Source organism: Leguminivora glycinivorella, chromosome Z (assembly GCF_023078275.1).
Source record: "Leguminivora glycinivorella isolate SPB_JAAS2020 chromosome Z, LegGlyc_1.1, whole genome shotgun sequence".
NCBI classification, from domain to species: Eukaryota; Metazoa; Arthropoda; class Insecta; order Lepidoptera; family Tortricidae; genus Leguminivora; species Leguminivora glycinivorella.
Genome location: NC_062998.1, coordinates 25950068 through 26238425, shown reverse-complemented (window position 1 = coordinate 26238425; position 288358 = coordinate 25950068). Strand labels below are relative to the sequence as shown.

The 288358-nt window shown below is 36.8% G+C and overlaps 9 protein-coding genes and 1 long non-coding RNA gene across 15 annotated transcripts; 5 read left to right on the top strand and 5 right to left on the bottom strand.

The window, feature by feature from the left end:
- Positions 1-12100: 12100 nt before the first annotated feature.
- Positions 12101-12857, bottom strand: LOC125240436. The gene is made up of 2 exons (XM_048148328.1): positions 12493-12857; positions 12101-12368 (listed from the first exon to the last, which is right to left on the bottom strand). The coding sequence occupies exons 1-2, from the start codon at positions 12855-12857 to the stop codon at positions 12101-12103; spliced, it is 633 nt and encodes a 210-aa protein (XP_048004285.1).
- Positions 12858-126762: 113905 nt separating this feature from the next.
- Positions 126763-139920, bottom strand: LOC125240705 (alpha-1,2-mannosyltransferase ALG9). The gene is made up of 10 exons (XM_048148723.1): positions 139860-139920; positions 138582-138773; positions 138029-138195; positions 137360-137546; positions 136725-136924; positions 132129-132406; positions 131655-131812; positions 131337-131521; positions 128116-128346; positions 126763-127679 (listed from the first exon to the last, which is right to left on the bottom strand). The coding sequence occupies exons 2-10, from the start codon at positions 138677-138679 to the stop codon at positions 127381-127383; spliced, it is 1803 nt and encodes a 600-aa protein (XP_048004680.1). The 5' UTR covers positions 138680-138773; positions 139860-139920; the 3' UTR covers positions 126763-127380.
- Positions 139921-140945: 1025 nt separating this feature from the next.
- On the bottom strand, positions 140946-141494 carry LOC125240707. The gene is made up of 3 exons (XR_007178658.1): positions 141305-141494; positions 141147-141222; positions 140946-140977 (listed from the first exon to the last, which is right to left on the bottom strand). It is a non-coding gene; the product is annotated as an uncharacterized LOC125240707 (long non-coding RNA).
- A 4168-nt stretch (positions 141495-145662) lies between these two features.
- Positions 145663-177027, top strand: LOC125240704 (dolichyl-diphosphooligosaccharide--protein glycosyltransferase subunit STT3A). Its single transcript, XM_048148722.1, has 13 exons — positions 145663-145880; positions 146225-146392; positions 146488-146648; positions 146894-147091; positions 150777-150968; positions 152574-152727; positions 153092-153169; positions 153668-153828; positions 157417-157581; positions 160581-160769; positions 161195-161414; positions 171093-171281; positions 175901-177027. The coding sequence occupies exons 1-13, from the start codon at positions 145778-145780 to the stop codon at positions 176044-176046; spliced, it is 2124 nt and encodes a 707-aa protein (XP_048004679.1). The 5' UTR covers positions 145663-145777; the 3' UTR covers positions 176047-177027.
- A 4226-nt stretch (positions 177028-181253) lies between these two features.
- LOC125240435 lies at positions 181254-186745 on the top strand. The gene is made up of 4 exons (XM_048148327.1): positions 181254-182214; positions 182650-183620; positions 183785-186170; positions 186675-186745. The coding sequence occupies exons 1-4, from the start codon at positions 181254-181256 to the stop codon at positions 186743-186745; spliced, it is 4389 nt and encodes a 1462-aa protein (XP_048004284.1).
- A 1704-nt stretch (positions 186746-188449) lies between these two features.
- Positions 188450-200519, bottom strand: LOC125240706 (exonuclease 3'-5' domain-containing protein 2). 3 transcript variants are annotated; one of them, XM_048148724.1, is made up of 10 exons: positions 200166-200517; positions 198584-198740; positions 198105-198305; positions 195618-195862; positions 195123-195272; positions 194341-194543; positions 193540-193702; positions 190963-191121; positions 190024-190188; positions 188450-188633 (listed from the first exon to the last, which is right to left on the bottom strand). In XM_048148724.1, exons 1-10 carry the CDS (start codon positions 200354-200356, stop codon positions 188558-188560), a joined length of 1710 nt encoding a protein of 569 aa, XP_048004681.1. In that variant the 5' UTR covers positions 200357-200517; the 3' UTR covers positions 188450-188557. The 3 variants fall into 3 exon arrangements, 2 of the variants coding, with proteins under 2 accessions (XP_048004681.1, XP_048004683.1); XM_048148726.1 differs by having other exon boundaries at positions 198631-198740; positions 200166-200181; XR_007178657.1 differs by lacking the exons at positions 188450-188633; positions 190024-190188 and adding an exon at positions 190768-190813 and having other exon boundaries at positions 190892-191121; positions 200166-200519.
- A 3050-nt stretch (positions 200520-203569) lies between these two features.
- On the top strand, positions 203570-206359 carry LOC125241004 (probable ATP-dependent RNA helicase DDX23). Its single transcript, XM_048149262.1, has one exon. The coding sequence runs from the start codon at positions 203833-203835 to the stop codon at positions 206311-206313; it is 2481 nt and encodes an 826-aa protein (XP_048005219.1). The 5' UTR covers positions 203570-203832; the 3' UTR covers positions 206314-206359.
- LOC125241005 (MICOS complex subunit MIC27) lies at positions 206354-223074 on the bottom strand. Of its 4 annotated transcripts, none has more exons than XM_048149264.1 (7): positions 222957-223074; positions 222717-222877; positions 222412-222578; positions 220619-220728; positions 219718-219853; positions 218240-218451; positions 206354-206593 (listed from the first exon to the last, which is right to left on the bottom strand). In XM_048149264.1, the coding sequence occupies exons 2-6, from the start codon at positions 222875-222877 to the stop codon at positions 218282-218284; spliced, it is 744 nt and encodes a 247-aa protein (XP_048005221.1). In that variant the 5' UTR covers positions 222957-223074; the 3' UTR covers positions 206354-206593; positions 218240-218281. The 4 variants fall into 4 exon arrangements, with proteins under 4 accessions (XP_048005221.1, XP_048005222.1, XP_048005223.1 ...); XM_048149265.1 differs by having other exon boundaries at positions 218266-218451; XM_048149266.1 differs by having other exon boundaries at positions 218278-218451.
- Positions 223075-224211: 1137 nt separating this feature from the next.
- LOC125241188 lies at positions 224212-235166 on the top strand. Its single transcript, XM_048149546.1, has 4 exons — positions 224212-224269; positions 224425-224534; positions 231585-231758; positions 233481-235166. The coding sequence occupies exons 2-4, from the start codon at positions 224468-224470 to the stop codon at positions 233567-233569; spliced, it is 330 nt and encodes a 109-aa protein (XP_048005503.1). The 5' UTR covers positions 224212-224269; positions 224425-224467; the 3' UTR covers positions 233570-235166.
- A 28524-nt stretch (positions 235167-263690) lies between these two features.
- On the top strand, positions 263691-287517 carry LOC125240878 (neural Wiskott-Aldrich syndrome protein-like). Its single transcript, XM_048149027.1, is given in 11 exon segments — positions 263691-263987; positions 266374-266601; positions 266848-266947; positions 269244-269435; positions 272393-272506; positions 272708-272890; positions 277397-277489; positions 280672-280761; positions 280764-280879; positions 281196-281282; positions 281535-287517. Coding segments are annotated over 11 exon segments (1452 nt in total). The 5' UTR covers positions 263691-263900; the 3' UTR covers positions 281697-287517.
- The last annotated feature ends 841 nt before the right edge of the window (positions 287518-288358 follow it).

Here is a 288358-nt window from a genome sequence, read left to right as displayed (position 1 = left end):
TAAATTATTTTTCGCCGTCACTGAACTACAACTAAACGGCAAAATGCCTGAATTTCAGTCAGACCCTCGTTGCTCCGACCCGGACGTGCATAAGGAACGGTCCTTCCCTCACCTATGTCCGTTCCATCTACTTCTGTCACGGGACAGAAGTAGATGGAACGGACATAGGTGAGGGAAGGTAGTCACTCTTTAAACTTACTAGTACACGTTATATATATTCACAAATTATCTAGATAATGCTTGTAATATAAAAGGCTTGTTTCCTACTATGTAATCAAATCAGCTTCTTTTTAAGAACTGTCAAAACGATTTGCTAATATGGAATTAATCACAGAACTTTATTTATATACAGGGTGGGGCCTGTAACAAAAGCAAAAAATTAAACTGTAGGCTATACTCCTTAAACTGACCAACATTTTTTCAGTGACTTTTAAAAATTATGAAGTCTTTAAATTTTCAATTTTTCATACAAAATAAACATTAGCTTCAATGTACGCCATTATTGTTGTCATTGACGTTGTCTGTCACACTTTAGACTTAACAGAATTCGCAATACATTACCTCTTAGAAAAAACTTTCAAGGGTGATAAAAATCAAAATACAAGTTATTTTTAAAAGTCGCTGAACAAATGTTGATCAGTATAAGTAAGGAGAATAGCCTACAGTTTAATTTTTTGCTTTTGTTACAGGCCCCACTCTGTAGAAGAAACAAGTTCATCTATTTGTATAGGGGCCGAGCGTGTCAAATTTTGTACTGATGTTGTTTCTTGCCTGTAATTTTAAATATGTCTCAGGCTCTTGATTGTTCATAATTTTTGTGTTGTTGCAATTGAATATCACGTAACGAGGCATTTTTTATGTTTTGATTGACTTCAACTTACAAAAATTGACGCCCGAAAGCTGCAAGCTGCGATTAAAGACGGACAACTCAGTGGATTTCACTGAGTTCATTTGACACGCTAAGTAGATACGTTTGCTTGATCTATGGTATATATGACATCTGTGGAATTAATATAAAATCGCGAGGAGTGACGTCACGGTCAACTCATTTACCATAAATATACTTAAACATATTTCTCTTGGACTTATTAAATAGAAATTATGCTTAGTATTTTTTAAGAAAAAAATACCGCCTCTTTTCGGGTTCTTGTGAAAGGTACTTGCGAATGTTGGATTATATAGAATAGTGCTTTTAATGTATGTAAATCTTTGATTATTTGATGAAAACACAAATTATAAGAAACTAACCTATTGGCCTATTATGATTCATCCTCATCATCCTCCTTGCGTTATCCCGGCATTTGCCACGGCTCATGGGAGCCTAGGGTCCGCTTTGACAACTAATTCCAAGATTTGGCATAGGCACTAGTTTTATGAAAGCGACTGTCATCTGACCTTCCAACCCGAAGGGTAACAGCAAGTAAGAGTATTGGCCTATTATGATTATGGCTTATAAATGCGAAATATAAATTTAATAATACATGTAAACCTGTGATGCTTGCGCTTTAATTACATACATTATGTACTTAGTTATCACGTTTCAAAGACAGATCAGTGCTACGAGTATCACAAAATCATAACCGTAACTTATAGGCTAGGATTGACATAAATTTAATTAATTCCACCAGAATCCCAGGATGTTACATTACGCTATTAGGTATGAGTATACCTATATAGGCACACATTTCAATCCCAAAGTGCGCTTGTATCTCAGGGAGGGTATGTTTACTCTATAAATTACACAGCTAAAGCAAACAACTAGATACTACTTAGCGACCCGTGTGGTTTCACAATCGCTCTATACACAAAGGTAACCAACTAATTAGTATCGTGTACTAAATTAACACATTATAGTTTATCAAAATCATATCAGATGTACAATTGAAATATTATATTCACAAACATTGATTTTACAGTTCATCAGGTTTAATGTAAAAATCCGTTTTTCTTTGCAATTAGTATGTCAACGTAGTTAGTATTTTGTAGTTTGTATTAATATAGAATGTAAATTGTAATTTCATTAGTCATTACAAAGCTACCATCTATCTATAGTGCAGTAACGAGTCAATACACGATTGCCTGCAGCCAATAAGTCTAATTGAGGCCAATAAGTGCCAAACGCAGCGGTTGTTCAAAATGCGAGCGAATATCTATTAATTAGCTACATTAACCTAACTTATTTGGGCATCTTTTGTCTAATTACAGGAACGAGTAGCAAATAACATTTTTTGCAATGCGACTAGATTGACTAGCCAGATGAATAAATAAATATTGGGGACACCTTACACCTTACACAGATCGACCTAGCCCCAACTAAGCAAAGCTTGTAGTATGGGTTCTAGACGATATACTTATATAGATAAATACATACTTACATACATAGAAAATAACTACATACATATAATGGAACTAAATATTCCCACAACAAATACCACGAGGAAGGAACTTTCCACGACTCTCTTTTCTTTCCGATCAGTTTACTTGATAATAAACATAACATAACGCAAATAATAAATAATAATTGTTTATAACGTTTCCCATAAAACTAACCACTACCCTATTCTACGCGTTAATATGCGTTAGGAAACAAGTTTAGCTAAACCAAGAAAACATTCGGAACATCCAATCTACTCAAAGCTTCAACATTCTTCACTTTTCTGCACTCTGCGGTATTTAAGGTTCCCTAACTACTTAGCATACAGCTGATTGCGTGCACGATTTATCTGCCGGCCTAGCCGACCTGACAATCGTTGACGCTAGGCGCCGATCGAAACTTACGCCGTGGCTTGCGTGGGCGACGGTCGCGCGATGGTCGCGCGACGGCGATGCGACGCATACGAAATCAAACCTTATCGATATGGAAGTAGACGATGCGATGAGACGCGACGGCGACGGTCGCGCGACCGTCGCCCACGTAAGACACGGCGTTAGTCTGGCACTGTGGCGTCAATGGAAACAGAAATCTTCATTTCTTAGAATATGGTACATACAAATATAGTCAAGTTACAATAGGTGCGTCATATTCTGCCTACATCGGCGTAAAAATAATACATTTTTTTAAATTTACTCTTATTTTACTCATTAACTGAATAAAAACACAACTACCATATCAATGCGAAAGAGCGATAGAGAGCTAGCTACGACAACGAACTATATAATACGCGTTTGTTCATTTGGCTACGTACCGTGTACAAGTGCTCTGAATATGATTTAGGTAAATTTGTATATTAAATTATTCACTTTAAAGAAAGCACACTGACTTCGCACACGACTGATCAAAGCTCTGTATTTATTGATTGTGAATTGTGAAATTCCTAGTCGAAAGCGTGACAGACAACGTCAATTACAAGAATAATGGCTTAATGGCGTACGTACATTGAAGCTAAATATTTATTTTGTATAAAAAAAACAAGACTATAATTTTTAAAAGTCATGATTTATATAGGATTGACTCTCTTCATACTAAGAAACGTACCTCAATTTTGTTGCCCTACCTATTAAATACTATCATAAAAGTACAGTGGTAGTACCGTTTACCAGGAAAAAGGCCCTTACTGGCATGGAGCAACTAAGGCTCTATGGAAGGGTACTTGAACTTTCCAATGAAGTGAAATATCTAGGGGTAACACTTGACAAAGAACTGGAAAAGACACGTCGAACTGACCACAGCCAAGGCACTTAGAGTGTTTGGAATGTGCAGGTCAGCTTACGGCAAAACATGGGGTTTAAACCCAAAGGTACTAAGGTGGATCTACACCATGATGGTGAGACCTATAATCCTGTACGGAAGCCTGGCCTGGTGGCCAAGGACATTACTGAGCACATGCAAGGATGTCCTCATGAAAGAAAGAAAGAAGAAGAAAGAAAGAAAATAATTTTATTCAGGACGTTAACAAAATTCCTTATGTCTATGATGCACACTAATAGGTATTGATATTAACGTCACTGAAAAGGTCTCCCCTCAGCATTTTGTCAATTTACCTACCAGGTAACTTGACGCTGGTCTTCCGTGGAGACCTGTCCAAGCGATCGCACGCGTGTACTGAACATATAACAAAAATGAAACTTACGAGAAAACATTATAAACATTAAAACTAGATATATTATGACCTACTAACAGGTGACCCTCGCGCCGGCAGCTTTCTCGCGCAAAGAATTGCTATTCCAATACAGCGCGGGAATGCTGCTTGCGTGATGGACACCCTGCCGAGGGCCAGGGCCTGGAGGGTAGTTTTTAGGTTTATTTATTTTTTATATAAGTTATAGTTTAAGTTTTTTTTGTCCACTAATGTATAATCTGTACTAATGTATAATCATAATCATAATCAATTTATTAATAATAAAAACTAATGTTAATTTGTTAGTGTCAATTATGCTAACCTTACTACTATATGTACAAAGATTATATATGACCTACTATTACATTAACACTGAGCATTAATTTATTTTTCATGTAACCTATGTCAGAGACTAATTAGAGTTTACCTACTGGTTGCATGGAGCGAAAATTATATAAGGCAATAATGGCATTGGCACTGGCAAGTGATCTATTGAACAGATTTCTGCAAACTTAAGATATAATTTTTGTATTTAACTTTAAAAGATAACATTGTACGGGAGTTTCTTATGGGCGGCGGTATATTATTCCAGCACTTCGTGGCAGCATATCTAAAGCTGCCACGAAATGCAGTTGTGTTGTGCCGTGGGCAGATGAGACGAGTAGCTTCCCTAACATGCCGCTGAGAAAATTGCAACTTTTTCGATAAATACTGGGGTGTCAATGATTTAATAATGCCAAATAGCATGCATGCAAAATGCAGAGAACGACGTGACTCCATGTTCATTAGTCCGTTGTTATTAAGGTAGGGAGTTATGTGAGTTCTGGGCGGTATGACAAAACAGAAACGAGCACACGCGTTCTGCACTCGCTGTATGAGCTTTTTAGTTTTATATTGAAGACATTTTCCTATAACAGTGTCTGCATAATTGAAGGTACAAAGGACAGCATGCATGGCTATAACGGGTGCGTTCAGAACGACGCCAACAGCAGCATTGAAGGTACTATTGGATCTCCCGCCGCTACATCTAGTGATACAGTCTGAGGCACTGAAATCGCTACACCGGCTGGCTTTAACAGGCCTCTGGAGCGATAGCATGCCGAAGACTAAACACACAAGCATGGAATACAACAATTCTATGGGAAGGCTGATGAGTATGGGCTGCGACAAAATGCAACCGAAATTCATCTTCCACAAAAACTTCAAAACCAAAGTCCATACTAGAGCCGAATGGAAGGAGGGTCTGGAGACACCCACCCCTGATGACAACACCATCATCTGGTATACAGACGGGTCCAAGATGGCATCTGGTACGGGCGCAGGCATTTATGCAAATGACTACAGAGGTAGTATCAGCATGGGCAATTATGCCACGGTCTTCCAAGCCGAGACATATGCAATAATTGCCTGTGTACATGAGAATTATAGTTAGACAAATCCAAGGTAAGACTATCTATATACTCAGCGACAGTCAAGCGGCACTCAAAGCCTTCACATCGCCCAGAGTTACCTCTAGACTGGTATTAAACGGCATCCCAGCTCTTAACAAGCTTGGAAGGCAAAACAAGGTGCAACTGGTATGGATACCGGGGCACGAAGGCTTCATTGGCAATGAAAACGCTGATGAACTTGCCAAGGCCGGATCTGAAGACAACTTCATAGGTCCGGAACCTTATGTGGGCCTTTCACAAGGAACCATCAGAACGGCTATGAAAGACCAAACAAAGACTAGTCACCAAAAAGAGTGGGATGCCCTGGTTGGTCTGAAGCATTCAAAGCTCTTTATGCAGAGGGTAGACTCTGGATGGAGCAAAAAGCTAGGGAAGCTAGGCAAAAGACAACTCCAAATTATAACGGGGGTGTTCACAGGCCATTACAGGGTCAAAGGAATTTTGGCCAAGATGGGACACGCCGACAACACTGATTGTCGCATGTGTGGCGAAGAGGAAGAGACCGTCAGACATTTAATGTGTGAATGTCACGCCCTCGCCAGACAAAGAATGAAGAACTTTGGAGCAGGCTACCTGGCACCGAAGGACTTCAGAGAGGTACCCATGAGCCTCATCATCCGATACGTGGAGATGGTCGAGAAGCTCCTGAATAGCTGAAGGATCTTAGGATCGTAGGGGGTAATTGCACAAAAGATCCCGATGGGTCGAAGTGTATCCGTAAGGGCCCCCGCAGATAAGATAAGATCATAAAAGTACACTGATGATGCCTAGGTACCTACACTTTTTTTTTCAAAATGTTTATTGACGTGATATCATGATATTAAAATAAAGAAATATGTCATTAGTTCTTATAATTAATTAAAAACTCGCATTTGGGGAAATATGATATTTACCACTTACACGCTGCGAAACATCTAGTTTTATCCCTAAAAGGCCCATATATTTCAAAGGTTCACTTTTTCAGCTTGTTTGTCCCGGTATAGAATCCTCTTTGGTCCCTGAACAAATGTTGGTTAGTTTAAGGAGTATAGCCTACAGTTAAATTATTTGCTTTTGTTACAGGCCCCACCCTCTAGATAGTTAGGATTTCTGATCACTGCAGCACTGAAATCAGGCCAAAACAAGTTTCGGGTGTGGAAGAAGCTTAGTCAGTCTATTTTTCCGAGTGTAGAGTATACCTACAGTCAACCAATTAGAATCCTAGGCCACTCTAGAACCCTGTCGTATTGACACTGTGCTTTATTTGCTATATAAGTGACTTTTACTGTGAAAGGGTTCTACAATGGCATAGGATTGAGATTGGTTGACTGTACAAGTGTACACCTAGTGTGTGTATGCAAATATTGCAAATTGATTTAAGGGCGTTCCTTGCGCCAATGACCTTCGATTTGAATCCATTGATATTATCTTTGGGATTCAAAATTAAATACACAATAGCAGTAAACAACCATAGCAATCTAGAGCGATTAACATTAGTAAATAATAGGTTCAGTACAAGAGCGATGTCCGCAGGTAAATTCCAAGTACCTAGAGTGTCTAACTATTACGGGGATAGAACTCTAAAAAAACGCGTACCCTATCTATTAAATTCCTTACCGGCGAACATTGTTCTTGAACGGAAAAAAACAGTGTTCAAGAATAAACTTAAAAAACATCTCTTGGATATCCTATAGGAATGGCGATGGCCATTACTTCCTACCGGATTGTCCAATAGATAATTATGGTTAACATAGCAATATTTTTGTTTTGTTATATTAGCGAGCTCTGACTCCACAGTCAAACTATATAAATAGTTTTGTGGAGCAATATATTTAATATAATGTTCTTGTATCCACGTGTATATTAATTGAATAAATAATAATAAAAAAAATATAATAATTTCTAAAGCCAAATATTCATAAACAGCATCGTCTTCAAACATAATTTTTAAGAAAAAAACCGCCGCCTTTGGGGCTCTGGTGAAAGCTACTTGCGAATGTTGAATTATGTAGAAATGTGCAGATATCTTTCCTTCCTCATAAATCCGATTATAAGAAATCGAAGCTTGACAAAATTTTACTTGAAAACTCAATATTCTTAACAAACATAACTAAATAAATGTCACTGTGCTGAACTTAAATGCATGCTATTCTTATAAAAATACCAAAGTCACTATAAGTGTGCCGTTCAGATTTGAGGAGTTCGGTTCTGACCATCATCAGCAGTTCCACTGCACCAAATGTCACTATTCTGGACGTAAGTGCATGCTGTTCTTATAAAAATACTAAAGTCACTATAAGCGTGCCGTTCAGATTTGAGGAGTTCGGTTCTGACTATCATCAGCAGTTCCACTGCACCAAATGTCACTGTTCTGGACGTAAGTGCATGTTGTTCTTATAAAAATACCAAAGTCACTATGAGCATGCCGTTCAGATTTGAGGAGTTCCGTTCTGACCATCATCAGCAGTTCCACTGCATCAAATGTCACTGTACCGTACGTAAATGCAGGCTGTTCCTTAAAAAACACAAAAATCACTATATGTGTGCCTTTCAGATTTGAGGAGTTCCCTCGATTTCTCCAGGATCCCATCATCAGAATTGGGTTTGAGGAAAATGGGACCAATCTGTATGCATATACATTCAATAAAAAAAAATCAAAATCGGTCCAGTAACGACGGAGATATCGTGGAACAAACATTAAAAAAAAACATACAGACGAATTGAAAACCTTCCTTCCTTGAGAGATTTGAGGCGGCGGTTAAAAATAGTATCTCATAATTACTTCACAGCTCATTGTTTCTGTGATATTTAGCATCAAAGTATTCAAAGTTGAACAATTTTAGGGTCAAAAATTGTTTTTTTGGTCATAACTTTTGTTTTTATAAGTTTAAAATTAAAATCTCTTGAATTTTTAGTAAACTCAAAGGTAAATCCAAACATGTCGATTTAATGTATGTTAAATAAAAAGTAAAATAAAATTTCGATTAAAGTGTTTTTAGACCCTTTTTAAAAAAATCATAAAAAAATAATAAGTATATATTGTTTTTCAAATTATGGCTCTTCTTACGAATAGAGATAAAAGATTGAAGAACCGATGGCCGTTGGTCTGATAATTCTATCTCTAGTGCAAACTTAAGAGTTTCAACTCAAAACTTGTCAAAAATCGATGAAAACCGTGTGGAGCCCCTTAATGTAGATAATATAATATGTCATATGTGTTTGTGTGTAAATCTAGAGGTAGTATGGTGTGTTTGTGTGAGTACTGACTGACATTGTGTGAGGTAAAATAACTGGTTGATCGTTGTTCATTATCTCGATAGAAATAGATAATAAAAAAGAAAGAAGCAATATGGCAGACCACAAACCCACAACATAAACCTTTCTTTATAACTTATACTTTATTTATAAACAATTCCTTTATTGGAATACTGATAGCTGAATTTCGTACTATTTCATGAACAGATAAAAGCTCAGAGAAATATGCGCCAACAGATGTTCATCTATTGAATATGCGATTATAATACTGCATAATTCATTTTGGATTGATTTTCACACATTGTTGCTAAAATATGGGTTGGTCTGAGAAGTGGCCCTTACAAATTACAATCATATGTACTTGAACTAAACATCTCTTTATAAAATGTTTTCGAACCGACTTTAGTCGTTACAGTCAATCATTTCAATTTAAGTATAGTATAGGCCTTGATATAACTACGTCGTGATAAATGAATTTGATTATTGTGTATGCACGTCATTAATAACATTTTGACGTTTGAAAACTTGAGAGAAGAATAGGAAAGTAGATTGTTATTAAGAAAATCGGGATGACAATTAATAGTATTTTATGCAACCGGCGTTTAAAAGAGGCCAAAAGAGGCGATTGGCGTGGGTAACAATTTGAGGCGAAGCCGAAAATTAATAATAAAGACGCCACGAGTATTTTTTGACTCAGTCAAACACCGTTGCATACAATATGTTTTCTAAGACCAAGCACTTAGTTTTTAATAGTTTTCTAGAATAACTTTCTTGAAATTCACACTTCCTATTTTGACGCAAAGGTTGCACTACCAGCGCCCCTGCCAGCTCCCTAAAGCCAGCCCCCGCCGGCTCGCCGGAACCCACGCAGTAACGTAATATTATAACATTGCATTGCCAGTTACAAAGCCAATAAACGCTGACTGCGTGGGTGCTGGGGAGCCGGCGGCTATACAAATACTTTAATAGCTATCAGAACTGAACAATTGAATCAAAACAATTTTAAGGCAATGAAAGGCAAACTATGCTCTCCCTTTGACACCGATCGGAGTCTTGTCAAATCCACACCTGAAGCGGTAGGTGCTCAAAAGGCGGGTAAGTGTGATTCTGCCACCAGCGTCATCTGACGTTCCTGCACTAGTCGAGCCTCGGGCACGGATGCAGTAGGGTAACGGTCTAACATTTTAGAGGCAAGGTCAATGACTAGAGAATTTTAACATTTTACTACATTATGGTCGTTTCAGAAATGCAGCTAATTGTTAGCTACTTGTTAGGTATTTTTTACACTTCATCAGAAAAAGAGCTTATCTGTGTTGAAACTAAATTTGCGAAAAATGCAAAAAATTCGAAAAAGATCATAAAATACAACCATGCTGACACCAAACCGGTATTATCTCTATTGTAAAAAAATAAGTATAGAACGCGCTCTAAACTGATTACTTAAAACGTAATTGAAATTGGTATTTTATATAAGTACCGAACTCCAGTACTCCAGCTTATTAATTTATTTAAAAGCAAAGTCAAAACCCCACTAATATAATATCTAAGTAATTCAAAGCTTATATACATACTGTAAGTACTGTTAGTTTGATTAAGGAATGAAATTCATCAGCAGCTTTATGTGCTCTGGTACTGAAATAAACAGTGTTACTAAGTCTACGAAATGTGGAACTTGCATCTGTTTGCAGCAGCTGTCGCAAGCTCGGCATGCTAATGACGCAGAGCGTGAAATTTTTAACATATAACTAACACCTATATACCATCATCTACTTTCTAAAGATAGCAGGGATGCGTAGTAATGTAGAAATTGCAGAACATTCCCAAAAAGCGGAAACATTCTTGAGAATGTTCGCAGAACATTATTATTTAAACAAGAGAATATACTTGAAATAATGTTTAAATGGGCATAATATAAAACTATATGTTATTATAGGTATAATATTGTCTATTACAGTTTAATTACTAACGCACAGTATACCTAGCAACGCTTTTTTTTTAATGTAGCTTCTATTTTTACATAATATACAGCAGTTTAATCTAAATGACACAGCATTTTATTCTAATTGCAATCATTTTTTTTATTAATTACAACATAAAGTGACCAGCAAAAAAAAAAATTAAAGCGCATTCAGAAAAGAACGGCTTTTTTAACCGCCGCCTAAAATATCTTAAAAGAAGGTGGTTCTCTATTAGTTTGTATTTTTTCTTAATAAATTTTTTTTGATTGGTTGTATATACATACAGATTGATCCCATTTTTCTCAGAACCCAGTTCTGATGATGGGATCCTGGAGAAATCGAGGGAACTCCTCAAATCTTCAAATCTTCTTCTGCCTTTCAAGGCATACATATGGCGATTTTTGTGTTTTTAAAAGAACAGCATGCATTTACGTACGGAACAGTGACATTTGGTGCAGTGGAACTGCTGATGATGGTCAGAACGGAACTCCTCAAATCTGAACGGCACGCTTATAGTGACTTTGGTATTTTTATAAGAACAGCATGCACTTACGTCCAGAACAGTGACATTTGGTGCAGTGGAACTCCTGATGTTGGTCAGAACGGAACTCCTCAAATCTGAACGCCACGCTTATAGTGACTTTGGTATTTTTATAAGAACAGCATGCATTTACATCCAGAAAAGTGACATTTGGTGCAGTGGAACTGCAGATGATGGTCAGAACCGAACTCCTCAAATCTGAATGGCACACTTATAGTGACTTTGGTATTTTTATAAAAAAAGCATGGATTTCAGAACAGTAACATTTATTTTGCATATTGACTTTTCAAGTCAAACTTTGTCAAGCTTCTATTTCTTATTTTCTTATAATATACGTATATTGATTTTTGTTGCATCAAATAATTAAAGATTAAAAGCAGTTTAAAAAAATTACACATTTCTACATAATCCAACATTCGCAGTAGCTTTCACCAAACCCCAAAGGCGGCGGTTTTTTCTCTCTTAACTACTTCCCTAATCTAACCCACTTTTCTCACAAAAGTTTGTTTCCGTGAGGGTAAAGTTCTAACCTAATCTAACCCACTTATCTCACAAAAGTTTGTTTCTCTGAGAGTCGCAGTTCTAACCTGGATCCCACTGGCCCGGGAAAGACAAGTGGGTATGTCCGACTCCCATGGACTCCCTTGGGGTGTTCCGACGCTCGCCTTGGGCGGGGTTTCGGTAACACGGTTGTAGACCACCGTTGCCCCGCCAGCGTTGCCCTTGCGGGCCCGGCTCTTGTGGCTGGTCATGCAGCCTACTCCGCTGAAGGTACCCTTAAAACGCTTGAGGGCCTTCCAGCACAGAAACTCTTCAGGCGGGTGATGTAGCTCCCGGTCCATCACCCGCAAGTTTTGGTTAGGGCGGCATCAGTCTCTGCGAAGACTCTTCGCCGCCTGCCTGGCCTTCTGCGGCGCTGAGCTCGCGCACTTTTTCGGCGGCCTCCTTTTGCGTCATGACAATGACGCTAAAGGTGGTCACTGCCTCCCACTCCTCTTCACTGCTAAGCATATGGCGTATTAGCGCCGGCAGTGAGAGATCACCCCCTATAACCGTGAACAGGGCAGCGCGAGGCTCATCCCAAGCAGGGCACTCTTCGCGCGTGTGTTGGGCCGTGTCCACTGCTCTTCGATCACAATGGTGACACGCTGTAGTAGGCTCCTTTCCCACCCTCTCACACAGGTACTAGCCGAAGCAGCCGTGCCCCGTCAGGAGCTGTGTGAGATGGAAAGAAGGTGCGCCGTACTTACGTTCCACCCATTCTTTTAGAACGGGCCGAACAGCGGCCGCTTCTTTCTGGTTCCCGGCTAGCTCCCGGGATCTCCAAACGCTCGAAGAGCACTTCTCGTGCTTCTTCTCTCCACTTTTGGATTTCTTGAGGGGCAGGCCAGTTCTCTTCCCTCCTTGCTGCCGTCACCCGCCAATAGACCGCGGTTTGAACCTTGGCTTCAAGGTCCCACGGCGGGCTTCCGGCTAGTAGGCTAGCTGCCGCGTACGAATTGTCGCGGTACGCTCGAGCCACCCTGAGAACTATAGCTCGTTGAGGACGACGCAGAAGGGCCTCACTTTTAGATCTCAGGGTGTCCGCCCATATTGGCGCCCCGTAGAGGGCCATTGAACATACCACGCTCATATAGAGTCATCTACATGCTCCTCCTGGCCCGTCCAGATTTGGGAGAATACGCCCAAGCGCGCCGGCAGCAGCCAGCAATTTTGGGGCCAGACGCTTGAAGTGTTCCTCGAACCTACCGTCGAGAACGAGTCCCAGGTACTTCATCGTCGACCCGATGGCTATGGAAGTTTCCCCCACTGTAATTTGGGCTCCCTCCGGAGGTTTATTTCGAGGCCCGTGGAAGACCGGAGCCTCGGATTTGTGCAGTGCGACTTCCAGAGCTAGCGCCCGAATCCTATGCACTACGTGTGCTATCCCAGCTGTGGCTACATAGGCGGCCTCCCTGTAGGTTCTGCCACGGGCCGACACGAGAGTGTCATCAGCATAGCAGGAGATGCTGACCCCCCGCAGAGTGGCCCCGTGTAAGACCCAATCGTATCCAATGTTCCACAGGAGCGGCCCCAACACCGAGCCCTGTGGAACACCGCACCGTGCCATTTTCCGTCTTCCCCAGCCATCTTTAGTTAAGAATACCACAACGCGCCCGGCAAAGTATTCCGCCACTGTGTTTTGTAGATGATTAGGCACATTGTGATATTTGAGTGCCGCCTTTATTGTCTCCCAGGGTAAGGTATTGAATGCATTCGAAATGTCTAGTGACACAGGCATCACAGTCTCACCCTGGGAGATCTCCTCTTCTGCGAAGTCCCTTACGTGGGCAATTGCGTCTAGTGTCGAACGCTGCGGACGGAAGCCATATTGGCAATCGCTCAGACCCGGCTGCATGCTTTTAACGAGACGGGCGGCGACTATACTTTCGAAGACCTTGCTCGTCTCGTCAAGCAGCACTATGGGGCGATATGCTGACGGCTGATCAGGTGGGCGCCCGTTCTTCCGAAGGAGCACCAACTTGCCTGTTTTCCACCTATCGGGAAAACGCCCCTGGGTTAGGCACGCAGTGAAAAGGTTTCTGACTCTTTCCTCCATCTCGCTGAGCGCGACTACCAGGGCTCGCCCAGGTATGCCGTCTGGCTCGGGTGCTGTCTTTTTGGAGCGGAGTTTCAAGACAGCAACACTCAGTTCGACCTCCGTGACTGGCGGTACCTCTCTAACCACGTCTGGTGGTATGGCACAACCAGATGCCATAGCCGCCCCTTTCTAGGAAAAGAGCACTGACAACTCGTTCCAAAAGATCTGGCTCGAGACTGCTGGTCAGTGGGGGGGGGGGGGGGGGGGGGGGCAGGGCCGGAGCTTTTGCCTTACGCTCCGATACGATCTGCCCCATGGATCCCTGTTGAGCGCTTCCCTGGCCTCTTTGGCCTGCGCGATAGCATTATGCAGCGTTTTACGAGCGGCCCTGTACAATTCGTAAAAAGCATCTTCCTCTTCTTGAACTCGGATGCGCCTTCTTCTACTTCTTGTGTATTGACGGCGCGCAGCCACGCAAGCGTTTCGCAATTGATTCTGGTAGTGAATTCTAGCAATGAGTTCTGGTATCCACCAGTACACCCGTCGTTTCGTCGAAAGAAGTTTTGCTCTAGGCATCGCTGCGTCGCAGATGCGAATCAGCGCAGCTCCGAGTTGTTCCACCTCATGCTCAATCCTAACGTCCACTGAACCATTACTTTGCCCCCAAGACTCAATGATGGCCGCCTCCTTGGGCACAGTTCTAACCTTTTTTTTTTTTTGACCCAGGGGAATCCGTTATGGATCCCACTGGCCCGGGAGAAGCCAGTGGGTATGTCCGACTCGCACGGACTAAACCCCCTGGGGCGTTCCGCCGCTCGCTCTTTGGACGGGGTTTCGGGCACTCGGTTGCAGGCCTCCGATACCCCGTCAGCGTTGCCCTTGCGGGCCCTTCTCGAAGACTGCTTAGGCAGCTTACTCCGCTGAAGGCCCTCGGAACACGGGAAGGCCTTCCAGCTCGGAACCTCGTTTAGGTGGGTGATGGGACTCCCGATCCATCACCCGCAGGTTCCATGGGCGCCAGAAGAGTTCCGGCGCCCGGCGGTGGACATGGTCTTTGGTTCCACCGCTAACCTAGTCGGCCGCAAAGGATAGGGAGAACGGCGCACCGTAATACCGGCACTCCTCTTCCCTTGCGGCCCCACCAATGCCGCTACAGCGGAGCGGCCCCGCCAAGGTCGCAGGGGGTAGGGAGAGTGGCGCACCGCTATACCATCACGCCTCTCCTCCTGCGATCCCACCTCGGCTACCGTGGGAGGGCACAGAGCGGCATCCCATACTGCCGGAGCTTCCCTCCGACGGGAGTCCTCCCAAATGCGTCTTAAGTGGGCTTTACAAGCCCATTTGGAGCATCCTCCTCGGGCCAGCTCGCCCAGCAACAAGCCGGCCCTGGGTACCTCTTAGCTTCGCCGTGGGTGACCAGTCCACGGTTACTAAGCCCCCCCACCACGGCAAGGTGGGCACCCTCGGGAGGGGGGGGAGACACAGTTCTAACCTAACCTAACCCACTTTTCTCACAAAAGTTTGTTTCCGTGAGGGTCGCAGTTCTAACCTAACCTAACCCAATTTTCTAGCAAAAGTTTGTTTTCGTTACGGTGACAGTTCTGTTCCTTAGAAATAATGCAATGAATTAAGATATTGTAGCTATAATAATTATTAAATTAGCTGGACGTGAATACTTAAAAAATAAGAAAAAAGGATGTATGCTCTTCGAATTGAATAATTTGCTATGAAGACGGGTAAATTGCTGCGCAATTAGTATTTTTGATAAGATTGTTGTATTTTTGTTCCTAAAGGAATTTAATTGTCTTGCATTAGAGGAAAAAAGTAATGTCGTGCTGATGTGTATTTTGGAATAATCTGCATTACTAGTTTTGTTAATCATTTAGTTTATTTGCAGTGAAGTAATTAATTTGATGTACAGAAGTATATTATTGATGACGATAAATTGATAGGCGATTATTTTTTTGCTGTGCGCTTAATAATATCCCATTTTTTAAGTGGAGATAGTTGAAGGAATGGAGAGTGACATAGGCTTCTTTTTGTCTCTTTCTAACTCCCCACCTCCCTACAATGGGGGGTGGAAGTTTGTATGGAGCATTCCGCAATTTTTGAGTTTAACGCGAGCGAAGCCGCGGACAAAAGCTAGTTCTTTATAATGTTATTATGTTAACCTCTTTCGACAGCTTTTACTTTATTTGAAAAAACCGGCCAAGTGCGAGTCGGACTCGCGCACCGAGGGCTCCGTACAAACCTGCAAATTAGATCTAAGTATTTGATATGAATTTCAACTTGATAGCTCTACGCGTTCATGAGGAAAAAAGTAATAAGTTTATATTTATTAAAAAATATATATTTTGTAATGTAACTAAAAATTTAAGGTTTTCGGAATTTTTCCTTTATGTGTGCTATAAAACGTTGCTTCATGCCAAATTTCAAGATTCTAGGTCGACTGGAAGTACCCTTTAGGTTTTGATTCCCTTGCGAGTACTTGCGAGTTTCAAAATATGCAGCTTAAATTGCTGTTTCTTTTGATTGCGTTGACATAGAAGTTTGATTTTGTTACAGCTTAAAGGTATTATAGACCTGAGTATTTGGTATGAATTTCAATTTAATACCTCTACGCGTTTATGAGGAAATGGGTAGTAAGGTTAAAATTATTAAAAAAAAATATATTATGTGATGTAACTAAAAATTTATGGTTTTCGTAATTTTTCCTTTATCTATGCTATAAGACGTTGCTTCGTACCAAATTTCAAGATTCTGAGTTCACGGGAAGCACCCTGTAGGTTTTGATTCCCTTGCAAGTGTCGAAAATTTGCGGCATAAACGGCTGTATCTTTTGATTGAGTTGGCTTAGAAGTTTGATTTTTTCACAGCTTCAAGGGACAGTAGACCTGAGTAATTGATATAAATTTCAGCTTCATCCCTCCACGCGTTCCTGAGAAAAAGGGTCTTGACAGACGGACGGACGGACGGACAGACAACAAAGTGATCCTATAAGGGTTCCGTTTTTTCCTTTTGAGGTACGGAACCCTAAAAAAGATATTTTTATTTTGTGAATTAAAAAAAAGTTTCCAAGATTATGCAGATTCTATATTTCCTGTAATATTTCGCATAAAACCAATGGACATTGAGACATCTCATAAAATTTTCATAATTTTTCGTTGGTAAACTTCGGAGATAAGGGGGGATATTGTACATTTTCATTAAAAATCTTCCTATTTCTACAACAAAAAAAATGTAAAAAACAGTTTTGATATGTACGATTTGAGCTCTTTCAAACGATACCCCACTTGACCTAGTAACTTGACATTTACAGTTTGCTGCACACATATAACATATTATATGAACAAAAGGAAGACAACAAATCTCCTAACATGAGCTATGCGTCGTTGTCGTGTAGTTCCACTGCACCAAATGCCACTGTTCTGAACGTAAATGCATGCTATTCTTATAAAAATACTAAAGTCACTAGAAGTGTGACCTTCAGATTTGAGGAGTTCCGTTCTGATCATCATCAGCAGTTCCACTGCACCAACACCACACCAACTGATAAAGGCTCTCTTTGCTATTCGAAAACAGATAGCAAAAATTGCATTTTATCCACAAACAAAAAGTAGGTACAACGCAAAAAACCGGCCAAGTGCGAGTCGGACTCGCCCACCGAGGGTTCCGTACAAACTTTCTTTCAAACTACCTAGTAAAAATAATGTCATATTTTCATATAACTCTAGTGACTTGACTAGAAGACAAAAGTATAGGCACTAATGAGTATTATTGTGTATAGCGCCATCTCCCGGTCAATTTGCTAACTAATTTGCGCGACCTGGTTTTTCAGGGATAATTCTTTATAATGTTAACCGATTTAAACAATTTTTACTTTATTGGATAGAAGATGGTTTACGTAACATCTCGTATTAATTTGAAGTACGATATACATCCGCAAGGGTGGGTAAATTGAAAGTAAAAATCTGAAAAGTTTTTTGTGAATAAAAAAAAAAAGTATTCAAAATACAAACACGATTATATTTTTCCTGTAATATATAGCATGATACCAGGTGGTATACTGAGCACTATAAAAATAATGAAAAAATATCTATCACCATTTTTAGGGTTCCGTAGTCAACTAGGAACCCTTATAGTTTCGCCATGTCTGTCTGTCCGTCCGTCCGTCCGTCCGTCCGTCCGTCCGTCCGTCCGTCCGTCCGTCCGTCCGTCCGTCCGTCCGCGGATAATCTCAGTAACCGTTAGCACTAGAAATCTGAAATTTGGTACCAATATGTATATCAATCACGCCAACAAAGTGCAAAAATAAAAAATGGAAAAAAATGTTTTATTAGGGTACCCCCCCCTACATGTAAAGTGGGGGCTGATATTTTTTTTCATTCCAACCCCAACGTGTGATATATTGTTGGATAGGTATTTAAAAATGAATAAGGGTTTACTAAGACCGTTTTTTGATAATATTAATATTTTCGGAAATAATCGCTCCTAAAGGAAAAAAAAAGTGCGTCCCCCCCCTCTAACTTTTGAACCATATGTTTAAAAAATATGAAAAAAATCACAAAAGTAGAACTTTATAGAGACTTTCTAGGAAAATTGTTTTGAACTTGATAGGTTCAGCAGTTTTTGAGAAAAATACGGAAAACTACGGAACCCTACACTGAGCGTGGCCCCGACACGCTCTTGGCCGGTTTTTTAATAAGAAATAGCCATAATTAAAAAAAAAGGTTTTTACTAGGATATTTAATTGTGAAATTCGGAAATTGCTCATATAATCTTCAAATAATGTTCTATATTATCTCAATGTTTATGTTCTTTGGAAACTGACTTTAATATTAAAATTGTACATAATTCCCTAAGACAGCACGTAAAAATTCATAAAAAACATAATTTTTCGGAAGCGTAAGTAAATGTCAGCAATTTACACAAATTACTACCGCGTTGTTTTCAAAGAGGTGTAACTTCTTATTAATATGAGACAGCTATCATACGAAGAATAAACACGAATACCTATAGAATACATTTCCTAAATAACTACACTTATAAACTTAATAATAAATCCGCAAAACTACCTGTAATTAATATCACACTGTTATGATGGAAATTTCAATCAACACGTAAAGAAAAAAGAAAGGGTTATAAATAAATAATACTTTCAATATAAACGGATGAGATGAATAAGTATAAATAAGTCTTTCTTCAACAAACGGTTCAAATACAAAGGGCGTTTTCTTAACGAAGTTGACACAGTCAATCGGCTGTACATAAACCGATAGACGGACAGGAAGACACACACGCCTCACTAAATAAATATAAAGTCGCCCGAGAAGTTAGTTTTTCTATCTGTTTTTTTTTTTTTTGGGCCACTAATTGTATAATATAATTTTTGTTTTTACAGTTACTTATCAAACATAACGAAGAGAACAAATTAATGTCCTAACATGAGCATGTGATAATCATCAGCAGTTCCACTTCATCAAATGTCACATTTGTAATGCAACAAGTCATTAATTTTCTCATAAAAGTACAATAGACACTATAAGTGTGCAGTTCAGATTTGAAGAGTTCCCTCGATTTCTCCACGATCCCATCATCAGAACTGGGTTTTGATAAAAATGAGGCCAATCTGTATATAATATGTATACACACAATAAAAAAAATCAAAATCGGTCCAGCAATGAGGGAGATATCGAATATCATTTTAAAAAATACAAACGAATTGAAAACCCCCTCTCTTGAGATTTGGATGGCAGTTAAAAATGTTTATCGCCACAACTACTAAAAACATGACACTCAATAAAAACATAGGCTAGGTACGAGACTGCTGATCATAATGTGGGTCGTTTGTTTGCCACCCAAGTAGTAAACATATAAAAAAGGGTTATAATAAACATCACGATTTTCAATGAATCTATAATGGTCCGTTAATACGTTTATGTTAGGTACCCAGGATAATTTATATGTATAGGATTGACAATCATACTAATAATCGTACCTCAATGTTTTAGCGCCACCTATTAAATACTGTCATAACATAACAACACTGATGATGCCTACAAATTTCTTTTTTTTTTTCAAAATGTGTATTGATGTGATATCATGATATTAAAATAAAGAAATATGTCATTTGTTCTTATAAAAAATAAAAACACTCCAAAATATTTAGGGAGATTTTTGCCACTTCCAGAGTGCGAAACAGTGCCATCTAGTTTTATCCCTAAAAGGCACATATATTTAAGACTACACTTTAATACTAAAATGTCATAAAATAAATAAGCTTTTCTTGATTTCCCTAGTTTTAGAGTTATTATTGGTGAAAAAATTTTATTGTTACTTACATTACATAGAGGTACAATCACGCCTGTATACTATAAAGAGGCAGACATAGCACATAAGCCACAATTTAACCTATACCCCAAAGTCGACTTCTACGGTATTACACGGGCACTCACGGGTACTTCCTATTGTTACTCAGTACAAAAGGCTTTTTAGCGGCGTTGATGCCACGGAACATAGTCCCATTACATATACTCATTGATAATGTCAGAAGGTGTGAAGTAAAACTTTTAAATAATTTGCTTTTGAGAAAAAAAAAGGTAAAACTCATTAAAGGTATGTAATATTTACTTTTTATGTAAAAATACGAGTATATCCGTAAAAACTTTATAAATCAAAAAATAATTGCTCAAACTTACATAAATTTTTTTCTTCCTGTTGATCTCAGAAATGCGTGGTTAAAATTAATCGTTACCTATGTTATCCCGTGTATATGATTAGCAAGTGAAATAAAATCCAACATTGTATAATATGCGGATACAACAGGTACCTACATGAGATAGTAAAGATCAGAAATCCATTTACAGGACCAACATAACAATATGCAAGGCTTTAGCTGTAACATAAACAAACTGTCTGCTGATTAAATTCTCAAGTTAATTGGATACTGTTTACAAGCCCCGAGTTAATTCATTATCATTACGCTAAAGGGCAGGAAACTCTGGTTAAATATCGCTATCTCTTTCCCGCTAACGAGATTGCAATGTCAAGTTATGGATTCACTTGGGAAATTGAAAGTTCCCTCACGCTTTTTGCATTTTGCTTTCTACAATGTTTTTGCATTAAACCCTTTAGGCACATGAAATATATTCGCACGTGTGCTTATGAATTAAATTACTGCTTGAATGTTTTTATTACAATAATATTTCGTTTTTTTGATAAGCATTATATTAAGAATAAATTTACAAGTGGAGAGTTACTGCTCCATTGAGGTTGGTGGCAAATTTCGCGGACTATGGTTCAGGTCTCTGAAGGCAGGTGGCTCAGAAGGCAGATCGCTGGAGTATCCTTCCAGAGTCCTTGAGTTCAAATCTCACCCATGGCAGTATTTTTCTATTTTTTAGTTACGTTTTAGCCGGAGTACCTATGGACGCTGACTTTCAGGTTTTTTAGTGCGATAGTCGGCAAACGCGACGAGCCACCTGATCGGAAGCGGTTATCGTCAGCCATGGACACAACTGCCGTGTTGACAAATTGATTTAACTATAGACACAGTAATTAGTGGTAACAAGGTTAAATCCAATTTTTTTGGTTATATTCATGCACTCATGTAAAAATTAATACCTTTTTAGATTTCAAGAAAATGAAACTATCAAATTGACAGGAGCCTGCTGAGGCTTCTCCTAGCTGCCTGTCCCCGGCAACTAATACTTCTTCTGTGATGCAGGAGCCTGTTGAGGCTTCTCCTTGCGTGCGACAACACGAAGGCCTAACAAAATCGAAGTCAACTGAATCAGTGTCACTCATAGATGATTCCATGCCTTCTACACTTCAATATTTAGATAAAGATCTATCAAGAAGTCTTGAAATAACTTACGACACCAGTGTTGTAATAGAATTAAAGTGTGAAATTGATCAACTGAAACTTGATCTTGCAAGCACCGAAAATGAGCTACAAAATATAATCATTGAAAAAAATGAACTAATGAGACAAAACGACAAATTATCTCAAGAATTATACACACTAAAAAACATATGTAACTCACCGCAACGACCAAAAGCCCATGTTTCGTAAAGGTGTTCATTCACCGATAACGAGCCCAATTGACAGTCTAAAATCTAAATTACACGCAGAAAGCTCAATTAAGATAATGTTAATGGAACAAACTATATGTAAGCTACAGACCGAACTACTAGAGTCACAACAAGAAATTAAGAATCTTACACAAGCAATCAATGGACTTGAGCAAGAATTACTCGACTACAAAACCTCACACATACAAATGTATTCCAGGGAGATAAACACACGGCTGCCAGAAGGTCAATTGAATCAACACTCTTCCAAAGCTTCGAGTTCTTCCGTCACATTAAACAGTAGCCATGACTTTACCAGCGACTCTACCCAGGAGAAACAAGTAGGTACCCTGTCATCGCCGCCAGAAATATCTACTCGGGAGGCACAAAAAGACACATCAACGCCGCCAAAAGTGTGTATTATAAGTGCGAACAATTCTAGCTTACAAAAAACCACCAGCCGATATTTCAATGACTGTCTTCACTATCGCATGTCTGGGGGCGGAATTGAACAACTATTTAGTGAGTTACAAGGAAAATTACAAAACTTTACCTTAAATGACTTTTGTATTATCTATATTGGCGAAAAAGACTATACTGTTACTTCGAATTATACGCAGTTAATTATTTTTATAAGAGAACAACTTCAAAAAGTACAGCATACCAACGTTATAATATGTCTTCCTAGTTTTAAGCTTAGTCGCAAGGCAGCTTTATATAACAAAAGGGTAGAATACTTTAATTATCAATTGTACTTAGATAATACGCGGCCCGAATATGCCTATATTCTGGATTCCAACAAAAATCTGTCTTATACCAACTTCATGTTTTTACGAGGTGCAGGTACGGTCAACCAATCTGAATCCTAGGCCACTCTAGAACCCTGTCTTAAGGCCGGTTGCATCAAACCGTCTGTCATCGTTAAAGCGTTCGTTAAATTTTATTGTATGGGAAGTTCCATAGACGTCTGCTGCGTGACGATGATGTATCTGTCAAATGTGGTTGATGCAACTGGCCCTTATTTAAACCATGTTCTATTTGCCATAAGAAGTCACATTGACGTTTACTGTGCAAAGGTTCTACAGTGGCCTAGGATTCAAATTGGTTGACTGTACAGTTAATAACAGAGGGCTTAAAGTAATATTTAAGAGTGTCTCCGATCTCATACATATAATAAGAGAGTCATGTTCATCTCCATCGTGCTGCAGTAGTATAAGTAGAAGGTCCGCACTCAATATGACGCAACCCATGCAGCATTCCTTTCGATGCAAACTCTTCATAAATTTAATGTCATGCATCAAAACATCGCCGGAGCCCTAGGAAAGCTAGACGTCATTGAACTGTCATTGCAAAACTTGAATAATAACAATCATCATATAAGTGCATTATGTCTGTCCGAAAATTTCTACAATTAGGAAATGAACCTAATTTGACACTTCACGGTTTCAAAATGGCAGCTTGTTACTGTCGTAAAAGGAAAAGTAGAGGGGGAACGTGTATCTTACTTCTGGAAGAAATAGAATTTAACCCTTTGCCATGGATTAAAGATATATGTGTTGAAAAAGTTTTTGAGTGTTGTGGTGTGAATATACCATCACATAATATTACAATTATATGTGTCTACCGAATACCAGGTGCTGACTTAGATTTACAATACAATACAATACAATACTCTTTATTGCACACCTTGATAAAATACAACAATACAAAACAAGGAAGAAACACGAACAAAGGTAAACAACAGGCGGTCTTATCGCTAAAGAGCGATTTCTTCCAGACAACCTTAAGGTAGCGGAAATTGATAAATTTACATAATGTCAGTAGGTAAACTTATCGTCAAAAAAAAAATTAACATACATAAACATACATATATAAAGATAAATAACTAAATGCATCACATATAACAGTACCAGGTTATTTAGAAGGAGTAGTCAGACAAAAATATTACGGAAGAGATAAAAAATAGAGTTTAAGTAGTCTCTTGAAAGAGCTAGGAGACTGAGCACGTCTTATGTCATGAGGTAGGGAATTCCAAAGTCGCACAGCTTGAAAAGTAAAAGAATGATTATAGAATTTTGAAGTAGAGGAGGGGACAGAAAGAATTAAATTCTGGGCACACCTAGTAGAACAGAGATAACTAAAGCGATTTTTAAGATAGCGGGGAGTAGCAGGGTTAAATAGGATAGAATAAAGAAGAGACAAAATGTGAAAGTTACGGCGAAGACGGATAGGGAGCCACTTGAGCTGCAAACGGAAGTGAGATACATGGTCATATTTGCGTAACCCAAATATAAACCGAATGCAGACGTTTTGGATACGCTCAAGCTTACTAAGTTGCTCCTCAGTGAGATCGAGATAGGCCACATCAGCGTAATCCAAAATGGGAAGGAGAAGTGATTGTGCGAGGGCAATTTTGGTAGGAATGGGGAGGAAGTTACGTAGTCTCCTAAGAGAACCAGCTGCCGCAAATACCTTCCTGCTGACTTCGCTCACCTAAGGTCCCCAGGATAACGTACTGTCAATGATGATGCCAAGGTTCTTTACTTGTTGCGAATACGGAATCAAAACGGCATCAAAATAAATATTTATTCTTCGAAAAAATCGAAAACTTATTGCATACTCTTACTAAATCACAAAAATACTCTAGACGTGTAATAATATGTGGTGACTACAATATAGATCGTTTAACTACCAATTCGATTAATACAGAATTTGAACGAATTTTACAAAGCTATAATTTTAAATTACAAATCAATGAGCCAACACGAGTGACTAGTATCTCTAGCACATGTATCGACAACATTGCTACAAATTTCAAAGCTACAGGAAAATGTAATATACACAACTTGTGCCTCTCAGACCACAAAGCACAAATAATATCGGTCCCAGTAAAGTCTCTTAGTTATGTAAAATACTGGTACGAATGGAAAAGAGACTTTAATTTAGAAAATCGTAGAAAATTTCACCACGCTATGCAAAATTTATCATTTTCCGATATTGTGTCATGCAATAATACAAACAGGGCTTTCGATGATGTCCATGAAATAGTTAATTTATTAGTATTAATCTGTGCTTTCCTCTAAGAAAAGTGAGAATAAATGCAAACTGCAAACCAAAGTGGATAACTACAGGATTAAAAAAAGCTATAAAAACAAAACGAAAGCTATATCTTAAATGCATTCATTCATCTGAAAATATTCATAAAGTTAATTATAGGAAATACTCTGCTCTACTAAAAAAATGCATCAAGAGGTCACACAGGTTACAGAATCACAATTCTATATATAATGCAGATAATGTGGCAAAAGCGACGTGGTCAATTATAAACTCTCACATGGGGAAGCGTCAACCAGGCCAATTCACTGACAGTATGATTTTTGAAGATCAAAAAGTAACTGATGCAAAAGAAATGGCAAACAAATTAAATCATCAATTTACGACTCTAACAGATAACGAACAAAGTACAAGTAAATACCAATATAAATTACAAAACTTAGACTCAACAATATACCTATACCCGACAAGTCCAGCTGAGGTTGCAAGAGTAATCATGACATTAAAAAACTCCAAAGCAGCTGGTTATGATGAACTACCTACATCAATTATAAAAGAAAATATTTCAGTGTTTGCTTTTGTACTAAGCCACATAATAAATGTGTCTATGGCAGAAGGCGTATTTCCTGACAAACTTAAGTTCACGATTATAAAACCTTTACTGAAAAAAGGTGATAAAACAGACCCTTTAAATTATAGACCCATAGCGTTCATACCAGTCTTATCGAAAATCTTCGAAACACAAGATGACGCTTTTTGCTGACGACTGTTCCATAAAAGAAAGATACCCAAAATTATGAATCGGAAATCAACCAAGTCTTTAAAAAGGTAAATATGTGGTTAGTTAATAATAAATTGAAAGTTAATCTCCTTAAAACTAAATTCATGGAATTTTATGCACCACAAGGGAAACCAACGAACGTAAATATAAACTTTAATGGTGTTTCGATTGAATGTGTGTCGTCAATTCGCTTCCTAGGTATTATTTTACTAACTATTATACTAACTGGAAAGACCACACGGAAATGCTAATTGATAAACTGAACAGGTTTATATTTGCCCAGCGGAGGATCTCACAGCTTTCTTCACAAAAGTCTGCACTCTTAGTATTTAATGGGCATGTAATATCCAATTTACGTTACGGGTTAATACTTTGGGGCAATTGTAGTAATATGAAAAAAGTATTTCTACTACAAAAAAAATGTATACGGGCTATATGTGGTGTGCATCAAACAGAACCCTGCAGACCTCTTTTCCATAAGTTAAAAGTGATGACACTGCCCTCACTATACATTTATGAGATAAGTTTATTTGTTAAATATAATATAAGTTTATTTAGAAATAAGGCATCCACTACAATATATCAGTCTCGAAACGGCTCAGACTTATGCTATCCTTACCACTCGAAGACAGCATTCTTTTCAAATAATGTTTTATGTATGTCTATAAAAATATTTAATAATTTGCCAGTAGAAATAAGGGACTCTGACATGCCTGAATTTAAATATAAATTAGCTCAATATTGTTTAGATAAGTGTTTTTATAAAATTAACGAATATTTCCTATGACTTATAAATTAATTAATAATAATAAATTATATGAATGGCGTAGGGATGTGACGACCCCATTGCCCATTGGTTTTACCAGTGCAATCAGTCAACGCAGGGCAGCTTGTGGCGAGCTGTTGGGGAACAGCGACCCCACGCACCCGAGTGCTCCTGGGGAGTTCTGTTACCCGTAAGGCGGGTGGGTGGGACAGGACTCTCTACCTCTGGCTTGCCTTGGCTGGCCGTCCAGAGTGGGGTCGTTAGGGCTACATGCCCCAGGGGTGGAAGTGAAAATTTGCATAAGACGCGAGTTGGTACAGTGGCTTAACGGCCACTGGGCAGAAAGCGGTGTACACCTCTCGACACCCTTGAGTTCTCACACCGGTGTTGCCCTTGAGCCATCTTGGATGTCGCTTTTTGTGTGGGCCCATCTTGTAGGGACGAGTCACCGTCTGCCGGAAATAAAATTGGATACCGTTTTATTAGGCAGGCGTCCGGTTTTTTATCCATAGCCCAGTATTTAGTCCATCACTTTCATCAAAATAGACCAGTTCATTTTAGATTCCATTAACTCTAAAATAGTCCTTACACTCTGGCGGGTGTTGCCTCTGCGTGTGTCCCATGATACGGGCAAGGGCAACATCCGCTCGGTGTACCCCTTACATTTCATTAAAGTGTCGAAAGGGCCTCTACGCGTTGGCTTCGGCCCCGCGCACGCCTCCCAAAGGTCCGGAACACCATTGTTCCGTGATGGGAAAGACATACAATTATATGAATGTAATAATGTGTCTTGTAAATTATAGGAATTAATATTAATAAAAATCTTTGTTGTGATGCAAAGTTAGCTCATAGCCTCATACTAGTATTAAATATAAGTACATAACATTTACATGTACATACTTAGTTAAGTATCCCTAGCTAATAAGAAAAATTTGCATGCTTCTTTAAGTAAAATGTAAGCACTTAATATTACTGTCCAACTATGTAAATCACTACATTTTGCAAATAAATTATCTTTATCTTTATCGATGTAACTAAATTCACCTTGTTCATGTCATGACTATTTGTTGTATCTCGTAGTTATGAAGTGTGTGTATTCAACGATTAGTATAGGACCTAATTCAAACCGTAATGTATTACGTCCACATCAATAAAATTAACGTACAGTCGAACCAAAAATAGTAGAAATTAAAAAGTGGCAACATCGTAGTGTCGTCTCGTTTTCTCACACATATTGATTTGACACTACAATGTTGCTATTTTTTAATTTCTACTCTTTTTGGTCAGACTGTACCTAAATTTTCGTTCGTTCGTTCGTAATTACGACATGACGTTTATGCCATTTAACATTAAGTTGGACGGCGTACATTGCCGCTTGGTCAGATTAAATAAAAATATTATTCTTAATTAAAAACACTTTTTAACAAAATTACTATCCTTTACGATTTGTATGGTCAGATACTATAATTGGATACATTATTGGCATCGTACCGTACGTGACGGAATGGCGCAGATTGTCACTAACACACACAAGCTGACGGAATAAGTTTAAATATTTCAAACAGAGGAGAGAAACAGTCAAAGATTATCTCACCCTTTTGTAATATAATTAAATTAACAGCCATTTAGTAACTGTAGGTACTCAAATAAGTTGCGTAAAAGTTTCTCCTTTCCACGCAAATAAGATGCTCGTCAAATATCTTGAGCATATTACGTGCAAGAGTTTGCTGTAGGAAGACACGCTGTAACAAGAGACCCCTGTGTTCATAATGCGATGCTTTTGAAATTGTGTCGCGTGTTTAGACACGACTCTCCGTTTGATTTATAGCCATGCCATGCCAAACTTTGTCATTTATGTGCTAAACTTTTTACGAGGGAAACCAAACTGGGGTGAACTTAAAGTCAATTCATGGTGTTCGATATTGAAAAGGCTAAGCTATTAGTTCGCTTCCTAGCCTTCGTTCTTTAGCGAAATTAAAATAGACCCATACCTAGCATACACGTATCCATTCACTATTTACATAATATGTTAAATCTAATGAAGTCAAATTAGTCCAAACTGCCGCAGCTAGCATTATTTTAGACATGCCCATAAGATGTGCGAGTAGTTGTCATGTTTGTTATACTTACTTAAATCAGCCCTTTCACGCACGTCCATCAATCCAATTTTGGTTTTCCCTCATGATTTTATTTTGTAGATCGTCCACGTACTAGCATCTGCAGTTTAGGTAGTAAATAACGCAGACTATTAAGTAACATAAAACGGTATGACTAAATACCAAAACTGGGAAAATAAGTAGGGCAACATAGTAATATAAACATTTGGTTTATTTCAAACAGTCCCCCAATGAAAGCGCCTCTAAACGGACTACGCAGTTTTAAAATGATAGGCAGAAATAAAACGTAAGTATACGAGTAAGTATTGAATAACACTATTAAAGAAATATTACCATAAGGAGAGTAATGCCAATAAAGGTATTGTGGTACCAATTTAGTGTTTGCGATGAGATTTTTTTATGGCTAGAGAACTTGGCTCCACTCCAGGCTAAAGTTTCCAACTTATATTTTTAGTTTAGCAACACTCGCGTAATCTGTTTTAGCTTACAAACTTCAGCAGACTGTTATCTTTTATAATATACTCGTTTTACCCCGTCAGCATCGCGTTGATAAATGCTAAAATACTTATACGTAGATAAATATTATAAATAACTAAGAATAGCTAACCAATTTGATATTCAATATTTCATTACTTACGATGAAAGAGACGACCGCCTCAAAAAAGGGTTTTCTTACAAATTTAAATGTTTCTGTCGTAAATTAATAATTAGAAAATTAATTTCCATAATGTCAATTACCCAGGAATAAAACGAGGACTTCGTTTTCATGGAAATAATATCGTCTCTTATCCTATTATCTAGTATTTCAACACAGGCAAAGCAAGGCCATTTAATGAACAAGGCTGGTAATATGTTTACTTATGTATCTCTGTGGAGGTATGTAGGAAGGCTGTGTAGTACTCAGGCACTAGTTTAATCTCCAAATCTAAAGCAAAATATTTTATGATGTCAGTTATTTAGAATATTAGGGGAAAAATATGGATTCTTCACTTCAATTTACTAAATGCCGTGATTGCAGACTAGGGTATGGTCCCGGAAAATCTTCAGTTTCCGGGAGCATAGGTACCCTAAATTTCCGGGAAATAGAATTATACAGGGTGTTCCATAAATGACACGTAACAGGTCACAGTGACACTGTGAGTTCTTTCAAACCAAACATTAAAAAGTAGTAGGTACTCAAAAATATGAAATGTTGTCAGTTGTCGCCTGCGGTATTTACGGACCGATACGACCTTCAAACCCTCAAGAAAAGAGTGCATCTTAAAGGCCGGCAACGCACCTCCAACACTTCTGGAGTATCGAGTGTCCATGGGCGGCAGTGATCGCTTACCATCAGGCGACCTGTCTGCTCGTTTGCCTCCTATCCCTTAAAAAAAAATATTAGATCGCCGTTTTGAGCTGGGTTACTAAGTTCCTATTATGTGGTAGTATTGGCCCACAGCTCACTTGATGTAATTTGTCACCCCCAATGTAATTTGGTAAATCTTTTTTTAGGGTTCCGTAGTCAACTAGGAACCCTTATAGTTTCGCCATGTCTGTCTGTCCGTCCGTCCGTCCGTCCGTCCGCGGATAATCTCAGTAACCGTAAGCACTAGTGAAATTTGGTACCAATACGTATATCAATCACGCCAACAAAGTGCAAAAATAAAAAATGGAAAAAAATGTTTTATTAGGGTACCCCCCCTACATGTAAAGTGGGGGCTGATATTTTTTTTCATTCCAACCCCAACGTGTGATATATTGTTGGATAGGTATTTAAAAATGAATAAGGGTTTACTAAGACCGTTTTTTGATAATATTAATATTTTCGGAAATAATCGCTCCTAAAGGAAAAAAAAAGTGCGTCCCCCCCCCCTCTAACTTTTGAACCATATGTTTAAAAAATATGAAAAAAATCACAAAAGTAGAACTTTATAAATACTTTCTAGGAAAATTGTTTTGAACTTGATAGGTTCAGTAGTTTTTGAGAAAAATACGAAAAACTACGGAACCCTACACTGAGCGTGGCCCGACACGCTCTTGGCCGGTTTTTTTAAAGTAATTTACATATCTATCTATTGGGACTGAGAGAAAATGTAAAAGTATGGAGTGTAAAGAGAGCCCAAGTTATCAACCTGGAACAAAAGGCTAAACAGCACGGCATGCAGCGCAAAGCGTGTAATATGTGTCGCGCATTGAAGAGGGTCATTTGGGAGTACAGCTGGCAGCTGATTTCATTAATGTCAGCTTGTTTGTACCTGTTTTGTTGCCGCTATTCGATTGTAAGAGACCAGCCGGCGTAGCCGAATGGCAATCGTCGATGCCAGACTCCGACAGAAATGCAGTCTGGCTCTGTCGCGCCAATACGCAAGATCGATAGAGATAGTTACCTAGCTATGAAATGAAACCGATATTATCGTGAGCGTTTGTGCATTTGGTTACGTACCCAGAGAAGAATTTTTGATCGAAAGAGCAAACACTAATATGAACATATTAGTGTCTGCACAGTGAAATAAGGAATATAAATAATATGCACGTAACTCGGAAATGGACGAAATAATTAATTTGTAAGCTTTATTGCTACAAAACATAGGTACGTTTACAAAATACTTTTTAAATTTATATTAATTTAAGACGCTACAGGAGCGTAAAATGCTAAAATGGAAAGGAGCCCCCCCCCCCCCACCCTTTCAATTTGGGAATTCTAGATTAATATACTAGTGTTATTAACTAGATTTATCGAAAAAAAATTGTCCATTAAGAACAACTCAGTTAAAAGATATTGAAAAAATCTTTAAAATCGAGGCTTTGCTCTCGACTGTTTCCTCCTTTAAAACTTAATCAATCGAAACGAAATTTGAGAATCTGAATAACAATGAAATAATCTGTGTCGAACCGTTTAGTTTTTTTGGCTAATTGTTACCAATCTTGAGTATCACACCTTTTTTACGCCATGATGAAAAAGGCCGTTTTTGGAAATTTTTGACTGGCTCTCTAGCGTCTTTAAAAATTAAAATATCAAAAAAATCAAAACGGTCCGACACAGATAAAAATAATAATAATCTGTGTTGAAAAAATCATTGCTTTATCTTCAAAAACCAAGGAGGAAATAGTCGAGAGCGTTTGTATGGAGAATATAATATATCTGTATCGTCTTAATAGTGAAATTTAAGTTTTCAAACAGTGGCTTTTTTTAAATCTCGCACAAATTCTGAAAACGCAACGTGACGTCATGATACACTTGACGTCTGTAAGTGAGAGCGACAAAGAGTCATTCTTTTCTTGCTCCCACTCGTGTGTACGATGCTACCGTGTGACGTCAGATTACGCCCGATCGAGCGCGTCAACAAAATGGCCGCGTTTAAATTGCCCGTAAATGATAGTGGTTTTAATTATTTTTTCTAGTTTCTTAGTTTATATTTTTGATATTTTATAATTATTTTTAGTATTGTAATAACTAGTGGAGTCGTATAAAAAAATCACGAGTATGCACTGCCTATTCTACGTTTTATAATACTACTGTAGAAATGGCTAATTATTTAACTACACAAGTAGGTATAAAGCCTGATCAGAAATATATGACTACGCGCCCCACCCCATACATCAGAAATCAGAATAACAGCGCCCTCCTGACAAATAGTCATCTGCGGGCCGACTTTTGAGACTCACGCGTTCGAATTCAGAAAATTGTCACTGAATAAGTATAATAAGCGAGTCACCGTTTTCAACCGGTATTTTAGTGACAAAATCCCGTGTGCGAAATTCAAAAATCGATATATGTGCAGTTCCTACACTATCGTTTTTTTTTTCTACTGTCACAACATTGATTTGACACATTCGACATTTTGTTTGTTCAAGATAGTCAGAGGTAGTCAGAGGTATAATTTTTGCCATATTGACCTTAGGTATGTATACTCTGTGAAACAAGTCTGTCAGTAAATAAGAACAAAGAAAACTATAGGTATCCTTTTCTCTAGCACCCTAAAGAAAAGGATGCATATAGTTTTCTTTGTTCTTATTTACTAACAGACTTGTTTGACAGAGTATATGTACATAATTATATATGCATAATTATGCACCCAATTTACGTAATTGTTATGGTTATACTACTTATACCCCTAAAGCAATTAAAATTTAATCGTGGAGTGGACAATTAAGCGCCCATCACGCGCATCAGGCGTGGTATTATAAAATACGCATTTTTAAGTTACTAAACGATTTTTCAGAAAATCACTATTTATATATTGCGACCGGTCTGGCGTAGTTGGTAATGACCCTGCCTGCTAAGCCGCGGTCCCGGGTTCGAATCCCGGTAAGGGCAATTATTTGTGCGATGAACGCAGAAATTTATGCCTGAGTCATGGATGTTTTCTATGTATATAAGTATGTATTTATCTATATATAAGTATGTATATCGTCGCCTAGCACCCATAGTACAAGCTTTGCGTAGTCTGTGTAAGGTGTCCCCAACATTTATTTATATTTATTTATTTATATGTATCGGGTAGGTACAGTACTACAGTTAGCATCAATAGTAGCGGATGAAACAACACACCAAAAGCATCTGAAATTCCGAATAAATTTCTAAATATCGATACATCTGTATAGACATTAGACACATAATTATCTTTAGCGGTTATAGAATGGTAGTTACTTGTCTTCTGGAGCATTTTTTGATGCTGGCTGTACACTTACTCATAAACGATGTTAAATCTTAACTCTGCGGGGGCCCCTCCGGATACACTTCGACCCATCGGGATCTTTTGTGCAATTACCCCCTTCGATCCTAGGATCCTTCAGCTATTCAGGAGCTTCTCGACCATCTCTACGTATCGGATGATGAGGCTCATGGGTAGCTCTCTGAAGTCCTTTGGTGCTAGGTAGCCTGCTCCAAAATTCTTCTTTGTCTGGCGAGGGCGTGACATTCATACATTAGATGTCTGACGGTCTCTTCCTCTTCGCCACACATGCGACAATCAGTGTTGTCAGCGTGTCCCATCTTGGCCAAAATTCCTTTGACCCCGTAATGGCCTGTGAACACACCCGTTTTAATTTGGAGTTGTCTTTTGCCTAGCTTTCCTAGTTTTTTGCTCCATCCAGAGTCTACACTCCGCATAAAGAGCTTTGAATGCTTCAGACCTATCAGGGCATCCCACTCTTTTTGGTGATTAGCCTTTGTTTGGTCTTTCATAGCCGTTTTAATGGTTCCTTGTGAAAGGCCCACAAAAGGTTCCGGACCTATGAAGTTGTCTTCAGATCCGGCCTTGGCAAGTTCATCAGCATTTTCATTGCCAATGAAGCCTTCGTGCCCCGGTATCCATACCAGTTGCACTTTGTTTTGCCTTCCAAGCTTGTTAAGAGCTTGGATGCCGTTTAATACCAGTCTAGAGTCAATTGTCATAAATTGTACATAATGTAAAATAATTCATTTGGGAATGAATATGAACACTTTCATTATGTACAGTCGAGGTCAAAAATACCTTTACAATTGAGTGTTACATTAACTTTTTAACAAAAAATAAAACCGCCTTCAAAAAAAGCCTGTTACAAAACACGGAGAAACTAAAAAGCCAAAAATAATAAACCTTCGAATTCAGATTTCTTATCGGATTGCAATAATCTAAACATCCAAATTATAAACAAATCAATTACTTTTGTAGTCGGTACCAGACCTGTTCGTCGCCTTGCTATTTCCTGTTTGCCCCACCCAACTAGGGTGTGCAAACCGGTTAACCGGTTAACCGAAAAACCGGTTAACCGAGACTTTTTGGCCTCTGTTAAAAACCGGTTTTTATAGTCTCTAACCGGTTAATAACCGAAACTGTATTTATTTCTCAAAATTTGGAAAATTAGCCATAAAAAGGTTCAAAAATACGTAATTGTTTAATGTTTTGTATTAATAAAGATTTATTAATTACTTTTCATTGACAACATTATTATCTGTAATGATTATTATCAGTATTATCTGTAAAAAATTAGTCCCGAGTCTACTCAATTATACATTTTATACAATACAGTAGAGTCCGGTTAGTTTATTACGACGACTCCGCATAGACCTAACGTCCAACCTCTTACAACGACATAAGCACAGGTATTTATTTGGTTTTCGTATGTGACAGTATGAAAGTGTATCCGTTTATTACGACTCCGATTTTAACGACCAGCCGCTTTTTACGAAATATTTTACACAGAATCCGTCCGTCAAGCCCGGTTGCAACGACGAGCGACAACGTTTTTAGTTTTACTAGTAAATTGAGGAAACAAAGCTACTTCCACCCGAGCACGGCCCCTGTCTTACCTACAACAAGTAGCAAGATTACATTGTGGCCATGTAACTTTTTGGAGTATTGCTTGAAAAATTTTAACAATTTGTTCGCCTCGGGTCGAATCTTATAAACTAAGGTAGCGTTCCCACTTAAGCGTCGCGTGTCTCGGGGCGCGCAACGGACGTCTCCGCCACGCCGCCTGAATGTAATTCAAAAAACGTCTCCTCAGTACATTTTGTATAGGCGTGGCGCGGAAGTCCATTCCGCACCTCAGGACATGCGTCTCTTAAGTGTGGCCGGTCCCTAAATAGAACCCAATTTGTATTTTTCGATTGCGTATAAACTAGCTTTACTTACAAATGATGAGCAAGCACGCATACTAAAAATGACTTTTTCTAGCTAAACTAGTCACAATAAAATAAGGTATTAATACTATGATAATAATACCCTGTAAATAAACCTATTGATTGAAATGATTTAGTAATAGAGATGTAGATATTATTTTTAATTAAAAGAAATTAAATTCGTTTTGTACGACATCTGGTTAGTACGACGTAATAAGGACTGTTCAATTTACAAAGCGGACACTTAAAATAGCATTTTTTTCTGCACAGTATAAGATCTTATTTAGCTGAATGGTATTAAAACGACAACAAACGTAAGTAGATAATATTTAATATGAAAAAAAGAACTTAGTCAAGTACATCGGTAAAAAAATCGGACTTTTATACGGATGCGACGCATGAGTGTCTGCACATCACTTCTTGTTACTTTTCGGCAAGTTGCAGACCACATTCGTTTGAATTCATCAAGTAATATATCTTCTCGGCTATTCTTTCGTAAGTATGTCTCAACAATGGTCCAGTACCGCTCGATAGGTCAGAGATCTGGACAATTGGGTGATAGGCTTCTTTCTGAACAAATTCTATATTTTTTGGCTTTAGTAGCTCAACTGTCTGACCAGCATAGTGTGCACTTGCTAAATCAGGCCAAAACAAAGGAGGGATATAATGCTTCGGACAGATGACAAAAAGTCGTATTTGAATGCACTCTTTTCTGCAAATTTCGCCACCAATGGTACCAGTACCAAAATAAGATAAACTCTTAAAGCCACAAGAACAGATTGCCTGCCAAACAAGTACTTTTTTTCCCGAATTTATCAATTTTTATGGTTTTATCCTCATCTGGCATATACTCTCCTACGATATCATTGTGGGACTGGGGTCCCGCTAATGTACTACAGTCAAATTTGAAGCACTTTTGTCGTTAATTAAAATGCCATGAAATTTATTCTTTAGCAACATTTTATACCATTTTCTGCACTTTTGTTTTGTATCGCAATTTCTTATCTGCTCTTTTCTTCTACATTGTTTGCTTCTTATGTCTTTATATTATTTATTTATTTTATATTTTGAACAGTACCTACACTAATGCCTACTTTTTTTTGCAATTTGGTGAACCGATAGATAATTTTGCGATTTTACAACCGCCTAACTTTATCCTCGACTTGAGGATTTGCCGGACCGCGTCTACTCCTAGATTTCGGTAAATCTTCAAGCTTATAATGCTCTTCAAATTTTGTAACGATTTGGAACACCCCTGATTTTGAAAAATTGCACATATTTGCGATTTTTCGCAGAGAACACTTCCCAGTACACCATTTGTGCAAGATTGCTTTGCGATCGTTCAAACTACTACGCTCCATCGTGAAATATAATTAACTATGAAAGAATAACTATGTAGCAATCGATGTTGATAGCTTTTCTAATGTCGTCACCGTCAATTGTTTATCAATTGTTTTTAAATTACAAATTTTAAAGATGTTTTAGTGTGTCCGCTTAGTAAATTGAACAGTCCTTATCAGCTGTCCCTTGAGCGTCGTTGTAACCGGAGTCTACAGTATATTTCAAACTATATTTTTTAAAAGAAAGGTAAAATGGAGATCTTGGTTTTCTTACATCAATTGGTTGTATTACTAGGGGCTCTGGGAGCTGCAGACCTTCGCCACATGCCTAAAAAACGCAAAACTGACGTCACATTCAAACCACACAAGCCTTTTTTGCAATTTCCTCAGTTTACAAAATTTCCAAAAAACTGGATAAAAATGATCTTCATCGTGCAAGTAATACCTGCTACGATATCATCAACATCAGAATTCTTAAAGGTAATGGCAATTATTGCGTAGTACGGCCGTTTACTAAAATTCCTCAAAACCGGTTAATAACCGGTTAACCGGTTTTGAAGGAAAAGTCTCGGTTATTAACCGGTTTTTTAAGTTAACCGGTTTTTGCAAACCCTACACCCAACCATACGCAGGCTGGCCCCGACTCCAAAAATAATTGATTTGTTTATAATTTGGATGTTTAGATTATTGCAATCCGATAAGAAATCTGAATTCGAAGGTTTATTATTTTTGGCTTTTTAGTTTCTCCGTGTTTTGTAACAGGCTTTTTTTGAAGGCGGTTTTATTTTTTGTTAAAAAGTTAATTTATTTGTTGATTTTTAGTGGTTCCTAGTGATATTATATGTATCAGTCCGAATATATGTACAGTAGTGAAAGAATTATCCTTTAACTCCTAACCATTGAGGAGTTGACCTTCCATCATCAGCTCAGCCACATAAAATTATTACCATCAGGCGTAAATACTGGTGTACCTTTGAAAAAAAATACACTAAAAACATTACATGTGCCTATAACATTTGAAGAGTTCCCTCGATTTCTCCAAGATCCCATCATCAGACCCCGACTTGGTGCCAATGGGACCATCTCGGGGTTATACCCGTTCGATCAAAAAAAAAATTTTGAAAATCGGTCCACGCTTCTCGGAGATATCGAGTAACATACATACAAAAAAAAAAAAAAAAAAACATTCAGTCGAATTGAGAACCTCCTCCTTTTTTGAAGTCATACCTTTACATTTAAATAATTTTACACACTGCATGACAAAAATATGCTTCCAACACACATGACAGATTCATCTTTTCACTTATCGCACCAAAGTTCAGTTTACAATCTGTCTTCCATAGAAACATTGTCACAAATTGTGACATAATAGGTTTACATCGCATGTTACAGAATAAGATTTCCTGTGAATGTGCCGTAAATATGTTTACATTTGCAGTAACATTATAAACTTTACGTTCAAGTTTACTTTTCTTTTACTTACACCTATTGCTACATAAACATCTTTACAGATTTGATTGGTCTGTTCATAATTTGAACAATGACATCATATCGTCATAAATATTAATATCGGCTTTATAATCGACTCCAAAAAAGGTCTTATTCTTATAGGTTTAACGTGTCTGTGGTATTGCCCCTTCGGCCGCTTTCTAATCAAGAAAAAATATTCTGTTTTGTAAATTGGTTTCCAATGCAGAATAGTATTTTTTTAACTCATTCATATGGATATAAAAGATATAAATTAAAAACTCTTTGCTATAGTTTTCACATTCAAGGTCACAAGAAATAAGAACCTCACATACGTCAGATAGCTAACAATTGTGCGTGGCATTATTAAATCCTGGATCTTAGAAATTTCTCCGACCTTACAGTGCGATTAAAATCAGTTAACTATTCGGCTTTTCCCCCTTTCTCTCACGCTCTTATCGAGATCACATACACACATTTGTATCAAAGTGACAGTCAGCAATATCAGATTCCAAATTGGTCATTAATTTTGAAATCAGCACCCCCGAAAACCTATACTCGTGGTATGTGCACTTCGCGCACACAGTAAACAGTGACAGAGATAGCACTATCGTTAATTCGTGGTAGTAAGAGTGAGGAGAGACCTCACTATGTGTCGCTACCGCGCGGTCGCCGCCGTCTACGCAAGGCACCTCGTATTAATAACCGTTCAGGTCCGTAGCTACTTGAAATGGTCACCATAAGTGGTTTGTTTAATCGCCCGTATTAGATTTACATCCTGTTAGTATATGAAATATTAAAGGCCATGCCTGGATCAGAGATAGGTATTAATCGATTTACTTTTTATTCAACTAATTAGTCGATAAAAAAAATCAATCGTCAAAATTAGTCGACGATTAATTTATTCGCGATTAACGTTAATCGAAGATCTTCGATTACAACTAATTAATTGTCCTTTCCAATCGATTAAAACTAAATAATCGTCTTATTTTAATCGTTAGTCGATTCCTTTTTTACCCAACTCTGCTACTTCCAATGCTACCAAGGTTATGACGCTGACTGTACAGGCTTTTATTGCAAACTGTACTTTTTTGCACAATTATCAATAACTCATCGAGAGGATAATAACTAGGCCAAACACGACGAATGAAAGAGATAGGTTATTTGACAGTATGGTACTGTTTTCGGTGATTGTCATTATTCAAATTAAGAATCAAATCCCAATGAAAAATATGTAGCAATAGGGTGTAAGTAAACGAAAAGTAAGCATCAACGTAAAGTTTATAATGCTACTGCAAATGTAAACATATTTACGGCACATTCACAGGAAATCTTATTCTGTAACATGCAATGTAAACCTATTAAGTCACAATTTGTGACAATGTTTCTATGGAAGACAGATTGTAAACTGAACTTTGGTGCGATAAGTGAAAAGATGAATCTGTCATGTTTGTTGGAAGCATATTTTTGTCATGCAGTGTGTAAAATTATTTAAATGTAAAGGTTTTTTTGTAACACTCAACTGTAAAGGTATTTTTGACCTCGACTGTACGTACCACTTAGAAGACTTAACATGCTTTAATAAATTAACAGAATAGACATCAGGCGGTTTAACACAACAGGCCGAACATGCGCTATCACGCGCGAGTTCATACTTTAAGTCGTGCCAGATGTATGGACTCGCGCGCGACAACTCAAACTATGCTAGCCCGACACTCCCAATAGTTGTCAGAATAGACGACATCACGTTTCTCAGACATAAAAACTTAAATAGTAAATCATCATCTGTTAGTTTACTTTTAGAAGTTTGTGTAACCAGGTTCCGCACGCACACTCGACATCAAAGACGACGTGAGACAAAGGGAACTCTGTCGCAGGAAATGAGGGGCTTTGAAAGATAGTCTTCCATGTGTTTACTATCATATAAAAATTTTCGTTTTTTCAGACTATACCACCGTTTTATTAAAACGGAATTATTGTAAACAATTCTTCATTTTTGTTCATCACGGTTTTGTGGCTTTACGGGTTGCTACATTCTATAAGAAATCCAATACGGAAACCCAGTCGTCTATCATATTTATTTTTCGAGAAAAAAATGTTAATGATTACATCAATTACATTATATCATCAAACCATGCTTATATTTCTATTGTCACTAAATATGAAATTAAAGCGCCAATTTTGTTTATGTTACTAAAAAAAACAATACTTAACCACGTAAAAAATTACAAGACTGTATAACTAATAATTTTGAAGATAATAGATTTTTTATATTAAATATTTTTTTAATGGTTTATTGATGGTCGCATTTTATTTTAGCTGCCAGAGGTGTACCTATCTTGTACCAAATTTTCACAGTTTTATCATGTCAGATTTAGGATTTATAGCGTTTCTATGGAAATATGGTTGTGGGTCTAAACTGGATGCATGTCAGGCCATTTTAGTCCGTAGGCGGCTAGGAGGAAACCTCCAGCGTAGTCGAGTCGGGCATGCTGTCGAATACCGGGTCGGCAGTATCCAATGAGGATTACCACCACCTCTGAAAAAAGAACTAGATGAGAAGATGCTTCAGCTCAAGACATGATCACACCCGTAAGTACTGTAAGTAGCATTGACTAGGTATACAAACAAGCAAATTAATAAAATTAATATCGAAAAATCCATGAAATTAAAGTACATGTATAACACACGGATATGATATTTATTTAAAGTACCTACGTACTAAATAAGGTGACATTCATTTTCTTGTGGGACAAAAAGGAAGTTTATTCTCACACAGATATAATACTGGAATAAATTACCTTGTCCCTTTTTGTTTCGCATAGAAGGTTGGGAAGAATTCATTTCCAAGTCAATTTCTCAGAAATTCTGTTACAATAGTTACGCCGCGTTTCTCAGGTGAAATATTTTTTGTGAACATTGTAAGAGATTTCAGAAATCCATGCTATATATCCATACCAATATTATAAATGGGAAAGTGTGTGTGTCTGTTTGTTCGTCCGTCTTTGACGGCAAAACGGAGCGACGAATTGAAATGCTGTTTTAAACGGAAATAGTTGAAGGGATAGAGAGTGACACAGGCTACTTTTTGTCTCTTCCTAACCCCAGCCGCGGGAAAAAGCTAGTTCTTTATAATGGAAGTATTGTATTATGGATATTAGTAAATACTATAAACATTAAATAAATATCATATACAAAGAAAAAGTGACCAAGGCCTCCAAGTGTTCCGAGCTGGAATCGAACCAGCGTACTCCGTTAACCGGACGGATGCCTGTAAAACCACTCGGCCATCGGATCACGAAAGCAAGGGTCGAAATTTCCAAGTATATGACACAATTACCGAAGGCTTGGCGCCCCCCCGGCGCTTACCCCATTAGTAAATACCTAGAATAAACTTATTTTTTTAACTCTTACCATGAGTAACATACCCGTTATAGGGCGATGTTGGAATAATGTCTCTTTACGCGAATATCGCCCTACATTTTACAATCTCTTAGGTACACACCTACGAGGTCATCAAAACGCAGTCGCTCTCTGTTGCGCCAATATGGAAGAGCGATAGAGATAGCCACGAAAGCGATATTATCGGGAGCGTTTGTGCATTTGGCTACCAGCGCTGATCTCCCTGTTGAGAACCGTAGGTCATTTTACCTTCTAAATTCACCAGTAGCATACTAATTAGTTAAATTATGTTAGATGAATAGCAAACTCGAAAATATGCACGCAAGTTTAAAAGCTTCAAAAATACGCCTTTGAATTGTCAAATAATCCGTCAGGCATATTTTGTTCTTCATATTTTTATGAGAACATTACGATTGTCTTAAAAATGTTTTAAAATCACCCAGTTGTTTACAGAACACTACGCACCTAATTATATAAATGTTGTATCTTCTGTACGTTCGTTAGCTGGGAACATAACACCCGAGGCGCCAATTTATCCGTCTAACCTAATTACGCTCTGAAACGACCTCTATTTATTTTCTACTAGTGAGGGCATGTTTTCATAATCTCCCAATATTAATTTTACTACTTCAAATGGAACTTTAAATCATGTGCAATTTAAGTAAATCTAATCGTACCTATGTTTAATTTTCAAAACACTTATTTGCTAGGTAAGTACCTAAGCACTAAACTACTAGTCAGATTTGTTAGTAAATTCCAAAAGTAATCGTTACGACTAATAACGTCAATTAATTACTGAGAGCACAATTTTTGGTGAAATATGATTGTAAGATTTATAAGTATGGAACTTGAAATTTCGTGAAAAGAATTAAAATGGAAGAAAAGTACCTACTTTCAATATTTTCAGGTATATAAAACAAACAAATTTAATATTAAGTATAGGACATTCTTACACAGATTGACTGAGCCCCACGGTAAGCTCAAGAAGGCTTGTGTTGTGGGTACCCAGACAACGATAAATATATATAATATACAAATACTTTACTAGGTGGTGATGGTGGTCAGGTGGTTAAAAATGATATTATGCACTGAGAATGTTGAACTAAATGTTAATTAAATATTTGACGTTTGACGGCCAGTCAGGACAGTCCCCTAATGGTTAGTGACCCTGTCTTTGAAGCCGATGTCCTGCATTTGTTTGTGTGATCGTGTGACTGCAATATCACAATTTCGTTTTCGTTATTTTTTTTTTCAAAAATACAAAATCATTTCTCACAAAACGTTTTTACAATATTCTGATATTACATCAGTGACCAAACGGCTGTGCTTTTATCTTGGCCTACTGCAAGTATACGGTTTACGGTTAAGATTCTATCCTTTAACTGCTAAGAGTGGCACTGAAACTTGAGCAGTTTCATGTGTTCTGCCTACATGTGAATTTAAACACATAAACCTATGTATTGATGACTCAGTTTACTCACAACATAAGCCTTCTTACAATACTGGGACGTAGTCGACTTGTGAAAGAATGTCAAGAATGCCAATTGTGTAAAAAACCGGCAACTTTCGACGCGCTGAAAAGTAACGGTTTCCGCACGAAGTAGCCACTTTCCGCCTCCATCGAACAGAAAAATATTATGATAGCCTCACTCAGATCACATCTCACATCTGAGACATTTTTTTATTTTACAATCTAAGCGTAAAATAATTATTTTTTATTTCACTTAAGCACAGCAAGTTCTTTAGTAAAAAAAGTAACCAATATATTATATTATATTAATAACTAAACAAATATTTAAATGTACTAAATAACATCATGAGTTCGCCTATAGGTACCTTAAAAAACAACATAGTGCCGAAATTGTTTTTGATGTGAAGGTTCGATCTGGCTAGAATCATGTTTAAAGAGTATTTTCCCTAATTTCCCTGCATAATTAGGGGAAAACATCGTCCGGCAAAGTCGATAGTCATTCCCAAATTGCCAAAATTGCCAATTCCCGGCTTCTCCAACGAATGATTTCCTATATAATTAAATATCTGTTTTAATGTCACAAAAAACATTAAGGGCGGTCAAAGAGAATCGCGTAGTATAGAGGATTATTGTCAAAGTAAACAGTGTAAATAGTCACAGTGCGTACCTACCTATATCGCCATCTCTCGACCCGACTACTTTTCCACGTTTTACGTTAGATACAAATAGAGCGCCATAGTTTTGTTTGACTTTATTAACATCAACTGTTCGTGTTCGATATGCCTACTTCCACACTGCTTTCATTATTTAATTGTTGTGTTACGGAAACGCGCCCTCCGGTGGGCCGCCCTGCGAGAAATAACTTTGCGATTTTCTGTTGCGATTACTAGGAGATTTTTCAGTAGATAAATGTTTTGATAATGGACATTTTATGGCTAAGCATATGCGATCTGTTTGCTATCGATTTGAATGTTGTTATGTTATTAGAGTTTATTTTGGTATTTATCGACACATAGATAATAACTTGGTAACGTTAAACTATCTATTATTTAGTTTTTGGTCTGGCTTCTTCCGTTTTTTAACAGTTTAACTGTATTTATAAATTTGAAAAACGCTAGAACTAGTTTCAACGATACATACCGGTTCTCCTAAATAGAAAACAATAAGTATAAAGTATATTGATAACTATATTACATACTTTTATGCTAAGTATTATCTATGTGTATCTTACTTATATAGGTATATATAAGTTGCTGCTAAACAGTTAAATTAGTCAGACAATTAAAACGCCTAGCCTGTTCATTAAACGCCGGCTCCTAATCACACGACTAAAGAACTAGCAACCTTGATCTCAACGTTTAACCCGATGGTTGAACGTTGTGTAGTCACTTAGTTAATTTGAACACATTTATGATATTCGGTTAGGTACGTTAAGTTATTATATTTATTTATAAATTTTATGGTGAACTGTATACTATCTAGGTATTTATTTTTAAATTTGTATTAGATTATATAAGTACCTACATCCTCATAAGGCCCACCATAGTTAGATTTCCCATTTTGAATTGGAACCTTGTTCTATAAGTAAATTGGTAAGATTTTCGTTTGTTTCAAAAAGCAATGTAATAAGGGAAATTCTACTTTATTTGCTTCAAGAAAGATTCTAATTCATTAGCAACAACTATGTACATTGTAATATACATTGGGCCTTACGAGGTTATTAAATCATTCAGTGAACTATTTAGTCGTTTTCAAAGTGCTGATTATATGCCTGTTGTTATGTATTATCTATTGGCGTAGGCATTGGATGCCAGCATTTAATGACTACCGTACACGACCAATTAACAGGATTATCAATGCAGAAGATGACTGCTACATAGATGCTTATACAACTCAAAGAAAATTGAATGGGGCTCACTTTGGGATATTCTTACTTACGTTCTGACCCTTATATGTACAACATAACTTACCCTTTATGCCCAAATCACAAGACGAATTGGCAGATATTCACATTTTGCATAAAATCAATTCATCCCCGCATATTGAACATTTACCACGATCCGTGATTATAATTGACATGGACTATTAATTCCTCAGTGATTAATTTGGATGTGTCGACAGGGCACGTGTGTGCTTTAAACATGAATAATAATAGGATTAATAGCCAATTATTAACCATTTTATTGAGGGTTGTAGGCTAGGGAAACACAGGTTATATAAACAGGTATAAAATTTATACCTACCTACTATAAATCAGCAATGACATTAAGGTTAAGGGCGCTGTTTACAAGTTATTTCTTGTTTGATAATCTTCATCCACAAAAGGCAATGCATGCCGCTAGTAGATTACCGTTTATGCAAATAAAACTCATTTCATTTGGAAGAAATTACTATTATTGACATTACCTCATATTTAAAGGTATATTAGTATAAGCCCTACGGAACATACTTTATTATACGAGATTTCTATACATTTTCGGTAACAAAAAAGGAAAGTTTCATACAAACTACCTAAGACATTTTGGGAAACCTAGTGGATCTTGCTCAGCATCATGGACCATCTATCAGGCTACCAATTTTTATCAAAATCGGAGACTTATTTTCGGGAATTGCTGACCTACTCTCTAAAAGTTTGAAATAAAAGACAAAATAAAATATTTTAAAAAACCCACGACGGAGATAGTAAAATAATTTTAAAAAGTCAGGGGTGACTTCAAGATATTGATAAACAATAGTTAATCAACGTAAAAATCTTACCGATCTCTCGCAGACTCGGTCATACAAACAATGAATTTTATCAGTTTTCATTGCACTTCTTTGCGTAAGTACCTATTTGTTTCTCCGAGATTTAAGTGACAATAATAATAACATAATTCAAACTGTTTTCTGTTCATATTAAAAAAAATATTTATTTTGTATCGCATTGTTGATATTACTGTAATTTATGTTGGATAGATTACTTTTCTTAAGTTTCCGTCGAGCTTATCATGGTAATCAACAAAACATTTTCCTGGGCACAGACCTGGTTTGCTTGGGCATATAGGGCAATACTGTGTAGTATTAACCCTTTTTTTATTATTCATGTAGCACATGACGCATCTTTTTCTCTTCACTCTATTTTTGCCGTCACGCGGTAATTTAAAAGAAGCGTGACGGAGGCTGGATGAAGCTATAGCCCTTGGCAAACTATCTACTGTGCCGCTTTTTACCAATAGCCCTATAACAGTTTGCCTGAAATCATATAGGCACATAGGCTTCTCGCCAAATCTGTTATACAAGTTGTGTGCATTACATAACATTGTGCTAAAAATGTGAATGCCCAATTTTTTGTACCAACGTATAGTCTTATGTTCTGGATTGTAATATGACATCATTTGGTCATATCTGTCGACCCCCCCCCCCCCCCCCCCATATGTTTATTATATTCCAAAACCACGTTAGGCTTACATTTTGAAGTATTTTGCCTAGTCGTATAATCCTGCCACTCGCCGTCATGCTCTGAGGAAATCATAATAACTTCACGGCGGTCATTCCACTTTGTTATAGAAATACCATTTTTAGAATATACCTTTTCTTGGTCTGCTAATTTTTTATTTTTTATTTCCAACGGCAGTCCTTTCCTATTTGGGCGTAGAGTACCAGTCACATGAGTATCATGTTCGATTAAAAAGTTTGTCAGTGAAATCGAGTTATAAAAATTATCCATGTAAAGTGAGTGCCCTACGCCCAATTTTCCCTCCAGCAAGTTTTTGACAACCTTGTCTACGTGATTTTTACCTCCTACTACGATATCAGCCTTTCCTCCGTATACTATAACTTTCAATACACAGCCAAACTGGTCAGTTAACAAATACAGTTTAACACCGTATTGTTGGGATTTGTTTCTTATGTATTGACGGCACCAAAGTCTGCCACGCCAAAGAACAAGAGATTCATCGATACAAAGTATCTTATCGGGATAAAACACCGATGCCATAATTTTATTGAAATGTTCGACTAGTCCAGATACTTTATTTAATCTGCTTTCGTCACCATTGTCAACATAAAAATTTAGGCATCTAAGGATTAATAAAAACCTATTTCTTGACATATGTTTGCTAAAATAACCTAATCGAAATTGTTCATGTGTGCTCCAGTAATCCACTATCCTTGCCAACTTGATAGTCCCCATATGAAATAAAAGGCCTAAAAACACACGAAATTCTGGCATGTACAACGTTTTCCATTTTGTGATTCTGGCGTGTAATTTATCATTGGCTTCGAAAAGCTTCACTGCACAAGCATTGATATTCTCGATTAAAAATGTTAAAAACGTAACATTAAACAGTAAGTCAAAATACTGACTTGGTGACTTTGGTCGCTCATGTAATAACAAACCGCGTGACCGAGAAAAAATTGGCACTTTGGTTTGCTGCTGCTGACGGTATGACCATTCTGCGGGCTCGATCCGAGGGTCTTCTCCGGTTTCCTCGTCAGAATCCGTTAGGTCTTGGTCACTTAGTTCATCATCAGAACCGCGCAAAATATTAAGTAAATCCGCGGTCGTCAGGCCTGCATCCGCAACATCTGAAACAAATGAAAATGTTAGATATTAGGTATATCATCCCAGATATTACAATATTGTTATTCGTTTGTATCTCACTGAAAATGCACATAGCAAAAAAAGAATAAAAAACACGCTACATTAGTCAAATAGTTCACTCGAGCATATTTATTTTAAGTTTCCAATAAGGTATTTAGTTCTAGTAAACTGTTCCTAATTCCGTAAAACTCATTGGTACGAGCCGGGGTTCGAACCCCCGACCTCTGGAACGAAAGTCGCACGTATTTACCGCTAGCCTAAAATGCTACGAATAAGAAAATTTGAATTAATCAATAATCACAAGCAAGAAAAATAACGAAATCCGTTTATCTAAATGAGTTTGGATTGTAATTGTAACCCAAAGATATCACAGTAATTAACAAAGAATTAACTAAAAAAATATGTCTCTTACCGGCAGGTTCAATCACATCCACACCCATGTCGTTGTTGTTTATTTCTTGCATCATTGCTGTTAAATCAGGATGCATATCATTCAACAAAGGCGAGTTCAGGGTTCCAGTGTTTGAAGCCAGGCCGTTCGGGTGAAGCAGGTTCGGAGTCCAGTTCATAGCACAATTGTTTAGGAGGTCAGGAGGATTCAAATTCCGGACATCCATAGCCAAGGTCACAAAAATCACAAAATACGAAATCACTGAAGTGCACTGGGAGGAGTATAAAGTCGCCAACGAATAAATCGTGACTAAATAGAATTTCCCATACTACTCTAAAATACATCCTAATAGAGGGGATGGGAAAAATAATTTCTTGAGTTTTTGTAAAACCGCGTGAAAGATAAGACGACCGCTTAATTCGCCGCCGCTCAGGTGCATTCATTGTTTATTGGCCAAGTGTCACCGATAATCTTACATGTGGCCGGTCATGATCTTTGTTTTGGTGAACGTCATTATAATAGAAACAATAGAGCACTTAAAAACTGTTATAAACACCACGCAAATGTTTAGAAAAAAGCTTGTCTTGTAAATATTTGTCACACACTTTTATGATATACAATACAATTACTATTTAGTATGTGACTGTTTAAGCCGCCCTGTTTTTGTAATGAAACAAAATAATACAGCATGGTAATAAGTTTGGTTCTTAGAAATGTTGCTTGCTGCCATCCAAACAGCAATACGTTGTAAAAATGGTACAAGTTGCAAGGAATTTCGTCATGAAATAAGCTTTAAAACAATGCAATAAAGTTTATTTTTGCGTGCTACGAAAATATGTGTAGTTTTTACAAGTAGCGCCAGGCCACGGCGACCCATACCTTGAGTCGTGTCTATAACTTCAGGCATATATATATTATTTATATTTTTGAAATGTGGATTCATCCATTTGCTTGGAATACGTATGTATCTCGAATTTCAGAATATTTACTATATTACACTTATAGTAAACCAAACTTGAATATTCTAGACCCCATTTCACTAAAAAAAAAACAACTTTATATTTTTTTTATTCATTACACCTAATGAAAATGGTTGTTAGCTCAAATTATACTTACATTATTACGTTTTATTACGTTTTGTTTATGTTTAAATCAGAATTTATTCAGGACTCACATGCGAGTCATCGGCCCTGCGGAACTGTTCCGTCATGACTCATAAGCTGAGTTGCTGGCCATGAATGGGTTAAGTACATTACCGCACGAACAGAAATTGTTATACAGTCTGTGTCGAGAAGTCCGTCTACTGAATATAACTATTGTGTTTATAGGTATATCTACGCTTCATACACCTCTGAAGTTATACTAGATTTTCATCCTTAATCCATTGGTCTTCAATAGATATCCCTAGGACGAACACTAGTTAACAATAAACTTGATTCGTGTTTCGAACTCGAACATGGAGTTCAACATGGTTTGCTAAAAATTAAAATAAAATAGAAGCAGTCTGAATATTTGTGCATTATGTATGTAACGTAGTAATTTAATAATCGTTCTTCCTGTCTGGTACTATTAATGCACTTAAAACGCGTTTAATTTATAGTTTTATGTTCTGAAATATGTAACTTCGAAATTATGCCTACTCGGAGAGTAAAAGAGTACCTATAAGAGCAAGGCAAGACGGGTGTTGTAGATTAATTTTAATTATAAGTTACGGCTTTGCTTTTATCTGAACCTGAAAAATAAAGCTTATGAACCCCATCTAACAGGTCTTGTCTTATAAACATTATTCACTGTCATTACGGAAAATACCAATAATCATGACTTTGATACCTATTCCCATATGAAATTACGCGACAACGAGCACTAAATGGTCTTGCCTTACTTATCGCGGGGCGATATTCAACCCGCCGAGCCTTTTAAAAAGTGATTTTTCACATAAGTTTACCTCATTTCACTAAAGAATTATAGGAGCTTTGTAAAATATAATATAATATTTATTCACTCATTGGACCATGCGGATCACCCCAGACTACTTTAATCATCTAGTATTTCAAATAATCTTAATTTAATTTTGCCTCGGTTTTTCAATTATACGGCGATTTTTGTGTTTTTAAAGGAACAGCATGCATTTACGTACGGAACAGTGACATTTGGTGCAGTGGAACTGCTGATGATGGTCAGAACGGAACTCCTCAAATCTGAACGGCACGCTTATAGTGACTTTGGTATTTTTATAAGAACAGCATGCACTTACGTCCAGAACAGTGACATTTGGTGCAGTAGAACTCCTGATGATGGTCAGAACGGAACTCCTCAAATCTGAACGACACGCTTATAGTGACTTTGGTATTTTTATAAGAACAGCATGCACTTACGTCCAGAATAGTGACATTTGGTGCAGTGGAACTGCAGATGATGGTCAGAACCGAACTCCTCAAATCTGAACGGCACACTTATAGTGACTTTGGTATTTTTATAAGAACAGCATGCATTTAAGTTGAGAACAGTAACATTTATTTGTTAAGCATATTGACTTTTCAAGTCAAATTTTGTCAAGCTTCGATATTTTATAATCGGATTCAGGAAACTCCTCAAACCTTAACGGTATACGTATATTAATTTTTGTTGCCATCAAATAATTAAAGCATTAAAAGCAGTTTAAAAAAATACCTACACATTTCTACATAATCCAACATTCGCAAGTAGCTTTCACCAGACCAGAACCCCAACGGCGGCGGTTTTTTTTTCTTAAAAATTATTTTGTCCATCACCGTTCATTATAGGATATTTTACATTATTATACCAAACTCGTTTCAAACGCTACTAGCTAGAGTTGTGCCTGCTCGTTCACTGAAAAGATCGCTCCCAACTAATTCGATCCCCGAAGTCTACTAGTTCGTTCTTTTAGGACATATAGTACACCGAGAGAGCGAGAGACAAATTGTACATATGGCGTAACAGTAACGCCGTGTCCAGCGTGGGTGACGGGTGCGCGAAAGTCGCGCGACGGCGATGCGACGCATACGAAATCAAACCTTATCGATATGGAAGTAGACGATGCGATGAGACGCGACGGCGACGGTCCACGCCACGCAAGACACGGCGTAATGCTCGCTCGTACTAGTCGAGAGCCGATCGGCCGTTTTCGTGCGCTCTCGGTCCGCGGTCTAATTCGGTTGCGGTCGGATCACACGGATTTCTTTGCTGTCATTGTCACTCCTCGGCTCTTCGCTCCTTTCGCTCCCAGTCTGTTGCGCGTGTGACCCTAGAGAGCAGAATCATTTCCGGTCTAGTATAGTGCAGAATCGTCATCCAGCCATCGGGGTCCTGTGCTCCAGATCTAGAAGTGACCCCCCAATTTCTCGAATGTCATCCAGCCATCGGATGCCAAGCACTTCTTTCTTCTTCTTTCTTCTTATTCGTATTTAAAATAAAACATAATATTGTCGAAGCTAGATGACACTACTGGTACGAAGTGAGGAAAACAGAAATATCCACTTAAAGTTTTACTTACGCTTGATACGATCGAGAACCGAGCGATGTTTTGGAAACAATGCAATGCATTTTTCCTACACAAAAGTATGAAGTAAACGTTTCGCAACTGCCCGTGTCGCGCCAATACGGAAGACCGATAGAGAGAAACAACTACAATATCAATTGTGGTACCTACTCATAGCTGCGGGCCCAGGGCTAATAATTAAGAATAAATAAAATCATATCTTATTCCTTTTGCTTTTCAATTATAACGATTGTATCGTCAGTTCAAGAAAATGTCTGCATTTCAGTGAAGATTATGTTTAGTTAAGTATTTTTACTAACATTAGACACACACCTCAACGGGAAATAACACGTAGCGAAAATAACGTCTAAATTATCCTATTTCCTTTTTACTTTATAAACACTAAAATCGGACACAAACTTACCATGTGCCTTGTCTGCTTATCACACGTATGCTCAGGCCTGACTCCACTATGGCTTACTATTGTAGGGAAATAGTACAGATTGGTATGATCTCTTTATTTTCCAATAAAAATGTATCAGAACATTAGTTAATATCGCATAGACACATTCGAAAACCTCACTTCACACTAGAAATGTCTACCTTTGTACGAAATAACATGAATATATTTGGATTCAGGGAGAGCACACGCAAGGATAAAATAGTTCTCCGGAACTAATACTAGACATTTACATAAAAGGCCCGTTTTACCAATAATACAAGTTTATAACCAATTACCCTCAAGGTTTAGAAACATAAAAAACAAAAACATTCTGTCCCTAAATTAAAGACTCATCTAGAAGGAGTCATCAATCCAATAATTTATGAAAACAGTAAAACAGGATCTTACCTTTCCCTTTTTATGATATAGGCAGCAAACGAGCGGACGAGCCGCCTGATGGGAAGCAATCACCGCCGTCCAGTGGACATAAAGCAACCTGCTGCTAATACCTGCTTCTTGAACAACCCCATGCCACTGCGCCTAACAAACACCTCATTCTACAACTTGCACGTTCTGGGCAAAAACGAGTGAGATGCCCATTTGTTCTAGGTTTGCTACGTGTCGAGAAAGTGAGGATGAACTTTCAGTTAGTTCAACCTTATTTTAAATACCTATACCTACTACCAATATCAAACTGGCGTGCATATAGTAACTAAGTTGCTTAGTTAACTTACTAACCCTAGTTATAAGGACATTGCTACACTATTTAAGGGCATTTAAACTTTTATACATATGGGTCAATTGCAGAAAATTTGTATCTTTTGGATTCGTAACGAAAGTAACGAATATTGACGAAATTTTTATTAAAATAGTGGGGACTTTGGAGTCGAGTGCAGGTTCATTTTAGGCTACATGAATAAATAAAATTTTAGTTTATTTTTAGATTTCAATATTATGTGATTATTTATATTTAACTATGAGATAATTAAAACAGTTTACTAATATCAAAGAGGATCGAGTATTATAGAGAATGACTGTCAAAGTAAAATGTGTAATCACAGTGCATAGACTGCCATCTCTCGACACAAGCTTAAAACTTTTGAACCTCAATTTTGACAATTTGGCCCATATTATTAGCGTTATAAGGTGTATCGCCATCTAGCTCACCGTACCTTTTTCTGTATGGTTTTGGGGTACGTTTTTTTCTTAGACTTTATTGGTCTTTACGAAGTTATATAGGTCTTTGCTAATATGTACGAGTCGAGTAAGTACGTTTCCACATTATCCGATATCGGATGTAGTACCGATATCCTATGACAGATGGCGCTGTCGCCACGAGCAACAGCGGCTCCGTAAACAAATAGCTTTATAAAATGTTTAAAGTTTGATTTAAGGACGACGTTTCTATTATTTATTACTTCGTAATGTAAAGTATACGGGGAAGTGTTATCTCAACAATATATCAAGGATTATAAAATCTGTGGACGAAAATAAAAACAGGACGTGTTTTAGTGATTAAACAGTGAAGTGCTAAAAAACTCATAAAAAAACTATTTAATTAATAAAAACATTCTTATAAACAGTGATAAAAACATACCTTACAACCTGAAAAAAGAACATTTGTGCGTATTTTGAAGAAAAAGCTTAAAAAAATAGCTGTTAAATTTTGAATTATACACACTAGCGACATCTACTAGTCGATAGCGGAACAACTTCGACCGAGCTGCTTCATCCATTAAGCAATAAGTGCTATTAATACCGCTACCGGACAATAGAGGGCGCCTTATTCAAAAATGGATCAAACTTGTTCAGGATGCTTGGAAATATTCCAAAACAGACAATATCTCACTTGCACATTATGCAGCTGCAAATATGATTTAGAATGCGCTGGCATGTCTTTCGAGAGATTTAAAAGCTTTTACAGCGCACCAGACCTTGAACACAAGAGAGCCTGGAAATGTCCATCCTACAACTGTAGAGAGCCAAAAGGAGACAATTCAAACACACCAGTACGTTTGCGGGACAACGAAGAAATGTACCACCGTGAAAATTATCCGGAGACAAGTAACGTCACCCTAAGAAACAAGTCCCAACCAGCACTGAACATAACACTATGTTTCGATGACTCGACCTTGAGTATTCTAGGAGACACCCTACGCGTTGATATCACCTCGACAGCAAAACAACAGGTTCCACCCACACCATTAAATAATTCCACCTCAATAATTTTAGAAAAAATGGAAGAACTGCTAGATACAAAATTAGAAAAAAATAGGCAGTCCTTAATATCTGAACTTAAAAGAACATTGTTCTCTGAAATTAACAAAGCTATAACAGAGTTGAGAAATGAGATAAAGCAAACAAATAATACCATAACACTAGTGCAGGACAACCACAAACAAGCTATAAATAAAATAAATAACACTATTATTTCCATAGAGAAAGAACACCAAAAATTGAAGAATGAAATTGTAGAGATAAATAAACTAACTACCCTTTGCAGCCAAACCACTTCAGAAAATAAATCTTCAAATTGCACACACTGCTCGAGAATACAAAAATGAAACAAGACAAAAGAAACTTGTGTTATACGGACTTCATGAAAATCACTGGGAAAACGACTCTGAACTTTTCGATCGCATTTTATACATTTTCCAGGATATCCTTAATGTGAATTTAGTTGAGTATATGGAAACCTGCACAAGAATCGGTAGAAAAGGACAGAAAAGACCTATAGTGATAGAACTATTAAGTAAAAAGGTGACAAAATACCTACTGGATAACAGAGCTTACTTCAAGAACACAGGCGTATGGATATCTGAATTTCTTGACCAAGAATCACTAAGATCTAGACAGACATTACAAAAATCACTTTACAGAGCCAAACAAGAAGGACACCACGCAGTTATAAAAAACAACAAGTTATACATAGATGGAAAACTCGCAGAGGAACACGACCAGAGCCATACCACGTCACCAAGAAGATCCCTCCAAAACAGCGATGCAAAAAACACAGCCGATTTAGAGATTTCAAACGCGAGTAATACGACCCCACCTACGAGCAGCAGTGAAATACATGAGCCTTTTTTTCGTAAATAAGTTTGTTACACTATACCAAAATATGCAAAGTATAAGAAATAAACTGCACTTAATTGAAGAACTAACAGAGGAAATCAATTTCCAGGCCATATGCATTACAGAAACGTGGATAACGACAAAGAAAAAAGATTTACTAAAACTGGATGGCTTCAACTTAGCATCGAGCTACTGCAGGCAGCACACCGAAGGCGGCGGCGTTTGTATATTTTTGCGTGAAAATATAGAGTACATAGATAGACAGGATTTAGTGAATATGAGTAAAGAATGTATTTTTGAAATGTGTGCCGTAGAACTTAAAAAATTCAACACTATATTTATTAAACTTTACTGGCCACAAAGAAATAGAGAGTTTGAAACCTTCTATAATTATTTAGAAAAACTTATAAACCAACTTTTACTGACAGATAAATTTAAAAACATTATTATAGGCGGCGACTTTAATATAAATGCTCTAGATAACTCAAAACTAACACAAACTGTTTTAAATTTATTTCTTAATTATAATTTTAAACAAAACATTAAAGACGCAATCATGCGCTAGCTGCTTAGATCTAGTATTCACTAACTTTCAGGACCCTGAAATGACTACCTCTGTAAACGAGTACGGTTTCGCAGACCATAAAGGCGTCTTGATAAATTTACCTCTGTATGATACGAATACAAAAAAATGGTTTACTGAAAAAAGAATCTTCAATGAAAACAATATAAACATGTTTAAAAGTGAACCTCAAAAAATAAATTGGAACTCAATAATTTATTTACAAAACAATATAAATGAAAATTATAATAGATTCTCAGCTAAAATAATAGAAGTACTCAATAGGACAATACCTAAAATAAAAATAAAAATAAGAATAAAACCTAAAAAGAAATGGCTAACAGTTGGAATAAAAAAATCTTGTCAACATAAACGGCTGTTAAAAATTATGTTATCTAAAACAAAAAACGATGCTCTTGAAACCTACTACAAAAAATACGAAAAAATCTTAAAAACCGCGGTAAAGACTTCCAAAAAATTACAAAATATTAAGAGACTAAACGAATCTGAAAATATGAAAGGGATGTGGCAAATTATAAAAGAAAACTCAAACAAAACACCTAAGAAAACATAAAAAAAACATGTCTTTAAGGGTATCAAATAAATTAACTGACGATCCTAATATAGTAGCAAACACATTTAATGATTATTTTTTATCCCTGGGTAGTCAAAACATAAGTAGGAACAAGAGTCCAACATCTGAGCCAGACGAATTCACAAATTCTTTTTATTTAAGCCCAATAAGTGAGATAGAATTATACAAAATAATACGTAAACTCAAAAACAAAAAAAGCCATGGATATGATGAACTACCTCCATCTCTTATAAGACAGTGCGCTAATGAATTAACGATTCCCTTAACATTTATTGCAAATCAATCTTTTAGTGAAGGTGTAATGCCAGACAATCTGAAGTTATCTGTAGTTAAGCCGATATTTAAAAAAGGAGACTCCAGTAACACAGCACAATATCGTCCGATAGCTCTATTGCCCACATTCGCAAAAATAGGAGAGACAATTATAGCTAACCAGCTTTATGCGTATTGTGAGAAATTTAATATTTTATGTGACAATCAGAATGGCTTTCGTAAAAATAGGTCAACGGTACTAGCTCTTTATAAATACGTTCAAGAAAAACACAATATTATAAACGATAAGGACTACACCGTCGGTATTTTACTGGATATGAGCAAAGCCTATGACAAAGTATCTTATAAAATTCTACTAGACAAACTTTACCAAATAGGAGTAAGAGGCATCATCCATAATTGGTTCCAGTCTTACTTATCCAACAGAATACAGTTAGTCCAAGTAGAGTATCATAATTCACAAACTAGATTAATAGAAAATGTACAATCAGAAAAGAAAATCATGTCGGGCTCGATACCACAGGGAAGTAACCTTGGATGTCTCCTATTTTTAATTTACATAAACCATCTCCCCAAAATATTAGATCATTCGTGTGTTCTTTTCTCTGATGATATTTCTATAGTTTTCCCTTATTCTGCTAATAATAATAACTTAAACTCTACTATACACAATACTCTATCCAAAGTTGACAACTGGCTCCATCTTCACAACCTTGAATTGAATCTAGATAAAACAAAAATTATGCAATACAAGCCACACCAAAAAAGTATTTTACATATTGAGTTTACTTACAATGACCAGGTATTAGAATGTATAGAGTCATCAAACCTTCTTGGACTTGAAATTGATACAAATATGAACTGGAAATTACATATACAAAAAATAGCTTCAAAACTATCAAGCTTTACTTATGCCTTAATGGAAATAAAAAAACATACTGATCTCAAAACAGCTTTATGCGCCTACCACGCATTTGCCCACTCTAGGCTGCGGTACGGTATTATTATATGGGGCAACAGTACAAATGTCGACGATCTATTTTTGTTGCAAAAAAAATGTATACGGATATTAGTAAATATAGACCAAATGGATAGCTGCAGACCACATTTCCCTAAGCTCAACATCATGACACTAACATCCTTGTACATATTTGAACTATGTAAATTTTTAAGAAAGTATAACCAGTTTTTCCCAGCAGCAAAAAATCCTTCAAACATTAACTTACGTCCTAGAGTTAAAATTCCATTACCGCCATCTAAGTTAAATGCATGCCTCTAGTCCACACTTAATGTGTATAAAGGTGTACAACAAACTCCCAAAGTCTGAGACGAAGAGGCCAATACACTATTTAATAAAAAAATTAAAAAAATATTTAATAGATAACTGTTTTTATACCCTGAAAGAATTCTTTGATAGTTGATGTAGTAATAATAGTATATTTAAGTGCTTAGTATAGTTGTGTTACTGTAATTTTAATAATATTTGTTACGGTTTTAAAATTTTATATATATGTCGGATCGTGGGCGTATCATACCAGAACCATTGTCAGGACCCGTTGTAGTTGTTTATGAGAGCTTTTCAATGAAATACCATGTCCATATCACAGAATTTACTTCACAAAATCGATTACACATTAAAACACGTTATAGATTACATCCCGCCTATTATTTCGAGCAAACTGCCGGATTAGACCGAAGAACCTCCAACAACGCCAGCACTCCTCAACCATTTTTGCCTGCAGCTCGATCGGCAGCCTCCAATCATCTGTTCATCATCTGTTTTTCGATTCTGTTCTTTTAGACAATAGCGTCCTCTCTGGCGTTTTGACAGAACTCAGTCGAATACCAGCCAGGTTGTACAAAGTTGTAAACCCTTGTTTGCTCTATTTGTCAAATATAGCGTCATAAAACGTGTCTCAAACCACATTTTAGTCATTCTCCGACATATATATGAATGTTTTGTATATTAGTCATATAAATTTATTAACATCTTAAGTCATAGCATAAGTTAGATATAAGTTAAAATTGCAGTGCCCTACAGGGTTTCGTAGCAGACCAAATATAATGTACCACCTGTATAACCTACGAAAGCAATAAACATACTGATTACATTACAGGCGCTATCATGGATTCTTTCCATTGAAATCCTTCCTACACCCGATATCGGATCGGATAATGTGAAAACGGACTAAGAGTTACCTACACTCTGGATATCAACATTTTCGTTGCCACCAAGGTCCATGTAGGAAAAAAGAAAAGAAATACCAGCCGTAGATGGTCTATTTCCTAAATTTATATACTTACTACTTTAAATACATACTTACTACCTTACTTTATACTTCAAATATGTTACTTTAAATCTCAGTTTTACGATATTAAACTCTTGTTTTCTAATATTCCTTATTGAGCATAGTTTAACTACTTGCGGGAGACTAAGGTGCATTTGCTCGGTTTTTACTTTACACAGTTCTTTTCAGTGAGGCTTGGTACCTGACTTAATAGATATAGGGTCCGAGGAAAGCCAATACGTCTCGTTTAAACGCGAACAGTATTAACGGCTCTACCCTCCCTTCAACAAGGATATACAGAGCCATTACATTAGCCGGGCCGTTTACTGAGCAAGTTAAAAAGAAAATGTTGTGGTAAAAATAAATCCCTGTTTACGTGCTGAGCAGGGCACGTTCCATGGCTTGGTAATCTACTAAAAATATATGAACTTTTCTATATTATATAACTTCACGATTATTTAGCATCCCCATATTTATGCAGTATCCTTAAAAGTGAATAATAAATGACACCTAAATATTAATTTGTTTCTTAAAAATTATACTCAGTTGATTTAGTAGAAAGGTGTCACAGACTCTTAATCTGTCGTTTAGAATTTTGCTTTTCTTTCTGATTGTTATCAAAGTAAGTAAACTTAAGAAGTTATGAAAATTATACAAAAAGTACCTTTAAGTTTATACATGCACATCAGACGTACCAGACCAGGGGCTACAAATTCCATGGAAAAAAATTAGACACACCTTTTCTCCTGAGCAATCGAAACAGTCCATGATCCATGATTCTGACCCGAAAAAATATAAAAATTCCTGTAAATAGTAAATCATCGCCCTGACTCATTAATTGACTGGTCATGAACCGCTAGGTGTTGAAAGTTAACGCTGGCCATCTGTAGCATTTGAATTTAAGATATCTGGGCTGGTGGTTACATTGATTGCCACTCTTCAACAATTTTCTTTGCAAATTAGTCATTTATATATACTTAACTCTGATAACCAACAAAAAGTTATTCCAAAATCCATCCATAGTTGTTTAGGTTAACCCTTCACATTATCTACATCTACATCTGTAATATTATTATTTTGCCCATGTGAGATTCATCCCTCTTTATTACATGACCGTACCACACGAACCTTCTACTACTCATCTTCTCCGTTATCCATGCTACTTTCAAACTTCTCCTAATAGGTAGGGTAGGTAGCCACATTCTTATTCCTAATCCGATCCATTCTGGTCACTGCATACAACCATCTCAACATTCTAGTTTTCGTTACGTGCAATCTTATTTTCACTACACCAACTGGTAAAGGCTTTCTTTGCTATTCGAAAACAGATAGCAAAATTGCATTTTATCCACAAGGGAGCAAAGTAATTTCATACAAATTTTAACTCGATGTCTTAATCTGACTGCTAGATTTTACCTATAAATGATGATTTTGAATCGTAAATATTGAATAAATTGATGGATTTGATTTATTTTGATGTTTTATAGTCAGTATTTTATTCGTGTTGGTGTGGTGAAATATTCTGTGTTTCACTCGGTGGCAAAGTTTGTTTAACCTTTGTGCCTTGATACCTGAGCAAGCGAAAGATTCCACTTTTTGTATTGGAATCTTTCGCTTGCTCAGGTATCAATATTGGCACGTGCGGTTAAACAACTACTTTTCCCCCTTAATAAATTTCCCCAAATAACTATTCATCCTCCGCCTTTGTCGCCCAGCATTCAGATCCATAATTACAACAGGTTTTACTTAAGAGTAATTCGTAGGTTGTCTACATGTGAGACTTGTCGCCACTTCATTCTATTTTTCACGTCACGGTTGATTTTCCATTATTTTAGATTAATAACCATAAGTACCGGAATGTATACAGCATCTAAGGCGATTTGAGAAAAACTGGACCAACGAAATGTTTTACCACAAAGGAGAAAAAGCACGCTATCGGCTAACGCTCCTTGGACGTATAGTTCGTAGTAGGGCTTTTAAGAAAACTTCTCCGATTTAAAAGATATTAACATTATTAATATTCACATACACTAACTTAATAAAGAGACCCGCGCAGTTTAATCCGTGACGACAGCCAAGTTTCATTTCTTAATTATAGTAACTCGTGTTCGAAGAAAGTTAAATTAATTTAACCTGTTTATTGTTTACCGCCGAAGTTTGACGAGAAAAATACGCAAGCAAAATATTGCGAATAAAATTTAATAAAAGCCACGCTAAAGCCCAAACCAGCTACAAGTCTTAATTGTGAAAGTTTTCTAAGGGACTTTGGCTTAGAACGAGAAGAATTTTCCAGTTTTTATTAAAATTTTCGTCCTCTAAACACCTTTAAAAACTTGTCAAGAGCGATCGGACTAAATGATATCAAGTTACATACATAATAGGAGAATAACGATTAAATAGAAAATATATAATCTATTTTAATAGTCGAAGCTAAAATGAATAAAATCTCGTCGGTAAATATAAATCAATCTTTGACACCACACCTTAATCAACACGTAGTAGGACTTGAAACTTTCTACTAATACGTGCCGTACTTACATCATTATCAATTATGTAGTAGCTGGCCGAGGATTTCTTTTAATTATTTTTTCTACTCCCATACTGTTATTCGTGAGTTACAAGGTCGTGCATAGAACTTTAAAACCCTACATAAAGGATGTCAGGACAAGTCTATCTAGTCTATACCCTGAAAACATTGTAGCACGTTATAGCTGTTAAAGTTCTGTAAAACATTGCTACCAACTTAACAAACCAATCACTTCATCATAGAAAATTAAAATATTGTATGAAATCCATTGTTGCCAACTGTTCGGGATTGTTCGGATGTCCTCCCCGCCTCTTAGAAGACAACGGCCATCGCTGCATCTCCAGAATGCATACGACACTGACGCGCTCGCACGTACTTGCGTCCTTCTTAATTTTAACCAAAATCATGTAATTTAATTACTTACTACGATTAAACGCATGTCAAGAATGCAATTTTTAGGGTTCCGTACCTCAAAAGGAAAAAACGGAACCCTTATAGGATCACTTTGTTGTCCGTCTGTCCGTCCGTCCGTCCGTCTGTCAAGACCCTTTTTCTCAGGAACGCGTGGAGGTATGAAGCTGAAATTTATATCAATTACTCAGGTCTACTGTCCCTTGAAGCTGTGAAAAAATCAAACTTCTAAGCCAACGCAATCAAAAGATACAGCCGTTTATGCCGCAAATTTTCGACACTTGCAAGGGAATCAAAACCTACAGGGTGCTTCCCGTGAACTCAGAATCTTGAAATTTGGTACGAAGCAACGTCTTATAGCATAGATAAAGGAAAAATTACGAAAACCATAAATTTTTAGTTACATCACATAATATATTTTTTTTTATAATTTTAACCTTACTACCCATTTCATTGTTTGTACGGAACCCTCGGTGCGCGAGTCCGACTCGCACTTGGCCGGTTTTTTATTGAAGAAAGTATCAACCATAAATTCTGGTCCTTCGAACCGGATGTCATGCCTTAAGATTTGGAGCCACCAGGGTCTTCTGCCACATCATTAAGCGTTAAGAAGAAGATCTCTTTATGGATTGCCCCAGAATCGGTGAAGTGACGGTGTAAAGTGAGCCAGTGATTACAAGGAAAATCCACTTAGCAACAAGCGAGCGGTCAGAGTGAGTCCGATCCATTTTGTTTGCCCCTTTAGGTATTTTAACTTTGTGCCCAAATTCCTGCCTTTTTATAGTTATTTTGTTATTAAACGTGTAGATTAAAGTCCCCTTAATCGAATTCAAGAATAAACCGCATTAAGGATCAAACAGTTTTCGTAATATTTCAAGTTCAAATTTAAAAATTATAACTACTTAATTACTCATCCTAACCGAGCGGCCGCCGGGCGCTCAGCGATAAGGAATTCGTACAAAAGGCAGTGAGTACCTACTTGCATTCTGGTTAGCTGATATATTTATACCCGTTTTTTCAATTTATTTATTTAATTTCATATGCTCGGAAATTTCCTACTTCAATTATTGGTTTCTTGTCAATTAATTAACATATTCAATCAATTATATTTGCCTTTTCTTTCAATATTGTACATATTGAAATGCAAATGGTTTTATTTCATATTTAATTATTATTTCGTATAAATTTATTGGTTTGATTAGTTCGACTAGTGCGAATTAAATCAAATATATTGAATCATCTTATACTTAAACACACAAGTTTCAAATGGGGTGGCAACGCGCATGTGACACTGTTTGCATTGCATGCGTTCATAGGTTACGGTGACCGCTTTCCATCAGGCGGACCGTATGCTTGTTTGCCACCGACGTAGTATTAAAAAAAAAAAAAAAAAAAAAACATTTGTTTATGTTGGCATAAAAAATATTAAATTATTATTGCGAATTAGGTATTTCATTAATTTTGAAGCAAATTTACGTACTATTGGACAATAGTGTCAGTAAATATTAATAATTGTAATAACTTGCAACTTTATAAGTATAAATTTGAATTAATTAATGGTAATTATTTCTTATAAACACAATGGCACGATTAGCCGAGCTGGTAAAAAAACGCGGAGTTTATAAAGGTCGTTTAACGAAATTTGTAACGTATGTAGATGCTTATAAGGATGTTTTGCTTTGCAGTGAAGTTGAGGTTCTGGAATTAAAACTACGTATGTCTAATATTGAATCGATGTTTGCGGAGTTCGAGGAGGTTCAGACCGGCATCGAGTGCCTGTCTCTCACGGAGGGGGAAGTTCACACGCAAACAGCACAAAGGTCAGATTTTGAATCTCAATATTTTGCTGTGCTGGCCAGGGCCCAAGAAATTTGTAACGCATTTAAAGGTAATAAAAGGTCCGGCAGACGTGCAAATAATGCTTCTGAAACTTTCTACTCTTCGGCTGGCGAGAGTGAGGATGATGTGGCGTCGGTGAAACAGGTACATAAAGGCGTTGCTGGGGTTAAATTATCCACCATTCAAATACCTAAATACAGCGGTGATTACGAAAGTTGGCTTGAATTCCGCGACGTTTATACCTCTCTTATACATTCGAATAAAAACATTAGCGACATTCAAAAATTCCATTATTTACGGGCTTCCTTGGAGGGAGGCGCTGCTCAAATCATACATGCGTTAGAGTTTTCTGCTTCTAATTATACTCTGGCGTGGAAATCTTTGTGCGAACGCTTTGACAATACTAGGCTATTAGTGCAGAACCACGTAAAGGCAATTTTTGATGAAGAGGTCATAAAAAAGGAGTCTGCGTCATCAATACGTAGGGTTGTCGATTCATGCAATAAAAACTTACGAGCGTTACAAATTTTAGGCGAACCAGTAGCGAATTGGGACACACTTATTGTGTACATTATATGCACAAAATTAGATTCTCTCACACTTCGCGAATGGGAGGAGCACAAGGTTACACACGAAAAAATTACATTAGAAATATTTACAAAATAATCTGCCCTATTTTTAAAATAGGGCAGATTTTTTTTTCATATTAGAGACTATTGAATTAAGTAAAAATGCAAGTAATTATAAACAAGACTCGTCATCGAAGGCTACAAATAGACATGTTCGTGGCTTAGCTGCAGTTGTGAAGCCTGCCTTTAAAAAATATAATTGTCCACACTGTAGAGGTGATCATCCCTTATATTTATGCAACCAATTTGCTCAGTTAGAAATTGATGCTAGGGAACAGTTTGTAGGACGGATGAAATTGTGCAGCAACTGTTTAAGGGCAGGTCATAATGTACGCGCATGTAAACTCGGTCCGTGCCGACGGTGCGGCAGCAAACACAATTCTTTATCGCATAGGGAGTCGAGCGCCACCTCCGGTGCGGCGCCGATCACGGCAGCTTCGAGCACCCTGGCACGCGCGCTGAGCCTGCTGCAGTTCAGGCAGAGTCAAGTGCGGCTAATGACGTTATCACGACCATGTCAACAATTAACAAACAATCTTCGAGCTCGAATCGTCGAGCTCTCCTTGCCACAGCGTTAATTCAGGCTGTAGATGTTCATGGTAGACCTCATGAAGTTAAGGCCATGTTAGATTCAGGCAGTGAATCTTGCTTCATGACAGAGTCACTTTACCAGTCATTAGGTCTGCAATCTGAGCATATCGAATCGACAATAACTGGCTTTCATGACCAGGTTTCTGTGGTAAAAAGGGAATGCGAAGCTATAATACAGTCCAGAATCAATTCATTCAAAGCAAGCATTAAATTTTAGTGTCGCCAGTCATATCTTCATCTCATGATGAAGTCTTTAATGTGAGCACACTAAATATCCCTTCGGGAATTACATTAGCAGACCCAGAATTCTTTAATCTGTCAAGTTACGACATTTTACTTGGCGTGGATATATTTTGGGATCTAATAGGTAGAGATAAAATCAAGTTAGGCAAAGGTTGCCCACTTCTTATAGAAACGGTGTTCGGTTATATCGTTTCTGGGCCTACAGGACGCCGAACGTCCGCCAAAATTTTGTGCAATTTCACGAAATTCGATGAAATTCAAGATCAGCTTTCTAAGTTCTGGCAAATCGAGGAAGTTCCAGCCGTTAAGGAACAGATATATTCTAGGAAGGAGATATATATCTGAGGAAGAGTTGTGTGAACAACACTTTAAAGAAAACATGTCACGCCAAGAAGACGGTAGATTCTCAGTAGGGATTCCTCTGAAAGCCAATGAATCCGAACTTGGCAATTCGTTCGAACGAGCCAAGTCGTGTTTTTTAGCGCTAGAACGCCGGCTGATGAACCAGCCTACATTAAGGCACATGTATGTTGATTTCATGAAGGAATATTTATCATTAGGTCACATGACATTAAGTGACATAAATAACCCTCATGAAAATTCGTATTTCACGCCACATCATGGCGTGTTGCGTGAGCAGAGCACCACGACGAAGCTTCGGGTCGTTTTTAATGCAAGTGCACCGACCAGCTCCGGCTTGTCCTTTAACGACATCCAGATGGTCGGGCCCACAATACAAAGTGACTTGCTTTCTATACTTCTACGATTTCGGCAACACCGCTATGTCATGGCAGGTGACATTGAAAAAATGTACAGACAGGTGCTCGTCAATGAAAATCAAAGTCACCTGCAGCAAATAATTTGGCGTGACGATCCTTCTAAGCCTCTCCAGACGTATGCTTTAAACACAGTCACATATGGCACAGCCTCAGCCCCGTTCTTGTCTGTTCGTTGCCTTAAGCAAATTGCGGACGAATGTGACAATGAACTGGTGCGAAAGGTCAGTAGTGAAGACTGCTATGTCGACGATCTGTTGACGGGGCAAGAGACTGCCGAGAGTCTCTTAGAACTTCGTGCTCAGATTTCAAGGGAACTGGCGTCGGGTTGTTTTAATCTAAGAAAATTCCGATCGAACCTTCCAACATGTTGCGATGCTACTGACAGTAGTAGCGTTGATTTGAGCGAGCACGAACAATCGAAAACTTTGGGCCTAAGTTGGTCTCCATCAGACGATGTTCTACAATTCGACATTAAGACTGATCCCACTCCAGATGTCACCAAGAGAGTGATCCTATCCACAATATCTCAAGTTTTTGACCCTCTTGGGCTATTAAGTATTTTCATTATTGTCGGGAAAGTCATTCTCCAGAAGCTCTGGTTGCTCAAAGTGAGTTGGGGTAGCCCGTTACCTTCAGACATCGTCAAGTCCTGGCTTAAGTTCGTACTCGACTTAAGCCACCTGCAGAAACTCAAGATACCACGGCACGTGGTGTGCGAAAACGCAAACAACATACAACTACACGTTTTTTGCGATGCATCGAAAGATGCCTATGGCGCTTGCGTTTACGTTAAGTCTGTAGATTCGTTCGGTAACGTAAGGGTTCGTCTTCTGTGTTCCAAAACGCGCGTTGCGCCAATAAAGGCAGTAACGATCCCGCGTCTTGAACTTTGCGGCTCTTTGGTGGCTGCTAAGCTATTGGAAAAGGTTCTGCGAACCACGCGGCTACACGTAGACAGTTGTTTTCTGTGGACAGACTCAGCTGTGGTCTTAGGCTGGCTCAAAACGCCGCCCAACAGACTAAAGCCGTTTGTTAAGAATCGCGAAGCCGACATACAAGAGATGACCAAATCACATTTCTGGCGTCATGTGCCCACTGCATGCAACCCTGCGGATTTATTGAGTAGAGGTGTCAGTGCTGCACAAAGTGACAAGTTAGACTTTTGGTTCAGTGGACCCAAATTCTTGCTAGAATCTGAAGATTCGTGGCCTAATAAGTCTTTTGATCAGGGCCAATCGGAATTGCCAGAAGTGCGATCAAATGTGACGTCAGTCACTGTCAAACAAAACGAATTGTTTCCGTTTGCACGTTTCTCGAGCCTGCGTAAACTTAAAAACATCATGGCATATGTACAACGTTTCATTGCCAACTGCAAAAATAAAGTTAAAGTAAAAGGCACTTTGTCCTTGTCTGAAAAACAATGTGCATTCGATTCATTGATAAAATTGTCCCAAATGGAATCATTTGATGAGTATGATATTTTAGTAAAGGGTAAAGCATTACCTCCAAAAAATAAACTGTTATCTTTGAGCCCATTTATTGACGAAAAGAGTCTACTTAGAGTAGGTGGTAGACTTAAAAACAGTAATTTCACATTCGAAAGGAAACATCCTATCTTACTCGTAGCTAAACATATTCTAACTAAGCTGATATTTCGGTTCGAACATATACATTTAATGCACACAGGAGCTCAAAATTTGCTGACTTCATCTTCAATTCATGAAGAATTTTGGCCTATCGGAGGCCGTAATTTGGCTCGATCTATTGTCCACAGTTGCCAGCGTTGCTTTCGTCTTAACGCACAAACAGCCCGTCCGATGATGGGCAATTTACCTAAGCAGCGCCTTCAGCCTGGCTATCCATTCCAGACTACAGGAATGGATTACGCTGGTCCTGTATTAGCACTTAATAAGAGAGGTCGTGGAAGCAGGTTAGAAAAGGTGTACATCGTCATATTTATCTGTTTCACCACCAAATGCGTTCATCTTGAACTCGTCAGCTCTTTATGCAAAGACTCCTTTCTAGCTACGCTGCGTCGATTCATTGCTAGATCTAAACCTGCTACCTTATACTCCGACAACGGAACTCAGTTCGTGGGAGCACGAAATGAGCTTCATAAGTTCCTCAATGATAATGCTAGTTCCATAACTGATGAAATCTCTAATGAGCGTATAGATTTCAAATTCATACCTGCTTACGCTGTTCATATGGCCGGTTTATGGGAAGCCAATATAAAATGTATAAAAGCCCATTTGCATCGGGTGTTAGGGAACGCACACTTAGTTTTTGAAGACCTTTATACCGTTTTAGTCCAAATTGAGGCCATACTTAATTCGCGTCCCTTATCCCCATTATCGACTGACCCACATGACACCTTTAACTCCGGGGCACTTTTTGGTAGGACGACCGATGACAGCTTTGCCTTCGCCTATGCTTGTGGACATGAACCAAAACCGTCTCACTCGTTTTGAAAGGCTGGAGCAGTTACGCCAACACTTTTGGGCCAGGTGGCACAAAGAGTACATTAACGAACGCACCAAGTGGCGCACCTCAAAGGGCAAGCAACTGAAAAAGGGATCATTAGTCCTCATCAAAGAAGATGGACTCCCGCCGATGAAATGGCGACTGGGGCGCATCACTGAGTTTTATCCAGGGAGCGACGGAATCGCCAGGGTCGCGGATATCAACACCGCCAGAGGAGTGATACGCCGTGGCTTCAACCGCATCTGCCCGTTGCCCACAGCTGACGACGAGTTGAAAGTCAACCCTTTCAACGCCGTATCAACCACCAACCTTAAAATGTCAGATAAAGCCTGGAATTCGCAGAGTCGAGTCTCGTTCGTTTTCTGCTGCGTTCATTGGCGACGCGTCGAATTGCATTCAAATGTATGAGAACTCGATTCGACGCGGCTCGATTTGTCTTAGTGGCCAGGCTTCAGAGAATCATACCATAGACAGTTTTATTTTCATGTTTGCACTCAAACTGCATTTTCAAAATGGTAGGCGGTCCTCTAGATAACTAAGATGACTGAAAGTAGGTATTTGTTATATTTATAATTTTCTTTGAAAGTAAGTGCTTGGTCGTAGAAAAACTATTGTATGCAACGGTGTTTAACTGAGTCAAAAAATGCTCGTGGCGTCTTTATTAACAATTTTCGACTTCGCCTCAAATTGTTACCCACGCCACTCAGCTTTTATGACCTCTTTTAACCACCAGTTGCATAAAATACTATTAAAGCCAGCGATGTCCCGTACCTAGCAAGGCTTCCTCGTGTCATACCGAAAAAGTGTTTTTCTCAAAAATGGTGCAAGATCACATCGCATTAGAACCAAACTCGTACTACTGCCACAGTTATTAATATTTACGTTAAGACCACGCTCACCAGGCCTGTCCACACCATTCGGGGAGCTCGAGGAATCGCAGTCATTTTGGAAAGTGTGTGATAAAACCAAAAGCATCTGATATCGATTTGAATACATAAATGTTATACTATTCTGTGGAATATTTCAATACAGATCATATCCAAAATAAATTATGAGACTAATGCGAATAATTAATTTATTATATTTTTTTTATTAAAAGTTGTTTTGTATGGAATTTCTGACTTCTTAGAAAAAAGTCGTTTTTTTTTCTGTAATTTGTCGAATTTGGTATCCAAATAGTTGTATAACATGCTTGGATCCCCCGAAATTGATCAATTGTGTTTTTCTGCTATTTTTCATACATGAATTACTACACGTAGCGCAATTATACGTAAATAAACAGTAAAGATTCTCAATTACTATCACCTATATACACAAAGAAAACTGAAAGAGTCTGAAGAATTGATCATAAATGTTCGCGTTGGTTAGGCGTCGACGCGTTCTAACTAGTTAAATAAATATAAAAAATAAACTAATCTCTTTCTAAACCCAAATCTACATCACCATTGGACTACTAGTAAGAGCCCAGACCTTCCTCATTTTCTCAAGGATGAAACTTTGGGATAATGTAGAGTTCGTATCGACGTTTAATGCCTGCATATTACCTATACCTAGTTTGGCTAGTTTTTGCTGTAAGGTTTTTTGTAAAAAACACTAAGTTTCCTTCAATTCTCAAGGCTGATTTTTATACAAACCGTTGTAAGAAAAAAACAAACCGCCAATACCAGAGCAGCTAAAAACTTTCGGAACAGCCCTCGTACAATAAATATAGAATTAAATAAACTCAGGGCAAAAATAGATTTTGAGTCTGAAATGGGGTGTAAACAATCGTGACAGTAATAATTTCACACCGGCAATCTCTGAGACCCCTGTTTACGTCTCTTAAAATTTGAGGTTCGGGGACAACCGAAATCAGGCGCAATTATGAAAAATAAACGCCTTTTATGTTTATCCTTTGTGTATGGCGAAATGAAAGGCCGTTAAATTCTTCACAAAAAAGGTATTGTCATTTATATTTATTTATTTAAACTTTACACTTTAAAAAATAAAGAAGGCGAACTTAATGCTAAATCTCAACCAGATAACTTTTAGGCCAAGCAGATATTAATAATAGGTACAAGAAATAGCAATGAGAAATTGAATAGCTACTACAAAACATATAAGAATAGTTCATTACTACAGAGGCCGGGACAATAGCACTACACATAACTCGGCGGGAAATATGGGATTGCCCGCCTCAGACCTATCCGTCTATATGTCTTCGGCCGGCAACCACATATTTCCCGCCGAGGTATGCATAGTGCTTCTCTCAAACATGGTATGAAATAAATAAAAGTCTACTGAAAATAAAAAAAATAAATGGCTGTATCTCTTAAACGGTGCGTCGTAGAGCAAAAATAATTTTCGTTCCCCTTTTAAGAACCTCGTACATAACAATAAAAAACAGAAAATGAAGAAAAAAACATAGTATCAAAACGCACTAAAAATCAAATATTGCCTAGGCCCTGTATCAGTTGCAGTCTGCTCGTCTGTAAAGCCCCTTATAGTCTTTTTTAACCGCCGCCCCAAATCTCAAGGAAGGTGGTTCTCAATTCGTCTGTATGTTCTTTTTAATGTTTGTTCCACGATATCTCCGTCGTTACTGGACTGATTTAGAATTTTTTTTTTTTTATTGAATGTATATGGAACCCAATTCTGATGATGGGATCCTGGAGAAATGGAGAGAACTCCTCAAATCTGAAAGGCATACGTACGGAACAGTGAAATTTGGTGCAGTGGAACTGCTGATGATGGTCAGAACGGAACTCCTCAAATCTGAACGGCACACTTATAGTGACTTTGGTATTTTTATAAGAACAGCATGCACTTACGTCCAGAACAGTGACATTTGGTGCAGTAGAACTGCTGATGAAGATCAGAACGGAACTCCTTGAATCTGATAGGCACGCTTATAATGTCTTTGGTATTTTTATAAGAACAGCTTGCGTTTACGTTCAGAACAGTGACATTTGGTGCAGTGGAACTTCTGATGATGATCAGAACGGAACTCCTGAAATTTGTTCTCTTTGTTATGCTTAAGTACATATTGAGTTTTCAAGTCAAATTTACTCAAGCTCGATTTCTTATTTCGGATTCATGAGGAATTGATAAAACTCCTCAAACCTTAACGGTATACGTATATTCATTTATGTTTCCATCAAAATAATTTAATAAAGATTTAGATTAAAAACAGTTTTAAAAAATACCTACATATTTCTACATAATCCAACATTCGCTAGTACCTTTCACCAGAACCCCTAAAGCGGCGGTTTTTATTTGTTAAAAATATTTAAATGGCTAAATACCTAGATGTTATGTCACAAATATCAGTGACTGGAAAGTGGAAATAAAAAACAGGACTTTGCCGGCCTATGCCTGCAAGATTTGTATGAAATTCCATTATCGACCTCTTGTCCTAGCCAGCCCGTTGTCACTCCATAGTATGATAATATCATCAAGCAATGATTCCCAACATTACGACACAAAAAAAATGCTATCAAATCAAAATGACATCTATTATTAATAGTACTAAAGTCCATTATATTTTGGTAGCAAAAATACATAGATAATAGAGTTTCATATTTCCTTAGTCTATGGCCTGACCTACGTGTTTTTTTTTCAAAACGTCAAGTCGTCAACGTCAAATCTGTCGTAACTTGTTTGAATTTTGTAAGTAAATAATAAAATAACTAAAGTTATTATAGCAATTTCGGGCAAACCAATAAGAAAGTGTGAAATTTGTGATGGTGGCTTGTTTTTGCCTAGCTTTGCACTGGATATATGCAGGTCGGTAACTAGTATTTTATTATATTTTCGTTTCGAGTTGCTAACAATTACCTACTCATTTAATCAATTTAAAGTAGTACTTATCATGTACAGTCTACGATTTAAGCGAAAACATTCTGTAAATAAGTTTTTTCGTAAACAAACAAATAACCTAAAATACCAATAGAGTGTGACCAACTTATCGATAATCTCTTTATTTCAGATGACGATTATGGGTAATTTTAACAGGTAACGAAGAATCGGCATATTTATCCATCTCCTGTATGAAGATAATGTTGGGCAAAGGTTTTCAAGGCTTTTTGCAGTAAATATTAACTTTCCCTGGTAAACATGCAAGAAACACGAAGATTTAAGCAACAAATACTGGCTTATAACAAAACTCTTAATTAGGAGGCAGTGCCAAATATGAACGTCAAATATGAATCATAGGAATTTTCTGCAAACGCCTCAAAATTAGTTCAACTGAGAAGTACTGTAAAGTAGTTGAAAAATTACTTCATGTAAAAGAAAAGTGATAGTATATTTTGCTTTTGTTTTATTCATTTTATACAGGGGCGTATTAAAGGCGGCAGGCTCTTTTTAGAATAGCGAAGCAGCGTTTTTTCTTAAATTTCATACTTTATCGTCACTTAACGGGGCGATAATCCTGACTGGCTCAGGATGCCAACGCCAAATCCTTGAAATACGCCTCTGACAGCCATCCCAGACATTTTTTTAAATATATGTATAAATACTATAAATTTACTGTTAAGTCGCCATACTGCAAAATATCGCAAATTTATCGATATCGATAAATATTAGGGACTGGGTTGGTCGAGCCTTAGCGATTTTTTCTTTGTGTTGGTAGCAGTGACATGACCTCACGACCGTCGAAAAAACGCCTGCATAAATCGGTTCGAGGGTTGTTCGAGAGTGCCGACTCTTAAAACGTAGTGATTCAATGCTCTTTGGTCCTAGCCGCACCTGAAACGACATACTTCGTGGCCAATTATAAGAAACATAACATCAATATTTCATACCATGTTTGAGAAAAAGTAATTTATTCAAGTAGGTTCATATCCTACCGACTGCGCCATGTTTTATCCAATAGCATTATGAATGTTTTTGATAATGTTTTGTTCTTTATTTTAGCAATGTATTTATGCGTGCTGCTATGATTATTGTTTCCATAAAACTATAAAAAACAAACAATTCCGAGCATGCACTCACATTCATGCTCACCCCAGTGACAGTAAAAAAACTGCATGAACGTTTTATATCCTATCGTGGCATGCGTCACTTTCGCAATGACATATTTGATAGAACGTGACAGGCATAGTTACAGATGATAAAAAAAAACCGGTCAAGTGCGAGTCGGACTCGCTCACCGAGGGTTCCGTACAAACTTTCAATAGTTGAATCATCAAAATGTTATTCATAGAACTCTACAGATTTGACTAAATCCCTCAAGACTCAATTTCCCACATAACAAGTAATATTTTAATATACAATTTTATTGTTAGACAACGTCCAAATAAAATCAAGACTATTCGACTTCAATAGTTTACGACTTACGACATGTCGCAAGGACGCTCCTAAACCGACCTCATTATATCAGGAAAAACGCGATGTAGGAAATGAGCGTTCAACGTACAGCGACATCTATCGGCAAATTGAGTAAACTAATGCGCGCGAGCTAGTATGGAAGATGACTTTTATGGAATAATTGTTTATTGCGTGAACCGATTTTAACCATTTTGCCTCTATTTGAGAGCAGGTAATTTCATTGTTATTTTGCTAAAAAATACAGGTACAATAAACACCCGCATTGAAAATGTAAATCTGAAAGGTTTTTTATAAATAAAATAAAAAGTTTTCAAGATACGTATACGATTTTATTTTTCCTGTAATATTCATTATAATAGCCATGTTTGGTGAAAATTTCATAAATTTATGTTGGTAAACTTCGGAGATAAGGGGGGGAACGGTATTTTTTTTTACATTTTCCTTCAAAAAACATTTTTTTTCCACAACCAAAAAATTATAAAAAATAGTTTTGATATGTACAGTTTGAGCTCTTTCTAACGATACCCCACTTGACCTAGTTACTTGAAATTTTCAGTTTGACCCCCTTTCATTTTGGCCATTTTCTATCATTTATATTAATTTATTAAAAAAAAAATTCTTTCAACTTGTAGAGGTTCACAATGTTTATAACTATTCCAAATTTCATATCGATAGCATAAGTAGTTCTCGATATATTTAACAATGTGACAGACGGACAGACAGACGGACAGAGTCGCACCATAAGGGTTCCTGTTGTACCTTTTTGGTACGGAACCCTAAAAAGCGACCATCTTACAGCTAGTGGACTCACGGCGTCACGCCATCTTAACGGTTAAACGTTACAAACGTTTGTCGCAGTGAACCGTAAGCAATAGCAACAAATGTGTCGATAAAAATAGCGACCCAGCGCACAATTGTTCATCGCATGTTTGTAACTTTGAAGTTCTACGCACTCTTGCTCATTATAACAAAGTCGTTCGTCTATACAATTTACGGATCTCTAAATAAAGGCTAAATAAAGGCAAGCCGGCACTTTTTCTTGCTCTAAGCAAAGGAAGTACCTAATATCTCATTGTAGTGAGTTAAACATCTGTTGGTAAGAAATATCGCACGCATAGCCAGATTAATGGGGCAGAGATCACAACGCCGAGTTGTAAGACCAGGAGCTATACGCGCAATCAGTGCTTTGATAACACAAAGAAACGTGTTACATTGGATTTAGAAGTAATTATGCCGTATTGTTTAATTTGATCATCACCAAGGTGCTGAAATAAATATTTATTTAAATTTTTGCATTAGGCACGAAATAAAATTTCCCTATCATTGATATTTTATTGCTCTTAACTAAATATTTATGTTTAGGTATAAAAGTCCTTTATAGTCAAATCTGTTAAAAATTAATAATGCTAGTTATTAGCTTATATAAGTAAAATAAACCAGTATATAGAACTGACCCATTATTTAGGCATTTGATAGCGGTGACACTGGGTCGGTGTCGGTTCCGGCGGAAGCTTCCATCGCCTCCTTTTTGTATGGAGATAATGTACTTAATCAACGGGACTGTACTGTGTACCTGTAAAATCATTAGAACCTCTAGTAATTATTTATGTTCTCGCGCGCGATAAAGTACGTAAAGTTGAAATAGCTCCATGGATTCGCGCGTAAAGCTTATTTTTTCTAAGTCTGACCCCAAAATTTGATACCATCTCCTTGACTGTTGTTTATGCAGTCGCGACACGCGCGCCCGCACACCAACCGACTTAGAGGAAGGAAGATGATGAAAATTATTATGAAGTATTATTTTTATCCCTGGTGATGGACGCGGTCTTATGAAAGGGCGGGCATTGTCCCCACTGCCTGACTATTTTATTTTTATTATGAACCATGCCATGATTTGTTTGGCGGATTATCGTTAGCTGGATAAACAGACATTATAATATGTCTTACTGAAAAAGGTGGTCACAAATATTTCAATAACGCTATCGTTAAAACTTCATTCTCATTTTTTAAGCACCATATGTATCAAGGTACACTAAAACTGTTACGAACTGTACTTCGGTGTTCCCGGGTCCTGGTCCTGTAGAACCGGGAGCGTCGGGAGCGAAAGACGGCGACAGAGAGGTATTAGTGGGTAATCCACGGGTGAGGTTGATGTCAGCCTAGGGTCCCACATAACCATCCCAGCCTATCCCCACGCCTGTATCATGTATGGTACACTAAAACTATCTAATACTATCCATAATTGATAATTTTACACGAAAGTCGTTCAAATATTAATCTAGGTATTCTAGGTATATATGAATAGCTATATATGAAGGTATATTATATGGTGTACAGTGTGGCATACAGGAGCGGGGCGCGCCGGTCGTGAGGGTGAGGGCGACCGGAATCGCACGACACGACGCACGACGAGAGTTGCACGACGGCGGTGTTCTGATTCAAATGATGTAAGTAATCATTGAGCCCGGTGGCAGATTCCACGTATATTATCTATCAAGATCTCCAAAACATTGAGGTTACATTCAGATCCTTTAAATCTTTTCACTTTTCGTAGATCACTTCTGCAATACAATATCAAAAACAGGGGCAATCAGGGATAAATAATTAACAAATTTTTGGCTATAAAAGATTATGTGTAAGCTTATTCTATACGGTTGTGAGCACGGAAAAAAAGAAGAATGAATCGAAAATTTAAAATTATGGCTTTAAATTGTCTAAAATAATCAACAAGGAAAATTTAGAGGCCTGAATCGATCCCATTTGCTAGTAGGTACATATTTAACATATTCTGATTTTTGTTGCGCGGTAGGATCAGTAACCCTGGGTTACTGGGCACCGCGAGTCTCTGTGCGCACCGGCCTACTGCGCGAGGCGCCGTGGACGAGAGCCCTGCGTACGCTCAACCGAGTTGCTACCCGGATGGATCTGTTCCCTTGTTCTGAGAATGAATTCACTAAAGCTACTTTGTTTGTATTGTGTTATGCTAATTAGGATAATTGTATAATATAATTAGGTTAAGATTGCTACACTATCGTATTAGGTAACTGTAATGGTAGTTGTATCGTTGTTGTAAATAAATAAATAAATAAATAAATCTTTGAGAACATTTCCTCTGTTATCAAAGTGAATTATTCGGGTAAGAGTAACTTTATTAGGAGGTGATGCCATAAACTAACCAGGCAGCAATCGCAATCGCTCTGCCGCGCCAATACGGAAAGCGACAGAGATACACGTACGATACGTTACGGAGCGTGAACGATTGTCACTTCGGCTAAGCCGGCTGTTTACGTAAGTCCGTTTTCACGTTATCCGAACCAATATCGGATGTCGGAAGGATTTCAATGGAAAAAATCCAAGATGGCGTCTGTAATATATGGGATATCGGTCCTACATCCGATATCGGATCGGATAATGTGAAAACGCACTAACAATATGCTTCCATCAGTTTCTTAATTGCTGAGATACTACCATCAACATATTTATCGCGTCGTCTTGAGTACTAAAGATGATTTTAATATCCGGATCCGGATTCCAGACCAATATTCGTTTCAACCCAGCATCCACACTTTAACCGTTTCGTGGCCAATTCATTAAACTTGCCTACAACAGTTCGTATGCAAAATAAGCCGATGTGTGTACTTGGTGCTCGGCGCGGCGGAACTTTTAATAGAGTGGCTTTGGTCACATTCCCATGCCGCTGGAGAAGCCGAGCTATCGTTTTGTCTGATAAATAACTAACAAATAATTGTCTAATAATTTTTAACCGCCGCACCCAAATCTAAAGGAAGGTTCATCTGTATTTTTTTTTATGTCTGTTCCACGATATCTCCGTCGTTACTGACCGATTTTGAAAATTTTTTTTTGATTGAATGTATATGCATACAGATTGGTCCCATTTTTATCAGAACCCAGTTCTGATGATGGGATCCTGGAGAAATCGAGGGAACTCCTCAATCTGAAAGGCATACATATGGTGATTTTTGTGTTTTTAAAGAACAACATGCATTTAGGTACGGAACAGTGACATTTGGTGCAGTGGAACTGCTGATGATGGCCAGAACGGAACTCTTCAAATCTGAACGGCACACTTATAGTGACTTTGGTATTTTTATAAGAACAGCATGCACTTTCGTCCAGAACAGTGACATTTGGTGCAGTGGAACTGCTGATGAAGATCAGAACGGAACTCTTCAAATCTGAACGGCACACTTATAGTGACTTTGGTATTTTATAAGAACAGCATGCATTTACTAGAGAACAGTGACATTTGGTGCAGTGGAACTGGTGATGATGATTAAGAAGAACAGAACTCCTCAAGTCTGAACCTCATCCTTATAATGAATTTTATATTTTTTTATTTATGTATACGACCCTGCCTGCTATGCCGCGATCCTGGGTTCGAATCCCGGTAAGGGCATTTATTTGTGTGATAAGCACAGATATTTGTTCCTGAGTCATAGATGTTTTCTATGTAGTATGTATTTATCTATTTAAGTATGTATATTGTCGCTTAGCACCCATATTAGTAAGCCCATCCTTACAAGCTTTGCTTAGTTTGGGGCTAAATTGATCTGTGTAAGATGTCCCCAATATTTATTCATTTATTTTATTTATTTATTCATGAGGAACCAAGGGAATTCCTCAAATCTGAACGGAGCATTTAAAATATATAGTGACTTTTTAACCGCCTTCCAAATCTCAAAGGAAGGGGTTATCAAGTCGTCTGTATGTTTTTTTTTTTTTTTTTTTTTTTTTTTTTTTTTTTTTTTAATGTTTGTTCCTCGATATCTCCGTCGTTACTAGACCGATTTTGAAAATTTTTTTTTTGATTGAATGTATATGCATACAGATTGGTCCCATTTTTCTCAGAACCCAGTTCTGATGATGGGATCCTGGAGAAATCGAGGGAACTCCTCAAATCTGAAAGGCATACATATGGTGATTTTTGTGTTTTTAAAGGAACAGCATGCATTTACGTACGGAACAGTGACATTTGGTGCAGTGGAACTCCTGATGATGGTCAGAATGGAACTCCTCAAATCTGAACGGCACACTTATAGTGACTTTGGTATTTTTATAAGAACAGCATGCACTTACGTCCAGAACAGTGATATTTGGTGCAGTGGAATTGCTGATGATGGTCAGAACGGAACTGCTGATGAAGAGTGAGCCGCCCCTGGTTAGAGTTCCGTTCTGATAATCATTCTCATCTGTAAGTACTTCAGAATCATCCAGATTTCAAAATTGGTTCAGAAATGACGGAGGTATCGAATAACAAACATTAAAAAATATACAGACGAATTGATAACATAATCCAACATTTGAAAGTATTTATCACCAGAACCCCAAAGGAAGGCGGTTTTTTTTTCTTAAAAATTATTTTATGTCTGTTCCACGATATCTCCGACGTTACCAGACCGATTTTAAAATATATTTTTTGATCGAATGTATATGCATACAGATTGGTCCCATTTTTATCAGAACTCAGTTCTGATGATGGGATCCTGGAGAAATCGAGGGAACTCCTCAAATCTGAAAGGCATACATATGATGATTTTTGTGTTTTTATAAGAACAACATGCATTTACGTATGGAACAGTGATATTTGGTGCAGTGGAACTGCTGATGATAGTCAGAATGGAACTCCTCAAATCTGAACGGCACACTTATAGTGACTTTGGTATTTTTATAAGAACAGCATGCATTTACGTACGGAACAGTAACATTTGGTGCAGTGGAACTGCTGATGACAGTCAGAATGGAACTCCTCAAATCTGAACGGCACACTTATAGTGATTTTGGTATTTTATAAGAACAGCATGCATTTACGTCCATAACAGTAACATTTGATGCAGCATAACTGCTGATGAAGGTCAAAACGGATCTCCTCAAATCTAAACGGCACGCTTATAATGACTTTGGTATTTTTATAAGAACAGCATGCATTTACGTACGGAACAGTGACATTTGGTGCAGTGGAACTGCTGATGATAGTCAGAACGGGACTCCTCAAATCTGAACGGCACGCTTACAATGACTTTGGTATTTTTATAAGAACAGCTTGCGTTTACTTTCAGAACAGTGACTTTGGTGCAGTGGAACTTCTGATGATGATCAGAACGAAACTCCTCAAATCTGAACGGCACACTTATAGTGACTTTCGTATTTTTATAATAACAGCATGCATTTAAGTTTAGAATAGTGACATTTATTTGTTAGGAGATTTGTTCTCTTTGTTATGCTTACATATTGAGTTTTCAAGTCAAATTCTATTAAGCTCGATTATTTCGATGTAATCGGATATCGGTTTCATAAGGAATTAGGAAACATCTGAAACCTTAACGGTATAAGTATATTCATTAAACTTGTGTTTCCATCAAATAATCAAAGATTTATATTAAAAGCAGTTTTAAAAATTACCTACACATTTCTACATAATCCAACATTCGCAAGTACTTTTCACCAGAACCACAAAAGCGGCGGTTTATTTTTATTTCTTAAAAATTATGTTAGATAAATATTGTAACACCTAAGGGTGTTCATTGTGTTAAATAAATATTGTTAGATTTTTTTACGGAAACAAAATTTTGACCTTTTCCTATCATACTCTAGTGCTCCTCGGTAACCCGAATATGAAAGTGTCGTATGAAGGTACAGCCCGATGCAGCAACAGTTATAAATAGAAGTAGATGGATAGATATTTTTAAGTAGTTTGCAACCCGGCTTTATACATTTCATTATTTTATCGCCCTTTATTGTGAAGGCAATAGAACCAGGTTCCTGTGTTAAATGTTCTTCTTAAATTATAATTGCAGGTTACCCTTCTGCCTCATCTTCCTGAAGAGCTGCTTGCAGTTCTTCTAGTGGTCTCGTAACTAGGATAAACTAAAGACTCTGTAGATATGTCTCCACTCTCCTTATAACTGTGCCAACGATACTTTTATGTCCTTATCGAACTACTATAACGAACCATACAGTTGGCAGATAAAAAAAAAATCTAATACCTACACGCACCCAAACCACATGATAAATATTAGTAAAATGAAAACAAACTCAAAAAAGCCAAAGCCGTGCAGTAGAAAAATAGAGCTGACTGCATTCTATGCATCGTTTCGTTTTTGATACCACCAAAAAATACGTTATTCGCATGGAGTATCGTTTTCGATACCAACGTAAAACCCAGAAACACAAAAAAGAAGTTATCGACCTTACTAGTAATTATTTTTATTCGAAATACAACAGAATTCACCAGACAAACAATAATGAAAACTTGCAAATTTCACCGTTGCAAAATGTTACTAGGTTAATTCGTATGCCCGAGTTAAACAGGGTAGCCCTGTGGGCCTCAAATCAAATAGCAAAATAATTATGTGTTATTGTTTTCATACCAACGACTTCTGAGATTGATAAATCAATCCATCTGTATTATATTGTTACTATTGTTAGTAGGATTCGCTATTTTGTGTTTTTTTTTAATAATAAGAACTAATACATACGCGATTGGTGTGTGTATAGTCTCTAATCCGCATCAGGCTCTAGTGGCTGCCCACAGGCGAAGAGCAGTGATTCCTTCGTATATTCAAATACTTATTTGTATTGTGTAATAAATAAATAATAATAAATATTATAGTACATTCTTACACAGATTGACTGAGGCCCACAGTAAGCTCAAGAAGGCTGTACCTAATAATGATGATACAATAGTTACTAACTTGATATTACAATATAATTTTTAAGAATTTTCGGCTTATAGTTTTCGACATATAACCAGTATGATAGATATTTTTCCGTTACTGTTTTAGCGATTTTTTTCTTGCGGTGGGAGGGTGGGAAGATTAATTACATGTAAGGTGTTACCAAATTAGTCCGTTCCTGGAGTATATTTATGTATTCTGAAACATCATAGGTTTTGTTATGGTTTTTTTGGAGAAAAGTAGGAAACATAATTTGCTACGTTAAAACACCCTATTAGTGTGATCATGTAATGAAAACTCATTGAACAGGTTAGCATCTTTTAACTGTAACTGGCCAGTATAATATTGTTGACATGATATGAGAGATACAGTGTTAAACGTCTTGTCAGGTTAAGTGTACATGGTGATTATTTTTAGATGAAAATTACAATACATTTTTGTTCGGTAAATTAAAACAAAAAGATCATATGAAGAGTTTTTTTTTCTAGTGGAAGTCAATTGTTTTGATGTTAATTAACGTCCCTTAAAATATCCGTAACTAATTTGGTTACTAATTTGGTATGAGGTGACAGTTCAGTATAATATGAAGAAAATAGTTCCAATGAAATTCCGCAACATGGCGCTTAGTCATATATTGGTATAAAGGAGAACGACAATTTGATTATTTCTGCACATTACGACGCACGGTTTAGGAGACACCATTTAAGGTCAATGTGGGCAAGACCGGCATACTTTATTTGAAATAAAGTTTGTGTGGATAAAACTCGACAATTAAAGTAGTGTTGAGTAATCCGCATGGTCCTATGGGCTAAAAAATATTATATTTTACAAATCTGTTATAATTGGTGAATTACGGTAAACATATGTGATAAAAATCACTTTTTCTAAGGCTCGGCGGGTTGACCGTCCCTCCGCGCTGAGTACGGAAAGACCGTCTAGTGCTCGTTGTCGCTAATTTCATATGGGAATAAGTATCAAACTCATGCTCATTGTTATAATCTGTAATAACAGTGAATAAAGTGATAGATTAAAAAACAAATAACGTTGAAATTTTCAACATATCAGCATTTTTCTATTTATAAGGCAAGAACGGCATATGTACCTTAGATGAGGTTCATAACCTTTTTTCAGGCCCAGACTAAAGCAAACCCGGAACTTACAATTAAAATTAACCAACAACACCAGTTTACAGTCGACCTATTTCCCAAAAAGCCTAAAAAAGGTGCCTTACTCTCATATCTCATCATATCAGGTCTTTCCGACTAGGCACAATTTCGAAGTAACATATTTCAGAACGTAAAACAATAAATTGAACGCGTTTTAAGAGCATTAACAGTACTAGACAGGAAGAATGATTATTAAATTACTACGTTACATACATAATGCACAAATATTCCGACTGCTTCTGTTGTATTTTAATTTTTTACTTAACCATATTGAACTCGATGTTCGAGTTCGAAACACAAATCAAGTATATTGTTAACTAGTGTTCATCCTAGGGATATCTATTGAAGACCATGGATTAAAGATGAAAAACTGGTATACCTTCGGAGGTGTAAGAAGCGGTAGATATATATTTAAATACAAAAGTTATATTCAGTAGACGGTTTTTCTGGGTAGACGGCCTTCCCGACACTGACCTTATAGTTTTTTTTTTATCTACAACGTGTTATTTTGTCACGCAAAATTTTGATTTATTTCATTGCTTCGTATCCTTATCCCTACTCCCCCCTCTAACCCTAGCTTCCCGTCCTTTGCAGTAATGTACTATAATAAAATAATATTAATTTAAGCATGTAAAACTACATATTAGCTAGTTTAGACCTTTATCACAACTACGACTAATTGTGGTAAATATGTAGTGTGGTAACTATCTAAGTATCTATAGACATTTTTATTTCGACAATGTTTATTTATTTTTCCACGACAGTTAATTTGGATATTTCTATTATTTGAGTCCTCTTCCAAATTAAAATACACTTCTGTCGTTCTTAATTCCTTCCCGACACTTCAATTATATCTCGAATAAATTAGGAGCAGGCGAATGTGAAATGAAAATCGAATAATCGTTGCTCCAATAAAGGAATCCAATTTCTATTCTGTGGAATTAATAAGTACGTGATCCGGCGGCGGGGTTGGCGCAGGTGCTTGAGGTACAGGTTGTATATATACGCAACGCTCATTTTCACATTATTGCCGATAATTGATTTTTACTGCTAGGCCTATGTGCCAGAAATTGCCGTATAATTATCTACACAAAATCGATTACGTTATTTATTTTGTACTAAGATAATGAAAAAGTTAGATTTTACACACATGTTTCGACGAATGGGTCGAGGTTAGCAGCATATAGATACTGTATAAAAACTATCGTTCAGTTACCATAATTATCGCTAACGTTGGCTCCAAGGTTCTTTCTTATTAGTAGATGGTTATTAGAATGGAATGTCCTTGAGTTGTCAAACACACTAGTTACACTAGTAGATAAGTATTCGTACTAGAAAAAAGGCCATTAAAAATATTATTTCAGCTATAATATTATAAAACATGAAACTAGATTAAGGTTCAAACTAAAAAGACCTCTAAAGCCACTAATGCTTTGGCGGTAGGTATATTTATATATCCATTATGCAAATTAAATTTTAATAACACCCATGAAACACCCTGTTTCTCTAGAGCGTCGAAAACTGGAATAGTATTTGATCTCGAAATGGAAATGGGAGTCGTGTTGAGCGAAAACGTCGCGAAATCAAACCCTCCGCATGCCCGATCCGACTAGAATAGCGTTCTAAAAGTGATACAACATATGTTCAGATAAACTTATGGTTCCTTCCTTTGTCATTTTTTTGATACCATGTCTCACAAGGACACAACGAAATAATACAATTAACTAAGTTAAGTATAAAATAATTCCAAATATTAAATAAAATAAGATTACATGGCGATAAGGTCTGTAAAAAAGTACACCTAAGATTTTTTTTTGTATTCAGCAGACATTTGACAGTTGGACACTGATGTTTTACTCTATTCCGCGGACCGCAGTCGCTTTCTAGATACGCGCAAAATTGCTAGTGTTGTTTTGCCAGCATTCCTATCATCCGTTCACGGCACTACTACCCTCGTAGGTAAAATATTAAGGATTTGCCCTTTAAACTACGAGACGGCGTGACGTGCCTGACGGAGGCTAGAAACGCCTGGATGACGGCTTGTCCGGATCAAAATTTACCGATTAAATTACATATTCAACGATGCTGGGACGACACTAAATATATGCAAAAAAATAAGTTTGACGAACTCGTTTCCAGTGCCACTGCCACTACCCGTCGCGGTTTATCGCAGCTGCAGAGAAGGAATCCGGGCCAATGGCTGCACGCCTACCGCCTAGCCCTCTCCTCCCAATGGTACTCTACTTAACATTAACATTAACAATATAACACACAACATTTAAAATCATTTTTTAAATTTAAAAATTATTAGTTTTATAACAACAAAAAAATATTATTTCAATTAAAAATTATAATATATCCAATACATTGCATTAATTTATAGTTCAATAGACATGTCCACACATTATATTTCTATAACGAATTTAAGTCAATAGCAAAATTAAAATAAATTATAATAAATAATACATTGAAATATTAATAAAAATTAAAATATAAAGTACAGAATGTCGGTCAATAATCGTCCAAGCTGTAGAACGGCCTTTGAGCTAAGTATTTTTTAAGTTCGTTCAAAAGACACCCATGTTTTTGGACAGTTTTATAACATCTGAGGCAGATTTTTGAATCTCGGCCATTCGATTTCGTGAAATTCGTTCAATCATATCTTGACTACTAGCGATTTAAATTCTACTAACAGAATCTAAACGAGTGGTCATTACTACTAGTTTTAAAATTACTAGTCGTCCTTTTTCAAAAATAGCATTACGTCGTTTTCCACAGACTTTCGAACGGCGAATTCGTGCGTTCGAAATTCAAAAATCGATCCTCTGGAAGATGGTTATATATATCCTTAGAGCTACATAATTAATACTTTTTTTTGTAATGCATGAGCTTTTTTTGTAAAGCTTAAAGTAATAATCATACATAAAAAAAATACTTAGATCATGAGTGAACGGTGCCCAGAAAGCAGGCCGCATTACCCCTTTGAATAGCAATGCTGATTCACTGGGCAAAACATTGACCCTCTAATCATCCGAAGCGTCTATGATGAGTTTTGCTAAGTATTTATAAAAGCGGTGCGTATTAGGTCCCCACGGCCCCTAGGTTTTAACACAAAACACTGCAAATAAATGTAGCTACAGATGTAGTGCGAAAAGGGTTTCCTCCGTATTTTTCCAGAAACGTTCGTATTTGTCGTGCTAATTAAGTCAATGTCAGTACATCTTGTACTGAGACTGACTGAAATGGCATGACACGTTTGTACGTTTCCGTAACAATACGAGCGACGGCAAATCTTTTCTCACTATATCTGTACTACCAAGGGTAACTAACATGCCATGCGGCCTCACCAGCACCCATTTTAGTGTTTTGGGTGGACGGTGTCTGGGACGACTCATATTTATACTCCAAGCCACCAACGTCGCATATATATGTATAAATAATATACAAGTCAAACTTTGCACACATGCGGATAAATGCAAATTAAATGCAGTAGACGGTCTTTCCGCGTAGACGGTCTTCCCGACACTGACCTTATATTAATAAAAAAATATTAATTTATATGTAACAGATATTCTAGGTAACATCAACAACGCGCATGTTATGCTTACCAATAGATTAGACGGACTGTCTACTTGTTTGCCACCGTCGCTGTTGCGGACAAAAAATATTCTCTAATAACTTTATAAGTACATTTCTAGTTGTTACGCGTTGTAGACCAACCCAACATTTAAGTCATAATAAGTGTGCACTAACGGTGTTATTAAGTAAAATTTAATGCTGCCAAGTTCCTTCAGTCTACGGATGTACAGTTGGTAATTAAACTACATACACCAGACAGTTAGGTGTGCCTGCTAGTCGCCGTTGCCTAGAAGTTACGCAATAAATATCATACTTAGTTTTGTTCTTTATAATAGGCAGTCTTTGTTTAGCATTCTACCTTTTTTATTAATAAGATACATAAGCTATACTGTAGAACCGCTACTGCAGAGGCCTCTGCCAACAAGCGGATTCACAGAAAACTGGTAAGCTCAGTTAGAACTTTTGAGTTAGTACACTAAAATTCTTATAACTTATTTTATCTATAAATAGTTCGCTGTAGTCTTCATTTACACACTTACATATTTTAAAATATCGTACCTACCTATTGACATACATTAATCGTGGGGGTGGAAAATATTTTGTTGGCTTGACAGCCTATCCAAAGTGACGTACAAACGAACTACAATAACTAAGAAATGCTTTGTGTCTCTAATTGCTCTTTCATATTAGTGCTACAGTGATGATAGTTGCGTTTTGATGCGTGGAGCGTGGACAATTTGCTTGTAGACTACGTGGAAATAACAACTTTTTAACAGCCTCTAATTATTTTTAAATAGGTATATTAATGTTTTAATGTTATTGCACCCGAACTATTTTTCACATTACAAATATGTATGCAAATCATGTGCAGGGATCTGCAGGTAGTAAAAGTGTTACCTAAATTTTGTTAATGCGGCCTAAAGGATAGACTCGTGTGAAGTACTTGCCTAAATAATTGTAACTTTACTTGTTTATTTAAACTCAGGTAATTAAGTCTTGAGTTCTCATGGGGCGACATATTCCCTGAAAAAAAAAACCAAAAAAAATGGATCTACAACCTAGTAAAAGAACAGTCGATGTTACCATGCACTTTTTAGGGTTCCGTAGTCAACTAGGAACCCTTATAGTTTCGCCATGTCTGTCTGTCCGTCCGTCCGTCCGTCCGTCCGTCCGCGGATAATCTCAGTAACCGTAAGCACTAGAAAGCTGAAATTTGGTACAAGCATGTATATCAATCACGCCAACAAAGTGCAAAAATAAAAAATGGAAAAAAATGTTTTATTAGGGTACCCCCCCTACATGTAAAGTGGGAGCTGATTTTTTTTTCATTCCAACCCCAACGTGTGATATATTGTTGGATAGGTATTTAAAAATGAATAAGGGTTTACTAAGATCGTTTTTTGATAATATTAATATTTTCGGAAATAATCGCTCCTAAAGGAAAAAAAAGTGCGTCCCCCCCTCTAACTTTTGAACCATATGTTTAAAAAATATGAAAAAAATCACAAAAGTAGAAGTTTATAAACACTTTCTAGGAAAATTGTTTTGAACTTGATAGGTTTTAGTAGTTTTTGAGAAAAATACGGAAAACTACGGAACCCTACACTGAGCGTGGCCCGACACGCTCTTGGCCGGTTTTTAATATCTTCTCGTTTTTGCCAGGTTGTAATTGCCATGTTATCTACGAATTGCGTTACAGCCACTACAATAGGGTCACGTTTAACCTACTACCCAGTGCCTACACATGAACACAATAGATACATTTGGCTTATACGAAGTGTTTATTTTTAATACGCGTAAGCTAATAAAGAAAAATGTATAATAAAATGACAAAACAAATGTAAAAACCGCTTACACCGAGAACACCTCCCTTTGCTTGGCGGGTTTTATTGTCGTTGAATAATTAGAACAAAGTAGCAATTACTTAGCTTTTTTTGCTCGCGCCGTGGCTCTACGTGGCGCCAACGCACTGTCGCAAGTAAAAAATTCTACAAGAATTTAATTTCGTAAAATGTATACAGTACCTACTGTTGGATAGTCAATGGCACACTTGTATCGTGACATGCCCATACATGGGAGTCTTTATTTAGTTTTGACTCAGGCAACGTATCGCTTGTCATTCAACTGTCACTCGGTCACTTCCTCTTTACAGACCGCATAAGTAACAGCGTTAGCATGTTCGATCTCATACATTTTAAGCTATTAACTAAGTTACTGATTCTTGTGACGACCTTTACCACGTCTGCATTATAATAATACATGTGACTGTTAAAAGACTGCGGGGTTTTACTGTTCATCATCACTCCACTTCCTTCTACTGCGTGCGTACCTGACCGGGCTTTGCACAACACCTACGTTAATACTTAGGTGTAGCGTAGCGTAGATAAAGAAAAATGTTCGCTGCATATTATATGTATTTGTGTGGTGATTAATTGATTATAATTAATGAGGTCTATCGGCAGAACCTTTTATACATAATTATGTGTTAAACGAGTAGGTGTCTACCTACCTATTTCAAATTTGAATGTTGAGACGTACCCCTGACCGTCTTGAATTGTATGTGCATTATTTTAACTCTCTACAATTTTCTGATATATGTAATCGTAAAAATATCCGCTTATACGTTTATAATTATATTTAACAATAGTCTGGCTAAATAAACGAAAGAAAGTTCGTCTTGTTTAATAAATAAATATACGATAGTTAAATATACAAACATGCGTTTCTTACTAGTGTTAACATTATAGTTATGTCAATTTGTATCGTTATCCATACTAATATTATAAATGCGAAAGTGTGTGTGTGTATGTTTGTTTGTCCGTCTTTCACGGCAAAACAGAGCGACTAATTAACGTGATTTTTTAAGTGGAGATAGTTGAAGGGATGGAGAGTGACATAGGTTACGTTTTGTCCCTTTCTAACGCGAGTGAAGCCGCAGGCAAAAGTTAGTAATATAATGAATAGAACACCTACATAATTAATATGATTTTTGTATTCTACAACATCTACCGCGGAATGGAATAGGTATCGAGACAAACCTTATTGGTTTAACGATACTGTGTAAATTCATTAGATATTTTTGTTTGTAATTACCTAAATAACTAAATAAATAAAAATCTATTCTAGAGATAATTATTAATTACGTAGGACCTATATATTATAGCTAACTAATTCCCTATTATATTATATGTATGTACATTTGTAGTATTACCTGTGTGCTAGGTACCGATTGGGATTTAAAAAATGGCTCTGGTTTCGCCTGAACGATAACTAACATGTAAACGAGCACAAAAGATAATACTGTATTGTAATACAGTATTCGGAGCGGAGTGCGGCGACCCTGCGTCATTAGAGCCAGCGGGGCTCAGCCGGGAATCTGCAAAAAGTTTGCTTTCAAAAAACAGCGCTAGCCATAGAGAATATTACATTTAAACTTTTTTATTTACCTTATTTGATACTTATGTAATAACTAACCGTGACTGGTGTCACCAATCATCCGAAGAATTTATCTATCAGCAGAACTTTGGTCGAATGTTGTCTAAAATCCAACTTGCTTCATGTTTATTATAGTTATTATTAAACATAAGGGGTCAGACATTAATAAACATTTCCTAGGTATTTTTTAAACCCAGACGCTAAAAGACGGTTCCAACAGTCCAACTCATCGTAGCTTTCAAATGGATGGACTGATTTCGATGCGGTTTTTATCCATCGATAAAAATATTAAAAAATGATCCAGCCGTTTGTAGTAGGTATCATTAACCATTTGCTTTTTTTATATTAAGGCGTTCGTAATACCTACTCATAAGCACGTTCGGTTAATATTAAATGCTCCAACACGTAGAGCAAGCACTTTTTAGAATAGTGTATTCCAGATCGGTGCTAATAATAATAAACCAGCACCTGCTCCGGGCATTTTATGATCGCGAAACAAACGCTTTCATTTCAGCAGGTTTTCGCTCGCTGTCGAAACTTATTTGCATAAGTAAAACTGGGAAATGGACCGAAAAATGTTCGAGATCCAACTGATTCATTTGTAGCACCACCGTCGCCAGCTTTAGTAATCCTATTGTAAATTCGCTCCTTATTAATTCAATTCTGATCAGTCATATTGAACGAATTTTAAAATTCTTTCTTCGTGACTTTGAAATGAGTTATTTAGTATTTGAATAAGTTACTTCTGGTATTTTACTCTTATCTGATGCCGTATTCTTAATTAGTATTTAAAAAACGTTCCATTGTTTTAGCTTCATGCATATGGCAGAACTTGTAACAATTTTAGTATTTGACACGTAAAAATGTCAACCTAATATTTTTACGAAAATGCTTGTTCATACAATAAATAATAATAACTACCATATGTTTTATTTTAACTAGAAATTGATATAAATAATGAATTGCCTGGATAGCCAGGCATAGCCAAAGTCACAATCGTCCACAGTGCACACTCTCCGTGATGAACGAAACGCAACTGAATCTATGTATCGCACCAATACGGAAGAGCGAACAATATAACTACGATACGCTGTCGCTACGGAGCATGATCGATTTGCAACCTGTCTACGCACCCTGTTTATACCCAGTGCCTCCTATAACAGAAGCAATAAATTAAACTTGCTATACTCCTCACTAACTATCATCTGTTCAACGACTTTTAAGTATGACTTTAAGTACCTATTTAGATTTTTACGACTATAATATAAATATAATAAATGGTATGCGTGAAAACGGAACCATTGAACACAATCCACCCGTTAAAAAAAACGGTCAAGTGCGAGTCGGACTCGCTCACCGAGGGTTCCGTACAAACTTTCAATAGTCGAATCATCAAAATGTTATTCATAGAACTCTACAGATTTGACTAAATCCCTCAAGACTCAATTTCCCACATAACAAGTAATATTTTACATACAATTTTATTGTTAGACAACGTCCAAATAAAATCAAGACTATTCGACTTACGACATGTCGCAAGGACGCTCCTGAACCGACATTATATCAGGAAAAACGCGATGTAGGAAATTATCGTTCAACTTACAGCGACATCTATCGGCAAATTGAGTAAACTAATGCGCGCGAGCTGGTATGGAAGATGATTTTTATGGAATAATTGTTTATTACGTGAACCAATTTTAACCATTTTGCCTCTATTTAAAGCAGGTAATTTTATTGTTATTTTGTTAAAAAATACAGGTACAATAAACACCCGCAAGGGTGTTGAAATTGAAAATGTAATTCTGAAAGGTTTTTTATAAATAAATAAAAAGTTTTCAAGATACGTGTACGATTTTATTTTTCCTGTAATATTCATTATAATAGCCATGTTTGGTGAAAATTTCATAAATTTATGTTGGTAAACTTCGGAGATAAGGGGGGAACGCTATTTTTTTTTACATTTTCTTTAAAAAAACATTTTTTTTTCCACAACCAAAAAATTATAAAAAATAGTTTTGATATGTACAATTTGAGCTCTTTCTAACGATACCCCACTTGACCTAGTTACTTGAAATTTTCAGTTTGCCCCCCTTTCATTTTGGCCATTTTCTATCATTTATATTAATTCATTTAAAAAAAAATACTTTCAACTTGTAGAGGTTCACAATTTTTATAACTATACCAAATTTCATATCGATAGCATAAGTAGTTCTCGAGATATTTAACAATGTGACAGACAGACGGACAGAGTCGCACCATAAGGGTTCCTGTTGTACCTTTTTGGTACGGAACCCTAAAAATACTAAAATAATTGCTTTTTTACTATTTTTTATATTGGGCCGAAGCGAGTGAAGCTGTCTATATCAGTAAAATATGTCCTCTTGATCTTGTGGTTACATCTCTTTATACAGATTGGCCCAAAAATACGTTGACTAAAAATAATACGAAATTAATCAAACTATAAGTACCTAATAGTGAAATAAATTTACAAGGCTATAACACCTTGGATGTTTCTGCATCCATCGTGGATATTTTGGCGGGACTCATCCCCATTACACAAGATACGCAATGTAATTATGATTATTTTATTTTAAATTTCTAGCATTTGTAGTTTCGGTTCTGCGTTGATGAATCAGTCAGTCAGTCAGGACACTTGCATTTATAAGTATAAATTTAGATGACAACAACATGAAGAAAAATATATTAAGGTTAGACTTTTGAGGCGTTTCGTTGGTTCAAGTGTTTTTGAGCCCATTGTTCACCAGCAGTATGATTGGTGTATGGCTACAAAGGTAGTTTTGATCAAATAATTTGTCAAATAATTTTTGGACCCTCTTGTGCTTCTAATATTTACTGAATCACAAACCGAATACTTTTACGCCATATTTAATAGAAGACACATTAAATTTCATGTCTTCATAGAGTATTCAGAAAGGGCACGAGTCTTAATTACTCCATAAGATACAAGTAATGTATGCTCGGGCTCGGCGTGTTTGCCTTAACATACCATTTGCATAAGGCAACAATTGCCGCGACTGTATACATATTACTCAAATTACCGTAATACCGCGTTTAGCTGAATTATTACTTTTTATGCTTGTTGCTGTTTTATGCCACAGTGTGTATTATATAGGTATAAGATTTGGGCGGCAGTTAAAAAACCCATATCTCTCTTGGGTTTTTTAACTGCCGCCCAAATCTCAAGGAAGGTGGTTCTCAATTCGTCTGTATGTTTTTTTATGTTTGTTCCACGATATCTCCGTCGTTACTGGACCGATTTTGAAAATACCTCCCAGCGGTACCTCTAGCCTGCGTTTGTGTTCCACTGCTGGGCAAAGGCCTCCCCTCTCTTCCTCCACTCGACCCTATCACTCGCATTTCCCCACCAGTTGGGATAAAATTTTTCCAGGTCGTCGCACCATCTCCTTTTTGGTCTGCCTGAACCCCTACCTACACCATCTATCGTAGTCCGTGGGTCCCACTCTGGGGATTTTGAAAATATTTTTTTTAATTAAATGTATATACATACAGATTGGTCCCATTTTTATCAGAACCCAGTTCTGATGATGAGATCCTGGAGAAATCGAGGGCACTCCTCAAATCTGAAAGAAATACATATGGAGATTTTTGTGTTTTTATAAGAACAGCATGTATTTACGTACGGAACAGTGACATGCACCAAATGTCATGTGTCGCCAAGTGTCAGTGGAACTACTGATGATAGTCAGAACGGAACTCCTCAAATCTGAACGGCACACTTATAGTGACTTTGGTATTTTTATAAGAACAGCATGCACTTACTTCCAGATCAGTGACATTTGTTTGTTAGGAAATTTGTTCTCTTTTTATATGCATTTGTATTTCCATCAAATAATCAAAGATTTACATTAAAAGCTCGCAACATTCGCGCATTCAATTCACAAAACATTCGTAAGTACCTTTCACCAGAACCCCAAAAGCGGCGGGTTTTTTTTTTAATTATTATTCATAAAGAGTGACAAGTTTTTATTTACTTTTGCATGTTGCGGAACTTACGAATTGACTGTTGAACTAATTTCTTTTACTAGCAAGGAGTACAGTCACCGGCATAAATAAGTGATGATTTCTGTACCTTGTCGCTTTTAGTCGTTTGACAATTTCGTATGACGTTTCAAACACGACGTTAAAGTGACAAGGTACAGAAATCATCACTTATTTATGCCGGTGACTGTTACCTGGGCAACTTTGAATAAAATGACCCATCTACTCTTTGACACTGTAACTTTGACAATGTAAACACTGTCTCCATTAAATATGACATCCACACATTATTGCCTAAGCGGTTTGTAGCGATATTCTTTCAGGGTCTAAGAAACAGTTTTACGGTCAAATAACAGGCTTTAAATGATTATTAAATTGATGAATTTGATTGTAAGGTAACGGACCCAATCATGGACAGTTTAAGAAAAATTTTCGCCTGTTTTTGCAATTTCACTGATAAATGTAAAAATTCTACCGCTAAGCGTGTTAAATCTTGAATTTTCTATCCTTCTTTTACATTTCAAGCGTATTGCAGAATAGATACTCCTTCATAGTTAACAAATTAAAACTAGGTATTTTTTCTCCAATTATGGACGGCAGTTCTCCAGTAATGATCCCCCATTATGAACAGTGAAATAAGTTTAAAATTTTACTTTTAAAACCAACTGATACTCAATGAGTCAATTTTATATACCATAAATACAATTAGTTTGGGTTATTTTAACATAGGATTGTTTCTTGTAAATTTTGGTTTTGTAAATTGTTCCTTGTCCATCATAGGAGGTACGCAGTTTTTCGGTTCCAGTAATGGACACTCGCAAAATAACGCCATTTCTTTATATCTTTGGAGCAACAAACTAGTATATTTTATACCTTATCTCATTCATAATGCAGTAAGTAAGTAAAACGCATTCAAGTTTACACCGAGTATTATTTTTTTATTATTTTATACATGAACTCAACTCTCGTAGCAACATTACTAACGCCGGGTCTTGCGTGGGCGACGGTCGCGCGACCATACCTTCCATATCGATAAGGTTTGATTTCGTATGCGTCGCATCGCCGTCGCGCGACCATCGCGCGACCGTCGCCCACGCAAGCCACGGCGTAAGAATTCGTCTTGATATTGTTTTCAGTAAACTGGTGAATTTTATCTTGTCGCCAAATCCTTCAGAAATAACCGAATTGATTGAAACTTCAAAATGAAACAGTAAGGTAAAATACCCCATAATGGACGGTGATGCCATTATGGACAAAAAAACACAAATCCTTAAAAATAAGTATCTAAAATAAGTTTCTAAAAACTGACGGCTATGTACCATAAACTAGAATTGTAGAGCTGTTTCATTTTGAAGTTTCAATTAATTCGGTTATTTCTGAAGAATTTGGCAACAAGATAAAATTCACCAGTTTACTGAAAAAAATATCAAGACGAATTCTTAGTAGAGTTGAGTTCATGTATAAAATAATAAAAAAATAACGCACGGTGTAATCTTGAATGCGTTTTACTTACTGCATTAAGCATGATATAAGGTATAAAACATACTAGTTTGTTGCTCCAAAGATATAAAGAAATGACGTTATTTTGCGAGTGTCCATTACTGGACCCGAAAAACTGCATACCTCCTATAATGGACAAGGAACAATTTACAAAACCAAAATTTACAAGAAACAATCCTATGTTAAAATAACCCAAACTAATTGTATTTATGGTGTATAAAAATGACTCATTGCGTATCAGTTGGCTTTAAAAGTAAAATTTTAAACTTATTTCACTGTCCATAATGGGGGATCCATTACTGGAGAACTGCCGTCCATAACTGGAGAAAAAACACCTAGTTTTAATTTGTTAACTATGAAGAAACCAATAGGAGTATCTATTCTGCAATACGCTTGAAATGTAAAAGAAGGATAGGACATTCAAGATTTAACACGCTTAGCCGTAGAATTTTTACATTTATCAGTGAAATATCAAAAACAGGCGAATTTTTTTCTTAAACTGTCCATGATTCGGTCCGTCACCTTAGTTTATGGTACAAAGCCGGCAGTTTTTAGAAACTAATTTTAGATACTTATTTTTAAGGATTTGTGTTTTTTTGTCCATAATGGCATCACCGTCCATTATGGGGTATTTTACCTTACAGTATTTTACTTATGTTCCTGTGGAGAAAAATGTTGTGTTTCACTCGGGGGCAAATAGTAGATTGTACAAGGGCATAAAGTGACCCATTTTTACCCGAGGCAAGTCTTCGCTTCGCTTGGACCAAAATAGTGGACGAGGATAAAAATGGTTATTTATGCCCTTGTTGTACACTCTGCTTTTCACTTCGATTGCGAGGAAATAATTATATTTTTCACGGCAATTTACACTACGAAATTTTCGTAAAGCGAAAGAACATAATATGTACATAACTAATTCCCGCCAACTAACTATTTCATTTTTTTTTAATTTTCAAAATGTGATCAGAGTTTCAGACGCTTGGTTTTCTGCCAAGTCAAATATTTTTGAACGAACTCCTATTTCCTTAGTCTTAGAAGAAAATTTTATTTTATACTCTAGAGCATAAAATGCGTCGTCTACGCAAGGCATAAAGGTGCACTTTTTGAGCATGAGAAGGGAAAATTTGTTTAACCTTCGCCTTCGTGCCTTGAAACCTTCGCAACGCTGAAGATTCCACTTCTCGCACCCCTCGCTACGCTCGCGGTTAAATATTGAAATCTGTCACTTGCTCGGGTATCAATATTAGCACGAGCGATTAATCAACTTTGCCCCTTGTAAAACCAATAAATAGCTATTAAGCAATAATAAACCGCAAGAACAAAATGTTATGGGCACTGCGATAAAGATAGGTACCTGTACCTAATCATTTCACATGAAAGCCATAAAGTCGTTTTACATAGGGAAAATAGTTTGAAGACTTCTATCCTCGAACATGCAATAAATTTGTGTAAGACGGTAGCATGGAATGAAGACATTAAAGCAAGCTGCGCGGCGCGTGCCGGCCGCCTGCTAATGAGTCTGTCTAGTAACTGCGTCGCGTCGCTGCTGTCACTCCTTGTATTAAAATCCAACTTTCAGGATTTGATACACAACAGAAGTAGGTGATAAACATATCTAATCAGTTCAAAATTTCCTACATATTCTCACTAAAGATCGAGAACAAAGCAGATAAACAGGATGCAACTGTTATTTCAACATCTACATCAAGCCTCGTCATTGTTCTTTCGTTAATTCCTCGAAATAAAGACAAATGGAATGCAATACTGTACCTACTGCTTCAGATAATGGTAGTGGAGGCCATAGTGAAGTAATTATTACCATAAGTAAAAAATATACCTAGTGATTTTTTTTACATTACGTAAGAGACATCGAGGCATCTGATAAAGGTATACATAATTTCTCATTGCTTAAATGTTTATGGAACGACACTATTAATTAACAAGTCACAGCACGTACTTATGTATTTATGTACAGTCAACCAATCTGAATCCTAGGCCACTGTAGAACCCTTTTTAACCGACTTCAAAAAAGGAGGAGGTTCTCAATTCGACTGAATGTTTTTTTTTTTTTTTTTTTTTTTTTTTTTTTATGTATGTTTACTCGATATCTCCGAGAGTCGTGGACCGATTTTCAAAATTTTTTTTTTGATCGAACCGGTATAACCCCGAGATGGTCCCATTGGCACCAAGTCAGGGTCTGATGATGGGATCCTGGAGAAATCGAGGGAACTCTTCAAATGTTATAGGCACATGTAATGTTTTTAGTCTATTTTTCAAAGGTACACCAATATTTACGTCTGATGGTAATAATTTTATGTGGCTAAGCTGATGATGGAAGGTCAACTCCTCAATGGTTAGGAGTTAAAGGATAATTCTTTCACTACTGTACATGTATTCGGACTGATACATATAATATCACTAGGAACCACTAAAAATCAACAAATAAATAAACTTTTTAACAAAAAAAGCATAAAACCGCCTTCAAAAATAAAATTATACATACGGCACCAGATCAGTAACGCAGGCAAGTACAATGTGCCAAGAGTTAACAAAACACGGAGAAAGGTCGGAGGCTAAAATATATTCAAAAGCCAAAACTAATAAAAACCTATCAATTCAGATTTCTTATCGTATTGCAATAAGCTAAACATCCAAAATTATAAACAAATCAATTATTTTTGGAGTCGGTACCAGCCTGTGTATGGTTGGGTGGGGCAAACAGGCAATAGCAAGGCGACGAACAGGTCTGGTACCGACTACAAAAATAATTGATTTGTTTATAATTTTGGATGTTTAGCTTATTGCAATAAGATAAGAAATCTGAATTGATAGGTTTATTATTTTTGGCTTTTTAGTTTCTCCGTGTTTTGTAACGCGCTTATTTTTGAAGGCGGTTTTATTTTTTCACAGTAAAAGTCAAACGGACTTTTATAGCAAATAAAGCACGGTGCCAAATGCCGCCAATACGACAAGGAAAGAGTGGCCTAGGATTCTACATAATTGGTTGACTGTACCACCTACAAATTACACAGTAGCGGAAAATAATCTATCATACTTTTTTGTACACATTTGCATACTTACTTTATAAATTTAAAAAAAAAACGGCTACTTATTTCATTTGTGATGTCGATGAAATTTACAATATATAGCCTAAGAACGGTGCGATATTTTTGAAAATAATTCTACAACAGTAGTTTTTTTTCATATACAGCGTTTAATCGCAATTTAAAAAACCTATATTTTCGAATCCACCAATAGTTTGGAATGGAAGATATTAAAAAAAACTACGCCCAAAAAATAAGCGTTTTCTTTCAGCAAAATACCTCACAGTAATTTAATGGTGGACACATGTAAAAAAAAATCAGTTTTAAGGTTTACAACCCGAAGCCACCTAAATATATGACGGGAAATAAGACTTTTTTTAATGATATAGAATTTTTGAATTTTTTCTAACGTGCTCTAGAGCCAATATAACAACAGATATTTTTAAGCAGAAATGAATAGCACATAATATTTCAGATATTTAGCATATAAAAACCACCAATATATTTATATGGAAATAAAAAAATCTAAATATTTTACCGGGCAAATTAGGAACAGATAATAGTACGAGGTTGACTTTTATTGTCCCTATTTAACAATATTAACAGCATGATAATCCACCCAATAAGTTTGATCTTTATTTAATACTTTAATTTAATAATATATTTACATTTTTTGCGTGGTTTGGTTTGGACCTTAGTGTCTTACATTTAGGAATCCATATGGCAAACCACCACGCCAGTGGAGCTGAGCCGAGAGTAGGTGATGAGCCGTGTCGCATGCTTTTTATTCTGTTCTTCTACTATACACAATAACGTAAATGAGGAGGCACACTGACATTTTACCCCGCCAGGCGGCGCCTATGCAAGAGTCTAGGCATGTCACTGTCATTCATATGTGAGAGAGAGAGAAAAACATAATTATCAGCTTCTCGCTCTCACGTCTCACGGACTAATAGGGTGGCGCCATCTGTCATATCCTTTGAGTGTTCCTCCTCATTACATGCCTATTTCTACATAAGTAATATTTTAGGTAAATTAAAAACAGACGTTTCCCACCGATAATAAAGTCCAAAGTAATTAAAAAAATTACATATTTATTTTAGGCATCCGATTTGACAGTCGTCGAAAAGAGTATATACTTGTCAGTACATACATCTATCTCACGTTTTTCTCTTCTACCATTTGACAGATCTCCGTCATCTTGTGAAATGTATTCTTCCATTCTTCAGAATCGTTGAAGCAACGCTTGTTACAAACACGCGAAAGCTATGCAAAGTCTAATTTCGACCCATATGTCACGGCCAGGTATAGCCCCGGCGATTATCGTTAGACTTACAAGCCACAGGTCACGGGTTCAAATCTCAGTGTCGCATACGTAGATATTACAGCTTTTTTAATTCATTTTTTTATTTTTTTATTTATATTATAAGTTGATGAGTACAAGCTACTGCAATGACATTAAATACAAGGACGCACAATTCATAACAAAAATGTTTTAAAAATCTGGGTTTAAATTGCATTTAGAACATTCTTGTTGATGCTAATAACCTTAACTTCTTATCTGCTTAGGAAAAAAATCGTTCATGCCATAACCAACTTAGTGTATAAAGACCTAAGTATCAAAATTGCAAATGGAACTGCGACACACTAAAAACTTTTTATCAAAATACCTTTTGTCATAATATGCTCAAATGACTTATATGTCAAAATGAATTGCGAACGAATATTGAACGAATGGAGCCGCTACCAATATATAATAAGTATGTAGGTATATATTAGATATTTCCAATTTATTCCATAAATAGAAATATGTACCTAAAAAAGGCCGCAATTTTACTTCTTCATTACATAAACTTTAAGAATACCCTACTGTATCATCTTTATCTTGGTCACTTGTACTCCGTTTATTACAATAAATGTATGTAATGTATGTATGTGTAAATTTCCTGAAATAAATGTCATATCTTGTTGTCACAAAGAAAAATTTACAGGGCTTCCAAGAATCTCGAGCTGGAAGGATACAAATTAAAATATTTTCTATGAAAATAATTAAATTCGACAGCAGACAACTCAAAGGTTAATCGGATTTATTTATTATAGGCATTTGTTTTAAATTAAATATTAGTGGCTCTGATCTGATAGTAGGATATTCTTTAAAATTTATTTTCAAAAGGAGATTTAATGTTGGTAATGCCATTCAAATAATATTAGAAGTGTCTACGCGAGTGTTCGAATTTAATTATAGGATAGCACATATTGAAAGTACTGTAATATGGGTACAAAAGCCTGCCTATTGAAATATAAAATACATAGCAAATAGTTTTTTTTTTTAGTTTAGTACTTTTACAATATAGTATTTTTACAAATAGTATTTTAGCAAATAGACTTTTCGACTTTTTATTTACACTACATACCGACCATACAACTGACTCTAATTAATCTTGGTTTTAAAAAGTGTAAAATGTAGACCTAAGTGCGTTTTCCCATTATCCGATCCGATATCGGATGTCGGACCGATATCCCATACATTACAGGCGGAATCTTCGATTCTTCTATTGATATCCTTCCGACATCCGTTATCGGATCGGATAATGTGAAAACGGTCTAATAGCGACTCAATAGTTTTTGTTCCTTGACGGTCATTCATTTGAACTAATAAAATTATTTATTTAAATCTATACAAATACAACGAGTAGGTATTATTTCGTAACATTCATTTTGTAATGTAATCCAATGAAATAACTTATAGAAATATATTCTACCCTTTTTGCTTGTTTTCCGATTACTATTTAGCCAATTTTTCATTGAGTCATACCATGGACTTTCAATAGGGACTGAGCTCACACTTTTTTTGCCATACTAAATTGAACTTTATCACCGGTGCAGAAAGGCGTTCTTATTAGACTAGTAAAAGTGTGTCCACATGAGAGGGCTGAATGGCAAAATTTCAATGAAATGGCCTGTAAATCTAATACTAAAAAAATCAATATTTAAAAAGAGAGGGTTGAAAAGGGTATAAAAGATTAAAAAATAATAACAAGAAAAAAAGATTTCCGCTGCCGAGGATCGAACCCACGACGTCAGGTCAGGAACGCGCCCATCGTCTTACGCTACTATAACTGAGCTATTTAAGCGATAATAATGGTGGCGAAATATATTATTATACCGCGATGTAATGAAAATACGAATGAATAACTAACTTTTGAAATTATGCAGAAAATGACATCGTCAATAGTAGTAGTAGCCTAAGAACGGTGCGATATTTTTGAAAATAATTCTACAACAGTAGTTTTTTTTCATATACAGCGTTTAATCGCAATTTAAAAAACCTATATTTTCGAATCCACCAATAGTTTGGAATGGAAGATATTAAAAAAAACTACGCCCAAAAAATAAGCGTTTTCTTTCAGCAAAATACCTCACAGTAATTTAATGGTGGACACATGTAAAAAAAAATCAGTTTTAAGGTTTACAACCCGAAGCCACCTAAATATATGACGGGAAATAAGACTTTTTTTAATGATATAGAATTTTTGAATTTTTTCTAACGTGCTCTAGAGCCAATATAACAACAGATATTTTTAAGCAGAAATGAATAGCACATAATATTTCAGATATTTAGCATATAAAAACCACCAATATATTTATATGGAAATAAAAAAATCTAAATATTTTACCGGGCAAATTAGGAACAGATAATAGTACGAGGTTGACTTTTATTGTCCCTATTTAACAATATTAACAGCATGATAATCCACCCAATAAGTTTGATCTTTATTTAATACTTTAATTTAATAATATATTTACATTTTTTGCGTGGTTTGGTTTGGACCTTAGTGTCTTACATTTAGGAATCCATATGGCAAACCACCACGCCAGTGGAGCTGAGCCGAGAGTAGGTGATGAGCCGTGTCGCATGCTTTTTATTCTGTTCTTCTACTATACACAATAACGTAAATGAGGAGGCACACTGACATTTTACCCCGCCAGGCGGCGCCTATGCAAGAGTCTAGGCATGTCACTGTCATTCATATGTGAGAGAGAGAGAAAAAACATAATTATCAGCTTCTCGCTCTCACGTCTCACGGACTAATAGGGTGGCGCCATCTGTCATATCCTTTGAGTGTTCCTCCTCATTACATGCCTATTTCTACATAAGTAATATTTTAGGTAAATTAAAAACAGACGTTTCCCACCGATAATAAAGTCCAAAGTAATTAAAAAAATTACATATTTATTTTAGGCATCCGATTTGACAGTCGTCGAAAAGAGTATATACTTGTCAGTACATACATCTATCTCACGTTTTTCTCTTCTACCATTTGACAGATCTCCGTCATCTTGTGAAATGTATTCTTCCATTCTTCAGAATCGTTGAAGCAACGCTTGTTACAAACACGCGAAAGCTATGCAAAGTCTAATTTCGACCCATATGTCACGGCCAGGTATAGCCCCGGCGATTATCGTTAGACTTACAAGCCACAGGTCACGGGTTCAAATCTCAGTGTCGCATACGTAGATATTACAGCTTTTTTAATTCATTTTTTTATTTTTTTATTTATATTATAAGTTGATGAGTACAAGCTACTGCAATGACATTAAATACAAGGACGCACAATTCATAACAAAAATGTTTTAAAAATCTGGGTTTAAATTGCATTTAGAACATTCTTGTTGATGCTAATAACCTTAACTTCTTATCTGCTTAGGAAAAAAATCGTTCATGCCATAACCAACTTAGTGTATAAAGACCTAAGTATCAAAATTGCAAATGGAACTGCGACACACTAAAAACTTTTTATCAAAATACCTTTTGTCATAATATGCTCAAATGACTTATATGTCAAAATGAATTGCGAACGAATATTGAACGAATGGAGCCGCTACCAATATATAATAAGTATGTAGGTATATATTAGATATTTCCAATTTATTCCATAAATAGAAATATGTACCTAAAAAAGGCCGCAATTTTACTTCTTCATTACATAAACTTTAAGAATACCCTACTGTATCATCTTTATCTTGGTCACTTGTACTCCGTTTATTACAATAAATGTATGTAATGTATGTATGTGTAAATTTCCTGAAATAAATGTCATATCTTGTTGTCACAAAGAAAAATTTACAGGGCTTCCAAGAATCTCGAGCTGGAAGGATACAAATTAAAATATTTTCTATGAAAATAATTAAATTCGACAGCAGACAACTCAAAGGTTAATCGGATTTATTTATTATAGGCATTTGTTTTAAATTAAATATTAGTGGCTCTGATCTGATAGTAGGATATTCTTTAAAATTTATTTTCAAAAGGAGATTTAATGTTGGTAATGCCATTCAAATAATATTAGAAGTGTCTACGCGAGTGTTCGAATTTAATTATAGGATAGCACATATTGAAAGTACTGTAATATGGGTACAAAAGCCTGCCTATTGAAATATAAAATACATAGCAAATAGTTTTTTTTTTTAGTTTAGTACTTTTACAATATAGTATTTTTACAAATAGTATTTTAGCAAATAGACTTTTCGACTTTTTATTTACACTACATACCGACCATACAACTGACTCTAATTAATCTTGGTTTTAAAAAGTGTAAAATGTAGACCTAAGTGCGTTTTCCCATTATCCGATCCGATATCGGATGTCGGACCGATATCCCATACATTACAGGCGGAATCTTCGATTCTTCTATTGATATCCTTCCGACATCCGTTATCGGATCGGATAATGTGAAAACGGTCTAATAGCGACTCAATAGTTTTTGTTCCTTGACGGTCATTCATTTGAACTAATAAAATTATTTATTTAAATCTATACAAATACAACGAGTAGGTATTATTTCGTAACATTCATTTTGTAATGTAATCCAATGAAATAACTTATAGAAATATATTCTACCCTTTTTGCTTGTTTTCCGATTACTATTTAGCCAATTTTTCATTGAGTCATACCATGGACTTTCAATAGGGACTGAGCTCACACTTTTTTTGCCATACTAAATTGAACTTTATCACCGGTGCAGAAAGGCGTTCTTATTAGACTAGTAAAAGTGTGTCCACATGAGAGGGGCTGAATGGCAAAATTTCAATGAAATGGCCTGTAAATCTAATACTAAAAAAATCAATATTTAAAAAGAGAGGGTTGAAAAGGGTATAAAAGATTAAAAAATAATAACAAGAAAAAAAGATTTCCGCTGCCGAGGATCGAACCCACGACGTCAGGTCAGGAACGCGCCCATCGTCTTACGCTACTATAACTGAGCTATTTAAGCGATAATAATGGTGGCGAAATATATTATTATACCGCGATGTAATGAAAATACGAATGAATAACTAACTTTTGAAATTATGCAGAAAATGACATCGTCAATAGTAGTAGAGTTTGTAGGTAAATGAAAAATATGAAAATACTTCTTTCAGTACAGGTTTTAGCACTTCTTGCGTGCATTTAAAGGTGGCTTATTTTTTATACTTCTTTATTATGATCTTAACGAAAAGTCTGTTCCAATTTTTTTGCTGATATAATTTTTGCCGTGAATGTTCTTCCGAGCTAGTAAAATATTAAACTTCCGTTTTGTTTTTAGGGTGGTTTCAGTAGAAATAGTGTTTCAACACATAATGTATGTACAAAACAACCATAACTTCACTTGTCCTATTATTGCTTGTGTCATAACTAATTTAATTACTCCGCTTCTGCTTACTACGAAGTATCATTCACAAAAATAGGTGGTTTCTTAATGTGTTATAAAGGTCATAAATTAAAGTAGTCGAATTTAAAACAAAAGTCCTGATTCCATTTTCGCCTGATTTTTAGTGAATTAAAATATATTTTTTTTTATTCTATTATACGTTTTTTGTCACAAATTTTGGTGGCTTAACTAAAAAAACTATTTCAAATTACCGAACTTAATTTTTGGTGACATAAAAAGTACTGTTATAGAATTAAGTTATTTTCCCAGTAGTAGCAAGACCGGATGGTTCCTAGGCTATAGAGTTTGTAGGTAAATGAAAAATATGAAAATACTTCTTTCAGTACAGGTTTTAGCACTTCTTGCGTGCATTTAAAGGTGGCTTATTTTTTATACTTCTTTATTATGATCTTAACGAAAAGTCTGTTCCAATTTTTTTGCTGATATAATTTTTGCCGTGAATGTTCTTCCGAGCTAGTAAAATATTAAACTTCCGTTTTGTTTTTAGGGTGGTTTCAGTAGAAATAGTGTTTCAACACATAATGTATGTACAAAACAACCATAACTTCACTTGTCCTATTATTGCTTGTGTCATAACTAATTTAATTACTCCGCTTCTGCTTACTACGAAGTATCATTCACAAAAATAGGTGGTTTCTTAATGTGTTATAAAGGTCATAAATTAAAGTAGTCGAATTTAAAACAAAAGTCCTGATTCCATTTTCGCCTGATTTTTAGTGAATTAAAATATTTTTTTTTTTATTCTATTATACGTTTTTTGTCACAAATTTTGGTGGCTTAACTAAAAAAACTATTTCAAATTACCGAACTTAATTTTTGGTGACATAAAAAGTACTGTTATAGAATTAAGTTATTTTCCCAGTAGTAGCAAGACCGGATGGTTCCTAGGCTAATAGGTGCGTATGAAAAAGACAATTTGGGCAACTTAAGGTTCATTTTTAAAACAACTCGTATGCAGTCCCACAGGGCTACCCTGCATAACTCGTATGAGTTATGCAGGGTAGCCCTGTGAGCCTCAAATAGTAAAATAATGATTTGGTGTAATAATTTTCATACCAACGACTTGCGAGATTGATAAATCCATCCATCTGTATTAAATTGTTATTAGGATACGCTATTTAGTGTTTTGTAATAAGAGTTCAATATTAGTTACATACACGATCGGTATGGTGTAGTCTCTAATCCGCATCAGGCTCTTTTGGCTGCCCTGGGGCCACGTGCAGGTGGTCCTAAGACTCGTAAGTATTCAAATACATATTTGTAATGATGATCCAACAGTTATTTAATTGATATAAAAATCTAATTTTAAGAATTTTCTACTTATTGTTTTCGATAAATAAACAGTATGATAGATTTTTTTCCGCTACTGTATTTACATCATACACGACATTTTATAAGTTACCTGCTAATACTGGTAGGTATGTGATTCTCAGTTTTAGTTCGTGCAAACCGGGTAGTGTGTGAACCTGCGACGCGAAACGCCGCAGAAATGTAGTCTGGCTCTGTCGCGCCGATATGCAAGAGCGAAAGAGATATTATAGTGAGAGTTTCGTGAGCGTTTGTGCATTCGGCTACGCACACTGTAACTTTGGGTAGCCAACGTAGCCGTTCATTATTAGAGTCGGGTATAGCCTGGGTTTAAAGGTGCCGGTGCTCTGCGAGGAAAAAATACTGCACACTTTCTAACCTCCTTTAGTAGTATGTACTTCGTCAAACTTTTGGCATACATTTTAGCCTAACCCTATTTTTATTGTTTTCTCATGCCTCAAATGCTTTCCTTTGGCAGATTTGAGGCTTAATAGAAAAGTTACAACTTACAACTTAGGAAAATAACATGTCTGAGAAAAAAAAATATCTCATCATATTGACAGTAATGAAATGTAAGTAATTTTTGTGCCGACTCTATTCGTACTATTCGATTGCATTAATGAAAATAATATTATTTTGATTTTATTCCTGATCATGTTTTAGAATTGACTTTTTACTCTAATTGCTGTTTTTATATCTAATTTTTTATATGTGATTTGTTATATCCTATTTTAAGTAATTATTCCTGTTGTATAAATAAAAAATTGACTTGAAAAATTGAATTATATATATAGATTAAGACCACCATTTGCATGTTACTTTGCAACGAGGTAGTTGATACTCACTTTTATGTAATCCTGCATGCACACTATCTTATATGCAAATAAATGAATTATGAATTACATTAAAACAAAATGTTCTTAATCTTGGATGTTTATCTGTTTTACAGTGACATTGTGTCAGTACCTCAACCAACTGACTAAAAATGACAAATCCACCATTTGCGAAGGAACTAGAGAAGCTAAATTAGTCGAACATTTTTTCAACCTAATATTCACCGAATTTCACAACACGCCGCCACTATGCACATGTGTGCAAATGTGCATCGATGAACCAGTTTATTGTTATCCAAGCGGGTGCATGCAAACAATTGCCAAGAAACCTATTCACACACACATACAAAAAGAGGACAGACAAGTAACATTGGTATTGAAAGATCGAAATACTGCTTTCTTATCAAATTCGTTTGAAGACCATCAGCAACTCACCGGTATGTTTATACTTAGTAGTCTTAGTACTGATAAACAAGTAATCATTTGGAAACATTTAGAGCGGATCAACTTTTTCGTTTGTTATTTTATCCCGATAAAGTTTGTTAGGAATGGCAACGTATGAGAAAAGTTGATCTATCAAATTAGAATCCATTATTATAATAGGTTGGGGTTGGGGTGGATTCATACAATAGGATGCTTCGTACAGTGCCCATAACTCGAATATCCAACATGCTGAATCGTTCATATTAGTATAATTATATATTATTAGCTTGTTTAAACACTGTTTCACTTTATCTCTTTTTAGGAATACAAAAAGATGAAGATAATTTCATGCCAAGTATACAAGAAGAGGGTTATAGGACCTCAATTCATTATAAAAAGTCACCTAAAGTTGAACTTCGATATAATTTTCGACAGCACGTAAATACCAAAAAGTCTGTTATGTCAAATATTGGGAATCCCGTTGTTTCGAGAGCAAGATGGCCACATCGCCGTAATGCTTTAAGAGAAAAGCTAACTGCCAGTATCAAATCAGCTAAAATTGTATCGTCGGAATATGCCTCGCGTTTTACTAACACGCCCTCAAGCATAAATTACTTAACAACCAATTGAGAAAGAAAAGAAAATTAAACTAAGAAAATAATTGTCAATAATACAAGGTCAAAGAGGTACTTAGGTACTACAATTTATCCAAGAATGCTAATCTAAAGAAAAAAAACCGGTCAAGTGCGAGTCGGACTCGCTCACCGAGGGTTCCGTACAAACTTTCATTCGTTGAATCATCAAAATGTTATTCATAGAACTCTACAGATTTGACTAAATCCCTCAAGACTCAATTTCCCACCTACAAGTAATATTTTAATATACAATTTTATTGTTAGACAACGTCCAAATAAAATCAAGACTATTCGACCTCAATAGTTCGACTTACGACATGTCGCAAGGACGCTCCTGAACCGACCTCATTATATCAGGAAAAACGCGATGTAGGAAATGAGCGTTCAACGTACAGCGACATCTATCGGCAAATTGTGTAAACTAATGCGCGCGAGCTAGTACGGAAGATGACTTTTATGGAATAATTGTTTATTGCGTGAACCGATTTTAACCATTTTGCCTCTATTTGAGAGCAGGTAATTTCATTGTTATTTTGCTAAAAAATACAGGTACAATAAACACCCGCATTGAAAATGTAAATCTGAAAGGTTTTTTATAAATAAAATAAAAAGTTTTCAAGATACGTGTACGATTTTATTTTTCCTGTAATATTCATTATAAATATTATAATAGCCATGTTTGGTGAAAATTTCATAAATATATGTTGGTAAACTTCGGAGATTAGGGGGCGGGGGACGGTATTTTTTTTACATTTTCCTTCAAAAAACATTTTTTTCCACAACCAAAAAATACTAAAAAATACTTTTGCTATACTCTGTCAAACAAGTCTGTCAGTAAATAAGAACAAAGAAAACTATAGGTATCCTTTTCTCTAGTACCCTAAAGATAAGGATGCATATAGTTTTCTTTGTTCTTATTTACTGACAGACTTGTTTGACAGAGTATATGTACAATTTGAGCTCCTTCTAACGATACCCTAGTTACTTGAAATTTTCATTTTGCCCCCTTTTTATTTTGGCCATTTTCTATCATTTATATTAATTAATTTAAAAAAAAATACTTTCAACTTGTAGAGGTTCACAATGTTTATAACTATTCCAAATTTCATATCGATAGCATAAGTAGTTCTCGAGATATTTAACAATGTGACAGACGGACAGACAGACGGACATAAGGGTTCCTGTTGTACCTTTTTGGTACGGAACCCTAAAAACGAGTGGGGCTGCCTCTAGTTAAAATATTCAAAATATTTGTAATACTTTCCTACCGTGATTTGACCAGTTCCATCTCATTCAATCGTTTCATGATAAAAAGTGACACTTACCGTAGAATGTTTCACTTACTTTAATTTACGATACTACGATACGGGCCAGCTCCGACAGGATCCTGATGACCATGATTGCGGACAGGGTGGAAGGCCTATAATAGTTATTTGTTATACAAGGGGGCAAAGTTGTATTTTAACGCCGAGTGTGGAATTGAAAAACGAGCAAGTGAAAGGATTCTATAGTTGAACCACGAGCAAAGCGAGTGGTTCGAGAATAGAATCCTGAACTTGCGAGTTTTTTAACACACGAGAAGTTAAATACATTTGCACCCGAGTGTAACACAAAACTTTTCCCCTCACTATAGCGAGGAAACTACAACGCAAAAAATGCGTTTATCACTGCTTCCAGTAGTTCCAGAGGTGATAAATTATCTTTATTACTAGATTCACCTACTTTTATCAATTTTAAAGCAGTTAATTTTACTATATTCAAGGTCAAATTACTTTACCCACTAGTGGATAAAATGCGTTTTTACCCGCTGGTATTAAAGGACAAAACACGTGTTTCCGAGCTAGTGAGGGGAAAATACTTTTACTGCATGACCCATGCCTGCGCAAGGCATAAATCAATATAAGTCGAATGTAAATAATTATGTATACTAACACTAGTCTTAAGCTGTTGCATATTATGTCACTAACAAAAAAACCGGCCAAGTGCGAGTCGGACTCGCCCACCGAGGGTTCCATATCCGTACAAACTTTCAATTGTTAAATTATTCTCATGTTTCTCATAATACTCTAAAGACTTAACTAGAAGTATAGGTAATGAGCATTATTGTGTGTGTATAGCGCCATTTTTTGGTGAATTCGCTAACTAATTTGCGCGACCCGTATAGTACGTTGGTTTTCAGGGATAACTCTTTAGCCAATTTCGACAGTTTTTACTTCATTTGAAAGAGTGTATTTTACGTGAACTCTCCTATTAATATGAATTAGTACATACGTCCGCAAGGGTGGTTAAATTGAAAGTTGAAATCTAAAAGTTATTCGTCAATGAAAAATAGTTTCCAAGATACAGATATAATTTTATTTTTCCTGTAATAATATTATTAAATTAGTTACTGGTACAATAGCATTAATGTTTTGACTATAGTAATGCTACCAGTCAGTAGAGATTCTAATGAACACAAGTTAAATTATAATCTATTGAAAATATTTCAACTTGTGCTGTCTTAAAGTAGTCACACTACAATGTATATAAATTAAAACCGAAATAAATTACACATATGAAAGAAAAAGTGACCAAGTCCTCTGGTGCCTGAGGCTGGAATCGAACCAGCGTACTTTCCAATCGCGGGAAATGCCTCTTAATCCGCTCGGCCACCCAGGTCACAGCTGTCGAGGTCGAAATTAGGACTTGGTCACTTTTTCTTTCATATGTGTAATTTATTTCGGTTTTAATTTATATACATTGTAGTGTGACTACTTTAAGACAGCACAAGTTGAAATATTTTCAATAGATTATAATTTAACTTGTGTTCATTAGAATTGATTTAGCAGCGCCATCTCTCGAGCTGTGTCGAAACCAACCTGAGTTTGGTTTACATGGGGGGCAAGAACCATACCGTTCTGCCCTAGGGATGGACAGAGGGCGCTACGAGTCCTTGTATAGATTACTCATATGAGAGATAATTTCGACCTCGACAGCTGTGACTTGGGTGGCCGAGCGGATTGAGAACCACCTTCTTTTGAGAGATTTGAGGCGGCGCTTAAAAATACAGACGAAGTGAGAACCACCTTCCTTTGAGAGATTTGAGGCGGCGGTTAAAAAACCTGTTTTATACGGTCATTAACTACGCACAATCTTGTCTAAAAAATCATTTGTTTTATAGGATTAAGGAAAGTTTCTGATAGGTATTTTTCAGTACAGATGGTGCTTTTTTAACCGACTTCAAAAAAGGAGGAGGTTCTCAATTCGACTGTTTTTTTTTTGTATGTATGTCTCCGATATCTCCGAGAATCGTGGACCGATTTTCAAAATTTTTTTTTTTTTTTTGATCGAACGGGTATAACCCCGAGATGGTCCCATTGGCACCAAGTCGGGGTCTGATGATGGGATCTTGGAGAAATCGAGGGAACTCTTCAAATGTTATAGGCACATGTAATGTTTTTAGTGTATTTTTTAAAGGTACACCAGTATTTACGCCTGATGGTAATAATTTTATGTGGCTGAGCTGATGATGGAAGGTCAACTCCTCAATGGTTAGGAGTTAAAGGATAATTCTTTCACTAGTGTACATATATTCGGACTGATACATATAATATCACTAGGAACCACTAAAAATCAACAAATAAACTTTTTAACAAAAAATAAAACCGCCTTCAAAAATAAGCGTGTTACAAAACACGGAGAAACTAAAAAGCCAAAAATAATAAACCTTTGAATTCAGATTTCTTATCGGATTGCAATAATCTATAACATCCAAATTATAAACAAATCAATTATTTTTGGAGTCGGGGCCAGCCTGCGTATGGTTGGGTGGGCCAAACAGGAAATAGCAAGGCGACGAACAGGTCTGGTACCGACTACAAAAATAATTGATTTGTTTATAATTTGGATGTTTAGATTATTGCAATCCGATAAGAAATCTGAATTCAAAGGTTTATTATTTTTGGCTTTTTAGTTTCTCCGTGTTTTGTAACACGCTTATTTTTGAAGGCGGTTTTATTTTTTGTTCAAAGTTTTTTACGCAATAGTGGAGAAGTAATTCATTTCTTGTCGATGTCGGGTCGAAACTTCGGAGGGTCATTTGTACTGAAAACCGTCGTACGATACACGTGCGAAAAGGAAATTCGTAACTCGTGTCGATTTAAAACACTCCCTTCGATTCGAACTTCCTCTTTTTCGCACTTGTATCGTAATGTACTATTTCAGTTTAGATGGTGCTTTTTTTACGCACTAGTGCGAGAAGTGGTTCATTTCTTGTCGGGTCGAAACTTCGGAGGGCCACTGTTTGCGTAGCCGAATGCACAAACGCTCCCGATAAATTAATCTCTTTCGTAGCTATCTATGTCTATTGCTCTTGCGTGTTGGCGCGACAGAGCTAGACTATACTACCGCCATTTTGAATTAGCCGGAATTATTGTAAACAAAGGTGTGGCCGGTGCCATAATAAATTTCCGCCATTTGAGGTATTAAAACTGCCCATATTTTACATCTTTATTAGAAATCTTTATAATATTCCATTACACAAATAATTACTCTCATTAAACGAAAATAACTTTTAACACAAAACGTTTTGTTATATTTATTGAAATTAAAAAACGGTTGTTATCCGGGTACCTAGCACTAGTATCACTATGGAAATGTACATGGGCCACCAAGTAGCAGGCCGCTAATTACATTATTTTTCACCAATTTTCGAGACTAGTTGGTAAGTAGTCAGTTTTAATTGCTAATTAAACCGTCTTCAAATACGGTGAGGTTATCAATTTAAGTAAGTAATTATTGGTTTTGTAAGTATCTGATATGACAGAACTTCGCCATTTTTGGACTGATTTTTATTTTGACTTGCATGGGATCATATCATCAGTCAATTTTAATTGCTAATTAAACCGTCTTCAAATACGGTGGTGCATAATAAGGTGGTTATCAATTTAAGTAATTATTGGTTTTGTAAGTATCTGATATGACAGAACTTCGTCATTTTTAGACTGATTTTTATTTTGACTTGCATGGGATCATATCATAACATAATATAACAGTCATCGTGGGTTTTTTCGATTCACGATTTTAAGTGTGCAATAGAGGGATCGTTAAAAACTGGTCAAATGTTATTTCTTATTTGTTTCTCTGTGTCGGCCCTTAAATTGAGAACCCCTCGAATTGCACGTGTTACTTTGACAGGGACAGCAGTTTGTTTACGTTTAGGGGCCATTCACAAATTACGTCACACAAAATTTCATGTTTTGAGTATTTATGTGCCTCAAAGTAAGGCATTGGTTCCTTGTCCGTTTCGAGACACCCACTGTCCGATTCAATGCTACATGCATTATGAAACGGACATAAATGAGATAAATCAAATATAGATTTTTCTCACTAATAATGAAGTTTCATTAAATATGGTGTATTAATAATTATACTATAGTATATCCGAAATGTATAAGGATAGTTAACAAGTTCCTAAGTTTTTAACTACAGTAAAACTTCGTATCATCGTACCTACGTATGAATAATCTTATGTAAATCAAGATACACTACTGGTCGCAACGCCGCCGGTTGAAGGTTTTGCCTTATAACTGTTTCCTCTGTATTTTTCTCTCAAATGTGATGAAAAACATTGTGTGTAACTCGGGGAGTATGAATATTACTAACTCGAGTCTTTAAATCGCTCCGGCAAGCTGTCGCGATTTAACTTACTCTCGTTAGTAATATTCAACTTCCTCCCCTTGTTGCACAATGTACTATTATTGACCTATGCATGATCTAAGCTACACCGCGTACATTAAGCATTAAATTGAATAAAAACACTTACCGTTAAAGAAATAGCCTCAAACGCAATTTACAGCGTGTTTCAAATTACCGCCATCTCGTTGGACAACCCTTTTTTACGACCTGTTTTTGCACGCCTTGCCTTTTATCACTAGGGCTATATACGATATGTTAATAAAATTTAACTCTGTGGATAAAAAAATTCTTCATTCCAACTTTTCCAACTATAATACGAGTAATTAGTTATTTGTTTTGCAAGGGGGCAATGTTGTTGCTTAACCCAATACTCAATACAGTGTCAATATTGGTATCAGAGCAAGCGAAAGGTTCCACTACTGAACCGTGACGTGAGTAGCGATTGGTTCCAAAAGTGGAATCTTGAGCGTCGCAATAGTTTGAAAAAAAAATTTGCAACCCAAATTTTTAACCGCACCAACAAGAAGAAGATTTAAAACTTATGATAGTTATGATTGAAAATCATCATTTTACCAGTCAGCTTTGGGCATCAAGTTAAAATTTGCACGAAATTACTGTGCAGTGTTGTTGATAAAATGCAACGTTTTCATTCGTTTTTGCAGGATCAAAACCCTTTACCAGTTGGTGTTGTGAAAATCAAATTAATCAATAAATTAAAATAGCATGCATACATATTTATACTACCTACTGCCTATATATAAATTGAAATAGATATCATATACCAAAGAAAAGCGACTAAAGCTACCGGCGGCCGAGCCACAATTCGTACCGGGCCTTGAGCTTACGCGACTAACGTCTTTCTGAACAAAACAACTGCGGTATCCATCAAAATAATCTGGTGTCTGTTACTGTCTGTTACTAATTAATGTGTTTGATTTTTATGTGCTTGCTTGCTTGTGGATCTTGTGGTTGATTTGGTCCCATATAACCATAATCGGTCGCCGTTCCTACGCAAATCCTCCTATTTTGTGTACACACAGTCTTCGGGTCTCAATGCTTAGTCGCAGTACGGTCGACGTTTAGTCGCGGCGACCCAAATGGGGACGATTGGTAACAGGCACAAATGGTCACAGAAGTGACAGAAGTGTGCACTACGCGTGCACACATTGTTACCGTTTGGCGACTACTTTCCCAAAATCATTCGTTCATTTCATTCTTTTCAAATGGCGACTGTCAGAGACGTCAAAGTAAAAAAGAAATAAAATCATTTGACATTAAAATGTAATGGCGTAAGAATTTGTTAAAGATAAATATTGTTTGCAATTGTAATATAATGTGGGCTAATTACCATGGCCAATTAAATTGCTCGAGTGATTTCATAAAATAAGTCTAAATTTATCAACGCGCCATCAATTTACCTCAGTTTAACCAGTAATAATATTATTGACTACTCGGTGTTTGCGTGTTATGTATATTGATTGGTGAAGTTTTAGTGCTCCGGTGCATATACTATACTGAAATAATAAAAATAATGGCTAGAAAACCAATAAAGTTGTTAAAATATGGATTAAGACGGTAATAGTCCATGTAAAAAACAGTCGCCAAACGGTCACCAAACGGTCGGCAAACGGTCGCAAAATGGTCGCAACGTACACGCGTGACCGAAAGCAGTGAATATTTATTATATTTTCAAAATGGCTGTATTAATTTTTTCCAGGTATCCTCAAACTTTATAAACAATTAAATATGCCGTCGTACTCAGTTGCCCTCACTAAAGAAGATTAAAAAAAAATTGTAACGTGCGTACCGAGCTGCTGGGTTGTAAAGGATCGGGGATCATATTATTATGGTCTTCTATAGAGCAACTAGTATTTCGCGGCATTTCACAATTGACACTTGTTGAAGTAGTCGTCATTAATATTACTATCAACATTAATTTCAGCGATCTGTACTTCTTTTGTCAAGATTTTTGTATAGATAAGTGTCTACAAATTTGTAATATTAAAGAGACATAAATAAAACGTAGTAGAGTAAATAATGTGTTTTTTTTGTAACCCAAATAAAATACTTGTAGATACGAGTGCGGAAAAGAGGAAAATCGATACAAGTAGCGATAAATTAATACACGAACGAAGGGAGTGTTTTAAATCGATACGAGTTGTGAATGTCCTTTTCGCACGTGTATCGTACGACGATTTTCAGTACCTAAATCTAAGCTAAGAGTTTCGACCAGACAAGAAATGAATCATTGCTTGATTTGCTCGCACTACTGCGTTAAAAAAAGCAGCATCTGTACTGAAAAAAACTATCATTGCGCAACAGAAATTCTATTAATATCACAGTAAATACTCTATTTCATTTGATTCCTACTTTTATTGTGTAAAGCAACACTACACTTCATTTTTATCAATAAGAATTAAAAATTATATATTTAACACATTAAGTAACTATAAAGTGCTTATCTATTTGTATTATCATTCTGCACTTTTCTTAACTTTCCCACATTTCTATAAAATGTCGAAGAGTGCTTAAATGGTCGTCGTCGTTTATTATTATTTAATTCGCTCATATTTAAATGATTCAAAGCAACCAGTCCACAACTTCACAAGACAGTTTGAGAAACCTTCGTATTTCAGATTGTCATTTGCGGATACAGTGGTTTAGGAGCAGTTCGGTAATCAGACCTACACATGTACAAATTCTGTCAATGTCACTGTCAAAACCGTTCTGATCAATGACAGCCACAAATTCGTCCACATGTTGTTACCGTTATGTGTGCAAACGTCGACTAATAAAGTGTCGTTAAAAGTCATTCTGACAGTGACATTGACAGCCACAAATTCGTACACATTTTGTTACCGTAACGAGTGCACACGACGACTACACTTTGTTATTGTATCAATACGGTCGCATTGTTTGCACGACGTTACCACGCGTTATGTCACATTTGACAGTTAGTTACTGATTTGAAGATTTTGCGACTGAAATGGTTGTATGGGGTGGCTTTTTCTTTGGTGTAATGAGATCTATTTCAGCATTACCTTCCTCATTAAATAAATAAATATTATTTATGTACCTAATTCTCGTATAAAAATAAGTCCTACATACTTACAGAATAAAAAAATAACCTAGAAGTCGCAACTGAAAATTATTTTCATAAAAGTTTTTCAAATTTACCATGTTCTCAAGAGCACATCACTTACAATAAAAAAAAAACAAGAGCATGGAGTTATTGCTGCCAGAAGACCGCTTAATGGGCAAATGGAAAAAGTTTTTCTTTTACGAGTTAATGGAAAACGCCCCCGTTTTGTTCCACTCCAAATTGGATTTGTATTTGAAAAGAGGTTTTTCGTGCGTTTATTTTTAATAATTTTTTTTTCATTAATTAACAAGATTTCTTCTTAGATGTACGTACCACTAGTATGGCGACCGGATGCAATTACTTCACTTTTGTCTGGTAAGTGTTTTTTGCACAAAAATTAGGGCGGAACCCCATTTTTAGGGTTCCGTATTTTAAATTATTCTGTCAAAGGAAATCTTTCGTTACAGATGGCAAGAGCGCCGGAGTATTGATCCAGAGGTCGTGAGTCAAGGCAGCAGCTGTCCCTTTTCAATTTAGGTAGGTATACATATTAACAACATCAACAATAGGCGAGACGACTAAAAAAACTAATTAGTCCGTCAATTAGATTTTCGAAGAATATTAGACACGTATTTTTTCTTTTTTCTCGTAAACGAAAAATGACGACTGTAAAGTGCGTTGAAGTTTCGCGTGACCTCATGCCTAGGTACAATTTTTACTTAGAAGTGACGTCACAAGCCCCCACTCCGGAACTTTGATGCTCTATATCTTTGTATTTTTTCATTAATTAGAAAAAGCGAAAAATATGTGTTCAGTATTTTTGGACGATCTAACTGACGGACTAAACAGAATGCCATTTTTTTTATGTACCTAGTCGTCATCCCTATTGAAATTGTCTCCTTGGAAAATTACAACTATTTCTGCGTATTTCATATAAAAAAACGCACTTTAACATAGGTAAGTATACCGAATAGTCTTGGATAAGAGCCAGAAAAAAATAAACCTAGATAAGAATTTACTTAATCTACAATATAAAGGCAATCAAGTATGTATTAGTAAAATTGCTGCGGGTAGTAGGGGAAATCCGCCATGAAACGGACATTTAACTTTGAAGCAAGTTTTACTGTAGTTAAAAACTTAGGAACTTGTTAACTATCCTTATACATTTCGGATATACTATAGTATAATTATTAATACACCATATTTAATGAAACTTCATTATTAGTGAGAAAAATCTATATTTGATTTATCTCATTTATGTCCGTTTCATAATGCATGTACTTAGCATTGAATCGGACAGTGGGTGTTTTGGCTAAATTTTGCGATCTAGCTATCTTCGATCCGAACCAGGAGGGATCTTCCAAGTTTTTCCATTTGTCCACTACTAATTTTCGTCTTTCAACTTCCATTGTGTATAATTTCAAAACGAGTAAACGTATCCAAACCAAACTTTCAGCAATAAGACAGGGAACTAGAACGTAGTGATTATATTCTCTTTAAAGACAACAAAGCATGAGCATATTGCTATCGTCTTTTTTTTAATTTCTGACATCAATTTTTCTTTAATTATGTGACAACCGCGTGCCAGGTCTATATGGACTAGGCTTTAATTACCTACAGGCGCCATCTCTCGGTGAAATCGCTAACTAATTTGCGCGACCTGTTTAGTATGTTAGTTTTTCATGGAAAATTCTTTATAATGTTAACCGATTTGGACATTTTTTACTTTATTTGAAAGACATTTTTTTACGTATAAACTCGTATTAATGGGAAGTTCGATATAATCCGCAAGAGTGGTTAAATTCAAAGTTAATATCTGAAAAGATTTTAGTGAATTAAAAAAAAAGTTTCTAAGGTACAGACACGATTTTATTTTTCCTGTAATAATACCTTAAAGCAACGTTTCGTGAAATTTTCATAAGTTCGGAGGTCAACTTAGGAGGTATGGTAAACTTCGGAGGGGAACGATATTTTTTAACATTTTCCTTCATAATTCTTTTTTTTTTCCACAACAAAAAAAATATAAATAATAGTTTTGATATGTACAATTTGAGCTCTTTCTAACATATCAAAACTATTATTTATATTTTTTTTGTTGTGGAAAAAAAGAATTATGAAGGAAAATGTTAAAAAATATCGTTCCCCTCCGAAGTTTACCATACCTCCTAAGTTGACCTCCGAACTTATGAAAATTTCACGAAACGTTGCTTTAAGGTATTATTACAGGAAAAATAAAATCGTGTCTGTACCTTAGAAACTTTTTTTTTAATTCACTAAAATTATTAGGTCGTTATGCAGCATACGGAGACTCCCCGCAGGCGTGATAACAACCAATTAAAGTTACTATTACTATTTAATTTCCCGAATGCGGGCCCTGTGGCATGCGTTCTCTGAGTTCTCTCGCACCCCGAATGGTCCGCTATCGACTAATGAAAACTTTTCCCCGAATGCGGGCCCTGTGGCACGAGTTCCAGAAATCTCGCGTACCCCGCCTGCGGGCCCTATCGACTAATGAAATTGAGCCATTACGCATGGCTCGCATGTGTATATAAGTTTTTTTCTCTTTTGGCCTCAGAAATGCGTGGTTAGGTACAATTTTTCGGGTTACTCAGATTCACACTTAGTACGGATAGTCTCCCTTCCGTGTTTGTTAAAGCAAGAAACTGATTTAGTGATATGAAATAGAATGCAAAATGGTAATTGTATATTTTATTTAAACAATAACAAAGACATGTATGGTTTATTTCATGCACAAATAATAATAAAAAAATTATTTTATACAGACAACTCATGTCAAATGACAAAAACCGGCCAAGAGCGTGTCGGGCCACGCTCAGTGTAGGGTTCCGTAGTTTTCCGTATTTTTCTCAAAAACTACTGAACCTATCAAGTTCAAAACAATTTTCCTAGAAAGTCTTTATAAAGTTCTACTTTTGTGATTTTTTTCATATTTTTTAAACATATGGTTCAAAAGTTAGAGGGGGGGGACGCACTTTTTTTTCCTTTAGGAGCGATTATTTCCAAAAATATTAATATTATCAAAAAACGATCTTAGTAAACCCTCATTCATTTTTAAATACCTATCCAACAATATATCACATGTTGGGGTTGGAATGAAAAAAAATATCAGCCCCTACTTTACATGTACGGGGGGTACCCTAATAAAACATTTTTTTCCATTTTTTATTTTTGCACTTTGTTGGCGTGAACGATATACATATTGGTACCAAATTTCAGCTTTCTAGTGCTAACGGTTACTGAGATTATCCGCGGACGGACGGACGGACGGACGGACGGACGGACGGACGGACGGACGGACGGACGGACGGACAGACAGACATGGCGAAACTATAAGGGTTCCTAGTTGACTACGGAACCCTAAAAAACCTAGTCGATGTAGATGTATTTATATTCATTTATTTGTTGCATTTCCATTGTATTATGTACCTACTTAAATCATTAATAAAATCAGAAATCATAAAAATCACTACAACTTCACAAAAAATGCAAAAGTCGGAATCGAAGTCTTTGAAGTTGATGTTACTTATAAAATAAAATCAGAAAAAAAAACGTGTAACTTAAATAACTTTGCGAACGCTAAATAGGTACTCTGACCACGCTAACGTTTGGTCGTGCACAGGTACTATCAGCTGCAAAGTGCATGGCGAATTTATCAATGAATTCATTCATAATTTCTCCATGCAATTTTGCAGCCCACTGTACATTATATATTATATATTAACAAGCTGCATAATCGTCACTGTCATTACAATGTAGCATGAAAACTTAGCGTGGTCCAGGTCCGACTACTTTTTAAGCACGTATAGAAAACTCGAAGAACTATAGTACATTACATCAGAGGCCGGGAAAATGAGGATTTCCGGCCAAGTGGGTATATATACGGATACGAGGCCGGGAATCCGTTTTCACGCCGAGGCATGTATAGTGCTTTTCTCAAACATACAATGAAATAAAAAAAAATGCTCTAAAGGACAATATTTTATAAAAAAAAAATTGGTTGTCTGTAAAGTCGGTTTACGGACGGTAGTTTAACGTGATAACGTCAAACATTACAGTAGTATAGACAGGGGCGGTCAGAGTATAGCAAAAGGGGCCCGATTCTGGGACTTTTTTCACGTGTTTTTATTTATTTATTAATTAAAAATACACAAAAGTTAACAGTATTTCACCAAAGCACTTATGTGGTAATATAATTATGTACATGTTAAATTGACATAAATAAAAGCAAACACACTTAAAAGTTAAACTATGGTTATTACATTAATCACCTAAGGAGTGTAGAGTCTATGAACCTTAAGACGCTACGATACCCCTCATTTCTCCATACAAACGCTCTCGCCTGTTTCCTCTCTGGTTTTTGAAGCTAGATCAATGATTTTTTCAACACAGACTTTTATTATCAATATCTGTGTCGGACCGTTTTGCTTTTTTTGATATTTTTGTTTTAAAAGGAATTAGAGCCTCTCAAAGTTGGCCAAAACGGCTTAATTGAATTTGCCAGAAAGAAAGGCGTGGTATTCAAAACTGAGATCAATTATCCAAAAAAACGAAACGGTCCGACACAGATAATTTCCTTGTCATTCTGATTTCCAAATTTCGTAACGATTGGTTAAGTTTTGGAGGAGGAAACAGTCGAGAGCGGAACCTCGATTTTTGCAGTTTTTACGCGGGATTTCGCGCCTGAGCTGCAGTTGTCCCTATCGCACCAAATTTAGGGGCGGGGCTAAGTTTTTATATACGTACACTGAAATAAAGTGATGGGAAATACTCGACATCTAATGTCGATAATCTAGTGATGTGAAAAGTTATCGATATACTACGTCGAAATATCGACATACCGTGTTTGACGAACTTTTTAGTTAGAAATACGTACTATTATATGTTCATATTTAAAATTGGTGGTCCAAAAAAGACCAGTCTTCTCCGAGACCACGGGGACAATGCCGTCCTTGAAACGTCGGAGGTTAGGGTTTAAAACATAGTAAATACGCGATTAAGTCCCGTTTGCAATTTTAAATATGTGTAAAAATCGTGAAAGTTTGAATCTGTATTATATATTCTGTGGAAATACTAAGTCCATATTTTTATAAGTATAGGTACGTAACAATTGCATACAGGTATAGGTTTATTTTATACATGCATAACTTTTCTCGTCATTGGTTTACTAGTAACAATTATAAAGTTATGCTGTATTTTACGATAGATTCCACGAATATTAGGCAACTATTTGGTATTCGGTCTTTTCAGCCATTTTGCCGAAAATTTGGTATTCGGTCATCATTGTTTATTTATTACTATTCTGCCGAACACCAATTAGGTAAGTAGTTATATTAGTCATATTATATGTACTTATTTACACACAATAAAAACAGACATAATATTAATAATTTAAGTCATGTTTTAAAATATTTAAAAAAACGATGGGCCTTATTTAGTAATACATAGTTTGTTTAGGTTGGTACCAGTACCTGCCCTTAATAAGGCCCAGTGCTTATATTTCTTCTAAGTTTTATCAATCATGCCGTTTTGTATATTTTCTTCGCAGACATAGAATCAAAAAATGCCCTAAATAGTTACTTCTCTAAATAAGGCCCATCGCTCGCTTCTTAAGTTTTATAACTTTGTGTAAACATTGTGTTCATGAATTCAATCATCAATTTTTGTGATAAGTATTTATACTACGGTCTGTCGTCTAAAACACATTTATTCAGGACTATGCATTTAGGATATGGCACTCTAAATTAGAGAGGTTCAAGTCTTAACAAGCAGTGCGTCAAGGTCAATGTGGTCAAGATAGGCAGACTTTATTTCATATTAAGTTTAAAGGGACAAAATTAGGTACTTAATTAAAGTAGTGTGGGGTAGCCTGCTGTCCTACGGGGCAATAAATATTATAATGTATTGTGTTTATGTGTATTGTGCATACATACAATCACGCCTGTATCCCATAAAGGGGTAGGCAGAACACATGAAACTACTAAAGCTTCAGTGCCACTCTTGGCAAATAAGGGGTTGAAAGAAAACGAAACTGTGACATTGCAGTGACAGGTTGCCAGCCTCTCGCCTACGCCACAATTTAACCCATATCCCATAGATAAATACAAAACCATACTTAAATAGATAAATACATACTTATATACATAGAAAACATCCATGACTCAGGAACAAATATCTGTGCACATTACACAAATAAATACCCTTACCGGGATTCGACGAACGACGAACGACGACGGGAATCGAAGACAACATTAAAATTAGGTAGTTAATTAAAGTACTTTGAAGTAACCTGCTGTCCTACGGGATAATAGTACAAGTGCGTAAAAAAGGAAGTTCGAAACGAGTGGCGATAAATTAAAACACGACCGAAGGGAGTGTTTTAAATCGACACGAGTTACGAATTTCCTTTTCGCACGTGTATCGTACGACGTTTTTCAGTACAGATGAGCCTCCGAAGTTTCGACCTGCCATATAATGAACCACTTCTCGCACTAGTGCGTAAAAAAACACCATCTGTACTGAAAATATTATAATATATATAGGTATCCATATATTTTTATTCTTTTCCTTCTGGCGACCGTCCTTTGTCACCCATGTTTCACAACTAAAGAGTAAGACGAAATTGACGAGTGAAGATGCTCTGACTGAAACAATTACTTTTCATATTATTAATGTTTACCATTACACACAGAGCACAATCTCATCGGTAAATATTGTCAATTTTACTTTATTTCGACGTGCGTTTATCATAGCGCTCTTGAATAATACGATTTTGTAAAGAAAATATCTCCTAGATACATACTATCAATTGTGTCGCTTAGTTTCAAACTTGGGTACTTAAATCCATTCTGCTTTAAGATTGAATATATTAAAAATATATATTAACCTTGTAGCAGAATGGATTTATCCAGGTTTGAAGTTAAGCGACACAATTACGCTTAATTCGGTATGTAAGAAATACCTTATTTTTTGTTAAGTTACTGATGGGCCTTATTTCATACATGCAGCAATTTGGGAAAAGTGCACCTACTTAATGCACAATTGCACATGGACCCAATTTTTTGACCCATTTACACTTATCTAATTATAAAATGTACATAACATTTCGAGACTTTTAACCGGGCCTTATTTGTATGTAGATTACAGATGCCCTTACTTGGTAGATGAAATGAGTGTTATATACGTTTTAATTCTATGGTAACAGAAATGCTGATATGTAAGTATAAATAAGTTTTAAATAATAAAAATATCAAAAGTATCTATACGTTTAAGTACCGATACCTAGGTTTAAATTTAGCTGGCAAATTAGTTAAGCATTTTTATGGTTGGTCTTGTTCTGTGCTAAGCCTTGTATTTCTAATGCTAGGTAGGTAATATAAATTTCTAATGCTAGGTAGGTAGTATACACAACCCTAGAAAATTAGAAATATAAGATGCATATGTAGCTTTCCATCTGAAAAAGGTCCTTATGCTTCATATGCAATAAGATTTTGTTTGGCAGATTTTTTGTTAGAATTCTGCTAAAAAGTTCTAATTACCTTGGAACATAATCCGGTGTCTGATAATATAATAGGTACCAAATTGTTACCTAGTTAAATTTTCCTACGCTGTCACTTCTGTCAAACATGTGCAAAAAAAAGAATAAGATTCACATACATTTTTGGTAGGTAGATACTGTCAACCAATTATGTAGAATCCTAGGCCACTCTAGAACCCTGTCGTATTGACACCGTCATTTATTTGCTACAGAAGTCAGTTTTACTTTTACTGTGAAAGGGTCTAGATTGGCCAATGACCTAGGATTCAGATTAATTGGTTGATTGTACGTACCTACTCCTATAATATGGCTTCTCTTTGAAATCGAAAAGGTTTTAGCTTTTTACATACCGAATAACTTTATTTCGCTAACAATGTGAATCTTAAAAGAAATCATCTTTTAAGATAATCACATTATGTATAAGATAAGGAATTGTTTCTACCATTCCTTAAAACATTACAAATTTGCATTTTAGTCAAATCAGTACACTTAATATCTTCACGGAGTCCAAAACATGCATCAGAAGTCCGAAACTAGACAAATATAGAGAGCGCTTGAGCGCGAGTAAGTACTTGCGCCGACGGCGGACGCGGGTGTGTGCGTGCGCCACGCGCACGCACACAGGGCCTCTCTGTGGGTGCCGCCCCCGTCAGCGCGACGGCGATAAAGACCTAAAAATCTCAAATTTGAATTCGTGCTTCGGTATCGTATCCTCTTAAGAGTTTTCTGTAAAACACACCAACACTATCAGCAAGTCAATATCGTCTGTCTCCAACATGATGCGGTTAAGAGCAGCTCGGGCTCGAGCGGTGCGCCGGCCGCCGCGAACAGGCGCCGCCGCCGCCGCGCCGGCACCGCGCCCGGCATGCCAACCACCACATTCGCTCTTAGCACTTGCAGCCCCATTCTCTCAAGCACGGATGCGTCATCTACTCTATGGTGAAACAGTTGGCGGTAATGCATAATATGCAGCAGTTTCCGTCTGGTTTCTAGAGTTTGAAGACCAACCATTCCTGTTACGAATAGAGATGGATACATATATGGGTAATATCCGTACAGTCGTTTGTAAATGTGCCTACAGAACTTCCTGTGCACTCTTTCTAGCATAGTGTTTTGTTCTTATTAGAAAGAATGCATTAAAATAAGCATCTTTTATAAATTAAAGTTTTTTTTAAAACCTACTAATTTAGGAGTTAGAGTGGTGCAAAGTTGCAAAATTTTCCCGTAGCATTACTAAGGCGCCAGAGACAGAAAGCGATATCGACGGAGCCCCGCTTATTACAGAAACTGCACAGAATAGGAGCCTTCGGCCGTTTGAAGATACCTAACGAACCTAACCTATACCTATATAAAAGTCATCATTTTGTATCCTAGACCGTTTGCGAGACACGCGTTAATTTTATTAAAGTGCTAGTGCATTTACTAATCTTAGAACCCTAATATATATATATATATTATTATTAACCCTAATATATATAATATTTTTTTTATCCATACAAATTAATTCGGCCCGCAACGCAATGCAAACACACTCGCGTTAAACGCTCGTTGACAGTTGTCATTGATTGTCATCGCAACCACGTTTACAGTACATTGCTGCTGGGAAATTTTTCAAAAATTAATTATGGGCTGAAAATTAAGAGTAACTCAAAAACACCTCTTAATTAATGATAACAATATTGAATCATATGCCTGGTTTCATTTATCGCCCTTATTACGTTTACGCGCTGTATAACAAAACATCCTTATTTAAACGTGTTCTATATGATTTATCAATATTAACATAGGTTATATTGGTAAAAAAAAATCATCGTAAATTTATTAAGTCTCTGGCGCCTTAGTAAATACTATGGGAAAATTCGCAACTTCGTACTGCTCTAACTCCTAAATAAGTAGGTTTTTCAAACAACTTCATTCTATAAAAGATGCTTATTTTAATGCAATATTTCATGTTTTTAAATTACAAACACTCAAAAATAATAAACACGAGCGCGCCATCTGTCGCAGCTGTGGTGCTTTACTCAGGCCACACGCTACAACCATACCGAGCGCATCGATCAGCCGCTTAGTTCCAACGCGCGCCAATAGATGGCGCTTAAGCTATATTGGGAAACGGGACAATGACGTCATCTTTTTCGTGCATGCTGCCCGTAGTAACGAGTTATTAGACGTTATCACGTCAAAAAGTTACTTTGCAGGTCTAGGCCTAAAAAATAATATGAAATCCCTTTACAGTACTCTCGAGTTGTTGCGCCCAAAAAGCGATACTTCCCACTCTTCCCAGCCCATTTTAACGAACGTAAAGACAATATTTCATTGCATGTTTGAGAAATAGTTATTTGTTTTACAAGGGGGCAAAGTTATTGTTTAACCGCACGTGCCATATTGATACTAGAGCAAGCGAAAGATTCCAATATTGCATCGCAAGCGTAGCGAGTGGTTCAAAAAGTTGAATCTTGAGCGTTGCGAGGGTTTCAAGGCACAAAGGTTAAACAAACTGAAACCGAGTGAAACACAATATTTTTCACCACACCAACACGAACCAAATACTGACTACTACATCAAACTAAATCAAATCCATCAATTTATTCAATATTTATGATTAAAAATCATCGTTTAAGGGTAAAATCTAGCAGCCCTCTTAAGACATCAAGTTAAAATATGTATGAAATTACTTTGTACTCTTGTGGGTAAAGTGCAATTTTGCTATCCGTTTTCGATAACCAAGAGAACCTTTACCAGTTGGTTTAGTGAAAATTAAATTATTTTCATAGAATCATTAAGTATTTCATTATTTTTTATTTCATGATTCAAAAAGTAGCTTTCATAAGTACAAAAATGCCAGCATCATTATTTTTTCCTGTTAGTGAATAGATATTTTGTGAAGCGCCGAAGGAACATAAACCAGTTCCATTTTATGTTCACTAGTAAATAATTAAAGGACCGTATTGTTAATTACCTATTTTATATTACACATCTCAGCAGTCTCCTACCGTAAAATACTTGAAAGCCTGGAAATTATATAAAAATGTTATGAGTAAAAAAATCAATGCATTTGATTTGATTTAAAATCAATCGATCAATAAAAATAAACAGCATTGTCTAACCCTCATGATCTAGCTAAACGAAGACTACAGAGCGAAGTGCGAAAAACTAGGTAGTAAAGGATAATATTGACAATACCTAATAATTACAGAAATGTTCGTTATTGAGAGTTTTAAAAGTATATAATTTTTATTACTTACCCATAATTAACCGTACGGTCCTTAATATTTAAAATTATAACTAAAATAACTTAAAAATTAAGACTAGTTTCACGTCAAACTATCAATAATCTTGTTTTTTAACAAGTATAATGACGAGTAAACATTATGTTTATTCGATAGAAACGGCACATAAAATGCCCTAAAAATTGTATGAGATCTCTCAGCATCTAATATAGGTAGGCTTGCGACTATTTCCCAGGCCGTTGAGTTTCGGTGATATGCTGGTTGTATAGCAGTGGGCTGTCCAATGTCCGTATCAACCAAATAATGGCATTCCGTAGGTCTGAGGTATGTGCGGTTGTCACCTTTATTCAAATCATTAAAATGTGGCTGAACGAGACGGGTGGCTGAAAAAAAAACAAGAGGATTGTATTTTTATGACACGTTTTACAAAAAAATGGATTGGAGAAAATGTATCTCTTTCTAACATGTGCATGCAGAATAATCTTAAGTTGAGTGCAAAGATTTACTATCGGAATAAAATAGGTTTATAAGTATTCTAAGTCAGTCCATTTTCGTGTGGTTTTGTGACTTAAACGTCATGCATCTCGCAATCCTTTTTTTATGAAGGGCCATCCCTTATAAACTTACTAGCTTTTGCCCGCGGCTTCGCTCGCGTTAGAAAAACACAAAAAGTAGCCTATGTCACTCTCCATCCCTTCAACTATCTCCACTTAAAAAGTCACGTCAATTCGTCGCTCCGTTTTGTCGTAAAAGACGGACAAACAAACAGACACACACACTTTCCCATTTATAATATTAGTATGGATAATAATATAATACCATTATGCGACGAAGAATAAGGTGCAGGTAGCTGTCCATTAAACTCGCTGGCTACGAAACGAATCCGGTACTCAGGAGGCAGGTGGAAGCTAGATGGCGATCGGTACCAGTCTTTACCAAAACATACATATTTGTTTTGGTATAAATTTGTGTCATTCGTGACCGGCAGGTGATACAGAATGTTCATCGGTGCGTTGTAGTTATTGTAAAGCGCCGTTATCCGTGAAACACCTGTCAACATTTTAGATATTTAGTACATACCATACATATCTTTCGTTAATAGGGGATATTACGCAAAAACCATGCTCAGAGGGTGCAGCAGCAACCATGTTCGACGTGTTATAGATTATAAGATTATAGGTACATGAAAAACTTGATCAAATGACCTGTTGTAATTATTTGCTTGATATTTCAAATTTAATTATTCCTGTCAGGATAACATTTAATTTGTTGCCAATGTCGAGTAGTTTTATTTGTTTGTGCGTCGTTCTTGAATAAATAAAACAATATTTCAGCAGTTCTCGAAAAGTTTGAACAAAAATTAGGGAAAAAGTTAAATTTGTTTTTATTATTCCTATTTTGTTACCAAGATTTTTTTGATGAATTGACATTTTAGTAAGTTTTATTTCGTCATTAAGGTTCTCTAGAATCTATATTTTCTTAATTATAACAATTATCCTGTATATATCTCACGAAAGTCGACTTAAGCACTATTTCCGAACCGAACGGCCCGCATCGGAAAGAGTACGAACGGAAGCGGCGACAAGCGGTCGCGTCCGGCGGCTTGTCGACGCATGACGATTTGCGGTTACAGTCGATCGCGACCGCGATATGTTGACGCACACGATCGTTGCCAAACGACCGTAGCTTGCGAACGTATCAACTGAATGCCGATGTCAAATAGTGGCATTCCTACCGACTTAACGTGTAATTATTTTTGAAAATGGTTGACGTTGACGTGATTTTACTGGCGTTGGCATTAGAAAAAGAAGAATATTATCACAAAGTACAAAAAAAGAAAAGAAAAGTTTGGGTTAATTTTTTACGGCAAAAGCGGTGTAAGATTGGCGAATTTCATACACTTCATAATGATTTGAAATGGGATGTGAAAAAATTTAAAGAATACTACAGAATGGAAAATGAAAAGTTTCAAAATTTACTAAACCTTCTCCGGCCTCATATCGAAAATTGTAAACGAAATACAAATTACATATGTGCCATTTCTGCCAGGGTTCGAGGATATATATCAAGATATATATCGGATATATATCAATATCCGATATATATCAAGCGGGGTTCGACGATATATATATCAATGAATATAAATATCCGATATTTATCATTTGTTTATAAATATTGCAATACAAAAATGGTTTTAAAAAATTTGACATTGTTATAAATATAGTTTTTTTTTTGTGTTTGTTACTGTTTTTCTACTAAATGTTATGTTTTTAGTAGAATTTTCCTTATCTAAAGTTGTATGCATAAATAATGTAACAAAATAATACTATGCCTTCCATACAAAAGGGATATATATCAAAGTTGATATATATCATAAATATCCGATATTTTGATATTTATTATGAATATCGGATATTTTCGAACCTTGATTTCTGTTGAAGAAGGGTTATCTTGATGAAATAATTGACGGTGACGCGTCGCCTGCGTCAGAGGTGGCTGCCCGGAAGACGCCCGCGGTCATGCTGTTGTGCGCAACTGCGCAACTTGGTAATCTAGACTTTAAAACAATGCATATACGATTTAGTTTCGTTTAAAGACCGTAAAATCCTTGCCGTTCCGTTGCGATGTCGGCCGATTGGTGGAAATAGTGCTTTATATTACTAAATGTCGGTAACAAAATAGGATCAGTTAAAATTAGCTGATGTGGCTGTGTAGATGTACAAACTTTTTGAGAACTGCTCATTTACAGTTTACCACAGAATTAAATTTAACAACATCAACAATTAAAATGGCGCCATTTTGTGAACTTGGTAGAGGACGAGAACTGCTTATTCAAACAAAAAGAGTTTCGTTTAATTTGTATAATTATTTCCAAACAGTTGGCGGTAAAGACCCAAATTGTCCATTTAAAAACACTGGTGTACCTACTGAAAAATCTGGTTCTCAACACACTATTATTTTTAAATATGAATTCAATTCAAAACCTTCAACTCATCCATAAATAATCTAACCGAAAACCACTTTGACGAATTCAATCGAGAGGTGATATGGAAAGGAGAACACAGAGAGACGAGGCGAGCACTTTGTTTTATAAATTATAAGGTATCATAGTGATAGTGATAAAATTATTAATTGAAAAGTCTTGCATTTTTTATATGAATGTGCCCACGATAATTACTAAAAAGAGCACTGAGAAAATAAGATTTTTTTAGTGATGGTTATATGAGAGGAGTAAACAAACGGCAAGGGAGGATTTATTAGAAATTAATCTTACAAAAACAGTGGTTGAATCAATTCTCGTTAGGCCTTTAGGAGGTTTTCCTGCGGTCAACAAATGTATTTAATTCATAATTTACAGTAGTTTAAATTTAAGGCACACTGGTTTTCAAGTTTATGGGGAGGTAGCAAAGACTTACATATGTGTACCAAATCTCAATTCATTCAGTCCAGTAGTTTTGGAGCAAATCCCTGGTGAAAGAAGTACGCAGAGGCAATGTAGACACAAAAGTATTCCTAAATTCACCCCGCTCGTACCTATTGAAATATAAAAACCTAAAAACACTTCTACCTTAGAGCAACCCAATAAGCATCAGTCATAAAACAGGCACATTTATGTAACTAAGTGTATCCGTAAATAATTCCGCAATTTTTTTCTTTCCCTTTGGCCAAAACGGACATATAAACGTGTTAATAGTACATTTTGCAACGTGGGGCAGAGGTTAAATATTTGTAATAACGAGAGGAAGTTAAATCGCGACGGCTTGCGAGACCTCAATAAATGTATGTATTTAATTTTATGATTGCTGCGTTCTCACAGGGTCCATGGCACTTATGTAACTGTATGTACATATTATGTTTTGAATAAAGCCAAAGATGCTTTAGTATTGTACCTATAATTTTCGGCTGGTGCGAATCCAAACCGACATTTCATAAATTTGTAAGTACTTAATTTTATTATTTTGTATATACCCATCTCGTGTTGTCTGGGGATACTTGCAAAATCCTAATTAACACTCTTGTTATACAAAAACATTACTTACTCACAATCCCGGCTACGGAAACAGATATTGCCATGAGTGCACCGGTATACACGAGGTAGTGACGTTTTTCTCTCATTCTCCGCCATCTAAACAGTTCAGTGCCGACCGCAAATGTCATCTTTTGCAAACAATCCACACCAATAGCTCCGGCGAGCACAATCATATTGTAGACTGGGTACAAAAATCTGAAATTAGATTTTATCCACGTATTAATTCCCCAGCTATCGATTTAAACGTTAACTTAACAGTAATCCGATGTTTACTCCATCCAAGGTGTTGTAAAAGGAATCAAAAATAGGAGATTAGTATATTAGTCACCTTTCCTCCTTGTGTGGCTGTAACATGAACACTATAAGCCACAGCGCGAGTGGCATCAGCCCGAGCCAGTACGGGGAGCAGAAGGGGGCCCGCGCCGTCGAACGAGCCGAGATGGCGGTGCACGCCAACAACAGCAGTGGACTCGATAAAGCAAGTATCTGCAATCATTATTCAAGATTATTACCAAACTCAAATATTTAATACCACAAATAACAAAATTCTATTGCAAGCCACGTAACCATTGCATAACGAAGTTGGATTTCGATATTCACAAGTTATTTGTAATACAAATTATTACTTCAAATTTCAAATGCATATTAATTCAAAAGATTCTGTAAGGTCAATACGAAGATAACTGCGTTTGGCCTTTGTACTCTTTGTCACAGGTGTTTTTGCGTTGCGACTGTTGCGAGTTCATACTTTTGCTACTTCCTACCCACATATTGACCTTAATACTTTTAGATAAGTACTCACCCATACAATATTGAAATTAAGAAATCCATTCACAAAATAGTATGTCCAAGGCTCAACTCCGTATAAATCTGGTCCATGTTCGGTAAATATATTGTAAGCTACTATATTCCATGGCGCTATCACTAGCCGCCCATACTGCCAGGAGTCCACTATTACCATGGGTAACAAAATTGTGACAAGTGATATGACTGACCACTTGAAGAATGCTACAAATTGTTGTTTCATAAAAATCATGTCTATAGCGATAGGCACTCCAATTAAAGCTGTAAAGGGCCAACCTGTCGAAAATATTTATGATTAGTAATAAAAATAATAAATAGATATTAAACATTCTTCCCCAAATTGGCTAAGCTTTACATGAACGCCTACCACTTCACAGCAGGTTTCCTCATGATATTTTCTTTTACCAAAAAGGTACTGGTAAATATCAAATCATTGGTACGTATTTGAAATATGTATAACTAGGGTTGTAAATAGAAAAAAAAACAATTGTTTTTTTTTCAGAATTGTGAAAAAAAACATGAAAAAAAACCGAGCAACTATGGTTTTTTTTCTAAATATGGTTTTTTTTCAGATGAACAAATAATACGACAATAGTTAACATTAAGTCTAAAAAACCGTATAAAAGTATTAACTACTTTGCAAATTTTGAGATTTCGTACTTTAGAAAAAAAAACATACTCCAGAAAAAAAACTGTTTTTTTTTTCACGGTTTTTTTTTCATGTTTTTTTTCAAGCTAGAAAAAAAACCCGTTTTTTTGTAACCCTATGTATAACATATATGCAGAGATGTTAACTATTTGAAATAAAAGCATTTCAAATAGAAATACAAAATACAAAATACCTATTTTGTATTTAGTATTAAATACTTTTGTCAAAAACTATTGTGTATTTTATTTGAAATACTTTTTAGTACACGTATTTTGCATTTTCTACCACTTCAAAATACAAAATGCTTTTTGTCACTTTTTCACAAAAAAACTTGTATCTTCGTCTGTCGATGAAAAGAAAATTGTAGTAAGTATGTATGGAATGCATATAGACTTACTGCGTTTTAACTTTGAGGAACAGCGTGAGATACGAGATTTTTTAAAAGTAGTGACGATATGGTACCTAGCATGTATTCTTCGTCTGCATATTTGGGAGCGGTGAATTTAATGTTTTACAAAAGCACCACGGAAAAGCACTCTTATTTTCAATGCTGCCAACATAGTGGTACTTCCTATAATGATAGAAGTTCGACCAATAGAATATGATTTCTTGCAAGATCCCATAGCAACCTGACCGTACATCGAAAAATCGGGGAAAGTCGATATCGATTCGTATTATGACTGTAGGCATTTCTATTACTTAAGTAGGTATAGCTGTAATATATGGCTAATTACTATTACTATTATTTTAGTTTTTTTTTTTCATAATTTCATATATAGAGGTATTGCAGTATTTCATTTCATTTGATTCTTATAATATTAAAAGAGACGGAGACAGTCCATTTTTAGCTTCACTATTTAACGTGTTAGTTTTATACTTTTATAGAACAAGGTTTCTGGGCTTTCTGGTAATTCTGTGTTTTAAACATCTTTAAATTAAAAGTTTAATCCTAATCTCAAAAAAAGTATTTTATTTGATAAAAGTATTTTGAAAATACCTATTTTGCATTTTGTATTTCAAATACCTTTTTGTAAAACTATTTAAACTATTTTGTATTTTTATTTGAAATAGGTAAAAAATCAAAGTATTTGCATTTTGTATTTAAATACATTGCACTACCTATTTTTTAACATCTCTGCATATATGTATACATTATACATATGTATAAATTCTTTAATAGACAAAAAGTACCCATGACTCAGGAACAAATATTTTTTGTGTTATGAACGCAAACAAATGCCCTTTCCGGGATTCGGACACAGGACCGTAGGGTTAGCAGGCAGTGGGTCACTACCCACAAGTAGACCTAAGCAGTCCTCGAAAAAGGTATACTCGCAAGTTAAGGTGGCTCGCCTAGGTTACCCGAAGCTCAGGCTGCGTTAGATGGCGTTAATTTGCAAATTACCGGTCTTATTTTTTTGTGGAGTCATACAGGCATTTATATACTTTCAATTATGCTTCGCGAACATTTAATATTAAAATTGACGTATTACAACATACATTCAACTTCTCATTGTAACGTTAATCCCCTTAATGTATATAAATTTACTATTTTACACTATTTTTAAGTACCACTCACACATACACACAGTGTTTTTGTATTCCTTCTAGTCGATAATTTCACGCGGCGACAGCTTGTTTAAATAGCCTTGCGGTAAATACGTGCCATCGCATGATTTGCATGGAAGTACTGGGTTCGAATCCAGGACTTTGTCTTTTTTTTTTTAAATACTACGTCGGTGGCAAACAAGCATACGGTCCGCCTGATGGAAAGCGGTCACCGTAACCTATGGACGCCTGCAACTCAAAGAGTGTGGCATGCCCGTTGCCGCCCCATTAGAAACTTGTACACTCCCCTTTGCTGTGTGTGCACAGCAAAAAGGAGTGTACAAGTTCAAAGGAGGGTTTGGGTTGCCGACGACTCAAAGGACAACAGACGGAACAAATTAGTTCCGTAAGTCCTCCCGTCGTCAGCACCCCGCACCCTCGTTGAGCTCTGGCAGCCTTACTCACCAGCAGGAACACAACACTATGAGACACTATTTTTTGTTTTATTATTATACATAAAAGTATATGTACTCGTACAGTAGTTACTGAGCGTTTTCCACAAAAAAGATTAAAAACCTATTCTCTTACATGGTAATAATTTTTGAGTTCGTCGAACTCAGAATTTCTAACATAATTATCCTAATCTGATATTTTAAAAAATTCCAAAAAGTATAGATAAATTTTAGTTTCTAAAGTACGATTCGAATGATTTTTTTGGAGTTGGACTAAATTCGAGAATATATTATATTTAGCGAGGGTATTAAAAGTTGTGTTTTATATCTCAACTTAATAATTAGAAAATCAAAATGACAATAAAAAAATCAATATGTTCTCTAAGATAAAATTGATACCTTCGGCTCTCCATTCTTGCTCGGTCAATAAAAAATACGAAATTTATATCCAAAAAAATACAAAAAGTTTATAGAATCCCGGGATTCGAACGCAGTTTCACGGCGTGACAGGCGACTGTTCACCAACGACGTCATTACATAACACGCTGTTACCGACGAAATTAGGCTATACGTATATAATTATTTAAATATAAATAATAATTTCAAATCCATACTAAAATTACAAATAAGAATGGGTGTGTGTCTGTTTGTTTGTCCGTCTTTCACGGCCAAACGAAGCGACGGATTGATATTCTTTTTAAGTGGAGATAGTTGAAGGGATGGAGAGTGACATATGCTACTTTTGTCTCTTTCTAACGCAAGCGAAGCCGCGGGCAAAAGCTAGTACAGCACGGGTAGCATGGTCGCGCGATAAACTATAAAATATCAGGCCGTCCCTGTCGCACTATTAGTAAGTGCGATTATAGGGACGGCCAGATGTTTTATCATTTATCGCGCGACCATAATTGCCTGCCTGGACCAGATTATATTGATGATAATTATTATTTGTAACCATTTAGTTAATATTGTCTTCAGTTACCGCGATAGTTACTCATGAAATAAAAACTATGAAAACGGATTAAATCGTGTATTAATGAATTTACAATTCATCCCAACGTTTCGAACACTACAGCGTTCGTGGTCTCTGAGCTCAACGGGTGACTGAGGAAAAATTACAATGTGCAAAAGCTACCCACATACCTACATACATACTCATATATATAACTATTTAGTTGTTGAAGAAAAACATTCACACAACAATAACATAGGTCAACTAGCTCAGTAAATGTAAGGAAGTCAGCACATTACTAATACTATGCCCACACTATGACCTATGTACCTGACCTGACGTGTAATATTTTATTTTATCAACAAAGGCACAACAAAGATTGTATTGTATTTTTGTATGAAAATAAAAAATAGGAAAAAAATATAGTAAGAGTCTTTTTTAATAGAATATTTATTCTATTAAAAAATATAAAAAAAAACTTAATAAATCCAAAAAAAGTTCAAATGATTAAAAAAGACTCCAGAATGGAACTCGAGATCTTCTGCTTCATAGTCAATGCGTTTGACCGAGACACCATTTCGATTTACACTAGCAGTGTCGAAATACACGATATGTATGAGTCTGCTTGAGTTAAGTAAACCAATATCTTTAAATAATTACTTGTCAAGAGCCAAGTGTCACTGATGGCAATGTCAACTAAAAATGCGCGAAATATGACGGCTCTGTGTCTGTACACAAAATTTGGTACGCATATTTTCGTAAAATTAATAAAAAATTCACATGGATTTGTCCATGATTTCTGTATGAAACAATGTATTTCGTTCAATACTGCGACGATGGATAATGTATAGTAGATGTATGCGCATATTTTTATTTAGTTGTAGTGTGCGGTGACTAAATAAATGGTAGATGTTTTTTGTATGGAAAGCGAGCCACCTTAAGAACCTACATTATACTCGTAAGTATCCACATTTTATCCATGTCAGTGTGACTCACTCAGTAAGGCAGTAGCAGCCGTGAAGATGACGGCGGCAGGGTACCGGCGCCGCCACCAGCTCGCGAGCGCAACCGCCGTGAGCGCGGAGCTCCAGGCGGACGGCAGCATGGCGGCGCTGCTGGCGAAGCAGCCCGCCGCCGGCAGCGTGAGCCCCAGCCACACCCGGCCCACATGGACTCCGTATTCGTGACATATTGCTCTGCAACACAACAAAATCATTTACTATGCAGAAAATAAAGAAAATTTCAACAGATATAATGTTACAAATATCTTTATTTAACATTCAGATAAAAATATCCTTATTGTACATGAACTTGACACACTAACTTTAATGTTATAAGGTCCTCAGACACTAAAAAAAATTTTTTTCAGTACAGATGGTGTCTTTTTTACGCACTAGTGCGAGAAGTGGTTCATTATATTATGTCAGGTCGAAACTTCAGATGGCCATCTGTACTGAAAAACGTCGTACGATACACGTGCTTTTTTCCGCACTTGTATCATAATGTACAATTTTTTCGAATTTAACAGAAAGCAATGGTAGTTCCTGTAAACGAACCTAACTAAAATTTATGGAAAACAAAAAAAATGTGTGTATATATTCCAAGTATCTAATTCAGTGCAGTGTACTCACTTATAAAACATCAGCTCTGCAATGGCACTCAAGCTAGCAAGTAGTGCTCTTAACACATAAAATATGCTTACAGGACTCATAAATACAGCTAGTATCTTTGCAGGTATGGCAAATAACCACAATGGCATGTATGATCTGATAGCAAAGGCTGGACTGTACTCCCATGTCTGCAATCCATTCCCATAAACTGAAAAAAGTATAATTATAAATATACTTACTAACTCTTATTTATTTATTTTATTTTATTTATTTAATCAAAAAGTAACACAGCATTACAGTTTACACTAAGGCACTGTGAAACTACAAAATACAAAACAAGACATAAACAATAAATAATACAAAAAATAATACAAATTAAACTCTTATTATATTATTAAATTTTATTCAAACAATGATGTATATACTAAACACTAAAATATTCCAGTCAAACTGATTTCACCTCATTGTTTTATATGTATACATTTACGTCCATGTTTTTTTCCACTACATTACTACTTTACCATTACTTTAAATAGGGAAGTGAGTGGGTCGCCTGGTGAATGGAATAAATATTTTCATACCTTACACAGTGGATTGAACTGTATGAACTGTGGTGGATAAGACTCAATGAAGGTCTAAACTACTTCTTAGACTATTTCTCATTGTTACATGAAATCTTACTAAACTTACCAAGATAGTGCAAAGGTTCCCAATAATTGTATGTTTCATCACAGTCTGCGATATGGCCATAATAAGATGATAGTAAACGAGCGGTGAGTAACAATACTAAAACCACAGCTCCTCCCGGATATGCAATACTCCTCAGATCTGAGGGAGCATTCACAACTAGTACATCTCTGAAACATAAACAAACACCAAACTTACAAACATTGGAAGGTTCATTCTGATACTATTTGAAATAAGAAGTATGCTTTACTAAGCACCCAGTTTATTGGCTTGGTGTGTTACAGTCACAACCAATAGCATATCACCTCCATGTTAGTCTAGTAATCTATTCTAAGATTTCTAGATATTTATAACAATTTCGTAACCAAGAACTTGCCCCTCGTAGTATCTACTAAGGCGTGTGGCAATGTTTGACCACATTTGGTCAAGGCCTGCCTTCCATCAGAGTTGTACCCGTTTTTTCCTTAGATTTAAAGCTAGGCCTAATATACTTATTCCAATGCTTTACGTATTACCTCTAAAGACAATAAGTTAATAAGGCAATAATAATACATACCCCTCACTGACTTTTGACGATCTCTTTCCTTTAAAACTAGCGGTTCTTTTAGCGCCATTTTTATTAATAATAGTTCGTTGCCGTACGGATAATGGCATTGAAAAGTTTAGAAATCACTTACGACTTATATTAATGTTTCTAGCGAAAAACACGCATCTTAGGTATAGGATTACACGTAAAACGATTATGTATGTGGTCACAGAACACCCCACTAGAAGCCAAATGCAAGCGATATTGTTCGAGACGCAAATCACCAATCCTTGCGGGGTGAGGCGGGCGCGCACGGTGCTGCCATTGGTCGTTTCAAATAATGGCGCGCCTTTATGATTAGCAGTAGGGATGGGAATGGGACATGTCTATTATAGACAATGGTACCGGTACCAGTACTGTGGTGAATTTGTTTTGCAACAAATTATAATATTATAATTAAATTATAATAAGGCCTACTTACCCTTCGGGTTGGAAGGTCAGATGGCAGTCGCTTTCATAAAACTAGTGCCTACGCCAAATATTGGTAGTAGTTTCCAAAGCGGACCCCAGGCTCCCATGAGCCGTGGCGAATGCCGATGCCGGGATAACGCAAGGAGGATGATAATTGTGATAGCATCTCAATAAAAATCATTCTAGTAACTAATAACTAAACTGTGCATTTTTACTTACGTTTACTAAGTTAAATAACCAACTAAATATTCTAAACTAATCAATGAACTAAATACCACTACAGACTCTACAGATTCTAGATAATTATTCACTATTACAAATCTGCTTTCTTTTATATTTCATAAAATGGTAGCACATGGTACGAACGGCAGTACGAAGTTCCCGCAACAGACATAAACTAACATGGCCCCATGCCTAGTCGTTTACGTGAAAGGGATAGCATATCACATTTTTAACTCGGTAAAGAGGGATGGACGCGCCTCGGCGCCGCTCAGCACAACCATATTGACCAGTATAAATGAACTCCGCGGACAATAAACAATATTCAACAAAATAATTAATTTGACTTAACTGTGGAATGTTGTTCCATCTTTTACATGTAGAAGTGTTAGAAGACTTGCCACACCACTTTATGCTGTAAGAGACCATTGTTTGCAACCAAAATTGATTATTTAAGATTTTTTCCCGAGCGGACACGGACACTGTTAGCGGGTCGTATACTTGGGCGCTACTGATCGGTGTCGCACGCGTTCAAACTTTTATAAACCTGATTTGTCGTATGCTTGGTGACCGCGAGTCGCCCTGTAAGGGCCATCTTGTTGTATTGATCTGTGGTATGTGGTATGCGGTATGTATTTTTATCAAGCTATCAGAGACAAAACTCAGGGTAGGGTGACAGTGACACTAGTGACGCTTGTGACAGACTGAACTATAGACAATATAGATTATATCAAATTATGTAAAATATTATTTTCCATGTCTGCGGACTGAACCGCAATCTATTGAAATCAGATTCTGATCAAATATTCAGATTAAGACCTGGGCGAATTTCTATTGAATGTAGAAATAAAACAACCCTCATCAAGATTCGAACCCGGGACCTCTTGCTTCGTAGGCGGGGTTACCACATACGTAGTATCTTCTTAGTAGTTTGTGGTTACCACCGCGAAGGCTAAGGCACGCCACACACAGTCTTAAAATTCATAATCTTAAAAAAAAGACTTGTATGCAATCTGTCAGATCAATCTGAAAATTGTGTAATCTTAATAAGATTATTTCATAGGGAAATCTAAGGGGGAGGCCTTTGCCCAGCAGTGGGACACAATATAGGCTTTTAATAATAAAAAAAATTGGTTGTCTGTAAAGTCGGTTTACGGACGGTAGTTTAACGTGATAACGTCAAACATTACAGTAGTATAGACAGGGGCGGTCAGAGTATAGCAAAAGGGGCCCGATTCTGGGACTTTTTTCACGTTTTTTTATTTATTTATTTATTTATTAAAAATACACAAAAGTTAACAGTATTTCACCAAAGCACTTATGTGGTAATATAATTATGTACATGTTAAATTGACATAAATAAAAGCAAACACACTTAAAAGTTAAACTATGGTTATTACATAAATCACCTAAGGAGTGTAGAGTCTATGAACCTTAAGAGTTTTCTGTAAAACACACCAACACTATCAGCAAATATGTCAATATCGTCTGTCTCCAACATGATGCGGTGTTGAGCAGCTCGGGCTCGAGCGGTGCGCCGGCCGCCGCGAACAGGCGCCGCCGCCGCCGCGCCGGCACCGCGCCCGGCATGCCAACCACCACATTCGCTCTTGGCACTTGCAGCCCCATTCTCTCAAGCACGGATGCGTCATCTACTCTATGGTGAAACAGTTGGCGGTAATGCATAATATGCAGCAGTTTCCGTCTGGTTTCTAGAGTTTGAAGACCAACCATTCCTGTTACGAATAGAGATGGATACATATATGGGTAATATCCGTACAGTCGTTTGTAAATGTGCCTACAGAACTTCCTCTGCACTCTTTCTAGTGATTTGCCAATAACTTTTGGGAATACTGGTGTGAGTAGATAGATAAAAAACTTTTAACACAATTATCAGAAGTGAACAATCTTTCCTCAAAGCTCTTCGCTCCATCCATTTACCGCAATGATGGCAATGTTTGCCAAAGCAGACCAGATTTGGCTATGAAAAAACATACGATATATTATAATCCTTAAAAAATATATGTTTTACTATAATAGAAAGTAATATTGCAAATACTTACAATTTTTGGCATTGTATGACCATTTCAATTTTCAAATAAAACCTTAGACCTATATATAGGGACCCGACATGTTGTTCTATGCCATAGATTTATATATATTAAGCTAGATTGAGTTGTTAAGCCAAAAACTTTTACTAGTCTGACAAGAACGCCTTTCTGCACCGGTGATAAAGTTCAATTTAGTATGGCAAAAAAGTGTCAGTCCCTATTGTACCATGTTTAGCGGCCCAAATGTCATTGTCAGTGAGTTCCAAAGACAGGGGACAGCGGAATCACATTTTTTGCCATACTAAATTGAACCTTATTACTGAGACAAAAAGGTGACCGTTTTCGCTATTCTGAACTATCGAAAACGGTCCACATGAGAGGGCATTGTTTGGGCTGGTGTCCCTCTCGCACGTGTGGCCAGTGTTAATGAGCCATAATAGTAGTATTTTTATATATATATATATTACCTGACTTTATAACTTCTTATATTATTTTAGTGTTATATTCAAACTAGGGTTTCGATATATTTCAAAGAATTGGAAAATAATTACAATGTAATTATTTTGATGCCAATAAATCAAAGATTTGTATAATTAAAAACGACGTTCACTGAATAATGTTGACATTGTCAGTAAGTGCGAGAGGGACACCAGCCCAAACAATGACCTCTCATGTGGACACACTTTTTGACCTAACTACACAATCTAGTTTAATAATTCTAAATCTATGATGAGTTCAGACGGGATATGTTCTGTAAAAAGTCGTATAAATTAAAATAATTAATTTTGTAAAGCTGAGTTTAGACATGCAAGTTATTGCTGCAAGTTTTGAGACAGAAGTATATGCTAGAAAGAGATGCAGATATTTGCCACTCACTCTTACCTATAGTTGCGTCTCAAAACTTGCAGCAATAACTTGCTGGTCTAAACTCAGCTTAACGAGAACAACACACGGGCGCGCCATCTGTCCCAGCTGTGGTGCTTTACTCAGGCCACACGCTATAACCATACCGAGCGCATCGATCAGCCGCATAGTTCCAACGCGCGCCAATAGATGGCGCTAAAGCTATATTGCGAAACGGGACAATGACGTCATCTTTTTCGTGCATGCTGCCCGTAGTAACGAGTTATTAGACGTTATCACGTCAATAATAAGATTATGAATTTTTAAGACTGTCTGTGGCGTTCCTTTAAAAAGCAAGAGTGTGTGTGGACAGTCGCGAAATTGTATGAAACTTCGATCTGATTTTTGTAAGATTATGATTTTTTCAGATTATTAATCTTTAAGCCGGCAACAGACAGTCTTAGGCTCCCCACAGACAGTCTTAAAAATTCATAATCTTAAAAAAAACTTGTATGCAATCTGACAGTTCAGATCTGTCAGTGTCTTGTCAGTGTCAGTTTGAACTCATAATCTTAAAAAAAACTTGTATGCAAATTGACAGTTCAAACTGACACTGACAGATTGACTGACAGTTTGAACTGTCAATTTGCATACAAGTTTTTTTTAAGATTATGAATTTTTAAGACTGTTTGTGGGGAGCCTTAGGCCGGCAACAGACAGTCTTAAAAATTCATAATCTTAAAAAAGATTTGTATGCAAACTGACAGTTCAAACTGACACTGACAGATCTGTCCTTTATAATATAACCCTCCACACTCGCGCTGCGATATGCGTCCGTCAAAGAGCATTGAATCACTACGTTTTAAGTTGGTTTTAAGGAAACTGCGTCCGTAAGGAAACTCGTACCCATTTACACTTGAAAGTTGACAGCTTACGAAAGTAAGCTGCTTATAAAAACCATTTAGGCACGCCACAGACAGTCTTAAACTCCATAATCTTAAAAAAAAGATTTGAAACTGACAGAATTTTCAGATTGAATCTGTTTTTTTTAAGATTATTAATTTTATGGCTCCCCACAGACAGTCTTAAAAATTCATAATCTTAAAAAAAACTTGTATGCAATCTGACAGTTCAAACTGACACTGACAAGACACTGACAGATCTGAACTGTCAGATTGCATACAAGTTTTTTTTTAAGATTATGAATTTTTAAGACTGTCTGTGGGGAAACCTAAGACCTGTTGCCGGATGGTTGCCGGCCTTAGACAGACAGTCTTAAAAATTCATAATCTTAAAAAAAACTTGTATGCAAATTGACAGTTCAAACTGACACTGACAGATTGACTGACAGTTTGAACTGTCAATTTGCATACAAGTTTTTTTTAAGATTATGAATTTTTAAGACTGTCTGTGGGGAGCCTTAGGCCGGCAACAGACCAGTCTTAATTTTCATAATCTTAAAAAAAAATTGTATGCAAACTGACACTGACAGATCTGTCAGTGTCAGTTTGAACTGTCAATTTGCATACAAGTTTTTTTTTAAGATTATGAAAATTAAGACTCGTCTGTGGGGAGGCTTAGGCTTGCAACAGACAGTCTTAAAAATTCATAATCTTAAAAAAAATGGGTTGTCGGTAAAGTCGGTTTACGGACGGTAGTTTAACGTGATAACGTCAAACATTCAGTAGTATAGACAGGGGCGGTCAGAGTATAGCAAAAGGGGCCCGATTCTGGGACTTTTTTCACGTTTTTTTATTTATTTATATATTAATTTATTTATTAAAAATACACAAAAGTTAACAGTATTTCACCAAAGCACTTATGTGGTTATATAATTATGTACATGTTAAATTGACATAAATAAAAGCAAACACACTTAAAAGTTAAACTATGGTTATTACATTAATCACCTAAGGAGTGTAGAGTCTATGAACCTTAAGAGTTTTCTGTAAAACACACCAACACTATCAGCAAATATGTCAATATCGTCTGTCTCCAACATGATGCGGTTAAGAGCAGCTCGGGCTCGAGCGGTGGGGGCGTTAACGCCGCGCCGCGTGCGCGCGCCGGCGCCGGCCGCCGCGAACAGGCGCCGCCGCCGCCGCGCCGGCACCGCGCCCGGCATGCCAACCACCACATTCGCTCTTGGCACTTGCAGCCCCATTCTCTCAAGCACGGATGCGTCATCTACTCTATGGTGAAACAGTTGGCGGTAATGCATAATATGCAGCAGTTTCCGTCTGGTTTCTAGAGTTTGAAGACCAACCATTCCTGATACGAATAGAGATGGATACATATATGGGTAATATCCGTACTGTCGTTTGTAAATGTGCCTACAGAACTTCCTCTGCACTCTTTCTAGCATAGTGTTTTGTTCTTATTAGAAAGAATGCATTAAAATAAGCATCTTTTATAAATTAAAGTTTTTTTTTAAACTTACTAATTTAGGAGTTAGAGTGGTGCAAAGTTGCAAAATTTTCCCGTAGCATTACTAAGGCGCCAGAGACAGAAAGCGATATCGACGGAGCCCCGCTTATTACAGAAACTGCACAGAATAGGAGCCTTCGGCCGTTTGAAGATACCTAACGAACCTAACCTATACCTATACCTATATAAAAGTCGTCATTTTGTATCCTAGACCGTTTGCGAGACACGCGTTAATTTTATTAAAGTGCTAGTGCCATTTACTAATCTTAGAACCCTAATATCTCAGTAAATATTAATGGAGAAGAAAAAGTTTATATAACAAAACATCCTTATTTAAACGTGTTCTATATGATTTATCAATATTAACATAGGTTATATTGGTAAAAAAAATCATCGTAAATTTATTAAGTCTCTGGCGCCTTAGTAAATACTATGGGAAAATTCGCAACTTCGTACTGCTCTAACTCCTAAATAAGTAGGTTTTTCAAACAACTTCATTCTATAAAAGATGCTTATTTTAATGCAAATTTTCATGTTTTTAAATTACAAACACTCAAAAATAATAAACACGGGCGCGCCATCTGTCGCAGCTATGGTGCTTTACTCAGGCCACACGCTACAACCATACCGAGCGCATCGATCAGCCGCTTAGTTCCTACGCGCGCCAATAGATGGCGCTTTCGCTATATTGGGAAACGGGACAATGACGTCATCTTTTTCGTGCATGCTGCCCGTAGTAACGAGTTATTAGACGTTATCACGTCAAAAATTGTATGCAAATTGACAGTTCAAACTGACACTGACAGATATTTGAAAGTTTTGCATAAGTCGCTTACGTAAGCGGTAAATCTCACGGGTGTAAAGGCGGCCTCTAAATAATAATGCTAACCAAATGCTAACATACTACCTGTGCCAACGTTCTTCTGTATGTTAGAAAGAGAAAAATATATCTTATTCTCGCTCTTACTCATGGAAGAACTTTTGTACGGCTCGATAGTGTGTTAATATTATTAGTACACGTCAGAGCTTAAGATTTTAAATTGTTATCTGGCAACAAAGCTTGCCACGCCGCCTGGGATCTGTCAATTTGCTTGCGTCGGTGTCTGTAGAAAAAGCTGTGTTAGGTTGCCGGCGAAAATTTCGTTTGTTCAATGCTGATTATACCACTTATGTGAAATAAAATATAAGGAACTGCACGACCAAAACACTTTCAAGATGACTGCGGAGACGCAATCTAAGGCAAAACTGCCTCACTTGTCGTCTGATAAGCAACTCACATTTATAAAATTGGCTGTTTTGTCAATGGCAGCGATTTTATGTAAGCTTTTATATTTTCTTTATTTAGTTGATAGTATGCCACTGTGGTAAACATAAAGGATATTTATTACACGTATAAATTAGCACTTCCATATACATTTTTCGGTATCAAAATGCTAGAGCCAGAAGAAGAAGCCGTTTTGTGAGATCAGTGTCACGTAGTCCTGCTAATACCGCATTTATTTAATGAGCCTATTTGTCTGTGAATATCATTATTAACGTGAAAACTTAGTCAAATCTTACTGTCTGTTGTGTATATAATGATAGAAAGTTATTTGGAAATGTAGTCTTTACACAGGGCAGCCTGCATTGATGTTTGTGAAATGAAGCTACTCTTGCTTTCAGCATTTGCCACACGTCTGTTCTCCGTTCTACGCTTTGAGAGTGTTATCCATGAGTTTGATCCATACTTCAACTACAGAACTACCAGGTATCTCACCGAGGAAGGATTCTACAAGTTTCACAACTGGTTTGATGATAGAGCATGGTACCCCTTAGGCCGAATTATTGGTGGTAAGAAACTTTTATATGTAATAAAAACTATGAGTAATGAGTATATTTAAATAAGAATACTTAACTCTCTAAAAATTATTCAATTTTGTCCACAGGCACCATCTACCCTGGCTTGATGGTTACATCCACAACCCTGTACAACATTATGCAATTTATGAACATCACCATTGATATTCGCAATGTGTGTGTGTTTCTCGCACCATTCTTCTCATCCCTCACTACCATAGTCACATACCTTTTAACTAAAGAACTAAAGGTACAGTCACATGATTATACATATATAACAACAATAAATTGCTATCAACCTGTTTCTCTACCAAAGCAAAACCCTATTTATGAGCTTTATTATTTTTGTAATAAGAAATAGCTGATATTGCACTTTGGTTTGTTTATATGTAGATGCTATAAAAAACATAAAACATATTTTATTAAAATTTGCTATATGATAGTGACAAAACCAGAATTTAAAAAACATTTATGATGTGCATTCTCTGTTGACAGAATGAAGGTGCAGGGCTGGTGGCTGCCGCTATGATAGCTATTGTGCCGGGCTACATAAGTCGCTCAGTAGCTGGGAGTTATGACAATGAAGGCATTGCTATATTCTGCATGTTACTCACTTACTACTTCTGGATCAAAGCTGTCAACACAGGAACTCTGCTGTGGGCTACAATGACGGCTCTTGCATACTTTTACATGGTAAGCTATATTTTTTTTCTTCTAAGAAAGTGTTTTGGCTGCTGGTCACTGAGTAATCTATTACTGTTTAAAATGTCAGAACTTTAATGCTCTAATTGTAAATTTATTAAGTATTTTTGCATCAGTGCTGAGTATTTACTATGTAGGTATTTGATAATTATCAAACGTTTCTGATTGGTCAGTGAAATAAAGACTTTTGCCCATGTAGCATTAGCCTTAATGCCAATCATATATCACGAAGATGAAACCTTCACCCTGAATAGTGTTTAATGCATTTTCAGTTTTTGCAGTTTCATACATTTTTTTGTGTATTTTAAACCTTATTTTGTAATATAATGTGATCTGTATTTTATCTGTATGTATGTTGTCTCCTAGCACCCATAGTACACGCTTTGCTTAGTTTGGGGTTAGGTTGATCTGTGCAAGGTGTCCCCAATATTTATTTGTTTATTAATTTATTATTTTTATACTATAAAAATAGATCCCAGCTTATGCAACAATTTCAAAAAACATATAATATCTATTGTATGGTTTACTTTACACCTATGTACATTTTGCATTTAGTATGACTAAACTTTATTTAATCTTTAAGAACTTGGTATCATGTCATATTGCAAATAATTGCAAGTGTTTAAAGGGTTTCAAAAAAGGATTGCTGGAACAGAAGTACATTCTTGTGGTAGACAAAAAAATTACATTCAAAGTACTGTTTTATTTGAAAAAAAAAGGCAGCTAGCTCTCTCTATCTATACCAGAATACTTTTTTTTATTTGGGTGGTAATACTTTTCAAGCTCATCAATCAAATTGGCAAAAGCGAATTTATTAATATGCCTTGCAATGTTAGGTATATTTGCTAATAAAAGTTTGCAAGAAATAATCGAAATTAAATGGTAGCATTTCCATAGACAGTAAAGATGTTGTTGATTTGATCTCAGTCCCGGAAACTACACCTTGGTCACTTTATCTACAATAAATGGCATGTTATCTGATCTTATAATCTTAATACTTCTTAGAAAATAATGAAGACATTATATTTATATCACACAAACTCCTCACACTGCTTGAGAGCAGTTTGGTCCAACTGTCCAAAAACCATTAACTATACTATTTACCTCAGGTACAATTGAAAGACAAGGCATAATGTATTGGTGCCGCACATGCACTCACGTCACATCGTATTATTATTAAACGCAGGTGTTACCAGTAGCCAATAAGAAAGAAAAACAAATGCCAAGCGAGATTCAATCTTGTCTCAACAAAACATGGATGTTGCAACTTTACTAGCTCTAGCGTATCACACATATGCCTTTAGACGAGCTTTTTGTGATAATATATCAGATTTACTATAACGTCACAAAAACTTACAGCAAGAAAAGAATTCGAAATTACACTGCAAGCTGCTCTATTATCTCAAACCAAACAGTTGGTATGGGATTCCTAATTTAGAAGTTCAAATGTGTAAAGTTATTTTACCGCAGTTAACGCAATCTAGTCTGAAAACTTGAAGTTTTACGCTTTTTTTTGCGAATTCATAATGATTATACTTAAATATAATTTTCATCCCTCACTTTGTGTCCTAAAAATATGAGGGTTTACTGGTGAAACCCGATAAATCGAGATAATTTTTCGTTGAAATAAGAACGTTGTGAAAATTGCACAATTCGAATGTCAAAAACCAGACAGGCAAGCATGGTCTTACAACCGTACTTGGCTGCCAGTTTGCTCAACTTATCGGGTTCCACCAGTAAACCCTATTTATTTATTACTCTGTTTGAAATATATTACAATAAAGATCCCTAGCTTGTCTTTACTATGATGAAGCGTAACTGGCGTGAGCAATACCCGATTATATTTTTAATATTTTACAATTTAACATTATTATTGTTTTGTAAAACGGTATTTCATAGTGTATAATGACGTCTTGACAAAACCCTTCGTCCTCGATAAGTCCGCGGTACATTTAAAAACGAAGTTTGTTTTTTATCATGCAGAAACGTCTGCGAGCGATATTACATATTTTTAAATACCGGCACCGGGGCCAAGGCCAGAGGTCGCAGGTTCGAGTCCTGCCGGAGGTGTGAATTTTTCCATTAATTTAAAAATATGTAAAAACAAAGTTCTTAAGGCTGCTTTCAAAAAAAACGTCAAAAGAATGTAAAATTGATAGTTTTAGTCGGTGAAATACTACACTTTCCGTTATCCAATAGATTTATTTAATTCAAGTTCCAGTTAGAGCATCTTATTATCTTGATTTTTATAAGACTGGATTTTTGAAAACTAACTCACTAAATTAATTATGAATTTTTCTCTAATGCACGTTTAGAAAAACGCACGTATAGAGCTGAATCAGTCGATCTTATTTGTAAAATTTGGACAATTTTGAATATTAAAACGGGTAAATTTATAATTCGTATATCCTGTACCACAATCATTTCAGACTAGATTTTTATTTTAAGTTTTTGAAAAAGAGTAAACTAGCCTAAGGCGAATGCAATTTTTTTCAGAAATTACCTAAAATTAAGTGACAATTTCTTTGAAAATCTACATCACATCGAAGTAAGTTTTGTACTAAATTAATCTGCAACATTTACTTAAATTGCTGTTATGCCTTAGTGATTATAAATTGCTATTATTGATTTTTGCCAATTTTTTGAAAACGAGCCTTCACCGGTACAATTATTACCACTTTTGGACATTTTCTCATATTTTGTTAGACCAAGTAGAAAAAGTCCTATAATGTGATATATATTTATAAACTACTCGCAAAGTCCTTTAATTTGATACCACACACGGTATGATCAAGCGCTCGGTTGCGACTTCACTATTTTTAACACGAAAGCCCTCTTAAGCTGTAGGCCTAGCACATGATTGCCGCGGGAGTATGTCGCCGAGAGATAGATGACACGTCTTCTTCTAACTGTATTAATGTAATGACATAAGGACGGGTACAGTATGAATTTTCTGAGATGAAGTTTTCGCTTTAGCCGTAATCTGTTAAACAAAAGCCTTTGTGTCTATTGTTCACGACGGCTAGCTCCCGTTTAAACGGCACGTGCTATAGTCTCAGTGTAGTTAAAAAGCTACTATCATGATAGTAATAAGGTTCAAATCCATAAAAAGCCCTTTCGGAGATAACAGCCCTTTTTTTATTACTAAATAACAATGATGAGAAAAAAGTTCAAATGAAGGTTTAACACAGCGTTTTTCAATCTGTGCAACATTATAAAATAACGCGGGACCACAGGACAAGTGCACACAACACACATCACCTATCTAATAGCAAAAAGGATTGAGTATTATAGAGAGTTCCTGTCAAAGTAAAATGTGTAATTACAGTGCATAGACTGCCATCTCTCGACACAGGCTTAAAACTTTTGAAACTCAGTTTTGACAATTTAGCCCATATTCTTAGCTTGATATGTGATTAAATGTCAAATATTTTTATTAGCGCCATCTAGCAGAGCGTTCCCCAAAGGTGTAACGCCATCTTGGCCACCGTACCTTTTCCATTATGGTTTTGAGGTACGTTTTTATCTTAAGACTTTATCTGTCTATACGGAGTTACATATGTCATTGCTAATAGTAAGTGGAGGAAAGGGGGCGTGGACATTTCATTTTTGACAACAGGGGGCGTGCTTTAAAAAGTTTGGGAACCGCTGGTTTAACATATATATCTGTGTGCAGGTATCATCTTGGGGCGGCTACGTGTTCCTGATCAACCTGATCCCGCTGCACGTGCTGGCGCTGATGGCGCTCGGGCGGTTCTCGGCGCGCGTGTACGTGGCCTACAGCGCGCTCTACTGCGTCGGCACCATCCTCTCCATGCAGATCTCCTTCGTCGGCTTCCAGCCCGTGCAGAGCTCCGAGCATATGCTGGTAAGTAATTCTATCAATGGTGGTTAACAACTTACCTTTTGTTGGGCTTGACAGGCTTTTTAACCTTTTGAAAGCTTTGCCTCTCGCATCAAAATGTAGCCTACACGCTAATACCTCCTACAAGTTAATAACGAAAATAAAACTTATCTGTCAGCAGGACAATTGCTTGGACAGCGTCCGCCATAGCAACTTTCGGCGTTGCTGGCGTCGTGGGCACGACAGCACTTTATTACCAGATTCGTACTCGTGCTGGATAGTACCTTAACGAACAGGAGCATGATAGGATTTCGTCATCCCTGAGACATTATAGACGCGGGTAGCTCTTAGCCTGGTCTGACAAATCTCTCCAGTCCCATATATTTGTGGCGTTTGTTCTGATTTTCATTGTAAATGCTTGCTAACCAATAAATGAATAGCACCCGTATAAAACTGCAATGGGTTTAAAGTTCTTGTAACATGATTTCCTGTTACTGTTGCTAAGATAGAATAACATGATGCAAACTTTTGTAAGAGTCAAACACCACACGATCCATCTTTATCGGTTTGGGGTTTAAACATGAATATGTAAATAGATGACAAACTAAACTAAGTATTGTATTATACCTTGTATGTTGAAATGTGGATTTTAAAACTAAAGGGTCATGATAGCATCATTCTCATTAACCACCTCACAGTTTACAGATTCCTTATTACGATAAAATGTAATCGATTGATACCTTGTACGTACCAGGCGTGCAATTTATTGTTAGTTGTTACTTAATCCTCGTAAGTCTTAGCGTACTCGTACGAATACAAAAGGGTTGAACTTTTAAGCTAATGAAATAAAAAAAGTTTACATTAAAAAGCATAAACTTGGCTTCGGTCTTACGAGGTGAAGGCTAAGTTCAGATTTGACGACCGGTCTGGCGCAGTCGGTAGTGACCTTGCCTGCTGCGCCGCGGTCCTGGGTTCGAATCCCGGTAAGGGCATTTATTTGTGTGATGAGCACAGATATTTGTTCCTGAGTCATGGATGTTTTCTATGTATATAAGTATTTATATATTATATATATCGTTTGCTGAGTACCCACAACACAAGCCTTCTTGAGCTTACCGTGGGCCTCAGCCAATCTGTGTAAGACATGTGCTATAAAAAAAAAAAGATGGCGACGCGTGGTTTTCTCGCCTTGCGGTTAAAGATTGTAACAAAATCAATAGTGTTGTGTACATGACCGCGCGTGATCGCGCGCACCGCCGTGCACCGCGTGTCAGCATCAAACCGCCGTCGATCTGTAGAGATGTATCGCGCGTTCATATGAACTTAGCCTTATGGACGCATTAGCTTTTGCCCGCGGCTTCACTCGCGTTAAATCCGAAAATTGCGGAATGCTCCATACAAACTTCCACCCCCCATCTTAGGGACGTTGGGGGGTTAGAAAGAGATAAAAAGTAGCCTATGTCACTCACCATTCCTTCAACTAATTCCACTTTAAAAAAATCACGTCAATACGTCGCTCCGTTTTGCCGTGAAAGACGGACAAACAAACAGAACACACACACTTTCCCATTTATAATATTAGTATGTATGTTAGCAAGTTAAGATGCCGTAACTGGTTGGTGTGCGCAGGCGCTGGGCACGTTCGGGCTGTGCCAGCTGTACGCGTTCGCGCAGTACCTGCGCGCGCGGCTGTCGCCCGCCAACTTCGAGCTGCTCTTCAAGGCGCTGCTCACCACGCTGCTGGCCACGCTCGGAACCGCCGTTGTGGCGCTCACCATCACTGGTAACACTTTGTTCAACCTTTCAACTGTCAAAGACTAGCTTACGGGATGAACATTGAAAAACAATTAAATATGAGTTTTGAATGATTCACGGTTAGTTTAATTAGACTTATGTTGATCGGGATAATAGAACGTGTGACCTGAAAATAACCTTTTTAGGGTTCCGTAGTCAACTAGGAACCCCTATAGTTTCTCGCGGATAATCTCAGTGACCGTTGGCACTAGAAAGCTGAAATTTGGTACCAATATGTATATCAATCACGCCGACAAAGTGGTAAAATAAAAAGTGGAAAAAATGTTTTATGATATGTATTTTATTTAATTTAATGAATATTTATGATATTTAATTTCTTGTTTCTGTTGTAGGCAAAATCTCACCCTGGACTGGCCGATTCTACTCATTGCTGGATCCGTCTTACGCCAAAAATCATATTCCAATTATCGGTAAGTATCTTAATTCATCATAAACACCTAAACTCATTTAAAAGTGAGCTCTTTACAATTTTACATTCATTACAAGTTTTCTAAATTTATAATGCAATTGTTCACCTGCTCGATTTTGAAAAGTAATGATTCTCGGTTAATATCAAAGGAATGCAAAGGAAAAACTATTTTCAATGTTCATGTTACTGTGTTGTTCACGTTATTGACTGGCTTAACTTTACTGTCATTTCGAGGTTTCTTATTTGGAGTTTGCATATGTAAACTAAAACTTTAAAAAAAAAAAATATATATATATATAACCGTATATTTCCCCTCTTTATCACCAATAATTACAAAAACATAATATTTATTTACATATTTAAACTTTATTACACAATTGAAATCTAGCCGAGAGTCAACTAAAGGTGTAGTGTAGTTCCATCTAGGGCACCTCTTTAAGATTCCGAGGTACGTTTTTTGTTCGGAGTTGAATATGTGTTTGATACCGGCTTGTTGCAGCGTCGGTGTCGGAGCACCAGCCGACGTCGTGGTCGTCGTTCTACTTCGACCTGCAGGTGCTGGTGTTCCTGTTCCCCGCCGGCCTCTACTTCTGCTTCGCCAAGCTCACCGACGCTAACATCTTCATCATACTTTATGGAGTTCTCAGTATCTATTTCGCGGTAAGTTAAAGCTAGCAAAATTCATCTTCTAAATGAAGAGGATTTTAAGGCGATATATTTCCGTAAACGCTGCGCGCACTCGTTTTTTGAAGCCGTTAACAACATAGGAAAACGCAATGGAAAAATCTGAAAACGATATATGTTAAATTTCAGGATCTGGTAAGTACGTTATGGAGTTGAACAACATGAATGTTACAACTTCGCTCGATAGAAAATGACTCCAAAGTTACCTCTTCTTTTAACAATAAATCGTTCCCATAGCTAGGATAAAAACTTTTTTGACTTGTTTTTTACTTCAATATATAGGTAATAAGATTATCTAGACGAATCTGATGAGTTTGTGCCGGTAGCGTCATTAAAATAATATAATGTTTACCAAATACTATCAAATCCGCAAAGTAAAGATGGAACAACTATGAACCCAATTTTAAGACCTGTTACTAATCCTGTTTTTGCAAAAAAAAATTTTTTTGAAAAAATTTTTGAAATTGAAAACATTTTAGATGGCACTTATGGCCTCTTCAGTCGCGCGGCGGCGCTTTCAGAGGATGGACCTGTGTCAGTTTTCTCCGCGTGGTTACGTGTCATTGAAACAATGGGGAACAAAGCTTTGAGGAGGCAGAAAAAATAATTGCGTGCTAGAAAACAAATAAATAAAGAAAATTCTAATCAAAGACTGTGAAAAGGGAGGAAAATGATAATTTATATATACTCGTAAGTATTTCATTTTCATATGATGTTATCAAGTGACATTTACGATATCTAAACATCATAGATTTTAGAAACCCCTAGATGACGCGTCTGTGACGTCATTACAGCACAACTTTTCTACTTGGAAAATATATGACTGATGTCCAGCTAGTGAAGAAACTTACGTATAATTTTCATAAAAATATTGAGTTGTTCGAAAGAAAAGGCGGCGGTAGGTACAGTACCGATTGAAGATCAGGTAGGGTAGGTATTTCTGTCTTTCAAAATTTGGTATAAGGTTAATTAGATCGTGCTACCCTCCGTCTATATTTTTTCTGTGTCTATGCCAAACATGTGGCCAGCCTGACAGAAATTTTGTTTGACAACTGTCGTCATTTTTCCACAATAGTTAAAAGATTTCAGTATTTTAACTTCTCAATAAATTTTGATGAAAGTCCATAATCATACATTGATAAAGCTGGACAATTTTTTTTATTTTTATCTGGTGGGTATGATTACGGTACTTTATATTTACAGATATTTGTCTAATTTGCAAGATTATATGAATCCTTCAACAAGCTGTCTGACTCCTTTGACAACAGTTGATACTTGATATGAATATACTTAAGAATCCAAGGTGGGCATAGAATGGTATTGATACTTTATGTTGTGCTGGGTTGTATTTTATTTGGAGGTACGGTAGTGGCAGTGGCGGTAGTGCCCCCGCCAACACGAGTCAAGCGAAGAGAAAAGCTGTTTTCTTGAAGCATTTTGTCGTTCTTCTGAATCTTCGATTTTTGGGTTTGGTAACCAAAAAAGACCAGACTCTGGTTTAAACCAGATAAATATAATTGTCAGGATATGATATCAATAGCAACTTTATTAAATAGACAAAGTTTCAATTGCATAGTTTTCATACTTTAGATTTTATTCATATCTTAATATAAATAACATAGATGTCATCAGTGACTGGAGTTGTGATTTCATCATGTTTGAATGATGATCATCAAAATATACAAGTAATTAACCTGCTATTAGTAGGTTCATAAACAACAAGAATAAAATTCGAAACTTTGGTATGTATACAGCTTAAAAGCTTTCAATATGAAAATGAAAAAGCGTTATTTATTCACGACTGACAAATTTAATGTGTATTTTTAAACGACAGTGACATTACATAATAATCTTTTTACATAAAGTCTATGGTCAAAGAAGCTGACTGTTGTGTTCTGTTAACAATATGTTTATAAGAAAAAATTTCTACATGAAGTAGAAAACTCGCCGAGATGTTAATCTTTCCCCTCTTCTCTTCAGTTTTTCGTATATTCATTTTCAGTTTTTTTATATATTCAGGAAAACCGTAAAAGCTACAGTTATGATGTTTAGGAGAAGTAGGTATATTTCCATAAAATTCTCCCTTTATTCGGTTAAGGACAGATTCTGGTTTGGGCAGATTCTGGTTACGGCAGATTCTTTTTAGGACAGATTCGTGTTTGGGCAGAAATTGGGCAGTCGCGACCAAAAACTTTAAGTCGATCAGAACAATCACATTATGCAATTTTATTTTTCATTTTCGTACAAATTGTATGGGGAAAGTTTTCTTCAATTTGTGGATTTTCTAACCGGAAATTTTTTTTTGGTTCCATACTAGCTTTTGATCCTGGATGGAAATAGGATCGAATGGCATAAAAAAAGTTTGTCACAAATTATGTTTTTCTCGCACCCTGTATGTTTTTTCCAAAATCTGTTAGGCACTGGTCCCACCGCGAGCTAGTAAACTATGAGCTATCGGCTATTTCAAGGGACAAAAGAATACGTCAATTTAATTTATTTATTAATTATGTGCCAGAATCATAAGTTGTAGAAATTGTTGGTATACTCTGACCAGCCAAAGCTGCAGTAGAATTTTTTTTTAATTTATGTGCGTCCCAGTTTTTCATTAAAAAAAATCTCGATTCCGAGCTCTCGCTGATTTATTTATACCTATGTGTGCTTACCATGACTTGTATTCGATTGCGACTCTGGCACACACTGGTGGGAGCAAGACGAGCATACTTTCGATTGCCAGAGTCGTAATCGAATACAACTCATGGTAAGCTCACTATACACATGAAATAACAATACACTCCTTTTTTTAGGCAGTCCTGTAAAAAGTTCTATTAGGGTTCTAGACACTTTTTTCGATGATTGTATTTCTGCCCAAACAAGAATCTGCCATAAAAAGACTAAGTGATATAGCGCACCAGTAGAATCGAAACTTATAATTTCTCTGAAAATACATTGATACCTACAACAAATAAACCTAATAAAGAAAATAAAGGCGGTGATAAGGCGATTGCTCAGATTAGAGTTTAACTTACTGCTCCGTAGCTACCTTAAAGCGAACAGAGCTTGATTTAAAATGTACGTATGAAAATACTCCTCAATTACTTACCTTAGCTAATATAAAATGTAAGTATGTACAAAAAAAAAAAAAAAAAACAAATATGGCGAACGATACTTATTCAATTTGTTCCAGTTCACCTTTGCACGAGAACAAAATTTATTTATTTGTTTATTTAAACTTTATTGCACTAATTTACAAAAAAGAGTACAAATGGCGGACTTAACGCCTTGAGGCATTCTCTACCAGTCAACCATTGGGTTAAACAGAAACCTTAGTTTGGTGCAGGATATTTAAAATTAAATAAGAAAACACAAGTCAGTCAAAATTATAATTTATTAGAATTGTTTGTTTTTAAATGATGATTGAGAAGCTTGAGCGCGTGGCAGGCGACGTCGAGTGCCACATTCCGTTGACTCCGCGCAATGAACTTTACACTTTGCTCTCTGACTGAACCTGTTTAAGTTACCGAAGCGAAGGTGTTGCACACGGGGCTAATGTACGGCATGTCGCAGGGCGTGATGGTCCGTCTCATGCTGGTGCTGGCGCCCGTCATGTGCATCGTGTCGGGCGTGGCCGCCTCCAGCCTGCTCAGCCTTCACGTTAAAGACATCGAACCCAAAGTTGAGAAGCACGACAAGAAGAAGAAGCACGAAAATAATCTGGTGTTCAGATCTGAGGTGAGTGACATGCCTATTTCACAGGGACTATTACTACAATGTTCAATACTCAAATCTTTATTGCGAATAAGGATAAATCCATGCAGTAGTGGATACACAGTATCAATACAGTCTAGTATCAGTGGAGTAGCACTTAACATAAATCATAAGTCTTCAGTAATTTAGATTTTATGATTTAAAGTAACGGTCTTTTTCAAAGTTGTCCACCCCACTTTTTTTGGATTTGGAAATTTTTATGTGCTTTCTACTCAGAATCGCGAGCTCTTTCAATCCTAATAGGAGAAAAAAAGTGTCCCAAGGTTTTTTCCCATTCCGTTACCATTTTTAGGGTTCCGTAGTCAACTAGGAACCCTTATAGTTTCGCCATGTCTGTCTGTCCGTCCGTCCGTCCGTCCGCGGATAATCTCAGTAACCGTTAGCACTAGAAAGCTAAAATTTGGTACCAATATGTATATCAATCACGCCGACAAAGTGCAAAAATAAAAAATGCAAAAAAATGTTTTATTAGGGTACCCCCCCTACATGTAAAGTGGGGGCTGATTTTTTTTTTCATTCCAACCCCAACGTGTGATATATTGTTGGATAGGTATTTAAAAATGAATAAGGGTTTACTAAGATCGTTTTTTGATAATATTAATATTTTCGGAAATAATCGTTCCTAAAGGAAAAAAAAGTGCGTCCCCCCCCTCTAACTTTTGAACCATATGTTCAAAAAATATGAAAAAAATCACAAAAGTAGAACTTTATAAAGACTTTCTAGGAAAATTATTTTTAACGTGATAGGTTCAGTAGTTTTTGAGAAAAATACGGAAAACTACGGAACCCTACACTGAGCGTGGCCCGACACGCTCTTGGCCGGTTTTTTTGATACATTTTGTATGGCGGTAACGGAATGGAAGGTTTGAAAAATGTATGGAAATCTTGGGTCATTTTTTTCTCCTATCAGGATCGAAAGACCTCGCGATTCTGAGTATGAATCGCCTAAAAAGTACCCATGTTACAAAAAAGTGGGATGGACAACTTTGAAAAAAAAATGGCGCACCTGTGAGACCTCGGACGTAATGTTACGTCACGTCCGCAACGTAGGGCCAAATATAAATACATTTGTTAGGGATTTGTATACAGTTCAGCACACGGGCGGAGACTTATGGGCTTATTCAAGGCCTTTGTGTAGGTACTATCGGGCCTGTTTCAATTGAGGTACTTTTGCAGCTGATAGTACATATCTAAGTAAGTACGCCTAACTAGTTACACGCGGATGTATTGGAATTAAACCTACATACCACTAAGACATATCTTAGGTTTATTTGAGCTAAAGTAGAGCAATGTAAAATAGGTAGTAGGTAATTAAATATGAAGATTATATTATTATTTAAAAGGAGACAACCCTATATCGTCAGAAAAGGTACGAGTTACGCGATAGAAAGAGAACGCACTTGTTAACCGACTTCAAAAAACCGGCCAAGAGCGTGTCGGGCCACGCTCAGTGTAGGGTTCCGTAGTTTTCCGTATTTTTCTCAAAAACTACTGAACCTATCAAGTTCAAAACAATTTTCCTAGAAAGTATTCATAAAGTTCTACTTTTGTGATTTTTTTCATATTTTTTAAACATATGGTTCAAAAGTTAGGAGGGGGGGGACGCACTTTTTTTCCTTTAGGAGCGATTATTTCCGAAACTATTAATATTATCAAAAAACGATATTAGTAAACCCTTATTCATTTTTTAATACCTATCCAACGATATATCACACGTTGGGGTTAGAATGAAAAAAAATATCAGCCCCCACTTTACATGTAGGGGGGGTGCCCTAAGGAAACATTTTTTTCCACTTTTTATTTTTGCACTTTGTTGGCGTGATCGATATACATATTGGTACCAAATTTCAGCTTTCTAGTGCTAACGGTTACTGAGATTATCCGCGGACGGACGGACGGACGGACGGACAGACAGACATGGCGAAACTATAAGGGTTCCTAGTTGACTACGGAACCCTAAAAAGGAGGAGGTTCTCAATTCGACTGTTTTTTTTTTTTTTGTATGTATGTTACTCGATATCTCCGAGAATCGTGGACCGATTTTCAAAATTTTTTTTTTTATCGAACGGGTATAACCCCGAGATGATCCCATTGGCACCAAGTCGGGGTCTGATGATGGGATCTTGGAGAAATCGAGGGAACTCTTCAAATGTTATAGGCACATGTAATGTTTTTAGTGTATTTTTCAAAGGTACACCAGTATTTACGCCTGATGGTAATAATTTTATGTGGCTGAGCTGATGATGGAAGGTCAACTCCTCAATGGTTAGGAGTTAAAGGATAATTCTTTCACTACTGTACATATATTCGGACTGATACATATAATATCACTAGGAACCACTAAAAATCAACAAATAAATTAACTTTTTAACAAAAAATAAAACCGCCTTCAAAAAAAGCGTGTTACAAAATACGGAGAAACTAAAAAGCCAAAAATAATAAACCTTCGAATTCAGATTTCCTATCGGATTGCAATAATCTAAACATCCAAATTATAAACAAATCAATTATTTTTGGAGTCGGGGCCAGCCTGCGTATGGTTGGGTGGGGCAAACAGGAAATAGCAAGGCGACGAACAGGTCTGGTACCGACTACAAAAATAATTGATTTGTTTATAATTTGGATGTTTAGATTATTGCAATCCGAATTCGAATTCTGAAATCTGAATTCGAAGGTTTATTATTTTTGGCTTTTTAGTTTCTCCGTATTTTGTAACACGCTTTTTTTGAAGGCGGTTTTACTTTTTGTTATACGAGAATATAATTGTAGGCATTTAGCGTTGCGCGGTCGGAATTTGAACTTAATAGTATCGTAGGATGAGTCGTTATTTCTTTAAACGGGTTTTTGGATAGGGTTTTCTGTACTTGTACTAATATGTATTCTGTTTTAGACTGATCCTCGACCTCTGTACACAAAATGGTCATATGTGTGCACTGAATTCCATATGTTGTGTTGTTGTGCAGGTGGGCGCGTTGTTCGTGTGCGTGCTGGGCTGCCTGCTGGTGTCGTACGTGTTCCACTGCACGTGGGTCACCTCGGAAGCCTACTCGTCGCCCTCCATCGTGCTGTCGGCGCGCGCGCACGACGGCGCGCGCATCATCTTCGACGACTTCCGCGAGGCCTACACCTGGCTCAAGATGAACACGCCTGAGGTACAAACACAAGCTACGCTTTCTTAAATAAAAATACCTTGCACTGGTACAGCCAAGGTCATGCTATTTGAGCAAGAGTGAGTTAAAAACAAAGTACATAACTGAGTTATATATCGCGTTTATTATTAGGAAAATATAGATGAAAACAGTTATATCAATGAAAAAAAAAATCAATGTTATGTTGGAATAACCGACTTGAGTGCGTTTTTAGGGTTCCGTAGTCAACTAGGAACCATTATAGTTTCGCCACGTCTGTCCGTCCGTCCGTCCGCGGATAATCTCAATAACCGTTAGTACTAGAAAGCGTGGCCCGACACGCTCTTGGAAGGTTTTTATTAAATATTACCTAATAACACTTAAAATGCCTAATTTCAAGGGAATTACAGGCAAATCATATCTGTCTGAACTGTAAACCGTATACGCAGGACGCCAAAGTGATGTCGTGGTGGGACTACGGGTACCAGATAACAGCGATGGCGAACCGGACGGTGATCGTGGACAACAACACGTGGAACAACACGCACATCTCGCGCGTGGGGCAGGCCATGGCGTCGGGCGAGGAGCGCGCCTACGAGATCATGCGCGAGCTGGACGTCGACTACGTGCTCGTTATATTCGGCGGGCTCGTCGGCTACTCCTCCGATGGTAAGCTAAGGCCTGGGGGGTTACCATGACGTGCTAAAGCCGTTCAGTTTAGGTTGAGAGAGAGGGACGGAGCTATGCAACTGCTATAGCTGTGTCCCTTTCTCTCAACCTAAACTGAACGTCTTTAGTATGTCATGGTAACCCCCCTGATTTAGACGGCGTGCGAACGCGCATGCGATTTTAGTTACATTACGGGCTGTTGAGGTTACATATAATTTTGCACAGCCATTAAATACCGCTATGTAATAAAACTCGTATGCGAGTTCTCGTACCGTCTAAATGGGCCCTAACTCAAGCTTGACAGCGGTCCGTAGGCGAGTAGTGTTGTCTCTATCTTATGCGTAACACTTTTTGGCCTATTTAGAATTGTCAACATTTACCTGTCATCTACCAAGCACGGATATATCCGGCCGATTGTTCTATACTCGCTTACCAAGAATTTTATATATATATATATATCTATAGTGCGTGCCGACCAATGAGTTGAAGCCAGGTTCATTCACCTTTACTCCTATGTTCTATCTCATTCCAACACTGTGATGTATTGCCAGATAAGTTATTAAAAAAACGTATAAAACATTCTTCAATCAAATTGTCTTACTTTTCTTTGTATTATACGAAAAAAAACTCAATCAAAAACCTTATTTCACCGGTATTTACCTCCTACGTACTATATGGGAACACTAATAATAAAAAAATATGCCCGATATGTCAGAATTGTCAAAATTCATACACCGATTCAGAGATTTATTTTGCGAAATAAACGTTTTTCGACGATTTACTTAAGTTCTGCGCTATGTATTGCATAGTGAACCATTGTGGAAGTAAATGGAAACCGAAATCCGACGTAAAATTTCACAAGTACTTATTTTACCAAAATGTTCATAAACCTCACTGGCAATAAATTTTCTGCTATTTTGCTTGTAATCTTGGTTAGTTCTTATCATTATATTGTTTTCATTGTCTCAAATTATATCAAAATTCCCACGAATAGGTTTAGAACGATAAATATGACCTTAAAAGAAAAATAATGCTATGTGTGGTTTTACGACTAGGGTGACCAATCTTTTTTCTTGCATGGTATTTACTCTTATTGAATGGAGCTAAATCTATCAACTTGGTACGGTTTCTATGTTCATAGTTCACATCACAGTATAATAATACCAACTTTATTGTTTATGTCTTTACAATTAACATGAATAATATCAAACTTTTCAGTGTTCCAAAAGATAAGGAAGGAGGCAGCGTTGGCTGTCGATTGTACCGATAAAAGGAAATGTTTCAGAGCGTTCGATAATTTGCAGATTTGCACTTTAAGGTGGCTCGCTTTCCATACAAAAAACATCTACCATTTATTTAGTCACCGCACACTACAACTAAATAAAAATATGCGCATACATCTACTATACATTATCCGTCGTCGCGGTAGTGAATGAAATACATTGTTTCATACAGAAATCATGGACAAATCCTTGTGAATTTTTTATTAATTTTACGTAAATGTGCGTGCCAAATTTTGTGTACAGACACAGAGCCGTCATATTTCGCGCATTTTTAGTTGACATTGTCATCAGTGACATTTGGCTCTTGACAAGTAATTATTTAAAGATATTGGTTTAGTTAACTCAAGCAGACTCAGAAATAATGACGCATTTTGTCAACAAAGATACATATCGTGTATTTCGACACTGCTAATGTAAATTGAAATGGCGTCTCGGTCAAACGACTGACTATGATGCAGAAGATCGTGGGTTCGAATCCGAAGTTTTTTTTAATCATTTGAACTTTTATGGATTTATTAAGTATTTTTTATTTTTTTAATGGAATATTTGACTATTACTATATTGCTTTCCTATTTTTTATTTTCATACAAAAATACAATACAATCCTTTATTATGCCTTTGTTGATAAAATAAAATATTACACGTCTAGTATAATACATTATACATAGGTCATAGTGTGGGCATAGTATTAGTAAAGTATTGCATTTACTGAGCTGGTTGACCTATGTTATTGTTGTGTGAATGTTTTTCTTCAACAACTAAATGGTTATATACAAGAATATGGGTACAAGTAGCTTTTGCACATTGTAATTTTTCCTCAGTCACCCGTTGACCACGAACGCTGTAAAGTTTTTGAAACATCGGGATGAATTTTAAACTCATTACGAGTATACGCGATTTAATCCGTTTTCATAGTTTTTATTTCATGAGTAACTATCGCGGTAACTGAAGACAATATTAACTAAATGGTTACAAATAATAATTATCATCAATATAATCTGGTCCAGGCAGGCAATTATGGTCGCGCGATAAATGATAAAACATCTGGCCGTCCCTATAATCGCACTTACTAATAGTGCGACAGGGACGGCCTGATATTTTATCGTCTATCGCGCGACCATGATACCCGTGCTGTACTAGCTTTTGCCCGAGGCTTCGCTTGCGTTAGAAAGAGACAAAAGTAGCATATGTCACTCTCCATCCCTTCAACTATCTCCACTTAAAAAACATGTCAATCCGTCGCTCCGTTTGGCCGTGAAAGACGGACAAACAAACAAACACACATTATCTTTGGTGAAACAACGAATTCTTCCACTTCAGATTATAGAGTAACCAGCTTTTCCCATTTATAATAAACTAGCTTTTGACCGCGGCTTCGCTCACGTAAGAAAGAGACAAAAAGTAGCCTATGTCACTCTCCATCCCTTCAACTAAATCCCCTTAAATAATCACGTCAATTCGTCGCTCCGGTTTTGCCGTGAAAGACGGACAAACAAACACACACCCTTTCCCATTTGTAATATTAGTATGGATTTGACATTATTATTTATATTTAATTAATTATATATGTATAGCCCAATTTCGTCGGGAACAGCGTGTTATGTAATGGCGTCGTTGGTGTACAGTCGTCAGTCACGCCGTGAAGGTGCGTTCGATTCCCAGGATTCTATTAACTTTTTGTATTTTTTTGGATATAAATTTCGTATTTTTTATTAACCGAGCAAGAATGGAGAGCCGAAGGTATCAATTTTATCTTAGAGAACCTATTGATATTTTTATTGTCATTTTGATTTTCTATTTATTAAGTTGAGATATAAAACACAACTTTTAATACCCTCGCTAAATATAATATTTTATCGAAATTACTCCTTAGATAAAAAAAGTCCACTTGAGTTTTTAAAGCATTACGTTACTCAGTTAACTATTGCATTTTCATTTACTAATTTAAGATTTCAAAAGCGATTTGAATACCCTTGCTCCATCGAAAATAAACAATTAGAAAAAAAAAACATTCGAAGAAACTAAAATTTATCTATACTTTTTGGAATTTTTAAAAATATCAGATTAGGATAATTATGTTAGAAATTCTAAGTTCGACGAACCCAAAAATTATTACCATGTAAGAGAATAGGTTTTTAATCTTTTTTGTGGAAAACGCTCAGTAACTACTGTACGAGTACATATACATTTATGTATAATAATAAAACAAAAAATAGTGTCTCATAGTGTTGTGTTCCTGCCGGTGAGTAAGGCTGCCAGAGCTCAACGAGGGTGTGGGGTGCTGACGACGGGAGGACTTACGGAACTAATTTGTTCCGTCTATTGTCCTTTGAGTCGTCGGCAACCCAAACCCTCCTTTGAACTTGTACACTCCTTTTTGCTGTGCACACGCAGCAAAGGGGAGTGTACAAGTTTCTAATGGGGCGGCAACGCGCATGCGACACTCTTTGAGTTGCAGGCGTCCATAGGTTACGGTGACCGCTTTCCATTAGGCGGACCGTATGCTTATTTGCCACCGACGTATTATTAAAAAAAAAAAGAGAAAAGTCCTGGATTCGAACCCAGTACTTCCATGCAAATCATGCGATGGCACGTATTTACCGCAAGGCTATTTAAACAAGCTGTCGCCGCGTGAAATTATCGACTAGAAGGAATACAAAAACACTGTTTGTATGTGTGAGTGGTACTTAGAAATAGTGTAAAATAGTAAATTTATCTACATTAAGGGGATTAACGTTACAATGAGAAGTTGAATGTTTGTTGTAATACGTCAATTTTAATATTAAATGTTCGCGAAGCATAATTGAAAGTATATAAATGCCTGTACGACTCCACATAAAAAATAAGACTGGTAATTTGAAGATTAACGCCATCTAACGCAGCCTGAGCTTCGGGTAACCTAAGCGAGCCACCTTAAGGTGGCTCGCCTAGGTTACCCGAAGCTCAGGCTGCGTTAGATGGCGTTAATCTGCAAATTACCAGTCTTATTTTTTTTGTGGAGTCGTACAGGCATTTATATACTTTCAATTATGCTTCGCGAACATTTAATATTAAAATTGACGTATTACAACAAACATTCAACTTCTCATTGTAACGTTAATCCCCTTAATGTAGATAAATTTACTATTTTACACTATTTTTAAGTACCACTCACACATACAAACAGTGTTTTTGTATTCCTTCTAGTCGATAATTTCACGCGGCGACAGCTTGTTTAAATAGCCTTGCGGTAAATACGTGCCATCGCATGATTTGCATGGAAGTACTGGGTTCGAATCCAGGACTTATTCTCTTTTTTTTTTTAATACTACGTCGGTGGCAAACAAGCATATGGTCCGCCTGATGGAAAGCGGTCACCGTAACCTATGGACACCTGCAACTCAAAAAGTGTCGCATGCGCGTTGCCGCCCCATTAGAAACTTGTACACTCCCCTTTGCTGCGTGTGCACAGCAAAAAGAAGTGTACAAGTACAAAGGAGGGTTTGGGTTGCCGACGACTCAAAGGACAATAGACGGAACAAATTAGTTCCGTAAGTCCTCCCGTCGTCAGCACCCCGCACCCTCGTTGAGCTCTGGCAGCCTTACTCACCGGCAGGAACACAACACTATGAGACACTATTTTTTGTTTTATTATTATACACAAATGTATATGTACTCGTACAGTAGTTACTGAGCGTTTTCCACAAAAAAGATAAAAAACCTATTCTCTTACATGGTAATAATTTTTGGGTTCGTCGAACTGAGAATTTCTAACATAATTATCCTAATCTGATATTTTAAAAAATTCCAAAAAGTATAGATAAATTTTAGTTTCTAAACTACGATTCGAATGTTTTTTTTTTCTAATTGTTTATTTTCGATGGAGCAAGGGTATTCAAATCGCTTTTGAAATCTTAAATTAGTAAATGAAAATGCAATAGTTAACTGAGTAACGTAATGCTTTAAAAACTCAAGTGGACTTTTTTTATCTAAGGAGTAATTTGGATAAAATATTATATTTAGCGAGGGTATTAAAAGTTGTGTTTTATATCTCAACTTAATAAATAGAAAATCAAAATGACAATAAAAAAATCAATATGTTCTCTAAGATAAAATTGATACCTTCGGCTCTCCATTCTTGCTCGGTCAATAAAAAATACGAAATTTATATCCAAAAAAATACAAAATGTTTATAGAATCCTGGGAATCGAACGCACCTTCACGGCGTGACAGACGACTGTACACCAACGACGCCATTACATAACACTCTGTTCGCGACGAAATTGGGCTATACATATATAATTATTTAAATATAAATAATAATGTCAAATCCATACTAATATTACAAATGGGAAAGGGGGTGTGTCTGTTTGTTTGTCCGTCTTTCACGGCAAAACCGGAGCGACGAATTGACGTGATTATTTAAGGGGATTTAGTTGAAGGGATGGAGAGTGACATAGGCTACTTTTTGTCTCTTTCTTACGCGAGCGAAGCCGCGGTCAAAAGCTAGTTTATTATAAATGGGAAAAGCTGGTTACTCTATAATCTGAAGTGGAAGAATTCGTTGTTTCACCAAAGATAATGTATGTTTGTTTGTTTGTCCGTCTTTCACGGCCAAACGGAGCGACGGATTGATAGTTGAAGGGATGGAGAGTGACATATGCTACTTTTGTCTCTTTCTAACGCAAGCGAAGCCGCGGGCAAAAGCTAGTACAGCACGGGTAGCATGGTCGCGCGATAGACGATAAAATATCAGGCCGTCCCTGTCGCACTATTAGTAAGTGCGATTATAGGGACGGCCAGATGTTTTATCATTTATCGCGCGACCATAATTGCCTGCCTGGACCAGATTATATTGATGATAATTTGATGATAATTATTATTTGTAACCATTTAGTTAATATTGTCTTCAGTTACCGCGATAGTTACTCATGAAATAAAAACTATGAAAACGGATTAAATCGCGTATAATGAGTTTAAAATTCATCCCGATGTTTCGAACACTTTACAGCGTTCGTGGTCAACGGGTGACTGAGGAAAAATTACAATGTGCAAAAGCTACCCATATTCTTGCTATTATATTCTTGTATAGGTATAACCATTTAGTTGTTGAAGAAAAACATTCACACAACAATAACATAGGTCAACCAGCTCAGTAAATGCAATACTAATACTATGCCCACACTATGACCTATGTATAATGTATTATACCAGACGTGTAATATTTTATTTTATCAACAAAGGCATAATAAAGGATTGTATTGTATTTTTGTATGAAAATAAAAAATAGGAAAGCAATATAGTAATAATCAAATATTCCATTTAAAAAATATAAAAAAAAATGCAAAAAAAGTTCAAATGATTAAAAAAAACTGCGGGTTGGAACTCAAGATCTCCTGCTTCATAATCGGTGCATTTGACCAAGACGCCATTTCGATTTACATTAGCAGTGCCGAAATATACGATATATGTATCTTTATTGACAAAATGCGTCATTATTTCTGAGTCTGCTTGAGTTAACTATAGCCTGTCAACCAAATTTTGGCAGTAGCAATGTACATCAAACTAAAGTATGGTATCCCTATGAAACGAACAAAAACCAGCAATGTACGTCGAACAGCCACAGAGATTTTTTTTCAAGGGGCTCGTTGGGCCTGCAACATTGGAATGCCACCCTAATAAAAAAAAACATATGAAACGCGTATACTCATCCTTTACTTCCTTACGAATTAGATAATGTATTAAATAAGGATGGATATATGCTAGTTATTTCTCTTTTTGGTAGGGTGGATGTTTCCACAGATAAGATACAAATGACACGCGAATTTCCACCGATTTTCAAAACTAGTGTTGCTAGCCCGCGATTTTTCAAATTTGCCGCCTTTTTTAGTGACAAGATTTGGTTGACGGTCTATAAACCAATATCTTTAATAATTACGTGTCAAGAGCCAAGTGTCACTGATGACAATGTCAATTAAAAATGCGCGAAATATGACGGCTGTGTGTCTGTACACAAAATTTGGCACGCACATTTACGTAAAATTAATAAAAAATTCACATGGATTTGTCCATGATTTCTGTATGAAACAATGTATTTCATTCACTACCGCGACGACGGATAATGTATAGTAGATGTATGCGCATATTTTTATTTAGTTGTAGTGTGCGGTGACTAAATAAATGGTAGATGTTTTTTGTATGGAAAGCGCGCCACCTTAAGCCTGAAGATTATGACACAGAAAGAAATTTTAAAAATCGGTCCAGTAACGACGGAGATATAAATAAATAAATAAATAAATATTGGGGACACCTTACACAGATCAACTTAGCCCCAAACTAAGCAAAGCTTGTACTATGGGTGCTAAGCGACGATATACATACTTAAATAGATAAATACATACTTATATACATAGAAAACATCCATGACTCAGGAACAAATATCAGTGCTCATCACACAAATAAATGCCCTTACCGGGATTCGAACCCAGGACCGCGGCTTAGCAGGCAGGGTCACTACCGACTGAGCCAGACCGGTCGTCGTGGCATAAACATTAAATTGAGATACATATATACATGCGAAGAGAATTGAAATACGTACGAATTGAGAACCACCTTCCTTGAGATTTGGGGCGGCGCTTAAAAATAAAGATACTGTTTTAAAACGTCCTAGTATTTCATTATTTCCCCATTGACAAATACTTCCCTTATATTTTTGTGGCTATTCCCACTAGTTACCACCAAGTTTTTACCTGTCCTAACTACTGGGATTTTCCCCACATTGTTAATTACCACACCGGGGGTTGATAGCTACTGGGATTAGTTTTCCCAGTAGTTACTACCAAAATATTATTGTGATGGTTTAAAGTGACCGAAACACTAAAATATATATTCCATTGCATGCTTTAATAAACACAGGTGTCAGTTAGTAAAAGACAAATACTTATGTAACTCCGTATAGACAGATAAAGTCTAAGAAAAAAACGTACCTCAAAACCATACAGAAAAAGGTACGGTGAGCTAGATGGCGATACACCTTTGGGGTACGCTCAGCTAGATGGCGCTAATATTAATATTTGACATTTTAACACATATCAATATCATATCAAGCTGAGAATATTGTCAAAACGGAGGTTCAAAGGTTTTAAGCCTGTGTCGAGAGATGTCAGCAGTCTATGCACTGTGATTACACATTTGACTTTGACAGTAATTTTCTATAATACTCGATCCTCTTTGGTAAACGATAAGTTGTATAAGCCTCATGTTGCAACACTCGCCACGCTCAGGATTCTATTCTTGAACGGTTCAACCCTAGAATCCATTCGCTAGCTCGTATTTCCATTCCACACTCGCCGTTAAAATACAACTTTGCCCCCTTGTATAACATAACTATTTCCCAGTGGTTACCAGTGTTACCACCCCTAGGTTTGGAGGTGAGGAAAAAACCAGTACCTAGTTTACCACTGGTAAAAACTGTATCGTATTTGTGGTGTTCTTAGGAAAAGGTAACCTTTTGCCGGACATCAGTAAGGTCGAGTAACTGCAGAGTGGCATAGAAATGGACCTTATTGACGACTGACAAATTATGGACAAATTAGTAATTTTTTACCTTTTACTTGAGTTTGTGAGGATGGATGTTCACGTTCGTGATAAAACGGTTGATCGGATTTGAATTTAATAAATTACAAAATCAATCAGTCGTATAAACGTAATACGTCAAATTCCGCGGGATATCCCTAATGTATGCTTAATCATGGACACCCTAAAGAAAGAGATGCAAGACCGGCGTGACGTAATTCAAGGTCAAATTTTCTGGCTTCAAAGTAATGTTCGGCGTGCAACATCCAGTATGTATATAAGATTCTTGTCGCTTACTATCAATTCCCACGGTAGCTCGAGACTTCCCATTTGGCATGTCATTTTTTTTTTTTCGGAAATTGAGATTTTGCTACAAGAAGAATCACTTTCCTTAGACGAGAATACAACTGCTTTTAAAATGTACGTAAAAATGCCGTTGACCTCCATCTTTTGACAGCTTGGTAGACGACAGTAACTTGCAGTCTGACCAAAAAGAGTAGAAATTAAAAAGTGGCAACATCGTAGTGTCGTCCCGTTTTCTCACGCATATTGATTTGAAAGGGATGTCACTACAATGTTGCCACTTTTTAATTTCTACTCTTTTTGGTCAGACTGTATGTGCACGCAAAGGAAAGTAAATGTGTAATATAGTGCTGTAGCAGCTTAAAATGAAGAAGGCAAGGCTAACGTATGATGATGATTTGGATGCTGATTCGCAATAATGTGTTATCCCACAAAAATTTGACGATTAAAGTTATAATACTTGATTCAAATAAAATAATTTTATTTGAATGAAGTAGATATTTGCCTGGGCGGCGTTGAGATTGTGACGTGTCCGCAGACATCAACAAGTTCCTGTGGATGGTGCGCATCGGCGGCAGCACGGAGCGCGGCGCGCACATCCGCGAGGCGGACTACTACACCGGCGCGGGCGAGTTCCGCGTCGACGCCGACGGCTCGCACACGCTGCTCAACTGCCTCATGTACAAGATGAGCTACTACAAGTTCGGCCTCGTCTACACCGAGGGCGGTAAGTCCACAACTATCCACCAGTACACTACAACCATATCATCCCTGCATCTGCATATCTACTAACCTGTTCTTAGTGGTTTCTTTTACTCGTCTTATTTAAATATTTCTCTGTAAAGTCAGTTCAACCTTACTTGTCCAATATAGTAAACTAACGAAACGTCAAACATGGTTAAAGACAATTACTAGTGATTGGAAGTGTCGATAAAATGATATATTAAGGTGGCTCGCTTAGGTTACCCGAAGCTCAGGCTGCGTTAGATGGCGTTAATCTTCAAATTACCAGTCTTATTTTTTTTGTGGAGTCGTACAGGCATTTATATACTTTCAATTATGCTTCGCGAACATTTAATATTAAAATTGACGTATTACAACAAACATTCAACTTCTCATTGTAACATTAATCCCCTTAATGTAGATAAATTTACTATTTTACACTATTTCTAAGTACCACTCACACATACAAACAGTGTTTTTGTATTCCTTCTAGTCGATAATTTCACGCGGCGACAGCTTGTTTAAATAGCCTTGCGGTAAATACGTGCCATCGCATGATTTGCATGGAAGTACTGGGTTCGAATCCAGGACTTTTTCTCTTTTTTTTTTTTTAATACTACGTCGGTGGCAAATAAGCATACGGTCCGCCTAATGGAAAGCGGTCACCGTAACCTATGGACGCCTGCAACTCAAAGAGTGTCGCATGCGCGTTGCCGCCCCATTAGAAACTTGTACACTCCCCTTTGCTGCGTGTGCACAGCAAAAAGGAGTGTACAAGTTCAAAGGAGGGTTTGGGTTGCCGACGACTCAAAGGACAATAGACGGAACAAATTAGTTCCGTAAGTCCTCCCGTCGTCAGCACCCCACACCCTCGTTGAGCTCTGGCAGCCTTACTCACCGGCAGGAACACAACACTATGAGACACTATTTTTTGTTTTATTATTATACATAAATGTATATGTACTCGTACAGTAGTTACTGAGCGTTAACCACAAAAAAAATTAAAAACCTATTCTCTTACATGGTAATAATTTTTGGGTTCGTCGAACTCAGAATTTCTAACATAATTATCCTAATCTGATATTTTTAAAAATTCCAAAAAAGTATAGATAAATTTTAGTTTCTAAACTACGATTCGAATGATTTTTTTTTCTAATTGTTTATTTTCGATGGAGCAAGGGTATTCAAATCGCTTTTGAAATCTTAAATTAGTAAATGAAAATGCAATAGTTAACTGAGTAACGTAATGCTTTAAAAACTCAAGTGGACTTTTTTTATCTAAGGAGTAATTTTGATAAAATATTATATTTAGCGAGGGTATTAAAAGTTGTGTTTTATATCTCAACTTAATAAATAGAAAATCAAAATGACAATAAAAATATCAATAGGTTCTCTAAGATAAAATTGATACCTTCGGCTCTCCATTCTTGCTCGGTCAATAAAAAATACGAAATTTATATCCAAAAAAATACAAAAAGTTAATAGAATCCTGGGAATCGAACGCACCTTCACGGCGTGACAGACGACTGTACACCAACGACGCCATTACATAACACGCTGTTCCCGGCGAAATTGGGCTATACATATATAATTATTTAAATATAAATAATAATGTCAAATCCATACTAATATTACAAATGGGAAATGGTGTGTGTCTGTTTGTTTGTCCGTCTTTCACGGCAAAACCGGAGCGACGAATTGACGTGATTATTTAAGGGGATTTAGTTGAAGGGATGGAGAGTGACATAGGCTACTTTTTGTCTCTTTCTTACGTGAGCGAAGCCGCGGTCAAAAGCTAGTTTATCAAAAGCGGTATAAAGCTGTATAAAGCGGTATAAAGCTGGTTACTCTATAATCTGAAGTGGAAGAATTCGTTGTTTCACCAAAGATAATGTGTGTTTGTTTGTTTGTCCGTCTTTCACGGCCAAACGGAGCGACGGATATATAGTTGAAGGGATGGAGAGTGACATATGCTACTTTTGTCTCTTTCTAACGCAAGCGAAGCCGCGGGCAAAAGCTAGTACAGCACGGGTAGCATGGTCGCGCGATAGACGATAAAATATCAGGCCGTCCCTGTCGCACTATTAGTAAGTGCGATTATAGGGACGGCCAGATGTTTTATCATTTATCGCGCGACCATAATTGCCTGCCTGGACCAGATTATATTGATGATAATTATTATTTGTAACCATTTAGTTAATATTGTCTTCAGTTACCGCGATAGTTACTCATGAAATAAAAACTATGAAAACGGATTAAATCGCGTATAATGAGTTTAAAATTCATCCCAATGTTTCAAACACTTTACAGCGTTCGTGGTCAACGGGTGACTGAGGAAAAATTACAATGTGCAAAAGCTACCCATATTTTTGTATATAACCATTTAGTTAATAATAAATAAATAAATTTCATTTATTTTCACCTCACAAAGGACATACAAACAATTTGAACTAAAATTAGAACAGCTTAGTTTTACTATCCTTTGTGAGAGACTGGAGTCTGAACTAGGCGTGAACCTGTAATACAGATCTCCAGGCTCTCACCCCGGAGACAAGGAGAAATATTCAACGAGATTTTTACAATGTATACCTAACAGGAGTTGGTTGCAATAATGAGGTTGTATTAAATAATCATCAATGTAGAAAAATAATAGGGATAATCTACAGGTACATTTACAAATTCATGCAGGGGCATGCATAGTGTGTGTGTGTGTGTGTTTGCGTGTGTGTGTGTGTGTGTGTGTGTGTGTGGGGGGGGGGGGTGTGATGGATAAATCATTTAAAAACAAAATATGACCTATTTTATTTTACAAGATCCTCTAATTTCTCATAGGTTAAGGTCATCAACGTTGTTGAAGAAAAACATTCACACAACAATAACAAAGGTCAACCAGCTCAGTAAATGCAATACTTTACTAATACTATACCCACACTATGACCTATGTATAATGTATTATACCAGACGTGTAATATTTTATTTTATCAACAAAGGCATAATAAAGGATTGTATTGTATTTTTGTATGAAAATAAAAAATAGGAAAGCAATATAGTAATAGTCAAATATTCCATTAAAAAAATAAAAAATACTTAATAAATCCATAAAAGTTCAAATGATTAAAAAAAACTTCGGATTCGAACCCACGATCTTCTGCATCATAGTCAGTCGTTTGACCGAGACGCCATTTCGATTTACATTAGCAGTGTCGAAATACACGATATGTATCTTTGTTGACAAAATGCGTCATTATTTCTGAGTCTGCTTGAGTTAACTAAACCAATATCTTTAAATAATTACTTGTCAAGAGCCAAATGTCACTGATGACAATGTCAACTAAAAATGCGCGAAATATGACGGCTCTGTGTCTGTACACAAAATTTGGCACGCACATTTACGTAAAATTAATAAAAAATTCACAAGGATTTGTCCATGATTTCTGTATGAAACAATGTATTTCATTCACTACCGCGACGACGGATAATGTATAGTAGATGTATGCGCATATTTTTATTTAGTTGTAGTGTGCGGTGACTAAATAAATGGTAGATGTTTTTTGTATGGAAAGCGAGCCACCTTAACGATAATTTCGCTGCTGACGTCATCAGAGGATTTTCAATTTTACGTCACACAATATCTATGTTTAAACCAAAATTTTCTTTTTCGTCACATTTGCAATAATAATCCTGTGAAAAAGGCTTGTTGTGTGTGTTGTGTGTTGACACTTTTCATCACGATCACGGGTCTCGGAGACATCGGTGAACATAAGTACATAAAACATAAACACGAAACTGAATACAGTACCTCCTCCTTCTACGTAAAGAAGTCGGTTAAAAAATCTGATAAATTATTGTAGTTAATATCAACGCATTTTTTCCAAGCTATACAAACTCAAACGTTAATATCGATCGTTCATAACCCAACATTACGATTACGACTCATAGACAATCTAGACTTCGTAATGTCAGGAGTTTTTTATGTCATCCTTTCGTAATCACAATTATTGATGAAAATAGTTTTAGAAATGATATTATTCAGTGTTTTTTTTATTTATTTTAATACTTTGTGAGTTTATTTAAGTGTATAATAACATTTTATGTGATGGTTAATGTGTAATTACAGAGAAAAGTGAGATAATGTTTTCCAGCAGTGTTTGTTAACATGATTGGGCAAGTACGGTTGAACTGAGTGTACTTCTACACAAGTCATCTGTGGTTCCTTTATTTAAACATTTTAGTCCGAGGTGGGTCTTGTGCCCTTTTTCACTAGACCCACAGACATGTATACAATTTTATACAAGTTTCAGGTTACATAGCTAACCATCATTATTGTAACGCTAATGGCATTAAATGGAACGAGAAACATGTCCAGTATTGACATAGCATACTGATAACATATCGGTGTTTTTGTACTGTTACACTAACTGTGAACTGTTACATTTCACTGTATTCAGTGAAGACAAACTTCCGTACATTGAATATAATGGTAGAGAAGCGGCATTGATATTGTGTGGCGCCCCGTGTGACGTAAAAGGGAGTGATTTACTCTTATATGAAGCACCGATTTCCTGCTGGGCGTTGATAAGACAAATGGGAATAATCATAATAAATAAATTGTGTGTGTGACAGGACGGCCGCCCGGGTTCGACCGCGTGCGCGGCGCCGAGATCGGCAACAAGGACTTCAACCTGGACGTGCTGGAGGAGGCGTACACCACCGAGCACTGGCTCGTGCGCATCTACAAGGTGAAGCCGCTGCCCAACCGCGGCGTCTAATCCACCTCACTACCTCGCTCACAACTCACAACACTAATGCCATTTCCTTGCACATGGCATACACTTGGAATTCTTTTGTCCTAAAATTTAACCTATCAAAACAAATGAAACTTTGTCCCTGTTGTAAACTTGTATTGGCTTAGTTGTGTAACTTTTGCACTTGGGCCCATTTTACTTTGTAATCTTGCTTGTACTTAGGCCTGTTAAAACTTTTTTCCATATAATGCATCCGATAGCTTAATATACTGTAGAACTAATAATGGTCATCACTAAAAATAGTCTATAATTATATACGACTGATATGTACTCATTTCGAAACTATGTAATTGCATTCAATAGGTATACGAGCAAACTTCGTCAATAGCGGATGCCAATCGTTGACTCTCAGTACAGTCGCCATTGCGGTACCAAAAAAACTTCGTACGTTCTCTCTGAAACCGTTATACTTATTGAAATACGTGATGGCGACTGTACATTCTGGCTAGTAATTGAGATTACTCATTATAACTATAGTTATGTACCCAAAAAGTTAATAACCGAGGCATTTACCTTTGTTGTCTCTCCATTTGTCGAGTCTATCTTAAGAATCCACCTACTTAAGATTAATGCGGATATAGTTGCATATTATATATATTATGAGCTGGTACAACGTTTTCTACTTACATTTTATAATAAAAGTAAGGACGGCCGGTTATATAGACACCAATTATAACCTGACCTTAAGTAATGAGAGGCATTAGGTGCTGTGAAAATACATTTTTCGTCGATATTTCACTGTACTTCTTCATAAGAGTAGTGTAGTTATAAACTTTGTATGTAATACGACTGAATGAATTCGTAGATATAATAGCATAACACTTCCGCGTGTATCGAATCTGGACTGTTACGAGGATTTTATTTCTACTAATATATTAAATAAGATTGATGTATGTAAAACCACGTAGCTGATTAATGTGATTAATATACTGCATTTATCTTTAACATATACACCGTGTTTCACTTAACACTAAAAACCTGAAAACCGTTTGTTCAGAATCGTTTATACTTGATACATTCTAGGGCATTCATATTATTTAATAAATTATTTATAAATTAATCGTTGTGCGTCACTGTTTATCATAAGTCAAACCAGTTTTTGAACGTTAAAATACAATGCTATTTAACGTGCTAGACATAGCTGTCTATTGGTAAACCTTATGTCGAATGAAGGTTTACGAAATTGGACATAAAGTTATATTCAATTTAAAAAAATAATAATCATCAAATTAAAAAATGAGATACTTTAACTCTGAGGTTTTGAGTGATACCGGAAACACGGTGTATGTATAAGTAAGTTTATACTTGATACATAGGGTTCATATTATTTAATAAATTATTTATAAATTAATCTATGGCAAACCAGTTTTTGTTAAATACAATGCTATATTAGAGAAAAGGAATTTGCATTTATTGATTTTTGCCCATATAAAAGTTTGCTTTTTATTTTGCCCATATGTTATTTTGTTATCCTTTTTTTACTAAGGCTTCGGTTCCTATCCCGGGGGCAAAACGGGTTATTTTACTGGTGTGATAATAATTAGCGTATTAAAGACAACAAAGAGTTATAATAATGATTACTATTGATCATGAGGAGGGGTAAAATCCAGTTCACTAGTTAAATAAAGGGGTGGTGCAGATGAAAAGATTAGGAACCTAAATTATATATTCTAAAATCATTGTACTATATACAATTACCACTAAAGGGTACATATGCGAGTCGCGTAGCTGTAAGTTTTAAAGCGCATACCGGAATAACATACAATGAATGTGTGAGCTGTGTAGTAGTAGCATCTGTAAGGTCTTCACTGTCATTGGGGCTTCGAGGGGATGCAGGGATAATTACTCCAACAACATTTCCTAGGAATTAGACGATCCTAAGCTGGTTTGAAGTAAAGCTTAAAGTCTATAGCAAACGCTAGTTAGTACTAATTTAATAAATACTTTCTAGTGCTTTTAAAATAAATAGCTAGATCATCTAATCGTTATAATCATTATATTTTTTGATTTAAAATTAGATTTTTTAAATATTTAGTAATTCTTCAACCATATCGAAGACAGCACAAAAACTGCGTATTTGTTTATATGTGTATATTTATAGGGGTTGATAAATGTGATAGTATTATCGTTATAAAAGTATGTATGTTATTTTTTGATTTGGAAACCGGCTTGAACATTAATTTAAAGTTTAACTTGCAGTGACCACAATGAGGAGGCACACTCAAAGGTTGTGACAGATGGCGCCACCCTATTAGTCCATTACACAGATAAGAATTTCATACGTGAGAGCGAGAAGATGATATTTGTTTTCTCTCTCTCTCTCTCTCTCTCTCATATGAATGACAGTGACATGCCTAGACCACGGAAGTATAACTATAGTGCCTGAGCTGTTAATCAACATTTTTGACACATTTGTTTTGAAGTATGTTGCGATGTGGCTAAGACATATCGTTTGCCAAATCTAGCGATTATTTACGAATTGGTTGAATCGATTAGGCCCTATGTACAAGGAGGCGCTTAAACAAAAATACGATTTCTATCAACTTACTAAAATGTCATTTGAATCGAAATGACAGACTGCCACTGCACTAGTTAAAAAATAAAAATGAATGATAAATGACATAATAAGTAAATGATAAATTAATAAATGTGTGATAAATTAATATCGTAAAATACTCAGTAACAAAGATCCGCTAAAATGTAACATGTGTTAGATTATGTTTAAAGTAAGCGATATATTGTTTTTTAGTACTTGATTTTTTTTAATGTTATTACAGGATTTTATTTAAAATTTCATTAGGTCGCGCGAGTTTACGTTTTGTGGACGCTGTCATGTGTCAAAAATGTGAACTTACAGCTCAGGGACAATAAAGCACCTAGACACTTGCACAGGCGCCGCCTGGCGGGATAAAATGTCAGTGTGCCTCCTCATTGAAAAGTCTAGGGGGAAAACGTAAGGAGCAATTTTATAATTTTTATAAAATATCATTTCTTTGAATATGATGCGTAATGCGTAGAATCTATACATACTCTCTACTATTACCATTTACATTTCGAATAACTTTGATAGTTGAAATTCGCTATTTTCTTTACAGCACAACATTGTTATTAATATACACCTTACATTGACATTATCAGGCCAAAAACATCTCAAAATTGTCACAAATGGAATAGGTTGCAACAATATTCATCTTCATCAATATTTATCTTTGTTGAATTTATTGTGCTGTTAAGAATGATTTCGCTTTTGTACAATATGTGTCTTTCTTACTTGCAGTCTTAGGCTTCCCACAGACAGTCTTAAAAATTCATAATCTTAAAAAAAAATTGTATGCAAATTGACACTGACAGATCTGTCAGTGTCTTGTCAGTGTCAGTTTGAACTGTCAGATTGCATACAGTTTTTTTTTAAGATTATGAATTTTTAAAACTGTCTGTGGGAAGCCATAATGACTTGATTCTTATCTTTTTTTGTCATAGTGTATTTGGTGTTTTATTTCTAGAATCGTCAATTTATATTGTACGCATTGAATATATGGGTGATTCTAAGTTAAGAGGTAATCGCTCACTCCATACAACGTGAGTGACGGCGCGGACTTTTTTTTTGTTTTTTACCTATTTGTTTATTTGTATTAGTTAAAACTGCCAATTTGAAGTGTTTACAAAGAGGACCAGTCAATTTGTTTGTTTTATAAGTGACCAGGGGAAATACTCAGTCCAGGGGAGATACTGTTGCACAGGGGAGGATACTTTGTGACCAGGGAAGAGACAGTTGTATGAAAAATTTAGTTTAATTTTTTAAGAATTAATTTTTATTATTTTTATTATAATTATTGATTATTTATACTCAGACTTTACATTTCATAACATTCTTACAGCAAGAAAAGTGATAATTCCTTAATGAGGTCTTATTTTTCACTTCTCCATATTATCCATTAAAACAAAAATAATTTGAATGTACAATCAATAGGCAACAATTAAACAAAAACCTATCCTTTTAATATCAGCATTAAACCTTTTTATTAAACAGCTTCATGAAAATTTCATATGAAGTTGAATGTGAATGTGCCCTCTTTTTTTCTTAATAGTTGCATTTTTCTGGAAAGAAAACCTTCTATCGTAAAGTTAAAATAAAAATAGGTACAACGCTAAACAAAGGTTAAGAGATAACGGAAATAAAAATAATCAAAACTAGTACAAAAGTATCTCCTCTGGACAGAAGTATCTCCCCTGGCATCAAAAAAGCCAGGGGAAATACGTCAGGGGAGATACATTTTCGATGAAAATCAAAAATAGCTGTAAAAGTGTTTCTCGTACGCAATTCATAAACAAACGTAACAATATATTCAACATTTACAGTGGATATTGTTATATATATTAGTATTTGAACAAATGATTGTGAAATAAAAGTGACCAGAGGAAAGACTGCATTCACTCAACATTTCTGTACCCAGCGAGTGCTGTGGCCGAAACAACCAACAAAACGGATGCATTGTCTAACCTCTGTATGTATTTCGTAGTACATTTGGATTCTGTTACTTTTAGTTGTCAAATTTCCATCTAGATGTCGCTGTACCGAGTGTCAAAAAAGCTAGATCGCGGTGTTAAGATTTTTCCGAGAAACATGACGTCTAGAAGGAAACAAACCATAGTCAAGCTTTTCTACCAGTTATACCTCTATTGATTTAATACATTATTGTTTAGTCAAGTGTGAGTGTTTTCTTTTTGGGCCTTTTTACATGGTCCTTCGAGCCGGATTTGAACCAGCGACCTATGGATTCGGTAATCTTCGGGCCACCGGACGCCGGTCAGGGTAGTGGATTGCTACCAGTGGTGTTAAGGCGAAGAAGAGCCTATGTCCCGGAGCAACGTGTGACGTAAGCAACGTGTGACGTCAGCGGTGAGATGCAACAGTATGACATAAGCGGATTATATGTGTGACGTAGTGAAGTGACAACCGTGAGTACTTTAAATTATTACGTAGTGCAACTGTCAAAAACTTAGTGAAATTTCAAGCAATTTGGACTTAGAAAAATTTCATCAAGTTTGGACTTAGAAAATTCGTAGCAAGTTTGGACTTAGAATAGTTTCGAAAAAAGTGGAACGACGGGGAATCCACGCCCAATTTTGCCTAGATTGTACTAAGTTCCAAACACTTAGAAAATTTCACTATGGAGGCTCTTATAAAAGTGCAACAGGACTTGTACTTGAGAATTGATAAGGCAAAAAGTAACTTTAAAAAATCACCCAAGGAACGACTTAACTCTGCAGATTACCTCAAAACAAGAATAGAAAATTTAGAATCTTTATGGAATCAGTTTATGACAACTCATACTCAAATCATTAAAGAGTCTAGTACACTTGAGTTCACCGAGTATATAACTGAAGACATATATTCTAATGCGGAAGAGTTATTCACGGATTATAAGTCGGATCTAAAGGCTGCCTTAAGCAAATTAAATATTTACGTTCCTGCTAAGAGCACTGAGCCTACCACTGTTGAGAATAAGTCGGATGTTGGGCAAGGCAAGTCAGTGATGGTCAAGTTACCAAAGATTTCAATTCCTACGTTTTCTGGCAATTATTCTGAGTGGACTAGCTTCAGAGATTTATTCACGTCGCTCATACATAAGAACAGAGATTTAGACGACGTTCAAAAATTGCACTACCTGAAAGGTTATTTGGTTGGTGAAGCTGAACAGCTTCTGCGTCACGTACAGATCACGCAAGATAATTACAGCGCATGTTGGGAGAAATTAGAAAAGCGCTACAATAATAAGAAGTATCTTTCCAACTGCATTCTCAAACGCTTCATGAGTCAGAAGAATATTATGACAGAGTCCGCGAATGCACTCAAAGAATTGCTGGATACTACGAATGAGTGTCTGAATGGATTAAGCAATTTAGGCATCGACACAACTACATGGGACATAATTGTGATTCATATAATTTGTCTGAAATTAGACAACGAGTCTAGGAAACAGTGGGAACTTAAGGTTAGCGAGTCTTCTGATGATTTGCCCACACTCAACCAACTTCGAGAATTTTTAGAAACCCGATTTAGGGCATTAGAATGTTTGGATGGGAAATCATCGAAGACCAGCTTTATCCCAAAGAAACCCAATGCACCATGTACTACTAACTTAAAAGTGCATCATGTAACCGAAGTTTCTTGTGGCTATTGTTCTGAGAATCACAAATTGTGTAATTGTAAAGGTTTTTCTAAAATCGATGTTGATGCTCGACGTGATTTCATCCAGTCCGGTAATTTCTGCTTTAATTGCTTAGGTTCAGGTCACAACGTATATTCCTGTCGCCAATCTACTAGATGCCGAATTTGCAAGCGCAAACATCATTCTTTATTGCACCCAAAAACGAACACTCAAGCAACCGATTCTCAAGTCAAACCCAATCAATCGGTTGAAGGCGATATTGTTGCCCATGCAACAACAGCTCCATCATCATTGTGTGATGAGCCCAATAATGTAACAACTTGTTTTTCGACCAGTCGCGGTCAAGTTTTCTTGCCAACGGCTTTGGTTCAAGCTCAGTCGAAAACTGGTTCAGGTATAACCCTCAGATGTTTAATCGACCAATGCTCGGAAGCCTCTTTTATAACGGAGTCTGCAGCACAACTGCTGGGACTTAACAAGGTTTACCATAAGAGCACAGTCACGGGACTAGGCGGTGAAGAGAGTTCACCTGTGAACTCTAAGTCGGTGGTAAAGGTAAAAATTTCATCACTCCTAGAACCTGACTTTGAAGTGAACGTGCATGCTCATGTTTTGGGCAAGGTAACATCGAATCGTCCGAGGAAATTTATAGACATTGATTCGTGGTCAGATCTGTCTAAATTAGATTTAGCAGATTACACATTCAACATTCCCGGGAAAATCGACTTGCTTTTAGGAGGAGAGGTGTACGGTCAAATACTGTTAAACGAAATGATCAAAGCTCCACAGGGAGCACTCATCGCTCAGCGAACGTCTTTAGGCTGGATTGTTTCAGGGCCAACTCACCTAGGTGAGTCGGAAATTCGTACAAGTGTTAGCGTTAACCACATTCATTTAGATGAAAACGAGCTGCTCAAGAAATTTTGGGAACTCGAGGCTGACCATAATACGACAGATCCCAAGCGTTATTACAATGAAGACGAGAAGAAATGTGAAGAATTTTTCAATGCTACCACTGAACGTGATAGCACCGGTAGATACATTGTGAAACTACCATTTCGTGATCAAGACCCCAGTTGCAAACGTGGAAACTTTGTGCCTATTGCAACTAGGCGTCTCAACCAATTGGAGAAGAGGTTTGCAAAAGATGCTGAGATGAAGAAACGCTACTCAGATGTCATCAATGAGTACCTTGAGTTAGAACACATGGAAGAAGTTCCTCCAGAACAGGAGAACAACCCAGATGCAGTTTATTTGCCACATCATGCTGTCATCCGAGATGACAGATCGACGTCAAAGCTGCGTGTGGTCTTTGATGCTTCTTGTCCTGGCTCCAATGGCGTTTCGTTAAATCAAGACCTGTTAGTAGGTCCAACTCTGCAACCTGTTCTGCGTCATACCATCCTTCGTTGGCGTTGCCATCCTATATGCCTAGTCGCAGACATTGTTAAAATGTACAGGCAAGTAAAAGTGCATGAAGACGATGTTGATTTTCAGCGCATTCTATGGCGTGAAAATTCGGGGAGAAGATTAAGCACTTGAGACTGCTCCGAGTCACCTTTGGTACGGCCTCAGCACCTCATCTTGCAGTGCGTGCGCTTCAGCAAGTAGCCCACGATGAAGGAGCACAATATCCAAATGCTGCTGATAGGGTCCTCAACCATTTTTATGTGGATGACTTGTTAACAGGCTGTGAATCCGTGGATGAAGGTAAAGTGGTTTACCAAGAGATGAATGAACTCTTGCAAAAAGGTGGATTCGAGTTACAGAAATGGAGCAGTAACAGTGAAGAATTAATGAGGCATATGAAAGAAAGCGATGTCAAAGAGGAAGGTAGCTTACAGCTGAAAATAGACGCTGTCATGAAAATCCTAGGACTTGTTTGGAATCGCCGAAATGACGAATTTAAATATTCGGTTCAGCTACCTCCACTCAAAGTTCCTGTAACTAAAAGAAGTGTCATATCTGACATATCAAGGTTGTTTGATCCGCTTGGTTGGTTGGCTCCAGTGATCATCGTAGCCAAGATATTCATCCAGAAATTGTGGCTTTCGGGAATCGAATGGGATGATGAAGTACCACCACAATTACTGAAGAATTGGCTAAGCTATAGGGAAAGTCTAAACCAACTTACCAAATTCAAGCTACCCAGATGGAACCATGCTAGTTCTCATGTGACTGCAGAACTGCAAGGATTCTGCGACGCTTCCAATGAAGCTTTTGCTGCTGTTGTGTACTTGAGGACAATAGACGAAGAGGGAAATGTAGACGTGTCACTCATCACATCCAAGACGAAAGTGGCACCAATTAAACAAATTTCAATTCCACGTTTGGAATTGTGTGGGGCTGTACTACTTACGAAATTACTGATGGAAGTAGCCGACGTTATGAGTATTAACAAGGCAAACATACACGCTTGGACTGACTCTACAGTAGTCATTTCTTGGCTGAACAGTCGTCCAAATCGATGGAAAACTTTCGTCGCAAACCGGGTATCTGAAATAATAACGTCAGTAGAGCCACACCAATGGTCCCATGTCTCGTCGAAGAATAATCCTGCAGACTGCGCGTCTAGAGGCACACAGCAGCTGAGTAAAGAAGAACTGTGGTTAGAAGGTCCATCATGGCTGAAAAATAAAGAGATTAGTTACAAGAAACCAAACATAAAAGATACAAACTTAGAAGAAAGGAACACTAAAGAATGTTTCGTGAATACTCACGATAGTAATAATGTCACAGCAGATGCTGAAGAGACTCTCATTTCAAAGTTTTCGAAGCTGTGGAAACTGCTACGCGTTCTGGCTTTCTGCAAAAGAATCTTTAAATATGCTAAAAAAGAAAAAGTGAGTTTGTGGTTAACAAGCAGCGAAATCCAAGAAACTTTGAAGACTTGTATAAAGATAGTTCAAGCGAATCACTTCAAAGAAGAGCTGAAGAACCTGAAAGAAAACAAAATGATTAATAAGAAGAGTCAACTTACCTCATTGAACCCAATTGTAGACGAAGATGGTGTCTTGAGAGTTGGTGGAAGATTACAGCAAGCTGGAATCACTGAACAAATGAAGCATCCAGTAATAATTCCACATAAGTCACACTTCACAACGTTAATATTGGACAATGCGCACGAAAAAACTCTGCATGGCAATCCACAACTGATGCTCAATTATTTGAGATCCAAATATTTTGTGATTGGAGCAACCAATTCGGTTAAGTTATTCGTTCGTAAATGTGTGACATGCGCTCGCTACGCCGCTGCAATGAGACATCCACTGATGGGACAGTTGCCGTCAGTTCGAGGAACTGTCAATCGCCCTTTCTTTCAAAGTGGTGTAGACTATGCTGGTCCAATAAACATGCGCACCTCAAAGGGAAGAGGCCACCGCTCTTACAAAGGCTACATTTGCCTTTTCATTTGTATGGCTACAAGGGCAATACATCTTGAAGCAGTCAGTGACTTGACAGCTCAAGGCTTTATTGCAGCCTTCAAACGCTTTACCGCACGTCGTGGTCACTGCGCCGATTTGTGGAGCGACAATGGAACAAACTTCGTGGGAGCTGCTCGTGAGTTGAAACAGTTGTACGCCGAAGAAAAATCAAGCGTAGCTGTAGAAATTGCCGATCAGCTCGCCTCAAACTCCACTAATTGGCATTGGATTCCTCCACACTCTCCAAACTTCGGAGGCCTCTGGGAGGCGGGAGTTAAATCCACAAAACATCACCTCAGACGAGTGATTGGAAACTCCACTTTGACGTTTGAAGAAATGTCCACAGTCCTGGCTCAAATCGAAGCATGCCTTAATTCTAGGCCTATGTCAAGAATTAATAGTAGCAACAGTGATGATCCTATACCTCTCACTCCTGGGCATTTTCTGGTTGGAGAACCTCTAATACTTGTGCCAGACTCTAACTATGAAAGTACCAATGTTAGCAACTTAAGAAGATGGCAACTAACACAGAAAATGGTTCAAGATTTCTGGCGCCGATGGTCGCGTGAATATCTGACTCAGTTTTACCACCGCTATAAATGGGCTCATCAAACACCCGAGCCAGTGGTAGGTAGTGTAGTATTAGTAAAGGAGGATAATTTGCCTCCGGCAAGATGGTTATATGGTGTAGTCACTGATAAGCACCCAGGTCCGGATGGAATCACTCGAGTAGTTAGTTTGCGTTGTAAAGGGAATATTATAAAACGATCTGTTGGCAAACTGTGTTTTCTGCCAATAGAAACTTAAGTTTTTCTGTTATGTTTATAATTTGTTTCTTAACAAATATAGATTGAGATTTTATTTGGGGACATATATGTCAAATATTTGTTCTGTAAAGCTAAGCAGTGTAACAAATTTGAGTTATTTTGTTGACAATGTTAATGTCACACGTTACAATTTTCTTCCACTGTGTAATTTATTGAATTTGTTATAGTCAGTTGCCTCATGGTGGGCGGAAATAAGGACACTTGTGTTATTATTGTCCTTGGTGGGCGGAATGTCTAACCTCTGTATGTATTTCGTAGTACATTTGGATTCTGTTACTTTTAGTTGTCAAATTTCCATCTAGATGTCGCTGTACCGAGTGTCAAAAAAGCTAGATCGCGGTGTTAAGATTTTTCCGAGAAACATGACGTCTAGAAGGAAACAAACCATAGTCAAGCTTTTCTACCAGTTATACCTCTATTGATTTAATACATTATTGTTTAGTCAAGTGTGAGTGTTTTCTTTTTGGGCCTTTTTACATGCATAGTTGCCTTACGCGCCTCTTGACGGTAACTTCACATAACACCCTGTTTATTAGAGGACAAAACCTCCACAGATTAACAAATTAAACCGACTTTTGAAGGAAAACTAAAAAGCCAGGGGACGAGACACGAAACGAGGAGGACAAAGTTTGGAGTTCATATTTGTTGTAAAATACAGAAATATAAGAAATTTCACTCATAAAATATTGTTCCCTAGTTATTTATGTTTGTAAAATTAAGGCTATTAAAATAATAAGTGAATTTTAACAAAGTCATAATTACTTGTTAACAAATAAATTCGGTTGGGGGACAGGCCAGGGGAGAGACATTTTTCCTACATTAGAGCTGATTGTGACTAATTTACATAAATTTCTGTAATAATTTTGAGTGTCCATGTAGAAAACATTTAGTTTTATAAAATAAATATGTTATTATGAAGTTTTATCTTGAAAATAGTATTTTATGCAACTGGTGGTTAAAAGAGGTCAAAAAAGGCGAGTGGCGTGGGTAACAATTTGAGGCGAAGCCGAAAATTGTTAATAAAGACGCCACGAGCATTTTTTGACTCAGTTAAACACCGTTGCATACAATACTTTTTCTACGACCAAGCACTTATTTTGAAAGAAAATTATAAATCAACAAATACCTACTTTCAGTCATCTTAGTTATCTAGTGGACCGCCTACCATTTTGAATATGCAGTTTGAGTGCAAACATGAAAATAAAACTGTCTATGGTATGGTTCTTTGAAGCCTGGCCACTAAGACGAATCGAGCCGAGTTGAATCGAGTTCTCATACATTTGAATGCGATTCGACGCGTCGCCAATGAACGCAGCAGAAAACGAAGGAGTCTCGACTCTGCGAATTGGTTTGTTAAGTTGGTAGCAATGTATTTACTGAACTGTAACAGCTATATCGTGCTACTTCTACTAAATGTTTTCAGGGTATAGACTAGATAGACTTGTCCTGACATCTTTTATGTAGGGTTTTTAAGTTCTATGCACGACCTTGTAACTCACGAATAACAGTACGGGAGTAGAAAAAATATATTTTATTGTCAGTGCCGTCGAAAGTACCTCTTAACTTAGAATCACCCATATCTTAATTAATGTAATTATAGTTCGTTAGTTGGGTATATTTTGAAAACCGTGTATGTCAAACCGACGTTGCGAAGTACAGTCGACCAAAAATGTGGTTTACCACCCTACGGGTGAGGTTCGTTTAAACGTCATGAGACAACAAGGTCGATTTCTGCTTGCAATAATATTATGTCAGTGACAATTGCTCTGTCTATATATGATGTTTACGTCATGCCATGTGTCAAGTCAACCTTAGCGATCGTTAGAGCTCACAGAAACTTTTGTAAAAACTGGTAGACCACTTTCTTGGCCGACTGTACCACATGATTTATGGAAGTTGTAAAAATTATTTTTTATTTTTATGTAAAATAAAACTTTTAAAATAAGTTCCGAAATTTTATTTTCATTTTGTATATACAAACATGCATGCGCATAAAATATGCTTAAAACTTTAGTGTGAAGTCTTCTTTTATTTGATGATTTTAATCTTACTACGTCAACGACGTGACTCCAATGGACTGCAAATCCTTTTGAGATAGACGTCCTTCGTCCAATTTTATCCGGAGCCTGAAAAGGAAATACAACATTTTACCTTATTATACATAGGTATAGAAATAAATATTATAGGACATTTCTACACAGATTGACTGAGCCCCACGGTAAACTCAAGAAGGCTTGTATTTGGGTGCACCGCGAGCCAGTAAACTATGAGCTATCGGCTATAAAAACGTACAAAAGATAATCACTCCCGCGTAAATAAGAGACAAGGCGATGTTTATAGTTACTCGCCCAGCGGTGAGCTATCAATGTCGCCGTGTCTCCTTTATTTGCACGGGACTGCTTATCTTTTGTTCGTTTTTATAGCCGATAGCTTACTAGCTTGCGGTGGGACCAGTGCCTTAGACATTCAAATTTACCAAAAATGAATTAATTAAATTTAGTTGTAATATACGTCCTCTCCGAAACAGCCAATGGCCTTCTACACACCCTCCTTCCTGTGGGGTAGATACGGTGCAATTGTGGTGTGGGCGATGGGCTAGTAACTTGTCTCTGCAATATCACTATGTCTTTTTCTTTCAACCACTTAATTGTTAAGATTAGCACTGAAACTTGAGCAGCTTCATGTGCTCTGCCTTTTGGGTATGGGGGCGTGAGTTTATGTATGTCAATGAGAACTAACCGCCCGCTTTTATGGCGACAATCCGCCTAGCGTGTTCTCCGGTATCTGAGCAAAGTTCACGAGTGGCCACCAGGCGGGTTCTTGTGTAAAATAGTATTGTGTTTGCAGAGGTGATGAAGGACCACTCGTCGCACGACGTGGTGCTGCTGTGCGCGCGCTGCCACCAGCTCTCCAACACGCTAGACCTGCGCATGCGCGAGACGCTGGCGCGCAAGTGCCACGCGCCGCTCAGCTCCGGCAAGAACTACTCCGCGGAGGACTTCAACACCAAGTATGCTTATTATGTCCTTGCGCATTTATATAAGAGCCTAAAAACCAATAAGCGTTCCTAACTCTTTTATATGTAATACTAGCTTTTGCCCGCGGCTTCGCTCGCGTTAGAAAGAGACAAAAAGTAGCTTATGTCACTCTCCATCCCTTCAACTATCTCCACTTAAAAAATCACGTCAATTCGTCGCTCCGTTTTGTCGTGAAAGACGGACAAACAAACAGACACACACACTTTCCCATTTATCTGTGCTCATCACACAAATAAATGCCCTTACCGGCATTGGAACCCAGGACCGCGGCTTAGCACGCAGGGCAACTACCGACTGAGCCAGACCGGTCGAAAAAAAATGTTTCAGAATGTTTGACATGAGATATTATGCGAAACTCCACTCAGAAGGCGAACTTCGCATAATATTTTTGAAAAAGAATTTATATTTGACGTAAAATAATGAAAAATTATATTATATTCTCGTACGAATTGAAAGGTAAAATGACATGTGATTTAACCTTTCTTCATTGTGTTTGATAGACCACAACTCGGGCATGTATTTTGGTTCCATAGTGGTGAGGAAGTGTTCTCGCCAGCTCTCCTCCAGGCGCAGTAGACCCTCGTGCTTCAGGTGATACTCCACCACTTTCAAACCGTGACACTCTTCTTCCGTTTTCATGACGCTGCGGAATAAACAGACAGAATTATAGTCAACAGGCTTTTAAAAACTACAGAGGATCGAGTCCCTACGGAGTTATATATGTCTTTGGTTGGTGCTAATATGAATTATTATATGAATTTTAACACTTATCTGATAAGGCACATGCGCCTAATTTTCAGAACTGAGGTTCTACAATTTTTATCATGTGTCGAAAGATGGCAGTTTATGCATTGTGATAGTAATGCCCCTATTTCGACTTCACTAGCAAAGTTTTCGTCTGCAACTGCTGTGTGATCTCCTGCAATGGCTCAGCAGCGCCCCGAGCGAGGAGAGCACACTTACACTTCCGGGGCTGTGGCAGCCGCCTCCTCCAGCAACTGCTGCGTGTTCTCCTGCAATGGCTCAGCAGCGCCCCAAGCGAGGAGAGCACACTTACACTTCCGGGGCTGTGGCAGCCGCCTCCTCCAGCAACTGCTGCGTGTTCTCCTGCAATGGCTCAGCAGCGCCCCAAGCGAGGAGAGCACACTTACACTTCCGGGGCTGTGGCAGCCGCCTCCTCCAGCAACTGCTGCGTGATCTCCTGCAATGGCTCAGCAGCGCCCCGAGCGAGGAGAGCACACTTACACTTCCGGGGCTGTGGCAGCCGCCTCCTCCAGCAACTGCTGCGTGTTCTCCTGCAATGGCTCAGCAGCGCCCCAAGCGAGGAGAGCACACTTACACTCCGCCTCCTCCAGCAACTGCTGCGTGTTCTCCTGCAATGGCTCAGCAGCGCCCCAAGCGAGGAGAGCACACTTACACTTCCGGGGCTGTGGCAGCCGCCTCCTCCAGCAACTGCTGCGTGATCTGCTCGCACTGCGGGTAGTGCTGCAGCAGCTGCGCCTCGAGCGCGCGCCGCCGCGCCTCGGGCAGCGAGCGCGACTGGTACAGAAGGGCCCGCGCCACCGCACGCATTTTCCTGAAATAAAACATTACGCATTTAAGCATATTTTTAACTTATTATGAACAAGCCCCCCTAATAAAAATTCGTGTAAAATGCATATACTCATCCTTGACTTCCTTATGACTTAGATAATGTATTGAAAAAGGATGGATATATGCTAGTTATTTCTCTTTTTGGTAGGTGGTCCCTGGTTTTGTGTTAGCTAGGGATGTTACTTTGTCGATTCAATTATCGATAAAATATGCACTTACTTACGTTCTCACCTTAAACATAATATAAACGTTAAATATATAAAAGTAACGAAAACATACAATATTAATATAAACATTTCATTTGCATTATTATGTGGCTTTTTGGCTATGAAAGTCATATATTCATACATTCTTGCCTTCTTGGCTAACCGTACCTACTGATTGCAAATAAATGGTTTGTTTATGTACTTACCTACATAAACGGTCACTTCTCTTCTCTTACCAAGTCCTAATATTACATTATCATACCTATATCTCTGATCATAGGTCTGTATGCCTCCCTTTTTCTGTAACGTGAATAAAAAGGACGGCATGTTGTCTATGACTATATTTCTATGATAGTGTAATATCGGCCTAAATAGTTTGTAAAAAATAGAAGATGGGAGATACGAGTATCAAACAAATAAATACATTCTTCTCTTCTCCTAACGCAAAGACCTAAGTAATTTAATTCGTGTAGCATCCCTGTATTAATTTCTAGTCCACCACTCAAGAATCTACTTATACTTACCTCAATAATATTTTCTCTATCAAATAGAAAATAAAACAAAACGGCAGTGTAGGTACCAAAATTTATTATTTCAATAGTTTCACCTATTTTTAGTTTCTTTTTAATAATGTTTGAGAGTTTCTGGAAAACTAAAAAATACTATAAGTTTAATTCACTAGAAATGTTACATTACCATTTACCCAGTCTGTGATACCTGATCATCATTAATCATTTTTATGTCCTTTTCAATGCAAGAATGTCAATAGAGTTAATGTCGGGACGTCGATAAAAATGACACATCACTAGTACAAAAACATAACCTAAAAACAGTTTGGAGAAACTTCAGAACAGAATTTAACATGGTAGTAGTTATTATATAAACTATGAAAAGATCGTATTTTATGCTTTGTTTAGATCCTACAAATAATAATATCAATAACTGACCGAAATTCACTAATGAAACACAGCAGGTTCTTGGGAGTTTTCTTTTCTCCATGTACGTGAATTACAGTCCTTAATTCAATCACACAAGCCATAATCACACAAGGAACTTGAACACATTACAAATAAGAATTTAGCAGGATCATCAACTATCCATCAGGAATAAACACAATTAAATTAAAAATCGGCCAGACGACCGCCGAGATATTTGATCTAATATAATACGATTATGTACAATTGTCAAAGGTAGACACCTGGGGAGACATCTGGGGGCCTGCTCCATTTCAGCTTCTTGGCCTTCTTTTTGGTGGAGTTTTGGGAGTAAAGGAACCGCGAGCATCGCACCTTGAACTTCGTGTTTCCGGTCTTCTTCTTCGGAAATCTAAGAAATATATAAAGTTGAATTTGTAAAATAGCTAAATAACAAGAGAATCATAACAAAGAACAATAATCATTGATGGCGTTTTTAAGGTATGAATATTGATAGGTTATTATTGCAAGGTCGATAAAACACATCACATCACTATGCTAAAAAACATAACCTTTCCGAGTTTGAGAAAACTTCTAAAAAATATGCAAAAATCTATACAGAATTGAATAAGATTTGAATTGTATAAACTACTAATATGTACATTTATATTTCTGCCAGGTCGTATCAATAAATATTATCAAAAACTCAAGAAACTTACCGATGAAATGATATAACCTCTTGCGTGTTTTCTTTTCTTCCTGAATGTGATTTGCAACACTTGATCACACAAGCCATAGTCAGAAATGAAACTTAGAACTATCACAAATATACACTGAGCTATTTTTGCCACGATCTATCAGAAATCCTCACAAAATAAATAAATATCGTCAAGACGACCATTGAAGTCGCGCTAAAAACTCGAACCAATATAATACGACTATGTACAGTTGTCAAAGATGGAGACCGAGTGTGAAATGACAAACGTATATTTAATTTTGCCGTATAATAAATGGACCCCAGGTCCGTTTTGACATCAGCATTTAGGGACAACCTTCGAGAAAACGAAAGAAGTTGTGGAATATTGTCTCATTCGCTCATACAAAAATGGTAATAGTGTGGTGTGAGTAAGATACATGTCACCGAGCTCTTATTTTAGCATGGCTTCCATGCTTTAGTTATACTTCCGTGATTATGAATTAGGTGGTTACATATAAAAGAGTTAGGAACGCTCATTGGTTTTTAGGCTCTTATATAAATGCGCAAGGACATAATAAGCATACTTGGTGTTGAAGTCCTCCGCGGAGTAGTTCTTGCCGGAGCTGAGCGGCGCGTGACACTTGCGCGCCAGCGTCTCGCGCATGCGCAGGTCTAGCGTGTTGGAGAGCTGGTGGCAGCGCGCGCACAGCAGCACCACGTCGTGCGACGAGTGGTCCTTCATCACCTCTGCAAACACAATACTATTTTACACAAGAACCCGCCTGGTGGCCACTCGTGAACTTTGCTCAGATACCGGAGAACACGCTAGGCGGGTTGTCGCCATAAAAGCGGGCGGTTAGTTCTCATTGACATACATAAACTCACGCCCCCATACCCAAAAGGCAGAGCACATGAAGCTGCTCAAGTTTCAGTGCTAATCTTAACAATTAAGTGGTTGAAAGAAAAAGACATAGTGATATTGCAGAGACAAGTTACTAGCCCATCGCCCACACCACAATTGCACCGTACCCCACAGGAGGGTGTATAGAAGGCCCATTGGCTATTTCGGAAAGGACGTATATTACAACTTAACAAATTAAATTAATGCATTTTTGGTAAATTTGAATGTCTAAGGCACTGGTCCCACCGCAAGGTAGTAAGCTATGAGCTATCGGCTATAAAAACGAACAAAAGATAAGCAGTCCCGTGCAAATAAAGAAGACACGGCGACATTGATAGCTCACCGCTGGGCGAGTAACTATAAACATCGCCGTGTCTCTTATTTACGTGGGAGTGATTATCTTTTGTTCGTCCCTAGAATATCGAATTGACCCCAGGAGAACGCAAGTTTAGCAAAGACTAATGCAAGGTTGACACGAACTTACCGGGAAAGAACTTCCTGTACTCTCTGGGCACGACATTCTTCCTGATGTAAGAGTGGGTGCTGCCGCACACGACGCACTTGTTCTCCTTGGCGAGCTGGTAGTAGCGGCCCACCTGGCCCACGGAGCGGCCGGCCGGCTCGAACCGCAGCCGCACCGTCAGCGGCGCCTCGCTCTCCACTGTGGCCAACCCTTTGTCCACGTACCTGCCGACAAACGATACGGACTTCCATTACGGCCTATATACTCGACGCAAGAACTCGCATGCGAGTCGGGGGCTCATGTAGCCCTTGGAACCGACACACTATTGGGTATCGATTAGTCGCCGGCAGCGAGGGGGTATTTAGAAGATCAAGTCGAGCGCAAGAATCAGGAAAAAATGTATTCGCAAATATGATCAAGGGAGAGATGGATAGAAATATTTCGTTTCGATGATTTCTCGCAGAGCAAAGGGTTCTAATGCTTCATATGCAGTAAGGATCATTTAAGGAAATTTCAGACCCTTACGGCGTGAAAATCCACATTATATTATAATGATAATGAGATAGAGACTTGTTAAGTGAAGCGTTATTGAGTCAAGAAGTAATAATGGAGTCTCATTAACGACCGGACTGGCCTAGTGATCCTCTCTGCCAATAAGTCGAGTTGTGTGATGATTTGATAAACACAAATAGTTTGTCCTAAGTCGTGACGAAAGCTTTGCTTAGTTTGGATTTGAGCTGAGGTGATCTATGTGAGATGTCCCCCAATATTTATTGATTATTTTATAGTATTTTATGAATTACCAGAGGGCTTTCTTTTTGTCGCAAGTGCAGAGCAGCTCGCCGTCGGGCGCCTGCAGGTAGCAGTTGTTGTACAGCGGCTTGGTGCGCGTCGCGTGCGGGTACCTCTTGCTTATTACTACGTCCTCTTTCTTCATCGTCTTATCCTTCCTCCTGGAAAATATTTCATGAGCAATATCTGCTACTTCAACCTTGGCTCGAAAAAAACTCGAAATTCGTTAGAATCCCCCCATATAGCGTCTCGCGAGCGTAGCGTCGGGCCAACTGAATGGAAAAAGACGCCGCGTCGACGTCGCGCCGACGCGGCCTCAGGCTTTGCCATACGGTTGGCCCGTTGCTACGCTCGCGAGACGCTAGATGAGGGGGAGGGGGGGGGGGGGGGGCTAAAAGAATAAGATATTATAGAAATTACAAAAATGCTAAAACTAAATGATTGCCCTTTTATTAAATGTCTAGATTTGAAGCTAATAGAAATTTACACAACGCATAATACTTTACCCGTTAGATTTCTGATTATGATTATGCTTCAATTTAAAAGCAATGTCTGCAATGTCCCTACACAAATCATTAGCAGCTTGTGAATCCGTGTCTGGGTTTCCAGCAAGCCAGAGAGAGCCGCGCGCTCTGCCCGTGTATTCGCGGATTAGCTTAGCGAATATTTTGATGGCAACATGCGCGTCCGCCGCTGCATACACTACTTGTCTCTCCGTCAACTTCTCGGCCTCCCAGTCACTACAACGCACCTGAAATATGCATCAAATGGAGTTGTATCATATTACAATAGTAATATGCAGTTCTCATTGAATATTTAAACTTCAGAATATAGAAAGTTTAATAGAGGTGGTGATGAGATGAAAATCATCACCCCCTTTTATGGATGTCGTAATTTTAAGTAATAACCTGTCACTCTCATTTCAACTTCGTTTACTTTCTACCCCTTTATTGTTAAAAGTGGCACGAGCCTTACGCAGTTTTATGTGCTTTGCCTACGCCTTTTGGAATATGAGAGTGAGCATATTAGTATGTATGTACTCGTAACATAAAGGATTCTTGTAGTTGCAGCAAATGTTTTTGCTATAAATAAGTAGAAAATTAGACACCAGTTTTCTAATAAAAAGTCAGATTTCATACATCCTTCAAAACAGAACAGTCATCATCGGCCTCCAAGTCTCTAACAGACTATTCAAGCAGTGTCAGGTAGGGCAACAACGTTTTTCGTGGCTGTGTAAGCCAATACGGGAGCGGCAAACACGACCACACAGAACACTGTGAATCTGAAAAATAGGTTGTGTTGAAATGAACCTTTAATAATAATAATAATAAGCCCCCAGGGCAGCTTGTGGCGAGCTGAATGGGAAGTGGCGTCCCTTGGGTCCCATGCCCCCGAGAGTCGGTCAGGCCCCTCCCTCCGGCTTGCCTTCACTGGCCGGCCGGAGTGAACACTGAGCAGGGACCGCAGGACTCTCACCTCTGGCTTGCCTTAACCGGCCGTCCAGAGTGGGGTGCCAGAGCTATATGCTCGCAGGGTGGAAGTGAAATATGCATAAGACGCGAGTTGACACAGTGGCTGTTTCGTACAGACTGGGTAGAAAGCGGCGCACACCTCTCCACACCCTGAGCCGCTCACGCTATGTTGTCCCCTTGTCGCTCCGTGCGAGCGGCCGTTTTTCGGGGACCCATATAGTGAGTTGGCGAGTCACCGCCTGCCTATTTTTTCGTGTTTTTAAAACATATGATCAAGGCAGGTGCCATAGACCTTTCCATAGACCGGTCACTAGCACACTAACATTTCAACCCAATAGCCCAGTATAATTTGTTTCTTTTCATTGCAATAGTTTTACACTAACCGGGGCTTGTCCTTGGGTGCATTCTATAGTGCAGACAGGGACAATCGCCGGCTAGTGTCACATTACTTTAAATTAAACTGTCTTAAAGGGCCTCTGCGCTGTTGGCTTCGGCCCCACGCACGCCTCCCAAAAGTCCGGGACCCCATGGTCCCGAGAACTGGAAAAGACATACAAATAATAATAATAACCCCGCGGGGGCAGCTTGTGGCGAGCTGACGGTGAGTGGCGACACCGCGGACCCCTATTCCAGAGGGCACTTCCATCTAGCCCTCGCCTCTGCGCTTGCCTTAACCGGCCGGCCAGAGTGGATTCGCAAGAGCGGGACCTATGCTCCAGGTTGGAAGTGTAAAATGTCATAACGCCGGCGGCCTGCTGAACGGATCACCGGGATCTGGCTACCGCAGTCTCACCTCTCGACAACCTTTCAGCCACTCTTCAAGTGTTGCTCTGTTGTCGCACCGTGCGTGCGGCCGTTTTGCAGGGCCCACTCAATGAGTTGGCGAGTCACCGCCTGTCTTTTACAATCCTGAGACTAGTTGTCATGGCAGGTGTCCGATAGTCTCCCCCCATAGACCATTATCCAGTCCATCCAACTTGCACAACAATAGCCTATGACCTTAGTTCCCATCGCAGCACAAAAGTGCTGCACTGAAATAGTCTTTACACCTGGCGGGGACCATCTCCGGATGTATCATATTGTGCGCTCGGGGATGGTATCCGCCATGTGTATCCCTTGCCTTTAGATTAAAGTGTCTAAAAGGGCCTCTGTGATGTTGGCTTCGGCCCCACACATGCCTCCCAAAAGTCCGGGACCCCATGGTCCCGAGATATGGTAAGACATACAAATAATAATAATAATAAATATTGGGGACACCTTACACAGATCAACTTAGCCCCAAACTAAGCAAAGCTTGTACTATGGGTGCTAAGCGACGATATACATACTTAAATAGATAAATACATACTTATATACATAGAAAACATCCATGACTCAGGAACAAATATCTGTGTTCATCACACAAATAAATGCCCTTACCGGGATTCGAACCCAGGACCGCGGCTTAGCAGGCAGGGTCACTACTGACTGAGCCAGACCGGTCGTCTTTAGTTCAATGATATATCCAGTATCTTTAATTACCTTCCAATGTTTATCCAGAGTCACCTGCAACAGCGCCTCAGAGAGGGTCGCCAGGCCGCCGGCGCTGTAGCCGCATTCGCGCGCCAAGTGGCGCACATCCAGAGAGCTCTTTAGCTTAACCCCCCAGTCAAGGAACAGATATTTTGCATCATCAGTAGGAGCTACCCCTACTTTGTAAATGTTGTTATCTTCAAGTAATGCCTAAAAATAATGTGAGGTGTTAACTACTTCACCAGTATAAGTAATATTATTTATTAGACATTACTCATAGAAGTTGAAATATTTATTTTAACATGAGCGATTTCTATTAATATGAAGTCTTGGGTAAAGTTGTCATAGAAGATAATGTTGCCACATTTGATGATACAATGAAGGATTTCAAAATAAATTGACACAGCAAATTAACCATGTGACACTTACATGAATTTTATTATAATAAAAAATATATTTGGCTAAGTCTTAAACAAGAGGTTTCCTACTTTTAATGAGCTAGGGACAGTTTTCATTTGATTTAACCGGAACAGACCACAAAAGCCATCAAGGGTAGAGAGCTGCAACAATGCCACAGGCTGCTTCTTGCCACCCACAGTCACCCACTCACAGTCAAATCCTATAGCATTCTGATGTGCACACTTCCTGAAACACATAATAAATTTGCATATTTTTTTTTTAATGAAATAAGTATGCAAATGTGTCTGAAAAAATATGATAGATTATTTTCGCTACTGAAAATAGCTAATAATTAGCATTCATTGCTAATAATTAATAATTCATTGTTAATAAATAGCTAATAATTTCGCTAATGAATAGGTATTGAAAATAGCTAATAATTAGCATTCATTGGTGATTTTATTTACTTTTGTTAATTTGGCAACCAGCCTAAATAGTATGGACATAGTAACTATTAATGTAAAAGAATAAAGTCAGCAAAGGAACATAATTATGAGGCCCTATAATATAAATATCAGAATCAGGTCAGGACCATCCAAGAAAAGTTAAGATGGTAGGGCAAATTATAGTCATAATTTTAAAATAGTACACCAATACCTACTTATTTAATATAGACTAAAAAGCCCTGGTGGGAGAAGGGTCTCAACCCTGACCCTCATGGTCCCCGCGGAATCTACTAATGATATTAAAGATGAGGACATGTAAGGGGCATCTCTAGTAGATGTACAAGAAATTTGGTAAATAAAATTTAAAAACCGGCCAAGAGCGTGTCGGGCCACGCTCAGTGTAGGGTTCCATAGTTTTCCGTATTTTTCTCAAAAACTACTGAACCTATGAAGTTCAAAACAATTTTCCTAGAAAGTCTTTATAAAGTTCTACTTTTGTGATTTTTTTCATATTTTTTAACCATATGGTTCAAAAGTTAGAGGGGGGGGGAACGCACTTTTTTTCCTTTAGGAGCGATTATTTCCGAAAATATTAATATTATCAAAAAACGATCTTAGTAAACCCTTATTCATTTTTAAATACCTATCCAACAATGTATCACACGTTGAGGTTGGAATGAAAAAAATATCAGCCCCCACTTTACATGTAGGGGGGGTACCCTAATAAAACATCTTTTTCCATTTTTTATTCTTGCACTTTGTCGGCGTGATTGATATACATATTGGTACCAAATTTCAGCTTTCTAGTGCTAACGGTTACTGAGATTATCCGCGGACGGACGGACGGACGGACAGACAGACATGGCGAAACTATAAGGGTTCCTAGTCACTACGGAACCCTAAAAATGTGGTAGTATTCCTCCCTTTTATAGGCCCTATGCTGTATGGTTGCCTTAGGACTTAAAAGTTCTACACTACAATGTGGATTGCAATAACCGAATCTTCAACAATATAAAAGAAAAAGGCTACAGCCAATTATGATAAATGTGTCACATTATGAAAATTACAGGTTATGTCGTAAGACTAAGTGATAATAAAAATAGGATTTTAAAATTGTGCAGGCAGTCGCACAGCAGCGGGACACAATAAGACTGTGGTAATTATAAATATCGGGCCGGCAGATGAAACATTTAAATTAAACAGATAAATAAATTCAATAACTAACCTTCGTAAAATTAATACTGCGTTATTGCATGCCTCTTCATCAGTAACTATTGAAATATTCATGTATTGAAAAGCCTCAGAAGCCTTTCTTATCCTCCGTTTAAACTTTAAAATAATAAATACAACAGCCGCAGATATTATTGTCACTACTAATGTAAATACACTAAGTTTATGTTTTAAGATAGTTTCCATTTTATAAATAATTATAAATACATAATTATATTCAAGTAAATTCTTCAATAAAAGAGACAATGTTACTTTGTCACTGTCAGAATCTCCAGGAAATAGAAATTTAACGTCCAATACTGATTTGTATTTACATATTACTCATATTGTAGACAAGCATTGAAATCGACAGTCGGTCGGTGCTGCGCTGTCAATGTCACCGCCGCTGTACCTCCTCATTCGTACCATTAGGCCGGCCATACACAGTCTTAAAATTCATAATCTGAAAAATCAAATCCGAAAAAAAAAAATTGGTTGTCTGTAAAGTCGGTTTACGGACGGTAGTTTAACGTGATAACGTCAAACATTACAGTAGTATAGATAGACAGGGGCGGTCAAAGTATAGCAAAAGGGGCCCGATTCTGGGACTTTTTCACGTTTTTTTGTTCTTATTTGAAATAATGCATTAAAATAAGCATCTTTTATAAATTAAAGTTTCTTTAAAAACCTACTAATTTAGGAGTTAGAGTGGTGCAAAGTTGCAAAATTTTCCCGTAGCATTAACTAAGGCGCCAGAGACAGAAAGCGATATCGACGGAGCCCCGCTTACGTCGCGAGTTTTTTAAAGTGAATGGCTTATAATGCTTAGTTAAATAAACATCATGAATAAAATAGGACAATGTTACACAGATCTACTATTGCTTAAGTCACACGGAAAAGGTCAATAAGGCTTGTGATGTCGGGATTTCAACAATAATATATAAATACTGTACATATATATATATTATATATACCTAGAAAGTACCCAAGACTTGAATATAATAGCATTTTATCTGAGTATTAAATCGTTTTAATTCATAGGCAACCCTATCGTCCGACGCTGCGCACGTGCGGCTCGTTTCTTTGTTAGAATTTTGTAGGCATTCAAAAGGCGGTATTTCGTGAACATCAAAGCAGTGGTCGTTCTGTACTTGTACCTACTATTATATATTCTGAGGTATAGATTAAACGATGAGATATTCAAATTCAAGAATTACTTATCAATATTGCCGCAATTGTATTGAACACACATGAAAATCACAATAACATTTCACTTGACTTTATAAACATTTGAGTTACGTATCTTTTATGCTAGGCTAGGCGCGATGACTGAGGCCGGTGTGATTAATACGTTAGGCCGTTTTCATATTAAATGTATCCGATCCGATATCGGATGTCGGAAGGGTTTCAATAGAAAAAATCCAAGATGGCGCCTGTAATGTATGGGATATCGGTAAGACATGTGACTGATCGGATATGGGAAATGAAAACGCACTTAGGGTCTCCGCGCCGGTCGGTCGGCCCAATGAAATAAAATGCAAAAATATTTCATGAATTTTATGATTTACTTTTATAAAATAGTCATTTACTTTTTATCTTCCCTAGACTTTAGGCAGGTAGGTATAAAATACATATACGTACTTTGTAGTGTAGTCACATAAATGCAAGCTCTGTCTACCCCGCAGGGGATATAGGCGTGATTATATGTATGTATGTTTTTACTAATATCCACCATTACCAATATTATAAAACAGAAACAATAAAGATCACTAGTACTAATAAATTACTACGTATTACCAAGTATTACGTAATACTCAGAAAAACAGTACGAGCCGCGCGACTATACAGACAGGCGGGCGTTTCGCGGCCCTCTCCTCTGCCACTTGTTACGCCGGCGGCACGGCTAGCGTGTGTGAAAATGGTCCATACACAAACCACCTTTCGTGCCGCGCTCTCGCTTGCTGGCCTTGGATAACGGGACAATGACGTCATCTTTTTCGTGCATGCACCCCGTAGTAACGAGTTATTAGACGTTATCACGTCAAAAAAGAGTTGTATACAATCTGTCAGATCAATCTGAAAATTATTCATAATCTTAAAAAATGTGAATGAACGAGTGTGTGTGGAAATTTATTTTAAATTTGATAAAGTCAGCGACCCCAAAGTGGTTTAGCAATCTGAAAAATCACATTAGCGTCATATTGATGAAAAATTAAAAGTCGGTTTACGGACGGTAGTTTAACGTGATAACGTCAAACATTACAGTAGTATAGACAGGAGCGGTCAGAGCAAAAGAGTATAGCAAAAGGGGCTCGATTCTGGGACTTTTTTCACGTTTTTTTGTTCTTATTTGAAAGAATGCATTAAAATAAGCATCTTTTATAAATTAAAGTTTTTTTAAAGACCCACTAATTTAGGAGTTAGGCTCCCCACAGACAGTCTTAAAAATTCATAATCTTAAAAAAATTTTGTATGGAAATTGACAGTTCAACTGACACTGACATCTGTCAAGTTTGAATTCAATTTGCATACAAATTTTTTAAGATTATGAATTTTTAAGACTGTCTGTGGCATTGGTGCAAAGTTGCAAAATTTTCCCGTAGCATTACTAAGGCGCCAGAGACAGAAAGCGATATCGACGGAGCCCCGCTTGCGCTTACGCGGGGCTCCTATTCTGTGCAGTTTGGCCTTCAGCCGTTTGAAGATACCTAACGAACCTAACCTATACCTATATAAAAGTCGTCATTTTGTATCCTAGACCGTTTGCGAGACACGCGTTAATTTTATTAAAGTGCTAGTGCCATTTACTAATCTTAGAACCCTAATATATCAGTAAATATTAATGGAAAAGAAAAAGTTTATATAACAAAACATCCTTATTTAAACGTGTTCTATATGATTTATCACTAGTAACATGTTGGTGAAATTGGTTATATTGGTAAAAAAAATCATCGTAAATTTTCTGTCTCTGGCGACTTAGTAAATACTATGGGAAAATTCGCAACTTCGTACTGCTCTAACTCCTAAATAAGTAGGTTTTTCAAGCAACTTCATTCTATAAAAGATGTTTATTTTAATGCAATCTTTCATGTTTTTAACTACAAACACTCAAAAATAATAAATGAAAATTTTTAACAAAAATTTTCTGTCCTAAAATCGGGCCCCTTTTGCTTATACCCCAACCGTCCATACACAAACCACTTGCTCTTGCTTAGTGGCCTTGAGGAACGGGACAATGACGTCATCTTTTTCGTGCATGCAGCCCGTAGTAACGAGTTATTAGACGTTATCACGTCAAAAATTGTTGTTGGACTCATAGAAATAGGATGACATGAAATAAGCGTAAGCGAAATGATAGGTCTGTGGTTGGACTGGCCTTGACTGCAATCGTATGGTCATTCCGTAGTTTCCGTACCGAAGGATGGGCTAGGGTTTCAGACAAGGAATGAATCTGTACCAAATCAAAAGTCTGTGTAGTTCTGTACCGGGTTGACACATCTCTAGTTCTGTACGTTCGTTGCTTCGTTTCGTTGCGCGTTCGGTCAGAAGAGTGCCACTTTACTATTCACCGCACGATATAGTATAAATGTAGTGAGTAAATATTTTACAACCATTTGGTTATTTCATAATTTAATGAAAGTATCGAGGGATAACTGTATGCGCCTTCCTAAGTTTTATTAAAAATGGGTCGGGAAAGAAGTCCGGATCGGCGCAGGTCGCGATCTCGGGAGAGACGTGAAAGAGAACGTTATGACGAGCGCGAGTCTCATCGTGAAAAGACTAAACGACGTGAGAGGTCCAGAAGTCCTGCAAGAAAAGAGCGCGATCGCTCTCGCAGCCCAACCAGAAAAGACCGTGCTCGCTCCAGGAGCCCTAATAGAAAGGATCGCGCGCGATCCAGAAGCCCAAAGAAACGAGATGCAAAAGAAAAGGAGAAACGACAGGAAGATAAAGACAAACCTAAAGGTAAAAAAGAGGACAGCAAATTAAACGAAGATTCTCAAGACAATAAACAGGAGGAAGAGACCCCAAAGCCAGTTAAACGCGAACCATTGTCTTTGGAAGAATTACTGGCCAAGAAAAAAGCTGAAGAAGAAGCAAGGAGTAAGCCAGTTTTCCTTACAAAAGAACAGAGAGCTGCACTTGCTCTAGAAAGACGTCGGGAACAAGTTGAGGCATTGAGGGCTAATGTGGCTAAGCCTGCCATAACAACTATTGATCTTACAGGTCCCTCTAAAAAGGATGAAGATAGAAAACACAGGGAAGACAGAGACCGTGAAAGGGACAGGGAGAGAGAACGTGACAGGGACAGAGAGAGGGAAAGGGATAGAGACAGAGAAAGGGACCGTAAGTATGATGAAAGAAAGTCAACAGCAGATCGTAGAGATGACAAGAAAGAAAAGAATGAAGAATATGGTAAAGGTAAGGATAAAGAACGTGAAGAAGAAGCTATAAAGGCACGCTATCTTGGGATTGTGAAAAAGAAGAGGAGGGTGAGGCGACTAAATGACCGCAAGTTTGTATTTGATTGGGATGCTTCCGAAGATACATCAAATGATTACAATGCTCTATATAAAGATAGACATCAAGTGCAGTTCTTTGGTCGTGGGCACATTGCTGGTATTGATATAAAAGCTCAAAAGAAAGACCACAGCAAATTTTATGGAAATCTTCTGGAAAAGCGTAGAACTGAATTAGAAAAAGAACAAGAAAAACTTCGGCTCAAAAAAGTTAAAAAGAAGGAAGATAAACAAAAATGGGATGACCGACATTGGTCAGAGAAAGATCATGATGAAATGACTGAAAGGGATTGGAGAATATTCAGAGAAGATTATAACATAACTTTAAAAGGTGGCAAAATTCCGAATCCAATTAGATCATGGAAAGAAGCTGGCTTTCATAATGATATCATGGACATCATCAATAAAGTGGGCTACAAGAGCCCGACACCTATTCAACGTCAAGCCATCCCTATTGGACTGCAGAACAGAGATATTATTGGCGTTGCTGAAACTGGTTCTGGTAAAACATTGGCATTCCTCATTCCTTTACTAACATGGATTCAGTCTCTGCCAAAGAATGAACGAATGGAAGATGCAGATCAAGGACCATATGCTATTATTCTAGCACCTACAAGAGAATTGGCACAACAAATAGAGGAAGAGACAAATAAGTTTGGGGTGCCCTTAGGTATTACTTCGGTTGTTGTTGTAGGAGGCCTGTCCAGAGAGGAACAAGGGTTTAAGCTCAGGCTGGGCTGTGAAATTGTTATTGCTACACCAGGTCGACTCATTGATGTACTGGAAAATAGATACCTGGTTTTAAATCGCTGCACTTATGTAGTATTAGATGAAGCTGATCGTATGATTGACATGGGCTTTGAACCTGATGTACAGAAAATTCTTGAATATATGCCAGTGTCTAATATTAAACCTGACACTGATGCAGCAGAAGATGCTTCTGTATTACTGGCAAATTATAATTCCAAAAAGAAATATAGACAAACTGTGATGTTCACAGCCACTATGCCTCCTGCTGTGGAGCGCTTAGCTAGGAGCTATCTCAGAAGACCAGCTATTGTCTACATAGGATCAGTAGGAAAGCCAGTTGATCGTACAGAGCAAGTGGTTTATATGATCGGTGAGAATGAGAAGCGTAGGAAGCTGACAGAGATATTGCAGCGCAATGTTGAACCTCCAATAATCATATTTGTGAACCAGAAAAAAGGAGCGGATGTTCTGGCTAAAGGCCTTGAGAAGCTGGGTTTCAACGCTTGCACGTTACATGGTGGTAAAGGGCAAGAGCAACGTGACTTTGCGTTGGCAAGTCTTAAAAACGGCACCAAAGATATTCTCGTGGCAACTGATGTTGCTGGGCGTGGTATCGACATCAAGGATGTTAGCATGGTCATCAACTATGATATGGCTAAAACCATTGAGGACTACACACATCGTATCGGTCGTACTGGTCGTGCCGGTAAAACGGGCAAAGCAGTTTCTTTCGTGACGAAGGAGGATTCGACTTTATTCTATGACCTTAAGCAAGTTCTACTTCAAAGCTCCGTTTCTACCTGCCCACCAGAACTTATGAACCACCCTGAAGCTCAGCATAAGCCGGGAACTGTGGTCACTAAAAAGAGGCGCGAAGAAATGATATTTGCTTAATTCAAGTAAGAAATGTTGTGTCATGAAATAAAAAACTTAGTTATAATCACGATGTTTTATTTTAATAACACTGAAATACTATCTTAACCTTTTGAACACAAAGAACAGACGTCGTAAGTAAGCAACTAGTCGAGCCCACGGCGTGGCAGACGCTAAGTAATTTTTTAATACTTTTTAAAGGTATTAAAAACGTTAATTGAAGACAGTAAGTACATCCTTTCTTGGTCGTAGTTGCAGCAAATGTTTTCTTGTAGGTAAACAGAACTTCACATGTACGTAACTGAAACATAAATAAGTAACTATTTATATTGCCACCTGCCGAGAAAACGAGGAACGAGCGGTAAATTCAGGTGATTTTTGTATTAAAATTAGGGATGTACCGACTATCCATCTGAAAACGAGATTTTTTTTTATTCATATTATTGCACATTTTATGAAAACTGTAATGGTTTTTTCTAAATAAAAAATATTATTTAATAGCTACATTTATCTAGTATTATAAAATGTATAATTTGTTATAGAAATATATGTCGGTGTTATACGACGAGTGATAAAAAATAATTTACATCGCCCGATAGGGTGATTTGAATGCTCATTTCAATAAGTTTTGTCAATGATTTCAGGTATAATCACTATTTTTAACACACGAAAGCCGTAATCATTGTATTTTATGGCTATTTTAGTGATTAATGTACTTAAAATAAAAAAAATAAAAAAAAATGTGATAACTTTTTTATAACATTATCCTATTTTGTTCTTTCTATACAATATATATCTAAAAGCAATAAATATGAATAAAAAGCCACATTTATGTAGTTTATAAAAATATATAGTTTGTTATATAAATAAATTACGAAACGCGAGATAAAAAATAATGAAAGTGACGTGGCAGGGCGATCTTGATGTACAGTACGGGTCAGCTTGTATGATTCGATGAGGTGAGGTAAAGGCACTCAAAGCTCTCAAAAAGTGTAGTTATTTAGAGTTATTCAAATTAAACAACATACTCCTATATAGTCTGAATTTAACTATTTATATTACATGAAATGATCGATTGATATGATAGGTCAGATATATACATCTGATCCTAATACATCTTGTGAAATAGTACTTAGTTATCTATTTGCATAATTTATGGATAATTCTTACTTGACATATTTATTATTCCAGATCTGCGTCCTGTACTTTGGTTAACGAGTGCCGAAAATAGTTATTAACCAAAAAAGACCGCCAAATTAACAGTATTTCACCGACAAAAGCTGCCTTGCACCATTTTTGTAAGGGTTAATAGGTATATCAAGGTGTCCATTTATGGGGTCAACTAAACCCAATTCAAAATTTGACATTATTTGCTACTTGTGGCTGGACGAAAGTCTGTAACAATTGGGATTTGGGAGCCTACTTGCCCGCAACGTTGCCTGTTGCTGCAGAAACATGCCTCGAAATTTTCGGATGCAGGTGTAATAAAAAACAGTGCCGCGTAAGGGTGCAACCGTAAAAAAGACTTTTTAAATTAAATGTTCGGAGCTGATGTGCTTATGCAGTGGATGTTGTGATATATACATAATTAAATTCAGACTATTCATGTTGTTTTATTTGAATAACTCAAAATAGCTACACTTTTTGAGAGCTTTGAGTACTAGCCCCGATACACATGTTTTCGTCTAGTCAGACCATTTTTTGAGGTTCTCCTTTGTGTAAAAGCAATGTCTTAGTTCAAAAATCATTAATGTTTAATGCTAATACGAATCTAGTTTATTTTTTATGGCACTATTGCGCAATAACTAACTATCATTGACACTGAAAGGAAGAATATGACGATTTTTATTTTATCTTTTATGGATGGGTAAAACCGATTTAAGGGGGCCCAAAGGAAGTAACTAAATTCTGCTAGTAAACTAAAAAATCTTCAAGCCTATGCATGCAGAACTGCTTTAGGAGAGGAGAACGTGATTAAGACATTTTTTTTGCAATTTTATTTTACAATCAAAATAAACTATATTATAGGACTTTTACAATTTTCTGTACTGGGTCGTGATATACCTACATGTGTAAACGTTATTAGAATAAGTATATATTTCTGTATTACTAGACGAACTCCACTACATAGCGGGTAGTACCTTTACCGCACATCATCGAATAATGCAAGCTGACCCGTACATTAAAATTTTCATTTTCATTATTTTTATCTCGCGTTTCGTAATATATTTATATAACAAACTATATATTTTTATAAACTGTATAAATGTGGCTTTTTAATGATATTTATTGCTTTTAGATATATATTGTGTAGAAAGAACAAAATAGGATAATGTTAAAAAAAATTATCACATTTTTAATATTTTTTAAAATTTTTGTATTTTTTTATTATTTTAAGTACATTAATCACTATTTTGTATAGTTTTAGAGAAATATGGTTTCAAAGGAAGCGGCCACATTTGTAGTCTGCGATTAGTCGGCACTACAAAACAGTACAAAAATGAATTAGCAGCTGGTATGGCAGCATAATGTACCCATTCGTTACGAGTATGCTTTTAACTAAGGGTCGGCTCACACTGGAATGGCAGCGGCTAGCAGCGGCCTAAAATTTACAATAAATAAAATTAGCCTAAAGCCTAAAATTACTTTGACAGCGGCCGGCCCGCTGTCGAGGTAATTTTAGACTACCTACATATTTAAAAATACCAGTATCACCTGACTAACTCACCTGCTCCTCCCTCTCCTCCTCTGAGGCGCCGCGCGACCTGTTTGAGTTAGTCAAGTGATATTAGTTTTTTTTAATATGTAGATAGAGTTTAAAATTATTTCACACTGAAAGTGCTCCCCGCGTCGCTGCCGGCCGCTGCCATTCCGGTGTGAGCCGACCCTAAGTGCGTTTTCACATTATCCGATCCGATATCGGATGTCGGACCGATATCTCATACATTTCAGGCGCCATCTTGGATTTTTTCTATTGAAATCCTTCCGATATCCGATATCGGATCGGATAATGTGAAAACGGTCTAAGAGCAAATATCTGTGATCATTACAAAAATAAATGTCCTACCTAATATTTGGATAGGTAAAGTTTTTTGATGATAGGGTAATAATTTATTTTTCTAATAGATTTCTTTTATTATTTGCCTAACCATAGTGATTCAATGATATTTGTGCCTAAATTTACCTACCATGATTTGTTTGAAATATAATATTAGTGAGAATATAATTATTTAAAACTTTTTAACAAAAAATAAAACCGCCTTCAAAAATAAGCGCGTTACAAAACACGGAGAAACTAAAAAGCCAAAAATTATTAAACTTTTGAATTCAAATTTCTTATCGGATTGCAATAATATAAACATCCAAATTATAAACAAATAAATTATTTTTTTGTAACGCGCTTATTTTTGAAGGCGGTTTTATTTTTTGTTAAAAAGTTTATTTATTTGTTGATGTTTAGTGGTTCCTCAGTGGTTCCTATTGATATTATATGTATCAGTCCGAATATAAGTGAAAGAATTATCCTTTAACTCCTAACCATTGAAGAGTTGACCTTCCATCATCAGCTCAGCCACATAAAATTATTACCATCAGGCGTAGCGTAAATACTGGTGTACCTTTGAAAAATACACTAAACACATTACATGTGCCTATAACATTTGAAGGGTTCCCTCGATTTCTCCAAGATCCCATCATCAGATCCCGACTTGGTGCCAATGGGACCATCTCGGGGTTATACCTGATCAATTGAAAAAAAATTTTTGAAAATCGGTGCACGATTCTCGGAGATATCGAATAACATACAGAAAAAAAAAAAAACATTCAGTCGAATTGAGAACCCAAGCGCGGATCCAGCTTCGTGCCCAGGGGGGGGGGTCACGTAGTAAAGGCCCAGGGCCCAGAGGGGGGGGTCACGTGGTCTATTTGTATGGCCAACCTAGGCTAGCTCCAGGGGGGGGGGGGTCATGACCCCCATGACCACCCCCCCCCCCCCCCATGGATCCGCGCATGTGAGAACCTCCTCCTTTTTTTGAAGTCGGTTAAAAATAGTTACTGAAATTATATGGAACCTATAATTACGAATATTTTCAGTTAACTTTTAGAGCAACGTTACATGACTCACTTATTTTAATGAACGTTTATGTCTCTGACATGTACTGTAAGTGTAAATGATTAATAAAGTATGAATAAGAACATCGGTTTCATAGGCAGGATCACTAAGCCAAACCGGTTGTTAAAAATGGAAAATGTAAGTTGTATATAAATATTTTCATAAACCTTTGAAGCTGTGAAAATCGAGCGCAAACAAAGAACCAAGAATGTCATTAAAAAATTCTGGTGAATTTAGTCCAAAATTATGTTATGGCCGACTAATCGGCCACTCAAGCACCGACTAGTCGGTAGTCGGCCAAATCACTAATCGGTACATCCCTAGTTATAATGTACCGGCACCGGCCTACTTGCACCAACGTCAAATTCCATATAAAATGGTGGGTTAATCCTCGGGTCAACCCTCCATTTTCGTTGGTGCAAGTGGCCCTAACCATACCTTCTGTACTGGGTGACGGGCAACCTCCCAGCTTTCATCTGAGTGATACCTACCTATTAATAAAAATTCAGTCGAACAAATACATTCAAATATGTTGATGCTCTGCCTTATGGGAATATAGTTCAGATTCGGAAACAGCTACGAATTTTTAGTATGTTGTTTAGTCTCTGAAACTGTCGGGAGACAGTGGCTCCCGCCCGCCATCTACTTCAGCAAACACAAAACGACTAATAGCGCACAATAATGTTCCATGTAAAGGAACCACTGTCAGTTTCAGTTCTTTCCTTAAGGAAATCCTATTTTAAAATTACAATTTGAACAAATAATTTTTAAGAAAAAAAAACCGCCGCCTTTGGGGTTCTGGTGAAAGCTACTTGCGAATGTTGGATTATGTAGAAATAATAAATAAATAAATATTGGGGACACCTTACACAGATCAACTTAGCCCCAAACTAAGCAAAGCTTGTACTATTATTAAGTGCTAAGCGACGATATACATACTTAAATAGATAAATACATACTTATATTCATAGAAAACATCCATGACTCAGGAACAAATATCTGTGCTCATCACACAAATAAATGCCCTTACCGGGATTCGAACCCAGGACCGCGGCTCAGCAGGCAGGGTCAGGGTGCCGTTCAGATTTGAGGAGTTCGGTTATGACCATCATCAGCAGTTCCACTGCACCGAATGTCACTGTTCTGGACGAAAGTGCATGCCGTTCTTATAAAAATACCAAAGTCACTATAAGCGTGCCGTTCAGATTTGAGGAGTTCCTTTCTGACCATCATCAGCAGTTCCACTGCACCAAATGTCACTGTTCGCACGTAAATGCATGCTGTTCCTTAGAAAACACAAAAATCACCATATCGTCACTACTTTGAAAAAATCTCGTATCTCAGGCTGCTCCTCAAGGTTGAAACGCAGTAAGTCTATATGCATTCCATACATACTTACTACAATTTTCTTTTTATTAACAAAGTTTTTTTAAAAGTAGTGAAATATGTGTGCCTTTCAGATTTGAAGAGTTCCCTCGATTTATCCAGGATCCCATCATCAGAACTGGGTTCTGAGAAAAATGGGACCAATCTGTAGGTATGCATATACATTCAATAAAAAAAAATCGGTCCTAACGACGGAAATATCGTGGAACAAACATTAAAAAAAAACGAATTGAAAACCACCTTCCGTGAGACTCTTGAGAGATTTGAGGCGGCGGTTAAAAAACAAACCGACACCGAGTGAAACAGAAAATTTGTCACCGCACCAACATGAGGAAAATATCAACTGTGCACTATGGGAGCTAGGTATTCATGATCTACGCGGCCAAAACTATTTTATAGCTTAAAATGGTTACAAATGGGGTAAATGATACAAAAAATACTGTTTTTTTAATATTTGCATGGTATTTTTATTAAATTAATTGTTTACATTATTTTTCACTTATTGTACTAAGCATGTTCTTCATCTTCACTTTCTGAAGAATCATTTTTCTCATTTGGCTGAGGTAATTGCAGCAGGGCGATAGTTCCTGGAAGACACAAACGAATGATCCTTTTCTTTAAGGTCCTCATGCTGCTTAGCAGGGGGTCTGAGCTTAGAAGTAGCCTATTGAATATGTCTTGATTGTAAGCTATTCTTGAGCATTTTTTCGAGTAGTTCTGCCGATATATTCGAGAATGTTTATTTCTCGCCTCTGCTGCCTCTTCCGAAAGCTGTCCTATCGGTACTGATATGCGTGTTTTATTATAATACCTCCATGTATTACCACTTTATGAAGTTTCGGCGTCATTGGGTGCCACAGGTAGGTACTAATTATTTAATATTCAACGTAAAGTCAGGCAGTTTCTAAAGCATATTTGTCGTATTTTCGTCTATATATCTTTCAGAATATCGGAGGCATCCCTTTTTCCAGATTTCATCAGCTCAACTTGGGCTGCGTAGACTATCAGTCCACCCTCTGCACCCGAACGTAGTACCTCTGTTTTTCTTAGTTTTCTCCTTTCACTGGACTCTTCAAACTATTTTTTGGGACGTCCGTCCGACCGATTTTGTGTAGCCACCGGAATCTCAATGTTTCTTCTAACCACAACTACGAAAGTTTCTTCTTTTTTATGCGCTTTGGCCCATAGTTGTGTCATTTCTGATTTGAAATGTGTGAAACTGCTACTAATTTTTTTTTATTCATCTTCAGTAAGTATACTCCTCGCCTGACAGTAGAAGATTTTTCAAAAAAAAAAGTTTTTTTTTTTGAAAATCGGCAAATTTTCATTTCTCATTAGGTCCAGCAAGTATCGACGGGTGACTGTCCTTACTCCGGATGTTCCCGGTGAGCCTATAACACTTACAATATTGAGTTAAAAAACATAAATCAACATTCGCAATTTTATACTTTTTCGACCTTAAAAACTCAATGTACTATGATATTTTACAACTGCGAAATACCGCGGCTGTTTTTGTTGTTATCTATTACCTAAAACTCTAAATTATCAATATCAATCAGAACATATACCGGATCTACCCCGATAATACATTAAAAACTTTAATATTTAAAATAAATACTAAGATAATCTTTGTTGCACGTGGTATTTTTTAAATGTCTAAGTTTGTACATGAAATCTGACAATTCAAACAAACAAAAAAAACATTGAAATAGCATATTACCTGCAGAATTAGGATCCATTAACTTTTCTTTATAAAACAACGTAGAATAATAACTATTCACTAGGAAAGCCATCAGTTTTTACAAAGTTGCCGCGAACTGACACGTACACTAGGTTCAATTATCAAATTCTGACGAACACTGACAAGGCGCCATGCACTGGACAGGGGTGGGAGGGGATGAATATTGTTCCCCGGAATGTCACCTTGCTTATACAGTGTTTTTTGGACCGTTGTTTTAAATTTACTGAAATCTAGTATTGGCCGCGTAGATCATGAAAACCTCCCATAGTGCTGTGATTACTGTGAAACAGCAAACTACTCGTATCTAAATAAAAATTCATCTTTTTTTAACCGACTTCAAAAAAAGGAGGAGGTTCTCAATTCGACTGAATGTTTTTTTAACATGTATGAATTAAAATCATCATTTAAACGTCAATAGACTTCGGCATTAAGTTAAAATTTGTATGAAATTACTTTGCACTCTTGTAGATATCATTTTTAAGAAAATAAACCGCCGCTTTTGGGGTTCTGATGAAAGGCACTTGCGAATGTTGGATTATGTAGAAATGTGTAGATAATTTTTAAAACTGCTTTTAATATAAATATCTGATTATTTGATGGAAATCACAAATTTAATGAATGTACGTATACAGTTAAGGTTTGAGGAGTTTCCTCAATTCCTCATGAATCCGATATCCGATTACATATTCTTAATCGAGCTTGACAGAATTTGATTTGAAAACTCAATATGTAAGCATAACAAAGAGAACAAATCTCCTAACAAATAAATGTCACTATTCTGAACTTCTTAAATGCATGCTATTATTATTAATAAAACAAATATTCCTCTTGGACTATTTTTATTGAAGTCTGTCAAAACCATTCAAATTACATTTGAAAAACATAGAACAGTTTCATACAAAGAGTATTCACCTGATGGCCAGCTCCAACAATTATAAAATACGAAAGTCACTATAAGTGTGCCAGTTCCGTTCTGACCATCGTCAGAAGTTCTACTGCACCAAATGTCACTGTTCTGAAAGTAAACGCAAGCTGTTCTTATAAAAATACCAAAGTCATTATAATAAGCGTGCCGTTCAGATTTGAGGAGTTCCGTTCTGATCTTCATCAGCAGTTCCACTGCACTAAATGTCACTGTTATGGACGTAAGTGCATGCTGTTCTTATAAGAATACCAAATTAAGTCACTATAAGTGTGCCGTTCAGATTTGAGGAGTTCCGTTCTGACCATCATCAGAAGCTCTACTGCACCAAATGTTACTGTTCTGAAAGTAAACGCAAGCTGTTCTTATAAAATACCAAAGTCATTATAAGCATGCCGTTCAGATTTGAGGAGTTCCGTTCTGATCTTCATCAGCAGTTCCACTGCACCAAATGTCACTGTTCTGGACGTAAGTGCATGCCGTTCTTATAAAAATACCAAAGTTACTATAAGTGTGCCGTTCAGATTTGAGGAGTTCCGTTCTGACCATAATCAGCAGTTCCACTGTAAATGCATGCTGATTTTATAAAAAGTGGCCAAGAGCGTGTCGGGCCACGCTCAGTGTAGGGTTCCGTAGTTTTCCGTATTATTCTCAAAAACTACTGAACCTATCAAGTTCAAAACAATTTTCCTAGAAAGTCTTTATAAAGTTCTACTTTTGTGATTTTTTTCATATTTTTTAAACTAATGGTTCAAAAGTTAGAGGGGGGGGGGGACGCACTTTTTTTTCCTTTAGGAGCGATTATTTCCGAAAATATTTATATTATCAAAAAACGATCTTAGTAAACCTTTATTAATTTTTAAATACCTATCCAACAATATATCACACGTTGGGGTTGGAATGAAAAAAAATATCAGCCTTTATTACATGTAGGGGGGGTACCCTAATAAAAAAATATTTTCCATTTTTTATTTGTGCACTTTGTTGGCGTGATTGATATACATATTGGTACCAAATTTCAGCTTTCTAGTGCTAACGCGCGGTTACTGAGATTATCCGCGGACGGACGGACGGACGGACGGACAGAGAGACAGACATGGCGAAACTATAAGGGTTCCTAGTTGACTACGGAACCCTAAAAACACAAGAATTACCATATGTGCCTTTCAGATTTGAGGAGTTCCCTCGATTTCTCCAGGATCCCATCATCAGAATCGGGTTCTGATAAAAATGGGACCAATTTGTATGCATACATTCGATAAAAAAAAAAAAAAAAAATTCAAAATCGGTCCTAACGACGTAGATATCGTGGAACAAACATAATAACCTAACCACAAAATTAAAATTTTGAAAAACCCCCGACCGTGACATAGTGGACCAATTTTCATGAAACATGGCTAAGAACACTCCCGACTAATTCAGCTTTCAGACAAAAAAAACTAAATCAAAATCGGTTCATCCGTTCGGGAGCTACGATGCCACAGACAGACACACACACAGACAGACAAACAGACAGACAGACAGACGGACAGACGGACAGACAGACACGTCAAACTTATAACACCCCTTCGTTTTTGCGTCGGGGGTTAAAAATACAGAGACAGACGACTTGAGAACCACCTTCCTTGAGATTTGGATGCGGCGGTTAAAAATGTACACCTAACGTAGTCATTTGTTTTTAACCCCCGACGCAAAAACGAAGGGGTGTTATAAGTTTGACGTGTCTGTCTGTCTGTGGCATCGTAACTCCCGAACGGATGAACCGATTTTGATTTAGTTTTTTTTGTCTGAAAGCTGAGTTAGTCGGGAGTGTTCTTAGCCATGTTTCATGAAAATCGGTCCACTATGTCGCGGTCGGGGGTTTTTTCAAAATTTTAATTTTGTGGTTAGGTTATTGAAGTATCAAGAAAACAAAACCTTTATCCCAGTTGGTGAGGTGGAAAATAATATAATTGTTTGTAAACTTTCAGATGAATCCAGAGTTCGCTACGTCACTACGCTCAAGATTCTACAATAGTATATAACCTTTGCTTTTTCGGGACTTAATTTGGCACTCGATGCCAATATCAACTTTGGTCTCTTGTTGCATAAATAACTATTTATCACCACACCAACTGGTAAAGGTCCTCTTTATACTTCAAAACCGGCCAAGAGCGTGTCGGGCCACGCTCAGTGTAGGGTTCCGTAGTTTTCCGTATTTTTCTCAAAAACTGCTAAACCTATCAAGTTGAAAACAATTTTCCTAGAAAGTCTTTATAAAGTTCTACTTTAGAGGGGGGGGGGGGACACTTTTTTTCCTTTAGGAGCGATTATTTCCGAAAATATTAATATTATCAAAAAACGATTTTAGTAAAGGGGTAATTACCCTAACAAAACATTTTTTTTCACTTTTTATTTTACCACTTTGTCGGCGTGATTGATATACATATTGGTACCAAATTTCAGCTTTCTAGTGCTAACAGTCACTGAGATTATCCGCGGACGGACGGACAGACAGACATGACGAAACTATAGGGTTCCTAGTTGACTACGGAACCCTAAAAACTGATGACTGGCGTTTAAATGATGATTTACAATCAGAAATGTTAAATAAATTGATATTTAAATATTTTTTCCCTCACTAGCTCGGAAACACGCGTTTTGTCCTTTAATACCAGCGGGTAAAAACACATTTTATCCACTAGTGGGTAAAGTAATTTGACCTTGAATAAAATCAAATTAACTGCTTTAAAATTGATAAAAGTAGGTGAATCGGGTAATAAATATGATTTACCACCTGTGGAACTATTTATTGGAAGCAGTGATAAACGCATTTTTTGCGTTGTAGTTTCCTCGCTACAGTGAGGGGAAAAATTTTGTGTTACACTCGGGTGCAAATGTATTTTACTTCTCGTGTGTTAAAAAACTCGCAAGTTCAGGATTCTATTCTCGAACCACTCGCTTCGCTCGTGGTTCAACTATAGAATCCTTTCACTTGCTCGTTTTTCAATTCCACACTCGGCGTTAAAATACAACTTTGCCCCCTTGTATAACAAATAACTATTTCTCGTTTATGTCGGGGCAAACTTTCTTTAACCTACTTGCTTTGAAACACCCGGAACACTCAAGATTCCACATTCTGAATCACTCGCGGTATATTGGAATCTTTCTATTCCTCGGTTCGGGTATCAATATTCGCACGTGCGGTTGAAATGAAATGAAATATCTTTATTTGCTTGAATATGGCAACAATTTATATGGCATGCAGGCGTGCAAATTTTTAACATGCCCCTTTGTAAAACAATAATCAGGTAGTGCTCTCCTTATGGGAAATAGTCGTTAGAGATAGTTCTCGCTACGCTCGCGGTTCAATATTGGAATCTTTCGCTTGTTTATAAACAACAACTTTACCTTAACTATTGTTGGTGTCGTATGCGGCGAGCAAAATTGGGATCGGTCCAGTAACGACGGAGATATCGTGGAACTAACATTAAAAAAAATACAGACGAATTGAGAACCACCTTCCTTGAGATTTGGGTGCGGCGGTTAAAAAATACATTAAATTGACTGTACTATTAATGAAAATTGCTACGCAAAAGAAGCACACAAATATTATTTGAGAATTCGTTTTATTGCCATGTTATTGAAGAATAAAATCGCTACAGCATTAGATGGGCATAAATAAGCAAAATTGAAGGGTATTATTTGACACCAGCAGACACTAGATACTATAATAAAAAATAGTCATAAATAAAACCAGAAACATAAAAAAATAACACATAAAAGTTTTAATAACAAAGCAAATTACCCATTTATATGCTTATTGATACTGACTGAAAATTCCACCTAATTATTTTTTTTCTGTTGGCTTTAGATCAGCCGCTTCCTTAGTGGGCGGTGGCATGACCGCCTGCTTCACGGACGAAGCCATTGAGGCACTCAAATCCACAAACTCCGAAAAGTTTTTGGGAAATGACAGCTCAGGGAAATGAACTTCCAGTTGAGGGTCGCCTGGCTTTACTACAAAAAAATAAATAAAAATACAATGACTATTGTAGAGGAAAATTATCATCATTTTTGAAGAACTAATAAGCGGACACAGAGCGACGCATTTCGCGAGTCCTAGCGCTAGGCTAAAGGCTATATGCCTCGACCGTCCGCGCGAGTGTTCTCAGTTGAATGATCTGTCTCGGCCGGGGCACGCGACTACGTTAGACATTTATCACGCGAGCGCAATGCCTCGCTGTGTGGACCCGCCCAGTTCGATATATTGTGAATGTTTGATGTTACTTCAATGAATAGGGGTCCTTATACTCCTTTTATGTTTCTAATATAATAATATAGTACATTACGATACAAGTGCGTAAAAAAGGGGTCACTATCAAATTTACCTTATCGCTAAAAGACTATATAGCTGACACGTTTGGATTGTGTTATGTTTTGTGGCTACGTAGACATGAATGCTGAATGTGTCTTTAGCAAAACGTCTGGATCTTAAAACGTAACAATTTAAAATGATCTAACTGCAAAACATCTTCATCTTCGAATGTCTGTATTACAAAACAGACATGAACGCTAAACAGTCAAGGAGCAAAAAATCTGGATGTTTTTATTGCTAAATAGAATAAACGCCAAACGACCCGTTAGCAAAACGTCTGGTTTTAAAATGCTTAAATAAGTGTCTTGAGAATTCAAACCTTCTCGCACTGTTAATAAGAACTGTTCTGTTACATATTTATAAACCATGGCGATGACACATTATATTTCCGGACGTTTTGCTACTGAATAGTTCTGTGTTGACGTCAATTAACTAACTACACTTTTGGCTTTTTAGATATGCTAATCATACGGACTATGTATATTTCCAGACGTTTAACTACTCATTCATTCTAAGTCTTAGCCATCCAGTTAAATTTACTTTTTGCTGATTGAGTATTCTACTTTCATGTCATCCCAGCTGAATTGACTTTATACTGACTGTATATTTAAATTTTCTGACATCTAGCCGAAATAGTCGTTTAGCGATAAGGTAAACTTGATAGTGACCCATTTCCTTTTCGCACGTGTATCGTACGACGTTTTTCAGTACAGATGAGTCTCCGAAGTTTTGACCTGGCATATAATGAACCACTTCTCGCACTAGTGCGTAAAAAAACACCATCTGTACTGAAAAGGTTCTTTTCATCCGTCAACAGTTTTCTTTTATAAAATAGTCCTTGAAAATGCACCTGAGCATAAGCTTCAGTCGTGAAACGCCACATTTATTATATGTATAAAAAAAGTTACCTCCATACAAAAAGTTGTATGCTATGTTGATATACTGCTTTGCAAGTGCTCCATTGTTCTTGGAAAATTCCTTCGTTTCCTCAGGGAAGCAAATCATTCCCATGGCAGTGGTTCCCACACCAGCATAGAAGACTCTCTGGAACACGTTATTAGACTTATTAGGACATATGAGATGGTTCATTGAGCAACCTGTGATTTCACAGGTTTTGCTTAAAGCGCGATATGGTAGCATTTAGCATCAATTGTAAATCATGGGAAGACCTAACAGCAAACCATGTTGAACGGAGAGAGAGCCTTTCAAGAGGCTGTGTGCCTTCATAGGTCCGTGTTTCAAAATATGGCCCAAAACGGGCAATAAGGCACGATGAGGATCACCTTCGTGCAGACTCTTAGTTTTACTTGCATAGAATGTGGTAGATTACAAGGCCCAAACTGAAAATTCTTAGAAAATCAAAAACTAAGCAAACTAGTAAGTTATTAGTTTTATATTATATCTTTTGGCGAGTTCTAAAAACTATCAGTGTCACCCTCATGCCGATCACAAATTGGGTTATATAGCCACTAGCGGCTCTGTCGCGTGGTCACAGATGCTGCTTTATGATTTGGTCATTTGTAAATATGTGCAAGGCCTAGTGATGATGAATGACAATTTTCTATCTAAAATCTGTAGAAGTCCATACAAAACAGATTCCGAAAACCCCTCCGGCTTTACCAACGAAAATTTCCACGCCCCGCCACTGATAAGTATTGAGTCAATTATCTTATGCGCGTCAGTGAAAGCTGGCGCGATACAGCTCAAGACCGAGCAAAGAGCGTGCTCTTATGTTGGAGGCCAAAACTCAAGTGGGTTATCGCGCCAGCCAATTAAGTAAGTAGTATTGAGTACCCTATGATTACTTACTCTAATTATTCCGCCTCTAAGTCCAAAGATGAATCCAGTGAGGCCACCAATAACCACAGCACCAGTGCGCACCTGCTTATTCTCCTCTTCACGGAGATATCTAACAATCCCTGAAAGTTAGTTAATTTTATAGTCAGCTACACGGATTGATTTATTTAAATAAACTAGCTTTTACCCGCGGCTTCGCCCGCGTAATAAAAGTATTCATTAAGATTTTCATTTGGATCCGTAGGCGCGATTATTTCGATTGCACATAATACTTTTGCTTGCAATGATTGTAGAAATATTACACATCGACCACAGCGTAGGTAATTCTATATACGCTGGGGAAACCTTTATAAACATCCCACATAGCCCGTATTTCGACACTATGATCGGTGGGTAAAAAGTACTTTTTTCTATTATCCCTTACAATTTTTTACATTTTGCTTATACTTATCGCAAACGTAATCTTCAAGCAAGCAAACAACGATCGTCTTAGAGCACATTGATTGTAAGAGACCGCCGACCGATTATCCGTATCCCTCTAACGATACCCATATTATCCGTATCCGTATCCGTATCGCTATCGCTATCGCTGTCACTATCGCTATCGCTATCGCTATCGCTATCCCTATCGCTATCCCTATCGCTATCCCTATCGCTTTCCCTATCGCTATCCCTATCCCTATCCCTTATCAAGATGTTTAATGATATAACACTTTAAGTTCTTCCGCTTTGTACACATATTTAAAGTCACATACAGGTCGAACGCGATTAATTAACATTATTTTTACCTTTTTTCCCAACGTTTCGGCCAGGTTGCACTGGCCGTGGTCGCGGAAGACTGACGTCCCGGCAAAATGTCACCGGAGATGTAAACAACACAAAACTACCCGATATTAATTTATATAAATGTTCGGGGTAGACAAATAAATATAATCTACCCGCTTTTAGTTAATGTTTATTTCCCACCATGTTTATTTTAAAGGTAAAAATAATGTTAATTAATCGACCTGTATGTGACTTTAAATATATGTTTAATGATTTCTTATCAAGTGCTAAAATATAAAGTTTCATGGTTTTATCATTTAAAATTAAGAAATCCCATACAAACTTTCAACCTCTTTTTCAACCCCTTCATCCCTTTTTTTCGAAATAAAAAGTAGCCTATGTTCTGTCTCAGGTTCTAAAGATTGTCTGTTTCAAATTTCATCAAAATCGGTTGCGTGGTTTAAGCGGGAAAGCGTAACAGACAGACAGACAGACAGACAGACAGACAGAGTTACTTTCGCATTTATAATATTAGTATGGATATGGATGAATGTCTCATGACACACTATGATTGTGCTTTTATAGAAATCTCACTTGTGCTGCTATCAAATGGGATGACTATAAGCCATTTGTTGAGTTATTTCTGATACAAAAAATCTGTTTGTTACCTAATTTAGCTTATTTTACATACATACATATACATGATACACAGAACCAGACATCATACATTTTGTAGCAATTTCTGTGCAGAATATATATCTATATCCGAATTTAGCTGCATAGTTAATTATAATTACGATTAATAACAGTAAGGCACAGTAACATGAATTTTAATTGATCATCTCCCTAGAAGCTGTTTGTATAAACTCCTTTTGTTCTGTCATGCTGCGTTTTGCTACAAAATATACAATATCTGATAATAAATCCACAAACTAGTAGTAGACGGTCAGGTATTAGTCAATTTATATCTAATTGATAAAACATTCAGTAATTTAGTTCTGAAACACATTATTAGGTAGTTATAATATAATTCTTCTTACATTCAGTCCTATCTTGGAATTCATTGAAGTTGTCATGCACAGCATTGTTGATGGAATCTGTGTGAGCCCACACAGTCTGTATTTGTTCGCGGACCACGCGCACTGGCCCCTGCAGTGCTGTCCTTATGTAGCCAGATTTCTTTGAATACCTTTTGGTTTCTTCAAATCTAGTACAAAAATGTAATATATAATATAACGGATTAATAAATATAACGGATATAAACTTATTCCCTGTTACCCGTGTATATAATAAATTTGACAGAATTATATAACATGGGCGCTTTAGTGTCAGACACGATACATACTCGCCGTATTCTGCATGTGGTGCTTCGTAAATTGGTAAATCTGACGGTCTCATTGGCGCAGGTTTCACTGGTTCACTTGGCTCATTCTTAACGGGAGTAGCAGCATTCACCGACGGCATCATGCTAACCAAACCAGAACCTAACACGACTGCACGCAGCATCTATAATAAACAAAGTAAAGTTTTAAAATAATTTACAATCATGTGTTTTCTGCAGTAAGCTAATTGCAATAATATTCACCTCTGTAGATAATAACTTCTATTAAAATTACATATATAATGTGGATAAAATCAAATTTTAACTAAATTTATTCGGCTGTTCGGAATAGTCGGATCCGACCGACGAGCTACAATGACAGTGACGTGACATTGACAGCCTGTACTTTTATTTTTTACATCCATCAGGCAAGCCTGCCTAAAGCACTAAGCCATACTGCCTAGGAGCTTCAGATTTTTTTACCATGTCTAATATATATTTTTGATTTAATATTTGAACTCCATATCACACGTTAATGTTGACACATTTTTTTCATGATGATACAACCTTTAACAAGCATGGCGTAGGCATAGCTGTCAGCATATTACGCTTATGCACAATCCTGGTTAAGATATGGACTATTATTGTGGGGTCATAGCAGCAACGCACATGAGTTATTTATAACACAAAAAAAATGCATCCGTATTCTTAGTAATATTCCCCAGACCGACAGCTGTAAAGAACATTTTCAAAACCTACAAATACTAACGCTCCCTTCTCTATACATATTAGAAATAGCTATATTTGTCAAAAATAACATACATTTGTTCGAATATAACAAGAGCGCCCGTCGTAGAGACCAACTCGTCCTGCCAGAACCGATTTTAGATATATACAGAAGAGGTCCTTACTATAGAGCTATACAGATATATAACAAGCTACCTCACCAGATAAAATGTGTAGATAAAACTTCCCTATTTACTACTAAGCTCAAGAATTTACTATTGAACAAGGCATATTACTCTATCCAAGAGTATATGGAAGATACACACTTATAATAAGCCTAATTAGTAATTAAGTTTAAATAGTATGTATTAAAAATTGCCATACCCCACCAGGGTGCCATGTGATCCTATGTACCTATATGCAAACAACTTTGTAACCATGGTTCGCAATAAATGATTATCTTATCTTATCTTACATAGCATAGTAGCTTGAGCGTTTTTTAGTTAGCGTCTAGCGCAAGTCATCCACGCAAGTCGCGTCCATACGCCAGACCTAGCATTGACTCTGGTCTGGAGGTCAGATTATGGTTATTTTATTGGGGTAATATAGTCCTTTAAAATTATGCCAGCATACCTAGGCTATCGTAGAATCACGCGTAGAATAGACCTATAGACTAGCAAAGCAAAGATAGACCAAAAACAAGGTCACAAAAAATGTCTTGTCAATGTCATCTATGTCATGTCATCCAATCTATTCTTTTTCATAGTACTGTATGCATAGTCGTTTGTACCGTGGTGAATTGAATTCTAAAATTCTGGATTTATTGTGCGAAATTAGCTTTAGTTAGAGAGGTTAGTGCCATTACTTTTTAATCACTTTTATTTATACAGAAATATATTTCACTTGCAATTTTGACTGTCACAACCTTTGTGACGGCGCTGAACAATTACAAAGATAGTGAGATTCACAATTTTAAAATCAATATCATTTTCTGTTGTGCTACAAGTCACTTTCAGTAATACATAGACGTTGTGACCGTATAAGGAATAATGTCCGGGATCCGCACCGGACGCGTGAGTAAACATAGGAGAGGCCATCGTATGAAGACTCGGGCAGGTATTCAATCTCGCATGCTAGTTTTCGCTTTTCACTTTCGTACACCGTGGGTATTGATTTCTGCTTGATGATTTTCATTTACGTAGTGAGCAGCTTATTTTATAAAGAAGCAAAGCCATACTCAAAACCTACATATCTAGTGAAATGATTTCCAGCTACTTAAGTTGTTTGACCCTTGTAACATGGATGCCTTGATAGTTAATAATGACTTACTAACAAATTAACTTGACTTGATCCAGGATCATGAGGTGCATGATGTGCATAGAGTGATGGTCTCTTAACTCAAGTTGGGAGCAGTTGAGGTGTCACTCCACTCACTGCTGAAGACTCTCTGGGATGAAATGGTACACAATCTGGATATATTTTTATATTTATTATTGCCCACCTTCCCTACCCTGCTGCATTACTTACATGCCCATATTCTATGTATTTAGTCACATATGTTTGTTCCTTTGCCAATAAGTGCTCAGTGAGTCTTCAAATCTCCTACATTTTGTACAGTATATTATTCACAATTTACAAAGGTATATTGATGTAATCAGTTAAATTATATTAATGGTATAATGTTTGTTAGTGATGTGAATACAAACTATGCTATGCATGTATTTTCATTTAAGTTCCAATGTTTTAGATTGTTGTATTTCAAGTAAATTATTTAAAACTCATTTTAGTGTTCTGTTCTAAAGCATATATAATGAAATAATAAAATGCTGTAGAATTATTTTATCTACCCAGCTCAAAGGCACATGTTAAATAAGGTATCTTCTTAGATTGGCATTTGTTTATTTTTCAAGTTCTTAAATTCATCCCAATCTGCTTTGTCACAGATTCTTCAATCATCAGTTTCATCAGTAGTCATTGTTTTCTTTGATTATAATAATTTAGTGTTATCACTTTGGGGTTATTGTTGGCGTTATATGAGTTGTTAGTCTTTTTCTTCTTTTAAATTTTTCATTATTTCGCTTGATCTTCTTTTGGCATTTTAGCTGTTCAAGTCTTTATAAGTAGGCATCGGAGTTTAGGGAGCTATGTAGTCAACATTAGATATAAATTGAGCACATAATCATATATTAACTGCCATAAAAACTCCTATTCTTATTTAGGGGAATATATTTCGACATAAATTTGATCTCTATTTCAAAGTGATTGGATTCATTTTACATATGCTATGCCTTATAAAGAGTCAATATATGTTTTTTTTGTCCTAGGTCCATACCAACTTAGAATAACGCCAAATATGATAAGATGAATAATAAATTATTTAAAATATGACCAAAAACAAACAACTCATATGATCAAATACTGCTAACAAGATTGACAAATGGAGAAAGGGTGACAAAAGCAAAATGAGATGATATTGAGAGCAAAAATAATAAAATAACTTTATAAAAGCATATGTACTTCTGATTAATTAGATTTGATTGCATTTTTAAATAAAACATAAGTATGAATAAAAGTTGATTTTGTTACATATGTCAACCTAATAGCTTGACACTGTCTTACATTCAATAAAAACTAAAATGAATATACATAATATTATTACCTTTTTTCAAATACAATACTCAATATTTACAATGCAATATTATTTTCAATTGTAACTTTTCTGGGCTAAGGCTATAACTTGAAACACGTAGAAATTGTTCTGTGAATTGGGCAGGTATTCATTTTTGTTTACTATTTGCATTTGTAATTGCATGAGATGAGAATGGCCATTTTTACGAGTGTTTCAACCGGATTGACTTTGGTGCCAACATTTTTTTCTGAATCCCGTAAGATCATTTGAATCTTTTGTCAATTTAAGTAGAAGTCGCCGATTTCTACCAGAAATAAAGAAAACTCATGGCACTCTAAGTAATAATGTTGCCACCAAAGTCGAAGCATTTAGAACGCTTGGAGAAAAAATCATGAATACTATATATGCAAGATGTAAGTACAAAATGTTTATTATAGTTGTTTTGTTTTATCCCTGAATGAAATTTAACATGCAGCCAAGCCATGCCAACCTTGAACCTACATGGAAATACACACACAGACACACGCACACATGCATACTAGCCCCGATGCATATGATTTCGTCTAGTCAGACCATTTTTTGAGGTTCTCCGGTTTGTACAAAAATAATGTATTAGTTCAAAAATCGTTAATGTTTAATGCTAATACTAATCTAGTTTATTTTTCATGGCAGTATTGTACAATAACTAAATCTAAATTTTTCTGTGAAAATATTTCTGTATTAGTAGACGAACTCCACTGCATCTGGGCTAGTATACATAGAGTGTGGCGGTGCGGCGGAGGTATAGTTATAACCCTAGGGATATAATTATATGCGTTAAACAAACAAACCACAGTGAAGAATTGTGTAGGGCAAGAATTTGTTAATTATTTCCAATTCAATGTGCTTATTCTCTCTAAACACACAGACGGATGGACAGAGTCGCGACATAAGGGTTCCTTTTGATTTTTTTTGGTATAGAACTATAAAGAACCGGGACTTCCGGTTCCAGTCCCACTTAGAGACGTATTATAATTATATCCCTAGATTAAGTTTAATCCAGTGATATAATTATATAACTAAACTAGTACCCACCGTATTATAATTATATTCCTAGTAAGATGGTTATGAATCGCTTTTGTTTAGCTATGTTACGGCATATAATTATATCCCTAGGGTTATAACTATACCTCTGCCGCACCGTCGCACTCCTACCTACAATCATTTCACTAGACTGAATCCAGTCATATAACTATATGACTAAACTAGTAACGTATTATAGTTATATTCCTAGTAAGATAGCAATTAATCGCTTTCGTTTAACTATGTTACGACGTATAATTATATTCCTAGGGTTATAACTATATAACGGTTTTATCTATCTTACTGCGACATACATACATGTTGTAACATGAACACACCACATGACATGACACCTTCAATTCTATAGCCAATTGCGAGTGTTTAATAATGTTTTAGCATTGGTATTTGTACCTTTGTATACGAGCTAATTATTATATATACATTATATATTTGTATGTAGGATGATTATTCTAAATTAAGAGGTATGTAAGTACTTCGTCGAATTGGAAAAATATAAGTATTAGCGTTATCTCTTTTTTCTTTCCTCCAAACCGTAAGCAAAAGAGAGAATTTGAAGCATAGCATACCTATTTGCAAAACTAATCTTAACAATTTTTTGTATTTGGGATGCACAGATTTGTTTAAGTCGCGGAGTTTGGTAACAACAATATTGTTCCGTCTATTCCGTTTATTGTTACAACCTGAGCTCTTCAGAGATATTATGACGTAGCGGATGCTTCGTGTTTCTATCGTGTACCTACTTATACATAAATATGTTTTTGTCACGAACAGCTCTCCATCATACCATTGTTTAGTGCAGTCAAGTAGTCATTATCGCAGTTAATGTGAATGGATGTTCTGCTGGACATTGTGTCGTCTAATAATTAGCATAACAGTAACGAATGTATTTTGTACCAGTATTAGTCAACTTAAAGAATTTGCGTTAAATTATTGCGTGGTAGAACATCACCCAAAGCACTTTTTATTTCGTCACAATGTGGAACTAACTAGATTATTGTGAAACATTCTTATGTTATACGCGAGTATCTAAGTCGTCTTACCTTGGTGTTAACTTCAAAGGATAGGTATCTTAATTTATAATTTAAATTGAACGTTTCACTTTGGGGACGTCTGCCGAGGACTATGAAGGAACTGTCAGACTAGTGTTTACTGAAGCGACATACACATACATGTATACTAATGTACTACCTTTTGTTATTTGATGCATTCTCATCATTGTTTTAATTAGACGTAAATCAATTTTATTTTATCACCGGTAAAGTCTTAAGTGAAATTAATCAAAATATAATTTTGATGTTTTTTTTTTTTTTACATACAGCCGATCATGTCCGTACAATATTGTTTGTTATAAAAATTACAATCTGTATCTACATTTTGTGGCTATATTAGGTTAGGTACACTTTTATTGTACCTACCAATTGTGAGGCCTGGGGGGTTACCATGACGTACTAAAGACGTTCAGTTTAGGTTGAGAGAAAGGGACACAGCTATAGCAGTTACATAGCTCGGTCCCTCTCTCTCAACCTAAACTGAACGGCTTTAACACGTCGTGGTAACCCCCCTGTTCTATTGTATGGATCTGAATGCTGGGTGACAAAGGTGGAGAATGAAAGGAGAGTTCTCGTAGCGGAAAAGAGAATGTTGAGATGTATGTGTGGAGTGACCATGCAGAATGGATCGGATCAGGAATGAGTATATTACGAGAAGTTTGAAAGATAACGGAAAAGATGAGTGGCAGTTTGGCGTGGTAAGGTCATATAATGAGGAGGGATGATAGACAAAAGAATGTTGGAGATGAATGTTGATGGATGGAGAGGGAGGGGTAAACTCAAACAACGACGGATGGATTGTGTGAAAGAGGATATGAGAAAAAAAGATGTGAGTGTTGAGATGACGAAAGATAGAGGAGAATGGAAGAGGAAGACATGTTGTACCGACCACACATAACATGGGATAAGGGTAGGAGGAAGAAGATTGGTAGGTACACTTTTCCACTGACCCACACTAACACATACTCAACACTTTTTAACTTTTTTATCTGAAGTTTGGTCCAAAAAAATCAAGCAACACTATGTGACGAAAGTAGACTAAAATGTATATAGGAATTTTGCTGTAAGCTCAATACGGATAAGTGTGTCATAAGAAGCTAGAAGTGTGTCTGTCTGGCCATCACATTTGACCGTTTTACGCCGTGTCTTGCGTGGGCGACGGTCGCGCGACCGTCGCCGTCGCGTCTCATACTTCCATATCGATAAGGTTTGATTTCGTATGCGTCGCATCGCCGTCGCGCGACCATCGCGCGACCGTCGCCCACGCAAGCCACGGCGTTACTCATTGTCACAGGTGTTTTCGCGAGTTCATACTTTTGCTACTTGCTATTACTCACGATTAGTTGTAAACGTATGAACTGTCAATAAACACTTATATTAGATTTAATGGCCAAATATGAAGGTCAGACACAGTTCACTTTATGACACACTTACCCATATTGACCTTAATGGATTAGGAAGTAAATAGAGACAACCCAAGTCCAAGACGATATCATCATTTTTGTTGGCAAATCTGTAGGAAATTACAATTTGTACCGTTGCAACGGTACTCTTTGGACGTGTTGTGTGTCATCAACTCGAAATTCTAATACGGTTGTGCTGATTGGGGCACTTTTGTACCTAATTACCTAATTGTAGCAGCATTAGTTGTATCAATTTAGAGTTAAAAGGAACTTAAAACATAAAAAATGCCACAAAAGCAGAAACTTTAATTCTTTTTGCAAATACATATGTACATATTTTACTAAATAACTAGTTAAATATAATTTTATACTTTACTCATGGGCATCGTATTTTAAAATTTTGTAGTATACTTATCTACAGTTTTACTATTAAATAATACGTAAGTAATTTATTGTATTTGTAGTCTCCTTAATCCTGTATTTATTAATATTCATCAATAATTATTTGATATTTAACTGTCTGCATTCATTTGCACGAAGAGGCGTCATCCATATATTACGTCACAGTGTAAGGGGGGGGGGGGGGGGTCATACTAAATGTGACAATCCCTGTTAAAGGGATACAAAAAAGCGTGACATAGGGGGGGGGGTCCAAAAACCTGAAATTTGGTGTGACGTAATATGTGGATGATCCCAGAGTATTATTTATTTTAACTCATTGAAAGCGTTCCAACTTCCAAATAATGCGTAGTGCCGTAAAGTGCCTTTGATTAAAAGTGGATTTTTCGTCAAAGCCGCCTGTCTATCTATCCTGAGGCTTTGCTTTGTCGTCACTACTTTGATAAATCTCGTATCTCACACTGCTAATCAGTTGAAACGCAGTAACTCCGTATAGTCTCCCCCATACAAAGTATTGAGGATAAGATAGAGTAAAACCTCTAAATTTCCAAGTAAACACTAAAAAAAAACTGTATAGTCTGATTGGTCTGTATCCATTACATACATCGTTACTACAGTCAACAGTTGTCTTCTCATTGACGGAAAAAGATACGAGGTTTTCATAGTAATGACGATGTCTTGACTGCAATTTGGCACACTTACAAATCAATGCGGGAAAATAAAAAGTTATGAGATCACATTTTCATTTGAACGTATAATATAGGGAAAATCGTATATTGCTGACCTCATTCCTAGAACTGGACGTCTTATTAGAATGATTTATTGAATAACGTGTTAAATATGTATAGGTATCTTAACTTGTTTCTCGGTTATTTTTAATCGGACATTGCTCGATAAGGTTCACCGATTTGAGGAGCAGATCTGAGAGTTAGAAATTAGAATATTAAAAGAATGTTTTTTTAGTATTAATTGTCCAATTATAGGAAGGTGGCTGGTAATAGACGAGGTACGCAAATTATACAACGCAATGAGCAAGTAAGTATTATGTACAACCCACCAAAAGTATTTGCATGTAAAGTACAAATCATGCCAAGACAAAAATATAAATAATACGCTACCGTCACATGAGCGAGGCGTTAGGTGAAAATTTTGTTCACTTTTAGTTACCTACTTTTTACTATGTTCTACAATTAGTTCTTGTTAGTAACGAAAGGAACACGCCACTTTGGTAGGTACCTACCTACCTATTGACTTAGGTTCAGAGATTGTGGAGTTAGGATATGTAGAGTTACAAGCTTGAATTTACATAGGATCTATAAACTTTTTGACTGTACAGTCACCTCCAATACCATGTCACTCTTCGAAGGCAGCAATAATCACGATCACACGATCTTATTTGTAGAGCCAATAGAGCGCATCACATATTTTTGCGGCCTCCAAATAGTAACATGTTATTGCAGGTGACTGTACGATCAACATTTATTTCGAAAGGACTTATTTCTATAAGTCAACAGTACATCCCTTTGTGTGGCAACACGCCTGTGCTTAAGCTTGTATTCTAATATATGCCGTTTAACGAAATGAGTTGTATGGCACGTTTCAGGTCTGAGAATGATGGCAATTATGCAAGACAGAAAGAGTGAGGAGGTTCCGAAGGAATTCCTCGAGACTGGTAGGACGGGGCGCCGCAACGCGATGCCCGACATCCTGCACCCGCAGGGCGCCGAGTGCACCACCGCCGACTTGCCGTCGCGGCTGCAGCAGCTCGCCACTACCGGTAACCAAACCCCCCGCCTGTCTAGGACCCATCATACGAGTACACCGACACCCTGCACCCGCAGGGCGCCGAGTGCACCACCGCCGACTACCCGTCGCGGCTGCAGCAGCTCGCCACTACCGGTAACCAAACCCCCGCCTGTCTAGGACCCATCATACGAGTACACCGACACCCTGCACCCGCAGGGCGCCGAGTGCACCACCGCCGACTACCCGTCGCGGCTGCAGCAGCTCGCCACTACCGGTAACCAAACCCCCCGCCTGTCTAGGACCCATCATACGAGGGCACCAACACCATACCAAATATATTATATACTTTTCGCACCACGTGAAATTCGTGAGCTGTGATAATAGTTTCAATTACACACATGAATCATCCAGATCCAGATGTCAAAAAGAAATATTGTTTCTAAACATGTCAGGCGATGATGGTCGTCTTGTTAGGCTTTGGTAGGCAATCATGGTCGCGCGATAAATGATAAAACATCTGGCCGTCCCTATCGCACTATTTGTAAGTGAGATAGGGACGGCCAGATGCTTTATCATTTATCGCGCGACCATACTTGCCTGGTGGCGGTTTAGTCATTATCTTTGATTTGGGTGAAAATTATACTAAACTAAACGTGATTTAAAAGATAAACATAAACCGTTATTGGAACTTAACATTAACTTACTTACTTTTGTATATTGTTAGCCTAACTATTATTGCTCAAACTTGAGTTCAGTAAGATTGAGAAAAGAACACCAATTTACGGGGCCTTGCGTGGCCTCACCCTATTTTGTACCTTTCGTGTCATAAGATGCGGAACTGTAATTCTTTAGTATCATTTCTACCTAGATATACGTTTTTGGTTTAATTATACAATTAAGGGTGCAGCGAAAAAACACTTTTCTGGAATTAGCAAACCTAATAGTTATCAATCAATGACCCTTAGTCTATGAAGCCTTTGTACGAATTTTCAGCTTTTTAAATCAACATCTTCAGCCCTCCGCATTAGGTTTAAAATTTTGAAAATCTCATACAAACCTGAAAATTCAACTTTCAGATAAAAAATAAATTTCGGCAGTATTATGTTTAGTATATGTTATTGATACATATCATTATAAGAAACTACTAAATGTTGCGAAAATAGCGTCAAAAATCGCCAAAGTTCGCCTAGTTTCAGTACATTGGCCAAAATAGCCGCTTAAATACTGAAAATTGGCGATTATTAACGCTATTTTCGCAACTCTTGGTAGTTTCTTGTAATAATATGTATCAATAATGTATACTGAACATAATTTAATACTGCCGAAAAACATTTTTTATCTGAAAGTTGAATTTTCAGGTCTGTATGAGATTTTCAAAATTTCAAACCTAATGCGGAGGCGCAAGATGTTGATTTAAAAAGCTGAAAATTTGCACCAAGGTTTTATAAACTAAGGGTCATTGATTGATAACTATTAGGTTTGCTAATTCCAGAAAAGTGTTTTTAGCTATAAACTTTAGGCGGTGTGGCTTAAGGAGGTGACGATGACGATGCTTCTCGCCAATACGCATGTTTTGAATGTATTGTTTCTGCGTGAAACTTGTAAACTTTGTTACTTTTGGGCTCCATTGAAGCCCTTGAAATTCGTGGTCGAGCTATAGGAGTGGATAAAAATATCTCAAAGGAAAATATTTATAGCCAAGAGTAAAAATGTTGTTTATAAAATGCTTATTTGTTATGGTTTGCTTTTTCAGATACGGATAACCCGCAGCCATGTTCATCTAAAGCAGAACTCGAAATAAGCAAGGAGGAGGATTCGACGGCCAAGAAAGACTGCAGTTGAGCTGCGTTCCCCAATCAAGAGTCCCACGAGGACGCAACGGGACGTGCCCAACGCTAAAGCAATCTCAATCAGGTAATAGTGTAGCGATGAGTACGTACTCTCATCGTGCTTCTTAGACAAGTTTGCCAGTAGGTCGAGTACTCTCCAGCGACTTATTGCAGAACAGAGCTCTGAGCAACGGACGATAATTTCATATCACCGAAGTTAACTTTTTAGAATAAGTGGCCACTTGTCGGACGAAATCGACATATCACAAATCAGTCAACTATTTTATATCAAGATTACTTATGTTGGTCTGAAATATTATGAATTGTAATTGGTTAAACAAACGTCTTTAATGTACCGTGCAATTATGATGAAATTGTTTCATGTTGTAACTCTTATAGTCTTACGCACTTTATAGATTAGGAAAACAACTATTTTAATGCTTGTTTATGCATGATATTGAAGTAATTGGATTACTTTATTCTTGTGACTTGAGATGAGTGGGCCAGAAACGTGTTCCAGTTCCTTTTTTATTCCAAATGCACATGATAATGATAATTTATTATTTATTTTTAGATTTTAGCTTAAAAGTACAATTTTATTTTTATTTAACCATTCAGTGTGATAGTGTGATTTTAAGTTAGTTTAGTTTAATATTTGGTGCCGTTCTATTTTTGTGGTGAGGATGCATGTTAAGAACCGACTACGTGTTTTGTGTAATGTTGATGAGTTAGACCATAATAGTGACCAATTACTATGAAATATTTTAGACAAATTATTTTATTGTTATAACTGTTTTGTATTTTAGTTTTCCATACATTATGGCAGCAAAATAATCTTATTTTAATTTTAATCGTTGACTATTTTTTGATGTAGTAGGTACCTACATTGAATATACGTCCCTAAACAGTAAGGAGGCCCAGGAGTCTATACTACTCTGCAATGTCACTACTTAGCTAACCTGTCTTCAAATAACGATATCTATAACTTAATTTAATCTGGAGATTAAACGTTTCTTATTTTATTATTTTTGTTAAATGACTACGCTTGTTGAGCGGTCGATTGCCGCCTGCTGTCAATGTTGCTGGATATGTACGAATTCGACAATTCTATGTATATAAAATCAGAACGATTTAATTCATATATATTTAATTATATTTTGTCACACTAATAACACCAAATAAATGTAGGTATAACTACTAAAGTAGGTGTTATTGAAAATTTAAGTAGATTGTTTGAATAAGAAGTATTAAGATAAAAATAATGAGGTGTTCCTGCGACGAGTGCACAGAAATGTCGGTGAATTGTTTAGCAAACGTAACTCAAGATTGTAAAATCGGTAGTTAACCTTCTGACAAGTAGAACTGTACGGCGGCCTTACAAGGTACAATATTCATGTCACGATCTAGCAATTTAAAAATTAACTGATTAATCAGAACACATGTATTCTCTAATTATATACGAACTTTTTAAATAATAATAAAAAAACATAGCTCGCTTAGCAATCTTGGCATAATTAGCGTTGTCACTTTAAATGTTTTAAAACAATTTTTCTCAAACATGGTATGAAATATTGATGTTATGTGCCTTATAATTGGCTGCGAAGTATGACGTTTCAGGTGCGGCTAGGACAAGAGGTCGATAATGGAATTTCATACATTTATTGCAGGCCTAGGCCGGCAAAGTCCTCTTTTTTTAATTTCCAGTCACTGATATTTGTGACATAACATCTAGGTATTTAGCCATTAAAAAAAACTATAAGGGGCTTTACAGACGTGCCGACTGCACAAGGCCTCGGCAATCATTTATTTTTGGTTTGTTTTGTTACATTTTTTTTTCTTTTTTTATAATTTTCTGTTTTTTATTGTTCTTTGCGGGCATATCAAAAATGGAACGAAAATTTGATTATTATTGCGCTACGACGCACCGTTTAGGAGATACAGCCATTCAAAGTTTTTATTTTTTTCATACCATGTTTGAGAAAAGTACTATACATACCTCGGCCCCGGCCTCGGTAATAATGTACTAATATTGTATTGGCTACTATTGTACTAGGCTTCTTTTAACTGAGCATTCTTTTTTTTTTTAATAAAATTTTTTGATTATTAGGGAATTTTAGGTCAATTGTACTCAGAATCACGAGTACTTTCAATATCACTGGAATACAAAAAGTGTCCCAGAATATCCATACATTTTTGTTACCCCATACAACATGTACGGAAAATGGTAACAAAATAAGAAAAAATCGTATGGGACAATTTTTTTACTACTAGTATTGAAAAAGCTAGTAATTCTGAGTAGAAATAGCTTTTTTTTAAAAATATCACACTTCTTAAAAGTGACAAAAAAAAAAAAAATGCTCAACTAGTGGTTAATGTGTAGTGTATAATTGCACATTTAATTACCACTAAAAGAAGCCTACTCGGTAAACAAAATGCCAAACTATAAATTATCTACCTCTATCAATACAGTCTGCTTTTCCAATACGAGGTAACGATAAGCCCAGCAATTATAATGGAATAAAATAGCGCTTCGTGACAATACTTTTAAGTATAGCACAGATATATGAATGCTCTGAGCTTACAACGGAAAATATGGCCGACACGCGAGTTTCATTGTCTGCTTTTCGTGTTTTATCTCACTAACACTGAGAATATACGTTAGTGGTCGTCAACACCGATTTTAAATTATTACCTTTGGTTTGGTTGAAATCAGCTCTTGAAATACTAAACTGGTTTCCGTGTTTTTATAGCGTTTGCCTTTGTAAACAACCTGAAACAATTAAATATAAGGAACTACAATTTGGTTCAACTTATCTTTAAAGCTCTCGTGATCGTGTATGGGTATAGACGGTATCGGACAGTACCTAGTGTAAGATATCTTCACTACTTTTAAAAAAACTTGTATCTTCGTCTGTCAATGAAAAGAAAATTGTAGTAAGTATGTATGGAATGCATATAGACTTGCGTTTTAACTTTGAGGAACAGCGTGAGCTACGAGATTTTTTAAAAGTAGTGACGATATACAGCTTGTACTCGTAGCACAACTGACTCAATAACAATATTGGTCCCTCGGCAAAATGAAAATAATTTGATGAGAATCAAATTTACACACAAAAATGCTAAACGCAGAATATTACTGCATAAATGCTGCTACAAAACTGCCTTACAAATTATGTTGATTAAATTTATAAATTGTTCATCATTTCATGCCGAAAACTGTAAAATATGACCTAAGTTATTTTGCCCATTATTTTCTTTTCTTAATCCGCAAATTACTTCAAGTATGGAATTCCATGCCCATAAATATAGATATCAACCATATAAATCAGGCTTATTTTCGTAGTTAATTTAATTACTGACGATGTATAGTCTGGTGCAAAACTGAGTCAAGGCAAATACACGAACAAATTTGTCGTCACTTCATTTTTGTAGCGAACTTGACTGTAGGGTAACTATAAAAATACGTTATTAATATGAAAGCAATATAGCTCATTTAAAGAGCATGTAACGTACTATTTGCTGGTTATGCCAGAGAAAAAAAAAATTGGAGTAAGTATAAATAAGTATAAAAAAAGATGTTTAACAGTTTTTGGTTAAAAATATATGTAAAATGAAAATATCAAGATTGTGAAATTTGTGAATGCAATGGATGGGATCCTACCCACTCATCGGTGATTGTAAATCCTGTGCCGTTTAACCTTTGAGCCGTTTCGACCATTTGTGTGACATAGGTAGAGTCTTCAATTTAGTCCATAATTCCGCTGAGCTCTGTGTGTTCTTGATATGCACGTACAATCCAGGATCAATAGTTAAAATTAACTTTGCCTTCGTTTTTGCGTCTTCAACTGGTTTAGTCAGGGACCAAACGACCTCTTTTGCAAAAAGTCGTCGACATCTCTTCTAAATACCTAAAACAGGTATAGATGTGTTCCTCGTTCTGTCCAGATTACGAATTGACCTGTTTTAGTTTAAGGAGGGGGGGACGGGTTGAGAAAAAGGGGGGAGAAAGATGGCGGACGACCATCATAGATATTTATTCACATCTCGAGTCCTATGGCACCAATCTGTTCGTGCGAGGTGTCATTTGAAAGCTTATTAAACCTACTTTAATTGTTTTTAAATAACTATACTCATAAAAGTAACCGTTTACGAAATATTTTAAAATATGTGTTTTTTTATCGCGCATGAATTGCACACGTACTAGTAAAAAATGCGTCTAACTCAATAAACAATAACTTTACCGCAATTGATGTTATTATAAATTTTTTGCATCTACTCATGCTCTTTCTAAAAATATAAGTTTCATTGGTATATGATAATATATAACCATGTAATTACGAATTTGGTGTAGCAGGAGTCACTCTGCCCGGTCGCAGAAATGGGCGCTGACCGTAGTAAAGTATTCAATATTTTTGAGGTCCTATTTTACGGATCCATATGCGAGTGGTATCGTTTCAAAGCTAATTAAATCTACTATATTTTTTTATAAATAACTACAGTCATTAAGGTAGCTGTTTAGAAAATATTTGAAAATATGTGTTTTATAGACCATGAGTCGCACAAGTACCTACTGGTAAAAAATGCTTCCTAATCCATAAACAACAACTTTTCCGGAATTGATGTTAGTATATAATTTACGTGGAATTTCATGCGCTTTCTAATAACATAAGTATTATTGGTGTATGAGGTTTTGTGAGATGATGGATAAACGTGAATCTTCTGTCTTGTATTAGTTTATCTGTGTTTTTCTTTTTTTTTTTTACCTTTTTAGATTGTATTATGTACCTAGTTGTATAAATACTGTCTGTTATCAATTTCACAGTGTATTAGTCCGCTGTAATGCTGTGTAAATTTTTTGAATCAATAAATAAATAAATAAATAAATAAATAAATAACCAAGTAATTACAAATTTGGTTAAGTAGGAGCCACAGCGCCCGGCCACGTATGGATGCTGACCGTCGCCAAATTTTCTATATTTTTCAGATCCTATTTTATTGAACAGGAATCTTTTGAAAGTATATTATGCGTACTATCATTAGTTCTCAATAATTTTAGTTGTAACTGTAGTAGCTAACAAAATATTTGAAAATATGCATTGGAACCGATGTGAGTAGGTAAAACATGCTTCTAGCTCAATGAATTTTATTTTTTCCGCAATTGATATACTAACAAAATAAACGCCAAAATGACTTTAAACCTTTTCAAATAATAAGTTTTGTCAGTATTGCATAAACAATAATGTTAATTTATCCATCATTCTCACTGCACACCGTTATATACATGGATGACCATTTTCGTTGCCGTTTTCATAATTTTTAAGATTGTATCTTAGTGCATGAAACAATAACTTTACCGCAAATAATGATATTATAAGATTTACAGGACATTTCATGTGCTTTCTAAAAATATAAGTTTTATTGATGTATGATATTATACAACCAAGTAATAACGAATTTGGTTTAGCAGGTGTCACTGCACCCCCGTGACGTAAATAGGTGCTAACCGTCCCCTAATTTTATGTATTTCTCAGATCCTATTTTAGCGATCAATTTGTGAGAGGTATCATTTGAAAGAATATTTTGCGTACTATCGTTACTTTTTAATAATTTTAGTCGTAATTGTAGAAGTTTACAAAATATTTGACAATAAGTGTATTTTTACTGTATATGAATAGAATTCGCACTGATACGAGTGAAACATGCTTCTAGCTCGATAAATTATATTTTTCCGCAATTGATATAATAACGAAATGAACCGCAAAATATGTGGTCTTTACAAAAAATGAGTGTTGTTAGTTTTGCTTAAACAATTATGTTAATTTGTCCACCATACCCACTGCGCACGGTCAATCGTCATATAAACGGATGTCAACCGCCGTTGCATTAATTTTTTCATCATTTTACAGATTTTATTTTACTGATCAATTAAGTATATAAGTAAATTCGATACGTGATAAATTAGGTATATTTATTGTGAATATAGATCAGTGAAATAAAGTCTGAAAAATCATGAAAAAAGGTAACGACGGTGGACATCCATTTATATGATGGTGCGCAGTAGGTGAGCTGAACAAATTAAAATTAATTGTTTATGCAATACAAACCAAACTTATTTTTTGTGTAAGTAATTTTCCGTTTATTTTGTTATTATATCAATTGCGGAAAACTATAATTTTTTGAGCTAGAAGCGTGTCTTATCAATGCCAATGCTATTTTTGCACAGTAAAATACACATATTACTAATCAAATATTTTGTAAACTTCTACAGTTTCGACTTGAAGTATTAGAAATAAAGATAGTACGCATAATATGCTTTCAAATGATACCTCTCACAAATTTATCAGTTAAATAGGATCTGAGTAATGTAGAAAATTTGGCGACGGTCAGTCAGCACCCAATATCGTGACAGGCCGCAGTGACCCCTGCTAAACCAAATTCGTAATTACTTGGTCATATATTATCATACATCAATAAAACTTATATTTTTAGAAAGCGCATGAAATTTCGCGTAAATTTTATAATAACATTAATTGCGGTAAAGTTATGGTTTATTAAGTTAGAAGCATTTTTTATCTGTATATGTGCAACTCATGCTCGAAAAAAAAACTCATGTTTTCAAATATTTTGTAAACAGCTACCTTTATAACTATAGTTATTCAAAAATAATTATAGTAGGTTTAATTTGCTTTCAAATGATACCTCTTACATATGGATCCGTAAAATAGGAACTTAAAAATATTGAATAATTTACTACGGTCAGCGCTCATTTATGCGACCGGCAGAGTGACCACTACGAAACAAAATTCGTAATTTCATGGTTATATTATCACTTACCAATAAAACTTATATTCTTAGAATGCTCATGAATAGTCGCGTAAATTTTATAATAACATCAATTGCGGTAACGTTATTGTTTAATTACTTAGAAGCATTTTTTACCAGTACTTGTGCGATTCATGCTCGATAAAAAACACATATTTTCAAATATTTTGTAAACAGCTACCTTTATGACTATAGTTATGTGTAAACAATTATAGTAGGTTTAATTATCTTTCAAACGATACCTCTAACATATGGATCCGTAAAATAAGACCTCAAAAATATTGAATACTTTACTACGGTCAGCGCCCGTTTATGCGACCTGGAGGATAACCCCTGCCAAACAAAATTCTTAATTACATGGTTATATATTATCATATACCAATGAAACTTATATTTTTAGAAAGAGCATAAATAGACGCAAAATTTTATAATAACATCAATTGCGGTAAAGTTATTGTTTATTGAGTTAGACGCATTTTTTACTAGTACTTGTGCAATTCATGCGCGAAAAAAAAACACATATTTTCAAATATTTCGTAAACGGTTACTTTTATGAGTATAGTTATTTGAAAACAATTAAAGTAGGTTTAATAAGCTTTCAAATGACACCTCGCACGAACAGATTGGTGCCATAGGACTCAAGATGTGAATAAATATCTATGATGGTCAGTCGCCATCTTTCCCCCCCTTTTTCTCGACCCGTCCCCCCCTCCTTAAACTAAAACAGGTCAATTCGTAATCTGGAGAGAACGAGGAACATATCCATACCTGTTTTAGGTATTTAGAAGAGATGTCGACGAAAATCGTGAAGGAGACGACTTGTGGCCAAATTGGCTCTAGACTAGTTTAACTTCGAAGGTTTTTGACGGCTTGATGTAACCTTCCATCCATTCTAGCACCAACAAGTTCTCAGCCGCAAAACTCCACTCGTCATAATTGTCCCTGCCTTTCAACTTAGGCACACTGGCAATATAGTTCGTAGTCATGTTACCGCGAATAAACTTTCACTTTTTATCTATTTTACACTAAAATAACTGATAAAAACTAGGAAACGCCCATAACCTAATAAAACACCGTGAATATTCGCAACAGACTGATTTATTTGACAAGTAACGGTACTCAATAAGTTTTATACATTGGGAGCATAGATGGCGCTAGCAGTAACGAATCAACTATAATTAACATTTTGATATACATACTAATAGGTTTCGTATATGGATACCTTGCTAGCTGATACCAAGACGAACATAATTATATCTTCCAAAGGTTTTTATGATTTCTGTAATTATTCGGACTAATCATCACTGAACTATGTTGGTGCAAAAGTGAGTTAGTACAACCAAAGAGGATCGACTTATTAAAGAGGGTTACTGTCGAAGTAAAATGTGTAAACTAATCACAGTGCATAGACTGCCATCTCTTGACACAGGCTTAAAACTTTTGAACCTCAGTTTTGACAATTTGGTCCATATTCTTAGCTCGATGTGTTAAAATGTCAAATATTAATATTAGCGCCATCTAGCTGAGCGTACCCCAAAGGTGTAATGCCATCTAGGCCACCGTACCTTTTTCTGTATCTCACTGAGGTACGTTTTTTTCTTAGACTTTATCTGTCTATACGGAGTTATATATGTCTTTGGTACAACATATTATCTAATACAATAATATTGTGCAATAACGTAATGGGTCAGTTAGTTCTTAAGGTGGCTCGCTTAGGTTACCCGAAGCTCAGGCTGCGTTAGATGGCGTTAATCTTCAAATTACCAGTCTTATTTTTTTTGTGGAGTCGTACAGGCATTTATATACTTTCAATTATGCTTCGCGAACATTTAATATTAAAATTGACGTATTACAACAAACATTCAACTTCTCATTGTAACATTAATCCCCTTAATGTAGATAAATTTACTATTTTACACTATTTCTAAGTACCACTCACACATACAAACAGTGTTTTTGTATTCCTTCTAGTCGATAATTTCACGCGGCGACAGCTTGTTTAAATAGCCTTGCGGTAAATACGTGCCATCGCATGATTTGCATGGAAGTACTGGGTTCGAATCCAGGACTTTTTCTCTTTTTTTTTTTAATACTACGTCGGTGGCAAATAAGCATACGGTCCGCCTAATGGAAAGCGGTCACCGTAACCTATGGACGCCTGCAACTCAAAGAGTGTCGCATGCGCGTTGCCGCCCCATTAGAAACTTGTACACTCCCCTTTGCTGCGTGTGCACAGCAAAAAGGAGTGTACAAGTTCAAAGGAGGGTTTGGGTTGCCGACGACTCAAAGGACAATAGACGGAACAAATTAGTTCCGTAAGTCCTCCCGTCGTCAGCACCCCACACCCTCGTTGAGCTCTGGCAGCCTTACTCACCGGCAGGAACACAACACTATGAGACACTATTTTTTGTTTTATTATTATACATAAATGTATATGTACTCGTACAGTAGTTACTGAGCGTTAACCACAAAAAAAATTAAAAACCTATTCTCTTACATGGTAATAATTTTTGGGTTCGTCGAACTCAGAATTTCTAACATAATTATCCTAATCTGATATTTTTAAAAATTCCAAAAAAGTATAGATAAATTTTAGTTTCTAAACTACGATTCGAATGATTTTTTTTTCTAATTGTTTATTTTCGATGGAGCAAGGGTATTCAAATCGCTTTTGAAATCTTAAATTAGTAAATGAAAATGCAATAGTTAACTGAGTAACGTAATGCTTTAAAAACTCAAGTGGACTTTTTTATCTAAGGAGTAATTTTGATAAAATATTATATTTAGCGAGGGTATTAAAAGTTGTGTTTTATATCTCAACTTAATAAATAGAAAATCAAAATGACAATAAAAATATCAATAGGTTCTCTAAGATAAAATTGATACCTTCGGCTCTCCATTCTTGCTCGGTCAATAAAAAATACGAAATTTATATCCAAAAAAATACAAAAAGTTAATAGAATCCTGGGAATCGAACGCACCTTCACGGCGTGACAGACGACTGTACACCAACGACGCCATTACATAACACGCTGTTCCCGGCGAAATTGGGCTATACATATATAATTATTTAAATATAAATAATAATGTCAAATCCATACTAATATTACAAATGGGAAATGGTGTGTGTCTGTTTGTTTGTCCGTCTTTCACGGCAAAACCGGAGCGACGAATTGACGTGATTATTTAAGGGGATTTAGTTGAAGGGATGGAGAGTGACATAGGCTACTTTTTGTCTCTTTCTTACGTGAGCGAAGCCGCGGTCAAAAGCTAGTTTATCAAAAGCGGTATAAAGCTGTATAAAGCGGTATAAAGCTGGTTACTCTATAATCTGAAGTGGAAGAATTCGTTGTTTCACCAAAGATAATGTGTGTTTGTTTGTTTGTCCGTCTTTCACGGCCAAACGGAGCGACGGATTGATAGTTGAAGGGATGGAGAGTGACATATGCTACTTTTGTCTCTTTCTAACGCAAGCGAAGCCGCGGGCAAAAGCTAGTACAGCACGGGTAGCATGGTCGCGCGATAGACGATAAAATATCAGGCCGTCCCTGTCGCACTATTAGTAAGTGCGATTATAGGGACGGCCAGATGTTTTATCATTTATCGCGCGACCATAATTGCCTGCCTGGACCAGATTATATTGATGATAATTATTATTTGTAACCATTTAGTTAATATTGTCTTCAGTTACCGCGATAGTTACTCATGAAATAAAAACTATGAAAACGGATTAAATCGCGTATAATGAGTTTAAAATTCATCCCAATGTTTCAAACACTTTACAGCGTTCGTGGTCAACGGGTGACTGAGGAAAAATTACAATGTGCAAAAGCTACCCATATTTTTGTATATAACCATTTAGTTAATAATAAATAAATAAATTTCATTTATTTTCACCTCACAAAGGACATACAAACAATTTGAACTAAAATTAGAACAGCTTAGTTTTACTATCCTTTGTGAGAGACTGGAGTCTGAACTAGGCGTGAACCTGTAATACAGATCTCCAGGCTCTCACCCCGGAGACAAGGAGAAATATTCAACGAGATTTTTACAATGTATACCTAACAGGAGTTGGTTGCAATAATGAGGTTGTATTAAATAATCATCAATGTAGAAAAATAATAGGGATAATCTACAGGTACATTTACAAATTCATGCAGGGGCATGCATAGTGTGTGTGTGTGTGTGTTTGCGTGTGTGTGTGTGTGTGTGTGTGTGTGTGGGGGGGGGGGGGGGGGTGTGATGGATAAATCATTTAAAAACAAAATATGACCTATTTTATTTTACAAGATCCTCTAATTTCTCATAGGTTAAGGTCATCAACGTTGTTGAAGAAAAACATTCACACAACAATAACAAAGGTCAACCAGCTCAGTAAATGCAATACTTTACTAATACTATACCCACACTATGACCTATGTATAATGTATTATACCAGACGTGTAATATTTTATTTTATCAACAAAGGCATAATAAAGGATTGTATTGTATTTTTGTATGAAAATAAAAAATAGGAAAGCAATATAGTAATAGTCAAATATTCCATTAAAAAAATAAAAAATACTTAATAAATCCATAAAAGTTCAAATGATTAAAAAAAACTTCGGATTCGAACCCACGATCTTCTGCATCATAGTCAGTCGTTTGACCGAGACGCCATTTCGATTTACATTAGCAGTGTCGAAATACACGATATGTATCTTTGTTGACAAAATGCGTCATTATTTCTGAGTCTGCTTGAGTTAACTAAACCAATATCTTTAAATAATTACTTGTCAAGAGCCAAATGTCACTGATGACAATGTCAACTAAAAATGCGCGAAATATGACGGCTCTGTGTCTGTACACAAAATTTGGCACGCACATTTACGTAAAATTAATAAAAAATTCACAAGGATTTGTCCATGATTTCTGTATGAAACAATGTATTTCATTCACTACCGCGACGACGGATAATGTATAGTAGATGTATGCGCATATTTTTATTTAGTTGTAGTGTGCGGTGACTAAATAAATGGTAGATGTTTTTTGTATGGAAAGCGAGCCACCTTAAGTGTTTTTAGCAATTAATTATAAAACAGAAACCAAATTATTAGCCTTTTCTGAAAAAAAAAATAAAGAAATGTGTCAAAATTATGCATGTTGGTTCAGTTGTGCTACAAACTGTACCTTCTTTAAACTTAATTGTATTCAGAATTGATGCGGTTGTCCGATTGCACTCAATTGTTATTTGTTTTACAAGGGGGCAAAGTGTTGTTTAACCGCACGTGCCAATATTGATACCCGAGCGAAAGATTTTAATATTGGACCGCGAGCGTAGCGAGTGGTTCAAAAAGTGGAATCTTGAGCGTTGCGAGGGTTTCAAGACTTTCAAGGCACGAAGGTTAAACAAACTTGCTACCGAGTGAAACACAAAATTTTTCACCACACCAACACAAACAAAATACTGACTATAAAACATTAAACTAAATCAAATCCATCAATATTTATGATTCAAAATCATCGTTTATAGGTAAATGTTGCCAGCCAGCTTAATACATCAAGTTAAAATTTAAGGCCCCGCGCACACGGAGGCAACAGTTGCTCGGCGACTTTCGTATTTGTATGAAAAGTTGCGTCGCCTTGTGTGCGCACCTTCATACTAGCCCATAGACCGAGCGACGGAGACAAAACAGTTTTGTCTCCCGTCTGTGGGGGCCCTAAATAAAATTACTTTGCACTCCTATGTTTCGAATAGCAAAGTAAGCCTAAACCAGTTGGTGTGGTGAAAAGAATATTATTCTACACTGAACTGTTTCTATGTTGAAGCTTTGTTCTGATCCTTTAGCACAACTTGCCTTGTCGCGCGCGAGTCCATACTTGAAGTCGCGCGACAAGGGACTCGCGCGCGACAAGGCAAGTTGTGCTAAAGGGGCAAATCTTTATGATGCCGTCAAGTCTGTTTACTCGTAGATGCTCGCCTGCCTTGAAACTGTCCTAAACATCGAATTTAATTCATCGTTCTGTGTGGCCTATTCCATGTCTTGATGTTTATTACTTAACTATAATTATACGAATACCTATAATACCTAATACCTATAATTATACGGGTACCTAGTACCTAACACCTATGTAGTTTGAAAATCGTACGTCAATTTCGTAATCTTACTGATTATTAAGTAGCTAAATAATGCTGGCTAATTGCAAACAGTGTCGTAGAATGCAAGGCCAGTTCTATTATTATTATTACCTGTATAAAATCGACTTGATGTGTAAAACGTGTATTGAAACGTTTGTCATGCTGGTGGTCAAGGTGCGCACAATGTGAGCACTTGAGGAGCCTTTATTCAAAACCTGACTCGCCATTTAATAATGTAAAGTCGTGTTATGAGCCTATGGGTAATTGAACATGATATTATCAGCCTATAACCGATAGTTATGTCCACAAGAATTTCTCATGCGAACGGAGATCCAATTTTTCATTTCAAAAATATTGTTAGCCGCCGTTTCGGCTATGGGTTTGCCACAAAATGGTTTAAACATTTACGCGGTTGTACTAAATACGCGGTCTATTTTTCCATTGATAGGTAATTGTATATCCTGAACTGCTGATTAAACTAGATATTTATACTATTAAGACTAGAATAACTGTCAAAATTCTAGTCTTCGCGATAATTTATAACGTAGATACTACCGATGTCGGTGTATTTAAATGTACACTTGTACAGAAAAAATATGCCAGGACAAGAAAATTCTTAGAGTTTTTGTAGATGGTGTCTCTCCTCTTATATACCTACGGGATTTGTTACGGGTTACGCGTAACATAGCGCGTAATAGCACGTGCTGACGCTGACGGAGCATATTAGCGGCTAATCCAGCGGTTTTCAAACTGTGGGGGCGCAGCAACATTATAAAAAGGGTGCGAGATCGTGGGACCGGTGCACACATCACACATTACCTGACTAATAGTTAGGGGGGGAAGGTGGACATTTTATTTTTGATCAACCAATCTTATCCGCCGGTTATTTCGGTGTCTCTGAATTATAGACTATCACCCAGATTTTTTTCTGAGATAGCATTAAAGAATAAATGTAGATATTGTATGAGTGGACGTATCATGTAGAATTATGTACGTTTTATAGCTATTAGTATGGTAGATAAGTTTTAAAAATATCTACGATACCATTCAACTTTTTACATGCGGAGTTACATTATCTACAAATATGTATTTCTGTTTCCGACTGGAGACGATCGGTTGCTCGAGACGTTTCCATTGATACAGCTTTTCGGGTATACCTACGCGAGTTGTAGTGCTATCCTCGGAGGCATATATCTTAAATTTTGCTACCTCTAATACCTCTTATTCTTATAACAAGGCCGAGTTCCATATGGCACGGCGTCACATGTAAATTGATTTATTCCCCTATGGTATTCCTACTGTAACTAGGTATATCTACACTTGCCTGTTAGCCTTTGCGGTTAAGTTCTTAGTTTGTTCTCTTTTTCACCTCATTAACTATAATTTAATTTTCCACTTCAGTCCCGAATCGTGCGATGTTAAATATTGTTTTAATAGTTATGTGTTATACGTTAGAAATGTGACTATTAGATTGTGATTGGTATGGGGCCTCTTTGGGGCAGGGATTTGAGCTAAGCTCGACTACATTTTATTTATTTTAAATTGGCTCCTAAGTATTTATTACACAATTAGTTTAGGTATATTTATTATATCTCAATATTATAATCAATTCTGATATCATGAATTTCAATACATATAACTATTCATAAGTCATGTCTTGTCTTATTCTAGAATGTACATAGGTAATTCTCATCATATTTGTTTGTGTAAGTGCCGACACAGACGGACTGTAAACTCTCACTTAAAGATATTCATCGTACAGATGTAGTGCGTAACGTTTTTCTTTTGTGTAATATTCACGGACACCCACGAATGTGTCGTGGTGTGCCTCAGTGCAGGAAGTACTAACGTTGACCGAACTAGCACGACACGTTCGTGAATTTCGGCGAAAACACGAAATAAAAACTTTTCGCCCTACATCTGCAACGAAGTGTTGTGTAAAGTGTAAAACAAAGTCGTGTTTCTAATTCGGACGCTTTTAATATAGGTAGCACTGTATGACACTCTTCTGTAGGTGGATTATACGGTCACTGTTATCGAAGTTGACGTTTACAATTTGATGACCAAAAGCAGCTTAATTTGAGGCAAGTAGGCTCTAGATTTGTGTGAATCTTTGAAAAAAGTATTTTTATAAAGGGAAAAACCTAGATATCCACTAGGCAGAACAAAAGCAAGAAATTGGGCATTATTTTATATCTATAATTGTGTATTCCATTAAAATAAGTAGGTATATGAGATTGAAATAAATTATGAGCATGTAGCACTGACGCATGATTTATGATAATTATTTTTACGAATAATTGTAACTACCGTGAGACTGTCCGACAACAGGTAAATTTCGTGTATGTACCTTTTACTTAATACTTAACTCCTAATGAAAGTAATGAACTAAAGGGTCTACTGCCAACGTACAGTCAACCAATTGGAACCCTAGGCCACTGTAGAACTATGTCATAGTGACGTTATAAATCAGTTTGTAAGAAATCTCTTACTGCTTGTCATTTTGACATGGTTGTAGAGTGGCCTATGGTTCCAATTGGTTGACTGTATGTACGTCGTAAATCACTACTTGTATTTCTATAGCTCTTGCGCATTCGATTAATGTAACTATGTGTTTGCGATCTTGGCGATAGGCCCTCTCTGGTATAACTACAGAGAGTATAACTAGAATTCTCTCATGTTTTTGACAAGATTTTACACATTATTACGAAGAAATATGATGTACAGTAAATTGCCAATAAGTGCCCCCCTTTCAATAACGAAAATCGACTCAATATAAACAGAATTCATTATAGCATAACGCGCGCCTGTAGTCTGTACTAATAGGCAATATAATTATGTGAAAATGAACTCTTTTAATAGATAAAGACAGTTCTCTTTTAGTATAGGGTGGCCAATTAATGGACTCAGGCCAGTTACTGGCAATTTACCATACTTATGTATGAGCAGATGTAGTGCGAAAAGCTTTTCCTTCGTATTGTTACGGAAACGTACGAACGTGTCATGCTATTTCAGTCGGTCTCAGTACAAGACGTACTGAGGCTGTCTAAACTAGCATGACAAATAAGAACGTTTTCGGAAAATTACGAAGAAAAAGCTTTTCGCACTACATCTGTAGTTGGTACTATTGTGTCCTAGTGGCGCCCTTACATTTTAACCCTTAAATGCATAGTGATGTATATATGCATCATGCATTTTTGACTCTATTTACAGTTTGTCAAAGTTTAAATTTGAATAAATCTTTTTCAATGTCATGCATTTAAGGGTTAATATGTTATATAATTTGGCAAGATTTGCTTATAACTGAATAGATAATAAAAATAGATAAGCTATTTTTTTTCATGAGCTAGTGTTAATTGTCACTTAAAAACTAATAATACACTGTTTTTAGGGTAACTTTTGAGAAATTGACCCTTAAGAGGATACGATACCGAAGCACGAATTCAAATTTGAGATTTTTAGGTCTTTATCGCCGTCGCGCTGACGGGGGCGGCACCCACAGAGAGGCCCTGTGTGCGTGCGCGTGGCGCACGCACACACCCGCGTCCCCCGCCGGCGCAAGTACTTACTCGCGCTCAAGCGCTCTCTATATTTGTCTAGTTTCGGACTTCTGATGCATAATGTTTTGGACTCCGTGAAGATATTAAGTGTACTGATTTGACTAAAATGCAAATTTGTAATGTTTTAAGGAATGGTAGAAACAATTCCTTATCTTATACATAATGTGATTATCTTAAAAGATGATTTCTTTTAAGATAGTCACATTGTTAGCGAAATAAAGTTATTCGGTATGTAAAAAGCTAAAACCTTTTCGATTTCAAAGAGAAGCCATATTATAGGAGTAGGTACGTACAATCAACCAATTAATCTGAATCCTAGGTCATAGGCCAATCTAGACCCTTTCACAGTAAAAGTAAAACTGACTTCTGTAGCAAATAAAGGACGGTGTCAATACGACAGGGTTCTAGAGTGGCCTAGGATTCTACATAATTGGTTGACAGTATCTACCTACCAAAAATGTATGTGAATCTTATTCTTTTTTTTGCACATGTTTGACAGAAGTGACAGCGTAGGAAAATTTAACTAGGTAACAATTTGGTACCTATTATACTTACCAGACACCGGATTATGTTCCAAGGTAATTAGAACTTTTTAGCAGAATTCTAACAAAAAATCTGCCAAACTAAATCTTATTGCATATGAAGCATAAGGACCTTTTTCAGATGGAAAGCTACATATGCATCTTATATTTCTAATTTTCTAGGATTGTGTATACATATTACCTACCTAGCATTAGAAATACAAGGCTTAGCACAGAACAAGACCAACCATAAAAATGCTTAACTAATTTGCCAGCTAAATTTAAACCTAGGTATCGGTACTTAAACGTATAGATACTTTTGATATTTTTATTATTTAAAACTTATTTATACTTACATCAGCATTTCTGTTACCATAGAATTAAAACGTATATAACACTCATTTCATCTACCAACTAAGGGCATCTGTAATCTACATACAAATAAGGCCCGGTTAAAAGTCTCGAAATGTTATGTACATTTTATAATAAGATAAGTGTAAATGGGTCAAAAAATTGGGTCCATGTGCAATTGTGCATTAAGTAGGTGTACTTTTCCCAAATTGCTGCATGTATGAAATAAGGCCCATCAGTAACTTAACAAAAAATAAGGTATTTCTTACATACCGAATTAAGCGTAATTGTGTCGCTTAACTTCAAACCTGGATAAATCCATTCTGCTACAAGGTTAATATATATTTTTTATATATTCAATCTTAAAGCAGAATGGATTTAAGTACCCAAGTTTGAAACTAAGCGACACAATTGATAGTATGTATCTAGGAGATATTTTCTTTACAAAATCGTATTATTCAAGAGCGCTATGATAAACGCACGTCGAAATAAAGTAAAATTGACAATATTTACCGATGAGATTGTGCTCTGTGTGTAATGGTAAACATTAATAATATGAAAAGTAATTGTTTCAGTCAGAGCATCTTCACTCGTCAATTTCGTCTTACTCTTTAGTTGTGAAACATGGGTGACAAAGGACGGTCGCCGGAAGGAAAAGAATAAAAATATATGGATACCTATATATATTATAATATTTATCCCGTAGGACAGCAGGTTACTTCAAAGTACTTTAATTAACTAAGTACCTAATTTTAATGTTGTCTTCGGTTCCCGTCGTCGTTCGTCGTTCGTCGAATCCCGGTAAGGGTATTTATTTGTGTGATGAGCACAGATATTTGTTCCTGAGTCATGGATGTTTTCTATGTATATAAGTATGTATTTATCTATTTAAGTATGGTTTTGTATTTATCTATGGGATATGGGTTAAATTGTGGCGACAGTTTCGTTTTCTTTCAACCCCTTATTTGCCAAGAGTGGCACTGAATCTTTAGTAGTTTCATGTGTTCTGCCTACCCCTTTATGGGATACAGGCGTGATTGTATGTATGTATGTTATCTATTTAAGTATGTATTATTTATTTATTTATTAGTAAAAACATGTTTACATGACATTACAGTAAAACCAATGCGTCACGAAACTTAGATAAAAAAAAAGAAAAAAAAAACAGTAAGTAAGAACATGAAAAAAAACAAACAATAAAGTTTAAAACTAAACAATTTATTTGGGCGATGACGTAACAGCGTGGCTCCTTTGCGTCGTTTGCCCCGGTGTAGGATTCGGCAAGTTGCCCCGGAATCGCCGAAAAACCACATCTTTCGGCCAGAAGTCTGCGCTCGCGATGGTGTCCTGCGCTATATCGTCGCCTAGCACCCATAGTACAAGCTTTGCTTAGTTTGGGCCTAAGTTGATCTGTGTAAGTTGTCCCCAATATTTATTTAATTATTTAATTACTTACATAATCATAATGTAATAAAATGTGCATTTTTTCGTGGTTACCAACATGCATACCAACCATAAAAATGCTTAACTAATTTGCCAGCTAAATTTAAACCTAGGCTATTTAAACGTATAGATACTTTATATACTTTTATTATTTAGGTCTTATTTATACTTTTCGGCAAAGCATTTTTGTTACCGCAGAATTAAAACGTTGGTAATACTCATTTCATATACCTACTAAGGGCATATGTAATGTCAATGCAAATAAGGCCCGGCTATTAAGTTTCGAAATGTTATGTACATTTTATAACTTGATAAGTGTAAACGGTTCAAAAATTTCGTGCAGTAAGTAAAAAAGTAAAAAGTAAGAATTATAAAACAGAAAAACTATAGGTCTTATTTGATGCAGGTATGAAATAAGGCCCATGCCGCCCATGTGTCCACATGTTCACAACCTTCGATACCCAAGAAGTAGCGCTGCGGAAATAGAGATGGATCGGATATAATCTTCAAAGATGAGCTATCAACAGCGCCAGTATTTGAGTGGTGGCCTCAGAGTGGAAGGCGACCCCGCAAACGCCCAGTACTTATGATACACAATACACATAAACACAATACATTATAATATTTATTGCCCCGTAGGACAGCAGGCTACCCCACACTACTTTAATTAAGTACCTAATTTTGTCCCTTTAAACTTAATATGAAATAAAGTCTGCCTATCTTGACCACATTGACCTTGACGCACTGCTTGTCTTAACAAGGGGTTCAAGTCTTAACTTGAACCCCTCTAATTTAGAGTACCATATCCTAAATGCATAGTCCTGAATAAATGTGTTTTAGACGACAGACCGTAGTATAAATACTTATCACAAAAATTGATGATTGAATTCATGAACACAATGTTTACACAAAGTTATAAAACTTAAGAAGCGAGCGATGGGCCTTATTTAGAGAAGTAACTATTTAGGGCATTTTTTGATTCTATGTCTGCGAAGAAAATATACAAAACGGCATGATTGATAAAACTTAGAAGAAATATAAGCACTGGGCCTTATTAAGGGCAGGTACTGGTACCAACCTGAACAAACTATGTATTACTAAATAAGGCCCATCGTTTTTTTAAATATTTTAAAACATGACTTAAATTATTAATATTATGTCTGTTTTTATTGTGTGTAAAATAAGTACATATAATATGACTAATATAACTACTTACCTAATTGGTGTTCGGCAGAATAGTAATAAATAAACAATGATGACCGAATACCAAATTTTCGGCAAAATGGCTGAAAAGACCGAATACAAAATAGTTGCCTAATATTCGTGGAATCTATCGTAAAATACAGCATAACTTTATAATTGTTACTAGTAAACCAATGACGAGAAAAGTTATGCATGTATAAAATAAACCTATACCTGTATGCAATTGTTACGTACCTACTTATAAAAATATGGACTTAGTATTTCCACAGAATATATAATACAGATTCAAACTTTTACGATTTTTACACATATTTAAAATTGCAAACGGGACTTAATCGCGTATTTACTATGTTTTAAACACTAACCTCCGACGTTTCAAGGACGGCATTGTCCCCGTGGTCTCGGAGCAGACTGGTCTATTTTGGACCACCAATTTTAAATATGAACATATAATAGTACGTATTTCTAACTAAAAAGTTCGTCAAACACGGTATGTCGATATTTCGACGTAGTATATCGATAACTTTTCACATCACTAGATTATCGACATTAGATGTCGAGTATTTCCCATCACTTTATTTCAGTGTACGTATATAAAAACTTAGCCCCGCCCCTAAATTTGGTGCGATAGGGACAACTGCAGCTCAGGCGCGAAATCCCGCGTAAAAACTGCAAAAATCGAGGTTCCGCTCTCGACTGTTTCCTCCTCCAAAACTTAACCAATCGTTACGAAATTTGGAAATCAGAATGACAAGGAAATTATCTGTGTCGGACCGTTTCGTTTTTTTGGATAATTGATCTCAGTTTTGAATACCACGCCTTTCTTTCTGGCAAATTCAATTAAGCCGTTTTGGCCAACTTTGAGAGGCTCTAATTCCTTTTAAAACAAAAATATCAAAAAAAGCAAAACGGTCCGACACAGATATTGATAATAAAAGTCTGTGTTGAAAAAACCATTGATCTAGCTTCAAAAACCAGAGAGGAAACAGGCGAGAGCGTTTGTATGGAGAAATGAGGGGTATCGTAGCGTCTTAATCTATTGAGGGTCGCGCAAATCTTGTTGTCACTAATATAAAAGGCGCAAAATTCAAATTTTCTATGGGACGATAAACCTACGCCCGTACATTTTTCACATCAGTTGCCTTTTCTAGTGGCAAGATCTGTTACACCGTCTGTAGTAGGTGCAAACTAAGACATAGTTTAAAATATGATCTGGTCTGGTGTCAGCCACGCTTCTTCTATTTGCCATATACCTGCCACTTTCATTTGTTCCCAGTCATACATATACAGTACACTTGGCGGTACGTTGACGATATTACTGTAATATGAATATAATATTTTATTATTCTAGCATATCATAAATATTATTAAATATTAAATTGTAACGTTTATGCATTTGGTAATTTTAACATGTTTCATTAATGAAATTATAACTAATCTTCGTCTTATTATGTTTGTGTTGTGTTATGGAATTATTTGTTGAAACTGCACTTGTGCTGTAGGTATATTATGTATAGGTATATGAATATTACTAAAAATTCTGATAGCTATACTCAGGAAACGGTTTCACGGTATGCAGGTGTAACAAATATAATGGGGATCGATTCAGTACACAGAGTAAAACCAATATGAGAGGAAATTGCGTTTAAATCTCGTTTTCCTAACTACGATACCTACCGTACTTATACCGTTTCCCACATTTATTGTAAGATACAGTCTGTATCAAATTTTGCTTGTATAACTATGGCTGTATTCATTTGGTTTTGAGAACAAAATCACGTAATTCTACGTATATTTATATTGTACACGCGCTATTAGTCGCAGCTTACACGCTTATACAATGTACCTTTAATTTGATGTAAGTGTAACGCATATATCTGAAATGTAAAGGACTGTGGCTACGATTGGTTAGACACAGTTTTTATTTCTGACGGGTAGGTATGTGTAGACCTCAAGGTCTAAATTTATGTGATATTTGAGATGTACTGTTGGTACAAACACATGTATTTATAGCCAAACGCTACATTATTACATTGTAAGAAATAACCGGCGTCGGCGAACAATTTTAGATATTTGCGGGTATCCACTAATTATATCTCGCGAAATTCAATAGTTATTTGTTATATAAGGGGGCAAAGTTGTATTTTAACGCCGAGTGTGGAATTGAAAAACGAGCAAGTGAAAGGATTCTATAGTTGAACCACGAGCGAAGCGATTGGTTCGAGAATAGAAACCTGAACTTGCGAGTTTTTAACACACGAGAAGTAAAATACATTTGCACCCGAGTGTAACACAAACTTTTCCCCTCACTATTAGCGAGGAAACTACAACGCAAAAAATGCGTTTATCACTGCTTCCAGTAGTTCCACAGGTGGTAAATCATCTTTATTACTAGATTCACCTACTTTTATCAATTTTATAGCAGTTATTTTGACTTTATTCAAGGTCAAATTACTTTACCCACTAGTGGATAAAATCTGTTTTTACCCGCTGGTATTAAAGGACAAAACACGTGTTTCCGAGCTAGTGAGGGGAAATAGTTATTTGTTATACAAGGGGGTAAAGTTGTATTTTAACGCCGAGTGTGGAATTTAAAAACGAGCAAGTGAAAGGATTCTATAGTTGAACCACGAGCGAAGCGAGTGGTTCGAGAATAGAATCCTGAACTTGCGAGTTTTTTAACACACGAGAAGTAAATACATTTGCACCCGAGTGTAACACAAAACTTTTCCTCTCACTATAGCGAGGAAACTACAACGCAAAAAATGCGTTTATCACTGCTTCCAGTAGTTCCACAGGTGGTAAATCATCTCTATTACTAGTTTCACCTACTTTTATCAATTTTAAAGCAGTTAATTTGACTTTATTCAAGGTCAAATTACTTTACCCACTAGTTGATAAAATGCGTTTTTACCCGCTGGTATTAAAGGACAAAACACGTGTTTCCGAGCTAGTGTGGGGAAAAATATTTTACCCCACTCCTTGTCACTTTTGTTTACCGCCGTCCGCCGTATTTAAATTTACCCACAAAAATTGCAGAAGTTAACAATATAATTGATTTAGTTAAGCGGGGTTCTTTGTTGTATAATTTTACATTCACTGACACACGGTATTTGGATGTCATCTTTTTAACGAGTCAATTTGTAAAAGTCTTCAATGTTCTTTAATATCAAGTGTGTTAACTTTTCTGCTTTGGTTCCAAGTTTACAAGTAGAGCAAGAAAAATATAACTCTTCTCGCTACTGTGTGATTGAATGTCTTTTAACAAGTAGGTACCTAAACTGTGCATTATTAAGAACTTGCCATACCAAAACTGAAAAGTTAACTCTCTGCCTCCAGCATTTGTTAATTTATTGACTATTAAGCATAGCTGGGCATTAACTCGTTAATCCGTTAATCGTTAATTAACGAAGTTAACATTTCGATTAACGGATTAACTTTTAAGTTAACTTTAAAAAATGTTAACGGATTCGTTAACTTCCGTTAAATTTCATAGAGTCCGTTAATCGTTAATCCAGAACCCCACGCGGCTCGCTGCGCCGCAAAAACCACGTTCTTACTGCTACTGTGAAAGCCCGTAGTACGGCAAAACCTAGGTTTTATCGGTAAAAGCAGATCCGTCGGTTATAAACATTCTAACGACCAATTGGTGACTTTGGATCACTTATTCGAGATCTTCTAAATCTTATTAGGCGTGCTAGATCGATCACTAACCTGGGAATAAAGTGCAATCATCAGGCATGACAGACAAATCGCGCAACCGACGCATCGAGTTAGAGTCCGGCGCGGGCCTTAGATTACTCTACCAAGTTATCGTGGCCCACAGCATCGAGTTGTCATCTCAAATCTCAATCTGAAGAACCGACGCACCACGATCGCGACCGCATGAATGACCCAATAATTACCAATCCGAAGTAAAACCTAGGATTTAGCCAACCAACGCCGGTAAAAGCCCGAAGAGACCGTAATGATTACATTTCGGTTTTTTACCGATTGGCGTCACAGGTTTTAATGGTTTTTGGTGGATACTTAGTAAATAGAAATACATAATACCTACAGTAGAGTCCTATTTTTATGACGTGTTAACGGATTATCGATTAACTTTAACTTCCGTTAAATATACCGAAATGTATCGCTTTAACGATTAACGAAGTTAACTTTTTAAGTAACGGATTAACGATTATCGAAGTTAACTATATGATTAACGGTGCCCAGCTATGCTATTAAGCATATTGAGAAATACACAACATGGGTACGGTTTTCTACAGTTTAATTGTTTACATTCGTCTTATAGTAGTAGCTACGTGTCATTTTCGAATTAGTGTAAGTACCCATAAGCACAGCGTTGTACATGTACATTGTAGTAAAACTAATAGAGTCTAACCAGTAAACGATTTGTAATGTTTTGTATCTAGTTTGTGATTGGACAAACGGATAAATAAAACTATTTAAAAATGGTACCTACTTTTATTTAATCATTTTAAAACATATTACTTTATTAAAAACAAAGAATTATCTAGCTTTTTAGCAGTTTTAGCTAAGGCCGTTTTCACATTATCCGATCCGATATCGGGTGTCGGACCGACATCCTACACCCGATAAACGCTTCCGATAGTGTCGGATGTCGGTCCGATAAAACGCATTGTTCCAAATCAATGAAGTATGATTTGTATCAAAAAATATTTTTTAAAAGTTATATATTTAATAATTATAAGCACTATATTTCAAATATTTTATTGTAAAATTAAAATAACGAATTACAATCTTTTTTCAACAGAAATTCATCATTAACAGCTGTTTAATAGACGCCATTTTTGTCACGCACACTACTACAAACGTATACCTACATTATATACGCACACATACAAATATTATCGGCCGACAGCTGGCGGGGGGTCCGGCATGCCAAAAATGTCGGAAGCGTCCTGCCGATATCGGCAGTTCGATGGTGCCTCGGACAAAAACTGTTGTAGGAAAGTGCCATCTGTAATATTGTATTTTTTAGTAATAATGATCTATCAAATACATAAATAAAGACCTGGAAGCGCATAAATCTTACATTTTACATCCTTCCTACATCCGATATCGGATCGGATAATGTGAAAACGGCCTAACAGTGAGTGTAAAACTAGAGCCTCTTCTATGAGTTTTTTACTTTTTAGAATAATTCAACAGCGAAAACGTCACGAAAAATGTAAGAAAGACTGTCTAGGACAGCGGTTCTCAAACTTATTTTCCCATGGAACCCTTTTAGAAAGTAAAACATCTGACGGAACCCTTAAATTAATTTTTTGACGTGATAACGTCTAATAACTCGTTACTACGGGCACCATGCACGAAAAAGATGACGTCATTGTCCCGTTTCCCAATATAGCTTAAGCGCCATCTATTGGCGCGCGTTGGAACTAAGCGGCTGATCGATGCGCTCGGTATGGTTGTAGCGTGTGGCCTGAGTAAAGCACCACAGCTGCGACAGATGGCGCGCCCGTGTTTATTATTTTTGAGTGTTTGTAATTTAAAAACATGAAAGATTGCATTAAAATAAGCATCTTTTATAGAATGAAGTTGTTTGAAAAACCTACTTATTTAGGAGTTAGAGCAGTACGAAGTTGCGAATTTTCCCATAGTATTTACTAAGGCGCCAGAGACTTAATAAATTTACGATGATTTTTTTACCAATATAACCTATGTTAATATTGATAAATCATATAGAACACGTTTAAATAAGGATGTTTTGTTATATAAACTTTTTCTTCTCCATTAATATTTACTGAGATATTAGGGTTCTAAGATTAGTAAATGGCACTAGCACTTTAATAATTTTAATTAACGCGTGTCTCGCAAACGGTCTAGGATACAAAATGACGACTTTTATATAGGTATAGGTTAGGTTCGTTAGGTATCTTCAAACGGCCGAAGGCTCCTATTCTGTGCAGTTTCTGTAATAAGCGGGGCTCCGTCGATATCGCTTTCTGTCTCTGGCGCCTTAGTAATGCTACGGGAAAATTTTGCAACTTTGCACCACTCTAAGCCTCCCCACAGACGAGTCTTAATTTTCATAATCTTAAAAAAAAATTGTATGCAAACTGACACTGACAGATCTGTCAGTGTCAGTTTGAACTGTCAATTTGCATACAAGTTTTTTTTAAGATTATGAAAATTAAGACTCGTCTGTGGGGAGGCTAACTCCTAAATTAGTAGGTTTTTAAAAAAAATTTAATTTATAAAAGATGCTTATTTTAATGCATTCTTTCTAATAAGAACAAAACACTATACTAGAAAGAGTGCAGAGGAAGTTCTGTAGGCACATTTGGGCATTTCTCAGAGCGTTTCAACTTTTTTGATTTCGGTGGCAGCATTATTACCCGAACCCCGTAAGCGTAGAATAAGTTTTCTTTGTTTCTGGCAGAAATCCGCGACTTCTATTTAAATTGACAGAATTTCATGTGATTCTTACAGGATTCACGTAAAAATGATGCCACCGAAATCAAAAAAATTCAAACGCTCTGAGAAATGCCCATTTACAAACGACTGTACGGATATTACCCATATATGTATCCATCTCTATTCGTATCAGGAATGGTTGGTCTTCAAACTCTAGAAACCAGACGGAAACTGCTGCATATTATGCATTACCGCCAACTGTTTCACCATAGAGTAGATGACGCATCCGTGCTTGAGAGAATGGGGCTGCAAGTGCCAAGAGCGAATGTGGTGGTTGGCATGCCGGGCGCGGTGCCGGCGCGGCGGCGGCGGCGCCTGTTCGCGGCGGCCGGCGCACCGCTCGAGCCCGAGCTGCTCTTAACCGCATCATGTTGGAGACAGACGATATTGACATATTTGCTGATAGTGTTGGTGTGTTTTACAGAAAACTCTTAAGGTTCATAGACTCTACACTCCTTAGGTGATTAATGTAATAGCCATAGTTTAACTTTTAAGTGTGTTTGCTTTTATTTATGTCAATTTAACATGTACATAATTATATTACCACATAAGTGCTTTGGTGAAATACTGTTAACTTTTGTGTATTTTTAATAAATAAATAAATAAAAAAACGTGAAAAAAGTCCCAGAATCGGGCCCCTTTTGCTATACTCTGACCGCCCCTGTCTATACTACTGTAATGTTTGACGTTATCACGTTAAACTACCGTCCGTAAACCGACTTTACAGACAACCAATTTTTCAATCATGATAGTAAAATCTAATCACTAGATTCTAATGTGAGGTATTACATGAAACTGTTTTTTATTTTTTAACAATTGGTGAATATTTGGTTTTATGGAAGAGAGTTGAAGTTGCATATCAGGTACCCAAAATTCACACGGAGCCCCCAGAGAGGCTTTGCGGAGCCCTAGGGGTCCTAAGATGGGGCCTTAGGGGTCCTAAGATGGGGTAAGAATCCTAAGAGGGGCAAACAATGTAAAAGGGCTTAAGTTGACATTTTTGTAAATAAAACAATAACTAAACACAGTTAAAATACACAAAAAGAAAATTAAAAAAAAATCCAAAAACATAAAGATCGCTGTCAGGATCGTAATTCGTACCTGAGAACATCTGCATACGAAGCCAGCGCACTACCACGGGACTACGTCCTGACTTGCTCAGTATGACGAAATCAGCCTAGAGAAAACAACGTTTAATATCATGTCACGTCGCTGATCATTGAGCGAGACATGCGCTCCAAGCGGAGAGATTTGTAACTGCAATTACAAGGCATCAGCCGGTCATTTTTGCGACTGTTCTACTTCGACAGATTTTCCTCCTTACCTCTATTTGCCCTGAAGGGAACGAAAATTTGATTATTTTTGAGCGACGACGCACTGTTTATTAGATACAGCCATTCAAAGTTTTTATTTTCAGTAGACTTTTATTTATTTCATACCATGTTTGAGAAAAGCACTATACATACCTCAGCGGGGAACGGGTTTGCCCGCCTCAGACCTATCCGGCCTCGCTCGCTCGACCGTCTACATATTTATATTTCTTCGGCCGGCAACCCAAAATAGCATTCATTGCATAATAGTAATGTACTATTATGCAATGAATGCTATTTTGTTCGTGACATTAACGCTATCGAGTAACGTATTCTAAAACGTCCATAACTAATGATAGGTGCTCAGGTTCAGGCTCAGATTAATATCTGTTCAAGTCACCTCGCATATTGGTAAATATGTTATCAAATCAATGCATCATGGGGCCCATTTCTCGTAGCTACAATTTACTATTAGAAGTCAATGTCTAATATGTTAAGTTAGAAAGAGACCCAGGGCACAGTATAATAAAGAGTACTATCGTACAGTATGGCCACTCCCGCTCCCCGCTGAAAGTGCCGCTCACCCTCTCTCGGTTACATCACAGTTACCGCCTGTCAAAAACACGAACAGTCGACCTGTCATATTTCACTCATACAAGCATAGTACGCGTTCACCTACACGAGCTAAGGCTGTGTGCTAGGAATGCGCCTCTTTCAATATATTTGATCGCCAGTGTCCGAGGTGTGCCCAGGGGCCCCATTTCTCAAAGCTGAAAGTTACAAGCGGAAGTCTCTTTCCAACTTGTCATATTAGACCGACTACCGCTTGTAATTAATTGTAATTTCATGTAACTTGTAGCTTCGAGAAATGGGCCCCATGGTGTCCATTACAAATGTACGAGATAAGTCGTGCGAAAACGGCGGGAGGGAAACGGAAGGGGATTTTGCTGTCTTTTTTTTCCCAGCCGATAAATATTACACTATCGCTGGCCTGACAAGGATGCCACAGTTAGTGATGTGCAAGTTGCGGAAACTTTCCAAAAAAATCTTAAATTTCTTGAAAAATTCACGAAACTTTCACGAAAAATAAAGGGAATTTAAATTTATGAGATGGAAAGTTTCTATCCATACAATTGTCCATACAAAGTATGGAAAGTTTCCGAAGTTTTCCTATGTGAAAATTTCAGAATTTTGGAAACTTTCCGTCGGCACATCAGTAGCCACAGTATATAAAGGCTGGCGTCCACTAGGCTCACCGAGTCGAATCTCATTAATTCGCCTTCTGCATTAAGGCATGTAAAGCCCGTTCCAGACTATGCGCGAGAATCAAGCTAGGAACATACTACGCGGACGTCCGTCGTAAAACGACCGCGACCGCGACCTATCAGTGTGCACGGAACAAAACATCCAGAGAGCCAGATTTCGATCGGACGTCCGTGCGCTCAAGGCCACGTCCGCGTCCGTCGATCGATAGTTTGCACGGTTATGTGTATTTCCATTGTCCAGATTCCCGTCCGCGGTCGATTTACGACGGACGTCCGCGTAGTGTGTTCCTAGCTTCACGGCGCGACGCCGCGGACGCGAGTGTTGAACTTTCTGCGTATCGAATCCACACTAGCGTTCGCGGCGTCGCACTGTGATTCGCGCGTATAGTCTGGAGCGGGCTTAAGGCAAATATGCCAAAGGCTCCCCACAGACAGTCTTAAAAATTCATAATCTTAAAAAAAACTTGTATGCAATCTGACAGTTCAGATCTGTCAGTGTCTTGTCAGTGTCAGTTTGAACTGTCAGATTGCATACAAGTTTTTTTTAAGATTATGAATTTTTAAGACTGTCTGTGGGGAGCCTTAGAGGGTGGGCCCACGGGCGACTTTTTTGTCGTGACCATGGGCTAGTATGAAAGTGCGCTCACGAAGCGACGCAACTTTTCATACAAATACGTAAGTCGTACTTTGTCGCCCGTGGGCGCGCACCCTTATTTGAGACAGTTCAAATTGTGCCAAATGGCATAAGTCTGTTGAGCCCTCTATAAGTCATAACCAGCATATGGCAACATTGACAAAAAGACCCATCGGTATTGGCTAAACACGTGTCAAACACGTTTCAGTGCTGCCCACGTAAAAAGCGCTTTAGTACAGACAGTCTATAAAATTCTGTTGTGTCCTGAACAGTCGATTTGGATTATGATATCTGTATGTTATTTTCTAGTCCATGATTAATTACGAGTACTTACTAATATAAAATATAGTCATCTTTAATTTTTCGTCATATAATTTTTTATTTCTGTCTTGGAATCAAGGCAATTTTGACATTGTATGCAACATCTGGCAACATTAGTTGTATGATAGATGTGGTTCAGAGAGAAAGTTTATTACTAGTTTTTAGTGTTCGTAGACGCAAATTAAGATACAAAATCAGTAAAAATATCATAATACTTATTAAGTTGCCGCATAAAAAAGGGCATCAAAGTAGTTATACATATACTATTGAAAAACAGGAATGAGTGCCATCTGGGGCTGTGCCTGTCTGTAGCGATTGAAGGTATCCTAACAGAAATAAAGACAACAGGATGCCGAGGGGAGAGCATAGGCCTAGCGTATTGTTAAGCCGCGAGGAAAACGAACAAGTTTTCAGCCTCATCGGACCGAAGTGCCAGGTGCGTACAATCCTACCAAATATCGGCGAGCCCTCGTGATTCAGCGACTAGATTACGTATCTCGCCGTGCTTGTGGATTATCTGTTGCTATCAATGCGATTGTGATTGCTGTTACAGCGAATTTTAATATGATTTGAAATATATGGCATGCAAATAGCCTTATAAAGACTAGTACCAGGTTTTCTAATCATAATTATCTCTGTGCACAGTTTTAGAAACTGGGGAGTGGGTGTATTTTGTTTGATGTATTATTTTCTGCCTTATTTCTCACTCTCATTTGCCAGTTATGGATAATATTTAAAATTTGATATATTTGATGAGATTTAGACTATGTTAGTGCAGATAAGATAATGACCATTGATGCCTAGTTTTCATTACCACAAAGTTGGCCTTAGCCAATTTTTCATTCCATGCTTGCCACACCATTCCTTACTCTTACTTCTTAGTAATGCTTACAGTACATTATACAATGAAAAAGTCTATAAGATTAGCTATTACAATTATTAGTTAGACCAACTATTGAAAGCCATATGAAATTACTTTTTGAATGTTATGTATTTTTGAATTTTGATATATATATATTATATGTTTTGACATGTGCCGTCAGACACTGACTTTAATGTTATGATTAAGATCCTCTCACACTAATTAATTCATTTATTATGTATAGAAATGAAAAAAAGCTTTTTTGTTTTAATTTAACAAAAATACAGGGTGGTTTCTGATGATGAACCTAATTTCGTGTCTAATTTAACGGAAAACAAAAAAAAACACGATGTATTTAGGCTGGAGAACCAGGTTTCTGATTCCTGGCTTTGTGACCTGTCAGCATCAGAATTCCAGTAAATATGTATAAGGTACAGCGGGGTAAATCTCGACGGGGGCAAATGTAACTGGTCCATTTTTTCTGTTTTACAATGTTTGTATTATTAAATAGAGTGTCTACTGGTTATATATGGTGGGTGTTCAGTGGATACATGTATAACTCAACATTATAGTGTAATAGTGGAAAAAAAATATTAGTTACAATTGTCCCCCCCAGTCGAGATTTGCCCCGCTGTCCCTTAATATATATTTGTTTCTGTGATTTCTAGTTGTTGATGTTATCTGTGTATGTGACAATATTATATTGTTACATTATACCCATAAATACAGCCTTTATTGCTTAGTTAGGTCACAGTCTATAAAACAATGGCTTTTTACACTAGTTAAGTGCTATGATCTGTATCTATGTAATATAGGATTGGTATTGGTAATATTGGTATGATACATTTAAATATTATTAAGTTGCTATGCAATTATCACTTTCCATTGATCCATACTAATATTATAAATGGGAAAGTGTGTGTGTCTGTTTCTTTGTCCGTCTTTCATGGCAAAACGGAGCAACATATTGACATGGAGATTTCAAATGAAGATAGTTGAAAGGATGGAGAGTGACATAGGCTACTTTTTGTCTCTTTTTAACCCCCCATTTCCCTAAAATGGGTGGTGAAAGTTTGTATGATAGTTCCGCAATTTTCGAACTTAACGCGAGCGATGCCGCGGGCAAAAGCGTGATACCGCCGTGGTGGTGTCTGAAGACCCGGGTTCGATTCCCGGCTCGGCCACCAGTGGGCCTTGCCGTTTTTTCTTACGTGTTTGATATCTATTTCAATTTATAATTTCTTTATAGTAGTGTGACTATTTGAAAGAAGAATAAATCAAAAATATTCAATAAAATAATTTGATTTGTTCCCTAGTTGTATAGATGGCAGCACCATCTCTCTCGCTATATCGTAATCCTGCAAAGGATTCATATAGGAGGTGCAAGCACTAATTGTTCGCCCTTAGAGTTGGTCAAAAAGGCGCCTAGCCTTACCAGCGATAACATACACTAGAGAGATTTTGTCGGGTACCACGGCGGGCGTGTGGTCTAGTGGTAAAGACGTTTGCCGCGTAAGCTGAAGACCTGGGTTCGATTCCCGGCTCGGCCGACAGTGGGCCTTGCCATTTTTTCTTTCATGTATGATATCTATTTCAATTTATAATTTATATGTAGTAGTGTGACTACTTGAAAAAAGAGCAAATCAAAAATATTCAATAAAATTATTTGATTTGTTCCCTAGTTGTATAGATTATAGTTCATAAATTGATGATATTAGTAGTAAAGTAGCTTTACAGTTAGGATACAGGAAGGATATTAATATTGTATAATTATGTAAAAAAATCAAAAGGGCATTTTACTAAAACATTTTTAAATTTCTTTAATAAATTATGTTGTTAAGATTCATTGCCGATCTTCTTCTATTTTTCTACAAATGACAGGCTGTTATCATTTGATGAACTGATAAAGTATTATATGTACTTAGATAATAGTGTCCTTCTACTTGTTATATTATTACAGAGCCTGGCAACGGCAGTAGTTCAGTTGTTTACGACCGAGGGACCAGCACATTCTGAATGGAAGAAGAAGGATACGGGCATACTGTGCTTGGTGAAGGACAACAGCAAGCGGTCGTATTTCTTCCGCATTTACTGCCTCTACAGGAAGGCAATGATATGGGAACATGAAGTGTACTTGCAGATTGAATATAAACACCCGAGGCCTTATTTACATACATTTGAAGCTGAAGTAAGCACTATTCTTTATGCCATCAAATGCTACAACTTTACCTACACTGCCTCTAAATAGGTGTCTAAATGTAATTCTTGTAAGATGGCGCCATTATAAACGGCTTTTCAGCAAAAATCACTATTCGAGCCAGGCAGTGTTAGGCAAGATAGGCAAAGTTTCAGCATTTGACGATGGTTTGATGGAAACTATCGTTTTTACTATGGGATCGTTTGAGAAGTGATATAAATAATTTCTTTATTTCAGGACTATATGACTGCTTTTAATTTTGCTAATGAAGATGAAGCTAAAATCCTCAGAAATATCCTCATTGAGAAGATTGAATTACGGAAGCAAAAGCGTGAAGGTTTGTTTTTTTATGTAGGATGTTACAGGCTAATAATATAATATTATGTTACATATTTATGATAAGTTGGTAAGTTACATAAGATATAAATATAAACATTAATATTTTCCGGTTAGTTACTGTTTCCAGCCTAATCTAACATATATTTGACTATGCTGTGCTGCACTATAGAATTTTAATAGGCGTATTTAATATCGAGGAAGTAGGTTTATCATAGTTTGCGTTATAGGACAGCAATACTCGTATTTATTTTTCTGTTACTCTTCCCTAAACCTAATTCCTTATTTAAATGAATTGCCACTTATCCTGTGGTTGAGTGAGGAAAATCCTCGTAAAGTTTCCCCTTATTTCCCCATCACGAAAAGGCACAACGGGCTAAAACGCCAAAAGATAGAATGTTCGAAATTTGAACATTACATTTAAATTACATTCAAAAGGAGGAAATGACTCGACTGACTATAATTGTGGTATTGTTATAGGATCACTCGAGCGTCTGTTTGTCACGAAAACTTTTCTCGAAAACTATTGAAATTTGGTACACATATGTAAACATGTGGCTGGGTTTCTGATTTCTCGACCTATTAGAAGTCTCGAGTTTCGAGAAATCTCGAGCCCAAAGTCTCGAGTCTTCTCGAGTCTCGAGTCTTTTTTTATAAATGGTAAAATTTTGATAAAACAATAAACAACAATATGATTAGTAGTTTTTATTGCACCACACTATTATAAAAAATGCGTAAGAGCAATAAAAATCTTATTTGAAATAAACATAAATCAAATTTTTACAAGAAAACTACAATTATTATAGTCTTGAAAATAATACCTAATCCTTTAACTTCCCCGCCTGTGCACGGGTTAAGTAAATTAAAATGTCATGTATTAAATCATAATGTCATTGAAATTAAACGTTTAAAATAACTTCTTCTTCTTCCTCGTTTCCTCATTGCCGAGGTTCGCGACCACAAGTAGCGTGTCTCCATTGAACGCGGTCATAAGCCATGTGGACTGCACAGTATACGCTGTCGCCACACGATTTCTTCACACAGTCAGACCATCTCTTACGAGCCCCACCCCAAGAATGTTTACCATTAATTCGCCATATTATGCATTGGTGCTCTCATAATGTGTCCGAAAAATCTGAGGGTCGCTCTTGGCATATTTTGGAGAGCCGTGTGGTGATATTCAGTTCTTGCAAAATAGAGATGTTTGTTAGTTCTTCTAGCTTTTCAAGTTATACTCGTAGCAGTCTTCGCCAGCACCACATCTCAATAGCGTCAATCTTAGCCACATCAAAACTTTTCAGGGTCCAAGTTTCGGCACCATACATAAATATCGAGATTATTGAAATAATCGCACTTTATTTTGACGTCGGATTCCTCTGTTCTTCCAAATCTTGTCGAACTTAGCCATAGCACTCTTCGCAGGTTATCAATGACCCAAGATACATAAACGCGCTGACTTTTTTGTAATGACGAATTGCTTTTAAATAACATGAGGCTGTCAAAACTAGCCAAAGTCGCTGCCAGCTTACGTTGGAATGAGAGGTTAGATCGCTTTATCTCGTTATAATTTATGACCGCCGTTCGACACCGTCCCCACCGCCTCGCGATGAGACCGGGCAGAAGGTAAAAAGTTGCATTTCACTTCGTCGTACTTTACATTCGGGCCTCGAGACCTCTCGAGTACCTGTCATTTTTTTCTCGTCTCGAATGAAGCCGAAAGTCTCGAGAAGTCTCGAGTTCGAGACTCTCGAGCATAAACCCTACATGTGGCCAAAGACAGACATGTAAATTTAAAAAAAAACCTTTGTCAGCTCCATGATATGTCGAAATTTTGTTACTTCTTTATTATACATGTAAAATAGGGTAACTCACGTAAAATTGTCGAAAATCGCTCGACATGTTAAGCTCCGTAACGAGTAGCATTTTCATTGAGCACGCACGATGCCGATGGTATCCCGATGCAGACTGCGGGACGCGAGCTGCGACCGTTGAATCGGCGCGGGGATCGGCGGCGGTAGCGGCGGTGCGAAACTACCCTAACTTTCGGCACAATTGTCATTTGTTGGGTTGCACACTCGTGACGGAGCGAAAAATGTCGAGCGATTTTCGACAATTTTACGTGAGTTACCCGATTTTACATGTTTAATATGTCAGTGTCTCACGGTAGTTTTGTTAATAAAATTGTTACCTCCTTATTCATATAACCTCCTTATTCATTGTTAAAAGTTAACATTACATACTTGCAGTTGAAATAAGTGTACCATTGATTTATATATACTTATAATATTGTTTTGCAGAGCGACGGCAGCGTTCGATGTTGGCGTCGCGCGCCAACAGCCAGCAGTCGGCGCGCCACAACGGCGTCCCGCCCGCGCCGCCCGGCCCGCCGCCCGCGCCCGCGCCCGCCCCCGCGCCCGCGCCCGCGCCGCACCACGCGCCCGCGCCGCACCACCAACCCGTGCATGCACCGCTCAAATCTATATCCTCTGGTAAATCTCACATCATCTAAGGCTAGGAACGCACTACGCCGCAAGCCGCAGAGCGAAGTAGGAATGTATGATACCGCAGCCGCAAACACTGTACGCACTATGTGGCCTGCGGCAACCTCACGCGGCTAGCCGCTTAGTGCGTGCATAGCCTTAAAGTTGCCAATAATAGGATATGCGGACCAATACAATCTTATATTGCTTTCAGAATGTATTTAAATTAAATTCTACTTCTTAATAGTAAATTATATTCTTCCTTTTCTTATTTAATCAGTGCTTACCACACCACATCATTATTTATCGTAATGGATTATAACAATAATATGTGACAATCCATCACAGAAAGGCCCTTATGGCAGGTATTGAGTTAGGCACAGATCCTAAATCTGCATTAAATAAGCTATCTAATACAAAAAAAATCATGGCCCTAGGCCACGTACTTTTTTTTTTAAAAATCATCAAGCATACACGTGCTAAGTATTGCACTTTTGAGAAAACGTGAAAAGAAGTTTGAAACTCACTTTAAGGGTGTTCCCATTGGAAGTTACATAAATGACGATTGATTGTGTATCTCAAGGTACATTTCTTTGAGAATCAGTTGTGATTGTGTTTCATCGACTTCCAGATCATGAAAAATCGAGCTTTGATTAGGGCAAGTCGCTTATAAGAAAAAATTAGGAAAACATATTTTTTTGGCTTTTCTTCTAATATGTTGCTATCTGAACTATAGTACATAGTTATATATGTTTCAACTTACATTTAAGGATAGAAATAAAATCCCATGGTTCATTAAATATGTATATTTTAATCAGAATATCACAATTAGAATATTTAACATCTGCTCCTATAATAATAATAATTTTCGTATAGAGACTTCTAAATTATATTTAATCAGTCTACACATTTATAACTAAAGTGTCAGAATTATTCTGCATGTCTTATTTTTTTATTTATAAATTTTTAAAGTTACATAAAAATCACAAATTATTGACTCCCATACATTTGGGAAAAGGGCCCTTATGACCATCACAGATAAAAATTACTCATTGCTAATGTATTTTATTATTTTAGTTACTTATCTTGTATTATAACAATATACCAAAGAAAAAATGTTATATGAAGTAAACTTAAAATCTTGATCATTAATCAGTAATTCTCATAAAACGTTTATTATAATTATTAATTCACACAGTACCTACCAGATCGATTTGTAATTCTTAATATTTGTTTTTTAATTATTTAAGACACTTAGTATATCGGAAGAAAACACATCTTACCACCGATAATGTCACTAATAAGGGACCATTCATAAACTACGTACCGTCAACTGCTGCAACATTGCCACGTGGCATCAACTGTGCCTATAATTGCATTTATAAATAAAGTGTTTGTTTCCTTAAGTTAAGTGAAGCCACGAGGCAATGTTGCAGCAGTTTACGGTAAGAATAAACTTTTTTATTTTAAAGTGACGACTAGGTACCTAAATCGGGTAATTTTTAAATTAGGTATCAAAGTACTTCATTGAATCGTACCTATATAACATAAACTAACTTATAAACAAAAGTTGTAAGTAATTACAACATTTTTTAACAACAGTTTTCATATATTCGAACGCGCTCTGGCATAAGGGCCCTTTTCTACTAAACTTTGAGCTGAATTTTAATATAGAAATACTTAACGTACACTACTGAAACCAAGCTACAATTGCACGTCTATTCGTATATTTTACTATTTTGCATAAATTCAAAAATCGATAATTTCGAACGATTTTACAAAAACGTCGATATCTCCGTAACTAGAAACCGCCATAAGGGCCCTTTTCTTATGGATTGTCACATATAGTGCTAGAATGTGCATATTTCGTTGAACGGTGTATTTAATTATTGATGACGATTTTACTACATCGCTCTGATCGATTAATGATCTCTGTGACAATTCCTTCTTTTTAAGTTAATAAGTGTCTAAATGAGAAAGCTAAAGAGCAAGTCACGCGTAGAACAATATTATTTTTCCCATCACTAGCTCGAAAACACGTGTTTGTTCCTTTAATACCAGCGGGTAAAAACGCATTTTATCCACTAGTGGATAAAGTAATTAGAATTTGAATATAGTATTTTTTTCTGCTTTAAAATTGATAAAGTCAGTGAATCTAGTGATGACGATGTTTTACCACCTGTGGAACTACTGGAAGCAGTGATAAACGCGTTTTTTGCGTTGTATTTTCCTCGCTATAGTGAGGGGAAAAGTTTTGTGTTACACTCGGGTGCAAATGTATTTTACTTCTCGTGTGTTAAAAAACTCGCAAGTTCAGGATTCTATTCTCGAACCACTCGCTTCGCTCGTGGTTCAACTATACAATCCTTTGCCTTGCTCGTTTTTCAATTCCACACTCGGTGTTAAAATACAACTTTGCACCCTTGTATCTTATACTTTTTAACGAGCAATTCTTGTATATTTATTTATTTATACCGACGATCTCGGAAACCGCTCTAACGATTTCGCTGAAATTTGTTTTCGGGGGTGAAAAATCGATCTAGCGTAGCCTTAGATCCCGGAAAACGCGAATTTTCGAGTTTTCATGAGTTTTTCTTTCGCGTTAGTAAACGTAAAATATGGTTTTAACTATAAAACTCCCGTGAGACCGTTTTTAAATATATTTTTAAATATGTAAAATATGGTCGTTAATTTCGCCGCGCGCGCATCGATTCCACTTAGCTCAGTCGTACGAGGTCGGTCGATGTACGCAGGTAGATCGTAGGTGTCAGGGTTTCGAATCCCGGCCAGAAATTAAGTTTTTGTTTTTTGTCTTTTTTTTGTTTTTTGTATTTATAAGAGTTTTTTTTATCTAAAGACGTGCTATATTAAAATAGAACCGAGCGAAGCTCGTTCGCCCAGATATAACAATTATTTGTTCAACGTACACACATTGTTCACATGATCTATTGCTGTTTCTGTGACAGGTATGCTGAAGAATACCAGCAAGAAACCAAAGATGAGAAAAATCACAAAAGCTGACATTGGAAATCCACAAGACTTCAAGCACATATCACACGTCGGATGGGACGCTAATAAAGGTACACCCATAGTAACTAGTTGCCACTCAAGTTTTCAGAAACAAGAAGACACTTCGTGGGATTGACACAGGCGGCATCTGTATAATACTTTGATCGGTCAACGTTAGTAACAGAGGCTGTTGTTGTGTTGCTCTGAACAATGACTGTCCGTGCCCGCTCTATACTATGTACATATAGTGTTAATGTGTGTGTGTGTTGCAGGTTTCGACTTGGACAACCTGCCGGAGGAAGAGATGCGGTCGTTCTTCTCGATGGCGGGCGTGTCCGCGTCGCAGCTGGAGGACTCGAGCACGCGGCAGTTCATCTACGACTTCATCAATGAGCACGGCGGCGTCGACGCCGTCAAGGAGGAGCTGCACAAGCCCGACCCCGCGCCCGCTCCAGGTCACGTCATATACAACTTCTAGGTTTTCCAACCATGCGTTGCCATGGTTACGGTCCTCCCTCTGCTATTTTCTGGTGATGCACCAAAATAACTTATTTCCACGAGTCTGGCTGCCACATGACAAGCGTAGCCTAGTGTGGAGCCGCAGGATATTGGACAATGTTAGATAATCAAAGTTTTTCTTTTGAATAAACTATTCTTATTCCTTTATCTAATTGGCTTCATGCATCAATGTTTAATTTGAACCAAATTTTATTTTCGGTTGATTCTTGGGTCATTCCATTGTGACGGGTGGGATATTTATACTCTTTTTTGCCTACATTTTGCTTTATTTCTGCCAAACGGCAACAATTAGCGTATTAAATATGACATTATCAATTACTTGAATAATCAATGCGTACTGTACCATCAAAAAAAATATGAAAATGAGAAATTGATGGTATAAGAAGTGTGACGGGTGGGACTTCAAAGTGCCTGTCCTCTCCGACTTGACTTACACAATTCGTAATTGGTAAGAAACTACGAAACTTTTGTTAAACAACCATTTTTTATTTAATTCCTGATATTATATAGATTAGGTATTAGTATAATTTACGCAAATAACTCGTAAAACAAAAATAATTTTGCTTCTCAATGCTTGTGACGGGTGGGACAGCGCTTTGTGACGGGTGGGACGAGTAACATTTGAGTATACAAATATATGAAAAATATAAAGACAGTTCGTTTGTATTTACTTTAAATCAGCTCTTTTATTAATTATTTAATGTTACAAGTAATAATTTCAGTAGTTTTCTTAGAGCATTAAACCAAAAAAAATATTTTTTCAACTTGAATTTTTAAAGGTTCAGAAAATTGTCAAACCTTGTCAAACAGTCTATTACCACATACTTTTATCAGTGGGTCAGAAATAATGTCAAAAATTTTACCAGTTTTAATGAAAAAGACTTCTTCCTGACTCATAGGCCTCATTGCATTCATTGTGTTCTAAAAAGTAATACCACAACCGAATTAAGCAATATTAGACATATAATTTGCTTTAATATAACCCAGTTAGGTTTAACTAAACTTAAAAGAAGGATTTTATACTCATTAACTCAAGTTTTATCAGATAACCCATTTTGCTCACCCGTCACTGTGACGGGTGGGACCTACTTTGAAAAGCGTTAAAAGTATACTTTTATTCACAAGAGCAACGCGTTTTTTAGCTAAAATAACCAACCTCAACCTAATTGTTACTTTCACAAGGTAAGACATCAAGAGTTTAGATACTTTTAGGGTAAACAAGAAAAAACTTTGTTTTATTGTGACGGGCGGGACGTGAGTTACGCATTGTGTAGACGTCCAATAAATCCTAACCATGGAACTTAATTTAAATTTACTTGCCACTGGTTTAAACAGCTTTAAATATATTTTCTTTTACACATATCACTTTCTCCATAATGTTTATTAAAAGCGCGAAATAGCGCTGCCAACTTAGGGTATATATATGCCACCTTAGACAACTGGTGCTAGGGGTACGTTTGGACACATATAAAATGCAAAAAAATGTCATAAAAAGGAAAAACTCATTGATTCATAAAATTAGGCATAATGTTCTATTCTCTAGATGTAGATTTAAATGTAAATTAAGTTATTTAATTTTTATGCCTGTGGTGTCGGTTTCGCTGGAATGACCCTCTTACCGTTAATAGCATGTTTCAAATAAATTTCCGTTAAATTATTTTTTAATTGCTTAAAATAATAAATAAAAAGTATCAAGAATGCCCGCGAAAGCTAATGAGCGAATCAGAACGCCATAAGTTGAAACATCACGTAACGTCACTCGTTATAGATATTATTTGGTTTGTATTGCGTTTGGTTATAAACATGTACCTTATTGCGATTACTTGTACAAGTACGTGGGCCATACTGAAAGTTTCTGGATTCTGATAAATAAGACTACACATGATGTTTATTATATATTTATTGTTTTTCAAAGTATATACCTTTACTATTTACACACTTTTGCATTCGTTGGAACCATTGTGTAAAGCAGTGGGTCCAGTCTTCTTTAGGGACCTCTTCGATGGCTTCGCGAAAGGCATTCACTGCCATTTCAGGGCTTGTAAATCGCAAACCTCTAAGTTTATCTTTAATTTTTGGAAATAAAAAGAAAACGCATGGTGCTAGGTCGGGGCTGTATGGCGGATGAGTCATTAATTCTACGTTTGAGGACTTCAAAAACGCATTAGTTGCCTTTAGCGGAATGTGCCGACGCGTTGTCGTGGTGAAGGACTATTTTGCTACGGGGACGCTTTTCACGAATTTTGTCGAACACGCTGGGCAAACACGTGTGTACATACCAGTCTGAAGTTACTGTTCTTTGGTTTTCAAGCGGTATAGTGGTGTAATGCCCTGATTTTCCGAAAAAAGAAGCAACAATTTTTTTACCAGTGCTTCGGCTTTTTTTAACTTTCGTCGGCAACTCTTCAAAAGGAAAGACCCATTCCGCCGACTGACTTTTCCTTTCCGGTTCAAAACAGTACACCCATGTTTAGTCACCAGTCACGATGTTATACACAGCCGTTGATTGCCCTCCGTCAATTTTTTTTTTATTATTTTACGGCACCACTCTACACGCAGTCCTTTCTGGTCTTCTGATAAATCATGAGTTATCCATCGAGTGCATAATTTCCGAACCTTCAGATGTAAATGTAATATCTTTTGGACCTGACTCATTCCTATGCCTAAGATATTGCGAATCTGCTGACACATAATTTTTTTGTCAGTGATAATTAGTTCTCGTACAGCCTCAATATTAATATCAGTAACCGCGGTCACCGGCCGGCCTTCACGTTCATCGTCATGGAGATGATCACGTCCACGTCTAAATTCACTAAACCACGAATAGACAGAGCTACGACATGGGGCTTCATCACCAAACGCTAATTGAAGTCTTTGACAACTGTCTTGCTGACTTAAGCCACATCGAAAATCGCAAAAAATCATGCTTCGATAATTTTCACGGGTTAAGTTCATTGCGACGGCGACACACAGATTGCAAACCAACGTCACGATGAAAAAACAAATGACAATCTGACAAATAAAAAAGCTACATACTGCCAGAGAGTTATTTTTTCAAATTCGATTATTGTTTTTTTACTTTGTCTTTTATAAGTGGCCAGTTCCAGAGACTATCAGTATGCCCTAAGTATTATACATATCAGACCTTTTAACACAACTTGCCTTGTCGCGTGCGAGTCCATACATCAATCGCGACTTCAAGTATGGACTCGCGCGACAAGGCAAGTTGTGCTAGAGGGTCAGTGCCTATAAACTCAATATTCATATAATATTTTATTTAACTTTTCATAAGTTTTGGCAAAAATAATTTTACATTATTTTTTTTGTCCGTGTGACTCCCCCATTCTTTCACCACCCGGACTACGTGCCCGAGCAATTTTCTGCCAAACGATTAGCACAATCAAGCGTAAAATTATGGGTGTACATAACTGGCTCAAATATTTGTCCCATGTCTCGTCTTGTCTATAAAGTCGCATTTCGTTGATATAGCAACTTTTGCACAATCATAATAGCGTATGGAACAACGCACCAAAAGTATTTGGCATCATTGATATTTTTTCTAAATATAGTATAGGGTAAATTTTAATTGCCAGTTACTGGCCAGTGTCCAATAAAATGCCACTCTATATTAAAAATGGATTCTCTTTACCTACAAACAGAGTTCATTTTTACATAAAATGTATATCAAAGTTTAATATTTTTTTATATGTATATTGTATAGACACACATCTTACTTCTGAAGCGTTGTTTGATACCTACTTTAGATGTTGACTGTATACCCATATTACACCCGACTCTTAAGAGTCCTAGCTAAAACTGAAAGAGTCCCTTTTGTAACAGGCGGTGGCGGGTACGGGCGCGGCATGCCGTCGCCGGCGCCGGCGACGCCCGCGCCCCCCGTCCCGCACCGCAGCCCCGCGCCGCCGCACCCGCCCCAGCCGCGTGAGTACCTCTGCTCTAACCCGACGCCTTGTACCCGCCAGTTGCGTCCAGCTTTATCCTGCGAATGGCTAAGGAGTGGGACTCACTTCCTGCACATTATTGCTGCCCCACTATAACTTGGATCTTTTTTAATCAAGAGGGAAAAGACATTGTAATATCCTACTTTTGTAACAAGTAAAATTTACAAGTGTAAGCTAAGGCTCTTCAAATATTGTATGCCTAAGTATAACAATAAGGTTAAAATTTTTCGAAACCTAAACATGATATCGAAACTCTTGACAAAACAAAGTTGTAGCAAATTCAATCAGCTTCTGTTCTTTCTTCATAAGCATCATGTCATTAGTACCTATACATAGTTTTCGAGACATAAACGTTTTGGTACCTAAAAATGGGTCCAACCACCTATTATGTAAGCCTAAGCAACGTTAGTAGTACTGAATGTAAATATAGAGTTAGATAGATAAATGAGCCTCGTGGTGACGTAGTTGTATGTTGTGCAGCGTCGCGCGCGCCCCCGCCGCCGCCGGCGCGCGCCGTGCCGCCGCCGCCGCCCGCCGCCTCCCGCAACCCGCCGCCGCCGAGACCCATACAACGTAAGTCTGCATCCATTACAGCGGCTCCCACACGCTTGGTGCTTGCCACACTCATCTCAAAACACAAAGAGTTATAAATAAAATAAATAAATATACGAGTAGAATCTCTTTCCTTTGACATACAGAAGAAAAGAGGTGCAACAAGAATATTTGCCAATACAATCATGTGAAGTTCCAACATTACGCTTTGCAAACGGAACATGTGTCGCTTAACTTAAAAACTGGGTAAATCCATTCGGCTATAAGGTTGATTATCTTTCAGATCATATTATATTTTTTATATATTCAACCACAGAACTAAATCAAGATAGAAGGAAAATGCTCGGCGATTAACAGCGAAACCGAGCGTGTAACGTTTTGTGTCGAGCCTATGACGTCACGAGTGTACTTTAGTGATGGGAACGTTGTCGCCGCGTAACCCATTCGATCGATTGTGGAGGTTGCGTGCGGGATGTTCTCATCAAATCATCTTCGTTGTGAAATGAAGTAAGTATATACCTGTATTCGTGTGATGACAAACAATTCACTAGTAGGTATATAATTTGCCTAAGGCCAGGAACAAAGATTTTAGTAGGTAGGTATTAGTACTACGAGTAGTTAATATTTCGTAATATTTTTAAGAAAATCGACCATGTACTCACAGCATTATCCTCATGTTATTTGTTACAACTTTTAGTAATATATAAATATAATTAACCATTAACACATTTTTAGAGTTATTTTTATTCATAATAAATATAGAGCGTATTATGTTTGTATTTGTTTTTCTGCCGACCACAAATTCAACGTTAATACCGTAACTGTAACCTATTTTAAAGTTAAATTTACTTTTCACTGGTACTTTATATGTATAGTTTCATAACAATATAAAAACATAATTATAATTTCCACTGCTTCGCAAAATCGATTTAAATCGAATAAGGAAATCGCAGCATACATGAAGATATAGTTCCGTGGTGCACCACTATTCTTAAGTTCGACGTGAGTTCGACGGACAAAATAACAAATCTACCTTCACTTTGTCTCGACAGTTTGAATAGCCTATTTTTATATCGCTTGGTTTAAACGCACGCCAAGTCGGACTCGTCAAATTAAAGCCGCAATGGAAAACTAGTTTGACGGCCGTACGTCAGCTAATGTTTTGATGTTAAAAATAGGAAAATCGTGTTTTTTATTTAATAAAAAATATTTTAGGACAAATGGTACTTACCGATGATAGGAAACACTTTGTTTAACACCCTTGCTTTTATTGGTGGTGTTTGGACAGTTAATTATCGAATACCGACCCATTTTGTATTTTTCACTGTATGTCACTCGCGGGCAGCGGTCGGGAGCAGACTGACTTGCGCGGCGAACAATGTTGCTCGCTATTTAACTTTTCCGCACGCGAAGTAGATACACTTTTTCCTTCTATCTTGATTTAGTTCTGTGTATTCAACCTTAAAGCAGATTGGATTTATTACCCAGGTTTGAAGTTAAGCGACACACATGTGGTCGAACACAGTTAATATTGTGCCATTTGTGCCGAATACCAAACAGAATACGAGTAGGTAAAAACTGGTCAAACAAGCTTAATGTTACTTGAAAAACGCGTGAATTTTATTGGTCAAATAAGCATTTGCGCCTACATTTTTAGGGTTCCGTACCAAAAAGGTACAAAACCCTTATGGCGCCGCTCTGTCCGTCTGTCTGTCTGTCCGTCTGTCACATTGCTAAATATCTTGAGAACTACTTATGCTATCGATATGAAATTTGGAATAGTTATGAACATTGTTAACTTCTACAAATTGAAGGTATAATTTTTTGAAATTTATTAATATTAAATATAGAAAATTTATTTATTTAAACTTTATTGCACAGTAAAAAAAATGTACAAAAGGCGAACTTAATGCCAGAAGGCATTCTCTACCAGCTAACCTTTGGGCCAAACAGAGATCAATAGAGAAAATGGCAAAAATGAAAGGGGGGCAAACTGTTAATGTAAAGTTACTAGGTCAAGTGGGATATCGTTAGAAAGAGCTCAAATTGTACATATCAAAACTATTTTTTAAATTTTTCTGTAGTGAAAAAAAAAAGAATTTTAAAAAATGAAAAAAAAAATACCGTCCCCCTCCCCTTTATCTCCGAAATTTACCGACGAAAAATTATTAAAATTTTACGAAACATTGGTTTTCTGCTATATAAGGTCCTAATTTTTTAGTTGCAGATATTTTAACACATGATACTTTACATAAAAATAATTAACTTTAAATATAAATTAAGAAATCTTTTCATGTAACTTTTTTGATTTCATTTTCCTAACAAAAAAATTAATTATAATTTCGTCTAAAAAAAATCATCATGTGCATTATCACATGTCACAATAACACTGTCTGTCATGTCAACAATTGTTTGTTGTAAATGTCGTAAAGGTTCGGCGGGAAAACTGCACATGTCATTGAAGTGGCCAGTTACAGTTAAGTGGTACGTAAAAGAGGTACTAGAATCTGTTCAATGAGTTTTCATTTAATAATCACATAAACAGGGTGTTTTTACGTAGCAAATTTGTTTTTCCGTTTTCTCCAAAAAAACATCGTAAAAGCTATTATGTTTCACGGTTTAATATACTCCAGAGACCGAGTACTATCAGCTGTAAAAATATCTGCATCTAATAAATTAGGACCTTATATATTACAGGAAAAATAAAATCGTGTCTGTATTTTGGAAACTTTTTTTTTTATTAACAAAAAACTTTTCAGATTTCAAATTTCAATTTACCCACCTTTGCGAATGTATATTGTTCTTGAAATGAACACAACATTTTACGTAAAATATCTTCTTTCAAATAAAATAAAAACTGCCGAAATCGGTTAACATTATAAAGAATTATCCCTGAAAAACCAACATACTATACAGGTCGCGCAAATTAGTTAGCGAATTCACCGAGAGATGATATAATAATACTCATCATTAGTACATACTTTATACAGTCTCTGAGAAACTTGAGATTTTAATTATTGAAAGTTTGTACGGAACCCTCGGTGGGCGAGTCTGACTCGCACTTGGCCGGTTTTTAAAGTGTTATGTATTTTCTAGTGACAGCAATGGCTTGAGAAACTATAAACACTTCTCCAGTTTGTCCACACGTTCGCGTTCGCTGTTACGTGGGGAGCGTATCATAATGTGGGCATTGTGTGTTCTAGCACCGTCGAGTGCGCCCCCGGCGGTGCCGCCGCCGCCGCCGCCGACGCAGCCTCCGTCGGGCGCGCCGCCGCCGCCGCCGCCTGCGCCCCCGCGCCGCCCGCGCCCCCCGCCCCGCCGGCGCCGCCCGCCCCGCCCGACGCTGCTGTGCCGATGGACGCAAGAGCGGCGCTCATGGAGAGCATTCGCAGTGGAAACAAGGCCTTGAAGGTGACTATTGTTCTTTCATAATACCTATTTCTGAACCCCGACCCGAGCCTCGGAACAGGTTTCCATGGCCAGTCACCTCCCGGGCGATACTTCTATCGACATAATTTCGAAGGACTCAATGATTGCCAGTTACATTCCATAAATGTTATAAATGTCCATTGTAATGTGGCAACTTTAGTAACAGTAGCCAGTAACCTGCTAGTCGGGTTATGTTCGTCTTCGTAGTGCCTTTGTATTATGTACCGAATTATGCATGTTATCGGCTACGCTCGAAGCACATGATGACAGTGAATGAATATTGTGACATCGGTTGCAGCACGTGGAAGCCGGGGCCAAGCCGCCCGCGGAGGACAACCGGAGCAACCTGCTCAGCGAGATCCGGCAGGGCGTGGAGTTGCGATCCGTGAGTACCTGCCGCACATCTACATCATGTCCTTATTGTATTCTTTACATATTTACATGACAAAAAGTAACATTTAGCAAAAAGTATGTTTGAAATTTTAATGTAATAAATTACAATGCACGAAAAAGATACCAATTTCTTAATAGAGGCATATTGTAGAGAATTCATATGTATGTACATAAATGTTGTTTATCGCGAAGTAGGTGTTGAGACGTTGTCGTAAGACACATGTGTTTGTGTGTGTTGTTGCAGGTGTCTCGGGCGGGCAGCACCGGCGCGGCGCCGGCGGGCTCGGGCGGCGCGTCGGGGCTGGCCGTGGCGCTGCGTCGCGCGCTCGACGAGCGCTCGCGCGTCATACACTCCTCCGACTCGGAGGACAGCGAGCCCGCCACCAGCGACGACGACTGGGACTAGCCGCGCCCGCCTCGACTCTCAGCGCGCATCGACACGCTTGCCAAATGCCTAACGACAAACACGAACGTGCGGGGTGATGTTTGCCAGTGATCGGCAATATCGGTATTTTGTTTTTTCACAAATTAAAGGAATTTTCGACAAACAGACGCGTTCGCCAAGCGTGGGGATGTCGTGTTTGTGTTCGGTGGTGTTTGCAAACAGCAAACTTGTGGAGCCGCTCTAAAATATTCCATATTTTTTTTTTACATTCTACTTTTACGTCCCACTATTTCGGCGAATATCAAACAGTCGCTTGATATATCTGAGGTCATTTTTTAGAGCTTTAATTAGATCGCACAATTGTGCTGTCTGTTAGAAAGAGAAACACGTACTTTTCACTTATTCCAATGGAACCTTCAAATTATTTTTTTTTCCGATTCTACGTTAATATAAATTACTAATATTGTAGGCTCTAAGATACCAATTTCAAACCGAACGCGGTCAATAGAGAAAGGCAGTAATTAACAAAATGTACAGTCAACTAATTGGAACCAGTGACGTTATAATATAAATCAGATTGTAAGAAATCTCTTACTGCTTGTCATTTTGACATGGTTGTAGAGTGGCCTAGTGGTGGTGGTTCCTATTGGTTGACCGTACACTTTGAAGTGTGACCTGTGTTTGGTTGGCATGATTTCATAATATAACCTAACAATAGTAATAGAATACAAGGAACAAGAAACTACAAAAGGGACTGTTTGGAACACAATGTTTGACTCCGTATATCAAAAGTCCCTGACCGTAGCGTTTGAGTTACGGGCGGAAGGTGATTTTTCAGTTTTTAGATTATTTATCGGAAATGTATGGTATGACACTTTTACAATTCCTTCTACTAGGACGTTCAAACCAAAATACGGGGTCAAAATCTATGTTCCAATCATATCAGTCAGTTATAATTAATTATAAGCATTCGTTGCCTGGTTCAGAAATGAAATCAGGCGTTGGGTTTGTATGTAGAGGTAAGCTGTACTGTATGTTTAAATATTTAATGTGTATACAATGTACCTAAATTGTAGAAAAATGACTGACAAAACAATCGTGATTTTATCATTATAGAATTTTGTCATACATACGATTATTTCCAGTTTTTGGTTAATTTTGTCTTTGGCATAAAGAGTAATAGTATTAACACCACAAATTTACTAAATACATTGATAAAATTTATGTGTATAACCAAAATAGATTGCACATAACCAAGATGCGCGAGGAGGATATTTAGTATCATTTCCATCTGTTTCCACGCGAAATCACAGACTGGAAGTAAGCGCACTGTACCTGAGGAGGTGTCGCCCGCTAGAGAGAGGCCCCGCCGCGCGCCGGCGCCGGCACACAACTCGACACGTCTATTACAGACCTTCATTTCAAACTTTGAATTCACATTCACATTCTTACTTTGTTAACCTGGTCTCTGTCATTGTCATTCGCCTCTCTCTAAATCGCGAGACCTAATATCATGTGATGTAGATATTTTAGATTTATTCAAATTGAGATACCATCAACACGCCTAAAAACCTTACCTGACATAAGTTTTTTGGGCGTTGATAGAGCACACGTTTACGTGCAGTTAATACACTGTTGTACAGTTCAACAATAGGTTTCCAATTCATTATTTTTCCTTATCTCCTTGCAAGTGTGGAGAAAAGCACTGTAAACCGGCAGACAAGTATGGTAGCGCGATAAATGATAAAACATCAGGCCGTCCCTATCGAACTTACAAATAGTGTGATAGGGGCGGCCTGATGTATGTATTATCATTTATCGCGCGACCATGCTTGCCTGCCAGGTTACGGCAATCCAAGGCTTGGATTTTGCTGCTTTAACATGTACAGTCAATAGTAAAAATATGGGTGTACCAAAGTGGCACAAAATTATGTAGCTTTCATTCGTCGTCATAAGAACTATGGGGCATATTTTTTTAAATTGGTACAGTTTTCTACAGGCTCGTGCCTCGTGCTGACTTGATCCGACACCTGTTATTATGAGTAATAACGCTCAATTAATGTCACTGTTCAGCAATGTATTAACGTCGAACCTTCTAGATAAAATGTTGGGACCCCTATAAGGGAAACTGTCTACATATTTGTGATCGTGACTGTACGTGATACATAGTTTAGCTTTGATCGGACAATAGAAGAGTCTTGTTTTAATATGTAAGTAAAGGCCCATTGAACTCAAATTTAAATGGGCATCCACCTAAGAATAGAAAACATTTTCCTTCTGATCTAATTATACATAATCTTAGATCAAATGAAACTATTTTCTCATAGCTCGAACACTTCCAGCTTAGAACACTTGGATGTATTGGTAATTTTTTCTTTGTATATGACATTCATTTAATGTCTAATTATACATTTAAAAAATGAACATATTCTATTTAGCATTACATTAGTCAAGTGAAAAAGGAATGCTCAATATAATTAGTACATTTTCCAGCCGTTGCAATAATTCGCGTTTCGCGAGTCACTTCTGCCACTAATTGCTGTGTCATCTTGCGTGCTCCTGCGCTGCCATGCATAACATTAGAAAACCATACAGCTGGAATACCATGACACTCAGGTTAACTAAACGGGTCGATTGCCGCGTCCTATTTTTGGCTGTACTAACAGTCGAGATAGCAACTATAATTTTAGTATCGGCGATAGATGATGTAAAAATTGTTTTATCGGTTTCGTATCTTTTTGCTATGGGATTACAGTCGCCATGTGAAATCGACTACACAGCGCTAAGGCGCTTTTTTAATTTATTACGTGCAACCTTACATTATTAGTCAATAACAATATAATTAATTGTTATCTTTTTAGTCGGCAACCATAGTCATTTTATGGTTTAAGTTAAGATATTTATTAGTGTAACTATTGTAAAGTGTCGAAACGCATTATCTATATACACCTATAAGGCATTTCAGGCATTTGGTGTCTTGTGCCAACTATCGTTAATGTACGATTCTTATCGAGCCGGGTAAAAGCGCCTTATGTACAAGCCATAGTGTGACGTGAAAGATACCGTAGTAGAATGTCTATAGTGGCGGGACTAGAGGCGGTAACGGGAGTAATCATTTTCGTTTGCTAGGAGTCTACCACTCGGACGCCAATCTTCAGTAGAGTAGAGCTTGCGCGGAAAGAAAAGAACTAGTTCCCAAAGGTGTATTTTCCCGCACAGATTCAGAATACGTGCCTCCACGTTTTTAGCGCAAATTGTTTCCTCATTTGTTTCCAATGCCTTTTTAACCCCCAACGCAAAAACGAAGGGGTGTTATAAGTTTGACGTGTCTGTCTGTCTGTTTGTCTGTCTGTCTGTGTTTGTGTGTCTGTCTGTGGCACTGGCACCGTAGCTCCCGAACGGATGAACCGATTTAGATTTAGTTTTTTTTTGTCTGAAATCGGTCCACTATGTCGTTGTCGGGGGTTTTTTCAAAATTTTAATTTTGTGGTTAGGTTATTGTTTATCCAGTTCCAGAACAGCATCCAGATTTAGTATGACAATTGACAATACATACAGTATGGGAATAAGGGCTGGCGCTGGCCGATAAGTGTTGCACATTACGCTATTGCATTATGATCAATTTACTAGTATCATGACCAGTCTTATATTGCTTATCTTATAGCTTGTATCTTTCGATTTCAAGTTGAACTCGTTTGGAGAAAATAATCAATATTAGGACCATAGAGGTAATGATAATAATTGATAAGCATAAAATATCGTTTTGTACCTTGTTTATGTGCGTTTGTTTTGAATAATAATGTATAGGGAATAAGGTATTAGGTACCTAATCTCCGAACGAGTTCAGTTTAAAAAGAAATATCTGAATTAAGTATTAAGGAAACTATCACAAATAAAATGCTGAAAACCTGCAAAAATATGTAGTAAAGCAGAGTACATTGTAAAGTCATCCTAGATAAGTGGTTTATGCAGTAATGTTACCACCAGACATCGTAACTTTTCCAGCAATTTCGGTGCAGTATGGTAGAAATAAAGGAATTCATTCGTGTTTTCTAGGTAGATGGTCAATTAAGGCTCATTTTACTGTTAGGTATTAATCCTAATTAACGCATTCACTGCCACCCTCTTTTCCTAAGGTGCCACACTTTGATGTGTCCCATACGCACACGTGAGTTCAACCGACCATTACCCAGTGCCTGCAACGCACATATGAGTTCATACTAATTAGCCGGGACCACATGCACAGAGCGAGAAACGCGTATATGCGTTGGTGGCAGTGAACTATTCCAGCTGGCTTCAGAGTCCATAATTCGGACATATAGGTACAGTGTGGAAAGTTAAGTCGGGGCCTGGAGGGGAACTACCTTTACCCCCTTATTCATAAACGTTCACTAAAGTTATCAAGCCGATAAAGTTTTTGTCCCTTTCCGACGTATTAGTTTGATAAAAAGGGACAAACGAACTTTATCGGCCTGATAACTTTAGTGAACGTTTATGAATAAGGGGATAGATCTTTAAGCTGGCTCATTTTACTTAAAGAAGACATTCCTTTATTTGTAAAAAGAAAAAACTGCATTCATAGATTTCGAAAACTCGCTTGCCTCGACCGGGACTCGGAACTAACTAAAATACAATTTTAAAAAAACACTCGCTATTTTATTATTATATTTATTATTCAGGATAAAATATCTCTAATAAACATTTAGTTTTAAAAATAAAATTGATCGTTAAACCTAAGATTAACTTTATTTTACTATCGATTGCGACAGCGAGTTTTAGAAAATCTTTAAATGCAATTTTGTTTATTTTTAAAAATAAAGGAATGTCTTCTTTAAGTAAAATGAGCCAGCTAAAGGATTTAAGGTAGGTTCCCTCCAGGGCCTGACTTATCTTTCCACCCTAGATATTCCTTTAACGCGACAATGCTGTACCTAAATCGCTGGAAAGGAAAAGTTACGATGTCTGGTTACCACCATGCCGGCCCTTTATTAAAATCTATAATAATATGATCCATTAGAAATCGTTTGCATATATCAGGAAATCATAGATATTTAAACTGTAAAATTCATCTTCCAAATTTCGTTATTAGAGGGAAAGGGTACACTAGGCCCTGTAACAACATTAGAGGCATAGAATATTTTTATACATTGTAGCAAGAAAGAAGAAATAGTATGTACAGTAATTACAGCAGGAACAAGGATAAATTGCGACTTATCAAGCCGGAAATTCTACCACAATAAAGGTATCGATACTATTGATTAGTTGATTTTTGTGTGGTTTCTACATATTTTTGCAGGAAAACGGAACGCGGTTTGTTTACAATATTTAGTCAAGCAAGTATTTAGGTTATACTTGTTTGTGCAATAATAAGTGGATACGCTCTATTTGACCTCCAGCGCGCCTGGAGAGCGGCGTTGCCGTAAGCCGCAGCCGCTCGCGTCACCATTCCATGCTATTCTTGCTGGTTAATGCAGGAATGAGATCAAAATAACTATTAGAGGGTGCGCACACGGGCGAATTTTTTGTCTCATCGGTGTGTTTCTATGAAAAGTTGCGTCGCATCGTAGGCGGACTTTAATACTAGCCCGTAGACCGATGGGGTGAGCGACAAAAAAGACGCAGCCAAAAGTCGCCCGTGTGCGCACCCTCTTACTAAGAATTTATATGTATAGTAGATTTAAACATTGAATAAAAAGCGCAAAGCTATTTTTATAATATTAATGTTTTCCATTGTTATTTGTAATATTACCAATTGTATCTTACGGGCAATTTGACTAACAAATCATGTTATTATCGCATGTAACACTATGTTGACTAAATAAATATTGATTAATTTAAATTATATAAATCCGTTTCATTTATAAAGCATCGTAAATCAACGAGACCATCGTCACGGCAAAAATTCTACATTTGGCACTAATGCAGAGCTTTAGTCGGTTAAGGACAGATTTAGTAATGTGACAGACAGACGGACAGAGCGGCACCATAAGGGTTCCTTTTTTACCTTTTTGGTACGGAACCCTAATAGGCTAGTTTCCTATACTTAAAATAAAATATTTTATGCAGTGCACGAAATAAAACACCACATAATTAGAAGTTAAATCTTTGAGTAATTATGTTAACTAGAGAGGGCACCTCAACTTGATTTTGTGTAACAACACTTAGAGCCGATCGGCACAAACGCGCTTACGCCATGTTGCGGCGGCCATGTTTAGTTGAAACCAAAGAGTAAAAAATGCAACAAAAGCAGACGTGACAATATCGCAAGTTAGTTCAAGTTTCCTATCATACATTAAATTATATATATTTATCGACGCAAAAAGGTTATTTAATTATTATTGTCAGAATTGCACAGTTTTCCGACATGTCGGTCTATAACAGATTCTCAATACGCGTGTCGAATTTCATGTGAGTATGTAAATGTAAGTGCAGTACCTAACCTGCCTGAATGAATTTGGGTAGGTAGACGGTCAAGCAAATTATGAGAGTATAAAAACGCGCGAAATTCAAATTTTCTGTGGGACGATAAACCCGCGCCCATACATACATGGATGTATATAAAGTTATGTATGCGACTATACATAATTAGGCATTAAAACACTCATATTATCTTATTAACACAACAAAAACAACACTCATGCTTCAATGCCTACCATTATGCAAATGTCACATAAATAACTAAT

Coding starts and splice junctions, on each gene's coding strand:
- LOC125241004 (XM_048149262.1), top strand. CDS start 203,833: ATGGGTCGGGAAAGAAGTCCGGATCGGCGCAGGTCGCGATCTCGGGAG.
- LOC125240704 (XM_048148722.1), top strand. CDS start 145,778: ATGACTGCGGAGACGCAATCTAAGGCAAAACTGCCTCACTTGTCGTCT. Junction 160,770..161,194: donor TCAAGATGAACACGCCTGAG/GTACAAACACAA, acceptor CCGTATACGCAG/GACGCCAAAGTGATGTCGTG. Junction 171,282..175,900: donor CCTCGTCTACACCGAGGGCG/GTAAGTCCACAA, acceptor TGTGTGTGACAG/GACGGCCGCCCGGGTTCGAC.
- LOC125241188 (XM_048149546.1), top strand. CDS start 224,468: ATGTCCGGGATCCGCACCGGACGCGTGAGTAAACATAGGAGAGGCCAT. Junction 224,535..231,584: donor TCGTATGAAGACTCGGGCAG/GTATTCAATCTC, acceptor GGCACGTTTCAG/GTCTGAGAATGATGGCAATT. Junction 231,759..233,480: donor GCAGCAGCTCGCCACTACCG/GTAACCAAACCC, acceptor TTGCTTTTTCAG/ATACGGATAACCCGCAGCCA.
- LOC125240436 (XM_048148328.1), bottom strand. CDS start 12,857: ATGGCCCTCTACGGGGCGCCAATATGGGCGGACACCCTGAGATCTAAA. Junction 12,369..12,492: donor TCTAAAAGAATGGGTGGAAC/GTAAGTACGGCG, acceptor TTGTGATCGAAG/AGCAGTGGACACGGCCCAAC.
- LOC125240435 (XM_048148327.1), top strand. CDS start 181,254: ATGGAGGCTCTTATAAAAGTGCAACAGGACTTGTACTTGAGAATTGAT. Junction 183,621..183,784: donor CGTTAAATCAAGACCTGTTA/GTAGGTCCAACT, acceptor TTCGGGGAGAAG/ATTAAGCACTTGAGACTGCT. Junction 186,171..186,674: donor GCCAGACTCTAACTATGAAA/GTACCAATGTTA, acceptor AATTTGTTATAG/TCAGTTGCCTCATGGTGGGC.
- LOC125240706 (XM_048148724.1), bottom strand. CDS start 200,356: ATGGAAACTATCTTAAAACATAAACTTAGTGTATTTACATTAGTAGTG. Junction 191,122..193,539: donor GCGGAGGACTTCAACACCAA/GTATGCTTATTA, acceptor GTTTTATTTCAG/GAAAATGCGTGCGGTGGCGC. Junction 188,634..190,023: donor ATCAAACACAATGAAGAAAG/GTTAAATCACAT, acceptor TTTCCTTTTCAG/GCTCCGGATAAAATTGGACG.
- LOC125241005 (XM_048149264.1), bottom strand. CDS start 222,877: ATGCTGCGTGCAGTCGTGTTAGGTTCTGGTTTGGTTAGCATGATGCCG. Junction 222,579..222,716: donor CCACATGCAGAATACGGCGA/GTATGTATCGTG, acceptor TTTTTGTACTAG/ATTTGAAGAAACCAAAAGGT. Junction 220,729..222,411: donor ATTCCAAGATAGGACTGAAT/GTAAGAAGAATT, acceptor ACTAACTTTCAG/GGATTGTTAGATATCTCCGT.
- LOC125240705 (XM_048148723.1), bottom strand. CDS start 138,679: ATGCCATTATCCGTACGGCAACGAACTATTATTAATAAAAATGGCGCT. Junction 128,347..131,336: donor TTCCGTAGCCGGGATTGTGA/GTAAGTAATGTT, acceptor AAATGTTGACAG/GTGTTTCACGGATAACGGCG. Junction 127,680..128,115: donor TTATTCTTCGTCGCATAATG/GTATTATATTAT, acceptor TTTTTTTTTCAG/CCACCCGTCTCGTTCAGCCA.